Source organism: Mesoplodon densirostris, chromosome 1, assembly GCF_025265405.1.
Source record: "Mesoplodon densirostris isolate mMesDen1 chromosome 1, mMesDen1 primary haplotype, whole genome shotgun sequence".
NCBI classification, from domain to species: Eukaryota; Metazoa; Chordata; class Mammalia; order Artiodactyla; family Ziphiidae; genus Mesoplodon; species Mesoplodon densirostris.
Genome location: NC_082661.1, coordinates 47915395 through 48192672, shown reverse-complemented (window position 1 = coordinate 48192672; position 277278 = coordinate 47915395). Strand labels below are relative to the sequence as shown.

General features: G+C 38.9%; 6 protein-coding genes and 1 non-coding gene across 10 annotated transcripts; 2 read left to right on the top strand and 5 right to left on the bottom strand.

The window, feature by feature from the left end:
* Positions 1–61132: 61132 nt before the first annotated feature.
* On the bottom strand, positions 61133–62162 carry FAM220A (family with sequence similarity 220 member A). Its single transcript, XM_060096035.1, is given in 4 exon segments — positions 61133–61225; positions 61227–61330; positions 61333–61581; positions 61988–62162. Coding segments are annotated over 4 exon segments (621 nt in total).
* A 2569-nt stretch (positions 62163–64731) lies between these two features.
* PARG (poly(ADP-ribose) glycohydrolase) lies at positions 64732–179009 on the bottom strand. Of its 3 annotated transcripts, none has more exons than XM_060103111.1 (18): positions 178517–179009; positions 172259–172325; positions 170672–171652; positions 169591–169774; positions 164310–164432; positions 164093–164176; positions 158972–159046; positions 130171–130263; positions 124188–124345; positions 116933–117012; positions 112577–112637; positions 106053–106128; positions 100365–100512; positions 90111–90189; positions 88336–88444; positions 81240–81345; positions 70597–70725; positions 64732–69899 (listed from the first exon to the last, which is right to left on the bottom strand). In XM_060103111.1, exons 1-18 carry the CDS (start codon positions 178734–178736, stop codon positions 69745–69747), a joined length of 2928 nt encoding a protein of 975 aa, XP_059959094.1. In that variant the 5' UTR covers positions 178737–179009; the 3' UTR covers positions 64732–69744. The 3 variants fall into 3 exon arrangements, with proteins under 3 accessions (XP_059959094.1, XP_059959103.1, XP_059959112.1); XM_060103120.1 differs by having other exon boundaries at positions 178797–179009; XM_060103129.1 differs by having other exon boundaries at positions 178946–178990.
* A 64-nt stretch (positions 179010–179073) lies between these two features.
* Positions 179074–202935, top strand: LOC132493039 (mitochondrial import inner membrane translocase subunit Tim23). The gene is made up of 7 exons (XM_060103096.1): positions 179074–179314; positions 181891–181949; positions 189134–189227; positions 189446–189530; positions 192044–192102; positions 193888–193998; positions 202404–202935. Exons 1-7 carry the CDS (start codon positions 179209–179211, stop codon positions 202517–202519), a joined length of 630 nt encoding a protein of 209 aa, XP_059959079.1. The 5' UTR covers positions 179074–179208; the 3' UTR covers positions 202520–202935.
* Positions 191325–191528, top strand: LOC132501618 (small nucleolar RNA SNORA74). Its single transcript, XR_009534271.1, has one exon. It is a non-coding gene; the product is annotated as a small nucleolar RNA SNORA74 (small nucleolar RNA).
* A 798-nt stretch (positions 202936–203733) lies between the features above and the next one.
* Positions 203734–227041, bottom strand: NCOA4 (nuclear receptor coactivator 4). 2 transcript variants are annotated; one of them, XM_060103076.1, is made up of 10 exons: positions 227023–227041; positions 212570–212724; positions 210739–210879; positions 210462–210550; positions 209821–209929; positions 209171–209260; positions 208301–208447; positions 206202–207215; positions 205660–205800; positions 203734–205309 (listed from the first exon to the last, which is right to left on the bottom strand). In XM_060103076.1, the coding sequence occupies exons 2-10, from the start codon at positions 212708–212710 to the stop codon at positions 205304–205306; spliced, it is 1878 nt and encodes a 625-aa protein (XP_059959059.1). In that variant the 5' UTR covers positions 212711–212724; positions 227023–227041; the 3' UTR covers positions 203734–205303. The 2 variants fall into 2 exon arrangements, with proteins under 2 accessions (XP_059959059.1, XP_059959067.1); XM_060103084.1 differs by having other exon boundaries at positions 208301–208444.
* A 1990-nt stretch (positions 227042–229031) lies between these two features.
* On the bottom strand, positions 229032–240630 carry MSMB (microseminoprotein beta). The gene is given in 6 exon segments (XM_060096023.1): positions 229032–229440; positions 233776–233857; positions 233860–233880; positions 234947–235043; positions 235166–235216; positions 240556–240630. Coding segments are annotated over 6 exon segments (462 nt in total). The 3' UTR covers positions 229032–229304.
* A 25869-nt stretch (positions 240631–266499) lies between these two features.
* On the bottom strand, positions 266500–271871 carry LOC132503599 (germ cell-less protein-like 1). The gene is made up of 2 exons (XM_060120220.1): positions 271030–271871; positions 266500–267435 (listed from the first exon to the last, which is right to left on the bottom strand). Exons 1-2 carry the CDS (start codon positions 271869–271871, stop codon positions 266688–266690), a joined length of 1590 nt encoding a protein of 529 aa, XP_059976203.1. The 3' UTR covers positions 266500–266687.
* Positions 271872–277278: the final 5407 nt, after the last annotated feature.

Here is a 277278-nt window from a genome sequence, read left to right as displayed (position 1 = left end):
GCAAGCCAAGGAGAGAGGCCTCAGAAAAAACCAACCCTGATGACACCTTGATCTTAGACTTCTGGCCTCCAGAACTGTGAGAAAATTAATTTCTGTTGTTTAAGCCCCCTTGTCTGTGGTACTTTGCTACGGTGGCCTTAAAAATGAATACAGAAATGAAAAATGCTCTTGTTGGAGGCTCCATTCCTTAATTTGAGAACCACTCAGGACTCCAGGGTTTTCCCTCAATTCCAGCTTCTCCTGGGTCAAGGCTCCTTCTATCCCCAGGTGGGGTAGGGATGGCCCCATTCTACCCTCTCATACAGCTCCTCCTTAAAGTCTGCTTACAGTTGACAAGTACATTTCTTTTCCTCTTTCCTCTCCCATCTCATTATATTATTATTTTGAAGAGAGATACCGAAAGGACAGATCATCACTCAGAGGCAAATACTGTTAGCTTTGGGGTAGATTTCATCTTCACTTTTAAAAATACATCTTTTACAAACACAGTTGAGATAATATGTTATTTACTTAACAGGACAACTTAAGCATTTCCCATGTTTTAAAATATTTATAAACCTGGTTTTAATGACTGCAAGTATATAATGATATATTTTCTTGGGTGTTTCCTCTAGCACGATTTTTTTTCCAACACAAGCCATTCTCTGTCTGTGGCCTCTGACCAGACTTCACACTGCTCGCTTTTTTCCTACCATGATTATTGCTCCCACCACAGTGCCAGGTTATGTGCTAAGCACTTAACAGGTGTCATCCCATATATTATTTATTTATTTATTTATTTATTTTATTTATTTATTTTTGGCTGCGTTGGGTCTTTGTTGCTGCGCACGGGCTTTCTCTAGTGGCGAGCGGGGGCTACTCTTCGTTGTGGTTCATGGGCTTCTCATTGCAGTGGCTTCTCGTTGCAGAGCACGGGCTCTAGGCGCGCAGGCTTCAGTAGTTGTGGCACATGGGCTCGGTAGCTGTGGCTCACGGGCTTAGTTGCTCCGCGGCATGTAGGATCTTCCTGGACCAGGGCTCAAACCCATGTCCCCTGCATTGGCAGGTGGATTCTTAACCACTGTGCCACCAGGGAAGCCCCATCCCTTATATTCTTTACAACAACTGAGAGATGAGGAAACTGCCAGTTGCAGAGGTCACTTATAGATGTAGATGGAGGCAGAGTAACACTCTGTGTATCAATAAAGAAATATCAGCATAGAACTCTGAGGCTTCCAGCTCCAGTCCCAACACTCATTCAGTGCAACTAAAAGCTGAACACTGATTGAGGTGCTGATATTTGCACAGGGTCACAGAACACAGCCAGATGAAGAAGTCTTGTTACCCAAAAACTGGGTTTGCCTCTTGGTGGGTGTGGAGCCAAAAGACACAGCCAAGCCAAAGAGCAGGGGAAGGAAGGATTTTATTACTTGTAATGAGTAAGGAGAACACCAGGGATATTTGCCAAAGCTATGTCTCCCAGAACAGCAAAATTGGGGAAGATTTAAGCTAGGGGGGCATACATATTCATGAAGGGGATTGAGCAGAGGAGAATTCAGCATAGAATTGAGGCAAAGTTTAACAGAGTCTGGGCTCTGATTGATTGACATCACGAGGGTCAGCAAAAGTCAGCATCATCATTCCTTAGGGTCTAGTTATTCTGCTGGTTGAGTGCTTGAGGGGGTTTGGATCCTTGGATCCTGCACAATAGCTCAAGGATGTGCTTCAGGCTAATCTTTACCTTTGAAACAGAACTGGGAGCCTTTACAACTGATTTATTGTCTCCAATATGGTTAAGTTATTTCCCTGGTCTGGTAATAGCTGCTTATTCTTACATTCTTTGTTCTTTTAAAATCATTAAATACCGAGGCCTATTCTTTTGTAAGGGCAAGCTTGTGGCCAGGCTTAGATCACAAAATGGCTTGGGCCTAAAACAGCTACTCTTATGTCAAGAAAGCCGTGCCTGGTTCTCTTCCTCCAGGGACCTCCCTACCCTATCCGGCTACAGCCTGGCCTCCTGTCTCTTCACCCTGGCTCTTTCCATGCCCCAGGCTGCCCTCTCACATGCTTCATACCCTCTCCTAGAGAGGGCACAACCCAGGAGGCCCCAGCTCCCAAGGACTTCTCCAGACAAGCCTCTACCCCAGGGAAGTTCAACTTGCCACCTTCTCCAAACTCTCTCCTTTTGGCACTTGGTGGGTGGTGAACTATAGATGAAAGCTTCATTAATTCAGGTTCCAATAGCTCAGAATCAGTGTAGGATCATTCATTCTCAAGATACATTCATATTAACCTTAATAATCTATGTACATGGGTTTTTTTGTACATCGTTGTTTTGTAGCAAACGTATTAAAATCAGTGACATGGAAAAGGAACACTTTATTTATTTATTTATTTATTTATTTTTCCTTTTTTTTTTTTTCTTTTCTTTTTTTTTTTTGCGGTATGCGGGCCTCTCACTGTTGTGGCCTCTCCCGTTGCGGAGCACAGGCTCCGGACGCGCAGGCCCAGCGGCCACGGCTCACGGGCCCAGCCGCTTCGTGGCATGTGGGATCCTCCCAGACCGGGGCACGAACCCGTATCCCCTGCATCGGCAGGCGAACTCCCAAACCACTGCGCCACCAGGGAGGCCCAGGAACACTTTAAATTAAACTTATTTTGAGATAATTCTATATTCATTTGCAGTTGTAAGAAATAACACAGAGAGATACTGTGTACTCCACCCAGTTTCCCCCAGTGGTAACATCTTGCAAACCAATATTGTAACCAGGGTATCGACATCTTCTATCAATACAGCCAATATATAGATCATTTCTATCACCAGGAGAAGCCCTTATGTTACCCTTTTACAGCCACATTTGGTGTTGTCACTTTTATTTTTTTGAAATTTTAGTCTTTCTGATAGGTTTCTAGTGATTTCTCATTATGGTTTTATTTTGCATTTCTCTGACAGCTAATGAACATCTATCTTTTCATGTGCTTGTTTACCATCTGTGTATCTTCTTCAGTGAAATGTTCATGTCTTAAAGCCCCTTTCTAATTGGATTGCTTTTTTTTTTAACTGTTGAGTTTTGAGAGTCCTTTATATATTCTAGATACTAGTCCTTCAGCATATGTGGTATGCAAATATTTTCTCCCAGTCTGTAGTTTCTTTTCATCCTCAAAACAGGGTCTTATATTGAACTAAAGTTTTCAATTCTGATGAAGTCCAATTTATTAATTTTTCATTTTACGGCTTGTGCTTTGGTTTTCAGTCTAAGAACCTTTTGCCTAGCCCTAGATCCTGAAGATTTTCTCCTCTATATTTTTTTCAGAGTTTTTGGGTTTTACATTTAAGCCCATTATCCATTTTGAGTTAATTTTTGTTTAAGGGATGAAACTTAGGTTGAGCTTCATTTTTTTTTTTTTTTTTTTTGCCTACAGATGCCCAATTGCTCCTGCACTATTTGTTGAAAAGGCTATCCTCCCTCTATTGAATTGATTCTATAACTTTGTCCAAACTCAATCAGGCATGTTTGTGTGGCTCTATCCCTGGGCTGTGCTTTATTGAGGTATAATTCCCATACCATACAACTCACCCATTTAAAATGTACCATTCAATGGTTTTTAGTAAATTCCCAGAGTTGTGCAAACCATCACCACAATCAATTTTAGAACATTTCATCACCCCCAAAAGAAACCAAAAGGGGAACTTTTACCACCTTAAGAAAAACAAGTGGTTCCAAGACGTATGGCTTTTTAAAAATTGTCTCTGGGTTCCCTAAAGTGGATAGCAGGCCTCCTCTGATAAGCCGGCGATGTGTCAGTAGTCTGATCACAGGCCTGGAGGGGTCAGCTCCACCAGAAGCACTTCGACAAGCTCCCCAAGTCACAGCTGCCTCCCACAGACCTTACTTGCTCCCAGCATTGGGACTTGGCTGCCAACTTCCAGAGGACAGGCCAGAGTTTTCATCCTGGGAAGATGGACCCGCTGCTGCCAAGCCTCTGCATTACCACCAGTTCTCCTCCAGCTGGCTCTTTACACTCCGACCCAGGCCAGGTGGAGCGGGCACAAAGACTGGGGTGATTTGGGCTTTTGTTTGGAGCAGCTGGATGCAGATGCAAGTTCAGTCCCCAAACCCAGGCAGCCTCCTCCCAGCAGCATCGGAAGGCTCCCTCCTCCCAGAGCAAGCCCCTGGGAGATCACAGCCTGGTTATTGGAAGGATGGAAACATCCGTTCCAGGCATTGCTGTCCCTCCAGGCTCTGACACCTGCTGCTGTGCCTGGCTCAGGCACACCTGTCTGGTCACCTCACAGGCAGCATCTGCACCTCAGGTCCCTCTGTCCCAGCCCTCTGGGTCTGATGAGCTTCTGCTCCTCAGGGTCCTTTTCGGCAAGGTCCTGCGACAGTCCCCTCCTGGGCGGAGGGGTCCAGAGGGCGTGGGGAGCCTGTGCCGACAGCTGGGCTCCCAGCCCACCCACTCACCATCACCACCGCACCTGCTATACTGGGTGTAGACTCCGCCTGCTAGGCTTCTGGCGGGCAAACCACTGTCTTTCCGGATGACCTCAGGGACGCCGCTTGCGTGCTGGCCTTCGGTGCGCCAGCCGATATCAGTCGGTGGCAGCGGGAGCTTGGGGAGTCCCTCGTGGGATGGGGTGGGGAGGTAAGAGGGCCTTTGGGCTGGGGCCTTGAACCATGAGTAACAGTTTTACACACCGTGGACTTCGTGAGCAAGAAGCAGCAGCACGAGAGAAAGCGCCTGGGCGGCGATCTTGCCTGGCCGTTTAAGGGATGCAGGGTCGCTTTCTGGAGCGCGGGTTCTGGAGAAGGTAGAGAAGGGAGGGGAGGCTGCAAAGGCAGGTTGGGGCCAGACATCCTTCCCCACGCGTGTGGAGGGACGCGATCCCAGAACACAGCTGCACGAGAACCCAGCAGCGGGGACCTGGGCCAGAGCCCCGCACAACCGCTGGGGCGCTGCGTGGGGCCGGCCTCGGGCTCCCCCTGGCGGTGACGCCCCGCGGTGCGCCTCATGGGGGACCCAACGTCTGGGCTAAAAAAGACCCTTTCCGCATTTCCGTGTCCGCCTCTCCCCCCTCCTCACTCCGCCCCCACCAAGCGCGCCGGGCCGAGAACTCCCGTCTGAGGAAGCTCTGAGCCCGGGCACAGCCTTGCTGCAGACGCTCGGCTAAGCAGCCTCACGTCTCTCCCGCCAGAGCCGGCCCCCGCGCCACACTTGTTCTGAACTGTAGGACGCCGAGCTCTTTGGAGGTGGGGGCAGGAAGGCGCCAATCCTTTGCTGAAATGGGCGCCTGGGGGGCGGGCGTGCGCCCACTCCTAATGAAATTCATCAAGGAGTATCCCGGGAAATCCAGTCCAGGCCCCTGATGTGGGGAAACAAGGCCAGCGCCGAGGGAAAGCCGCGACTCTCTCAAGAGGGGCCACAGTTTCCTGTAAAATGGAGACAGGCAGCTTGAAATCCCACACACCAGGTGAGCACTTGCGTATGCGGGTCCCTCCCAGGCAGAGAAAAAAAGCAGCCTGACCATCAAGCTCGCCCTCTTGGGGACTCAGGTGGAGGACGGATGTATCAGGGAGGGCTTCCTGGACAAGAAGGAAAGAATGTTGGAGTGAAGGGGAGTGTTGTGGGCAAAGGCTTGGAGGGCGAGTAAGAGTCGGGCAGGTCTGGGGAGATGGTGGGGGGTTGGTGCTCCGCGGTGGGGCATCTAGTGCTCCAGAGCAGGAGTCAGAAGGGAGACCTCAGACGGGCCCGAGAGAACAGCCTCTAAGGTTCTAGCTGATATTTGAGTCCTCATAGCTCTGTGGAGCCTCTTCAGGGTTCAAGTAGGGGACGTGGTCAGATTTTTTCTAGAAAAAAATCGTTCTGGAAGGTGGTGGAGGACTGGTAGGAAACAAGGCAGAGGCGAGAAGAAAGCCCCACAATCAAGGAGAGAACCGGTGAGGCCTCTGTGAACTGCGGTTGTACCAGTGGGGCCTCGGGAAGAGCAACCCGTGGCAGAGTATTATGGGAGTGGGATCAGCTGGGCTGCGGGCAGTGGATAGTGATGGAGGAAGAGTCAGGTGTGCATCCCAGGCCCCTGGCGGTGTCCCCAAGTCCCCTCATGCCTCTCTGAGAGGCATGTTAGAGACGGTTACCACCTCGTAGGAAGGCATGAGAGACGGTTACCACCTCTTAGGAAGCCCCGCCTCATTCCCCCCTGGGCCATAATATTCTTTGAGGCCAAGAGAACTGTGTTTTCTCATTACCCTTGGAGAACTACTATGAGCTCAGTGTGGGGAGAGACCCAAGCAGTCCCTGCCTTCATGGTGGTTTCAGAATGTATAGGTCACTCTCAGCAGGTTCATAGAGCCCTCAGCCCTGAATATGCAGAGAAGGCAAAACAGAGAAACCAAAAGAATAAAACAGAAAGAAATAACACTGAAGTGGTTAACAAATTAGAAGGCAGGCACTCTTAACTTAGTTGCTTTTTAGAGTCAAGATTTTTTTTTAATTGCAATGTCAATAAATACTCATTATAGAAAAGCTTGAAAGCACCAAAAATTATAAGAGGAAGAATATTCATATCCTTTCACTCAAACTTAACCACTTAGTTGAGTTTATCATTTAGAGTTTTCCTTTCTTTCTTCCTTATATAGTTTTCAAACTTCTAACACAGTTGTGGGTAGATTGTCTTCACAACTTGCAGAGTGTCTTCTCACTTAAGAATATCTCTAAGGGATCTTTGTTTTGTTGCTTCCTTTATCCCCACCTACAGATTTCTTAAAGCTTTTAAATGGTATCATCTCATTCTATGTAGGATCTGAATATTAAAATGTTCTCACTTTCTTAAACCTCTAGTAACCAACAGGAATTGTGCTATTGAACACACAGAAGAAACTCTCCTTATACAATGCAAAAATGATTAGAAAAAAAGAATGATGACAATTTGGCCATGACAACATCACCCAAGTTCTGCTTCCAGATGTCAGATAGACACTGATCTACTCCATGCAATTGATCTGAATGAATCTTCAATGTACATTATGATCAACTAATTGTTTCCATTGCTACCTTGCCATTTAATCTTGTTTTTAGCTGAAAATTCATCTTCAAAAGGACACATTATTTGCTATTCATAAGCTGCTTATAATAGCAAAAGGAGATACAGCTCTCTTAGCTAATTTCTGGGTGAAATCCTTAACTAAGGGATTCTTCCCCAATGCTGAAGTATTTAGGCTTCTTGGAAAGAAAAAAAGCAAAAAGAAACAATGTGCTCCTAAAGAACTTAGGTTTAGAGTGTGTGTGTGTGTGTGTGTGTGTGTGTGTGGTGTTTTCCTAATGTGGATCATAAATGGTTATCTGTTTTCTTTATTTGGACCTCAGGTATACAGAACTGGATTAATCACAATTCTTGGTTCATAACAGTCTCATTTTGGCAAACTCTTTGTTTGGATATTTAATTTAGTTATTTTTATTTTACTTTTTGGCCATACCACACGTCATGCAGGATCTTAGTTCCCCAACCAGGGATTGAACCTGTGCCCCCGGTAGTGGAAGCACAGAGTCTTAACCACTGGACCACAACAGAAGTCCCAATTTAGTTATTTTTAACATTGTGAAAAGCAAACTAAAAGCTAAGACCTTGACAAAAACTTATTTCTAACCATATAGTCTCTGCCTCCTTCACCCTCTCTCCCTGTTTCTGTAACTCCCAAAATTATTATGCTCAACCATGTTTCATTATTCCCTTATTTTTCTTTTTATAGTTTTTTCCTGCATTTATATGTAATCCTTGTATTTTTATTTTTTATTTTTATTTTTGAAGGGTATTTTAGTTTTATGAAAAGCCTATCATGCAGAATGGACCTTTTGGGACTTATTTTTTCACTTAGTCTCATCCACAACGTTATATATCTTTGTGGTTTATTCTGTTGTATATAACACTTCGTTGTTTTGCTTTTCAAAAATCTGTTCCCATTGACGAGTTAAAAAAAAACCAAAAAGAATATCTCTAAGGCATTTCCCATTATATAACAAACTTTCCCAGGTCACCTTAAATATCGCAGGGTTGAACAGGTCACCCCAATCCTGGCCTGCCAGGTTCAGCTTAATCCCTGACCCCTAAACTCCAGTAAATCTACAAATTATGAATGCAGTGCCACTTGGTTTACTTGTGTTTTGCATTATAACAGAAGTTAAGAAACCTGGCTTCCAAATGCTCATTAATTCTTGGTTTTTTCCTGGAAAAGATCTGGGCAACTCTAAGCACAGTGACTTAGAAACTACAGCAGTTTAAATAACTTCCAGTGGAAGCAAGGATGAAGTATGGGCTGAGGTTAGTTAATAAGATCGGGATAGTGTCCTGTATTATATGAAGTGTGTGGTTTAGAGATGGTGACCCTAGGGAATAATCAGTGCCATTCTAGGTTGTGTTCACATTGATCTCATAAGGAAGAACTGAGCTATTGAGACATGGTTGGATAGAGACATTGTCTCATTATTTAAACTCCACCAAAAAGAAGAGTTTGCAGCATACTCTCAGTGGTTGACCCAGGAAAGGGAAGGAGGTATTTGTCATTATTCACACTGTGAATCACAGCTAGAAAGAGGGGCTCTGCTGACCTTTAAGGAAACCTTAGGAACAGGCCTTATGTTTTGAGCTCAGAGACCCAGGAGCACAAGTGTTCAACATCTTCCAGGAATTGGGCTCCATCATTGCCTGGTCCTTGCTCTTCAGGGTGGGGTCTACAAACCTATTGGCATCACCTGGGAGCTTATTGGCATCACCTGGGAGCTTATTAGTAGCCCCTACCCAGATCTACTGAATCAGAATCTGTATTTAAAGAATCCCCAGGTGATATGCACATTCAATTTGAGAAACACTGCTCTCTGTAACATCTAGAATCCTACAGCTTTTTTCCTTCAGAAAAATTAGACCCTGGGTAAGGCTGTCAATAAAAAGGATGTTTAAAGGGGGACCAACTTTGTGGCTTAACTTTTTTTTTTTTAATTGAAGTATGGTTGATATACAGTGTTGTGCTAGTTTTGGGTGTACAGCAAAGTGATTGAGTTATATGTACATATACATATATCTTTTTTTTCAAATTATTTTCCCTTATAGATTATTACAAAGTGTTGAGTATACTTCCCTGTGCTATACAGGAGGTCCTTGTTGGTTATCTATTTTATATAGAGTAGTGTGTATCTGTTAATCCCAAACTCCTAATTTATCCCTCCCCGCCCCCTTCCCCCATTCTCCTTTGGTAACCATAAGTGTGTTTTCTATGTGGGTCTATTTCTGTTTTGTCTGTAAGTTCATTTGTATATATTTTTTTAGATTCCACATATAAGCGATGTCATATGATATTTGTCTTTCCCTGTCTAGCTTACTTCACTTAGTATGATAATCTCTAGGTCCATCCATGTTGCTGCAGATGGCATTATTTCATTCATATATATGATGGACTATTGGATAAAGAGGTATTCTTTATACATTCATCTGTTGATGGACATTTAGGTTGCTTCCATGTCTTGGCTATTGTAAATAGTGCTGCCGTGAACGTTGGGGTGCAAGTATCTTTTCGAATTATGGTTTTCTCTGGGTATATACCCAGGAGTGGGATTGCAGGATCATAGGGTTGCTCTATTTTTAGTTTTTTAAGGGACCTCCGCTGTCCTCCATAGTGGCTGCACCAATTTAATTCCCACCAACAGTGTAGGAGGGTTCCTTTTTCTATACACCCTCTCCAGCATTTATTAGTTGTAGACTTTTTTATGATGACCTTTCAGACCGGTGTGAGGTGATACCTCATTGTGATTTTAATTTGTATTTCTCTAATAATTTGTGATGTGGAGCATCTTTTCATGTGCATTTTGGCCACCTGTATGTCTTCTTTGGAGAAATGTCTATTTAGATGTTCTGTCCATTTTTTGATTGGGTTTTTTTTTTTTGATATTGAGCTGTAAGAGCTGTTTGTGTATTTTGGAGATTAATCCCTTGTCGGTCTCATCATTCACAAATATTTTCTCCCATTCTGTAGGTAGTCTTTTTCCATTTTGTTTATGGTTTCCTTTGCTGTGCAAAAGCTTTTAAGTTTAATTAGGTCTCATTTATTTTTGTTTTTATTTCCATTACTCTAGGAGACAGATCCAAAAAGATATTGCTGTGATTTATGTCAGAGTATTCTGCCTATGTTTTCCTCTAGAAGTTTTATAGTATTTGGTCTTACATTTAGGTCTTTAATCCATTTTGGGTATATTTTTTTGTATGGTGTTAGAGAATGTTCTAATTTCATTCTTTTACGTGTAGCTGTCCCGTTTTCCCAGCACCACTTATTGAAGACACTGTCTTTTCTCCACTGTATATTCTTGCCTCCTTTGTCACAGATTAATTGACCATAGGTGCGTGGGTTTATTTCTGGGCTTTCTATCCTGTTCCATTGATCTATATGTCTGTTTTTGTGCCAGTACCAGGGTGTTTTTATGACTGTAGTTGTTTGTAGTGTAGTCTGAAGTCAGGGAGCCTGATTCCTCCAGCTCCGTTTCTCTTAAGATTGCTTTGGCTATTCGGGGTCTTTTGTGTTTCCATATAAATTATAATATTTTGTGTTCTAGTTCTGTGAAAAATGCCATTGATAATTTGATAGGGATTGCATTGAGTCTGTGGATTGCCTTGGCTAGTATAGTCATTTGGACAAAATTAATTCTTCTAATCCAAGAACATGGTGTATCTTTCCATCTGTGTCATTTTTTATTTTTTTCATCAGTGTCTCATAGTTTTCAGAGTACAGGTCTTTTGTCTCCTTATGTAGGTTTATTCTTAGGTATTTTATTCTTTTTGAAGCGAAGGTAAGTGGGATTGTTTCCTTAATTTCTCTTTCTGATCTTTTGTTGTTAATGTATAGAAATGCAACAGATTTCTGTGTATTAATTTTGTATCCTGTACCTTTACTGAATTCATTGATGAGGCCTAGTAGTTTTCTGGTAGCATCTTTAGGATTTTCTGTGTATTTTCTGTAGTATCATGTCATCTGCAAACAGTGACAGTTTTACTTCTTCTTTTCCAATTTGGATTCCTCTTGTTTCTTTTTCTTCTCTGATTGGTATGGCTAGAACTTCCAAAACTATGTTGAATAAAAGTGGCGAGAGTGGACATCCTTGTCTTGTTCCTGATCTTAGAGGAGATGCTTTCAGCTTTTCACAGTTGAGAATGATGTTAGCTGTGGGTTTGTCGTATGTGGCCTTTATTATGTTGAGGTATGTTCCCTCTGTGCTGACTTTCTGGAGAGTTTTTGTCATAAATGGATGTTGGATTTTTCAAAAGCTTTTTCTGCATCCATTGAGATGAGCATATGGTTTTTATTCTTCTATTTGTTAATGTGGTGTATCACACTGATTGATTGGTGGATATTGAAAAATCCTTGTATGCCTGGGATAAATCCCACTTGATCATGGTGTATGATCCTTCTAATGTATTGTTGGATTCGGTTTGCTAGTATTTTGTTGAAGATTTTTGCATCTATGTTTATCAGTGATATTGGCCTGTAATTTTCCTTTTCTGTGGTACCTTTGTCTGGTTTTTGTATGAGGGTGATGGTGGCATCATAGAGTGAGTTTGGAAGTATTCCTTCCTCTGCAATTTTTTGGAATAGTTTCAGAAGGATAGGTGTTGACTCTTCTCTAAACATTTGATAGAATTTGCCTGTGAAGGCATCTGGTCCTGGACTTTTGTTTGTTGGGAGTTTTTTAATGACAGATTCCATTTCAGTACCTGTAATTGATCAGTTCATATTTATTTCTTCCTAGTTCAGTTTTGGGAGGTTGTACCTTTCTAAGAATTTGTCCATTTTATTGGCATATAGTTGGTTGTAGTAGTCTCTTATGGTCCTTTCTATTTCTGTGGTGTCCATTGTAACTTCTTTTTCATCGCTAATTTTATTGATTTGGGCTTTTTTTAAAAATTAAAAGCTGTACGCGGGCTTTCTCTAGTTGCGGCAAGCGGGAGCTACTCTTCATCGCGGTGGCTTCTCTTGTTGTGGAGCATGGGTTCTAGGCACATGGGCTTCAGTAGTTGGGGCTTTGGGCTCTAGAGCGCAGTCTCAGTAGTTGTGGCACATGGGCTTAGTTGCTCTGCGGCATGTGGGATCTTCCCGGACCAAGGATCGAACCTGTGTCCCCTGCACTGGCAGGTAGATTCTTATCCACTGCACCACCAGGGAAGTCCTCCCTTTCTTTTTCTTGATGAGTATGCCTAAAGGTTTATCAGTTTTTCTTATCTTTTCAAAGTACCAACTTTTAGTTTAATTGATCTTTTCTATTGTTTTCTTAGTCTTTATTTCTATTCTGATCTTTTTCATTTCTTTCTACTAACTTTGCGTTTTATTCGTTCTTTAGTTGCTTTTGGTGTAAGGTTAGGTTGTTTATATGAGATTTTTCTTGTTTCTTGAGGTAAGCTTGTATCGCTGTCAACTTCCCTCTTAGAGCTGCCTTTGCCATGTCCCATAGGTTTTGGATCATCATGTTTTCATTTTCATTTGTCTCTAGGTATATTTTTAAATTTCCTCTTTTATTTCTTCAGTGATCCATTGGTTGTTTAGTAGCATATTGTTTAGTCTCCATTTGTTTGTGATTTTTGCAGTTTTTTTCTTGTGGTTGATTTCTGATCTCATAGGATTGTGGTTGGAAAGGATGCTTGATATGATTTCAGTTTTCTTAAATTTACTGAAGCTTGCTTTGTGGCCCTGCATCATGTGAACTATCCTGGAAAATGTTCCATGTGCACTTGAAAAGAAAGTGTATATGCTGCTCTTAGATGGAATGCTCTGTAAATATCAATGAAGTCCATCTGGTCTGGTGTGTCTTTTAAGACCTGTGTTTCCTTGTAGATTTTCCATCTGCTTGATCTGTCCATTGATGTAACTGGGGTGTTAAAGTCCTCCACTATTTTGTGTTACTGTCAATTTCTCCTTTTATGGCTGTTAACATTTGCCTTATATATTGACGTGCTTCTGTGTTGGGTGCATATATATTTACAATTATTATGTCTTCTTCTTGGATTGATCCCTTGATAGTTATGTAGTGTCCGTCTTTGTCTTTTGTAATAGTCTTTGTTTAAAGTCTATTTTGTCTGATATGAGTATTGCTACTCCAGCTTTCTTTTGATTTCCATTTGCATGGAGTACCTTTTTCCATCCCCTCACTTTCAGTCTGTGTATGTCTCTTGTAGACAGAATATATACGGGTCTGTTTTTGTATCCATTTAGCCCATCTGTGTCTTTTGGTTGGAGCATTTAGTGCGTTTACATTTAAGATAATTATAGATATGTATGCCATTTGGTTGATTGTTTTGGTTTTTTTTTTTTTGTAGGTCTTTTTTCTTTCCTCTTTTGTTCTCTTGTGATTTGATGACTATCTTTAGTGTTGTGCTTGGATTCCTTTTTCTTTTTTGTGTGTATATCTATTGTAGATTTTTGGCTTGTGGTTACCCTGAGGTTTTGATATAGCAGTCTATATGTAAACATAATTGTTTTAACTTGCTGATCTCCTAATTTCAAATGCATTTTAAGTATCGTGCATTTGTACTTGCTTCCTTTCACAATTACTGGTTTTGATATCATATTTATGTGTGGATGTGATTTCCTACCTTTACTGTATGTTTACCTTTACCAGTGAGCTTTCCCATTTCGTAATTTTCTTGTTTCTAGTTGTGGCCTTTTCTATTCTGCCTAGAGAAGTTCCTTTACCATTTGTTGTAAAGCTGGTATGGTGGTGCTGAATTCTTTTACCTTTTTCTTGCCTGTAAAACTTTTGATTTCTCTGTCAAATTTGAACAAGAGCCTTGCTGGATAGAGGATTCTTGGTTGTAGGTTTTTCCCTCATCACTTTAAATATATCATGCCACTCCCTTCTGGCCTACAGAGTTTCTGCTAGAAAAATCAGCTGATAGCCTTATAGGGATTCCCTTGTATGTTATTTGTTGCTTTTCCCTTGTTGCTTTTAATATTTTCTCTTTATTTTTAATTTTGTCAACTTGATTACTATGTGTCTTGGTGTGTTCCTCCTTAGGTTAATCCTGTATGGGACTCTCTGCACTTTCCAGACTTGGGTGACTGTTTCCTTTCCCAGGTTAGGGAAGTTTTCAGCTATTATCTCTTAAACTATTTTCTCAGGCCCTCTCTCTCTCTTTTCCTTCTGGGACCCCTATAATGTGGATGTCATTTGTGATTGATGTTGTCCCAGAAGTCTCTTAAAATATTCTCATTTCTTTTCTTTTTTTTTCTTTTTTTTTTAAAGAAGATGTTGGGGGTAGGGGGTTATTAATTAATTAATTAATTTTGCTGTGTTGGGTCTTCGTTTCTGTGTGAGGGCTTTCTCTAGTTGTGGCAAGCGGGGGCCACTCTTCATCGCGGTGTGCAGGCCTTTCACTATTGCGGCCTCTCTCGTTGTGGAGCACAGACTCCAGTTGCGCAGGCTCAGTAGTTGTGGCTCACGGGCCTAGTTGCTCCACGACATGTGGGATCTTCCCAGACCAGGGCTCAAACCCGTGTGCCCTGCATTAGCAGGCAGATTCTCAACCACTGCACCACCAGGGAAGCCCCCTCATTTCTTTTCATTCTTTTTTCTTTATTCTGTTCCTTGGCGGTGATTTCTACCACTCTGTCTTCCAGCTCACTTACTTGTTCTTCTGCCTTATTTATTCTGCTATTGATTCCTTCTAGTGTATTCTTCATTTCACTTACTATATTCTTTAACTCTGGCTGTTCTTTATATTTTCTAACTATTTGTTGAAAACTTCTTGTAACTTCTCACTCTTTGCATCCATTCTTTTCCTGAGTTCTTGGATCATCTACGATCATTGCTCTGAACTCTTTCTCAGGTAGATTTGTCTATCTCCACTTTACCTAGTTATTCTAGTGGGGTTTTATCTTGTTTCTTTGTCTGGAACATATTCCTCTGCCATCTCATCTTGTCTAAATTTCTGTTTGTATTTTTTTTTTTTTTAAGATTTTTTGTTGCTTTTGTTGTGGACCATTTTTAAAGTCTTTACTGAATTGTTATAGTATTACTTCTGTTTTATGGGGGTTTTTTGGCTGTGAAGCATGTGAGATCTTAGCTCCCCAACCATGGATGGAACCTGCACCCCCTGCATTAGAAGGTGAAGTCTTAACAACTGGGCTGCCAGGGAAGTCCCACTGTTTGTATTTTTATGTATGCAGTAGGTTAGTTATGTTTCTCGACTTTGGAGAAGTGGCCTTCTGTAGGGGATTTCCTCTGTGTCCCAGCAGTACACTCCCCTCTCATCACACAAGGGCAAATGACCAGCTGATCCCAGGGGAATGTCTGACTTGTGTTTGCATATTCAGGTCCGCAGGCTGCAGGATTGTAGTTTTCTTGCTTCTGTTGTCTGCCCCCTGGTGGGTGAGCCTGGTCTAGAGGCTCGTGCAGCCTTCCTGGTAGGAGGACCCAGTGCCTGCCCACTGTTGGTTTTAGCTGGGTCTTGGCCATCTGGTGGGGCAGGGCTGTGTCAACTGCTGTGTCTAGAGGTTCCTGTGGGCTCAGGAAGTCCTTAGGCAGCCTGTCTGCTGGTGGGTGGGGCTGTGTTCCTGCCCTGTTGATTGTTTGGTCCCAGCACTGGAGCCGCAGGCTGTTGGGTGGGGCCAGGTCTTGGTGCCAAAATGTCGGCCTCTAGGAGAGCTCACACTGATGAATACTCCCTGATACCTCTGCCACCAGGTCCTTGTCCCCAGAGTGAGTCACAGCAGCCCCTCGCCTCCCACAGAGACCCTCCAAGACCAGCAGGTAGGTCTCGCCCAGGCTCCCACGAAGTCACTGCTCTTTCCCTGGGTCCCAGTGCACATGAGACCTCACGTTCACCCTCCAAGAGTGGAGTCTCTGCCTTCCCCAGTTCTGTGGAGTGCCTGCAATCAAGCCCTGCTGGCTTTCAAAGCCAAACGGTCTGGGGGCTCCTCCTGACAATGCTAGACCCTCAGGCTGTGGAGCCTGACATGGGGCTCAGAACTCTGACTCCTGTGGGAGAACTTCTGCGATATTATTATTTTCCTGTTTGTGGGTCACCTACTGGGGGCTTATGGGATTTGATTATATCGTGAGCACACACCTCCTATCATCTCATTATGGGATCTTCTTTATGTATTTGGATGTAGACTTTCTTTTTTTTGTTAGACTCCAGTCTTTTTTATCAATTGTTGTTCAGCAGTTAGTTGTAATTTTGGTGTGCTCATGAGAGGAGGTGAGCTCAGGGTCATTCTACTCCACCATCTTGTTCAGAAAGCTGTGGCTTAACTTTTGATTATTAAATAGATTAAATAAAAACATGACTGTATGTTCAAGAATTGCAATCTCTGGGAATGTCTTTCTTTTTCGTCTTTCCAAGAGGCAATTATTTTTCTCCCAAGTGCTGCTGGGGAGTGTTCTCTACAGTGACTTTTCTGGGATTCCACAGAAATATAAAATGTGAGGGCTTTGCCTGAGTGTGATTCATAGGCAAGCCATGTCTCCTTAGGAAGATTTGAATCATGTTTTCAATATACATTTTTAAAAACTTTTATTATTGTTAAGCATTTACGGCTGGCTCTGTTTCTTCTCGTCAGCTTCTCATCCTTTCAAGGTGATATCATGTACTAGACCCCAATTCAGAGAGAGGGGCCAGGCTGCAGTTGGAGGTGGACAGTCCCCCTGTTGAGGGCACGGCTGAAGAAACAAATCTCTGGAGAGGCTGAGGAACTGTGCTTTTAATTCCTTGGTAATTAAGGATATACTGCACTCATTACCTCCAAACTTCTGGAAGCCCTGTCCTTTACCACAGTGCCCTATTGCTTTATCATAGGAGAAAAGTTATGATAAAGGAGGTGACTGAGGACTTAAGTCTAAGCCCCAGAACTGTTGCTGAGTCAGCTTGGTTAAGTCACAATCTCTAGAATATAAACTGTGGGAAGAAACAACCCAATGTGAAGTGTTTCCTATGCCTAGGGAGTGGGATAAAGTTGTGCAGTGGTCTTACAAGATGCTATCTTTAGTCATTAAGATCCGGTCACTTCTGTAGTGAATGGGTAGTAGATGTATGATGGCTTTTGCTTTGATGAATTATGGTTTTCTTTGCTGTTTCTGAGAATGTTGTAGCTTAGCTGTGTCTGAACACGAACACCAATTTACAAGATACATGAGTCATCATGGAAGAGCCCCTTCCAGCATCCTTCTCCAAAGGGCCGGGCCAAGCCTGCAGCCAGACATTAGTCAGTGATTGTCAGAGACCCGCATACAAAATGTAAATGCCACCTGAATGTACTCTTGTTCTCTTTTTCCTGACGAGTAGATTCTCACGTCACTGAGACTCTACTGTGTGTCAGATAGTGTGCTAAGGACAGTGAACAGGACATGATCCCCTGCCCTCAAGAGGCTCACAGTCTGTACAGTGGAGACACATAAGCAAACAGGAAATTATGGCCCAGCGTGATAAGCCACGTCTGGTGGAAAGTGCCGGGCCCAGGGCCTGAGAAGAGAGAAGTTAATGCTGGAGTTAGAGCTGGCATAAGATGAGTCAAGAGGAAGAAGAACAACGGAAATCTACAGTAAATAGTGAGGCACCTGTATCCTAAAGAAGAAAAATTAGCTCACAGAGGTCAAAAGGCGCCCCAGAGTCCCCTGTACACCAGAAGTGTTTTGCAGGGGGCTGGCCCTTACTATCAGGTTCAGGAGCAAGGGCTTCCAGATGCAAGAGAGGAGCTAGTGCGAGTCCGGGTTTCTGCTCCTAGCTTGGATGCTCTCTGCCTATTTTCTCAGACTCAGTTTCCCTATCTGAAAATAGGTTTAGAACAGATGATCTCTGCAAGCTTTCTTCTGGGTGGGACATCCTATGTCTGCTTAATATTTGAAAGTAGTACAAAACTGCATCACCTCAAATGTTCACTGCAGGTTATCTCCCGGTATATGTTGTTGTATCACTTTATGATATAATTTAGTTTTGCTTGTGTACCCATTGTAAACAGCAGAGTACGAAGGGGGTGGATGTAAAAAAAAAAAAAGGGCAAGCCAGAGAGAAAAACAAAAAAGAGAATGGATTGGGAGTGTGTGACTTGGGGTGGAAAATGACACCTCTTTTAACTCTTAACTACTATTCATGCCAAGGCAACCCAATACTGTCCTGGGATGGGCTGGATGAGGGCCACTCATCCTTCACAAATTTTATACTTCTTCCATCATCCTCAGTGTACAACATCTAAAACAAGGATGTGCATTAGTTAACTGGAATCTGATGAGGATGAACTCCAAGTCCCACTTCCACTGGATCTGAGCCACACTCACTAAGCAATGACACAAGACATGAAGCTTGTGGAGTGAGAATCGAGTGCATAAACAAGGCACTGGAATCTTGAAGGATCTCAGTGAAAGAAGCTGCCAGCCTCGTCACCTTAATAAAGCCAGCTAAACCAGGTGAGGGTGTGGGTGTGTGCATGTGTTTTTTCTCTAAGTATCTGTTTTGTTCCTTGAGTTAAAAAGCAACCAACAGCCTGTGTCTGTCTTAAAAATAAAGAGAACACCAACAATGAAAGACGTGCCAAAAAGAAAAAGAAGAGACAATAGCTTGAAAATCTATGATTGTGTAGATGCAGGAGCGGAAGCTGATGTCAGTGAGGGTGATGGGGAGGAATCCTCATTCAACAAATATTCAGAGTTTCACAGTTGGCTTTGCACTCACTGCTGGACACTCAGAGATGAAACAGTCAGTCACTGTCCTGCTAAAGCAGAAGGAGGAGACAGAGATAACACACAAGTAAGAACCAAACCCTGTGCTGCGAACGCTACATTCTTACCACTTGGAGTGTTGCCATGGACCAGCAGCAGCAGCAGCAGCATCTGAGTGTTTGTTAGAAATGCACAGTCCTTGGCTCCAGAATCAGTATCTACATTTTAATAGGAACGCAAAAGTTTTAGAAGCACTGCTCTATGTGGTGAGGGGCTGTGGGTAGCATGGGGTTAGGAGGAGAAGGACTGACTGGCTTAGAAGGTCAGGGAAGGCTTCCCAGAGGAAGTGACATTTGTGCCAGATCTTCAAAGATGAGTAGGAACTTACTGGTTTGAAAAGAGGGGGAAGGAAATTCCTAGTAGAGGAAGCGGTAGGATGAAAAAGTAGCTGACTGAGAGGGGAGGCTGAACTGGAAACATAGGCTGGAATCTGATTTCGACAGTAAGTATCTGCCATATTAAGGAACTTATATTTCTTTGTTTCCTAAGCATGGAAATCGAGGAAGGAGGGAGAATATTCTCCAGGCACCATGCTGATATTTAATCAGTGGCAGGGTGTTCAATGCACATTAGAGTTACTGATGACCTTGTTCACAGTGGAAATATGTTTTTGGGGATGACTAGTGATCTCCAGGTTTGCTCACCAAGGGTGGGAGTTTCCATGAATTTGAAAGGAAACAAAAGAAAATTTCAATCTAAGGGCACTTTTTTTTTTCTGAAAATTAATTTTTCTTAGAGGCAAAGTAGCAACTGTTTAATCTTTTAAACAACCTCATGAAAAGCCAAGGCAGATAGAGAATACCTGCCACACTTTAATTAAAACTCAGTTCTAACTCAGGATCAACGGTCTGGTGTTCTGATAACGACTGGTGATCAGTGTGCCAGACCAGCAGGATGTTGAATCGTTGCCCAGGATCCTGGATCTGGGTGTGATTACCATCGTCGTGCAGTCCTAGGCCTTCCTTTGTCTTCCAGCTGGCTGGATCCGTTCAGTGGTGAGCCAGAGAAACCCACAGGGCTTTTAAAAGTGGCAGAAAACATTTGTCCTACTCTACTATTATAATGACTATTGATTTCTTAAGTGGTCCTGTGTGTGTGAAATAAGACAGTGCATCAGATCTAGTATGGATAATTCAGGCACCTCTTACTTTTACAGATGAACTTGTCCTGGCACCTAAAGGTGCCTTATTGTATCAAAAGTCCTTGGGCCATTGGGACTATTAACTGGAGGGTAAAGTGTGTGAGAAGTAAAAAGCAGAGCATTAGCAGGGAGGAGAAAATCATGCTGCAGTGTGCAGAAATGGGGGAAAAAAAGTGGAGGCTTCTATACCAGCACCCACTAGGTGCTGGCACCATGATGAATGCTTTACAGCGCTCTCCTCTTATTCGTTCCATAGCCCTACAAGATAGCTGTCCTTGGCCCCAGTTTCAAAGGAGGAACCTGGGGCTCAGTGAAGGTGGTTGTTAGGATCCCACAGCCAGGATGCGCAGAGCTTGGATTCAAGTCTACATCAGACTTATTGTTGACCACAGTCCACTGCCCCCCACTTCCTGGAGTAGACTGCACTGTCACTCAGAAGTGTCTGATAGCCTGCAAGTTTGTCTAGCCTTTGGAAGATTGACCACAACAGCAGAAGACACAAAATCCACATAGATAAGAGATTATTGAACAGTGATTGTTAAATTATATAAAATTTATAAATTATATAAGCATATATAATAATGATTGTTTTCCTTTAAAAAAGCTTCACTGTACAAGAGCCTCAGCATAGTTTTCACACATCCAGTTTTTTTTTTGGCTGCATTGGGTCTTTGTTGCTGCATGTGGGCTTTTCTCTAGTTGTGGAGAGCAGGGGCTACTCTTCGTTGCGGTGCGCGGGCTTCTCATTGTGGTGGCTTGTCTTGTTGCAGACCACGGGATCTAGGCACACGGGCTTCTGTAGTTGTGGCATGTGAGCTCAGTAGTTGTGGCTCACGGGCTTTAGAGCGCAGGCTCAGTAGTTGTGGCACATGGGCTTAGTTGCTCCATGGCATGTAGGATCTTCCCAGACCAGGAATCGAACCCATGTCCCCCGCATAAGCAGGCAGATTCTTAACTACTGCGCCACCAGGGAAGTCCCCACATCCAGCTTTTAAATGCACGTAAGATGATCTGTTTAGATGTTTAGTTTGTAGTTTTTCCAGAACACAGTTTTCATGTCTCCATTTTACAGATGAATGAGCATTTCACATAAAGGCAAATCTATGGATCCATTTGGTTCCTTGAGACACTGGTAATAGTAGATCAATGAACATCTATCACTTATTTGTTAAAGATGCTGTGGATCTAAATCCTGGAAGAGAAACAATGAGGGACCCAGGTCCTGCTCTAAAGAGGTCTCTGTCCAGCAGGGAGATAAATCAAACAAGTGAAGAATTAAGTAAAAGAGAGGTTTTTTGGTTTGTTTAATGTTAGTGACAATAGGAAAAACTTAGAGAGATAAAGGTTTTACCAGCCTAAATAGTATTCAGATGATACTTACTATAAAGACTCAGAAAGGAGTTACGGGATAAGGTACAGAAAGGTTAGGCAAAGCTTTGCAAAGCCAAACTTGTCACTGAGTTTAAAAGGGAAATAAATGTTGAAATGAAAAAAGAGGTTGTATTTATTAAGCCCAAACAAAGGTATAGAGGGAGACGTATTTAGAGAAGAGTAAGTGGATTAATTTGAATTTGAAGAAACATTTGCAACAGGAGTACAGATTGTTAAATCAGAAGATGCAAGCCAGAGCCAAACTATGAAGAAAGCCTTGAAAGACCTATTCAGCAATTCTACTGTCTCGAAGTATGGCAGCCACCAAAGGTTTTTGTTTTTCCCCAAACCATCCCAGTTTACCCCTTAACCCATTCCTTAGTTTGTTTATCATCTTTAAGTGGGACATATTTGAGGGGGGGTTGTTTTCTCTCTTTTTTTTCTCTTTCCACATATCTAGAATATAATACCTTAAACTAAGGGGAGAAAAGGAAATATTATCAACAGTAACAATCTAAAGTTTGTTCTAAGACAAACTTTGTAGTAGCCTTACATGAATAGATTTTTGTTCTTGTTTATGAATTTTCAGAATTACATTGATCTTTTCCTTAGGTTACCAAGATGTCCCAAGCATTGCTTCTGTTTCACTTCGGATAACCTCTCTTTGCTTCCCTGTGTTGGATTTCTACGTTGCATCTGATGCTTCTGTCTGATTTTGTCACACAGAGTCTTTCATATGAATCAAGAAATGTAGAGTTGACAACTATAAACCACATATATTTTGGATGGAAAATAAAATTATCATGTAACTAATTTTAAATGAGTCTTTGAGGTTTGGGATAACTGTAGGATAACCTACAATTGCAGAATAACCTACAATTATCCCAAAGGTTTTTGATCTGCTTGAAACTCTTCCTTCGTTTTCAACAGTTGGTGCTGGAACAACTGGATATCAACATGCAAAAAAAGAATTTGGATTCCCTAACTCACTCCATATGCAAAAATTAACTCAAAATGAATCACAGACCTAAATGTAAGTGATATAACTATAAAACTCTTAGAACAAATCATAGGAGTAAATCTTTGTGATCTTGGGTTAAGCAGTTATTTCTTATGTGCAACATCAAAAGCACAAATGATATTGCACAGCAAAGGAAACCATAAACAAGACCAAAAGATAACCCTCAGAATGGGAGAAAATATTTGCAAATGAAGCAACTGACAAAGGATTAATCTCCAAAATTTACAAGCAGCTCATGCAGCTCAATATCAAAAAAACAAACAACCCAATCAAAAAATGGGCAGAAGACCTAAATAGACATTTCTTCAAAGAAGATATACAGATTGCCAACAAACACATGAAAGAATGCTCAACATCATTAATCATTAGAGAAATGCAAATCAAAACTACAATGAGATATCATCTCACACCAGTCAGAATGGCCACCATCAAAAAATCTACAAACAATAAATGCTGGACAGGGCGTGGAGAAAAGGGAAGCCTCTTGCACTGTTGGTGGGAATGTAAATTGATACAGCCACTATGGAGAACAGTATGGAGGTTCCTTTAAAAACTAAAAATAGAACTACCATACAACCCAGCAATCCCACTACTGGGAATATACCCTGAGAAAACCATAATTCAAAAAGTGTCATGTACCACAATGTTCATTGCAGCTCTATTTACAATAGCCAGGACATGGAAGCAACCTAAGTGTCCATCGACAGATGAATGGATAAAGAAGATGTGGCACATATATACAGTGGACTATTACTCAGCCATAAAAAGGAACAAAATTGAGTTATTTGTAGTGAGGTGGATGGACGTAGGGTCTGTCATACAGAGTGAAGTAAGTCAGAAAGAGAAAAACAAATACCGTATGCTAACACATACATATGGGATCTAAGAAGAAAATAAAAATTTTAAAAAAGATCATGAAGAACCTAGGGGTAAGACGGGAATAAAGATGCAGACCTACTAGAGAATGGACTTGAGGATATGGGGAGGGGGAAGGGTAAGCTGGGACAAAGTGAGAGAGTGGCATAGACATATATACACTACCAAACCTAAAATAGATAGCTAGTGGGAAGTAGCCACATAGCACAGGGAGATCAGCTAGGTGGTTTGTGACCACCTAGAGGGGTGGGATAAGGAGGGTGGGAGGGAGGGAGACGCAAGAGGGAAGAGATATGGGAACATATGTATATGTATAACTGATTCACTTTGTTACAAAGCAGAAACTAACACACTGTTGTAAAGCAATTATACTCCAATGAAGATGTTAAAAAAAAAAACCACAGGGGCTTCCCTGGTGGTGCAGTGGTTGAGAGTCCGCCTGCCGATGCAGGAGACACAGGTTCGTGCCCCAGTCTGGGAAGATCCCACATGCCGCGTAGTGGCTGGGCCCATGAGCCATGGCTACTGAGCCTGCGTGTTCGGAGCCTGTGCTCCGCGACGGGAGAGGCCACAACAGTGAGAGGCCTGCATACAGCAAAAAAAAAAAAAAAGAAAAAATCACAGTGATATACCACTTCACACACACTAGAATAGCTATTACAAAAAACAGTCAGCTTTTCACCATTGGTTATGATGTTAGCTGTGGGTTTGTCACATATGGCCTTTATTATGTTGAGGTATGTTCCCTGTATGCCCACTTTCTGGAGAGTTTTTGTCATAAATGGATGTTGAGTTTTATCAAAAGCTTTTTCTGCATGTATTGAGATGATTATATGGTTTTTATTCTCCAGTTTGTTAATGTGGTGTATCACACTGATTGATTTAAGGATATTGAAAAATCCTTGCATCCCTGGGATAAACCCCACTTGATCATGGTGTATGATTCTTTTAATGTATTTTTGGATTCAGTTTGCTAGTATTTTGTTGAAGATTTTTGCATCTATGTTTGTCAGTGATACTGGCCTGTAATTTTTTTGTGTGTGTGAGTGGTATCTTTGTCTGGTTTTGGTATCAGGGCGATGGTGACCTCATAGAATGAGCTTGGAAATGTTCCTTCCTCTGCAATTGTTTGGAATAGTTTCAGAAGGATAGGTATTGACTCTTCTCTAAATGTTGGATAGAATTTGCCTGTGAAGCCATCTGGTCCTGGACTTTTGTTTGTTGGGAGTTTTTTAATCACAAGTTCAATTTCAGTACTTGTAGTTGGTCTGTTCATATTTTCTATTTCTTCCTGGTTCAGTTTTGGGAGATTGTACCTTTCTAAGAATTTGTCCATTTCTTCTAGGTTTTCCATTTTATTGGCATAGAGTTGGTTGTAGTAGTCTCTTATGGTCCTTTCTATTTCTGTGGTGTCTGTTGTAACTTCTTTTTCGTCTCTAATTTTATTGATTTGGGCTCTGTCCCTTTTTTTTCCTTGATGAGTCTGCCTAGAGATTTATCAATTTCGTTTTTTTCAAAGAACCAGCTTTTAGTTTCATTGATGTTTTCTTAGTCTCTATTTCATTTATTTCTACTCAGATCTTTATGATTTCTTTCCTTCTACTAACTTCGGGTTTTATTTGTTTTTCTTTGTCTTTTTACTTTAGGGATATGGTTAGGTTGTTTATTTGAGATTTTTCTTCTTTCCTGAGGCAAGTTTGTATCACTATCAACTTCCCTCTTAGAACTGCCTTTGCCATGTCCCATAGGTTTTGGATCATTGTGTTTTCATTTTCATTTGTCTCTTGGTGTTTTTTGCTTTCCTCTTTGATTTCTTCAGTGATCCATTGGTTATTTAGTAGCATATTATTTAGCCTCCATGTGTTTGTTTTTTGCAGTTGTTTTCTTGTAGTTGATTTCTAATCTCATAGTATTGTGGTCAGAAAAGATGCTTGATATGATTTCAGTTTTCTTAAATTTACTGAGGCTTACTATGTGGCCCAGTATGTGATCTATCCTGGAGAATGTTCCATGCACACTTGAAAAGAATGTATATTCTGCTGCTTTCAGATGGAACGCTCTCTAAATATCAGTGAAGTCCATCTGGTCTAGTGTGTCATTTAAGGTCTGTGTTTCCTTATTGGTTTTCTGTCTGGATGATCTGTCCATTGATGTAAGTGGGGTGTTAAAGTCCCCCACTATTATTGTGTTACTTTCAATTTCTCCTTATGTTTGTTAACATGTGCCTTATATACTGACATGCTTCTATGTTGGGTTCATATATATTTACAGTGATCATATCTTCTTCTTGGATTGACCCCTTGATCATCATGTGTTGTCCTTCTTTGCCTCTTGTAACAGTCTTTGTTTTAAAGTCTATTTTGTCTGATATGTGTATTGCTACTCCAGCTTTCTTTTGATTTCCATTTGCATGGAGTACCTTTTTCCATCCCCACACTTTCAGTCTCTAGATCTGAAGTGGGTCTTTTGTAGACAATATACATATGTCTTGTTTTTGTATTGATTCAGCCAGTCTAGGTCTTTTGGATGAAGCATTTAATCCATTTATATTTAACAGTATGTGTGTTCTTATTGCCATTTTGTTAATTGTTTTGGATTTGTTTTTGAAAGTCTTTATTTTCCTTTCTTTTCTCTTTGTTCTTTTGTCTTCTGATTTTATGACTATCATTAATGTTGTATTTGGATTCCTTTTTCTTTTTTGTGTGTATATCTATTGCAGATTTTTGTTTGCAATTGCCATGAGGTTTGATATAGCAGACTATACATATACGTGATTGTTTTAAGTTGTTGATCTCTTAATTTCAAATGCATTTCAAATATCCTGAATTTGTACTCTCCTTCTCTCATGATTACTGGATTAGATATCATATATTACATCTAATTGGTTTTTTTTTGTTTTTGTGTTTTTTTTTTTTTTTTTTGCGGTACGCAGGCCTCTCACTGCCGTGGCCTCTCCCATTGCAGAGCACAGGCTCCGGATGCACAGGCTCAGCAGCCATGGCTCACGGGCCCAGCCACTCCGTGGCATGCAGGATCCTCCTGGACCGGGGCAAGAACCCGTGTCCCCTGCATTGGCAGGAGGACTCTCAACCACTGCGCCACCAGGGAAGCCCCGTCTAATTGTTTTGTGTATCCCTTAACTGCTTATTGTGGATATAGATGATTTTATTACTTTTATCTTTTGAGCTTCCTACTAGTTTCTGTGTGGACAAAAAGCATTTCCTCTAAGATCAGGAACAAGACAAGGATGTCCACTATCACCACTTTTATTCAATATAGTTTTGGAAGTCCTAGGCACAGCAATCAGAGAAGAAAAAAAAATAAAAGGAATCCAAATTGGAAAAGAAGTAAAACTGTCACTATTTGCAGAGTACATGATGCTATACGTAGAAGATCCTAAAGATGTTACCAGAACTTCTAGGTCTCATCAATGAATTCAGTAAAGATGCAGTATACAAAATTAATACACAGAAATCTGTTGCATTTCTATACATTAAAGATCTGAAAGAGAAATTAAGGGAATAATCCCATTTACCTTCACATCAAGAAGAATAAAATACCTAGGAATAAACCTACATAAGGAGGCAAAAGATCTGTACTTTGAAAACTATAAGACACTAATGAAAGAAATTGAAGACAACACAAACAGATGGAAAGATATACTGTGTTCGTGGACTGTTAGAATCAACAGTAGTCAATGTTAAAATGACTATTCTACTCAAGGCAATCTACAGATAAAATGTTACCCCTATCAAATTACCAATGGCATTTTTCACAGTACTAGAACAAAAAATCTTAAATTTGTATGGAAACACAAAAGACCCTGAGTAGCCAAAGCAATCTCGAGAAAGAAAAATAGAGCTGGAGGAATCAGGCTTCCTGACTTCAGACTGTACTACAAAGCTACACTCATCAAAGCAGTATGGTACTGGCATAAAAACAAATATAGATCAATGAACAGGATAGAAGTTCCAGAAATAATCCCACACACCTATGGTCAGTTAATTTACAACAAAGGTGACAAGAATACACAATGGAAAAAAGACATTCTCTTCAGTAACTGGCGCTGGGGAAACTGGGCAGCTACATGTAAAAAAATGAAGTTAGAACATTCTCTAACACCATATACAAAAATAAACTCAAAATGGATTAAAGACCTAAATGTAAAAACGGGTACTATAAAATTCCTAGAGGAAAACATAGGCAGAACACTCTTTGATACAGTTTGCAACAATACCTTTTTGGATTGGTCTCCTAGAGTAATGGAAATAAAAACAAAAGTAAACAAGAACCTAATTAAACTTAAAAGCTTTTTCACAGCAAAGGAAACCATAATCAAAACAAAAAAATAACGTACAGAATGGGAGAAAATATTTGCAAATGATATGACTGACAAAGGATTAATATCCAAACTCTACAAACAGCTCATACAGCTCAATATCAAAAAACAAACAACCCAATCAAAAAATGGGCAGAAGATCTAAATAGACATTTCTCCAAAGAAGACATACAGATGGCCAAAAGGCATATGAAAAGGTGCTCAACATCCCTTATTAGAGAAGTTCAAATCAAAACCACAATGAGGTATCGCCTCACACTGGTCAGCATCAACATCACTAAAAAGTCTACAAGTAACAAATGCTGAAGAAGGTGTGTAGAAAAAGGAACCCTTGTACACTGTTGGAGGGAATGTAAATTGGTGCAGCCACTATGGAGCAACAGTATGGAGGTTATTTTAAAAACTAAAAATAGAGTTACCATATGATCCAGTGATTTGCTCCTGAGCATATCCAGAGAAAACTAATTCAAAAAGATACATTCATCCCAATGTTCATTGCAAGCAACCTAAATGTCCATCAAAAAATGGATGGATAAAGAAGATGTGGTATATATACACAATGGAATATTACGCAGCCATAAAAAATAATGAAGTAATGCCATTTGCAGCAACATGAATGGACCTAGAGATTATCATACTGAGTGAAGTAAGCCAGACAGAGAAGGAAACATATCCATATGATATCACTTATGTGGAATCCAAAAAGTGGATTACACTTGTATCCAAAAGGTGGATACAAGTGAACTTATGTACAAAACAGAAATAGACCCACAGACATAGAATGCAAACTTATGGTTACCAAAGGGGAAAGGGTGGGATAAGGAGTTTGGGATCAACAATATACTGCTATATATAAAATAGATAACCAACAATGACCTACTGTTGCACAGGGAACTATACTTATTTTTTTGTAATAACCTATAAGGGAAAAGAATCTGAAAAAGAATAGATATGTATATATATGTATAACTGAATCACATTGCTGTATACCTGACACTAATACAACATTGTAAATCAACTATACTTCAATTAAAAAGAAAGTCAATAACAAGTGGTGAAGATATGGAGAAATTGAAATGCTCATACACTGCTGGTGGGATTTTGAAATGGTCAGCCACTTTGGAAAACAGTTTGGCATTTCCTCAAAATGTTAAACATAGAGTTGCCATACTACCCTGGAATTTCTTTCCTAGAAATATTCTCCAAGAGAAATAAAAATATATGTTTATACAAAGACTTGAAGGTGAGTATTCATTGCAGCATTATTTACAATAGCCAAAATAGTGGAAACAACCCAAGTGTCCACCAGCTGTTGAACAGATAAACAAAATATTGTATATCATTACAGTGGAATATTATTCAGCCACGAGAGGGAAATAAGTACTATGCATGCTATACCATGGATGAACCTCAAAAATATTATGCACAGTTAAGGAAGCCAGACACAAAGACCACATATTTGGCCAAGAAGTTCATTTGGGTTTTTCATAAGATCTTAGGGAAAAACCCAAATGAACTTTTTGGCCAACTCAGTATATGATTTCATTGGTATGAATTGTCCAGAGGAGTCACTGATCTAGAGACAGGGCACTGGAAGTGAGAGTTGAGTACATGGTCATGATGTTTCCTTTGGGGTGATGGAAATATTTAAAATTAAATTGTGGTGATGATTGCACACCTCTGTAAATATACTAAAAAATTATTGAAGTGTACACTTAAAACAGGTGAGTTTTACTGTATGTAAATTATATCTCAGGAAGCTGTTTTTTTAAAAATTGTCTTTCATTTCTCCTTTTCTCCCTTTTTCCTCCTTTCCTGCTTTCTTTTCTTCCCTTTCTTACTTTTTCTTTTCTCCTTACTCTTTCCCCAACTCTTAAACACAGGTGAGCATTTAAAACATTAATGTTCAGCAAGCATCCATGCTACTACTCCTCGGGTCATACATTGAATATTTCTAGCTGCTCAGAGGGCTCCCAACATACAAATGCCAGCTATCCTCACTTCTATGGGAGTCACTTTCTCACTTTTTAAAAAAATATTCTTAACACTGTGTGTTTATGACTCTATTTCTGGGTCTGTTCCAACCATGATGTTGAATGAAAGAAACCAGACACAAAAATATACATAATGTGTGAATAGTTGTATCTATACCTATCTATTTCAAAAACAAGCAAACATAACATTAAGTATTTAGGGATGCACACAGTGAAAGTGTCTTAGAGTTGATCATTCTAAGGCAATTTTACATGGTAACCAGTGGGCCTTTTCAATGTGTAAATTCAAGCCTTAATTTATCTCTGGAAAGTTGTCTTGGATTATACTTTTAAATATTTGTTCTGTTCCTTTGTTTTGTTTTTCTTCTTCAGGGATTCCTAGTATATGTATGTTGGCTCTTCTTTGCCTATCTCCTGTTTAAACCATTTTCTCTCTGTCCTTTTATAGTATTTTCTTAATCTCATTTAAATTTTTTCTTTGTTATTTTCCTGCTTTTCTTTGATCGTCCTTATAAAATTTCTATTTGATTTTATTCCCCTTTGGGCATTTTGAAATTTATTAGTCTTTATTTCTGATATGACTTTATATTTTGCTTCCTTTCCATTCTTCAATCAACTCATGTTTTATTTCTTATTCCTTTGCCCATTTCTTTTAAGTTTTGAATTTTTGATCCAAGGTGTTTTTCAAATCTTTATGCACTTGTTTTAGGCTAATACAAATTGGACTGTTGTGTTACAGTTTTCTTCTGTTTTATGGTTTTAGGGAGGTTTTCATCAGCTGAAATGTTTTGAGTCCTCTTTTCTGTTTTCTTCTCATTTTAGCTTTTTATAGATTAAAACTACATATGTATGCATTCCATGAACAATATTGGTACATTTGGTGAGTTACAAAATTCACACTTTAGGGCTTCCCTGGTGGCGCAGTTGTTGAGAGTCCGCCTGCCGATGCAGGGGACATGGGTTCATGCCCCGGTCTGGGAAGATCCCACATGCTGCAGAGCGGCTGGGCCTGTGAGCCATGGCCACTGAGCCTGCACGTCCAGAGCCTGTGCTCCGCAACGGGAGAGGCCACAACAGTGAGAGGCCCGTGTACTGCAAAAAAAAAAAAAAAAAAAAAATTCACACTTTAAGAATCCCCTTTCTCTCTTCTGGCAGTGTAGCTAAGTGCATTTTCCTTAATAGACGGCTTGGGGGAAGGATATACATGTGAGGGGGAATTTTATGCATCCTTTGACTTTTTGTCTTTTTTCTCTTCTAAGGTGCTATGTTTCCCTCTCTTGTATATATATATTTTCCTTTTACCATCCAGGCTTCAAAAGTGATTCCTCCTCTTTTTTTCTAGCATTTTTTTTGTGAGGATGTTCAAATATACAGAAAAGTTTAAGTAATTTTCCAGCCAACACACATATACTTATCACTTAGATTTTACAGCTAACATTTTACAGTTTTCACTTATCATATTGGTGAAACTATTCCTCTATCCATCCATTAATCCATTTTATATTTGATGCATTTCAAGGTAAACTGTCCACCTTACTGCATTTCCCCTTAAATGCTTTATCATGAATATCATTAAATAGAACACAATATTTTTTTTACAATTGCTAACATAAAATATACATACAAAGAAATGCACAAATATTTAGTACATATTTGCTAAGTTTTAATAATTGCATACATCTGTGTAACCCAAACTACTATCAAGATATAGAACACCACCAGCACCCTAGACAGTTTCCTTATTCCACTCCCCAGTAAATCCTCTACCCCATACTGACAGAGACAGCATCATTCTGATTTTTCCACCATGGATTAGTTTTGCTTATTCTAGAGTTTCATATTAATGAAACCATACAGTATGTATGTTTTTTGTGTAGGCTTATTTCACTCAGCATGTTTTTTTTGTTTTTTGTTTTTTGTTTTGCGGTACGCGGGCCTCTCACTGTTGTGGCCTCTCCCGTTGCGGAGCACAGGCTCCGGGCATGCAGGCTCCACGGCCATGGCTCACGGGCCCAGCCGCTCTGCGGTATGTGGGATCTTCCCAGACCAGGGCACAAACCCGTGTCCCCTGCATTGGCAGGTGGACTCCCAGCCACTGCGCCCCCAGGGAAGCCCCACTCAACATGCTTTTGAGATTCATCTGTTGCTGTTTTTGTTTTGTCAGTAATTCATTCCTTTTTATTTCTGAGTAGTAGTCTGTTGTGTGAATATAGCAAAGATTTCTTATTTATTCTCATGGCCTTTTGTATTGTTTCCAATTTGAGGCTATTAGGAAAAAGCTGCTATGAACATTCTTGTGCATGTATTTTTGCATGCATGTGTTCCATTTCTGTTAGGTAAAGTGAGGTATGGAATTGATGAGACATAGGGTATCGAGCTTTACAGGAAACTGGCTGACCTTTATCCAAAGTAGTTGTACAATTTTACACTCCTATCAAAAATGTTAAAGGATTCTATTGGTCTGCAACATTGCCAAGATTTACTTTTGTCATCTTTTTAATTTTAGCCATTTGTAAGTCTTCTTTTATGAAGTTCAAAACTTCTGCCCAATTTCCTTGAGTTATTTCTCTTTATCCTATTGAGTTGTAGGAATTCATATATTTTGGTACCATTCCTTTGTCAGATATAGGTTTGCAAACGTTTATTCCTAGTCTGTGGCTTACCTATTAAATTTATATATGTATCTTTGAAGAGCATAAACTTAACTGTGATAGTCTAATTAATCCATTTTATCTCTGATGCTTAATGTTTCCTTGACCTGCCTAGGAGATTTTTGCCTACATTCAAGTCATGAAGATATTCTAAGTTTTCCTTTAAAAGCTTTATGATTGTAACTTTTATGTTTAGATCTACAATCCATCTCAAGTTAAATTTTATGTATACTGGAGATAGGGGTTGATGTTCTTTCTTTTTTCTTTCCTATGGGCATCCAGTTATTCCAACAATATCTGTTGAAAACCTTTCCTTTCCCCATTGGATTTTTCAGGCAACTTTGTTGAAAATCAAATGACAATATAAGTTAGGGGTCTATTTCTGGCTCTCTATTCTGGTCCATTGATCTATTGCTTTATACTTATATACACTATATGTACTATATACTGTAGTATCAAACTGTCTTGATTTCTGTAATGTTCTAGTAACTCTTGAGATTGAGTAGTTAATTCCTTCAAGTGTATCTTTCTTCAACTTTACTTTGTATATTATAGGTTCTTTGCACCTCCACATACATTTTAGAATCAGCTGGTTAATTTCTGCAGTATGGCTGGTGGGATTTTCATTAGGATTTTGTTGAATCTATGAATCAATTTGAGGAAAATGGATATCAACAATACTGAACCCTCCAACCCATGAGCATGGTATATCTCTCATCTTATTTAGATCTCCTTTAGTTTCTCTCAGCAAGGATTTATGTGTTTTAGTGTACAGGTCTTTAGTTAATTTATTCCAAAGTAGTTTGTGTTTTTGTTGCTGTTGTTGTAAGTGCAGTTTTTAAAATTTCATTGCTAATTATTAGCTGCTGGTGCATAAAACACAATTGAGTTTTTAAAATATTAATCTTACATACTATGACTGAAAAATTCACTCATTAATTTTGTTAGTTTTTTCGTAGATTCCTTAGGATTTTCTTTGTAAATAATCATGCCATTTGAAAATGGAAACAGATTTACTTTTTCCTTTCTGATCTTTATATCTTTCATTTCATTTTCTTGCCTTATTAGAATGGCTAGGACTTCCAGTTCCAATAGAAGTAGTATGAGCGAACAACTTTGCCTTGTTTCTGATCTTAGGGGGAAATATTAAATATTTCATCATTAATATGATATTAGTTGTACATTATTTGGAGATGCCCTTGATCACTCTGAAGAAGTTTCCTGTATTCCTAGCTTGCTGAGAGTTTTTGTCATGGAAGGGTGTTGCTTCCCCCCACCCTAAAAAATAATCCTTCTCTCCTAGAAGCAATGCCTTTCAAAGCTGCCACTTGAGTCCCATAAACTTTAAAGTCCCTTCCTTTTGGTTATATTACTCTGATCTGAAAAAACTGTTTTTCAGAATTTTAAATTATTTAACAGCTTCACTGACATGTAATTCACATACCATGTAATTCACCCATTTAAATTGATCAATTCAGTGGTTATTAGTATATTCACAGACAAGTACAACCATTACCACAGACAATTTTAGAACACTTTCATCACCTTAAGAAGAAACATGATATCTTTTAGCTATCACACTTATCCCTACATTCCATGTCCCCAGCCCTAAGCAACAACTAATCTACTTTCTGTCTCCATAGATATCCCTATTCTGGACTTTCTCATGAATGAAACACAGTGTGGTCTTTTGTGACTTGCTTCTTTCTCTTAGCATAGTGTTTCCAAGGGTCATCTATACTGTAGCATATATCAGTACTCCATTCCTTTTAATGGCCACATAATATTTCATTGTATGAATATACCACATTTTGTTAATCCATTCATCCACTGATGGACATTGGGTTGTTTCTACCTTTTGACTATTGTGAATAATGCTGCTATAAACATTCATGTAGAAATTTCTGTGTGGACATGTATTTTTACTTCTCATGTTCTATTTCCTAGAGTGGAATCCTGGGTGATATGGTAATCTTCTGTTTAATTGTTTGAGGAAATACCAGACTGTTTTCCTAAGTGTTGGGCTACTTTTACACTCCCACTGGCAGTGTATCAGAGTTCCAATTTCTCCACAATCTCACCAACAATTATTATCTGACTTTTCAATTCTAGTCATCCTACTGGGCACAAAGTGGTATCTCATTGTGATTTGGATTTGCATTTTCTTTATGACTAATGATGTTGAGCATTGTTTCATGTGCTTGTTTGCCACTTGTGTCTCTTCTTTGGAGAAATGTCTATTCAGATCATTTGCCCATTTTAAAAACTGGATTGGGGGAGGATCTTCAAGATGGTGGAAGAATAAGACGTGGAGATCACCTTCCTCCCCACAAATACATCAGAAATATATATGCATGTGGAACAACTCCACAGAACACCTACTGAATGCTGGCAGAAGACCTCAGACCTCCCAAAAGGCAAGAAACTCCCCACATACCTGGGTAGGGCAAAAATACAAAAAACAGAGACAAAAGAATAGGCACAGGACCTGCACCAGTGGGAGGGAGCTGTGAAGGAGGAAAGGTTTCCACACACTGGGAAGCCCCTTCGCTGGCAGAGACTGCGGGAGGTGGAGGGGGGAAGCTTCGGAGCCATGGAGGAGAGTGCAGCAACGGGTGCGGATGGCAAAGTGGAGAGATTCCCGCACAGAGGATTGGTGCCGACCAGTGCTCACCAGCCCAAGAGGCTTGTCTGCTCACCCGCCGGGACGGGTGGGGGCTGGGAGCTGAGGCTCGGGCTTCAGTCGGATCCCAGGGAGAGGACTGGGGTTGGCTGTGTGAACAGAGCCTGAAGGAGGCTAGTGCGCCACAGCTAGCTGGGAGGGGGTCCAGGAAAAAGTCTGGACCTGCCTAAGAGGCAAGAGATTTTTTCTTGCCTCTTTGTTTCCTGGTGCCGAGGAGAGGGGATTCAGAGCGCCACTTAAAGGAGCTCCAGAAATGGGCGTGAGCCGCAGCTATCAGCGTGGACCCCAGAGACAGGCATGAGACGCTAAGACTGCTGCTGCCACCACCAAGAGGCCTGTGTGCAAGCACAGGTCACTCTCCACACCTCCCCTCTCAGGAGCCTGTGCAGCCCACCACTGCCACAGTCCCGTTATCCAGGGACAACTTCTCCGGGAGAACGCACAGCATGCCTCAGGCTGGAGCAACGTCACGCCGGCCTCTGCCGCTGCAGGCTCACCCCTCATCCGTACCCCTCCCTTCCCCTGGCCTGAGTGAGCCAGAGTACCCGAATCAGCTGCTCCTTTAATCCCATCCTGTGTGAGTGAAGAACAGACGCCCTCAGGCAACCTACATGCAGAGGTGGGTCCATATCCAAAGCTGAACCCTGGGAGCTGTGCGAACAAAGAAGAGAAAGGGAAGTTTCTCCCAGCAGCCTCAGGAGCAGCAGCTTAAATCTCCACAATCAACTTGATGTACCCTGCATATGTGGAATACCTGAATAGACAACGAATCATCCCAAATTGAGGAGGTGATCTTTGGGAGCAATGATATATATATATATTTTTCCCTTATTCTCTTTTTATGAGTGCGTATGTGTATGCTTCTGTGTGTGATTTTGTCCGTATAGCTTTGCTTTTACCACTTGTCCTAGGGTTCTGTCTGTCCTTTTTTTTATTACTTAAAAAATTGTTTTTTCTTAATAATTATTTTTTATTTTAATAACTTTATTTTATTTTATTTTATCTTATCTTCTTTCTTTCTTTCTTTTCTCCCTTTTATTCTGAGCCGTCTGGAGGACAGGCTCTTGGTGCTCCAGCCAGGTGTCAGGGCTCTGCCACTGAAGTGGGAGAACCAAGTTCAGGACACTGGTCCACAAGAGACCTCCCAGCTCCATGTAATATCAAATGGTGAAACTTTCCCAGAGATCTCCATCTCAACACTAAGACCCAGCTCCACTCAACAACCAGCAAGCTACAGTGCAGGACACCCTCTGCCAAAAAACTAGCAAGACAGGAACACAACCCCATCCATTAGCACAGAGGCTTCCTAAAACCATAATAAGGCCACAGACACCCCAAAGCAGACCACCAGATGTGGACCTGCCCACAAGAAAGACAAGATCCAGCCTCATCCACCAGAACACAGGCACAAGTCCCCTGCACCAGGAAGCCTACACAACCCACTGAACCAACCTTAGCCACTGGGGACAGACAACCAAAACAACAGAAACTATGAACCTGCAGCCTGCGAAAAGGAGGCCCCAAACACAGTAGTTAAGCAAAATGAGAAGACACAGAAACAGCAGATGAAGGAGCAAGGCAAAAACCCACCAGACCTAACAAATGAAGAGGAAACAGGCAGTCTACCTGAAAAAGAATTCAGAATAATGATGGTAAAGATGATCCAAAATCTTGGAAATAGAATGGAGAAAATACAAGAAACGTTTAACAAGGACCTCAAAGAACTGAAGAGCAAACAAACAATGATGAACAACCCAATAAATGAAATTAAAACTTCTCTAGAAGGAATCAATAGCAGAATAACTGAGGCAGAAGAACGGATAAGTGATCTGGAAGATAAAATAGTGGAAATAACTACTGCAGAGCAGAATAAAGTAAAAAGAATGAAAAGAATTGAGGACAGTCTCAGAGACCTCTGGGACAACATTAAACGCAGCAACATTCGAATTATAGGGGTCCCAGAAGAAGAAGAAAAAAAGGGACTGAGAAAATACTTGAAGAGATTACAGTTGAAAACTTCCTTAATATGGGAAAAGAAATAGTTAATCACGTCCAGGAAGCACAGAGAATCCCATACAGGATAAATCGAAGGAGAAACATGCCAACACACATATTAATCAAACTATCAAAAATTAAATACAAAGAACAAACATTAAAAGCAGCAAGGGAAAAACAACAACACACAAGGGAATCCCCATCAGGATAACAGCTGATCTCTCAGCAGAAACTCTACAAGCCAGAAGAGAGTGGCAGGACGTATTTAAAGTGATGAAGGAGAAAAACCTATAACCAAGATTACTCTACCCAGCAAAGATCTCATTCAGATTTGATTGAGAAATTAAAAGCTTTACAGATAATCAAAAGCTAAGAGAATTCAGCACCACCAAACCAGCTTTACAGGTGCTAAAGGAACTTCTCTAGGCAGGAAACACAAGAGAAGGAAAAGACCTACAATAATAAACCCAAAACAATTAACAAGATGGTAATAGGAACATACATATTGATAATTACCTTAAAAGTAAGTGGATTAAATGCTCCAACTAAAAGACACAGACTGGCTGAATGGATACAAAAACAAGACCTGTATATATGCTGTCTACAAGAGACCCACTTCAGACCTAGGGACACATACAGACTGAAAGTGAGGGGATGGAAAAAGATATTCCATGCAAATGGAAATCAAAAGAAAGCTGGAGTAGCAATTCTCATATCAGACAAAATAGACTTTAAAACAAAGACTATTACAAGAGACAAAGAAGGACACTACATAATGATCAAGGGATCAATCCAAGAAAAAGATATAACAATTGTAAATATTTATGCACCCAACATAGGAGCACCTCAATACATAAGGCAAATACTAACAGCCATAAAAGGGGAAATCGACAGTAACACAATCATAGTAGGGGACTTTAACACCCACTTTCACCAATGGACAGATCATCCAAAATGAAAATAAATAAGGAAACACAAGCTTTAAATGATACATTAAACAAGATGGACTTAATTGATATTTATAGGACATTCTGTCCAACAACAACAGAATATGCATTTTTCTCAAGTGCTCATGTGACATTCTCCAGGATCATATCTTGGGTCACAAATCAAGCCTTGGTAAATTAAGAGAATTGAAATTTTATCAAGTATCTTTTTCCAACCACTGTGCTATGAGACTAGATATCAATTACAGGGAAAAATCTGTAAGAAATACAAACACATGGAGGCTAAACAACACACTACTTAATAACCGAGAGATCACTGAAGAAATCAAAGAGGAAATCAAAGAATACGTAGAAACAAATGACAGTGAAAACACAACGACCCAAAACCTATGGGATGCAGCAAAAGCAGTTCTAAGAGGGAAGTTTACAGCTATACAAGCCTACCTTAAGAAACAAGAAATAAATAAAAAACCTGAACTTACACCTGAAGCAATTAGAGAAAGAAGAACAAAAACATCCCAAAGTTAGCAGAAGGAAAGAAATCATAAAAATCAGATCAGAAATAAATGAAAAAGAAATGAACCTATAGCAAAGATCAATAAAACTAAAAGCTGGTTCTTTGAGAAGATAAACAAAATTGATAAACCATTAGCCAGATTCATCAAAAAAAAAAAAAGGGAAAAGACTCAAATCAATAGAATTAGAAATGAAAAAGGAAAAGTAACAACTGACACTGCAGAAATACAAAAGATCATGAGAGATTATTACAAGCAACTCTATGCCAATAAAATGGACAACCTGGAAGAAATGGACAAATTCTTAGAAATGCACAACCTTCTGAGACTGAACCAGGAAGAAATAGAAAATATGAACAGACCAATCACAAGCACTGAAATTGAAACTGTGATTCAAAATCTTCCAACAAACAAAAGCCCAGGACCAGATGGCTTCACAGGCGAATTCTATCAAACGTTTAGAGAAGAGCTAACACCTATCCTTCTCAAACTCTTCCAGAATATAGCAGAGGGAGCAACACTCCCAAACTCATTCTGCGAGGCCACCATCACCTTGATACCAAAACCAGATAAAGATGCCACAAAGAAAGAAAACTACAGGCCAATATCACTGATGATCATAGATGCAAAAATCCTCAACAAAATACTAGCAAACAGAATCCAACATCACATTAAAAGGATCATACACCATGATCAAGTGGGGTTTATCCCTGGAATGCAAGGATTCTTCAATATACGCAAATCAATCAATGTGATACACCATATTAACAAATTGAAGGAGAAAAACCATTTGATCATCTCAATAGATGCAGAGAAAGTTTTCCACACGATTCAACACCCATTTATGATAAAAACCCTGCAGAAAGTAGGCATAGAGGGAACTTTCCTCAACATAATAAAGGCCATATATGACAAACCCACAGCCAACATCATCCTCAATAGTGAAAAAACTGAAAGCATTTCCACTAAGATCAGGAACAAGACAAGGTTGCCCACTCTCACCACTATTCAACATAGTTTTGGAAGTTTTAGCCAGAGCAATCAAAGAAGAAAAGGAAATAAAAGGAATCCAAATTGAAAAAGAAGAAGTAAAGCTATCACTGTTTGCAGATGACGTGATACTATACATAGAGAATCCTAAAGATGCTACCAGAAAACTCCTAGAGCTAATCAATGAATATGGTAAAATAGCTGTATAAAAAATTAATGCACGGAAATCTCTGGCATTCCTATACACTAATGATGAAAAATCTGAAAGTGAAATTAAGAAAACATTCCCATTTACCATTGTAACAAAAAATTAAAATATCTAGGAATAAACCTACCTAAGGAGACAAAAGACCTGTATGCAGAAAATTATAAGACACTGATGAAAGAAATTAAAGATGATGCAAATAGATGGAGCGATATACCATGTTCTTGGATTGGAAGAATCAACTTTGTGAAAATGACTCTACTACCCAAAGCAATCTACAGATTCAGTGCAATCCCTATCAAACTACCACTGGCATTTTTCACAGAACTAGAACAAAAAATTTCACAATTTGTATGGAAACAGGAAAGACCCTGAGTAGCCAAAGCAATCTTGAGAAAGAAAAACGGGGCTGGAGGAATCAGGCTCCCTGACTTCAGACTATACTACAAAGCTATAGTAATCAAGACAGTGTGGTACTGGCACAAAAACAGAAATATACATCAATGGAACAGGATAGAAAGCCCAGAGATAAACCCATGTACATATGGTTACCTTATCTTTGATAAAGGAGGCAAGAATATACAGTGGAGAAAAGACAGCCTCTTCAATAAGTGGTGCTGGGAAAACTGGACAGCTACATGTAAAGCAATGAAATTAGAACACTCTCTAACACCATACACAAAAATAAACTCAAAATGGATTAAACACCTAAATGTAAGGCCAGACACCACCAAACTCTTAGAGGAAAACATAGGCAGAACACTCTATGACATAAATCACAAGAAAATTGTTTTTGACCCACTTCCTAGAGAAATGGAAATAAAAACAAAAATAAACAAATGGGACCTAATGAAATTTCAAAGCTTTTGCACAGTAAAGGAAACCATAAAAAAGATGAAAAGACAACCCTCAGAATGGGAGAAAATATTTGCAAATGAAGCAACTGACAAAGGATTAATCTCCAAGACATACAAGCAACTCATGCAGTTCAATGTCAAAAAACCAAACAACCCAATCCAAAAATGGGCAGAAGACCTAAATAGACATTTCTCCAAAGAAGATATACAGATTGCCAACAAACACATGAAAGAAAGCTCAACATCATTAATCATTAGAGAAATGCAAATCAAAACTACAACGGGCTATCATCTCACACCAGTCAGAATGGCCATCATCAAAAAATCTACAAACAACAAATGCTGGACAGGGTGTGGAGAAAAGGGAACCTTCTTGCACTGTTGGTGGGAATGTAAATTGATACAGCCACTATGGAGAACAGTATGGAGGTTCCTTTAAAAACTAAAAATAGAACTACCATATGATCCAGCAATCCCACTACTGGGCATATACCCTGAGAAAACCATAATTCAAAAAGTGTCATGTACCACAATGTTCATTGCAGCTCTGTTTACAATAGCCAGGACATGGAAGCAACCTAAGTGTCCATCGACAGATGAATGGATAAAGAAGATGTGGCACATATATGCACTGGAATATTACTCAGCCATAAAATGGAACGAAACTGAGTTATTTCTAGTGAAGTGGATGGACCTAGAGACTGTCATACAGATTGAAGTAAATCAGAAAGAGAAAACCAAATACCGTATGCTAACACATATATATGGAATCTAAAAAAGAAGATCAGAAGGACCTAGGGGCAAGATGGTAATAAAGATGCAGATCTGAGACTTCCGGGGAAGATGGCGGAAGAGTAAAACGCGGAGATCACCTTCCTCCCCACAGATACACCAGAAATATAGCTACACGTGGAACAACTCCTACAGAACACCTACTGAACGCTGGCAGAAGACCTCAGACCTCCCAAAAGGCAAGAAACTCCCCACGTACCTGGGAAGGGCAAAGCAGCGAGATTCCCGCACAGAGGATCAGTGCCGAGTGGCATTCACCAGCCCGAGAGGTTTGTCTTCTCGCCTGCTGGGGCGGGCGGTGCTGGAAGCTGAGGCTCGGGCTTCGGTCAGAGCGCAGGGAGAGGACTGGGGCTGGCGGCGAGAACTCAGCCTGAAGGGGGCTAATGCACCACAGCTAGGCGGGAGGGAGTCCGGGAAAACTCTGGAGCTGCCGAAGAGGCAAGAGACTATTTCTTCCCTCTTGGTTTCCTGGTGCGCGAGGAGAGGGGATTAAGAGTGCTGCTTAAAGGAGCCCCACAGACGGACGCAAGCTGCGGCTGAAAGCACGGAGCCCAGAGACGGGCGTGGGACGCTAGGGCTGCTGTTGCCGCCGCCAAGAGGCCTGTGTGCGAGCGCAGGTCACTGTCCACGCCGCCCTTCCGGGAGCCTGTACAGCCCGTCACTGCCGGGGTCCCGGGATCCAGAGACGGCTTCCCTGGGAGAACACACGGCGCGCCTCAGGCTGGTGCAACGTCATGCCGGCCTCTGCCGCTGCAGGCTCGCCCCGCACTCCGTGCCCCTCTCTCCCCCCCAGCCTGAGTGAGCCAGAGTCCCCGAAGCAGCTACTCCTTTAACCCTGTCCTGTCTGAGCGAAGAACAGATGCCCTCCGGTGACCTACATGCAGAGGCAGGGCCAAATCCAAAGCTGAGACCCGGGAGCTGTGGGAACAAAGAAGAGAAAGGGAAATCTCTCCCAGCAGCCTCAGAAGCAGCGGACTAAAGCTCCACAATGAACTTGATGTACCCTGCATCTGTGGAATACATGAATAGACAACAAATCATCCCAAATTGAGGAGCCAGGAGTCAGTGCTGTGCCTCTGAGGTGGGAGAGCCAACTTCAGGACACTGGTCCACAAGAGACCTCCCAGCTCCACATAATATCAAACGGCGAAAATCTTCCAGAGATCTCCATCTCAACACCAGCACCCAGCTTCACTCAACGACCAGCAAGCTACAGTGCTGGACACCCTATGCCAAACAACTAGCAAGACAGGAACACAATGCCACCCATTAGCAGAGAGGCTGCCTAAAATCATAAAAAGTCCGTAGACACCCCAAAACACACCACCAGACGTGGACCTGCCCACCAGAAAGACAAGATCCAGCCTCATCCATCAGAACACAGGCACTAGTCCCCTCCACCAGGAAGCCTACACAACCCACTAAACCAACCTTAGCCACTAGGGACAGACACCAAAAACAATGGGAACTACGAACCTGCAGCCTGCAAAACGGAGACCCCAAACACAGTAACATAAGCAAAATGAGAAGACAGAAAAACACACAGCAGGAGAAGGAGCAAGATAAAAACCCACCAGACCTAACAAATGAAGAGGTAATAGGCAGTCTACCCGAAAAAGAATTCAGAATAATGATGGTAAAGACGATCCAAGATTCTATTTCCAAGATCCAAAATCTTGGAAATAGAATAGACAAAATGCAAGAAACAGTTAACAAGGACCTAGAAGAACTAAAGATGAATCAAGCATCGATTAAAAACACAATAAATGAAATGAAAAATACTCTAGATGGGATCAATAGCAGAATAACTGAGGCAGAAGAACGGATAAGTGAGGTGGAAGATAAAATAGTGGAAATAACTGCTGCAGAGCAAAATAAAGAAAAAAGAATGAAAAGAACAGAGGACAGTCTCAGAGACCTCTGGGACAACATTAAACGCACCAACATTCGAATTATAGGGGTTCCAGAAGAAGAAGAGAAAAAGAAAGGGACTGAGAAAATATTTGAAGAGATTATAGTTGAAAACTTCCCTAATATGGGAAAGGAAATAGTTAATCAAGTCCAGGAGGCACAGAGAGTCCCATACAGAATAAATCCAAGGAGAAATACGCCAAGACACATATTAATCAAACTGTCAAAAATTAAACACAAATCATATTAAAAGCAGCAAGGGAAAAACAACAAATAACACACAAGGGAATCCCCATCAGGATAACAGCTGATCTCTCAGCAGAAACTCTACAAGCCAGAAGGGAGTGGCAGGACATAATTAAAGTGATGAAGGAGAAAAACCAGCAACCAAGATTACTCTACCCAGCAAGGATCTCATTCAGATTGGATGGAGAAGTTAAAACGCTGAGAGACAAGCAAAAGCTGAGAGAGTTCAGCACCACCAAACCAGCTTTACGACAAATGCTAAAGGAACTTCTCTAGGCAAGAAACACAACAGAAGGAAAAGACCTACAATAACGAACCCAAAACAATTAAGAAAATGGGAATAGGAACATACATATCGATAATTACCTTAAATGTAAATGGACTAAATGCTCCCACCAAAAGACACAGATTGGCTGAATGGATACAAAAACAAGACCCATATATATGCTGTCTACAAGAGACCCACTTCAGACCTAGAGACACATACAGACTGAAAGTAAGGGGATGGAAAAAGATATTCCATGCAAATGGAAACCAAAAGAAAGCTGGAGTAGCAATTCTCATATCAGACAAAATAGACTTTAAAATAAAGACTACTAGAAGAGACAAAGAAGGACACTACATAATGATCAAGGGATCGATCCAAGAAGAAGATATAACAATTGTAAATATTTATGCACCCAACATAGGAGCACCTCAATACATAAGGCAAATACAGTCATAAAAGGAGAAATCGACAGTAGCACAATCATAGTAGGGGACTTTAACACCCCAGTTTCACCAATGGACAGATCATCCAAAATGAAAATCAATAAGGAAACACAAGCTTTAAATGATACATTAAACAAGATGGACTTAATTGATATTTATAGGACATTCCATCCAAAAACAAGAGAATACACATTTTTCTCAAGTGCTCATGGAACATTCTCCAGGATAGATCATATCTTGGGTCACAAATCAAGCCTTGGTAAATTTAAGAAAATTGAAATTTTTTCAAGTATCTTTTCTGACCACAGTGCTATAAGACTAGGTATCAATTACAGGAAAAGAGCTGTAAAAAATACAAACACATGGAGGCTAAACAATACACTACTTAATAACGAAGTGCTCACTGAAGAAATCAAAGAGGAAATTAAAAAATACCTAGAAACAAATGACAATGGAGACACGACGACCCAAAACCTATGGGATGCAGCAAAAGCAGTTCTAAGAGGGAAGTTTATAGCAATATAATCCTACCTTAAGAAACAGGAAACATCTTGAATAAACAACCTAACCTTGCACCTAAAGCAATTAGAGAAAGAAGAACAAAAACATCAGAAGGAAAGTTAGCAGAAGGAAAGAAATCATAAAAATGAGATCGGAAATAAATGAAAATGAAATGACGGAAACGATAGCAAAGATCAATAAAACTAAAAGCTGGTTCTTTGAGAAGATAAACAAAATTGATAAACCATTAGCCAGACTCATCAAGAAAAAAAGGGAGAAGACTCAAATCAATAGAATTAGAAATGAAAAAGGAAAAGTAACAACTGACACTGCAGAAATACAAAAGATCATGAGAGATTATTACAAGCAACTCTATGCCAATAAAATGGACAACCTGGAAGAAATGGACAAATTCTTAGAAATGCACAACCTGCCAAGACTGAATCAGGAAGAAATAGAAAATATGAATGGACCAATCACAAGCACTGAAATTGAAACTGTGATAAAAAATCTTCCAACAAACAAAAGCCCAGGACCAGATGGCTTCACAGGCGAATTCTATCAAGCATTTAGAGAAGAGCTAACACCTATCCTTCTCAAACTCTTCCAAAATATAGCAGAGGGAGGAACACTCCCAAACTCATTCTACGAGGCCACCATCACCTTGATACCAAAACCAGACAAGGATGTCAGAAAGAAAGAAAACTACAGGCCAATATCACTGATGAACATAGATGCAAAAATCCTCAACAAAATACTAGCAAACAGAATCCAACATCACATTAAAAGGATCATACACCATGATCAAGTGGGGTTTATTCCAGGAATGCAAGGATTCTTCAATATACGCAAATCAATCAACGTGATACACCATATTAACAAATTGAAGGAGAAAAACCATATGATCATCTCAATAGATGCAGAGAAAGCTTTCCACACGATTCAACACCCATTTATGATAAAAACCCTGCAGAAAGTAGGCATAGAGGGAACTTTCCTCAACATAATAAAGGCCATATATGACAAACCCACAGCCAGCATCGTCCTCAATGGTGAACAACTGAAAGCATTTCCACTAAGATCAGGAACAAGACAAGGTTGCCCACTCTCACCACTCTTATTCAACCTAGTTTTGGAAGTTTTAGCCACAGCAATCAGAGAAGAAAAGGAAATAAAAGGAATCCAAATTGGAAAAGAAGAAGTAAAGCTGTCACTGTTTGCAGGTGACATGATACTATACATAGAGAATCCTAAAGATGCTACCAGAAAACTAGTAGAGCTAATTAATGAATTTGGTAAAGTAACAGGATACAAAATTAATGCACAGAAATCTCTGGCATTCCTATATACTAATGATGAAAAATCTGAAAGTGAAATCAAGGAAACACTCCCATTTACCATTGCAACAAAAAGAATAAAATATCTAGGAATAAACCTACCTAAGGAGACAAAAGACCTGTATGCAGAAAATTATAAGACACTGATGAAAGAAATTAAAGATGATGCAAATAGATGGAGCGATATACCATGTTCTTGGATTGGAAGAATCAACTTTGTGAAAATGACTCTACTACCCAAAGCAATCTACAGATTCAGTGCAATCCCTATCAAACTACCACTGGCATTTTTCAGAGAACTAGAACAAAAAATTTCACAATTTGTATGGAAACACAAAAGACCCCGAATAGCCAAAGCAATCTTGAGAACGAAAAATGGAGCTGGAGGAATTAGGCTCCCTGACTTCAGACTATACTACAAAGCTACAGTAATCAAGACAGTGTGGTACTGGCACAAAAACAGAAAGATAGATCAATGGAACAGGATAGGAAGCCCAGAGATAAACCCACGCACATACGGTCACCTTATCTTTGATAAAGGAGGCAGGAATGTACAGTGGAGAAAGGACAGTCTCTTCAATAAGTGGTGCTGGGAAAACTGGACAGGGACATGTAAAAGTATGAGATTAGATCACTCCCTAACACCATACACAAAAATAAGCTCAAAATGGATTAAAGACCTAAATGTAAGGCCAGACACTATCAAACTCTTAGAGGAAAACATAGGCAGAACACTCTATGACATAAATCACAGCAAGATCCTTTTTGACCCACCTCCTAGAGAAATGGAAATAAAGACAAAAATAAACACATGGGATAATGAAACTTCAAAGCTTTTGCACAGCAAAGGAAACCATAAACAAGACCAAAAGACAACCCTCAGAATGGGAGAAAATATTTGCAAATGAAGCAACTGACAAAGGATTAATCTCCAAAGTTTATAAGCAGCTCATGCAGCTCAATAACAAAAAAACAAACAACCCAATTCAAAAATGGGCAGAAGGCCTAAATAGACATTTCTCCCAAGAAGATATACAGACTGCCAACAAACACATGAAAGGATGCTCAACATATTTACTCATTAGAGAAATGCAAATCAAAACTACAATGAGATATCATCTCACACCAGTCAGAATGGCCATCATCAAAAAATCTAGAAACAATAAATGCTGGAGAGTGTGTGGAGAAAAGGGAACACTCTTGCACTGCTGGTGGGAATGTGAATTGGTACAGCCACTATGGAGAACGGTATGGAGGTTCCTTAAAAAACTACAAATAGAACTACCATATGACCCAGCAATCCCACTACTGGGCATATACCCTGAGAAAACCATAATTCAAAAAGAGTCATGCACCAAAATGTTCATAGCAGCCCTATTTACTAGCCCAGAGATGGAAACAACCTAAGTGTCCATCATCGGATGAATGGATAAAGAAGATGTGGCACATATATACGATGGAATATTACTCAGCCATAAAAAGAAACGAAATTGAGCTATTTGTAATGAGGTGGAGGAACCTAGAGTCTGTCATACAGAGTGAAGTAAGTCAGAAAGAGAAAGACAAATACTGTATGCTGACACATATATATGGAATTTAAGAAAAAAAATGTCATGAAGAACATAGGGGTAAGACAGGAATAAAGATACAGATCTACTAGAGAATGGACTTGAGGATATGGGGTGGGGGAAGGGTAAGCTGTGACAAAGCGAAAGAGCGGCATAGACATATATACACCACCAAATGTAAGGTAGATAGCTAGTGGGATGCAGCCGCATAGCACAGGGAGATAAGCTTGGTGCTTTGTGACCGCCTGGAGGGGTGGGATAGGGAGGGCGGGAGGGAGATGCAAAAGGGAGGGGTTATGGGAACATATGTATATGTATAACTGATTAAATTTGTTAAACTAAAAAAAAAGATGCAGACCTACTAGAGAATGGAGTTCAAGATATGGGGTGGGTAAGCTGGGACAAAGTGAGAGAGTGGCATGGACATATATACACTACCAAAGATAAAATAGATAGCTAGTGGGAAGCAGCCGCATAGCACAGGGAGATCAGCTTGGTGCTTTGTGACCACCTAGAGGGGTGGGATAGGGAGGGTCGGAGGGAGGGAGATGCAAGAGGGAAGAGATATGGGGACATATGTGTAACTGATTCACTTTTGTTATAAAGCAGAAAGTAACACACCATTGTAAAGCAAGTATACTCTAATAAAGATGTTTAAAAGAAAAAAGAAAAAACTGGATTATTTAATAGTTATTTATGTATTCTAAATACAAATCCCTTGTTAGATATATGCAAAAATATTCTCCTGTTTTGTGGGTTGTCTTTTCACTCTCTTGTTTCTTTTGAAACACAAACTTTAAAAATTTTTATAGAGTCCAACTTCCCTGTTTTTTCTTTTACCATTTTTACTTTTATTGCCATAGCTAAGAATCTCTTACCAAGTCCAAGGTCATGAAGAATTTTTTAATTTTATTTTTTATTGTAGTAAATTATACATAACATAAAATTTTAACCATTTTAAGTGGACTTTTCAGTGGCATTATGTACATCCACATTGTTGTACAACCATCACCATTACCCATCTCCAGAACTTTTTCATCAAACCAGACAGAAACTGTGTCCCCATTAAACAGTAACTCCCTATACTCCACTCCCCCATCCCTGGTAAACACTGTTCTACTTTTTGTCTCTATGTATTTGACTGTTCTAGGTACCTCAGATAGGTAGAATTATACAATATGTGTCCTTTTTTATCTGGCTTATTTCACTTAGTATTATGTCTTCAAACCTTATCTATGTTGTAGCATATATTAGAATTTCCTTATTTCTTAAAGCTGAATAATATTCCAGTGTATGCATATCTCATTTTGTTGATCAGTTCATCTGTTGATAGATATTTGTGTTGTTTCTTCCTTTTGGCTATTTTGAATAATGCTGCTATGAACATTGTTGTACAAATATCTGTTTGAGTCCCAGGTTTCAAGTCTTTTGTATATATACCCAAAGTAGAATTGCTGGATCAAATGGTAAATCAATGTTTAATTTTTTGAGGAACTGCAAGGTCATCAGGATTTACATCTCCATTTTCTTCTTGGAGTTTTATAGTTTTTGCTCTTACATTTAGGTCTTCAGTCCATTTTCAGTTAACTTATATGTATACATGTTATGAGGTCAAGTTCTAATTTCATTCTTTTGCATGTGGCTATCCAGTTGTCTTATTACCATTTTTGAAAAGACTATTCTATCCCCACTGAATGGTGTTGGCAACCTTACAGAAAATCAGTTGACCACAGATGTATGAGTTTATTTCTAGACTCACAATCTGTTACATTGATCTATATATCTATCCTGGTACTAGTTTTGAAACTGGGAAATGTGAGTCCTTTTACTTTATTGTCTATTTTCAGGATTATTTTGGCTCTTCTGGTTCCTTTGCAATACCATGTGAATTTTAGCATCACCTTATCATTTGTATAAAGAAGTCAGCTGGAGTTCTCTTAGGGATTGCACTGAATCTGGAAATCAGTTTGGGGAATACTGCTATCTTAACAATATTGTCTTTTGATCCTTGAAAGTGGGAAGCTTTTCCATTTATTTAGATCTTCTTTAACTGCTTTCAACAATGCATTGTATTTTTCAGAGTATAAATTTTGCACTTCTTTTGTTAAATTTATTCCCAAGTACCTTATTCTTTTTGATGCTATTATAAAAGAAATTCCTTTCATCATTTCATTTTCAAATAGACCATTTCAAGTGTATAGAAATACAGTTAATTTTTGTACATGATCTTGTATCCTGCAACCTTGATGAACTCATTTCTTAGTTCTAAAAGTTGTCAGTGTGTTCCTTAGAATTTTCTGTTTACAGGATCATACCATCTGTGAATAGAAATACTTTCATTTCTTCCTTTCTAAACTAAATGTCTATTCCTTACTTTTCCTGTTTAATTGCCCAGGGTAGAACCTCGTGTACAATGTTGAATAGAAGTGGTGAAATCATAAATCCCTGTCTCCTTCTTGATCTTATGGGAAATGACACAGTCTTTCATCAAGTATGATGTTACCTGAGGGTTTTTTGTAGATGTTGAAGAAATTCCCTTGTATTTCTAGTTTGTTGAGTACTTTCAGTCATGAAAGGATGTCCAATTTTGTCAAATGCTTTTTCTACATCTATTGAGATTATAAGGTGATTTTTGTTTTTATTCCATTGACATGATGCATTACATTAATTGATTTTCAGATGTTAACCAAACCTTGCATTCCTGGGGTAAATCCCACTTTGTCAAGGTGTATAATTTATTTTTTACGTTTGCTGAATTTAGTTTGCTAGTGTGTTCTAGAGGATTTTGCTTCCATATTCATAAGAGATATTGGTGTGAAGTTTTCTTGTACCATCTTTGTCTACTCTTATTATTGGAATAATACTTGTTTCAGAAGGATTTGGGATGTTTTACTGCCTCTTCTGTGTTTGGAAGACTTTGTGAAGAATTGGTTGGTATTAATTCTTGGCATGTTTGGTAGAATTTAGCAGTGAAGCCATATCAGCCTAGGCTTATCTTTGTGGTTAGTTTTGAAAAATTATCTATTCAGTATTTCTACGTGCTATAGGTCTATTCAGATTGTCTATTTCTTCTTGAGTCAGTTTCAGTAACTTGGGTCTTCCTAAGAATTTGTCCATTTCACCTAAGTTAGTTAATTTGTTGGCAAATAATTGTTCATGGTATTCCTTTATAATTATTTTTACATCTGTAAGATTAGTACGAATGTCCCTCTTTCTATTCCAATTCTAGTAATTTGATTCTTCTCTTTTCTTCTTTGTCAAACTCCCTGAAGGTATATCAGTTATGTTGATCTTTTCAAAGAGCCAGATTTTTGTTTCATTAATTATCTATTGTTTTCTGTTTGCTGTTTCATTTTTTCCTGCTCTAATCTTTATTGTTTCCTTTCTTCTATTTGTAGGTTTAATTTGTTCTGCTTTTTTCCAGTGTCTTAGGGTGGAAGGTTAAGTTATTGATTTGAGATCTTTCATTTTCCTTAGTGTAGGCATTTACAGATACAAATTTTTCTCTAAGAACTGCTTTAGCTGCATCTCATAAGATTTGGTATATTGTGTCTTCATTTTTATTCATTGCAAAGTATTTTCTGATTTTCTGTTTGATTTCTTCTTTGACCCATTGGTTATTTAGGACCACTAATCATTAGAATATATATGTTAGAATATATATACATACACATACATATATATATTTCCATTCATATTTCTGTTCTTTGAATGATTACTCATGAAATTTTTAACATCCATTTTAAACATTTATATTTAACAATGACTTATACCTCCACTTGAAAAATACAAGAATGTGAAAACATTATTTCTGATCACTTGCCTCCAAAATTCCATGCTATTATTACCCATTATTTTACTTTAGTCCTTATTTTTAACTTCATGAATTAGGTATTAATGTTTTTCTTGTTTTTAAAATTATATTTACATATACATGACTTTTATTTCTTCATCACTCTTCCTAAAGTATATCCTTTTAGAGTTTGCTTTAGTAAAAGCTTGATATGGTAAACACTTAATTTTTGTTTTACCTAAAAATGTCTTTATTTTCATTCTTGAAATGTGGTCAAGTGGGTTAACAACTATTCTTTTAGCATGTAAAGATGTTATTTCATAAATTTTATTCACTAATGTATTATTTTTATTAATTTCCAATGAATAAAAGTCACACAATATACAAAAATTTATGATTATAGTAATATGATTATATTTGTTATAATAACATTCTTATTTCATTAATTTTTTTTAACAGAGTATCACTCTTTTCTATTTTCCTGCTTTTAAGATTTGCTTTTAGTCTCTGCTTTAGTTTTGCAGTTTCACTCTGATGTTTTTAGGAAAGTATTTCATTAGTCCTAGAAAATGATCTTCAAGTATTGTCTTTGCTCCACTGTCCCTATTCTTTTCTGGGACTCCGATCAGACCCATTTAAATCTGAGTCTATCCTCCACTTCTCTTAGTTTTATTTATTTATTTATTTATTTATTTATTTATTTATTTAACATCTTTATTGGAGTATAATTGCTTTACAATGGTGTGTTAGTTTCTGCTTTATAACAAAGTGAATCAGCTATACATATATCCCCACATCTCCTCCCTCTTGCCTCTCCCTCCCACCCTCCCTATCCCACCCCTCTAGGTGGTCACAAACCACCGAGCTGATCTCCCTGTGCTATGCGGCTGCTTCCCACTAGCTGTCTGTTTTACATTTGGTAGTATATATAAGTCCATGCCACTCTCTTTAGTTATTTTAAATTTAAACTTTTTCCATGTTAAAAAGAAAAATCTTTATTGTTTCCACCTTGTTCACAGCTTGGAAAAGTGTCTGGAGGAGTATATAAACAACTGCCCTTGGGATGGGAGCAGAAGTTCAGGTGGAGTCCCTGTTGCCAGGGGAATGTAAGAGTGCCCCTCAAGGGCCACTGAATTCAGGAGGCCTCTAGTCATGCTTGAGTGTGAGTCTTTCAAAGAGGTACTACCCGAGCCTGACCTGTAGAAGTTGGTCAGGTGGAAGCACATCTTCTTGATGCGTTTCACTTCCTGCCTTAGGAAGTGGTGCTTTCAGAAGTCACAGACATGAGGAGCTGTGCTGTCAGAGCCCAGAGGATCCAGATCTATTAGGGCCAGCTTCAGTTCTTCTCCTCTAAGGCATCCAAGGTGTAACCTGATTCATCTTGAGATGGCTTGTGTTTATCCTCAAAGAAGGCACCGTCACTAAACTAGTTTTGCAAGGAGGCATTTGGTGCCTTTGTGTTTCTTCTGCCTTGACAGCTTCCAGAAGTGGTACACACCCTTTAGAGGGCCACATTGTTGCAATTAAAACAGTAGCCCAGGGACTTCCCTTGTGGTGCAGTGGTTAAGAATCCGCCTGCCAATGCAGGGGACACAGGTTTGATCCCTGGTCCAGAAATATCCCACATGCTGCGGAGCAACTAAGCCCATGCGCCACAACTACTGAGCGTGCACTCCAGCGCCTGCATGCCACAACTACTGAGCCTGCGTGCCCTAGAGCCCATGCGCTGCAACTACTGAGCCCGCACGCCTAGAGCCTGTACTCTGCAACAAGAGAAGCCACTGCAATGAGAAGCCCATGTACTGCAGCGAAGAGTAGCCCCCACTCGCTGCAACTAGAGAAAGCCCATGCACAGCAATGAAGACCCAACATGGCATAAATAAGAAAGAGAGAAAGAAAGAAGGAAAGAAAGAAAGAGAAAGGAAGAAAGGAAGAGAAATGAAGAAAGGAAGGAAGAAAGAAGCCCAGAGAGAGTCAGGTGTTAGAGATTCACAAATGCAGCTTGGCCAGATAGTGGATACTGAGTGGCCTTGGCCTTATGTGAATAATTCTGAAGGATCTGGGAGCTCTTGTTGGAGACAAGGCACTGGCCACAAAATACAGTGTTAGCTGGTCTTGGAGGCATGAGACATGAGCTGGTTCAGAGGTACTTTGGAGGCTGAGGTTGGACAGAACATTGAAGTGTGGTCAGAGCCTAGAAGGAGAATAGTCCTGGGTTATCTTCCATCCAAATACTGTTGAATCAAAATACAGATCTGTGAAGGCGGTCAAATGAACCATCTCATTTAATTTTTATCCATTGACTTGCCTCTCTATATCTCACTTTGAATAACTGCCAGATATAGCTGCCAATCTCAAACCTTCTCTTCAACTGTGTCTAATCCGCCATTTAACCAATTTTATTTTCCATTTCTTTTGGTTTTAGTTGATTCTTCTTCTAATCTGCCTAGTCATTCCCCCTTCTATATTGGCCCAAAGTATAGTAATACAAGTTATAGTGCAATTTTTGGCACCCACCCTCAGGACAACCCTTTCTCTCCCCTTTGCTTACCATTTACTATTCCTAGATTTAGTTTTAATTCACTTGGGGGGAGGCTGAAGGGAGGGGGACTTTTCAAGAACAAAAAAATCCATAAAGATATGTTATATCTAGAGTATAGTTGGGTTTTTAAATTTTATTTTATTTATTTATTTTTGGCTGCATTGGGTCTTTGTTGCTGCACGCGGGCTTTCTCTAGTTGTGGCGAGCGGGGGCTATTCTTCATTGTGGTGCACGGGCTTCTCATTGCGGTGGCTTCCCTTGTTGCAAACACTGGCTCTAGGTGTGCAGGCTTCAGTAGTTGTGGCTTGCAGGCTCTGGAGCGCAGGCTTAGTAGTTGTGGCACACAGGCTTAGTTGCTCCGCGGCATGTGGGATCTTCCCGGACCAGGGATTGAACCCATGTCCCCTGCACTGGCAGGCGGATTCTTAACCACTGCGCCACCAGGGAAGCCCTGGGGTTTTTTTTTAAATCATTTACTCTACCTTACTGATAGAAGTAGAATTCTCTGGGCCCCTTCATATTCTCAAGGACTGATAAACTCTTAAAATTCCAGTATATGGAGCAAATATTTGTTGAATTTAGGCTATTTAATAAAAGGAAGGGGGAGTTGGTATGTTCATAGACACATGGAGGTACAGAGAATTACATTTCAATAGACTAGTGAAAAAGTCTCAAGACCTCCATCATCAACAAGAGGCCTGGAAATAGCAGATGTTCAACCCTAAACCTTGACACTAGGTACCTGAGTCCTATCAGTGGCACCCCATTGTTTTTAGACAGTGAAATCTTCAGTGCAGCTCAAAGCCATGCGAAGTCCGGCCCCACAATCAACTCATACTATTCTCTCTCTCTCTTTGCCTCCCCCCACCTCCCTCCCCCTCTTTTAAAAGAGTTTATTTTTTAGAGAAATTTTGTCTTTACAGAAAGTTCACAAGATAGTATGTGTAGTTCCTAAACACTCCCTCTTCCCCAGAGTTTCCCCTATTCTTAACTTCTTGTATTAGTGTGGTACATTTGTAACTGGTAAGTCAATATTGCTACTTATTATTATTTTTTAATTAATTAATTAATTTTTGACTGCATTGCGTCTTCATTGCTGCGCGCAGGCTTTCCCTAGTTGTGGCAAGAGGAGTCTACTCTTCGTTGTGGTGCGCAGGCTTCTCTTTGCAGTGGCTTCTCTTGTGGCAGAGCATGGGCTCTAGGCATGCGGGCTTCAGTAGTTGTGGCACTCGGGCTCAGTAGTTGTGGCTCGCAGGCTCTAGAGTGCAGGCTCAGTAGTTGTGGCACATGGGCTTAGTTGCTCTGCGGCATGTGGGATCTTCCCAGAGCAGGGCTCAAACCCATGTCCCCTGCATTGGCAGGAGTATTCTTAACCACTGCGCCACCAGGGAAGTCCCAGTATTGCTACTTATTATTAAAGTCCTTAGTTCACTTTGGTGTTCACTGCTTGTGTTGTACAGTTCTATGGGTTTTCACAAGTGCATAATGTCATGTATCTAACATTACATTATCATATAGTCTGATCACCCTAAAAATTCCATGCTCCAACTTTTCACTCCTTCCCCCATCTCTGTTCCCCACTCCAAACTCCTGGCAACCACTGCTCTTCTTACTATCTTTGTAGTTTTACCTTTTCCAGAAGTCATATAGTTAGAATCATACAATATGTAGCCTTTTCAGACTGGCTTCTTTCACTTAGCAATGTGAATTTGAGGTTCTCCCATGTCTTTTTGTGGTTTGATATTTCATTTGTTTTTATCACTGAATAATATTCCAATGTATGGATATTCCACAGTCTATTCACTGACCAGAGGAGCTCTTGATTGCTTCCAGTTTTGACAATCATAAATGAAGCCACTGTATATATTCATGTGCAGAATTTTCTGTGGACATAAGTTTTCATCTCACTTGGGTAAATATATAGGAATGTGATTGCTGGATCATATGATAAGACTAAGTTTACTTTTGTAAGAAACTACCAAACTGTCTTCCAAAGTGGCTGTACTATTTTCCATTTCTACTAGAAATGACTGAGAGTTCCTTTATTTCCATACCCTCGCCAGCATTTGATATTGTTAGTGCTGCAGATTTTAACCATTCTAATACATGTGTAGCAGTTCTCTTGTCTATTTTTTAATTGGATTGTTATTGTTCAGTTTTTAAGAGTACTTAATACATTTTGGAATGTACAAGTCTTTTATCAAGTGTGTGTTTCACAAACATTTTCTTCCAATCTGTAGCTTGCCTTTTCATTTCATTTATAGTGTCTTTTGCAGAGGAGGAGTTATTCGTTTTAACCTATTTTTTCTTTCATGGATGATGCTTTTGGTGTTGTATCTAAAAACTCATCACCAAGCCCAAGTCGCCTAGATTTTGGCTTGTGTTAGCCTCAAGAAATTTTAGAGTTTTGTGTTTTACATTTAGCCTATGACCTATTTTTAGTTAATTTTTGTGAAAGGTGTAAGGTCTGGATTAATTTTTTTGCATGTGGATGTCCAGTTTGAACATCTGTTGAAAAGGCTATCCTTTCTCCATTGAATGGCCTTTGCTCTTTTGCCAAAGATCAATTAGCTGTATTTATGTGGTTCTATCTCTGGGCTCTTTATTCTGTTCCATTGATCTGTTAGTCTATACTTTTGGCAATACCACACTGTCTTGATTACTGTACTTTATAGTAAGACTTGAAGTCAGGTAATGTAAGCCTGCTGGTGGTGCTTTTCTTGTTTTGTATTATGTTGGCCATTCTGGGTCTTTTGCCTTTCCATATAAACTTTAGAATCAGTTTGTCTATATCCAAAAATAACTTGCTGGGATTTTGACTGAGATTGCATTGAAATCTATGGATCAATGCATATTGTGCCATCCTGACAATATTCATGAACATGGATTATGTCTCCATTCATTTAGATCATCTTTGATTTGTTTAATCAGTTTTGTAGTTTTCCTCAGATCCTGTACATATTTTGTGACATACCTAATTATTTTATTTTTGGGGTATTAATGTAAATGTCATTATATTTTAAATTTCACATTCCAATTGTTTATTGCTGGTATATAGCAAAGGAATTGATTTTTTTAATTAATTTATTTTATTTTTGGCTGTGTTGGGTATTCGTTGCTGTACGCGGGCTTTCTCTAATTGCGGTGAGCAGGGGCTACTCTTTGTTGCAGTGCACGGGCTTCTCATTGCGGTGGCTTGTTGCAGAGCACGGGCTCTAGGCACGCGAGCTTCAGTAGTTGTGGCACACAGGCTCAGTAGTTGTGGCTCGCGGGCTCTAGAGTGCAGGCTCAGTAGTTGTGGCTTGTGGGCCCTAGAGTGCAGGCTCAGTAGTTGTGGTGCAAGGGCTTAGTTGCTCCATGGCATGTGGGATCTTTCCAGACCAGGGCTTGAACCCATGTCACCTGCACTGGCAGGCGGATTCTTAACCACTGCGCCACCAGGGAAGTCCCAAAGTAATTGATTTTTGTGTATTAACCTTGTATCCTGAAACCTTCATACAATGGCTTATTAGTTCAGGAGTTTTTTGTTCATCTTTGGGATTTTCTACAACAATAATCATGTAACTGGGAACAAAATCAGTTTTATTTCTTCCTTCCCAACCTACCTATATACCTTTTACTGTTATACTGCATTAGCTAGAACTTCCAGTATGATGTGGGATAGACGTAGTGAGAGATCCTTGCCTTGTTCCTGATCTTAGGAAGAAATCATCTAGTTTCTAAACATTGAGCACAGTGTTAACTGTAGACTTTTGTAGATTTTGTGTGTGTATGTCATGTTGAGGAAGTTCCCCTGTATTCTAGTTTGCTGAGTGTTTATCATGAATATGTCTTGGATTTTGTCAAATGCTTTTTCTGCATCTTTTGATATGATCATATGACTTCTTTAGTCTATGGCTATGATTACGTTAATTGAACCAGCCTTGCATACCTGGGATAAATCCCACTTGGTCATGGTGTATAATTTTTTTACTATATTGCTGAATTCTATTTGCTAACACTTCGTTAAGAATCTTTCTATCTCTAATCATGAGAGATATTGGTCTGCAGTTCTGTTTGTGTTTTTACTGTCTTTGGCTTTGGTATCAAGGTAATAAAACAAATTGGGACGTTTTCCCTCCTCTTCTATTTCAGGAAGAGTTTTTATAGACATGTTAATTCTTCTTTAAACAGCTGGTAGAATTCTCCAATGAAACCATGTAGGTGTGAAGATTGCTTTGTGAGAGTTACAAAATTACAAACTCAATTTCCATAATAGTTATATGGTTATTCAAATTATACATTTTATATTTGATGAGTTGTAGTAGTTTGTACTTTTTGAGGAATTGCTCCATATAATCAAAGTTGTCAGATATATGTGTAGAGTTGTTTGTGGTATTCCATTATTATATTTTTAATGTCTGCAGGGTCTATAGTAATATCCCTTATTTTATTTTTGATGTTAGTAACTTGTCTTCTCTATTTTTCCCTTTCAGTCTTGTGAGAGGTTTGTAAATTTGATTGAACATTTCAAAGCTTTTTGTTTCATTTGTGTTTCTCAATTAACTTTTTTCTATCCCATTCATTTCAGCTCTTTTATTTTTGCATTCTGCTTGAGTTTATTTTGCCTTTTTTCCCCTAGTTTCTTGAGGTAGTAGCCTTGATTGATTTGCGATCTTTCCTCTTTTTAATTGAAATATAGTTGGTTTCAGGTGTACAGCAGTGGTTCAGATATATATATATATATATTTCAGATTATTTTCCCTTATTGGTTATTACAAAATATTGAGTATATTTCCCTGTGCTATACAGTAGGTCCTTGTTGGTTTTCTGTTTTATATACAGTAGTGTGTATATATTTTCATTTTCATTCTGTTAAACATATATCTTAAAATTTTCCTTGAGACTTAACCCATGAATTATTTAGAAGTGTGTTGTTTAGTTTCTAAGTGTTTGGAAATTTTCCTTTTAGCTTTCTGTTATTGATTTCTAATTGATTCCATTGTGGCCAGAGGACACATTTTATATTATTTCAATTCTTTTCAATTTGTTGAGGTTTGTTTTATAGCTTAGGAATGGTCTATCTTGGCATATATTCCCCAGGTACTTGAAAAGATTGTGCATTCCGTCATTGTTGAGTGGAGTGTTCTTTAAGTGTTTAGATCATGTTGATTGATTGATGGGATGATGTTGAGTTCTATATCCTTGCCTTTTTTTTTTTTTTTTGGCCACACCACATGGCTTGTGGGATCTTGTCACCGACCAGGGATTGAACCCGTGGCCTCAGCAGTGAAAGTGCAGAGTCCTAACAATTGGACCACCAGGGAATTCCCTTTGCTGATTTTCTATCAAATTGTTCTATCAGTTGTTGAGAGAGGGATGTTGAAGTCATTAACTATAATTTTATATTTGTTTCATTTCTGTCAGTTTTTGCTTCACATATTTTGCATCCTTATTACTTTGTACATAAAAATTTAAGATTACTGTCTTCTTAGTGGATTGACCCTTTTATCACTATGAAACATCCCTCCCTATCCCTAAATTTCTTGCTCTAAAGTCTACATTATTTGATGCCAATATAACCACTCCTGCTTTTGATTAATGTTTCAAAGTATATCTTTTATTCCATCCTTTCACTTTCAACCTCCCTTTATCATTATATTTGAAGTGAGTTTCTTACAGGTAGCATATAGTTCATATAATTGGGTCATATTTTTAATGCACTGCCAATCTCTGTCTTTAATACTTATTGTCTTGTTATTTAATGTAATTATGATGCATGCATATTTAAGTCTGCCATTATTTTTTATTTTCTGGTTCTCTATGTTTAACATTTTTCTGTTTTCCTGCCAATCTGTGGGTTAATTGAACATTTTTTTAAAATTCCATTTTGATGTATCTATCGCATTTTTGAGTGTACCTCTTTCTATAGCTTTCAGAGTGGTTGCTCTAGGTATTACCTTATAAATACATAACTTGTCACTGTCTACTGGTGTCAATATTTTACCAGTTTGAGCAAAGTATAAAAAACTTACCTCTCTTTATGCCCTTGACCCTCCCATTTATAATTGTCTTATTTCCTCTATATACATTGAAAACCACAATAGACAGCTATAATTTTTGCTTCAACAAACGTAATTTAGAAAACTCAAGAAAAATACAGTGTACTGTATCCATATTTTTACTCTTTCTGTTCTTCCTGATGTTTCAAGATTCCTTCTTTTATCATTTCCTTTCTGTTTCAAGAACTTCCTTTAGTCATTCTTTTAGGGCAGGTATGCTGGAAACAAGTTCTCTTAGTTTTCCTTCATCTGAGAATGGCTTGATTTTCCCCCTTCAACCCTGAAGCATATTTTTACTAGATAAAGAATTCTGCGTTGGCAGTTCTTTTCTTTCAGAATATGAAAAGTGTTGTGCCATTTCCTTCTGGCCTTCATTGTTCCTGATCAGAAACCAATTGTAATTTTCTTTTACACACATAAAATGAGACATTTATTATGCCAAAGAATGGGCTTTATTTTTCATTTTCCCAAAACACTAAAATAGCACATGGCATAGTAATTTAGCACACAATATAAACTAATATATGCAGTCAAATAATTCTGAAATTGGTTAAGTCTTACTTTGGGACTGCTTAAAAACTTACACTCTTAAGTGCCTTTTATCAAAGTTATCAACACACAACAAAAGGAGTTAACCCAGAAAAAATCTAAGTGTAAGAGATACCTTGACTCCGATAAACTGGAAACCTTCTATAAGGGAAATACTTGATTGGCCTCTCTATAACTGAGCAACGACAGATAGCCTCAAGCTCATTTTTATTTCAAATAACACTGCTAGGGTTCTTAATTAGAGAAAGGTTTGTCTAAAGGTAAGGTTAACGTTGCAACTTTCACTGTAGGGCCTCCATTTATTGCATTTGAAGTGGAAGGAAAGGCATGTGAGAAGAGAAGTCAGACTTTGTTGACCAAAATTATTCTACAAAATGCAGAAATGGTAACAGCTTACCATCAACTCAGCCTGGCTCAGAGCAAGTACAGGGGGGTTGATTTTACAAATATCTACTTCCATTAGGTTGTCAGAGACAGTCTGGAGAGACAGTATCTGGGACCATAGCCCTTTAGAATGGGTGTTGAAGGCATATTAAAGGCTTCATGTTAAATCTTTAGGGCTTAATCTGATATTTATATAGGATATATCAATATTCTCCTTGAAATGGTTTCCCAATCCTGAATGTCTTTCAAGCACAATTTAAAAGTCAAAAATTTCCTTCCATATCAACCAGCTTTCCATGAATTTGAATTCCACTTACTTTAAGTCTATCTGGTCCTACAAACCAAAGCAGGAGCTTCATGGCTGCATGGTTTGCATCCAGACTTAATGCAAAAGAAATCATCTAGGACAACTTTTAAAATTAACCTATTTTTATTATTCTGCTTGTCCCTTAATTATGACATAACAGATTTGCAAATTCAAAAGCTTGTAGAGCCAGTAATGCCAGTGTTACCTGCAGATTTGAGGTACTTTTTTTCACATGAAAGCATTTTCTTGTATTCTAGTGTTTGCTCTGAAAACATGAGCTTTGAATGGCTAGGGAAAACACATTTTGTCTCGTCATTCAAGAATATTTGGGGATGTGCTGCAGCAGTGTAGACAGGATGGAATGCAGGCAAGACAGTTCCAATTCAGAGTCTAGCCTTTCCAGAAAAGCACTTGGTGGTTCATCCTCACAAATTCCCACTTCTGACCATTTCTGAGAGGATGGTAGTCCTGACTCCCCAGGCTCTCCTTTGTGGCTCTGTCCTCTGTGGCTCTCAGTGGCTGTGGGCCCTCCTCCCAGCCAGTGCCTCACCTGAGCTTCTCCAGTGCCACAGGACACCCCAGCAAAACACTCTTTTGCAGGAGCAAAGAACAGATCCAGTCTTCCTCTGAGCAGCTGCTGAAGCTGAATTTCTTCTTATTGATTCTTGCAAACATGGAAGTGCTTTGTTGCCATCGTGAAGCAAGAAGCTGACCTCACTCAGATCATTTTCATTTCCAATGTCAACTCCTCATTTTGTGAATTACCATTTACATCAACTGCAAGCTTATTCGTCCTGGAAGTTATATCTGATGGGCAAGGGCTCTCCTTCTGCGTTCTGTTAAGTCTATACAGTATTTTGTCTGAGTCATCACCTGCTCTCTTTTCTTCTGCGAGGCAGATGCTGAGAGTCCCTCATGCTAGGTGTTCTCTGATGCCCTGAGCCTAAGGACATGTCTGTCAGTCTGAGGAAGGCCTTCGATGGATCTCAGTATGAACCTGCATGTGGACTTTGAGCGTCACGGAAGCTGTGATGAAGCCATAGGGGAAGTTGATGCGCAACTACCAGGCCAGGTCTAAGACGAGCATTTGGGTCAGCCCCTTGCAGAAGACCCTGTAGGAGCCGGTGGCGGCTGAGTGCAAGAGCCAGACAGCCCCACAGAGCTGCCGCCATATAGACCCACCACCGTGATGTCTCCTGGCCTCTGCCCTGGCAGGTAAGATGTCATTTCTGACTGCTTTCAATAATTTTTCTTTTTTGGTTCCAGAAGTTTGACTATGATGTGCTTTTGGTGTGGATTTTTTTTAGTTTATCCTGTTTGGAGTTCATTCAGCTTTTTGAATCTATAGGTTTTTATGTCTTTTGATAAATTTGGGAAATTTTTTTAGAAACTATTTCTTTGAACACTTCTTCATCCCACACCATCTTTCTCCTCTCTTCTGGAATTCCAATGATATGAATGTTTTATCATATGTTATAGTCTCAGATTTTCCTGAGGCCCTATTTTTTATTATTTTTCAGTCTATTATTATCATTGTTCAAATTGGCTAATTTCTATGGTTCCATTTTCAAGTTCACTGATTCTTTCCTCTATCCTCTTTTTTTTTTTTTTTTTTTTTTTTTTTTTTGCGGTACACGGGCCTCTCACTTCTGTGGCCTCTCCCGTTGCGGAGCACAGGCTCCGGACGCGCAGGCCCAGCGGCCACGGCCCACGGGACCAGCTGCTCCGCAGCATGCGGGATCCTCCCAGACCGGGGCACGAACCCGCGTCCCCCGCTTCGGCAGGCTCTCAACCACTGAGCCACCAGGGAAGCCCCCTCTATCCTCTTTATTCTGTTGTTGAGCTCATTCTTGGAGGGTTTTTTTTTTTTTAATTTCAGTTATTGTGTTTTTAGTTTTAAAATTGGTTTTCTTATATATCCTACCTCTTTGTTGAGACCTTCTACTTCCTTGCTGAGACTTTTTCACTTATTTCAAGTGTTCATAATTGTTTGTTGAAGCATTTTTATGATGGCTGCTTTAAAATCCTCGTCAGGTAATTCTAACATTTGTGTCATCGCCATATTGCTGTTTGTTGGTTGCCTTTTGTCACTCAAGTTCAGATCTTCCTGGTTCTTGGTGTAAGTGATTCTTATTCAAAGTGATTTTTCATTGAACATTTTGGATATTATGAGACTCTGGATCTCATTAAGTCTTGTGTTTTATCAGGCCTCCTCTGATACCTGTTTTAGCTGGCCTCAGGTACTGCTCCAGCTGGGGAACAAGACACTGCCTCATTACAGCCAGATGGAGATGGATGTTCAGGTTCTCCTCTCTGCCTCAGTTGACACACACAGGGGAGGGCTCCTTATCACTGCTGGGTAGAAACTGGAGTTCAGGCTCCACTGTAGGCTATGCTGACATAATTCTGGCTAGGAAGGGGAACACCCTGATGCTCTTCATGTATTCTCCATTGACAATGCAGAATGGTAGATGGAAGTGCATGAATGGCCTCAGTTCTGCTAAGAAGTGGGAAAAAGTTCTGTCAGTTAGGCTTCCTCTGACACTTCCTAGTGGAAGGGGCAGGGCACCTAACAGGAAATGGGAGAGGAGCCATGTTAGCCCAGGTGGAGATAGAAGTCCAGTGTTCGCATGTGTTCTCCACTCACAGTGCATTGAGAGAGACCCCCTTTACCACCTGACCTACTGGAGCATTTTGTTATAACCTGGAAAGGGTGAAAGTCTAGGCTGTATACATTATCTTTGCTTGTAGGGTCTTAGTTTTGTTGTTGTTGTTGTTGTGTTTGGCTTGAATAGAGGGTTTATTACATAAAAGTTTCTGTCTTGTAGGCTGCCCCTTTCCTGGTCCATTGGCTAAAGAGAGTAGGCTTTTCTTGGGCCTTTCTTTATCTGCACTCAGAATTTCCAGGTGGCTGCCTTTTCCAGTAATCACTATAGGATATACGACCAATAACAAAATCCAGGAAACTTACCACTGTATTGTTCTTTGGTTCCCAGGATTCCCCTAGCCAGTCTGCCTTCTCTCTTCCCCCTTTCAGAATTTTATATTTGTTTTACATGTCATGTTCATGGTTTTTAGCTGTACTTAGCAGGAAGAATAGGGAAATGTTTGTGTACTCCATCTTTTGGAATAAGAAGTCCTTTCTCTTTTAGTGTGATGATATTGTGGCATAGTCTTTAAAGACATATATTATGTCTCGGGTGAACTTCAAAAAATTGGGGTGGGTAATAGGTAGGAATATGGAGCAAACGAGATTAGCTATGAATTGATAATTGTTGAAGATGGGTGATAGATAATACATATATGGAGGTTTATTACCCTACTTTTTTTTGTATATGTCTGAAATTCCCCTTAAAAAGAAAACCATTTCCTGACTACCCAGTCTAAGTCATGTTACAAGCTCTTGTCTGTGTTCTCCACTACAGTGTAAACTTGATAACAAGAACCCAGTCTATCTTGGTCACAATTACAGCTCCAAAGCTTAAAACTGACTGCTATATGGTTGGCATTCTAATTACCATGTTTCCTCAAATATAAGATTCCATAGATTATAAAATGCATTTATTTTATGTACCATTAAAAAATACTGCAAATTAAGATATACCACCAAGTTTTAGAAGTATTTGGATTTCAGATGCTACAATGTGAAAAAAATGTTTTAGAATTAATGAAATATGATATCTGTGGAATAAATGAATACTCTAAAATACTGCAAGATCAAGATTCTGATGACGATGCTTCATACATGTTCAAGAGCAGATCAGGGTATATTTTTGAGAGTATTATCAATTCTACAGTGAGTATATTTCTTCCCAAATACTGAAATTTTTTACGCCCAACTTTATAGGTTCTTGTTACAAATCTTAATAGAAAATGCAACACTCTGCCATGGTCTCCCATCTTTTCACCACCAAGAACCCTTTTATTATTTTATCCCCAAGGTTCCCATATTTTGAAATATTTTGATGCCAAGTAAAATTTATTTTTTCCTTGATATCAAGTAAAAGCTAATTTTCATTTTTCATCTATTAAATTTATAGTATTCAAACGGAGGCAATATAATTCCAGCTAAAATAAGTGTGACCTTCTACCTACCCTGTGTGGACTCACCATAGGGAAAAGTAACATTTCTATTAGGAAATCTACTTTTTAGTGTCCAGTGCCACTTTCTCAGAATCCAAGAACCAGAGATGGCAGGCACTTCAGATGATAGGAATCAAGATGGCAAGAAGCCACATGCCAGCTCCTATATTAAGCCAAGAAAGGGCATTTAGGTAGCCCATCTTAACGTTTTTAGTTAGGCCATTTGTTTATGCAACCCTCCAACAAAGAAAGTTGTGTAAGGGCATTAAACACTCTGGTGAACTGACATGGTCCAGGGGCCTATTGGAATTTCTAAATTGCTAGCATAAAAATTCGTTTTTCTAGGTTGAATTGCAACACAGTAGTGAAAAGAAAATGATATTTGTGGGGGTTTTTGTATCACCCTCTCTCTGTGCCTCAGTTTAGATCTGAGTGCAGAGGACAAGTCATTCATCTTTGCATCCCTGAGCAGACAGTTCAATGGTTGCCCAGAGAAGGCACTTGTAAGTGTCTGTGAATATGTGAATGAATGGAAGGACGGTGGTCCTCAGAACCTTCAAGACATCTTCTTATTTGAGCTCTCCTGAGGGAAGATGGAAACTAGGAAAAGGAAATGAACAGGAAACGTGACCTCAGGAACCTGGCAAGGAAGAAAAACTAATGCAGCCTGAATTCTCTTTACTTTTGGAAAGTTCCTTATGCCCGTGACCGTTTCTACATGCCTAACACCTAATGTGGAATAACAAATCTATATGCAAAAACTTTAATCAAATACCTAAGACACACAATACATTTTTAAAATGAGAGCATGTGGCTTCCCTGGTGGTTGCAGTGGTTGGGAAACCGCTTGCCAATGCAGGGGACACAGGTTCGAGCCCTGGTCCAGGAAGATCCCACATGCCACGGAGCAACTAGGCCTGTGCATCAAAACTACTGAGCCTGTGCTCTAGAGCCCACGAGCCACAACTACTGAGCCCGCATGCCACAACTACTGAAGCCCACGCACCTAGAACCTGTGCTCTGCAACAAGAGAAGCCACTGCAGTGAGAAGCCCGCACATTGCAACAAAGAGTAGCCCCTGCTCTCTGCAACTAGAGAAAGCCCGTCCGGAGCAATGAAGATCCAACGGAGTCAAAAATAAATAAATTAATTTTAAAATAAATAAAATGAGAGTATGTATATTAGGTGGTACCAAGGGGATCAAAATTTCTTTATTCTCTTCCTAGAAAAATCATGTAAACATTAGCACAGATCTCTCCTTATCCCCAGGTTCAAAATCATCATGACCTGTTAGCCCTACATTTAAAATAAACAGGAAAAATAAAACCAGTTATCAGATGAACAGTTTTGGTTGTCTTCTTTGGGAAACCTTCCACCCTAAAGGCTCAGTAGATCTGTGTGAATCTGGTGAGGAGGGACTAAGGGGACTCCAGTGGGCACAGAGAACAGCAGTGGGTCAGTGGATTCTGGCAGTTTGTTCTAATAAGTATCCCATTAGGACCCACTTCCAGCCCCCAAAGGACAGGATTAAATATTCGGAGCTCACGTTCCAGGAATGGCTGGTCTTTCCCTTCCCTCCAGAAAAAGGACTGGGGCAGGTCCACAGGGTTGAGAGGAGGAAGGACACACCTTCTTAACCTTTGTTTGTCTTTAAAGCAGACATCCTAGGATGCACTTCTTCCTTACATCAGAAAAAAGCCATGAATATGCAGCCACATGGATTGGAGAAGACAGAAGAAAACAGATGAGAATCTATGCAATTGCTTCTCTTCCTGTTGAAGTGTTAAAGAATATAACCCAGTGACTTCTTTGTTCCGTCATATTCTTGGAGTGGGGCAACTTAACGCTTGGTTTCCAAAGCAATATATTATTGGCTAAGTACCTGACATAGCAATCCTGGAGCTTGGTTAGAGCTTCTTTTCAATCTCGCTTTCAAATACCTATCTTCTTGCCTTTAGTGTCACTTCAACCAGGAAGAAAAGAGGTAAGTCTCTCAGAGACCATTTAATATACCCCACTGATAACTAGTTATTCATGATGATGAATAAGCTGTACTACGAACTTGGTAGAGAACAAGTGTCAGAACCTTTGCTCTGTCAGGTTACAAAGTAAGTCTCCTTTCATAATCAACTCCTGGAAGTTGAGATGGTATTCCCTAACGTCTGGGCATCTGTTAGCCCATGGGTAAAATGGGCTAAAATATATAAAGCAATGAGCACAATCCCTAATGTACAGTAGGTGCCCCATACATGTTTCTGTTCAACTAAAAGAGTTGGCATTTATTAAGGACCAACTAAGTGCCAGACCCTATGTTCGTTGCTTTATATACAGTATTTCTTGGTAGGTGCTAATAACCCATTTTCTAAATGAGTTAAGTAAGGCTCAGCAATTCAGTTTATCCAAAGAAGGTTAAAATGTTAGCTGGGGATACAGTTAGCATCTGAACCCAGCTGGTCTGATTTTAAATCTCACGCCCTTTCCATTAGTCCACATTGTTTCCTTAAACTGTTATTGTACATTTGAGTGAGCTAGATAGAAAGTGAAAAGCAAGTGAGTTATATTAAAAACCTAAGAATTCTAAACTGAAAATATCCTTTCATGCCTCAATAGATTAAAGAAGGGAAGGGTAAACAACATGTAATAAAAGAAACCCTAAATGAAAGAGAACAAAAAGGTGCTGTTAAATGTCTTAAAATAGATACAAATGTTAGTTCAATGTCTGACTTTGTCCCTCTTTTTACAGAGGGCCTTTAGGAACAAAGTAATCATGTTCTCTCCACCACCCTCCCCACCACAAAAAATGGACATTATTTCTCTCTATACATTCCACATGATTAAACCGTCCCAATTCAAGAATGTACTGGAAAAAGAAGTAGGCAGGTTTTTATTCCTGAAAACCCTCAATAGAAGAAAGGCAGTCAGGAAGATGGCCTGGTCACCAACCTGTTCAGTACTAAGAGCTGAGTTTTAGATTCTGTATTCTGTAATATTAGGCTGGGGGTCTTCTTACTCGGACTCAATGATTTCTCTACCACATGAACCTCCTAAACTGTTCATGCAACATTTTAAGAACTGTTTACTTAGTCTTGGGGCTAGATAAGAGGGAAAGAATACAGAGATAGATAAAAAGAAATGAAATATACCATGAATGCTTAACCAAAGCATGGAATGGGTTGGGAAGGAAAGAGAAGACTTTAGTACCAGTAGAAATAAAGCCAGACACCTTGGACTCAGAGATGATGAAAAATCTTTAAAAACTTCATCAGTGACAAGTGGCTGCCTTCAGGTGCCAAATTCCACTAACCTCTCAATCTCTATATAAACAAAAAGAGTTACAGATGCTGGCCAAGGCCCCATTTTTTCCCTGCCAATATTGATACGAGGTATGTGGACCATCTACTTAAAACTCCTTATTAATAGGATTTGACCACCAATAGCTTTCCCTGACAGTTGACTATAAACTAGAACTTCAACAGTATGGTTTAGAATTACTTTAGAAATATAAATAAGTGCTTCAGTGATTAAACTCTACTCTCAGTTAACACAGAATTGACATTGGCTTTAACTTCTGAGAGACATTTTTATGTTTGTTGCCCATTTTAAATGGACACAACTGTAAATAAAGGATTTTAAACAGAGCCCCTAATAAAGCCTAAACCTAATCATTTCCACAATTCGAGTTTTATTTAGATTTTATGTGCTTGCATGTAGACACACTTAAAGAACATATATTTATATATATATATGAAATATAGATGATATGGGAGTTTGACAAATCATTTGTTAATGAAAATTTATTAACTGTATAACCTTTGAGTACCAGAGAAACTTCACTATGTACAGATCACCATGAAGTTCCCAGTTTCTAAACTTTGGTTATATGAATATGCCTCAAGCACCAAGGAACAAACAATAATCCTAATTCAAAAATGAATGAAAGAAAGAAAAAAAAAACCCCAAGAAACAAAAGATCCTTCAAGTCTCTTGCATCTGTTTGTTTTTTAAACACCATTTGGGAAACTCTTTTATTCTACATTTCCTTCCATTTAGGTCAGTTTCCAAAAACAGTATCAATAAAAATTGTCAGGGAAAAAGGACAGACAAACCATTACAGATAAAGGTGATGTCACTAAATAACTTTCTGGAAATTATTCTGCCTTAAATACAAAACTTTTAACGTAGGGGATCTGCATTATGTAACATGTATGAAAAAAAAAACCCAACTCTTAATTTTCAAAAATCAAAAACTCCAGCAATGCAATCATAACAAGAGTAGGAGGTGAAAGGCTCACAGGGAGATCTTTAGCAGACCCAGTTAGTTAAACAGATTCTAGGATTTCACCTTCTTCCCTGGCATCTGCTAGCTGCAGAGGCAATTTGTATAATATACAGGCATCAAAAAAGAGACCTGACAGGCTGAGCACGAACTTTCATGAAATTTCACAAGAAATCTGATGGGCAAAAGAAAGAAAAATCAAAGAATGAAGACTGAAATAGAAAAAAATGGAAACAAAATATGTCTGAGTCTATGTTTGTGGAAGGGACTGCATCCTTGCCTACAAATGTGGATTATATACACATTTATATTAAGTCAGTTCATATGTTACACCTGACAATTCAGAAAGGCTGTTTCTCATGAGAGGTGGAAGGAGGTTCTATTCACTTGGATCCTCAGGCCCCAGTCCTTTGTCCTGGCTGGTTGGTGGTCTCCGCATAAGACTCAACAGCATGGTATATGAATGGATAAAGCTTGATGTCTGGTCCAGGGGTGGAACAGTTTCTACATTCTTCATTGTAATATCGTAGCAACAGCTTATATACTTCTCCTGAAGAGTAGAAAGCCAGACCAATTTGCACATTAAGGTATGCAGATGGATAAAACTACTACAGAACACTTCAGTTTTATCTTAATCTAAATAATATGTGCTCACATTTGGCTTTTGAAAATAGAGCACAAAGGCTTTATTTTAAAAAAAAAGCCTGGAAGGCTTTCCTGATATAAAGTTAAAAATTTTTAGAATACCTTAAAGAAACTACTTATTAGTTCATTACAGCAGGCTATACATGGTACATTATCCATGCATTGTTTTGGGAGTTCGTGGCAACTCTCATTTTACATTTAGCTCCCATGATAGCAAGGCCTTTCAAGTCCAGCTGAAACAGTAGATGGAGGATGCTGGTATGTCTGATAAACATGACTCAGAGTGAGGCCGCTTAGGTTTTAACTTACCCGCCAATACCTTCCCTCTTTCAGTTTTCTATACACACAAAAGTAAAAAATGGACACTAACTCCAACTTCTTGGCTTTAAATTAATAAGCTGACACACTCATTCAAGATTGAGGATGCAAGTTTGCCAGAAAAAGATTCTGCAAGTGTTGCCCCTCTAAGACCTTGTCCCCCCATCAAAGTCACACTTCCATTTTTTCTTATCCACTATGATCTATCCAGATTTAGCAAGTGCTCCTCCTGGATGGTGTACAATCCATCTAGATACCAAGTGTCAAGACTATCCCCTACTTACCAACAGTCAGTTTCCTTTCAGTAAGGAACGTGTGCATGCTGTAAATGTCTCTCATCAATTCTGAGTCCCCAAAGGTGAAATAAACCACATCTCGCTCAGCTGCAGCAGCTGCCAGTATCTGTATTAAGGCTGTAGCAAAGAGAAGAAACACAACTATATTATGACACTTCACATCAAGATACCTTCTGTTCTTTCAACCAGGTAAATTATAGCTGGTGTGTCATAGCTTTATCCTGGATTAAAGATTTATAAACCTAATATACACGTTATTAGCAATGGCAAATACAGGATGAATATAAATCATCTAGTTGTGTGACTTTCCAGACATGCTGCTGAGCATATCATCAAGCCACAGAATTCCCACGTAAGTAAGCACCTTTGTGGGAAAACAAAGGAAGGTGCATCTGAGGCAGCAGAGTTAAGGCACTGAAGTGTTTTTTTTTTTTTTTTTCACTTACACTAATCTGGAACTAAAATTTTTGTGTTTGCTTGCTTGATTTAGTTATTTTATCTTATACATAGTCATTGTTTTTTTTTCTGTCAAAGGAGTCTCTGTGATTTTCCGTGACCAATATACTTGGGAGGTTCTACTGTTCTCATTAACCCTACAGCAAGCAAGCATTCTCAAAAATGGGTTAGAGAAGACACCCTTATCCCTCCTGCACTCCCACCTCCACCCAATCACTACAGCATGGAGTGAATGTTACTGAAAACATTGGACAGTAACTCTGGTGTACTGGAAAAGGAAAATCATTGAGAACCACTGTCCCCACAAATCAGAGTTACAAATCACTCAGCCTGGAGTATATTTCCAAAAGTTAAATTCCTTTATAATCTTAATCTCAATAGACAAAATTTATTTTTTTATTATTTTTAAAATAAGTTTATTTATTCTATGTATTTTTGGCTACATTGGGTCTTCGTTGCTACACGTGGGCTTTTCTCTAGTTGCAGAGAGCGGGGGCTACTCTTTGTTGCTATGTGTAGGCTTCTCACTGTGGTGGCTTCTCTTGTTGCGGAGCACGGGCTCTAGGCACGTGGGCTCAGTAGTTGTGGTGCACGGGCTTAGTTGCTCCACGGCGTGTGGGATCTTCCTGGACCCAGGCTCCAACCCGTGTCCCCAGCATTGGCAGGCAGATTCTTAACCACTGCACCAGGGAAGCCCGACAAAATTTACTTTAAATAACAAAAATGAACAAAGGTACAATAAATGCCCTTCTGCTAGTAACATATCTTCCTTCATAAAAGGGGAGGTGGGAATCAAACTAAAACACTATGGAGGATAAATATAGTTTTGATTTTTTGAGAGCATGTTAATATTCTACATATTCAAAACAAAATTAAAACAATAAGAATGGGAATGGGGAGGAACCTATAACTGAAAGCAAACTAAAACAAATGAGCCTAATTTTATTTCAAAAGGATAGCACTACAGGGAAAGGAAAAAGGAAAGGATGAAAGTAAGAACTAATCCAAGTAACTTATGAACACAATATTTGACTAATATGCCTTCAGTCTTGGGCAAGGAGGAAAGAATTGCAAACAATCCCCGAACTCTTTTTACTAGATTTGCTTACCATAGTAGTACAGGTGAAGCAATTCTGAAACTATTTTAAAATATATTTCAGGATTGAACAAATGAGTTAATTTGTTGATGTTGCTGGGAGCTGTAGTTCTCAGTATGGAAGAGGGAATAAACAAACACAGAATGGGAGAAGACAAAAAAGAACTCTGTGGTGATTGACAGGTTGAAATGAAAGGCACTGGTATGTACTCATGACTTCTAAAATATGTACATTTGTGTGTGTGTGAGTGAGTGAGTGAGAGAGAGAGAGAGAGTGTGTATGTGCATTTCTTAGTTTTGTCTGCTGAAAGGGCCAAAAAGAAGACATCTTAGTAGCAATGAGCACATTTAGTGCCCAGATCTTGGTCTTTAATACCATTCCACCTAAACAGAGTTGTATTCCTCAGGGAATACCTGATTCCATGGTCAGGACAGGAAAGGTACAAGATTAACCCAGAATGTTTTATTATACCAGAAAGTGAAGAAGTGCTCAAAAACAGGAAAATCGATGGATGTTTGTCACAAGGATATAGGAGCCAGTTTGAAGGAGCTCCTACTAGCCAAATCTGGACAAGCTAAGCACCAAAATATTATGTACAGTAATAACTTACAAATCACTAAAAAATATAAATTCCTGAGTTCACAATGATAACATATAATAAACAGAGAGAAAGAAGGGCTTTTACTCACAGGAGAAAGCCAAAGACTAACTGGTTAAGTCGGGAGGGAGTGCTAGAACGAGATAATCCTCTTTTTGCAACCATCATGGTAAAGACTGGATCAGGCAAAGATCAATAAAGGATGCTAAACCTAAGGGAAATTCTGTCTCAAAGTGTCTTCCTACAGACTACTTAATTAACTACAAGAGAGGAAAAAAACTCTGCAACAGTGGAAAAATCAGATAACACCTTGACTGGGTGATCAAAATTAATATCACTAATGGGGTCAGATGACTACTAAGTGCCTCCAGACACTATCACCTACGTACTGCTCTGATCAAGAATGCATAATATAACCCTAATTATGAGGAAACAGCAGATAAACTCAAGGAATGTTGTATTCTTCAAACATGTCAATGTCATAAAAGAAAGACAAAGAAAGACTGTGGAAATACTCCAGATTCAAAAGGAGGCTCAAAGACATTAACTAAATGCAATACCTGACCCTGGACCCTGTATTGGAGGGCAAAATGGCTACAGTGGGTTTGATTAGGGCACCTGATAAAATTGCAACACAGATGAGAAGATAAAAATATTATATCAATGTACATTTATGAATTTATAACTGTAATGTGTTTATATAAGAGAATAGGAAAAACACACAAGTATTTAGGAAAGGGGGTATAATGTATGTAACTTAAGCTCAAATTGTTCAGAAAAAAATTATATATAATACACAAGCATATATGTACATAAACATACACAGAGTTTAACTTTTTGTAACTTTTTGTAACTTTGAAATTATTTTCAAATAAAAAGTTTAAAAAATTATGTAGGAAGGAAAAATGTTTTTAAGATGAACTAGTAAATTTGATATAGCTGAGTATCCCCAAATCTGGGAAACAATCTAAGACATTAGAATACATATGAGATTCTAAAATACCAAAGTATTTCCTAATTTCCAAACTAATATTTATTGAGTGTCCCCAACATGTGAGGTACCATGACTAGGCCTCATTAATCTTGGAGTGTTGAAAGTAATTTTCTCAAAATAGAGATACGTTTTAATTAAAACCACTCAACCAACTTGTACATACATTAAAGCTTCAGTGCACTCAATTTTAAAAGGTTCCTAATTAACCTAAACTACATATAAAAAGGGAAACCAATGAATCGTCATCTTCTTCTACCAAGAGGTATCATTTTTTTTATCTTTTGGTTTGAATGAAATTTGGCTTTAAGTATTTCCTATTTAAGAGACAGAGAGGAGAGAGAGACCCAAAGAAAAGTCCTTTTAGTCCTACTTCCTCCTTACATACAGAAATATTAGATCACTGGTCATTTGCCATTTATAAAATAAAATATTAATAAAAACCTTTAAAATGTATCTCCCTATAGAGTTTAAGTTTTAAATGCTTCACAGGCCATTTTGTCCCTGTGGATAGGCTCCTGGAGCTAAGCTTGACAGATCTACCAAAAAAGAGGCTGGATCCTAATAAGAGAACCAGTTCACATTACATTCTTGATTTCACATCCATTTCTGTTTGGGTACACATGGTAACAAAAGCTGGGACTGGAGACTGAAGACCTGAGCTCAGGCCTTGCCCTTCTGCTAGCTATCTAAGCTCTATGACTTTGGCTAAGTCACTTAACTCTCCTGCCTGCATCTTCCCCATCTGTGCAATGAAGAAGTTTAATCAGATGATCCCTAAAGACTCTTTCAGAGTATAATTCCATAATCTGTTATAATTTTTCTCCTTGCATTGGATGTTAGACTATAAATACACAAAGGAAATTTTCAGAAATTTAAATTATCTTGACCTTAAATTCATCAGTAATCACTAACAAAAGATCATTTTAAACAGAACTGTCTTCAGACCTCACTACATCCCCAAGATCTTTGCAAATCTAGACAATTATGTCTCACAATTTAAGTGAACTCTCCTGTATCACAAGTTAGAGGAGAATAAATCACAAATCTAATAGGGTGTATGGACTGACTCCAAGTATGATATAAAACCATCAAATTCTAACTTCAAGCACAACTAGGTGCCAAAATAATCACTTAAATTAACCTTCAGGGAGCTTGGTTTTAATTTTCTTTTTGGCATCAATGTTAAGCTGTGAAAATTCTTCAAATAAATATGAATAATGTCAAAAAACAATTCACAGTGTCCTCATGAGTAGAACCATGGATACTTTATACCACAGGTATGGTCTGAGGCCATTAGCATGTAACATTAGTAACAACTGCTAACACTGAGCTCTATATTGTAGCATGCTGAACGTTCTAGCAGCTTTTTTTAAAGGACAAACTAAAGATTCACAAGGATTAACTCAATCCTTACAAAAACTGAATAAATGTTAGTATTATTTCCATTTTGAAAATCAGGAAATAAAGGCACCAAAAGATTAATTAACCTGTCTAAGTTCACAGATCCAGAAAGCGGTGGAGCTGAAATTTTTATTTGTCAAATAGAAATTCATTAAGCTTATTTTATCTGCAAGTCACTTTTAGGTAGTGAAGGCAGGGAATGGGGATAGAAAAGAAAATGCACAGGACTGCATCAAGATAGCTTCAAATTATGGTAAACTAGCAATGGCATAATCTTTCACAAGTCAGATAACACAGTATGGAGAGGTACAAAAAATAAACACTGAGGATGTGCAATGAGAAACTGACAAAAACACAATAAAAAGAACTTTAGAGCACCACTTGATTCCTTCGGAAAGCAGGCAGACAAAACTAGAAAAATATAGGGTCTGATCTAATAGGTATAGAATCTAACAAAGTATAAATTCTATACCCTTCAGAGACATCTTTTCAAATGCCAACATAATATATACAACAATTATGTTAGGCCACAAGTAAAAGCTCAAAAAACTCTTAAAAAGTAGAGATAATTTTATCTATACTCTTTGATTACAATGCAGTAAAATTAGAAATAAGAGATGAAACAAACATAATTTGCTTTAAAAACCATTTAGAAATGGTTTCAAGTTATCTCCTAAAAATCTCATGGGTGCCTGGTGGTATACTTAGGGGGCAGGAGCCCACTCAACAGTCTCTACTGAGATGGGATAAATAATGCTGCAAAAAAACAAAAAAAGCAAAAAACAGTGCTTCTACTCTAACAATGAGAAAAGGCCAAGTAATCTACAGAATCATAACTTTTCCTGAGTCTACCAGAGAGCTGAGTTTTCAGGGCAACCAAAGTACAACAAGCTCTACTAAGAAGAGACAAAACACATGAACTATTATCTTGAAAGAACACAGGAGAAAGAGGTAGCTACCATAGAAATGGGTGAGAATAAAATTTTGAAAGCCAGGTGTGAACTGGAGGTGGGGTAGTGTCACTTTGGAATAGCCCCAGAAAGGAGAATTCACATTCACTCAAAAGCTCTTTTCCATGGGCCTCCAGAGGGTCCTCAGAAAGATGAGGGGCCAGGCAGGAGGACAGAGCCCCTTTGGTTCCACAAGCCTGCAGGAGGTAACTGGCTGCTGCTGGAGGACAGGCATCAAGCCCCTCTTCCCTATGTCCCTTCTTTCCTACCCTCTGGCTCATAGGGCCATTGGCTGCCTGGGGCAGAAAGCTGTTAATCGATGTCTGTTGAATGAATGAATATATGAAAAATATTCTCTTACTAGTTGTTAGCATAACGTACAATGAAAGCCGTTCAAAATTAAATTGTTACAAATTGAAAAACTCATGCACAGTTAGGCAACAAGCATGTTAAAAATATTTAGCCTTATTTCTAATCAAAGAAATGTAAGTTTAAGGGTTTATTATATGCCCATGTTCTCCCTCCATGAAGTTTTTTGTTTGCTTGTTTTAACTGTCCTTCCTCCCTTCTTTCTCATAGGGTAGGGGTAGCATCTGATGGTTCAGATGAGTCTTCCTGAAACATTACTAAGACCTAGGGACAGATAAAGATGGCCAGTTCAGAGAAGTTAATATTGGCCCTGTCTTTCTCTGCTCTCAAAGGGTTTTTATTTACCAACTTTATTTAATCTGTCAATACTTTGAACTGGACCATAGCTTCTGATTCTTCTCTGTGCACCCACTCTGCCTCCCTAATGCTGGTTCATCAGTGAACATCTCTTTCTTAATGCTCTCTTCTCTTGGAAATTAATCTAAGATTTAAATGCTCCCTTGCTCATGTCTGCTATGTGGCTAATAAGAAAGTGGGCTTATAGAAGAGCGGTTTATACAGTTCCGATGGCTGACTTTTTCTTTTTATACAATCGGAATATAATTGACATATAGCATTATATTCATTTCAGGTATACAACATAATGATTAGATATTTGTATGTATATATTGCAAAATGATCACCACAATAAATCTAGTTAACATCCACCACCACACATAGCTACATATTTTTTTGTGATGAGAACTTGCAAGATTTACTCTTTTAGCAACTTTCAAATATACAATACAGTATTATTAACTATAATCACCATGCTGTACATTACATCCCCACGATTTATTCATTTTATAACTGGAAGTCTGTACCTTTTGACCTCTTTCACACATTTTGTGCACTCTCCATCCTATACCTCTGGCAACCACTGATCTGTTCTGTGTATCTATGAGCTTTTTTTTTTTTTAAGGTTCCACATATAAGTGAGATCATATGGTATCTATCTCACTTAGCATCATTCTTTCAAGGTCATCCATGTTGTTGAGAACATTTTTAATAAGATTTTTAAAAATTACAAAAACAGTAACAGATTTGATGCAATCTCTATCAAAATATCAATGGCATTTTTCACAGAAATAAAATAATTCTAAAATTTGTATGGAAACACAAAAGACCCTGAATAGCCAAAGCAATTTTTGACAAAGAATAACAAAGCTGGACAAATCACACTCCCTGATTTCAAACTCTACTACAAAGCTACAGTAGTCAATACAGTATGGTACTGGAACAAAAACACACAGATCAATGGAACTGAATAGAGAGCCCAGAAATGAACCCATATTTATATGGGCAATTAATCTATAACAAAGGAGGCAAGAATACACAATGGGGAAAAGACAACCTCTTCAATAAAAGATGTTGGGAAAACTGGACAGCTACATGCAAAAGAATTAAACTGGACCACTTTCACATACCATATACAAAAATAAATTCAAAATTGATTAAAAGTAACACCTAAAACCACGAAACTTCTAGAAGAAAACATAGGCAGTATGCTCTTTGACATAAGTCTTAGCAATATTTTTTGGATATGTCTCCTGAGACAATGAAAACAGAAGCAAAAATCAACAAATGGAACTACAGTAAACAAAAAAGCTTTTGCACAGTGAAGGAAACCAACAAAACAAAAAGGGCCACCTACTGAATGGGACAAGATATTTGCAAATGATATATCCAAAAAGGGGTTAATATCCAAAATATACAAAGAACTCATATATCTCAACGCCAAAAAAACAAACAACCAGATTAAAAACTGGCCAGAGGACCTAGATAGACATTTTTCCAAAGAAGACATACAGATGGCCAAGAGGCACATGAAAATATGCTCAACATCACTAATCATCAGGGAAATGCAAGTCAAAACCACAATGAAATTACACCTCACACCTTTCAGAATGGCTATTATCAAAAGACAACAAATAAGTGTGTTGGTGAGGATGTGGAGAAAAGGGAACCCTTGTGTACTGCTGATGAGAATATATATTGATGCAATATGTATGGAATATAGTATGAAGGTTCCTCAAAAAGTTAAAACTAGAACTACCATACAATCCAGCAATTCCACTTCTGGGTATTTATCTGAAGAAAATGAAAACACTAATTAGGAAAGATATATGTACCCCTAATGTTCATTGCAGCATTATTTACAATAGCAAGATATGGAAGCAATCTGAGTGCCCATCAATAGATAAGTGGATAAAGATGTGGTGTATATATACAACGAAATACTACTTGGCCATAAAAAAGAATGAAATCTTGTCATCTGCAACAACATGGATGGACCTAAATGGTATTATGCTAAGTGGAATAGAAAGACAAATACTGTATGATTTCACTTATGGGTGCAATCTAAAAACAAATCAAAATAAATGAAAAAACATAACCAAACAGAAACAGAGTAATAGATACAGAGAACAAACAGGTGGCTGCCAGAAGGGAGGGGGTAGGGAGGAGGAGAGAAATAGGTGAAGGGGAAGAGGTATAAACTTCCAGTTGCAAAATAAATGAGTCATGGGTATGAAATGTACAGTGTAGGGAATACAGTCAGTAATTACATAAGATCTTTGCATGGTGACAGAAGACAACTAGACTTATCATGGAGATCATTTTGAAATATACAGAAATATAGAATCACTATGTTGTATACCAGGAGCTAACGTAGTGTAAGTAGGTCAATTATACTTCAAAAACAAATAAGCCAACAAACTCATAGGAAAATATGATCAGGTTTCTGGCTATCAGAGGCAGGAGGTTGGGGGAAAGGGAATTAGATGAAGGTAGTCAAAAGGTACAAACCTCCAGTTATAAGATAAGTAAGTACTAGGAATGTAATGTACAACATGATAAAGATAATTAACACTGCTGTACATTATAAATGAAAGTTGCTAAGGGAGTAAAGCCTGAGAATTCTCATCACAAGGAAAACAGTTTTTTTCTACTTTAATGTTGTATCTATATGAGATGATAGATGTTCACTAAACCTACTTGATATTCATTTCATGATGTATGTAAGTCAAATCATTATGTTGTACACCTTAAAATTATATAGTTCTGTATGTCAATTATATTTCAGTAAAGCTGGAAAAAACCAACAAAACAATATATGCTCACAACAGAAAAATAATCTCGATAATTGAGAAAATTACGCAATGAGAATCTTGTGTATACTATACTACCCTTAATGGTCACCAGAGCAAGCAAAGCCGCAGTCTGAGAGAAAGGCTTTTATGCCATGAAGAAAAGAAACAAAATGAACACATTTATAAAGCTTCCCAAATTGTCCATCACAAATGACCAAGGCTTATGGTAGACCTGGTTTCTGGATTGATATGAATCTACTCATTTATTTTACTTAAGAGAAAAACAGAAAAAAAGTGTCTGTCATAAGATCAATAAGCCCAGAGTGAAAAACAGGTTTCCTCAAACAAATTCAGGATGATAAAGAATTTCATAAAATAAAACCCAGAAATTCCTTCTTCTATAGACCTTCAAAACACCAAAACTGACAACATGTGGTTTTTGTTTTTGAATATGAAGAAAATATGGGTGAAAGCCTTTAGAATAAAGGAATAGAGAAGATTTTTCTAAGCATGCCACAAAAATGTAAACACATAAAACATAACTCCATGTGACAACAACTCAACAGGCTGAAATACATAAACCCTATGAGTATCCTTTGTAATAAAATTATAATAGCACCTTCCTGGGTTCTGTGAGTCATTCTAATGAATTATCAAACCTTAGAGGGGTTGGTTGTGGAAAACTCCCAAGACTGGTAGCCAGCTGATAAGAGGTGCAGGTGGACGGGGGGACACCCCCTCCCCAGACTTGCGGCTAGAGTCCGCAGTAGGGGCAGCCTTGTGGAGGATGGGTGTCCTTAACCTGAGGGTCTGTACTAACTCCAGGGAGTTAGTGTCAAGACTGTACTGTAGCACACCCAGCTCATGTCACCAGCTGGGTTGACAAAGAATAGTAACCATGCTAAGTAATAATATAATAATATTCTCTATAACTGACACTCCTGAGAGGAAAGCAAACGTCATAATACGGTAAACGACCAATAGCTTTGTTGATAGGTGTGTGATTTTTCTACTATAAACAATAAAGGGCAGGAAATGTTTATCCTTCTTGAGTACCCAAATGCCTCCTTATCTGTGCCATTCATGCAGCTCTCCCAAGCTATAGTCCCCCACACTGTGTACCTCTATTAAAGCACTCATTACTATGTGCTGCATTTGTCTATGCCTCTCTCCCATATGCTAGACTGTGAATTCCAAAGCAGGGACTACATCTCATTCACCTTTGTATTCTCAGAGCCTACCACAGTGCCTAGACAGTGGCAGATGTGCCGTAAGTTTGGTGAATGAACGAGTCAGTCATCAAATAGCTCTGTCCATAAAAAATCACTTCTGTAAAGGAACGTGCTTGAATGGGTGCTTTGGCTTGAAACTTCATAGTAATTTTGGCCTCTTCCCTCTCTTTATTCAACTAAATACTGTGTCTTATAGATCAGAGAGATAAGTGACCTCTGCAGGTAAATAGCAAATAAAAATACGGATTCCTTCATATACAATAAGAAAAAAAAGGATGGTGTCAAATATTCTTTTTCTCTTCTTTTAGATCTTTGTGGTTTGTGGTTAGAAATCCAGTTTGAAGGACTAACTTCTCCTTAGTCAAAATACTATTATCCTTCTTATAACAACTGATTCACTCACCTTTTAATCTAGCATCGCCCCCAAAGGCACCACAGCCCCAGTTTCCTGTAGCCACTGCAGAAAGATTCTCTGAAGAAACTCCAGGACGAAGAAATCCACAGTAAGCCTGCAGGATGAAAGAAATATCAAAGCACGTGAATGACTAGACACTAACAGTATTTCTGACTGATGTACTAGGATCAGTATCCATTATCAAGCTTATGTTATCTCTCTCTCCTCTTTTTTTCCTAGGGGCCAAAGTACAGGGGAAAAAGAGAAAATCCTGGAATTACACAAGGAGAGGGTAAGAAATGATCAGTTCTATTATTTATTTGCTTTGATGCTGGGCAAATCAAAGCCCTTAAACCATTACAGGTCTCAGTTTCTTTTTCCAATTCAAACAAATATAAAGGAAAATATCAGAGATATTTTAAGAACTAATGGAATCCCAATCACAAACCACAGGGGACTAAAGGATAGAAAGGCATTTAAGACACTGTTTTATTTGAAAACTTTTGATTACGATTTTTTTCAGTAAGGTAAAGAGTTACTATTATGCTTCCTCACGACTCTCTCTCTGAATTATTGGGACTTAGATTAATAACCGTGATTAGCTTTTAAATGTGCTTCCTGCCACTGAAATGCTTAAACAACTATATATAAAATGAGCAAGTAACTATATATAAAAAGGATTCCTATACCTGGTTACAAGATAACCTTTAATATCCCTTCCAGCTCCAAGATTCTCTAGTTTCACAGCTCTGTTTTAAGCTAGAATATTTTAAAATTTGCCAGTAACCTGAGAAAAGTACAATATATCCTGAGGTTGCTGTCTGTTTTAATTAAATGAACAGCTCATTTTGTATATGAGAAAACTGCAGTTTAAGGTCCCAGAGTTTCTGATTTCTATTTCTTTGCTGTCAGACAAGTTGGTCTTTCTGCCTCCAAAGGGTTCTTAGTTTTCTGAAACTATCAGACTATATTAAGAGGTTTAAAATAATAGCAAAGCAAATCTCCCCTGGGCTTTCTCAAGTACCAAAGCCTAAAATACAGCTTATTTATAGTAGTAAATAAAATAGAAAGAATGACGTGTGACAAATGTTCCCAGAGAAAAACCAAGGATAAAGAAAGATGCTTCTATGAAACCCACACATAGAAATACTGTAAATTGCTCTCTGAAGTTGCTACAAGGGTATAAAAATGTATTTTATACCTGTCTGGGTGGATTAACAAGGCTATTCCTTCCACCCCCTCCTAGGCTGTAAATCCTGACAGATATTAATTATAAGTTGGTACCAGACCATTACTCAACACTGTGGTACAGAGCTTACACTAGAACTCACAAATTACCTGTATAATCAGATGCATGGAGCATCTGAAAATCAGGTCAAAACTATCAAAGAGCTCAATTTTTTTGAGTAGGTTCTTGAAACATACAGTCTCTGCCTTTATGCCAACAAGGGGGTGAACAGACTTTCTGTCAGAATAGACATAACTTTGCCACTTGCTTTCCTGTCAAATTCTCCAAATATGCCTAGAAGAAGAGGAAGATTTCTTAGCCTCCTAGTGTGTGTCGCCTCTGTTTTATACCATCAGAATGGTTTTAGTTTCTTTCACACTGCTATCTCTACATATCTGGGCTAACTTTTCTTTAATGAGCAAAAATAGCTTAGTAAGACTAAGGCCTAACAACAGAGAATTTGAAATATTTAGATTATTTAGAAGTAAAATCTAACCAATTTTACTTTAAAAAAATCTATCTTGAAAAATGACCATAACAAAAAAACACCTATAAAACTGAAATTAACCTGCATTTGGTGTTCTGATTAAGTAAAATAAAATGAAACTTTAAAAATGTAATCAGATAGAAATTAAATGATATAAAATACTAACATAGTAATTAGGTATAAAGATAACTGTGATGATTAAATACAAAATTCTTTTTTATTGAAGTATAATTGATTTACAATATTATATTAGTTTCAGGTGTACAGAGTGATTCAGTATTTTTACAGAATATACTCAATTAAAAGTTATTACAAGATAATGGCTGTAACTCCCTGTGCTATACAATATATCCTTGATGCTTATCTATTTTATACATAGTAGTTTGTATCTCTTAATCCCATACCCCTAATATGCCCCTCCCCGCCTTCCCTCTCCCCTTTGGTAACCACTAGTTTGTTTTCTATATCTGTGAGACTGTTTCTGTTTTGCATATACATTCATTTGTATTATTTTTTAGATTCCACATGTAAGTGATATATAGTATTTGTCTTTCTCTGTCTAACTTATTTCACCAAGCATAATATTCTCTAGGTCCATCCACTTTGCTATAAAAGGCAGAATTTCATTCTTTTTTATGGCTGAGAAATATTTCATTGTATACATTATCCATTTGTCTATTGATGGGCAGGGCCCTTGGGTTGCTTCCATATCTTGGCTACTGTTACAAAATTCTTTTATTCTGTTTGAACCAACCATTTCTCTATGATGGCCTAGTGGGGTGGGATGGGGCGGCGGAGGGAGGGAGGACATTATATAATGTAAATACATTATACTGTTTGTTAAATTAATAATTTAACAATTTTTGTCCTAAAGAGTTGTTCATGACTTCCCTGGTGGTATGGTGGTTAAGAATCTGCCTGCCAATGCAGGGGACACGGGTTCGAGCCCTGGTCTGGGAAGATCCCACATGCCGCGGAGCAACTAAGCCTGTGCACAACAACTACTGAGCCTGTGCTCTAGAATCCGCGAGCTACAACTACTGAGACACGTGCCGAAACAACTGAAGCCCGCGTGCCTAGAGCCCATGCTCCACAACAAGAGAAGCCACCACATTGAGAAGCCCACGCCCTGCAACGAAGAGTAGCCCCTGCTCTCTGCAACTACAGAAAGCCTGCGTGCAGCAACAAAGACCCAACGCAGCCAAAAATAAAATAAATTAATTAAAAAAAAGAGTTGTTTATATGAAATCAATCTACCGTACTCGTCTAACTTAAACTAATACATAGTTGGTATTGATAATGATTTTCTGATGTTTTAGAACACTGTGATTTCTTAAAAACAAACATAACATAAAAAGTTCCTTAAGAATCTTTTGGAAGAGAATAAAATAATATTAATTAAGACTCTTAAAATTATACTTAGATTCAGTAAGAGTAATTTTATAAATTTCTTCTTTTGTAAATTTCTTTTATTTGATTAAATAACAACTGTCCAAAGATGTTTACTACATTATACATAATAGAGAAAAACTTGGGACCACCTATTAATTCAAAAACAGTAGCTAAGTCCTAGTATATCAATCCAACCAATTTTGTGGCCATTACACATATTATTATGGGGATTTCCCTGTCAGTCCAATGGTTAAGACTCTGTGCTTCCCCTGCAAGGGGCACTGGTTCAATCCCTGGTCAGGGAACTAAGATCCCTCATGCCATGTGGTGCAGCCAAAAATAGAGATATAGACAGATAGATAAAAAAAAGATCAAATTTATTTAAAAAAACATCATGAAGATCATTAGAAAGTATGAAAAATACAATTTATGGATAGATAAATACAATATTATAGGTAACTTTTGCACACATTTATAGGAAAATTAGTATTCATGTGGAAAGACCTACAAAAATGAAAACAATTATTTGAAAGGTAAAATTATAGATGATTTTTTATCTTTAAAATAACTGTAACATTAGTAAATTGATTTTGCCTTTTTAAGATGCAATATAGGGACCTCCCTGGTGGCACAGTGGTTAAGAATCCGCCTGCTAATTCAGGGGGACATGGGTTCGAACCCTGGTCCAGGAAGACCCCACATGCCGCAGAGCAACTAAGCCCATGCACCACAACTACTGAGCCTGTGCTCTAGAGCCCACGAGCCACAACTACTGAAGCCCGTGCACTGCAACAAAGAGTAGCCCCTGCTCGCCGCAACTACAGAAAAGCCCACGCGCAGCAACAAAGACCCAACGCAGCCAAAGATAAATTTAAAAAAATAAGTATAAATAAATAAAAGCTTTTTAAAAAGATGCAATATAAAATGAAAACACCATGTAGACCTTAGATTTCTCATATGTGAAATCAAAGATTAGATTAGGTTTCTCTATGGTTATCCTGATTCTATACATTGAGAAACTTAAGGGAAAGCTCATGAAAAATGATACATTTTGAACTAATATTCCTGAAAGGTAACACAGACTTCAAGAAAAGATTATAAATGATCAAATGTTGAGTTTCCTAGAAATATCAGCAGCAAGTATTGATCAGTTGTGTTAATCAAGCTTTGATTTAATAACAATCCCCTTCCAAATTTGGTGATAACAACAAAAAAAATCTGACTTGAATGAAATAAAACTTCTATTGCCAGGTTATTTAAAGACTCAGTCTTTTTCTATAAAGTATGTCTCATAAGGACTCTATATTGTACAAATAAATGTTTTTCAGTGTTGGTAATACTTACAACTAACTTAACCTATTCACATATACCAAGGCTTCACATCTTTAAAATTTCTGGTGTCTTTGAGGAGGGGAAACTGAAGGTTAGTGCTATCCAAGTAAACGTAGAGAGTATCAGTTAGCCATGGGCAATTTAAAAAGAGAAGATTTACTTATGTCCAGTGTTATCTTTTAAAAAGATCATATTTATAGATAATTTCTAAAAGTGAATGATCTAGCTCCTCCAGGAAAGTATTTGTGGGAATATAAATGTTATCATGAAAAAAAAGGGAACCTTTAAGACTTCCCTAGTGGCGCAGTGGTTAAGAATCTGCCTGCCAATGCAGGCGACACGCTTTCGAGCCCTGGTCCAGGAAGATCCCACATGCTGCAGAGCAACTAAGCTCGTGCGCCACAACTACTGAGCCTGCGCTCTAGAGCCTGCAAGCCACAACTACTGAGCCCACGTGCCGCAACTTCTGAAGCCCATGCACCTAGAGCCCATGCTCTACAACAAGAGAAGCCACTGCAATGAGAAGCCCACGCGCCGCAACGAAGAGTAGCCCCTGCTTGCTGCAACTAGAGACAGCCCGCGTGCAGCAACAAAGACCCAACGCAGCCAAAAATAAATAAATAAATATATTTTTTTAAATGTTAAAAAAAGGGAGCCTTTAAATGTGTGTTAATGTATGATAATGGTTAAATACATTTACTTTTCATATGCTTCTCTCCAAACTTTTCATGTATTTCTCTGCCATAACAAAATACCATGGACTGAGTGACTTAAATAATAGACATTAATTTTCTCACAGTTTTGGAGACTAGAAGTTCAAGATCAAGGTGTCAGCATGTTTGATTTCATTTGAGACCTTTCTCCTTGGCTTGCAGATGGTCACCTTCATGCTGTGCCCTCACATGATCTTTATTCTGTGGGCATGCACCCCTGATTTTTTTTTGTATGCCCTAATCTCCTCTTCTTATTCGGATACTAGTTAGATTGGATTAGGGCGCTCCCTGGCATCATTTTAACTTAATCACATCTCTATACATTCTGAACTACTCGGGTAAGAGCTTCAACATATGAATTGTGGGCAGGCGGGGGGGGACCCATACCTACTGCTTATATAAATGTCTTCTAGTATCAATGATCATGTGACAAATTCACATACACATCTGATGAAAAGCTAAATGTAAATCTTCTTATTCTACTTGATATGCTTGCTATGTGATGAAAACATCATGTGCTTGGAGACAACTGCTTTAAGTCAACAGTTTAGAACAGTGAAAGCAAGCTCACAATTAAAAGGTACCCAATATAATAAAAGATATTCCTCAGTAATATCAGGTAAAAGAGAAATTATATCTGTTGATATATCAAAGAACAGTCTTTTTGGATAGCTTTTATGAGGAATTACTTAAAAGAAAATTGGAATATGTGTGTAAGTTGAACTTTGGAAAATAGCGCATTTACTCTTCAAACTTTTATGAGATTCCTTTGAGAACTTCAAACATTAAAATAACTTAATGAATTATATATTAAAAAAACATGTTTAACAGTAAATTAGATTCTTGAATACATTAGAATATGATAATAAATGTAATTATATTTGAAATATCCACTAAGTTTTAAGTGTACTAAAGTCTTTCTGGATTATTTGGTTATTTTACTAACAATCTGAGAGGCAAGGCGGTTGAGCTGGGATAAGCAGAGCACCACAGAGAGGCCATTCCTGTGGTAAGACCCGGGGAAAAGATGTGAACATGATATACTGAACGCCACACATGCCAATCCAAGGGCAGTCCCAGTCCACCTGCAATGGTACACCTAGTCTGCTGTCATTCCCAGAAGTCTGTGTAGGGATTGGCACATGGGTAGTCATGCAAAACCACAACCTCATTATCTTAATAATGAATTTCATGACCAAATCCTACTCATGGAAGTTAAAACAATGGTTTTCAGAACTGGGTCAGTCTTCTTGGCTGTGAGAGTAATTTGAGGAACTAAAGACATCAACTGTTTTGGTAAGGCCCTATCTATCTAGAGAATAGACTTAGAACACTATTGTATGACAGTTTATTTACTATGGTTAACAGTAGTAAAAATTTAAACTAACAATAGGTCTGGCTCATTTTTCTATTTCTGTAACACAATGAAAAAAAAAAAGAAAATGACTATAGGAGACAAAACTAAGTAGCACAGAAAACCACAGATTCCATCATAAATATGTCAAATTACCAAATAAATAAATAATTTACATGTCAGTCTTACCTATACTAGAACAATAGTGACTTGACTTTCATGTTTTATCTGTTTTAATCCTGATAAGCACAACTTGTAGCGAAAAATGTCATTGGGCAGGTCCGATAAAAACTTTCAGGGTTCATTCATTTCTATATGGTTTTACAATGATAATGTTCCAAAGCAACTAAATGTACTTGATGAGATAAATGCATGTGTGGGGCTTAATATCAAGCAACAGTCTATCTGGCATCAGTAATCAAACAATTACGAAATGGAAAGTACATCCTGTACAAGCTGACAGACCCATTAAATCAGGAGAACTGTGGGCAGACGTACTGACACTGCAAGAATTACCAGAAAGCATTAATTTCAGCATTAATAAAATGGCAGTAAATAGATGACAGCTGCTAGATGAACTAAGAAATAAGGTTACTGGCCTTGTTAAGCTCGCGCCTGATTTTCTCAGGCACAAACTGGTCGAGGTAGCGTCTGAAGTGAAGGGCATCAATGGCGACGATTTCAGTGCCGCGCCGCTGCCAGTCGTCCCTGGGGCAGGACAGATGGAGGAAAATGAGGAATGAGAAAGGTACTCACAAAATAAAACCCTCACAAGGGTCAGGTTTCTGAGACTTTGGCAGGGTTAATACATTACAAACAAACCAGTGGGTATATATCTCAGCAAATCAGGAGGGTAGAAAAACACCATTTTATTTTTAAATTCCAAGGGATACATATTGTGGACTGCCAGGCATTAAACAGTAAAATGAAAAAACAGTATGTATTATATACAGACACATCATTAACAATGAATCTTCGAGGTTAAAAGATTTCGGGGGCGGGCTTCCCTGGTGGCGCAGTGGTTGAGAGTCCGCCTGCCGATGCAGGGGACACGGGTTTGTGCCCCGGTCCGGGAAGACCCCACATGCCGTGGAGCGGCTGGGCCCGTAAGCCATGGCCGCTGAGCCTGTGCGTCCGGAGCCTGTGCTCCGCAACAGGAGAGGCCACAACAGTGAGAAGCCCATGTACCGCAAAAAAAAAAAAAAAAAAAAAAAAAAAAAAAAGATTTCGGGGGGCAAACGAAAGGAATTTAGTTCTTTGTTTTCCTCCAATACTAAAGACATGGCCTTTGTATCTCAACAAGAGCTCATTCCTCCTTTGTTCTGAAAGAACCACTCTAAGTCACTGAGTTTGTAACATAACCATTTATTGTCCAAAAACGAATCCCAAGAAGTCAAGTTCTGTAAAAAATGTGTAACAATTCAGTACAAAATTCTACCTACTGTGCTCAGTTGCTGACTGGGCAAAACTATTTTTAAAAAGGCAAAGAAATCAAAGCAGACGATAACAATTTGCCCAAGGAGACAGGAAAAACTGGCTGAGATGGTGATTCTGGAAATGTGAAATTCCAAATATTTCATCTCTTTACAAACATGCATATACTGATATGGCAGTCAACTTTTCACACTGAAGAATACCCACAGAAACCTTCATGTTAGTCTGTAAATAATTATCAGGAATTAAACATTCACACAGATAATTGTTGCAACCACATATTTTAACCAAAACAAAGGGAAAGAGACTAGGGACTGGACTTGAGATATTACAAAGATAAGGTTGTATGGCTACATGGGCAATAGCTGATTCTTTCTGCCACAATGGTTCTTTTGCATTGAAACACACATACATAGGCCACACACATTTTCTGTAAAAATTTACCTCTGGTAAACCAACTTAGTGGGAAAGCAAAAATGTCAAAGTGTAAAAATATATTTCAATAAACTAGGAGACTGCAGCAGCAAAATTCAACATAGGTTCTGCTATCAACTGTTTGTGGCATCAGGCAAATTGTCCCAGCATAGGTTTCCCCCACTTAACCTAATCTCAGAGAAAAGGTAAGGATAACTAAATAAGCTGTTTAAAGGCTTTAAGCTCTAATTAGTTCGACCTTGGAAGTTAATCTCCACTGGCTGCTTACAATTAGCAGCTGAGCTGTGCCTTTCTTCTTGGTTTAGACATTTGGCTTTTCTCTGTTTTTCCCTTTGGTATATGGAGATGGTGATATTGTTTTAACTACTAATGAAACTGTGCTATTGAATTTAAGAAGAAAATTATATTTCTGAAATAAGAATAGATGGGAGACAGACTGTATCAGGGTCAAACCCACATTCCTTAGCTTTTGGTCACGAGATGCTAACGTCAGAAATGAACTCACCTTTCACTCCTGTCTTCATGGCTCCGGGCCCAACGGTATGTTTCCGCATAGCCTGTGTATTCACTGTACTGTTCAGTACCTGAAACAAATAATTATTTTTCAGAAAAAGTTTTTTTTCTTTTTGAATTTTATTTTATTTTTTTTATACAGCAGGTTCTTATTAGTTATCTGTTTTATACATCTTAGTGTATGTATGTCAATCCCAATCTCCCAATTCATCCCACCACCAATGCCCCCAGAAAAAAATTTCTTAAGAACTGCACCTTCTAAACAGTCTCTGTTAAGAAACAAACAAATAAAAAACCCCGCTGGTCTTAATGACTTGTTATTACTTCCCATAAAGAAAAAAACGATGCCTTCAAATGCCACCACAATTATCATACAGTGAATCAATGTCCCAATCAACAAAGAAAACAAAATGTCTGTCACACTCATTTTTTTCTTTTATAAGGAGTACATAAAGATTGTGTTTTATAAAAGTCCACTGTCGGGCTTCCCTGGTGGCACAGTGGTTGAGAGTCCGCCTGCCAATGCAGGGGACACGGGATTGTGCCCCTGTCCGGGAAGATCCCACATGCCGCGGAGCGGCTGGGCCCGTGAGCCATGGCTGCTGAGCCTGCGCGTCCGGAGCCTGTGCTCCACAACGGGAGAGGCCACAACAGTGAGAGGCCCGCATACGGCAAAAAAAAAAAAAAAAAAAAAAGTCCACTGTCTTCAATGTCAGTGATCAGATGGTTTTTTATTTGTGTTGTTGAAAAAATAAATTTTACATAAAAACGTTCTCTAAGAAAACTGTCAATAAAATTAAATTTAGGATTTGCCTATCAACAGGCAAGGTACCTCAAAGGAGTTTGTAAAACTAGGATATTATGCCTGAGAAGACAGGGAGGGAAAAAAGCATAATTAACATTCATCTGATGAGAAGATGTACCAAGCTTGGCATATAACATAGATTTCTAATTCACTGGACATGAACATATCAAAAGGGATGGTGTCAAAAGTGTTCTATTTAACTAAGTAGATAAGCTCATTCCAACTCCTAGGGTCAACTCAATAATTACTTGACCTGATAAGAATCAACAAAACAGTAAAATTAAAAGCTGAAAACTTGAGCAAGATTATACTTTTCACATATTAAAAAATAAAATAGAAACAAGACAACATTGAGAACTAAGATTAATAATATTTTTAGTACAGTTGACTCTCAAACAAATGGGTTTGAACTGCACGGTTTCCCTTACACTGTAGATTTTTTTCAATAGTAAATACTACAGTACTAGACAATCTGCAGTTGGTTGAATCCACAGAGGTGGTCCCCACAGATGAAGGAAATATATATTCATTCAAAGGGCTGACTGAAGTTATATACACATATAATTATATGCGAATTTTACGGTACTACTTTTCTCTTCAAAAGATACACTTCACTGGGATTCCTACCAAAATGAATAAACTGAATCTAGTTATGAAAAAACACTGGGCAAACCCCCCAAAAGAGATATTCTACCAAGTAACTGGCTTCAATGTTTTAAAAATATCAAGGTGAACAAACACAAGGTTGAGAAACTGTCCCAGTTTAAAGGATACATGACAAGTCTATTCAAGGTCTGATCCTGGATTAGACTGTAGACTGGGTGGGGGAAAAGATATAATTAGGATAATTGATAGAATATTGACTAGGGATTAGCTAATAGTATTTTATCAATGTTAAATTTCCTAATTTTGATTAACTATGCTGTGCTAATGTAAGAGAATGTCCTAGTTCTTAGGAAATATACAATAAAATATTTGGGGTAAAAGGGCAGAATGTCTCCAATATACTCCTAGTTCAGGAAAAGAAAATAGAGAAAGAATGATATAGCAGATGGGGCAGAAATGTAAACTGGTGAATCTGGGTGAAAATTATATGGAAATTCCTTATATTATTCTTGCAACTTTTCTGTAGATCTGAAAATTTTCATACATATACAAATATAAACATAGATATACAATATAAGTAAATATTAAATAAAGCTATGAAAAATACTATTCTATTTTTATAAATGATTAAAATATTCCATAATAAAAACTTAAAAGATTTAATCTCAATACTAGAGTTTCTAGTCTATTACTGAGCACACTGTTTCTTAAAAATAATTTTTCAAAATTTTAAATAATTTACAGTTTAATTACTATAAATTCACCTAGTATTTTGGGTAAGATAGTCTGCTACAAATCAAGAAAATAACTACAAAATTAATGTTGTTTCTGTCAGGCTTCCTTGACACTGTAAGTAGAGTTGGTTGTTCCTTCTTTGTGCTCTGCAGTACTCTGCATACAGCATCAACAGAGCAATTAACATATTAAATTGCAATCTGCAAATCAATTATATTTCTACACAGTATCAACGAGCAGTCAAAAACTGAAATTTTAAAACTACATTTACAATAACAAAAAATATGAAATACTTAGAGGTAAGTCTGAGAAAATGTAAAAGAAGTATACAATAAAAAGTATGTAATATGACTGGCAGAAATTAAATAAGACCTAAATAAACATAAAGATACCTCATTCATGTGTCAAAGACTAAATATTGTTAAGAAGTCAAGTTTTCCCATGGCCAATAGGCACACGAAAAGATGCTCAACATTGCTAATTATAAGAGAAATGCAAATCAAAACTACAATGAGGTACCACCTCACAATGGTCAGAATGGCCATCATTAAAACATCTACAAATAACAAATTCTGGAGAGGGTGTGGAAAAAAGGGAATCCTCTAACACTGTTGGTGGGAATGTAAACTGGTGCAGCCACTATGGAGAACAGTATGGAAGTTCCTCAAAAAAATAAAAATAGAGTTGCCATATGATCTAGCAATCCCACTCCTGGGCATATACCCAGACAAAACTATAATTCAAAACGATGTATGCACCCCTATGTTCATAGCAGCACTATTTACAATAGCCAAGACATGGAAACAACCAAAATGTCCATTGACAAATGAATGGATAAAGAAGATGTGGTATGTATATATAGTCCATTTATATATAATGGACTATTACTCAGCCATCAAAAAGAATGATATAATGCCATTTGCAGCAACATGGATGGACCTAGAGATTATCATACTAAGTGAAGTAAGTCAGAGAAAGACAAATACTGTATGATATCACATATATGTGGAATCTAAAATATGACACAAATGAACATTATCTACAAAACAGAAACAGACTCTATGGAGAACAGACTGTAGTTGTCAAGGGTAAGGGAGGGTAGGAGAGGGAAGGAATGGGAGTTTGGGATTAGCAGAGGCAAACTATTATATGTAGGATGGATAAACAACAAGGTCCTATTGTATAGCACAGGGAATTATATTCAATATTCTCTGACAAACCATAATGGAAAAGAATATGAAAATATGTGTGTGTGTGTATAACTGAGTCACTTTGCTGTACAGAAGAAATTAATACAACATTGTAAATCAACTATACTTCAATATAATTGTTTAAAAAAGTCATCTTCCCAAATTGATCTATAGATTCAAAACAATCTTAATTAAAATTCAGCAAGCCTTTTTGTAGATATTGACAAACTTATTCTAAAATTCAACAAACAACTCTGAAGAAGAACAAAGTTAGAGGACTCACTCTGCCTGATTTCAAGAATTATTATAAAGCTACAGTAATCAAACCAGAAAGAACCAAAAAAACCAAAACCCAAATTAATAAATTGGACTTCAAAATTAGAAACTTCTGTTTTTCAGAAGTCATTGTTAAGATAATGAAAAGACATACTTCATATGTCTGATAAAAGACTTACATAAAATATATAAAGCACTTCCAAACTCAAGAATAAAAAAACAAACAACCCAATTAAAACATAGGCAAAAAGATGGCTTCATGAGCATAGCCATATGTCAAAACTTACCTAATTGCACACTTTCAATATATAAGGTTTGTTGTATGTCAATTATACCTCAATAATCTGATTCCTTCACTAGACTGACAGCTTCTCAAGGGCAGGGATTATATATTATTAACATGTGTGCCTACATTAGCATCTTGTAATGCAAAAATATAGAAGCAGTTGAGTAAGTACTTGCTGCATAAACATAATTAAGGACCGAAACAGGAAGAACACTGAGGTTAAAATAATGAGAAATACTTAATACAGAAATACTTAATCTGGACTAAGTATTATATAATTGACATATTAAAAAATTCATTTACAAAGACAGTGTGGCATGGCAAAAAGAGCACCACACTGAGATTAAGAGTCACGAGGAACCCAAAGTGAATCCTTAAGTAACCAAATCTCATTGGACTTCATCTCAACGTCTAAAAATTAGGCTTGTCAATAATTCTTATATTGTTTACCTCATAGAATAGCTTGGAAAACCAAATAAGACGAGTTTAAAATCCTTCAATACCATACACAGGTTGGTATTGGTGTCATCAGACTTAACTTTGTAAGGGAGTAGAGAAACCAAAGATATATGACTCTATTTATGTGGGGTTTAAAAGACATGTGGTCTACTGGCCTGACTGGGAATAAAGACAGCCGGGAATAATCCTGTTCTTTTGCTTTTTGCCTTGCAGTGAACAAGCCTCATTTTCCCTGTTTATTATTATTATTAATAATAATAACAATAATAACGCCTACTCTGATCCCTTAATTATGAAAATAAACACCTCTTCTGTCTTTTGAAAAGTGGTTGAAAGATATAAAATATCAATGATCAACTTCTATTTCAAATTAGGATGTTTTTTGTCTTCTTTCCTAACAGAAACAAGGTTAGGTTTATTTCCTTCAGGTTTGGGAAATCAAAAATGCACATACAGATGCTTTTGCTCTAAAATTAAATCCTGAGTTTTCTAAGTAAACATCTTTCAAAATTATGTTGTTCTGAAAAACAAATGCCCTTAGCTTGCTTTAAATTTAAATTTACTGATAAACTTTTCTGAAAATGCAAAGGTGAACAGTGATAACAGCAAAGAAGAGACAGAAGACAATGACCGTTTTGATAGCTCTCTCTAGGGATATAGCCTTAAGACTTCATACTCAAAGACAAGCCTTCACCTAAGTTAAAAACTTTTAAGGAACCCATTTAAATCTTTTCAAGAGCTCATTACAACCTTATGAGTTCTTAGGCTTTATAGTAGTAAGAAAAATTCTTATTTTCTTTTACTAGTAATGCAAGTTTATGATGAACACAGCAAAAAATATTTGGAGATTAAAGAAATTCTACTTACTAATGGGTTATGCCCTTAGAAAGAAGATTTATACAAAAACCATCTACCCCACTTTTATTAGTATCATTAAAACAGTGGTGATTATGCAGCAGAAAAAAACACTCTGGCCTTTCATTCCCATGATTAATAAAAATTAAGAAAAGCCAAACTCCAACTTTATTTGGATCTTTCCCAATGAGCTGGTGTCAGTTAGTAAGCACTGGGCTGTTTCTGTAGTGATGGGCACCTCTAGTGTTGTTAACTCTATGAAAAATACCAGTACTATAAGCAATGGTGTCTGCTTTTGTCTTTTCTATCAGTTCTGCTGACACTCACAAAAGATTTAAGGACCTGTGGTGTTGGGGAAGATTTGATTCACTAGAGGGCAGGTTTTATATTAAATGTGTCAACATTCTGCTCAGTAAGTTTCATGTCTAGGCATCTGCTTTATGTTCTCACCACACAGAAACAACAAAATAATCTCCCAGCACCACAATAACACCTTTTAGTATTGAAGCTTTTACTGGACGTTGTGAAGGAACACGAGAGAGGGGAAAAAGGGGGAAGATTGGAGCTTTAATTCTTTTCCTCAATCTATACTTACTGAAAGGTTTTAACTCATGACTGCTCCAGGGAGGATCACAGCAAGTAGAGGGATAACACTGTTTGGATAAAAGTATTTGCCTGTTTGCATGACCTGTTTCATATTCATTTAAAAGTCTGATACCAACCAGATGCCCCACAATGATGATAAATTTAATTTATTTCCAATTTCTCAAACTCTTCTACAGATTCAGGCAGCACAGCCACAGCCATTAGCTCACTGAGCCTGGGTGAATCATTGAAGGAATGGAATTGATCAGGCAGATAGACTGCAGTGCATAGTTAAGAGTCTCCTAAGAAGGGAGATGGCAGAAATCCAACATCAAATAGATGATGAAATGGCCATTTCCATTAAGGAAACATCACATCACAGATATTAATTAGGAGGCACTATAATAGAGTTAAGTGGATATGGGGAAAAATGCTGAGTTAAAAGTCACCCCGGGTGTCCTTAGCCTGAGGTAATTACAGGTGTGAAGGTGAGTCATGGATCTGCAATTTTCCATCTATTTTACAATGGCTGCAGGTAAGTTAGAGACCAGATATAACTCCAGAGTGATGATGCTTTTTTAGATTGGGGACAAACTATGCTTAAAAAAGAAAAAAAGTCTAATGTTTTCCTTTTACTAGTCCCAAGGAAATTACATTCTTTATTTACAGAAACATTAATGGGAGATGACAAGGGACTACTTCCCTAGTACAACAGAAGTGAAGCAAATGAAACAAGTTAGCTTTGAGTTAAAATGCCCTGCATTCTACCAACTTTTTTATTTCAAGAATGTAAATTCATCCTAAAAAATTGATGGGATATTTTGTTCTCAGTCTTCTTCAAATCTAGCTTAACTGCTAAAAATTAAAACTCTTTTAAAGTATTATTTGATACACCCAAATGCTGGAGACGGTCACATTCCAGAACTTCAGTGTTCTCTAAAACAGTCTGAGATCAATATTCAAAGTATTCATTTGCCCAACAATGGATTTATGACAGTTTAATTTTTTTGTTCTGTAATTCCTTATACTCTTTTCTCCCCTAACAACTTCTAACTACACCCTTCTTATCTGCATACATAATAAACAACAAATGCAGATAGACAACCAATATGTGAGTTGAGACAATGCTGAGAATAAAAGGGTTTTATCTTTCTATTTCAGTACAGTTTGGATCACAACCTCAGAATTCTGGATGAAATACTTCAGGTTATTAACTTCAAAGAGCTGCAGTTCTATCAAAGAAGAAATTCCTTTGCTGAAGTTCTAAACTTCCTACATAAACTCAAACAACAATTTTTATTTTTTGCCTTATCTCACCAAAACAGCAGAATCAAAAGGATATTATAAGAAATAATATAGGATTATCTAAAAGATGTGGAATAACTCCTTGAAAGCCCTTTTATCCACAAGCACTTATAAAAGATACGGACACATCAACAAAAACAATGGAGTAAAAATCTCAGAGCACTCTTTCCTCCATAAAAATAATGAGAACACTGGCAAAACTTGTAAGAATCATCTTTTTCTGAACTGTGGGAATTAACCAAAGGCTTGCAGCAGTCTGAGGAGTGTTTATTAAAGAAAAATTGGCTAAATATTGGTAAACACAGTGAATTGTATAGTGTTTTAACTTGCCCTGTTCCTATTCCACTTTCCCAAGCTCCGTCGTAGCCTTAGAAACCAACAGCCTGTAATCAAAACAGCCTGGTTGCCACCAGAGGGGGCAGAGAAGGGTTGAAGCTCCTTCAAAGCCCCATTCTCAGAGAACTGTAATCATCTGACCTGTCTGGTAGTTAGTTCCCTGGAAGACCTCACTCACAAGGCTGTCTTTATTTGACCAGACTTGGACTTTGTCCAGGGTGAAAAGCCTAATTCCCAGGGGTGTTTGTTGAAAACAATTATAGTCAATTGTTTAACAGTGTAGCTGCCTGAGGCATTAGATTACAGTTGGGGTAAATAGGCTAACCAAAAAGCTTCAGAGGAAAAGCTAAGGAATGAGAAGTACTTACGGGACTTTGAAAAGTTCTAAGTATCCTTGGGAATCTAGACATCTACACACATGCCCATAGCTGTACACAGGCTCAAGAAAGACCTGAGAAGGTCCTAACCTCTCCCCTCACTCTGATCTTGAGGCTCTGTGTAAGCAGGAAGGAAGTGTCAACTGCCTGGTGGAGTGTTGAAGGTAAGCCCCAACATATAGTCAGAGCCCTTTGGCAAAGACTGACTTACTGACTCTAGGCATTTAAGAAAATCTCTGTCCAATCATTAGGTAACTACTAATCTAACCAAACAGAGACTTTAGTGGCTACACATGAAAAAGAATACAGTCTTCACAGAACTAGATTAGGAAAGTCACTAAACAAACAGCAACAAAAACATACTCTGGGAAAAGGAGAAAATCTGATTTCAAGAGTTGCCCCATTTAAAATGTCCAGTTTTCAACAAAAAAATTGAGACATGCAAAGAAACGAGAAAGTAGGGTCCATACTCAGGGAAAAAAAGTATTCATTAGTAACTGACCCACCCTGAGGAACCCAGATGTTGGACTTACTAAACAGAAACTTTAAGTCAGCTGTTTTACATCCATTAAAAAAAAATTAAAGCAAATTATATCTAAAGAACTAAATGAAAATATGAGAATAATGCCTCACAAATAGAGAATCTCAATAGAGATAAAAATTATTTTTAAAAAGAATCAAATAGAAATTCTATAGTTGAAAAGCATAATAACTGGAATAAAAATTTCACTGAGGGGATTAAAAAGCAGATTAGAGCAGACAGAAGAATCAGTGAACCTAACGATAGGTCAGTGGAAATTATCCAGTCTGAGAAACAAAAAGAATGAAGAAAAATGAACAGAGCTTCAGAGACCAATGGACATCACCAAATGTACCAACACATGCATAACAGGAGTCTCAGAAGGAGAGAAGAGAAAGGGACAGAAAGAATACTTGAAGAAATAATGGCCAAAAATTTACCAAATGTATCTAAACATTCAAGACATTCAATGAACCCAAACAGGATAAAGTTAAAGAGATCCACACCTATACACATCATAAACAGTTGAAAGACAAAGAGGGAATCCTGAAAGCAAAACATAAGGGACAAAATTTAGATGTTCTCCTGAAGGTTGCCTACAAATGTATCTGAGATGTGTGGTCTCAGAGTCTTAATTCTGTCATGTACCTCTTTGGACATAAATTAGTTGAGTTATACATTTGATAAAACTAACAGAGGATGGTTTTCATCCCACTGTAATCTTTGAAAATAACAATCAACCAAATTCTCCTACACTTAGCCTGTTAGTCTCCTATACTAATCTCAAAGTGGCAACAGATTCAAAGGGGAAATAAGAAATCCTCCTTTGCAGAAAGAAAAAAACATCAGCAATTGATGGTTGATTATGGCTTTTATATGGGAATGTTTTGTTTTGTTTTGTTTTGTTGGGTATGTTCTTTTAGGTACCTGAATAAAAGGCTTAACTTCGCTACAGTGGCTGATTAAGAGTTTCTTAAGAGTTATGAGTTAATCATCAATTTTTTGGGGGTAGCTTATACACAAGAAAATACTGTGACATAGTGATATTGCAATCTAAAGAAACTTAAGGGAAAATAAATGTAAATCTTGATTAATAGGCCTAAAGTATAAATCTGACTATGTTTCCTTCTCTCCTCATACCATAATAACTTAAATCAAAGAGAGGCACTAAGATAATCACACTTTTTCTCTTAGGATTAGAAATTAGGGCCTCCCTGGTGGCGCAGTGGTTAGGAGTCCGCCTGCCGATGCAGGGGATACGGGTTCGTGCCCCGGTCTGGGAGGATCCCATATGCCGCGGAGCGGCTGGGCCCGTGAGCCATGGCCGCTGGGCCTGCGCATCCGGAGCCTGTGCTCCGCAGTGGGAGAGGCCACAACAGTGAGAGGCCCACATACCGCAAAAAAGAAAAAAAAAAAAAAAAAAAAAAGATATTAGAATAAACATAAGGCTACTGATTTATTTCCCTTCTATAAAGCTGTTTTACTGACTCTCTCCAAACACTGTAACTGTTTTTTATACTTACACAGTGTGTTCATGCTGAAGTACAACAAATCACTTTGGAAATATAATGGAAGAATAATAATAGGAAACATGCTCAAAGACATATCACTATCTTCTTTTTAAGGACACCATATCATAAAATTTCAAACTGGAGAGTAGTTTAATCATTTTTTACCCTTGTTCCTCAGATAAAGATACCAAGAAAGAAAAAGTGGGGATAAAATGTCTTACTCAAGATTATGAAAATGAAACTGTAACAATTTAATAAGAACAAGTATAAATTAATGAATTAAAACATTGGGACTAATGCCCACGGTAGAGAAAAGCTACTATCTGAGTGGCCTCTCGTCTTCATGATAGATGATCACAGATGGGGAACACTACCCCATTGTTCAGACTTCTCAACTAACCTGTGATGATAAGACATTCATTGTGATCCAGCACCTCAGTGAAGAGCCGTGAAACAATCAACTCAGGGTTGATTAAAAAGCGGATTTCTTCTTGTACAAGTCCTGCACTGGTTACACCACCTCCAACAAAACGGTTTGCAAAATCCACCTATTTGGGAAAATGTGGCATGTTAAATGACAATTTAAAATACCTACATATATAATAAAGTATACTCCCTCTAAGCTCTGATCTTCCTTTCCTTTCCCACATAAATCAATCCCCAAATTAGTAATCTTCCCAGGGAGAACAGATTGTGGTTGACTGCACCCTTTCCACCTCACTGCAGTTAACATCTCTGAATATTTCTTTGGATTCCAAAATGTTAGAAGGAACATGGAAAATAGAGCTTTTAGGCAAAAGCCTCAATGTAATTATATGGACTCTTGTTTATAAACCTTACCTGTGCTCCAAGGGCCACAAATCAAGGGAGGTTTTTATCTGGAAAGGTTTCAAGATCACTTCTCCACCACTCTCTACTCCATTTCCATTTATGTACTTCATATGACTTTAATATAATTATACAGGCATACCTCATTTTATTGCACTTTGCTTTACTGCACTTCACAGATATTGCATTTTTTACAAATTGAATGTTAATGGCAACCCTGCATCTAGCAAGGCTATTGGTGCCATTTTTCCAATACCATTTTCTCACTTTGTGTCTCTGTGTCATATTTTGGTAATTCTTGCAATATTTCAAACCCTCGACCAGCAAAAAAAATTACAACCTGAAGGCTCAGATGATGGTTGGCATTTTTTAGCAATAAAGTACTTTTTAATTAAGGCATGACATTTTCTTAGACATAATGCTATTTGACACTTAAAAGACTGCAGTATAGTATAAACATAACTTTTATATGCACTGGGAAACCAAAAAAATTCATGTGACTTGCTTTTTTGCAATGGTCTGGAAACAAACGCATGGTATCTCCAAACTATATAGCCTGTACCTTTCTTATATAATATAGAAATCAAACACTTGTCCTTAAAGGTTTGAAAAGTTTAGGATTTAACCTTTTTGGTAACTTTTTTCTTTTGTGAAAGAATAAAGGGATGAAAATTTCTTCCTTCTAAATTCAACTGCAAACCCCAAACTGCAAAAACATTACAAACTTTAAAAAAAAAAATACACCTAAGGGGAAGAAAAATGAAGACAAAAAAATCTAGTTTAACAACATTCAATAAATTAATATTTCCAATTTAGTTTAAAACTATATGTAAGTTTTCTATGGAGTACTATGATGGTGGCATCCCCAAGCTCCTATTGATAAAGGTGAGTTACACAATCCTCAAGAGAAAGCAAACTCAACTTGCCAGAATTATTTGTTTGTCTTAAACTTACTATGCACTCCAATGTGTCCAACAGTATTCTAGGCTCTATGGAGCAATATGTAAGAAATAGTTTCTGACTTTGTCTTAGATTTTTCTATTTGGGGAGTTAGATTACACACATACACACAACTTGTGTACACATGCAGTCATACACAACCCCCTCCCGCCCCCTGCCAGAATTTAGTAAGTAACGTAAGAGAGGCTTCTATACTATTTAGGAAAAACACAATCCTGTGTCTCTTCTTTACTCTCACACTACTACCACACTCTCGACACTTCTGACACCAGATGTGTGGATTTTCCACACATCAAGCAATTCTGCACTACCAGCTAGGTGTCCTACAATCCAGTTCAGTTCTGACACTGTCTACCTGGAGTTAGTGAAAAATCCCACAGGCTAAGAATTCAGTCCTACAAGACTGCCCCAGTTCAGATGACAATCTCAAGTCCCAGGTTGTCACCTGTACTTCTAGTTGACCAGCTATAAATTGGGGTTCCCATGACCCCACCCAGGGCTTGATGATTTGCTAGACCAGCTCAAAGAATTCAGGGTAACACTTACTTACATTTACTGATTTATTAAAAAGGATGTAAGAAAGGATACAGATGAACAGCCAGATGTAGAGACACACAGGGCAAGGTATGTGGGAAGGGGCACAGAGCTTCCACGCCCTTTCCAAACAAGTCATCTCCCAGCACCTCCGCATGTTCACCAACCCCAAAGCTCTCCAAATCCTGTACTTCTGAAATTTTTATGGAAGCTTCATCACATTCTCATGACCGATCATTAACTGAGTCTCCAGTCCCTCCCCCCTTTCCCAGAGGATGGGAGGTGGGGCAGAAAGTTCCAAACTTCTAATCATGGCTTAGTCTTTCTGGTGACCATCCCCATCCTGAAGCTACCCAGGAGCCCACCAAGAGCTGCATCATTAGAACAAAAGACATGCCTATCACTCAGGAAATTCCAAGGGGTTTAGGAGCTCTGAGTCAGGAATTGGGGTCAAAGACCAAATATTAGAACAAAAGATGCTCCTAGTGCTCTTACCACTCAGGAGATTACAAGGGTTTTAGGAGCTCTGTGCCAAGAACAGGTTGTAGAGACTAATATATATATTTCCTATTATTTCACATATACTTTCAGACTATTGTCAAGTATGAGATTTCGTAAAACTTGTTTGTGATCTCTAAAGCAATTATAAGAAATGGTAATGTGAAGCCTGTTTTACAAAAGAGTAAAACAAGAATATGAATCTTTTGACACGTAAAAATATTATATGTGAAAAGAGAGAAATTAATAGAAGATAAAGTAGTCTTCTTTCACTACAGAAGAACTTAGAAAATACTGAAAAATATGACTGGACAAGTTCTTGAAATGAGTTACCAAAGTGAATCATTTGGGTTTATATTCTGGCATAATAAATCAACACTAAAACTTTAGCTTATAAAGAAAAATAATTTTGGTTAAACTAGTCCACTGATTAGAAATAGTTACCTACTACATATGAAGTCTTTATACATTGGGTGATTTATAGCTTAAATTGTTCAATTAAACAAGTATTGATGAAATATTATGCTGTGAACCATGGAATACAAAGATGAATAAGATGTGGTTCCTGGTTTCATAGCATTTACAGTCTAGATGGGAGTGAGGCACATAAGTAGAATGATAAGATGATTATTAAAGAACCTATTAGGGTGTATTTGATGCTTTTCAAATAATACAATTAACTAAAATTGGCACATGGGGAGGATACGGGAGCATTACAAAAGGATGTGGCATTCAACTGAGATTTTGCTGACAATCAGGCTAAGGGAATAGCTGCAAAAGGACACAGGAAAAACCAATGTAAAGAGCTGTATGAGGAGAGTGGTAAGCAGATTCCTCATGCCTGTCTGCAGTGTACAGTATGTGGAGAGTTAAAGTTGGTAATGAGCTGGTCTGGGGTCCAAGAAATTTTTACTTAATTCTGAGGATTCTGGGAAAGATTCTATGAAGAAAAGGAACAAATGTATCTGTGTTTTAGGAAGATAATTCAGACTAAAGTTTAAAGAATGAACTGGAAAAGTAAAAGCAGAAAGGCTGGCTAGGTAAATACTGAATAGTTTAGACAAGCACTACTAGGGCCTCAAATAAGTCAGTGGGGAAAGAAGTGAGACTCAGCAAGGAAATAAAATGGGCAGCTCTTGAAAACTGAGAGACTGGCTAAGTATCATGGTATTCGGAATACAAATGAGAAACAAAGAAGGCCTGAGATCAGCTAAACTTAATTGTTACTGGAACAAGATACATAACTAAATTTAAAAGATAAGCTCTATCCAATCTATGTACTACTTGGAAATGATAAATGAAATACATTCAATGTGCATGCTACTGTTCATTCTTTGAATAAAAGGCCAACATTTATTACTTAAGAGGTATGCACAGAAACAAATACACTAACTCAATATGCCTCTGAAAGCAGGGGTCTTTTAGAAAATCAGTTTCTAGTACTTAAAAAAGTTCTTAATAAAAGGCTCTCTATTGCAGGTAAGAAACCTGTTCCAGTACATGAAAACAAGCATATGAGTGCTTCCTTATTTTTAGCCATTTTCTAACTCACTTTACTTTAAAGCTACTTGTTCAGCTTACTCAGTTCTGAATTTAACTTGATGAAAAGAGAGAAATGATAACACTCCTTAGAGAGGTTTTGTTGTTGTTGCCACTCAGCATAATGTAATTTATATGCTACACAAGGAGATTTGGAGCACTGCAATACAATATTCCCCATCTCCTGGGGATACCTGGCATGGGTAGGGAGAAAAATAAACAGAAGCCTTTATGGTATTCTTTTAATCTACTGAGGTTTCACATTTCATCTATAATATATTCCAGGGAAGTGGGGAGAATCTCAACCTTGAATGTTGTTGAATAACTCCTTGCTGAATTGTACTGTAATGAAAGGTCAGCATTCCTGTGGTGCTAACCACCAGTAGCTCTGTTTATTTCATGTGTATTAAGCTTCCCTCAGTTAATCCAAGATGTTAATGTAGGAAACAACCTTGTCAAGATGGAAATGTGGGGGAAAAAGTGATAGTCATTCGAAACAAATTTTAGCCTTATTTCAAAATTATTGTTTTAAATAGAAGAAAAAGGACTTATTAAATATAAATATTAAAAAATTTAAGTACAGGACAAATATTAATTCAGTTATCCTAATTATTTTTGTCTATAATTTTAATCACTGGGAGGTGATTTAAAACAAAACATGGTTTGCCTCTTTGAAAATTTTAAATACAAATATGTCTAAATAAAAGGCCATTCTAAAACAAATGTAGGCACTTAAAGCATACGTATATAATAACTAGCCAAATGCAAATCAGTCTAGTCATTTTATAATAAAAATTGTTATTCACACAAATAGTCCATTATCAGGCAACTGCTTTATTTAACTTCTGACCCTATATAAGCATTTAGTAATGATCTAAGAAAAAAATCAGCTAGTCTCAGTATAAACAAGATGGTGTACAAGCTTCTTTCAAAGAAAATTAGGATTACAATGCTCTTCTAAATAGGAACACAAAACACTAACATTTCGTCTCTGATTAGTGATTTTTTTTAAAAAGATCACTATAAAGCAAAAGGAAAGCACATGTTCAGGTTAGGTGTTACAACAAGTTAAAGCTAGATACAGTGTTTTATTTGTTAACTCCTTTTTCCAAAATATTTTTTTTTACATAATGGCAGGAACACAGATTAATAACAAAGATTGACAGATGGACAAAATTACTTGCTCTAAAACAGGGAAGAGTTGGCAAGTATATTTGGCTCATGTGCCTAAAACTATTACACATGGGAGAGAGGACTTTCTTATCAATCCGTTTTAGATGTCTGCCTCCTAGACCTAAACAAAGTTGGTGACAGAAAAATATCTCAAGCTGGTCATTTTTTAGGGCAGAGCAAGAGCCTTTAAAGAAAGAGAACAAAACTGCCTGGTGACAGCTTGTCAAGACCATACCCTGGGAACTTCCCCCACTGTCAATCTACAAGCTATATCTGAACCATGAGGCCTGATGTTGTCCAGATCTTGGATTTTCTGTCAAAGGCTTTTTAAAGAGGCACACGTAAGAAACAGAGAACGTACATCGGCAGATAAAAGTATTACCAAACCTGTCAAGGTGATCTGTTTGGTGTTTTTTCCATTCTGCTATTACGCTTCATTGCATTAAATCAGCTTAGAAGATAAATAAACAGCTTTTCATATTTCCTTTGCTGTCGGAAGCTTGACAACAGACAGTCGTCCCTTCCCCCCATGCCCTCACTGCTGTAATTCTCCTACCTGTAGCATGCCTTGACCATTTCCTTCTATGGTACCTTCGTAAGTGACATGCAATCGAGTCAGGAGTTTTTCACATCTACGATTTAAAAAGATATTTCCTTATTTATTTTTTTAATGGTAAGTATTTCACTACAGAAAAGTCTGAAAATACAGATTAAGTATAAAAGAAAAATTGACACTATTCCAAATCTCAAAAGTCAGAAACAGATGCTTATTTACTCAACATTCTTGGGATAGTCTCCCCCAATTTTTCTTATTCAAATATAAAAATACACATATTTAAATTAAAATGGGATAACATACTGTTTTAAAAATTGTTTTGCCCCTACAAAATATCAGTTTCTCCTCTTTTTTAAAACATATTTTATACAATTTTTAAAGGTTACTTTCCATTTACAGTTATTATAAAATACGGGCTACACTCCCCATGTTGTACAATACATCCTTGAGCCTATATAACACCCAACAGTGTGTATCTCCCACTGCTCCACACCCACCACCACCGGTAACCACTCGTTTGTTCCCTGTATCTGTGAGTATCCTTCTTGTTATACCCAGTAGTTTGTTGTACTTTTTAGATTCCACATGTAAGTGATATCATAGTCTTTCTCTGACTTCTTTCACTTAGCATAATGCCCTCCCAGTCCATCCATGTTGATGTAAATGGCAAAATTTTGTTCTTTTTTTTTTTTTTTTTTTTTTTTTGCTGTACGCGGGCCTCTCACTGCTGTGGCCTCTCCCGTTGCGGAGCACAGGCTCCGGACACACAGGCCCCGCGGCCATGGCTCGCGGGCCCAGCCGCTCCGCGGCACGTGGGATCCTCCGGGATCGGGGCACGAACCCGCGTCCCCTGCATCGGCAGGCGGACTCCCAACCACTGCGCCACCAGGGAGGCCCATTTTGTTCTTTTTTATGGCCGAGTAGTATTCCACTGTACATATATACCACATCTTCTTTATCCATTCATCTGTTGATGGACACTTAGGTTGCTTCCATATCTTGGCAACTATAAATAATGCTGCTAAGAACATTGGGGTGCATGTATCTTTTCTAATTATTTTTCAGATATATGCCCAGGAGTGGAATTACTGGGTCATATGGTAGTTCTATTTTCAGTTTTTTGAGAAACTCCATATTGTTTTCCATAGTGGCTGCACCAGTTTAAGTTTCTCCTCTTTAAAAGTTGAAAAACTTCTCAAAATATTTTAAAAAAATTAAGATCTATGAAATTTTATTATTATGCTAGAGTTGGCAACCTAAGGAAAAATATAGAAAAATTTTACAAAAAAGTATATATGATTCTCAGAGGGGCTCTATTTTCACTAGTTTGGAAACCGTATATGTGTGTGGGGTGTCTTGATGAAAATACATGCTACAGAAATCCTGATCTATGTATTTTTATATTAATAAAATTGATAGGTAAGTCTAGTACCTGTAAGTCACAATTATTTTCTTTCCTTTTCATAAACCATGGTCACTGAGGTGTTTATGGAGTTCAGATAAACTACCCCCAAATTTGGCATCTTGGCATAGTGAATATTTTAAGCTGAAGAAGTTTGAGAAAATGGCAGAAGCAGAAAGGTCACTCTGACCTCCTCTCCCTCTCCCCCTTCTTACCTGAAACAAGCCATAAAACCCTCACATGAGGGACCCTACCTATACCTGGAGGAAAGAATTATTATCTCTGAAGACAAAAAGATGCCAAGAAGAATTCCAACAACCAGAACTTGCTGTTTCCCCCAGTTTACTTCAATCACCTCATACTCTTTTACATATCACATTCCTCCATGACTGTCTATTCTTCATCAAACCTAGCATAAAAGTACATAGATCTGTTTCTTTGGGTCTTCATTTCCTCATAAAGGCTCCTTATCATGCAAAACTTATATAAAATAAATTTGTATGCTTTTCTCCTGTTAATCTTTCTCAGTTTAATTTTCATACCCAGCCAGAGACCCTAAGAGGATTGAGGAAAAACTTTTTCCTGCCCTAGCGTTTACCTGCTTAAATCATATTAAAAAAACAATTCCTGGGCGTGGACGACGACGGCGGCGCTGGGGCCGCGGCGCGGTCTCGAGGGGGCAGTCCCCGAGGGGATGGCTTTGCCCCGTCTGCGCTGGGCACCCGAGAGCATTGGGATGCTGTCTATAAGAGAGAGCTGCAAACTTTCCAAGAATATGGAGATACAGGAGAAATCTGGTTTGGAGAAGAGAGTATGACTCGACTAATAAGGTGGATGCAGAAACACAAGATTCCATTGGATGCTTCAGTGCTTGATATTGGAACTGGAAATGGTGTTTTCCTGGTTGAACTTGTTGGTACTATTAGTATTCATGTGTTAGAACCAAATTTAAAAATGAAATTAAGAAAAAAATCTTGCAATTGAGGATACTAGCTATCTAAATCCAAAGCAGTAAAGCAGTCGTACCACTTACCTTGAGAAGTCACATGGTACAAAAGGGAGGCTGCATGGGCTATGAGAAAGCACTAAATGAGAAGCCAGGGGACCTGAGTCCTAGTCTTGGCCCTTCTTGCTATTGTCTCAACCTTGAACAAGCCACTTTTTTTTACGGACTTCAGTTCTTTCCTAAAGATTTTGACTAGGTGATTTCTGTTGGTTTCTTCTAGCTCAAAACTCTGGAAATCTGTATGTATAAAAGGAAGATGATTTTTTTTTTTACATTTCCAGTAGGACATATATCCCTTTTCTTAGGTGAGCATATGGTTTTTGAAGAGTGTTTTGCATATGGTTTGAAAAGAGCATTTTGTCCATGGAACTGAGTTTTGGTACAGGCTAAACCATCACTGTTAATGCCTGTAGTGTATCATTGCTCTGCCGACTGCTGTGGAGGAGGTGTAAGACTTAGGCTTCATCCTAGATGGTTTTACTGTTTCAGTTTGTAAGGTTATATACCTAACAGTGAAACTTGCTAAGTGACTACCACCTGTCAAGCCTTGTGGTAGGCACTGGCAGTATGAAAATTTAGACCTTGTGCTTGAGTTGTTCACAGTACAATAGAGGATAGACTGACATAGACATAAATAGCTAATGCTGTAGCTTGGTGTATGCAATAATAGATATACTGAGTATAGGAAAGGGAGTGATTTGGGGAAGAGGGGTAAGAAGGGTCTTAGAGGAGCTAATATCCAAGTTGGGTGGAAATTGTGTTGAGTGTGGGTAGAGTGTAAAGAGGGAGAGAATTTCAAGAAGTGGAAACATTATCTAAAGTCATGAAGGTTCTGGCCCTATAAATAATTTGGTAAATTAGAATATAAAGTGCATGTGTGAGATAGACAGAGATGAGGTTTAGATTAAAGGTAGGAGCCATATCATATGCCATGCCTAAGAGCTTAGATTTTACTCTAAGTCTATGGGGAGCCATTAAAATGTTTGAAGCAGTGAAATGTGATTAGAAAAAATTGTAATAAATTTTTTTGAAACGAGGTGCAGCATAAGTACATTAAAGTGTGCAAACCAAAAAAAAAATTCCTTTTTATTAATAGCAGTTGATGATGACATTTTTCCTTAGATTTTTTTCTCCTGATTACTTACTGAATAAAAATAAATAAATTATAATAAATGTAACAGATAGTAAACCCCTAACTTATACAGAGTGGCATGAATTTTTGGAGGGAGGGGAATTATATATTTTTTAAAACAATTATATTAAAAAAAATTTAGCTGGGAAGCACTATTTATTTATTGGGATTTGCTTTTATCCTGGTATCAATGAGTCCAAATACATTTCTGGTAAAGCTCCAGTCCAACAGACTGACCTTACTCAGAAGGTAAAATAATTCAGTACAGATTCTGTTCTAAAAGCTTCATTTGTATTAATTTATTTAATCTTCACAACATCCCTATTACTATCTCCTTTTACAGATGGGAAAATAAAGCACAAAAAGCATTTAAGTAACCTGTCCAAGACTAGTAAATGAAGCAACAAAGATTTGAACCCAGAAAGCCTAAGGTAATGGCTTAAGCTCCTGACCAGTAAGCTATGCTTTTAGAAAAATTACTTTCTAAATCTCTTGGAGAAAGTTAGTACCATAAGTTTGATTTTTTTAACTTCCCTTTTTTGCAGAATCCTACTTCCTAGCTATTTTATTCCAAGGGAGACTACCTGTGAGGATACTATTGAAAAGATAAAGAAGCATGATCCAGAAGTCTCATCTGCTGTCAACTATTCTCTGTGACTGTAGTTGTCGCCTTATAGTACACTTCTCAAAATTATGAAATTGCTAGAAACAATTTTTTTAAAATAAGCATCCTCCAACTTCCTAATAGGTTTCCCCTTCTGGCCCCAGCAAATTCTTCATACCACTACCCCAGGAATCAAAGACAGATTATTCTGGTTCTCTGTGATTAACTAAGCCTGGCTAAGGTATTTATTGATAGTCACAGGGTTAACTATAATGCCAGAATCTTGAAACTCAGAAAAGCCTCTAACTTCCTGGCATCCATTTAGTCCCTTACTCTTGGGAATACCAACAATCCTCATCTCTTCTTCATCCTCTCTCTTTAAATGAACACATATTTCTGGTTCTGTGGAATCTGGGAGATGGACTTTAATTGCATTCTGCAACTCACTTAAGAAGCAGCTAAAACAAAAAAGAGATCAATGAAATAAAAAAAAAAGTATGAAAAATTTCAAGTTAAATTCTGCCTATCTAGGTTAAGGGGAATATCTTGATCTTATTTAAAGAGCAAAATTATCTTACTGACACAGCAGCCTCACCAATCTCTGCATTTTGACCTATCCCTTCTCTCCCAGATGGTGTACAAATACGTGTCCTTTCACATTAGTGCCAAATGAATGCCAGATGCAGAGTAGAGATCCTGAGCTGAATTGAAAACAATCCCTCTGAATTATCTATAAAATCTACACAAAAGCAACATGAACAAAAACATCTGTGTTCCTATTAGAGACTAATAGAAGAGCTAAGAAAAGCAGCCTTCTGTACTCTAGTCTGGGCAGATAACATAGCAGATTGTTACTTTAGTTCTAGGCACCATATTTTAAGAGGGACCAATGGCCTAGGGTACACCAACAGCAGAGTTAAAGGGTTTACAATCCATATTATATGTGAAACAGAAGAAATGAGTAGTTTAGTATGGACCTGTGTGTATACTGTTAGAGGTGGGGGTGGATCAAGAAAGCATTAAAATACATGAAGGAGGGTCAAATGTTAAAAAAAATTAGTTTTATTTATTGTAGTTCCAGAAGGAAGAACGAGGAATGGGATTTGGCGGGGTGAGGAGATTTTTGGAAGACAGACTTTTTTTAGTAAATGAAAGTATTAGACAATAACACAAGCAGCCAACAGTGGGATAGACTGTGGCCAAACAGTGAATTTCCCATCACCAGGGCTGCCTAGTCTCCATCTGTTATAGGTATTACAGAGCTGATTACTTTTAGTAGGCAGTTGGACCAGATGACTTCCTGGGGTCCCTTTAATTTCTAATATGCCATGATTCTGAAATGCTGTACATGTTTCTCTTCCTTTCTGACTCAATTTTGTTCTTGTTTTTGTCTTTCTCTTGGTTGCTTAACCTTTTATCCACTTCCCTCTGCTAATAATCATCTCAGCCATGGAGTCAGCCTCTTAAAGTAAGTTTGTTTTTCTTTCACCTCACAAATAAACATCTTTGATGGATGAAAACACAGGAAAGCCATCTAAGCATAGTGCTTTCTCAAGTTAATTCCTTTAAGAGTGAGTCCCTTTCATCACTAATTCTAAACAAAACAATTACAAACTATGATAAAAATTATTAGAAAGTGAAAATGAAGAGGCACTGATTAACATGAATGCACATCCAAAATATGCATTTAGCATGTTTAATCATGTCCTCACATGCACTGAAAAAGTAGATACATTCTTCTCTAAGTGCTTTGGGGATTTGTTCCAGGTTAGAAAATGTGTTGACTATTTCAAGGCACTAAATGAACTTACATATCTGAATAAACTCAGATTGCTTATTATTCTCCTCAGTATTTGCAGGTAAATAAGAAAAAACCCTAGTAAATTAGCAACTTTCACAAAATTGCCAATAGTACATGTTGACAGCCAAACTTCAAAACTCTTGTCACTCAGACAAATACTAAGTAATTACGATTTACATTTTAGTTTAGTTAAAAAGAAACTTCCTAATCTTGTCCTCCAGAAAGCAAAGCAATAAAATACAAACATTAACCATAAAACCAAGGGTAAGGAGGAACATTAAATATTGGTGTTTAATGTTAGTGTCTTCACACAGAAAATTCCTAAATTCTTAATAGGACTTTGTTTCAGAAGACAAAACTAAGGCAAAAGAGTAGAAGTGAAAGGGTTGCAGACTGATTCAAAAGGCATGACCTTTTTAACAATGAGAGCTATCAATTGATCATTTTAAGAAACTCCCTGGTACTAGGGCAATTAGGAGGCTGGGAAACCATCTTTTCAGGGGCTGTAAAATACAATCATCTCATGGTAAAAGAGTCCTTCTAATTCTAAGATTCCAGGATTATTTACATTATTATTACCTTTCCCACTCTGGAAAATCTTCAAGACTCTGCCTTGTAAATGTCACCAACCCAGTAGGTTCTACAAAAGCAATAAAAGAGAAACACACCCAAAATAAGTATTGAGTTTGAAAAGATTATATATATTCAGTAAAAGAATAGGTCTAACACTGGCTGTAAAGCTAATCAGGGAAAACCAAGCTTGGTGCTGGAATACAACAGAAGATTGATTTAAAATAATATTATCCTTACAATAGGAATTATTTCTACAAAATAGTAAATAAGCCCTCCCTAAGACACAAAACTATACAGAAAACAGCACGACAGTAGGATGTGCATGCTGGTACTTTTGGGTTAAGTTTTCCAAACTGAATATACTTTTAAAAAATCCTTGGGGGAAAAAAAGATGCATAATGGATATAGTTTATACAACAAAGACAAACTAAATTTTAATTTGTAAATTCCTCAACAAAAAAGCCTTAACCCTACACCTAAAGACTGGTAAATGTATACACATTTATGTGTTTTATAATAAAATAATATGTCTAAGATTAAAAAAGAAAATTGTTGGCATGTCTTTTGAGGTTGACATAGCTAAACCCAGGGCTTAGACGATATGCAGGTGCTCTATTTAAAGGCACCTTTGCCAGAAGGAGGAATTACTGTATTCTAAGAGGTTAGAGAAGAATGATGACATAGTTTTCAAGGAGCAATAGATACGAGAGGATCAAAATGCAGTAAATTTTAGAGGATAAGATCCTTTTTTGTTAGAATTACTTTCTTTTTTTTTAAATAGTGGCAAAAGCAAAAAATAAATCATCTGGCCAAGTTTGTTTGATTCAAATCAAAGAACAAACTAAAAAGGCCAGGCCATTTCTGTTTTCTTCTGTTTTTAAAAAAAAATGTTCTTAAGCAGAGAGAGCTATGTCAGGAACTATTAGTGATAATGGTGGTAGAGTCCCAGTGAAAGCTTGGCAATCATTTCATTCCTTCGCATGATTCCACATTTCTCTGCTCTCAGTCACAAGCAGCAACAATCCAAAAATCATATGGAGTAGTTACAGTAGAAAACAGAATTTTGTTAACATGAGTTACAAAATATTCTTTAGATGTCTAACTTTCTTTAAGACAAATGGATAGCATAGTTAAAATTCACAAGTCAAATAATTCAAACACTAGAGAAGCAATTCTATTAATAGGAAACTAATGTCTGTGTCATCATTCAATAATTTAGCAGAAAAGTAAGAACATTAAATGTCTCTCATATATACTAGGAGAGACCAAGAGAAATTAAAAAATGAAAATTTCTGGCAAAGCAAGAGAAAAGGAAGAAGAACATGGCTCTTTAGATATAATTAATAACAAAAAAACCCCCTTGAGAACATGCCTACTAACTTTCTTCCATAAAAAGGCACCTTTCACACCAGAATAGGTTATTTTGGTTAATCAAATATTTCCTTTAATAAAATCACAATATATACTGCATATGAGTCATCACTTTTTTTAAAGAACACCCAAATATTTTTTTAATCTTTTATTTATTTTTAATTTTTTCACCACACTGTACAGCATGTGGGATCTTAGTTCCCCGACTAGGGATTGAACCCACACCCCCTGCATTGGAAGTGCAGAGTCTTAACCACTGGACCGCCAGGGAAGTCCCAAGCCATCACTTTTTAAATATTCCATTTATAAGATAGTTTTATCTAAAATTATATTGAAAATAATTCAGAAAGTTCTTTAAAATCTTTCAGTCTCAAGAGCCTCACTACAAATATAATATACTGACATCCTTGAAAAGGTGGTCCTGATGAAATTATATTTTATCAGTTCTAAAAAGCATATTTTTCACGTATTAAGTTTCTGAAACTAGGACATATCTCACATAGTCAAAGGTATCTAGCCATTGCTATTGGTCTGCATTAAAGCTGAATTTTTCCAGAGAAGATGTGCATCTGATTCTACCATCATCTGGGGCCACCACCAACCTAAAATCAGTCTGAATTAAATCTTCCATTGTAGGCTTCTGTGGATCACACTGGTAATATGACTTCAGACCTCAGACTTGCGGCTTGTGGTTCAAATTCTCAGGGACGATTTTGTGGGCGCCCTCTCTACCTAGGTTGACACTTGCAGTTTCTTTGTTGTCCCCTTTCTGCATGGCCAAGTTAATTTCTCACTTACTCTTAGACTAAAGGTACAGACTTCTAGTATACCAGCTTTGTAAGAGATATCTCCTACAACTCCCCATCCTGAGTGTTTTTTCCTTTGTAGTGGTACCTAACATAATGAAACTTCTTACCATATATCATGTCCTAGAGTTGATGAAATATGGTACTTTAAATAGGTTTCTATAGTTTCTATTCAGTAGACTCTAGAACTTTCTATAGAAAGTAACTATTAAATTGCAAACCTCTTTTATTCTATTTAGTATTTCCTCCTTAAGCCTGTAGCTTTACATCCTAAAAACCTATAGCATGTCTTACTATATTTCTACAAAGAACCAAATTACCATGTACAGTGAAAAAGTCAGAAAATAAAATGTCTAATTACAATTTATTTGTTCAGCCTAATTCCCAATACTTATGATGATTTAGGGACTTCCCTGGTGGTCCAGTGGTTAAGACTACATGCTCCCAATGCAGGGGCCCAGTGTTCGATGCTGGTCAGGGAACTAGATCCCGCATGCTGCAACTAAAGATCCTGCATGCCACAACTAAAGATCCCGCATGCCACAACTAAAGATCCCGCATGCCACAACCAAAGATCCTGCATGCCATAACCAAAGATCCCACGTGCTGCAACTAAAGACCCAGAGCAGCCAAATAAACAAATAAATATTTTTAAAAAAATATGTATGATGATTTATAAATTTCTAGTTAAAAAAACAAAATTTTAGCTTTTTCTCTCAAAGTGTTTAAAATCCTAAAATTTGGAAAGGCAAGCTGGTTTTTAGAGCAGACATGCAGGATTTGACTTAACGGACACAAAAGTAAACCCTGAATTACTTAGAAACAGTAATGGAACTCATTCTATTTAGATTTAGAATAGCAAAAAATATACTCATCTTTCTAACAAATTAGTACAAATTCTAATTAGATTTCATGTCTCATAAGCCCCAGTGAGCCTTCACTTTCCTTACTATTTCATTCAGTACAGAGCACAAAACAAAAAATGATAAGCTAAGAAATAACTCCCTGCATGCTGCAACAAAGATCCACATGCCACAACTACGACCCGACGCAGCCAAATAAACAAAAACAAACAAAAAACAAAACAGGAAAAAAAAGAAATAGCCCTCTATCAAAAGAAGCCTATGAATTTTCCCCTTAAATTATCAAAATCCTGATCATTGATTTCTTTCCCCCAAATTTGAACAATGTCCAATAGCAATACATTCAAAAGGAAAAGAATGCCAAGTACACTAGGATGTGAGATTACTTACTAAGGGAAGGATATGAGAAAAATGACCTTAAAATAATTCAGTGATGTATTTTAAGACAAACCCACAACTTGGACAACCAGAACTGAAAAGAACTCATTTCACTTGACCTGTTCTACTTAGCAAAAGCAAACTTTTGAGATGTCTGGTTTCCTTTATAATTGATTTGCAGGAAAGGCTACTCATGATAATAGCTTACATTTATTAAGCATGTAACTTCTGATTTAATAGTTACAACTACCCTATGAGGTAAGTTATCATTATTCTTTTATTTTACAGATGAAGAAACTGAGGCTTAGAGATGTTAAGAAACTTGTCTGTGGGTCTGTGATCACCCAGCTCCTAGGATAAGGGTGGCGACACCCATCTATTATTAGCTGGTCACTACGAGCATTGGCTAGACATTTACCACTACTGCCTCAGGTGCTATGATTAGCCTCTGGGAAAAGAAGATGGCTGAGGTACAACAGAGGAAGAAAGACATGTAAACTCTAAGTACAAATACTGTTTTATAAGAATTCTACAAAGGGCATAAAGGAGGCACAAAAGAGAGGGGTGAGTAGGAAGGCAATGAATTGGTTAACCTCTGCAAATAAACTAATTGTAATAGTCAATGTTTCTTTAAATAAAGAATACCTAAAATGTATCTCCTAGTCAATATACTTTCTTTTGAAAGTATTAATTTACTATTTTTATTCATGAACATCCATCAGCGTATGTAACGCTAGTCTAATTGCAGAGTATATAAAAGCCACACACATTCATAGCACACATTTACGTATACACACAACAAATGCATAAAATCTAGATATTGAATTATTATTGTTTTAATGTGGCTTGGGCAGGAAAGTGTACTTTAAACACAAAATGTTTTTGACCTGTCTGAACTGTCCCTCTCAGTGACAAAAATTACAGTAAGAATGAAAGGAATGTACTTTTCTCTGTGACTCTTCTAAAGTAGCAGAAGAGTGTTTTAAGTTTCTCTGGTTTCCTTGATGAACGTCCTTCAAACAACCTGAAAAAGATCGAAAATAAAAGAGGGTAAGGATGATTCTAAATGACTTAATGATTCACAGAAAACTAAATCTATACTGCTACCAAGTAATAAAAGAAGTAATTCTTCCAGAAGGCAATTCTGTAATGACAGAAAACTGGGAAACTGTTTGGATTCAAACAGCATCTGGAGAGGACTGAGACCAACTAGAACCAGGCTTCTTCAAAGTTGTTCATGTCAGATGGCACTCTCTAATAACCACGTTCCTCCAGTCTATCTTTCTGTGGGGCACCATCTGGTCCCCCAAAGTCAATTAGGCCAGTGAGTTAATGCTTGATCATGGCAAATACTATATATAATTCATAATATTACCAGGTAGTTAAATGATTGAACGAAAATGGTATCTGAAAAAAAATCCACATGACTGTTTGGGAGTGGGGTGCGGCTAGGACAACAACAAGCAGGTATGACAAGATACTGGCGGACTGACCAATCCTTGGTGATTAAACACATATACCCTTCGTAAGGTAACCAAAACAATGCCTACCCTATGTCATCCAGTTTCCAGCAACCTGGACTTGCACTACTTAATTTAGTTTTCTTTGAAATGACATGGCATTGTTATTGGTAACACATAATGCAATTTACCCTGAGGAAAGGAAGGCAAGGCTTTGAAAGCATATGACCTGAGTAAGTAGTTCACCAAAAGATTTCTAACACAAAAGCATGCTTTCAGGCACAAGAACTAGCTTTACAAAAGCATTTAAAAATTGCAAAGAAATTCTGTGGCTATAAACAATGAAGTATTAGTCATCTGCTTCTAGTCATATATTCTTGCTCTAAAACCAGAAACCCTTCAAGTAAAAGTCCACTTTAATAAGTGCTGAAATGGGTAAAAATTTTCATGATTAGAAAATCAAGCTTATGCAACTGTGCAGAGAGGGAAAAGTTAATTCTATGAGAAAATCCTATTGAGCAAATGAAATGAATTAGGAAAAGGGAAGGAAATGTAGATTTCAAATGATCCTGTTTCCAATGATCTGAAATTCTTTATTCAGGGTCAATTTCTGAGAAAACAATTTACATGAATACTTATTTCCTGAAAAGAATGCTAATTGTCAGAAAGCATTTTAACGAAATCTGAAATCTAATTAATGTTTAAAAGTAGTCTGAGTGCCTATGTGAAAATTTTTTCTCATCTAAAAAACTGTATTTTCTAAAATGTTTATAACAAATACTCCTAAAATCCAGCTGCCTGATGAAAGAAAGAATCTTTGAGAACACAGGTTTCAGTTCGGTTTCTTCTGCAAAATGTCAGCCAGAATAGAGCTTGTTTAAATCAAAATGACCATCAAAATGAAGAAGCCACTTGGCAGTTTAATTAAACATCCTGTATCAAATAAATATGATTTACCGAATGAATACCTTGGGATCCATTGCAAAATCCCTTTCTAGGTTTACTACTTAGTAGAGGGAATCAGGATAAATACAAAGGCAGCTATCACCTTTTTTTAGAGATGAACTGATGTACTTACTATACAACTCAATTAAGGGGAAAAAGTTCCTCTTCCGTAGAACTGTTGCATAATGAGTGAAAATGGCTATTGCCCTTAAGAAATAATTCCCCCAAACGTAAAAAGCATCCCTAGCTTCAGCATGTGATCATTTATTTATAAAATCACACAAAAGTTAACATATTTAATAACCATGATGGCAAATTATTAACCTTAGGAGACTCCTGGGACTACATATTTATTACCTTAGCAATATGGACCTTCCTGGAAAGATTATATGTCTGTTATTATCACTCACTACAAATGAGCACTACTGTTTATTTTACAGGTCCAAATCTTATAGGTACAAATCAAGCAGAATCTCAATGCATTCTCTTTCTTCATTGCTCCAAGTCTAATTTCAAATCACTATGCAACCAAATATGCTTTCCATCTTCCTGATGGAGAGTGTGTGTGGGGTGGCGTCTGGGACACAACAGGGAGGTAGAAAATAAGGCAAGATGAAGCAGGTTTAAAACCTTTGCATCAATTCTCAGATTTCGCTTTGTAAAATTTTAAAGTACCATGAATAGCCACCTAAATAAAATGAGTTATTCTGGTATGGAAGCAAGTGAAAATAACATAAAAACACAGGCAATCTGCATGAGAGAAAGCCACAAGAGTGATGTACTATCTGAAGGACAGCGTTTGGGGTGGCAGCAGGGGAAGGGGTGGTGGTGGTGGGGAGATAGACAAAGGGACTGAGGACAGAGCCCAAGAAAGGAAGAGACAGAAAGATGGGGCTGGAAAGACAGAGAGAAGAGAAAGAGAAGACAGAAGGAGGGTATGAGAGACAGAAACTCACAGAGAAAGACACTCAGAGAGACGAACAAAAAAAGACAGAGACTCAGAGAGAATGAGACCTTCTCATAATAATCAAGCACCATCCAATTTTTTTTTTAACCCCTCAACACCATTTTTTGTTGTTGTTGTTAATTTAGATTTTCAAGTCCTGGGTATTTTTTTTTTTTGGCCGTGCTGCACGGCATGTGGGATCTGTTTCAAGACCATGGATCGAACCTGCACCCCCTGCAGTAGAAGCATGGAGTCTTAACCACTGGACCGCCAGGGAAGTCCCTGGATCCCTGGGTATGTATATTTGAAGGCATATTTTGAGTCAGCAGGCGTGCATGTAAACATGCACATAAACTAGGCCATAATAACCCCTCCACATGTAGGGAAGACATTTTAGCATTTAACCGAATGATAATTACAGATTATTAAAGAAAATAAACAGAAAAAGCCAGTTGGGCAACCTCACTCTTGTTCTAAACAAAACTTTTATTTTCAAGGGAATAAGTCAATCAAGGGTCAGCTACTTATTAACTGGTGTTTTTCTTTCCATACATATAAAGAGAAACATAGTTTAATAAAATCTTTCCCTGAATGGAATATTGATAACATTACCAGAATTGGATTCTAGACACACACATACTCCCATGTGAGTTCAAGTTAAGGATTAATCCTATTAGTATACAGTAAATCAAACCTAAAGCACTATAACCTCCACTTTAAAGTGGAAGCAAATGATAATCCGGAACCCAGCCAGAAAGTCATTCTTGGCTTTTCTGTGAAGCACTGTGCCATATGGCCCTGACAGCATTTTCAATCCATGGAAGAGACAGATGTAAAAGCCTCCTGGGCTGACCACTGCTGCAACCCACAATTAATCTCTGACTATCAGTTTCTAAGCAATCTCAGAAGCATCGATGCTAATCACATTGGAAGCCTTTATAAGAATGTTTAGGCCCAGAAAGGCAAGCAGGGGAAAAGGTCAGGGGTATTTAACATAACTAAGCAGGGCTGGAAGAACACAACGATAAATAAAAAAGGGAAGACTTATTCAATTTATTGACGTCAGCTTGCCACCACAAACTCTTACCATTTTTCTTATTCAATCAACTGGCTAGCCTTTTGAGACTAAATACACTCACACACACACACACAACTCCTAACTGGCAGAAACTATAATCATAAACAGCAATTATGCAAAAGAAAACATGACAACAACAAAATGCTCCATAATCTGCTTACCAAATGGCTCATCAAATTAGGTAGTTGATCTTTCATAAACCACACGAAAAAGGGGAACTATTGGTTGTTTTTCATTTCTGGAGTACACATAGAGCATTTTGCTCTTGAGAGGAAGTGAGACATAACGAAACAGCAATGAGTTTGAACAGAAGACAGTGTTCAAGTCCCACTTCTGCTACAGGTCATTTACTCTCACTGAACCTATTAGTATAGAAGCCTCCCAACTAGAAACTTCCAGAGATAGAATCAAAGTGAGCTGCCAATAGACAGCATCAATGATCGCGAATAGTTGCGGTTGTTGGCTGTTTTCGGCTTATGAAAACACATTCATCTCACTGAGAGACAAGTGCAGACATCCTGACTGCTGAGGATTCCCTAAAACAATTGTGGAAACTACCACAGGTTTCACCTGCCTTAATTAATTTTCAGTGTTCTGGTGACCAAAAGAACATCCATCAGCCAGGAAAACAAGAGCATGCCTGGTTTCAAATCTTCAACAGACCTACCTACTTAAACTCTTATTTGGTAAAAATGCTACCGGGATATTGCAAGCTTAAATCCCTCATGGTCATTCTGGACTGGAAATAATTCTTACAGATCAAGGATTATTTCTAGGGATAATTCTAATTTCTGACTACCTATGATGTAAAAAACTATTAATCTGATTCATTCAAAAAGAGGCTATAGGGCTTCCCTGGTGGCGCAGGGGTTAAGAATCCTCCTGCCAACGCAGCAGACACGGGTTTGAACCCTGGTCCAGGAAGATCCCACATGCCGCGGAGCGACTAAGCCCGTGTGCTACAACTACTGAGCCTGCGCTCTAGAGCCCGTGAGCCACAACTACTGAAGCCCATGCTCTGCAACAAGAGAAGCTACCGCAATGAGAAGCCTGCTCACCGCAACGAAGAGTAGCCCCCGCTCGCTCCAACCAGAGAAAAGCCCGCGCACAGCAACGAAGACCCAACACAGCCAAAAATAGATAAATAAACAAAATTATTTATTTATTTATTTATTTTAAAAAGAGTCCACTGATATGATGCACCGAAAAGGACACAACATCAGTTCTCTGCTATTTCTGTCAAAAATTCAGTGACCTCCATTTGTGAAAAAAATGTCAGTCAAAACCAGACTGAAGAACATACTACAAAATAACTGACGAGTAGTCTTCAAAAGTGTCAAAGTCATGAAAGAAAAGGTAGAACGAAATAAAAGGGTAGAGGAGACTTAGAAAACTACCGTAGTCCCTCCTTACCTGTAGGAAATCCAAGACTCCCCGGTGGCTGCCTAAAACCTCGGACAATATGGAACCCTATGTATACTATGTTTTCCCCTATAGATATATACCTAATGATAAAGTTTAATTTATAAATTAGGCACAGTAAGACATTAACAACAATAACTAATAATAAAGTAGAACAATTATACTAATATACTGTAATAAAAGTTATGTGAATGTGGTCTCTAGCTTTCAAAATATCCTATTGTACATATTTAATGCCTTTTCCATCTTAACTAAGCACTTATCACACATATTGGCCATAACTTGTGCAGTTTGAGGTGTAACAGCAAAACTACCATTAATTTATTTTCCTTCTTCTTAATTCCATGGACAGAAGCACTTTACAGCTTTTCTTTGTCATATCCCAACTGCCATCATCACTACTCCTCTGCTTGGGGTCCATTATTAAGTAAAATAAGGGTTACTTGAACACAAGCACTGTGATGCCTCAATAGCTGATCTGATAACCAAGACAGGCTACTAAGTGACTAACAGGTGGGATACGCTGGACAAACGGATGACTCATGTCCTGGATGGGAAGGAGTGGGACAGTACAAGATTCCATCATGCTACTCAGAATGGTGTGCAATTTAAAACTTACAAATTGTTTGGAATTCTCCATTTAATATTTTCAGACTGTGGTTGACTGTAGGTAACTGAAACCATGGAAAGCGAGCCACAGATAAGAGGGGACTACTGTAGGGACTTCCCTGGTGGTGTAGTGGATAAGACTCCACGCTCCCAGTGCAGTGGGCCCAGGTTCAATCCCTGGTCAGGGAACTAGATCCCACATGCATGCCGCAACTAAGAGTATGCATGCCACAACCAAGGAGCCCACATGCCACAACTAAGGAGACCATGTGCTGCAACTAAGGAGCCCGCCTGTTGCAACTAACACCCCACACAACCAAATAAATAAATAAATATAAAAATTTTTTAAAATAAATTAAATAAATGGTCTTTAAAAAAAAAAGAGGGGACTACTGTAAACACAGTGTGGGATACTGGGAGGATTCTGGATCAGAAAAATACAGTACAAAAACTCTTGGAATTCAAATAACGTCTGTAGTTCAGTTAACAGTATTATACCAATGTTGATTTCCTGGTTTTGATAACTTTACTATGGTTACAAAGTATGGTTACATAGTAATATTAACATAAGGGGAAGTTAGGAGAGTTGTATTCAAGAACTCTCAGTACTATTTCTGCAACTTTTTTACACATCTAAAATTCATTAGAAATGAAGTTTTTAACGAGACAACATTAAAAAGGTAAACTAAAATAAGTGGCATTACCATACCAATCAACTTTGAACACAAAAACAGAATGGCAATCAGAACTTTGTCAACTTTGAGCAAAGTCATGTGACTTTGCTCCATCACTACATCTCCTTCTCTGTACCCTGTCCACACTGCCCCACCCCTCAGAGGCAGGAGATGGGGATTAGAGGAAGGTAATGGAGGAGGACATTACACACAGTCTACTGGGAAAGAGGAGCATATACTGGAACAATTTTCTGAAGGCCCGCTCCTGACATTAGAGGAAAAACCCCTCACATTTTACTCACAGATCCCATAAAGATAATTCTCAGGTGAAAAACAGAGATGGTGGGGTGGAGGGTGGGGTTGGAAGGAGGGAAAAAACAATATTCATTTGCCAAGAAGATTTTACAATGTTTTTGTTTGTGTAAATAATGGAGAAAGTAATAATGTGGGAAAATAGCTAGAATCTAAAACTTTATCAACCTTCACAATACGTTACTTTAATCAAATAATTTAAACATTATTTTGTCTTTTAAAAAATATTAGATTAATAAATTAATCATGTCTATAAAAAGTCAAAGTCAACTTTCACTTTTGCTTTTTGTCTTAAGAACTGTATTTTCAAGTCTCATAAGACAGTCAGTCTCATGACTAAACTCACTCTTCACAGAAAGGAGTACTCGTACTCCAGCTTTAAAATTATTTCAGCATACAAAGAATATAATGTACAACAAATGTTCTGTGACTAAATAATCACACCGAACAGGCATAAGGAATTCAGGGCACTTAGAGGAGGAGGACAACCTGACAGGGTGGAAAGAACATGTGCCTTGGAGTAAGACAGACCTGAGACTAAACATTAGCTCTGTGACTTACTGGCTCCTGGACCCAAAGCAAGTTTTGTTAACCATGAACTTTAATTATCTTGCCTGCAAAACAGCAAAAATGTCACTTAACTCACTGTATTGTAAAGATTAAATTAGATAATTGCACATAAAATGTTTGGCAAATCACTCAATGCCAACCTTCTCCATTTTAATGTTAAAAAGGTGTTCGCTGAAAACATACCGATTGAAGTTAATATCTGGATAACTAGAATACTCCGATTTCATCTTAGCATTGCGCCGTGGAAACGTGCAGAAGAAAGCATTAGCTAAAAGACTAGCAATCTGTTCCTGTGACATTGTGATGGAATGATTCATCTTCTGTTTCAGGAGCGGTATTGGCTGATAGAGGAAACACAAATACAGACAAGAAGAGCAATAATTAGTTTAGCAATTTCAAAAGCAGAGGCACCAAATTGCATTTGCTAAATTAAGGTAGGAATAATTTCAGGCCACTCTTGAATCCTTAAATCAGCAATAGTGTTGAAGTCAAGAGCAGTTCATCAAGGATGATTGGGAAAATGTACTTGTTTGACAAAGTGCAGATTTCTAATCAATAATAATGATAGTGAGAGAACACAAAACATTACTGGTATTAGTGAAAAACGAGATTCCTTTAGCAAGTAAGAAATAAAAACACATTACACATGTAATGAAAAATTAAAACAAAGGATGGAACAGAAAAATGTAATGTTGAGTTTAGCTACTACTGCATATGCTAAATTTTGTTCTCACTTATATTAAAGATTATTGGACAGAGCAATTTTTCTATTTCAGTCCTAAAGAAAATGATCTAAGGAAAATAATTCAATAAATAAGTCTTTTCCTTCTAATTTTGAATCACACTTCTCATTGACAATTTATAAGACCCAAATCTAATTTTATTAAAGCAATTAATGGAACATGTGTACACAGACTTATTTATGTATAACGGGTAAGAATACAGGCATTTCCTACATAATCATTTCAAGTCAAGGAAGATGCAGGACGTTTCTCCCTCAAGTTTTGTACGTCTGAAATGTCTTCAAGATATACCAAACCCAAACTGACTAACCTTTTATTTTTAGTATATTCCACAGGACCTGAGTATTGTGTTCAGTGAGTTTTATTCTATTTTAAATGTTTAAACTGTATGTTTTTAAAGACATGCTGGGAAAGCCAAAGACCAACTGCCAATTTACATCAGTTGTTAAATTTCAAAATGCTCCAACATAAAATTTAGAGACGCTTTTCCTATTCCCTTTAATAAGACCCACAACTAAGAATCCTGGATATCTACTTTAATTCAAAACAGTCTGCATAGAGAACTGTCCTGATCATATCTCAGGAATCAACACTCAAAACGAAACTGAGGAAAGGCAGGCAAGACAAATCAACTATAACAATTAGCTTTTCTCTAAGTAACAGAAAACATACATCATTGCTAGAATAAGAGTTTGCTAGAAAAAGAAAATGCTAAACTTACAGTTCAACTATTTGCCTTGGGAAAATACAAAAGTAAACAAACAGGAAGTAGCAAGAATTTATTTTCATTAGGGTATCCAAAATTCTCTCCTTTTAGGCCTTAGCAAACACCAGTTCTAAGAAAGAAGCAATAGAGAGCTCATATTGATCCTCATTTTCCTTCCTATACATTTACAGCCCAGCCATGAGTTTAGAAAAGGTGACAAAGTATCAATGGCTTAAAGCACACTGTTCCTTGGTTTTAGTAAGAAATGAGTTTTTAACTACCATTTACCAGGTTATCCACAAAAATGATTTTAGGCTTAATGGACTTTAAACACAAACATTTCTTGTTTCCCAAATAACTAAATAAGTATAATTTAAAATATAATAAGTTATTTTTTCTCCTGGTGAGGAGAAATGCCTGAAAGTTAATACTTGGGGAAAACTAGAGGATGTAAATCTTATCATCGAGTACTCAGACAATAAGACAATGGTTAATATGAATGAAGACCTCTCATCAGAAAGAGAAATTAAGGAAACAATCCCATTCACCCTTGCAACAAAAAGAATAAAATACCTAGGAATAAATCCACCTAAGGAGGTAAAAGACCTGTACTCAGAAAACTATAAGACACTGATGAAAGAAATCAAAGATGACACAAACAGATGGAGAGATATACTGTGTTCTTAGATTGGAAGAATCAGTGTTGTGAAAATGACCATACCGAAAGCAATCTACAGATTCAATGCAATCCCTATCAAATTACCAATGGCAATTTTTACAGAATTTGAACAAAAAAATCTTAAAATTTGTATGGAGACACAAAAGACCCCTAATAGCCAAAGCAATCTTGAGGAAAAAATATGGAGCTGGAGGAATCAGACTCCCTGACTTCAGACTACACTACAAAGCTACAGTAATCAAGACAATATGGTACTGGCACAAAAACAGAAATATAGATCAATGGAACAGGATAGAAAGCCCAGAGGTAAACCCACGCACCTATGGTCAACTAATCTATGACAAAGGAGGCAAGGATATACAATGGAGAAAAGAGGGTCTCTTCAATAAGTGGTGCTAGGAAAACTGGACAGCTACATGTAAAAGAATGAAATTAGAACACTCCCTAACACCATACACAAAAATAAACTCAAAATGGATCCGAGACCTAAATGTAAGACCGGACACTATAAAACTCTTAGAGGAAAACATTGGAAGAACACTCTTTGACATAAATCACAGCAAGATCTTTTTTGATCCACCTCCTAGAGTAATGGAAATAAAAAAAAAAACAAAAAAAACAAATGGGACCTAATGAAACTTCACAGCTTTTGCACAGTAAAGGAAACCATAAACAAGATGAAAAGACAACACTCAGAATGGGAGAAAATATTTGCAAACAAATCAACGGACAAAGGATTATTCTCCAAAATATATAAACAGCTCATGCGGCTCAATATTAAAGAAACAAACAGCCCAATCCCAATCCAAAAATGGGTAGAAGACCTAAATAGACATTTCTCCAAAGAAGACATACAGATGGCCAAGAAGCACATGAAAACCTGCTCAACATCACTAATTATTCGAGAAGTGCAAATCCAAACTACAAGGAGGTATCACCTCACACCAGTCAGAATGGGCATCTTCAGAAAATCTAAAAACGACAAATGCTGGAGAGGGTGTGGAGAAAAGGGAACCCTCTTGTGCTGTTGGTGAGAATGTAAACTGATACAGCCACTATGGAGAACAATATGGAGGTTCCTTAAAAAACCAAAAATAGAATTACCATATGGCCCAGCAATCCCACTACTGGGCATATACCCTGAGAAAACCATAATTCAAAAAGACACATGCACCCCAATGTTCATTGCAGCACTATTTACAATAGTCAGGTCATGGAAGCAACCTAAATGCCCGTTGACAGACGAATGGATAAGATGTGGTAAATATATACAGTGGAATATTAGCCATAAAAAGGAACGAAATTGGGTCATCTGTGGAGATGTGGATGGACCTAGAGACTGTCATACAGAGTGAAGTAAGTCAGAAAGAGGAAAACAAACATCATATATTGATGCGTATATGTGGAATCTAGCAAAATGGCACAGATGAACCAGTTTGCAAGGCAGAAATAGAGACACAGATGTAGCAAACAAACGTAGGGACACCTGGGGGGAAAGGAGTGGGAGGGTGGGATCAATTGGGAGATTGGGGTTGACATATATACACTAATATGTATAAAATAGATAACTAATAAGGACCTGCTGTATAAAAAATTAATTAATTTTAAAAAGCATGAATGAAGATCTTTCAAAAAGTTCATGTCCAAAATTTGTTTCCTTTAATTTTTTTTTTTTTTTTTTTTTGCAGTACACGGGCCTCTCACTGTTGTGGCGTCTCCCGTTGCGGAGTACAGGCTCCGGACGCGCAGGCTCAGCGGCCATGGCTCACGGGCCTAGCCGCTCCGCGGCATGTGGGATCTTCCAGGACCGGGGCACGAACCCGTGTCCCCTGCATCGGCAGATGGACTCTCAACCACTGTGCCACCAGGGAAGCCCCCTTTAATTTAATTTTTATAAATCTAAAATTTACCTTTTAGATTTGGCCTAGAGAACATTAATATGATAAATCATTAAATAATAACATATGCAATTTAACTTGCCAAAGATATATTTCGATAACAAATTGAAATGTTAACTTTCACAGCAGAGTTTTACCTTTTGGTCGAGGGCAGAGGACAAAATTAAAATGTTCTCCCATTAGTACACTAATGGGAGGACAAAGTTGTTTTAAGCCAGGAAAAAGAGATGGGTGCCGTGAATCTGATTTTGGTTCCACCCACTGACTTGTTATAGATTACAAACTTGGGTGCTTTTGAATACACATCTCATTAAGTACAATAGGGAAACCTTCTCTCTAAAGCATGAAGGGAAGAGAAGAGGAGAAAGTGATTCCTATCTAAAGGCTATATTCGGTTAATTATGAACTACAGTGAATTAAAAAAGCATTTAATTAAGCACTATGTTAGACCTGGGGACACAAAGATGATCCCCCTTCAGGGAGAATATAATCTAGGGGAGGAGATATATAAAAACATAAATTACAAAATAATGTGCTACTAAGTATGATTCGAGTGCTACAGGAGTGATAAACTTTGGCTGGGAGAGGTAGGAAAGGCTTCACAAGGGGCAGAACCTAAGAGGTAGTGAGAAATTTTACTACATAAGGAAAAAAGCAAGGAGAAAAAGAGAAAAGAATGAACATGAAACATAAGCAAGCAAATAACTTCCAAAATAAACAAGAAGTTGAGTTTTAAAACATTTTCTCTGCCCAGTAGAAAAACTTATTTCAGACACAATGAATTAATGAGGTGAAATTACAGTTACCTAAAATTGGAAATATCACAGTATAATGCTAACAAATATGGCACACGGAAAAACATTAGTTCTCAACATTTGGACTCAGGCATCCAGACACGGCTTTTGGTTGCTCCAATGACCATGCTTGTGTTTTTTGTGCTGTTCCAATGATAGACTGTAGTGTGTGGGACCATCCTACACATTCAGAAATTGCTCTGCCCCAAATGTCCCTAGGGCCCCTGGGGATCAACAGTGTTAGGAGAAACTTGGCTAGCATCCATGCAGCCAGGGCGCTGGCCCTAGAAATAAATGACAGAGGCGAATTCAAGCTACTGTTGTGAGAAACACAGGAAAAAAATTATGAAGAACAAACCAACAACCTCTTATAATTACATCTACAAATTCTTTGATACTCTCCCCCCTTGAGAGGCAGTCTAATTAGCCTCTCCTTGAGTATGAGCTAGATTTATTGACTAAATTCTAATGCAGAGAAAGAATAGTGAAAGCGATAGTGTGTGCCTTCAGAAACGAGGTCAAAAAGGCACTGGCCTCTTCCTGTCTCTCTCCTTTGGGTGGTTTTTTCTGGGGAAGTTAGCAACCATGTCACGAGGATACCCAATCAGCCTACAGAGAGCCCCACAGCAAGGAACTGAGGCATTCTGCCAGCAGCCATGTGAGTGAGCCAACTGAGAAGTGGCTCCTCCAGCTTCAGTCAAACCTTCAGATGACTGCAGCCCTGGCCAACACCCTGACTGCAACCACAAGAGAGATCCCGAGCCAGAACCAGTCAGCTAAGCGGCTCCCAAATTCCTAACAGAAACTGAGATAATAAATGTTTCCTGTTTTAAACCACTAAATTTTGAGGTAGTTTGTTATGTAGCAATAAATAATACACTCCCACACAAAACAAAATAATACCAGATTCTTTCTTTTATTTTTAAAAGTTAAGAATGTATCATGAACTCATTTGTTATACAATACACTACTTTGGGGGAGAGGGGAGGAAGGAGTAGGTATTAAGCCATTTTGAAGATAAAATGTTCTAAATCCATTAGTATGCTTTGAAATAATAACTATCCTTTTTTGAAAGTCAGAGATTGTTTTAAAAAAAGAGAAAAAGAAGTATGAGTAAGCAAACATCAACACTGTAAACTGAAGCTCAGAAATTGAATGCTGCATTTTTAATGTCCACTCGCAGTGTTCTCTGTAGCCTCTAACCTTTTCCTTAGTATAGCAAAATCATCATACTCTGGCAAAAACTGTTTCCCATCTCTCTGTTTGACCTTGACAATTAAGAGTTTAAACGAAATTCAACTGTGAGTCTCAAGAAAGTTACTGAGGAAGAAGTTATTTCCACCAACCTGGGTGCAAATATTTGGCAGACAGAGTGCAATTTTCACCATATCAGGCAAAATGGACTGATATAAGTGTTGAGCTTCTGCTTCTTCTAGTACCTGAAAACCAATAAAATGTTATCAGTGAATAATAACCAATGAACAAATATTTGTTATTAAATTACATATCTGCTTTATATAGGATCCCATAAGAAGGCGTATTATCAGCATCATTGAACACATGCACAAGTACAACAGGTGAAGTAAGGAACTTACAAATTCATTTCCAAATGTATGTAATTCATCTAAATGCCCTCTGAAAATGAATCGAGTATCCCAAATATGAAATATCTATCATATCACATTCACAACTAAATAAATGCTTGCATACGAAAAACAGTACCTTCTGACCTCGGTTACACCAACTAAAAACTATTAAACCACCAAGAACCCTCTCAGAAGCCCTCAAGCTTTTACAGTCGGTAATTTAAAGAAATCACCATAAAAGCCACCCTAATCATTTCAGAGCATATTATATGTGTCAAATCCAACCTATTGGGTAGTAAACAATGAAGTTCCAGGTGACTTACAATTTCCTTTTCTAGGCACCTTTAGGAAGTTAAAACCACGATTCCCATATCATAATTTGAAGTACAAGAAAGACGACATTCATGGCCTATTTCTGTCTTTTGTAATTTCCCATCTCTTCAATGCTTTAGAAATTACTTTAGGCCATTTAATCCAATTTCTCTCTAAACATCAAAGTATTTCTTTTAAAATACTGAAAATGAAAACACTCTTAATCTAGAGATTCTATATATACAGTCAGGATTAAAGTAAATCATGTATCTATCTGAAATCACATCTGAACTAGATAGATGAGGTCTCAGTTATAATCCAGTCTGATTCTGTCATTATTAAAGAGAAAAGAAAACTGAAGCCAAGGAGGTTACCTGATTATCCTAGACTGGAAATGTCAATTAGCAACTAAATCAGAACTAGAACCCAAGTATTCTGGCCTATACTCCACAGCTCTCCCCACTTCTCTATGTGACCAATGTTTGGGATCGATGAGGATACACTCTTTACAAATATCTATAGATTCCCTTTGCTATCAGGAGCTAAGCTGAAATAAAGGAATATTCATTTGTCTATCTACAGCTGGACACAGAATGTGTATAAATAGAAAAAGTAGCAAGATAATTTACATTCACTCTGGTTTTACAAGAAAGTTCTAACACTAAGAATTTTCTTTATACCAAAGCTCTAAAATCCAAACCTATGCCCACCTCCCTCTTTAAATTAGGAAAATGGGAAAATTGATATTCAGAATGAACAGAAAGATATTTGCAATTCAGAGAGTGTGGGATCCAATTAATCACAGGTATATAAAAAACAAGCAAGTGAAGAACACAAGACAATTATTAATTCTGGGGAAAACAAAAAGTTGTACAAGAGTAGAAAAGGAATCAGATCTCAGATATGAACAGTGTTTTTACCATCCTACTAAAAAACCAGAATACTGATCTAATTGAAATGAATATAATATCTATAGTGGAAACGTGGGGAAACATAAATAAGGCTGCTAGTGGTGACAGGGTTAAGTAAACAATAGCTAAATCCTAATCTTCTATAATGGGAAGTTAACACACTAAATAAATAAATAAATAAAGGCTAAAAGGTTCAAAGCCTCTTCATTATGAGCCTCTTTAATGCTAATAAAAAGAAAAAGTAAATTAAAAAAAATCATACACAGAAGGCATTCTGCTATTTTAGAATTTTATTGTATATATTAAAGATACTTGCTTTCCTGTGCCTGAAAATGCATAAAACATATTAATGTATTTATTTAAGATATTCAAATTCTTCTTATTCATAATTTATCTTTTTGTTTTTTAAAACATTTTATTTTGAAATAATTACAGATTCACAGAAAGCTGCAAAAACAATATATGGAGGTCTGGTTTACCCCTCACCAAGTTTCCCTTAAAGGTTACATTTCAGATTAACCATAACACAATATCAAAACCAGGAAATTAATATTGGTATAGTATGTGTGTATTGTTCTATGCTATTTTTATCACATACATTTGTGTAACCAAAATCAAGATGCAGAAGTGTCCCACTATAACAAAAGTCTCTTTTGTGCTACTAATTTATAGTCACACCCCCCTTCCAACCATCCCTAAGCCCTAGAAAGCACCAATCTGTTTTCCATCTCTGTAATTCTGTTGTTACACAAATGGAATCATATGGTATGTGTCCGTTTAAGATAGACTTTTTTTTCACCCAGTGTAACATCTTTGACATCTATTCAAGTTCATGCATGTATCGACAGTTAATTCCTACTGCTGAGTAGTATTCCATAGTATGAATATACCACAGTTTGTTTAACCATTTACCTACTGAGGGGCATTTTGGTTGTTTCAAGTTTTTGGCTATTACAAACAAAGCTGCCTTTTACTTTCAACCTGCCTATACTGTTATGCCTGAAATAATTTCTTGCAAGCAGCATATAATGTGTCAGGGTTTTTTAATCTACTCTGTAAATCGCTGTCTTTTAATTGGTGAACTTTGACATTTACATTTAATCATTGATAAGTTAGAACATATTCATTTTTAATTTTCTCTTTCTTTTACCTGTTTTCTTTTCCTTCATTCCTATGGGTTACTTGAACATATTTTAGAATTCCATTTTTATTTATCTAAAGTATATTTGAACACCTCTCTTGGAACAGATTTTTTTTAAATTGGCTGCTCTAGGCATTCGTTATATATAACTTATCACTGTTTCCTGGTGTCAACATTTCACATGTTGCAGTAAAGTATAGAAACTTTACCTTTAAGGCTCTTTACCCACCCCCATTATAATTTTAATATTTCTCCACATACATTGAGAACCACATTTGATAGTGTTATAATGTTTGACAATAGTGAAACAGAAAATGTCAAACACTATTTAGAATACTCAAGAAAAGTCTACTATATTTTTACTCTTTCTACTGTTCTTTCTTCTCTCCTGGTGTTCCAAGATTCCATTTTATCATTTCCTTTCTGTTTCAAGAAATTCCTTTAGACATTCTTTTAGGATAGGTCTATTAATGACAAATTCTCTTCCTTTCCTTCATCTGAGAATGTCACCGTTTCTCCTACAGTCCTGAAGGATATTTTCAATGGATATACACTTCTCTGTTGACAGTTCTTTTCTCTTACTCCTTCAAAAATATTTATGTCACTTCTTTCTGGCTTCCATATTTTCTGATGAGAAATCCAACAACATTCAAACTGTTTCTCCCCTATAGGCAATGTGTTATTTCTTTCTGGATGCTTTCAAAATTTTTTTCTTTGCCTTTAGTTTGAGGAAGTTTGACTATGATATGTCTTGGTATGGATTTCTTTGGGTTTATCCTGTAAGAGATTTGCTCAGCTTCTTGATGTCTTCTGTCAAATTTGGGAAATTTTCAGCTATTATTTCTAGTTTTCAGCTGCTATTTTTTGTTGTTGAGTATTTTTTCATCCCTGCCCCTTTTCTCCTCTCCCTCCAGTACTAAAAAGGCATGACTGTTAAATATTTTTAATAGTTCCGTAGGTCCCTACACTTTTATAAATTTTAATGTTTCTTGGATGTAATGTTTGCTTGTTTGACCAATACAACCAGTATAGGAAATTTAGGAATTTAATTCAGATTTTCAAGCCAATATAAACCCTAGAATTATATATACTAGACCATTATGCTATTATTATTTTCTACATTATAAGAAAATCTGAAAGGAAATATATAGTCACTTTTAGACCAAAATTATTAAACCATTCTAACTTTTCTGAGTCACCTCAGAAAACAATGACATAAAAGTCCATTTTCTTTCTGTTGTTCAGACTAATTCCTTTGTTCTTTTTCAAGTTCTCCAATTCTTTCTTCTGTCACCCCCACTCCCCATTGAGCCCATGCATTGCATTAAAAAAAAATCAGGTATTGTATTTTTCATTTCTAAAATTTCCATTTGGTTCTTCTTTATAGCTTCTATTTCTTTGCTGGGACTGTCTATTTTTCATTTGTTTCAAGGAGCTGTAATTGCTTACTGAAGCCTTTTTATGACGGCTGCTTTAAAGCCCTTGTTAGATAATTCTAACATCTGTGTTATCTCAGGGTTGGTATCTATTGATTGTCTTCACATTTCAGTTGAGATTTTCCTGGTTCTTTGTGGAGCGATTTTTTATTGAAACCTGGATTTTATGTTATGAGACTTTGGATCTTATTTAAATCTTGTTTTAGCAGGTCTTCTGTGACACAGGAAGGGAGAGCCGCCTCATTACTACCAGTCAGGAGTGAAAATTCTACTGTCCTTGGTGACTCCCAGGGCAGGGAGGGGGAAAGGCATCTTGATACCTTTGGGTTGGGGGGCGGAGGGGCGGGTGCAGAGGATGAAAGTTCAGGCTCCCCACCAGGCCTCCGCTGATACCACCCAGGTGCCATATTTTTCCAACAGCCCCACAGACCCTAGCTGGTCAGTCTTTTCTCCACCTTTCAGAGTCTTCTTATTCTTTTATAGTGTCCTGGGTTTTCAGCTGTATTTAGTAGGAGGGATAAGGAGAAGTGTCTATCCAAACATTTTTAACCTAAAGACATTTAACCTTAAGTGTCTAAATAGGCTGACAGCTTCTTCTCCTTTGGGTACCTGTCCTTGTCTTTTAAAATTGACATACGAGTAGCTGCTGCCATGCTCTGCTGACCGTCACAAGCTTTAAAATATCACTTATTTATCTGATGAAGCATTATTGCACTGGACTTCTGTCAACGCTTCAGACCTATGTCTAATGTAGCTTTGAAAACACTAAAGAGAAGATATAAAATATCATTTGAGAACATAACCAACCCAACTACCATTTGAGATGGAATGCATAATTTAAAAAACTAGTATAATCTTATGCCCTCTCATATATTATTAGCATCTTTAAGCAAATCTTACCTTTTACAAATTATTTACTATTTATTAATCTGCACAATTTATTAATCTATACAATGCAAACCAAGGCATTAGTATTAAAAAGTTTTAAAAATGTAAATCATTGCTTAACTTCAAGGGAAGAAGAGCCTTAAATAATAAATATTTATTTATAATATATCATATATTATTTATAACGATGATGATGATTATAAGGAAATTAAGCATTTACATGATGATTAAATTCTCCCTGCCCTCTATTGGAGGGTCTGCATAATTATATATGGCAAGTGTTTGTGTGTGTGTGCATGTGTGTACAAACCATCCTTTTATTCTCATCCCAAAAGTTGATTATGTACATGTTTCACTCAGAACTGATACAAAGGTTTTCCAAATTATAATGCTATTTTACCCATTTCCTCTCTTTAGACTATAGAGTTGTTCATCCATTCAACTAACCAGTAAATTTAAGTATCTATTATATGCCAGACACTGTGCCAGGACTGACGACAGAACTGTAAACAATAACAGACATGATCACTGACCTCATGAATCTCAAAGCAGAAAGTCCTATCTATGCTCTTTCTGTGATCCCCTCAATATATCAGCCTTCACCTTAAAGGATAGTAATTATTGCAATTTCATCACAGTGGTCATGGAGAAGCTATCTTTCTTCCTTAGCAGATGGAAGCATTAACAAACTACTAAAATAGAGCAACTTAATTTGTCAAATGTCAAAACATGATGAATGATTTAAATATCTAGAAGTGTACATATAGAAAAGAGATTTTTACTTATTTCTTCTTTCTTACAGTACTTAATCAACTAAAACTAAATCTGTGAACTGTGCTCTAATACTAAAGGCATATTCATGCATGACTAAGTACAATGCCTGGCACACAGACAGTACTAAATAAATAATACTACTGAACTTTGAATGGGGAAGTGAAATCTGTAGCCGGTAAAATCAGAAAACTAATGATATTTTAATAAAGGAGAAAATTTCCATAGATCTACTTCTTCAAAGAATTCATAGGAAACAGCTTTTTAATCAGTCACAAATCAACGAATATAATAAACACTTCAAGTCACTCCATGTTATCTATTGATGTAAACCTAGGTAGATCCTAGTAAAAATTTTAAAAGTTACTAATACACTTCTTTAATAACAAATTTCAAAAAAGTTTATACAAAAGGTCTAGAACATTAAATTTTATGAAACAATTTTTTAATATAAAACATATATCATCCCCAAATCTAAACAGACAAGGTGAAAAACCTCATAGTCCTATGATCCTAAAGTTAATATAACCATTTAAGTGTTTGTTACACTTAGGCATTTGTTTTCCTTCTCACACAGAAAAAAATTACTTAAAATCGCGTTACTCTAACAATTCTGTATAATTTTTTCATTAGACAAAAGAATTTTCCACTTTGTTGTATAGTCTTCATAAACATCACTAGCAACAAAATGTTTTTTAAAAGTCATGTATTTTCACTGTAGCAAATTAACATAAACAAAAAGAAAATAATCACCACCCACAAACCCACTATCAATATATATACCGTTAACATTTTGGCATATATCCTTCCAGTCTGTATTTTGTTTTCATTTACATAGTGGACATTTTCCCATGTAAATAAATATAATCCTATATCACCATTTTCAATAGCTGAGTATTATTAACAATTTGGACACACCATACCTTATTTCCCTACCTAATTCTGTTATGATAGATTTACAGGTTGTTGCCAATTTTCCACTCTTAAAATTACCATTGCAATGAATATCCTTGTACATACATCTTTCTGCAACTATTTGAATATCTCTATAAGTGAAAGTGCTATATCAAAAAGCATAGGCTTTTTTTTTTAAGGTTTTTAATACATGCTGTCTAATCACCTTCCAGAAAGGTTCTATCAATTTATATTCTGGTGCTATATATGAAAGTACTCAACTCCATACCTTACTAATACTGTGAATTCTCATATTCTTGTTTTATACACAATTTGATAGACTAAATTGACACCACTATTATTTTATGTTTATTTAATTACTAATGACGTTGAACTTTTTATCCCCAGGTATACAAACTCCTCTGTGATGAGCCTTAACCCTTCTTTTCTATTAATTTTTAAGTAATACATGGATCCATTCTTGCCTTAAAAATGTCAAACCATTCAGATGAAGTCAAAGCTCTTCTTAACCACAAATCCCCAATTCCAAACTACTTCTCAGACAAACAGATGCTTGTCTCCTTCCCAAACTACTTCTAAGCATTTCTACAGATGTGCATACAGAAATTTAGCTTTCTGTTACATTAATTTTTAAACTAAATGGTATATTATATTTTTTTGCAACTTGTTTTTTGCCTTAAGAGAAAGCCTTAGAAGTCTTTCCACGTAAACAGAATGATAAATGCTATACAGTATTTTCCACAGTATGGATATACAATTTTAACCATTCCTTATTGATGGCAATTAACTTTCCCAGCATTATGAAAAATTTCAGAAATACAGCAAAGCTAAAATAACTATACACTGAACACCCATAAACTCAAAGTTTCTACAGTTAACATTTTACTCTATTTATTTTTGTCACATATCTATCCATCCATCAATCCATTTTTTTAATGCATTTTGAAGTAAGTTGGGGGCATCAGTACATTTCACCCTGACCACTTCAGCCTCCATATAAATATAATTTAACATTTGTTTACAGGTCTTTTCATTTTGAGGTAAAATTTACATTCAATGAAATGAACTAACCCTAAGTGTACCATTCAATGACATTTTACAAATGCATACACCTGCATAAGCTAAATCCCTATCAAGATACAGGATATTATTATACTATCACCCTAGAAGGTTCCCTCATGCCCCTTCCCAGGCAACTTTCCCACATCTGAGAGACTACCACTGTTCTAAATTTCCTTCTACCATAGATTAGTTTTGTCTCTTGTAAAACTTCATATAATGGAAACAGGTGACATGTATTGTATTGTGTAAGGCTTTTTTTTTTCCCCCTCAGCACTGTGCTTTTGAGATGCATCTATGTTGTGTGTATCAGTGATTTTGTTCCCTTCTATTATTTTATTCTATTGTATAATTATACCACAATTTGTTTATTCATTCTCTTGTTGACAGACAACTGCACTATTTCCAGGATTTGGCTATTATAAGTAAAGCTGCTATAAACATTCTTCTATAAACACAGGATTTTTTTGTGTACACATATATTAATTTCTCTTGGGTAGGTTTAGAAAGGAAATGAAATGCATAGGTCATAGAGCAGGTATATGTTTAGTTTTCTAAAGAACTGTGAGACCTTTTTCCAACGTGGTAGTACCATTTTACAAACCCAACAACAAAGTATGAGAGTTCCAGTTGCTCCACATCTCCAGCTACATCTATTCATTTTAGTTTTAGCCCTTCTAGTGCCTGTGCACTAATACCTCATTCTAGTTTTAACTGGCATTTCCCCAATGACCAATGACACTGAGCATTTTTTAATGTGCTAATTGGTCATTTGTATAACTTTCTTTGTGACCTGTCTTTTAAACTCTTTTGTTTAATTTTTTTTAACGGGGTGGTTTGTCTTCTTATTTTTAAATTGAGTTCTTTATATACTCTAAACATAAATCCTTTGTCAGATAAATATATATGCTTTGCAAATATTTTCTCCTTGTCTTTAGCTTGTCTATTCATTTTCTTAATGTCTTTTGATAAGTATTTATTAATTTTTTTCTTTTATGCTTAATGCTTTCTGTGTCCTAAGAAATCTTTGTCTATCCCTAAGTCACAAAGATGCTTTCTTCTAGAATCTTTATGGTTTTAGCTTTTGCATTTAGTTATTTTCTATGTATGCTGTATACAAAGAGTTGAAGTTCATTTTTTTTCCCCATAAAGAAACCCAGTTTTCCCAGCACCGTTTGTTGAAAGATGCTTCTTTCCCCCATCGATTGCTTTGGCAACTGTTGAAAATCAAATGATTGTATAAGTATGGGTCTATTTCTGGGTTTTATGGGTTTTCCAGTGATCAATTTGATTCTTATGCCAGGACCACACTATATTAGTTTCCTTGGGCTGCGGTAACTATCACAAACTGGGTGGCTTAGAAAAACAAAGATTCATTCTCTCACAATTCTGGAGGCTAGAATTCTGAAACCAAGGTGCTAACAGAGTCATGTTCCCTCTGAAGGCTCTCAGAAAGAATTCTTCCTTGCCTCTCCCAAGCTTCTGGTGCCTATGGGCAATCCTTGGAATTCCTTGGCTTTCAGAAGCTTTCAACAAATAGTGGCTACTATTATGGTGATGATGCATATTGTACCCTCTGCCTTGTTTAACCTTTTACTACAGTTAAACCACTAATTATGTGTCAAGACTAAGTTCACATCTCCTAGGGAAGCCTCCCTTGACTTTCCTAATTCCTTCTTCCTCATGTGACTCTATTTCACATGCACATACCTGTAGTACAGCACTTATAATGGTTTATTATAATTATTTATTTACATGTTCTTCTCCTCTCCTTCTCTAATCTGTGACACTGCAAAAGCAAGGACTGTATTTTATACATCTTGTATTCTAGTACCAAGCATAATATTTAGTACTCATTATTATTTGCTGAATAGAGTTGATGAAAATTTTAAAATTACATTTTATCCTGCAAGCATCCCTGCAAAACAGAAAGCAGAAGGACATCTGGAGAAACTGAAGCTCAAAGAAGGTAAAGCCAATTTCCCACATTCAAACTTAATGGCATACATCGGGACTAGATGCCAGGACTTTTCTTCCCAGGTTCACAAGGAAGGGTATTTTAGAGAATGGAGCACTTGGCCAAGAAACTGGAATGGAATAATAAGGATAATTTGAACTCTGTTTACCTTACAGAGTTAGGAACACTCAGCTATAACCGTGTTTTATGAATTCTAAAGCCCCATATATAAATGCAAAGTATTATTATCTACTGGGCCAGTAATTTATGACCTTTCTGGAGCCTCCTCTTTCTTTCAACACCCCCCATATCAATTAACTGCCAGTCCTACTGATTGACCCAGTAGGGCGTCACATATTCATTACCTCCTCTTAATCACTACTAAACTACCCTGACTCAGCCCCTCATCCAGTCTCACCAAGATTACTACAGTAATCTAACTGTTGCCCTGCCCACCTTCAGTTTTAGCCCAAGTACACCCTGAGTGTGTCCCTGTTCCACTTGAAAGCTTTCAATGGCTTTTCCTTGCCTTTTCAGTACAGCACAAATCCTTCAATTAATAACCAAGCTATCTGGCCCTAGATGCTTATCTAGTCTTATTTAATGCTCTCTCTGTCTCTCAAACTACCTTCTGTGCATTTTACATACTAGACATTTCAGCAATTTACTCTGCTCTAGCACGTATCTGTGCTTCCACAAAGACAATCTGTGCTACGCCCGGAATATCTTTCCTACTCTAAAACTTACCTAACCTTTTAATGTCTTAAACAATACACTGCTTCAAAGTCTATCCAAATGGGCTCACCAGCTAGAAGGTAACTCTTCCTTCCTCTTATAATTTTTTTTTTTTTTGCAGTATGCGGGCCTCTCACTGTTGTGGCCTCTCCTGTTGCAGAGCACAGGCCCCGGACGCGCAGGCTCAGCGGCCATGGCTCACGGGCCTAGCCACTCCGCGGTACGTGGGATCCTCCCGGACCGGGGCAGGAACCCGTGTCCCCTGCATCGGCAGGCGGACTCTCAACCACTGCGCCACCAGGGAAGCCCTCTTCCTCTTATAATTTAATTGTCTGTTTTTTCACAAGACATTTAAGACTTCCTGCTTTATGTTGTAGTTATTTATGGACATGCATTCTAGAGTTTACTAGAAGTTCCTTTCATACAAGATTGACATTGATTCACTATGCTAGAACATACTCATATGTAATGTTCTCAATAAAAATATTTGTTAAATTAACTGACACTTTCTACCACAGCTAGGTAATTTTACCAAGCTCTCCCTCTTCCTTCTCTCTACTGCCTATCAGAATCTCCCTGGACAGGTTTTTGATTTTTTTTTTTTAGTAAATTAAACTGTATATGAACTGAGTTTTCTATAATACACCTAAAAAAATTACTGGAACTACCTCCAGAGCTTCCCAAGTTCGAGAGACAGGTTCATATTACAAAGATTAAAAAGAAAGAACATAAGTCAGAATTATTAAGATCTTTCAGATCCACCTCTTCTTCAGACATGTTTTTAGACTACAAAAATTAAACATTAGAGGAAAAAAATAATTATAGCGCTAAGTTATGTAAGGATAAAAAAATCAACTGGAGAAGGTGAATGTTTCTAACATTTACTTGTGCACGATTCAGGCTGACACTTTGAAGAGAAGAATGTGACAGCTTACAAGAAAACAAACTCACTCATTCCCCTTAATTTCTGAAAGCTCATGCAAGTCTGACAAGCCAACCACAGGGTGATCTCTCATGTGTATCACCCATGACAATTATGGCTTTAATAAAAATGTTCTCCAAATTTTAATGAAGTCCAATTGATTTTCAGGAAATAGCCAGTCTAATATTTTCATATTTAAGAAGGCACATTTCACAAATTAGTGAGCTAATTTCTGGACTTAAATAAGACTTCCAAAAATTTTATATTACGGCAACAAAAGAGGTACAAAATGAATATGGTGGTGAGGGCAAGGTGATGTGCTGAGAAGCCACCTTGTCTCTCTATTGTCCCTTGGTTTGGTTTTCTCTTCAAACAGCTATTAAGAGCTTCCTAAGTAATTTTCAAAATGCTATGACTCAAACCTGAGAAGCACTGATAAAGATCACTACTCATTATAAGCATTTGAAATGATCTGTTTTAAGGATAATACAAAAGATCCTTTGAAGTATTTGCCCTGTAACTTACACTAGAAATAATCTGTATTTGTCATTAAATTAACAGTTGTTTAATACGGGATAAATCAGGTTTCTATACACTTGCTTTTTCTCCCCATCAATGGGTGCCAGCAGGAGTAAAAGAGTGCCAAGCATTAGAATCTCCTTTTATTCTTTTCTTCCCCCCCCACCCCAACCCCGGGGAATGAAGGATTTATTATTACTTGCAGCAAGTAAGGAGAACATCGGGATCTTTCCCAAAGCAGTGTCTCTAGAATCAAAGAGATTCTTAACCTCCAATCCCATAGCCAAACTCTTATTAGCCAGTAAAGGGAAGAGGAAGTAAGGATGAAGTGAGAAAGAGCCCTTCGGCAGGTCACCTCAACTCCACTTCCACTCTCCCAATCCTTGTTCGGTTTCTCAGGACAGAACTATGAACTAGTTTCTCACTTCAGGAAACAAGCCATTAGTGGCTTAAAATTCACAGACTTTTGTAGATGGGTGTGGAAATTTCACCATCATATACTCCAAAACCCAAAAAAGTGACAACTAATTTGGGAACACAATCACTTTAGGAAGAACACCATCATCCAGTTCTTGAAACAAAATACGCCTCTAATCAAAACCAGTCACACTATTTCCTATACAAATTTCATTAGATTAAACATGAAGAACAAAATTGTGTAGGTTTATGACACATGAAGGAAGCTCTTCTCTAAACAGTAATCATTATCTTTTTTCATGCTAATAATAAAATGCACAAATTATTTTTGCCTTAGAAGGATAAAACATAATAACACACCCTCATTATCCTCTGTCTCCTAGAAGAATTTACTTCTCAATACCGTTATGGTAAATGATTATTCTTTAGGGAATGATCTCAGACTAGCAGAAGATGCTCTGATAGGTCTTTCTCATCTCTCACTCCTATTACTGTATGACTACATGGCCATAACTATCAATCACTCTAGCAAACAGCACCAAACCACAATGCTATTACACACAAGCCAACAGATATTTTCAATACCATATAGTCACACTATTATCCATCTTTTATAGACAGGCAATCAAACTCAGCATGACAAGATTTCAGAGAAATAGTTAATGGTTAATGGAAGTTTTCTAGTCCTCGAAGCAAAATGGACTTAATTTGTCTAAGAAATAAAAGTGAACAATAACTTCATTCTTTTACTATAGTTAACAGTTTTAAATTTAATAAAAATATTTTTGAACTGTAAGAAATACTTTAAAATTACTTATTTTTACTTTTACCTAATTTTTAAGATAGTTCAATGACAGCTTCTCGCACTCACACCACTAGGAAAGTAATTTGCCATGCGAATCAAGTAATGTGCATACCTACATATTATAATGCTTAATTCTTAATTTAATTCTTAAATTATCCAGTATGAATAGTCAATATTATAGTCCAAACTTCACTCTTATTTTTTCCCTTTATTTATTTATTTTTTATTAGTTTCTGCTTTATAACAAAGTGAATCAGTCATACATATACATCTGTTCCCACATCCCTTCCCTCATGTATCTCCCTCCCTCCCACCCTCCCCATCCCACCCCTCCAGGCGGTCACAAAGCACAGAGCTGATCTCCCTGTGCTCTGCGGCTGCTTCCCACTATCTATCTACCTTACGTTTGGTAGTGTATGTATGTCCATGCCTCTCTTTCGCTTTGTCACAGCTTACCCTTCCCCCTCCCCATATCCTCAAGTCCATTCTCAAGTAGGTCTGTGTCTTTATTCCCGTTTTACCCCTAGGTTCTTCATGACATTTTTTAAAATTCCATATATATGCAAACTTCACTCTTATTAATAAGGCTGAAACAAACATATTTCCCAAAGGTTTGAGGGCACCCCCTGGTGGCAGACTTTTGGGAGGGGAAAAAAAACCCCACAAATACCATTACAATGAAAATATCTTTTAAAGAAATTGACCAAGTTCTACTTAGCAACTCAATTATTACAGGTAACATCCAATCTAGAAAAAATTCAAAATGTGATCAAAGAATGTTGGGAAATCTCTGAAGTTCCCTGTGAGGAGATCTGACCAGTAGCAGCTCCTAGGTAGCAGGACTAGCAAGTTGTCTGATGCAGAAGAAACCTTAGAGATGATCTCGTCCAGGGCAGAACAGAACTTTCTACACTGTCCAAGACGGTAGACACCTGCCACATGTGTTGACTGAGCATGTGAAATGTGGCCTGTGTGACTGAGCAACTGCATTTCAACTTTTATTTCATTTTAATTAATTTCCATGTAAATAGCCACATATCGCTATTGGCTTATTGTCTAGACAACACAAATCTAGTCCTACTCTTTACTCCACTCCAATGAAATAGAAATAGTCACCAGAGCAATCCAAGGAAGAGCCAAAGGTTCCCAGACACATGTACAGCTGAATGGTGCAAATACATATAATTAGACCTGCACCATTTTGTTTGGGGATTCTTAAATGCACCTAATTTTATTCCATTGCATTGGATTACTTTTTGGTAACTGCAATTCATTTGAAAATACAGATGAGTTTGAAAATGGTAAAATATCCCTTTTGAAATAATTTTTGGCTTTATAGCCTATAAAAACTGAAGACATGTGACGACTGGTACACCATTTAGCTACATCAAATAAAACGGATTACGAGCTCAGGTTCAATCTATCCTCTGGGGCATTCATTCTTTTCTCACATACAGAGAATAAAAAGGTAAAGGAGCCCCTGAACTGTGAATTAGCTAAGCTCAGGAATCCAAGAAAGAGAACAGCCCAATTGATCCAGCCTCTACTTTATACTTAACTCAAGTTAGGCATATTGTTAGTAGTATGTTGACATTCAGTTCAAGCATATATTGAGTGTCCACTTTGCCCAGGATGTCATATTGAGCACTGTGAGGAATAAACACAAAGGTAAACAACGCAAAACAAGGTCTCTGTCCTCCAGAAACTTACTACTTTTTAGGGTAAAAATGCCATATAAACAGACATAAGGGTTATGTGTACATGACTCATCTTTTCTACCAACTGCCAATCTCAAATGGTCAACTGTCACTTTACACAAATAATTCCTAAATCTTTCAGTAAGAGACTGTGGCTTAAGACCCACATTTCTGTGTGCTGATCTACTCTCCTTAAGTATACTGAAGTTAGTTCAAGAAATACTTACTGAGCACCAGCCATAAGCTAGAAAACACTAAGATGCCCTGGAGAGGTTCAGCCTCATGAAGGATGCAGACATTTTATAGAAAGATCATGCATTATGTGGCAAGTGCATGGAGGCAGGCACAGGTACTATTGTGAGCACAGAGTGGAGTCTTTAGTAGAGGCTGGGAGGACAGAAAAGAGTTCCCAGAGGAGATAAAGACTGAGCTAAGTCTGGAAGGATGGATTAAGAACAAGCCAACAGCATGCCAGAGAACCATAAGGAATTCAGTCATTAGAGTATCAGGTGTGGAGAAGCTCAGTATCAAGAAGTGATGCTGGAGAAATGGGTAGAGGCAAGGCCAGGGAATACCATAAACATCATCCAATAGAACTGAAAATAGATGAGGTGCCACATAGGGTTTGAAGATATATGCTTCAGATAGCTCACTGTGGGTGAGCAGCATGAAGGATGGATTTGAAGGGAGTGCCACTGAACATGGGGGTCAGCTGGATGACTGCTGCAATATACCATCTGAGTCATGATGACAGCATGGATTAGACAAGTATAACAGAAATAGAGGTGAGCCTCAAGAAGTGTTTAGGAAGTAAAATTATTATGTCTTAATATAAGAAGCTGACAGAGAGAAGGAGCTTAAGATAAAGATTTGAGTGTGCCCAACATTAAGTGGTATTTAAAGCTCCTGGCACTATGTTAAGTGCCAAGGAGTAACTAGATTTAAAAGGTAGACTACAGTTGACCCTTGAACAACACAGGAGTTAGAGGCACCGACCCTCCGCACAGCCGAAAACCTGCATATAATTTATACTTGGCCCTGTGTATCCACGGTTCCCCCATATCCATGGTTCTGGAATAGTACCTGTCCCTCAACTTTTTACCTTGCCTGAAGGAGTTTTTCCTCTTGGCAATTCTTCCTTCTCAAGTAGAACCTGTTAGAATGAAGAGGAGGAGCTGTTATTCTCCTCAGCCCCCACCGCTAATTCCTTCAGATTCAACGAACTGTGGATCGCCCAGCACTGTAGTACTTACTATTGAAAAAAACACACATATCAGTGGACCCATGCAGTTCAAACCCATGTTGTTCAAGGGTCAAATGTGCAGGTACCAGGCTGGGCAGGAAAAGATAGGAAGGCAGGAAAAAGCCAATAGATTACAACTGTTTTGCAAGGTGTGTTCCATGGGACATTAGCTATGAGGGGAATCATAAGCCATTACACAGAAGGGGGCTTTGTTTATAAATAAGTTTGGGGAAAATGTTTAGTTAACCAAAACTAAACAGATTTCTTCACTATAAGACTCCTCAGAACTATTCCCAGTAGGAGGACATAACGTGTAGCAAACTAACTTGACCATTCAACCCTTTATTTAAAAGTATTAGAACAACACAACCTGGAAAACAGTGGCCCAAAAGAAAAGGGATGGAAGCAGTAGCCTTAAAAATAGAAAGTGCTATAGGAATAAGTGAGTAGAAAACTAGGAGGCTATGGTAGGAAAGAAATGCAGAACTAATGATGTTAGAGAAGGAACTGGCCCAGGGCATAACCAGATCCAATTTGTGATCATAATACAGTAGAGAGTTTCACATACAGGTTTGAGTCAGACTAGTTCATAGGTCATCAACATGATTACCAACCGAACAAAGGCTGTTGGATGTTGGTAGGTAACCTCCCTAAGTCAGTGCTTTTAATGATGCCAGATCTAGGGCCATAGGCCACTAAAGCCACCTTTTTTAAAGAGGATTTTTCCCAGGCTCCTCTTCTTTCTACTTATAATTCAAATCTTTGACCTTTTCAGGCCTCCCTAGATTGAGTTAATTGGTTTCTAGGACCATTCTGTCCCTTAACTGAATCATTTCCAGCTGATCTAATGTCTGGGCAGTAGGTTTGACTGACTCAGTTCCTCTCTAGGTGCTAAATCAAAGGCTAGCTCTGATGGCATGCACCACAGGGCACAGATAAGAGGAGACCCACCTCAGCCCAGCTCTACAGGTATTCGCCTGGGTTTTCACAGATCTAGGTCATGGCCAAATGATTCAACAATGGACAGGAATCAGCAGTGGGGGCTGAGGAGAAAAACAACTCCTCCTCTTCATTCCAGCAAGTTCTACTTGAGAAGGAAAAACTGCCAATAGGAAAAGCTCCTTTAGCCAAGGTAAAAAGTTGAGGAACAGGCACTCTTCAAGGAGAGGTTTGAGAAAGATGGTACAGTAGAGCACTTCTCAAACTTTCACATCTATCAGAATTAGCTAGGGGATTGTTAAAGCAAAGATGGCTGGGCCTCACCCCCTGAGTTTCTAATTTGCAAGGTTCAGGGTAGGGCAGGAGAATTTATATTCCTAACAAGTTCCCAGGTGATACTGCTGGTTCAGGGACCAAACCTCGAAAACCACTGCAGAGGAGCAGGGTTTCCTGATCTAGGCACTACTGACCTTTTGGGTTGCATAATTCTTTGTTACCGGGAGTGTCATCCTGTTCACTGTAGGATGTTTAGTGGCATCCATGCCCTCTACCCACCAGAAGCCAGCAGCACCTCCCCCCAGCTGTGAGAATGAAAAATGTCTCCAGACCTTGCCAAAGGTCCCCTGGGAAGCAGAATAACTCACAGATGAGAACTACCACAACAGATTATAGTCGTTCAGAGCTAAGACTCTGGAGTGAGTGGCACCTGGGTTGAAATCCTGCCTTCATCACTTGAACAAATTACTTAAACTCTCTAAGCCTTGAATTTTTAGTTGTTCATTTGTAAAATACAGTGTCTATATAATGGGGTATTTGTGAGAATCAAATGAGATAAAATATTCTGCTTACACTGTACTTAGTACATAGGAAAGCTGTCAATAATAAGCACCACCACTGTCTCTACCACAGATAACCAAGTAGGATGTCTCATCAAACACTCAGGAGATTATCTACGAGGTGAACTTTGTAGAAGGGGTAAGTCCAGGAGGAGACAGGGTTAAGCCTGGAATGGATAAGGGTTTGCATGTGACGTGAAGATAAAATGGTCTGCAGCTTAAGCAGTCAGCTTAAGGAAAAAGGAAAGGGTTATAAAGGGAGCCAAAAGTCAACCATGGGGAAAGAGGCTATTTATATGGCTGCTCAACCCAGTGTACTGTGACAGTAAGTACTTTTAAATTCCACTCCCAATGGAAGAAGATGCTCTGGTTCTATAGATAGAATGTTTTGTCCCCCCAAAATTCGTACGCTGAAACCTATTCCTCCAATGTGGTAGTATTTGGAGGTGGGGCGGGGCCTTGGGGTGATTAGGTTATGAAGGTGAGGCCATCTTAAATGGGATTGAGTGCCCTTATAAAAGAGACCTCAGAGAGCTTTCTTGCTCCTTCTACCTTGTGAGGACCCAGCAAGAAGACAGCCATCTATGAATCAGGAAGCAGGTCCTCACCAGACACTGAATCTGCCAACACCTTGATCTTGAACTTGCCAGCATCCAGAAATGTGAGAAATAAATCAACCACCCAGTCTATTCTGTTAAAACAGCCTGAATGGATTAAGACACCTTGTTTATATCTGAGCTGGGCTTCCCAGGGCTAAGGCAGATTAGACCAATAGCATAGCTTGGGAGTGCATTTGAAAATATTCCATATTTCACTATGCTGGAAATGGTTCTTCTTGCAGAAAATGTTTTTGTAGTGCTTTTCATGTAATCCAAGAGCAACTGAGGCAACAAGGTACCATGCCACTCAGCTTCCTAAAAACTTCTTTAACACTGTAAAGAATAATTGCTCAGACAGCTTAGAATCTGACTGCCCTGTGCAGTTAATCATTACTTGTCATTACCATAGCAATAAATCATGGATAAGTATTTTTCACAGTTAGTACCAAAAGTAAAATGTGGAAAGAGCTATTGGCTCAGTCCTCTAAGATGCAGCCACCACGCGGCTACCATGGCACTAATGGTGTACCACTCCCCGCATCACGAGGACAATGGACCTATTCAATGGACCTATTTAGTCTTTACTACCGAGTTTACTGCACTGTTTATACAGGCTACACATGGCAACAGTATATAAATTTGAAAAACAGATTTATATTGTTTTTATTTCCTCTTACTATTTTTATCTTCAGGTAATATATACTACGAAAATCCTTCTAGTGTTAAATATGAGATCTTACATGTGGTTAAAAGTGTTACGAGGAGCTTCACCAAAAGGAATACAGAATTTATTTTTAATGACTAGGAGTATAAGATGAGTAAATAACCTGAGAAGTAATCTAACAGGAGTTATAAATCAAGGCATGGTGTCGAATTGCATTAAAAAAAAGAAAACAGCTCAGAGCTAGTTGATAGAGATATAAATCACAGGAGAGATTAGAACATGAAATTATTATCACCCCTCCAACAGAGTAGATTTCTAGATAATGAAATCAATGACACAGCAACATTTAAAAGTAATGGCTTCCATAGCTATTTGAACAGAGTAGGTAGGGTTGCAGTTACAGGACATTAATATACTAGATTAATTTCATTATTAGAATACAGGAGGAATTCTACTAAATAAATTTTCACTTTTGGATGTCTATAATTTCCATCCTCCTTGTCCTCCACACACATAAATACAACACAGTGTTTCACAAACACATAATAACAACTCTAATTTCATCAATGATCTAGTGCATAGAGGGCTCAACTAAAACTAATTATCCATTATACCTCAGCAAGTTTATAAAGCAAGGTGCCTAGTTCCAATTGGAGCAATTAATTCTATGAGAGGTGCACTATTTAAAATAAATCATGAATGAGACCCTCAACATATGCTCCAACCCAAAGGATACATTAACCAAACCAAGGAGGAAGTCCACATACTTCATACAAATCTAAAATTTAATATTTTGCTGACTCTGATTAGCTTTCTTTTGGCTCCTACAGTTCTCATGAATTAAATCAAGTCAAGATGTAAAAGTAATGCAGACCTTGTTGATTCTAGAGACTGTGAGTCACTAAGGGAAGAAATCCAAAAAGGTTAAATTTCCACTGAACTCCACATCAGAGGTTCAAAAGCTAGAGGAATAAAGGCATTAGCTGTAGTCCAGTGAAACATTCAAGGCTGCTTTCATTTGAATAGGAATTTATTACAGGCTCTTTATGACAAAAATAACAAGGATACTTTAAATCTTTTAAGTTTTGAAAAAAGGTCCAGAAATAGATTCGTTATGAAGAATTCCACTCGGAACTGGAAGCTAAGGAGTAATGTGTTTATATACATTCAGAAACTTACTTCTGCACTATTAAAAAAAAAAAGGCTATTGTGAAAGCCCACAATTTTTACTGGTTATTGGTTAATGACATTTGTTCTGATTTGAAACAGTGGTTAACAACATGTTGCCTTACCTCAACTTTTCCAAAATTAGTCTAAAAAACACTAATGTTCCATGAAACGTTTATAGAGATTGTGGTTGGGGGGGATGGGGGTAGGGGTGAGGGAATGGAGAGAGAAAAAAGAAAAAAATCCTCTAATATTTTTGTTCTAAAATTTTTTTCTTATATATATGTGTATATATATATTTTTTGGCTGCATTGGGTCTTCGTTGCTGTGCATGGGCCTTCTCTAGTTGCTGCAAACAGGGGCTACTCTTCGTTGTGGTGTGCGGGCTTCTTCTGTGGTGCGCAAGGACTTCAGTAGCTGTGGCACGTGGCTCAGTAGTTGTGGCTTGCCTGCTCTAAAGCACAGGCTCAGTAGTTGTGGCGCACGGGCTTAGTTGCTCCGTGGCATGTGGGATCTTCCTGGACCAGGGACTGAACCCGTGTCCCCTGCATTGGCAGGCGGATTCTTAACCACTGTGGTTAAGAGCACCTAGAGCCTGTACACCTAGAGCCCATGCTACGCAACAAGAGAAGCTACTGCAGTGAGAAGCCAGTGCACCGCAGCAAAGAGTAGCCCCCGCTCACCTCAACTAGAGAAAAGCCCAGATACAGCAACGAAAACCTACTGCAGCCAAAAATAAATTAAAAAAAATATTTTAACATACAAAAAAGTACTAAGTACATTCGATATAGTTATTATTAGATAAGCTGCCCATAATAGTATGGCACGCACCAGGAGGCCAGGAAGTCTGAAAGACACCACTTACGTATGAATGCACATATGATGCCCAAGTGATGCATAAACATACAACTATTGCGTTTTACGCTATTTAATGACAGGTGACTTACACTATGATTTCTGCCTAATAATTTCAATATATTATATTTAAACTTTTTATCCCATAATAAAGATATGAGTCAAAACAATTCCTTCTAGCCATTACTTTATATACACGAGATAACTTTCTTGGTAATCTATTTTAATACAAGCTTATACTTGTTTTCCCTGAGTTTCTACTGTTGTTCTGTCAATAATGATAATTTTTAAGGTTTCTCATGGTCACATGAGTTCAAAAATGTCATTTTAGTTAAACATGGCTATAACAGCACACGTCTCAATTTCTGGGACAAAGAATTCTGATAAACCTGTTTTTTAAAGGTAAAACTACACAAAAAGAACTCTGAAGGAAAAGATGACTTAGCATAATAGTTTGCTCCACTTAGTGCACATCCTTCAAAACTCAATACGACACCTATTTACCTTTTAAAATTAAGTACTACATAAGCAAGAATGCAAGTTCATTATGGATAGATTTACACATCCTCATTTACAGGAAAAGAGGCTTTACACAACCTTCCTCTGACAAGTCACAGGACACGAGCAGACAGGACAATACATACTCAATATTTTAATAACTACAGCAAAGGCAAAAGATGCACAATTACTGAGTTGCCATAAAGAATTTACTGTGTACGTATGACTTGAGGTATAAACTTCATGTAGTGGCTTCCAAAGAGGAATATATTTCTAGCCTAACCACAACAACAAAACCTTTGAACTTTAAAGTTTAAATTTTTCCATTTTTTTATTTTAAATGACCTCTCATTCCAGTATTCCTATCTCTCACTCTCCACTTTTAGCAGTCACAGATGTAAAAACAACAACAACAACAAAAAAACCTGATTTTGGTATTTATGGAAGCCTTTATGGATAAACTAACTAACATAAGTGAGGAAATAAGAGACCTATTCATTCCTATCTTTTCTATTCCAGATGTAAAACTAAACATGGAAAGGAAGATGAAACAGTCACCAAAAACCTTAGGTTTCTTTTCAACAACTATTCCATTTACTGAAAAGGTTCACTATACAAACCAATTTTAGAATTTAAAGTTCTGGCCTAATGAATAATTATAAGGCAAACATCCATTTTTTAACTAGCATCCAAGTCCAGAAATAGAAGCCAGAATCACAGAAACATAAGTAACCACTCTTAACTTACGCCATCCCTACACCCCTCTTCCATCACTATGGCCATAATGTGCTATGTAAATTTCACAAGTTAATTCACTGAGAATGAAAAGAAATAGTGCCACAGTTGTTCTAAGAGGGAAGTATTTAAAATATGTCTAAAATGTATTAATAGAGAAACTTTATTAATATATAGGACATTTTGTTAAACTTTCCTGTGAAAAATGTCAGCAATAAGTATATCGATTCAGTTAGAATACGAATTATAGAAGTGTTTGAATTTAATTTTGTGGAACACCACCCAGGAGGGCCATAAAACACAGATTATTTGTTCCTAGCACTTCCAACAGCTGGCAGGGAGGAAAACTAATATTAGCATTCAAGATGCAAAAAACACTAAATAACGGCCATTTCAACTCAGTAGCACCTAAATATTTAACTATGAATTACAAAATAACAGGTTGATTTCTGTGATCTTTGCTGGTCTCTGAAAATTTTTTTTAAAAAGCTTAGGCAGTACTCCTTGCTTTTATCCTAAATAAGGATGCTCAAAGGATTACCAGGATTCTGGGTCTCTTACTTCTTGCTCTAAATACTAGCATTTAGGTAATAACTGTAACATGGAACCACACTAAATGACTGTTGATATTAATACCTCCTGTTCTAAAGTAGTATGGGTTACAAAACCTATTACTCACAGAACCAGCCAAAGCAAGGTTTTAAGGAGATAAATGTTAACAGCCCCAAAATCAACTTAACTGTAAAATATTAAAATTGATATGATGTTAAATTTAAACTTCATTTTTTTCCTTAGCAAAACAAGTTACTCAGAGCTGGGTGTGACATTTAAGTAAAGAATTCCCAAACACTGTTAATAAGCAACATTTAAGAGCCCTTTTAAAGGAAGCATTCTTACTCTAAAATGTGGACACAGACAATGCAAAGCAAATAGAATTCATTTATAATTTAAAACCTAGCCAAACAACTGCTTCCCTTGCACTAAAGATCTCTTTTTACTCCTGCAATCCCACCACATATGTATCTAATACTTACTTCTCAATAACCCCTGTAATCCTGGGCAATGTTATCCCTGTGGGCTGTGCCATGGTAAAGTTCTATATTAATACCTTTGGAGATTTGAAGGACAGAAAAACACACAACTGTATTAAATATCCAAGGTCTACTGTTAAGTACATTGACAATGTACGAACAACAGACAGTCATAGGGAAGAACACCCTTAAATCTCTAGACGTGCTTTACACAGAGACTTCCTTAAATCTCTAACACTGGAATGGCTAAGCAAATGACATATCATTTGATGGAATATTATGCAACCATTAAGACTAAAAATGATAAAGCTATGTAACACAGCTTTATAATATATCATAAAATATTTTAAATATACTTTTATATCTAGATATAACTATAAAAAATAGAGAGACAAAAACTTGAAGAAAACAATAAGAAATGAATATTTGGTACAATTGTGAGGACTCTCCCAACCCTCCCGTATGTTTACAAAGTAAATAAAAATCAGAAGGTCAAAAATGCAATGACTCCCCTCTCTAGAGAACTGTAAAACTATCATCAGCACCTTGGTAATCACCTCATATTTATGATCTACACTAAACACACCAAAACTTGCTATATATTACTCTTACAGGAATGTTTCTGGGCAAGGTCACCAGATAAAAGGGAAACAAGGTCCTGTCTGAGTAGAGTGATTAAGAAGAGAGGAAAAAACGACCACTTTACCTCATAGCAAGGTGACAGGGGTATTTTAACCAATGGCATGTTTTACTGCCATCACAAGGTATCAAATGTACCTACCCAAATTAACAACTGTAACTAGTTTAAGGCATGAAAATTACAAAACTCAAATAGACCATCTATATACTATAACTTTAGTGACAAAGATTTTATCAGTTTGGTCAACTTTTCATTGCATCAAAAATTACATCTGTTTAAGAGTGAAAGACATCTAGATACAAAGATATTCTGACATAGCCATAAGGCTTCCATTATTTTATGCCTACCTTTAAACATCATATGGTTCAAAAGCTCAATAAGGTAACCCTGAAATTGACTGGTCCTGCCTCAAGATGCAGAATTAGTATGGATTCTATTAATATGATTATAAATATTACCCTTCACAGCTAACTTTTTTCAGAAATTAATAAGCTGACCCTAAAATTTACATGAAAGCACAAAAGATCCCAAACTGCCAAAACAAATTAGAAAAAGAACAAAGCTGGAGGACTCATACTTCTCAATTTAAAACTTACTACAAAGCTACAGTAGTCAAGATTGTGTGGAAGTGGCATAAAGACAGACATATAGAGTGGTGGAATAGAATTGAGAGGCCAGAAATAAACCCTCACATGTATGGTCAATTGGTTTTTGCAGGGTGCCAGGACAACTCAATAGGGATAGAAGTCTTTTCCACAAATGGTGCTGGGACAACCTGATATCCATCCATATAAAAAATAATGAAATCAGACCTCTATCTCACATCGTATGTGAAAATTAACACAAAATGGCTATTCACAAGCAAAAAAATAAAACTTGACCCCTAATTCACACCATATACAAAAATCAATTCAAAATAAGTCATGAACCTAAAAGTAAGAGCTAAAACCATAAAATTCTTAGAAGAAAACACAGGAGTAAATGTTTGCAACCCTGGATTAGCTTCTTAGATATGACACCAAAAATAGAAAAAATTAATTTAGACTTTATCAAAATTAAAAACTTTTGTGCTTCCCAAGACACCACCAGAGGTACAGAATGGACTTGAGGACATGGGGAGGGGGAAGGGTAAACTGGGACGAAGTGAGAGAGTGGCAATATATACTACTAAATGTAAAATAGCTAGTGGGAAGCAGCTGCACAGCACAGGGAGATCAGCTCAGTGCTTTGTGACCACCTAGAGCGGGGGGATAGGGAGGGTGGGAGGGAGGGAGATGCAAGAGGGAAGAGATATGGAAACATATGTATATGTATAACTGATTCATTTTGTTATAAAGCAGAAACTAACACACCATTGTAAAGCAATTTTACTCCAATAAAGATGTTAAAAAAATTTTTTTTAATTAAAAAAAAAAGCCATCTGACAGGCAAAGACTTTAAAGCCTGACAATATCAACCAAGCATTGGCCAGGGTGTGAAAAATAAAGTACAACTAACTATCTTGGAGAGTTCTTTGTCGATACCTGGGGAACCTCCAACATGCCTGCCCTACCCTGCAGCCTATCACAAGGGCACAAAGACAGCCATAGGCTGTGTCCATCACAGCACTGCTTGTGACAGCAAAACATTAGAAACTCCCCAACATCCAGCAGTACGGGCACAGGAAGGTAAGCTATTCATACAAGGAATCTAATCAGCATTAAAATGAGACAATTCTGTGTATATTCAGAATCGTTAGATCCCAATGACATACTGCTGAGTAAAAATAAAGCAAGTTACAGAATATTATGTACACTATGATACCATATTCCATCATTTGAAATGCAGAAAACACTGCTATCTCTTGTTAATGGATATGTAGTTAAAATGTAGGAAAAAAATAACTGCCAAATCAAATGCTACACTTAGGACAATGCTGCCTTCAATGAAGGAGAGAGGGGAAAGAACCTGCAGAGAAAAACAAAGGAGGTTTTAATTATATATAGTATTTTTCATTTAACTATTTGGTGGAAACATAATGTTTAAATGTATTAACTCTAAAGGTAAGTGATAAAAATGGCCAGGTGTCAGGCACTGATCTATGCTTTGCATACATCACATCATTTAACCCTCACTACAACTCTCTAAGGGAGATGTACTATGTACCCCCATTTCCCAATGGGGAAACTGATGCACTGAGAGGATGCCTCAGGTTACCCACCCAGGATCCAAACCCAGGCCATGTGGACCCCTATCTGTGCTCCTAACCACTCTAGAATCCTATCTCTGTGCAATGGACGTGGAGGCACATTGCAAATCTTCCTGATGTTTACATATGTTCAAACAATGTAATTACAGAAGAAGAGGGAGAAGTGCTACAAGAAAGAGATTTCCAAAGCCCCTGTGTGATGGTTCATTTTGTTTCAACCTGGCTGGGCCACAGTGGCCAGATATTTGATCAGACGTTATCCTGGATGTTTCTGTGAGGATGTTTTACATTTAAATCAATGGATGAGATTTACATTTAAATCAATGGACTCTTAGTAAGGCAGACTGCCCTCCATAAGGTGGATGGGCCTCATCCAATCAGTTGAAGGCCTGGATAGAATGAAAGGCTGACCTACCTCAGCAAGAGAGAATTCTGCCAGCAGGCTGCCTTTGGACATCATCTGCAACATCAGCTCATCCCTGGGTCTCCAGCCTGCCAGCCCATCCTGCAGATTTTAGACTTGCCAGCCCCCCATAATTGTGTGAACCAATTCCTCCTTAAAATCTTCATCTCTCTCTCCCCCACATATATATATAGATGATAGACAGATATAGATAGATAAATATCTCTCTCTCCCATTGGTGCTGTTTCCCTGACTAATTATTAGTCAGTCTCTAATTACAGAGAAAATGAGCAGCAAGTAGGAAGGGAGGGTGTGTGCAGAGGGACATCAGACTGTGATCGCAGGCAATAGTGGAAGGAACACTGATTGGGTTACACTGTCCTACCAGGGACAAACTATGTCACTTTGGCCAAGAAAGTTCATTTCTAAATCATAACTACTCATTTACGATAGGAATGATAATTATTGTCTTATTTATCTCACAGTTATTTATCTGAAAAAAAGACCAGAGAGGGAAAGGCCACAATTAAAAAAAACATAGGATATGTTTAAAGTTCAATAATTATTCTCTATCAGGTAAGTTAAAGTTGTGTAATATTGAAAATATTTCAATTCAAAATGTTTCCATTTCAAAAATTACTTTCAGTTTCTAGTATTAGTAAATGAAGCATATATAACATGGATAATTAAACTGTGGGCAGCAAAAGCCAATTATAAAAAAACTTTTAAACAGATTGTATATTAAAGTATTGTTCTTTGGGAAGGCTTACTTACCTAGCAAAAGTATACTGGCAGTTTCTTCTAAAACTAAAAATACATTTATCAAACAATTCAACAATCGCTCTCTTGGGGATTTATCCCAGTGAAATAAAAACTTATGTTTATGCAAACAACTGTATACGAAAGTTCACAGCAGCTTTAGTTCTAACAGCTAAAAACTAGAAACAACTCAAATGTCCTGAAATGCATTTACAGTGAAAGTATGATACATCAATCTCACAGAACACTACTCAGCAATAAAAAGGAACCAAAAGGCAATATGAAAAGGTTACAAACTATAACCTTTCTGAAGTAACAAAATTATGCACAGGGAGAACAGATTAGTGGTTGCCAGAAGTTAGGAAGGAGTTTGTGTGGCTATAATGGGCAGCACCAGTGAGCACTGTGGTGATGGAACAGTTCTGTATCTTGACTGTGGTGGTGGTTACATGAAGATACAGTTACATAACTACACACACAAATGAGTACAGGTATAACTGGTAAAATCTAAATAAGGTCTCGCGTCAGTTTTCTAGTTTTGATATTGTATTATACTTATTTAAGCAATCAACATTGGGGAAGATAGGATGAAGTGCGCATGGGACCTTCCCTGTACATTTCTTTACAATTTCTTGTGAATCTATCATTATATCAAAATAAAGTGTTTTTTTTTTTTTTTAAAAGGTATACTGCCAGTTTTTCAAAATGGATGATACCTATTCTTCTAACAGTACTATCAAAGTGGTATTCTTGGGCCTCCCTGGTGGCGCAGTGGTTAAGAGTCCGCCTGCCGATGCAGGGGATACGGGTTCGTGCCCCGGTCTGGGAGGATCCCATATGCCGCGGAGCGGCTGGGCCCGTGAGCCATGGCCGCTGGGCCTGCGCGTCCGGAGCCTGTGCTCCGCAACGGGAGAGGCCACAACAGTGAGAGGCCCGCATACCGCAAAAAAAAAGAAAAAAAAAAAAAAAAAAAAAAAAAAAAAAAAAGTGGTATTCTTACCCATTGCTGATAGCATACTAAACTGCTACAGTCCCCTGAGGAAAAATGATTTTACAGCATAAATCCAGGGCCATAAAAGTTTTGTGCCTTTTGACCTAGCCATCTAACTTCTGGGAATCACCTAAAGAAACAATATTAAATTTGGGAAAACATATACATGTATTTATTCACATACATATATAAAGATGTTACTACAGTGTAATTGAGAAGGGAGTAAAACTTATGCAACCTAAATGTCTGAGAATATGGGAATCATTAAATTCTCAAAATCTAGACATGAAATACTATGCAGCTATTTTATAATACTGAAAATGGTACAATAATACAACAGAAAATGCATATCATGAGAGACTAAAGCAAAATTCAAAATTAGCTGCATATAAAATAACAGGAAATATTTCTCACAAAAATAAAAGATGATAATGGTGTTAGTGTGACAGAATTATACATATTTTCTCAAACTTTTCCATTAGAGTTGTCATATTAGTTTCATAGTTTAAGAAATAAGCATACTTCTACCTTATCCCAGAAATCAACCAAAGCTGTAAAGTCCCATTTCTTAGAATATGCCACATTGTATTTCAGAATAGCATCCTATGGAAAAAGCATAAACAAAATGTCATGATATAGTAAAGTGAATTATCTATGAACAGCCTGTCTTCTTTATGAACTATTTCCAGTGTATTTCTTAATGTTGGGCAAGCTTCTCCTACCATTAGTTACTCCACGTCAGTAACTATGAACAAAAAGAGCGCATACTAATTTATCATTCACTTAAGAAAAATGAGATTAGAAAGCTCAAGTAACAGGGGGAAAAACATAAGTACTCTAAAACATGCTCTGTAAACAGAGGCGATATAATCCAACTGGACAAAAATTGGATCTTAGGGATAAAAAAAGTAAATATTGTAGTGACTTTGGTCTTCAACAGGGTCACACTACATGTATAGATACACTGCTCATCAGCATTAAGATTTCATTAGGAGAGTAAATTAGGAAAAAATATCTAAAAAGGCTCCCTGGGGAAGGGAGCAATAATGAAAAAAAGACTGAGAAACATTAGCTTAAAGCCTAAAATGGACTTTTTTCCTTTACTATTAGCTATTTTTATAAGCTACATAAATGGTTATCTTTCCCCATTAGTCCATGTGAAGTACGTATTTTGTAAAAAGTCAGACTAGTGCACCATCTACTGGTGTAATTTTCAACTGTCTGAACAGGCAGTACTTCCTGGTTACCAGAGTGGGGTAGGCATACAACAATCCATTAGTTATGCAAAAAGAACAATTATTTACAATTATATTTTATCTCATCCTTTAAAATTTCTATTTTTATTATCTTTTATAATATATATTAAATTACTAAAGTAATAAATACATAGAATTTATAAAGAACCATTTATGACTGTAATACACACCCCCAAATTTTTTTTACTGAAGGCATATTAAGTCTGAAAGACACTGTGTTAGATTATTACTATAAACCTTCCAAATTTCCTCAGAATTGATGAAGTTTTAAAAAATTAACACTCTGCCAAAGAGCTTCCTGAAAAAATACTTCATGCCACATAAATTATTACCAAGCAGCTAGGTTAAATAATGAGCCAACAAAATGTCTTGTATCTACTTGGAATAAGAAGATGCCCAAGTTCCGGGGCTTCCCTGGTAGCGCAGTGGTTGAGAATCCGCCCCCCAATGCAGGGGGCATGGGTTCAAGCCCTGGTCTGGGAAGATCCCACATGCCGCAGAGCAACTAAACCCATGCACCACAACTACTGAGCCTGTGCTCTAGAGCCTGCGAGCCACAACTACTGAGCCCACGTGCCACAAGTACTGAAGCCCGTGCACCTAGAGCCTGTGCTCTGCAATGAGAGAAGCCGCCGCAATGAGAAGCCCACACACCGCAAGAAAGAATAGCCCCCACTCGCCGCAACTAGAGAAAGCCCGCATGCAGCAACGAAGACCGAATGCAGCCAAAAATAAATAAAAAATAAAGAAATTTATTAAAAAAAATAGCAATGTCTATCAACGGGTGAATGGACAAACAATGCTTATACTGGAAAAAGCTACTGATACATTCAACAACACGGATGACTCTCAAAGATATTCACCTAAGTGTAAGAAGCCAGACACGCTAGCATACATAACACATCATTCCATTCATATAAAATGTAAACCGATCTATAGTTTAAAAAAAAAAGGAAAAAGAAGAAGCAGATCAATAGTTGCCTGGGGTCAATACAGAAAGAGGAAACTGACTGCAAATGAGTAAGAAGAATCTTTGCAGGGTGACAGGAATGTTCTGTATCTTTTCTGTAGTGGGGGCTTCAAGTGTATATGCAAATGTCAAACCTCATCAAATTACATTCTTTAAAAGGATGTACTTTCTTATATGCAAGTTATTCCTCAAAGTTGGTAAGGAAAAACATTCTAAATAGCATTTATGCGCTAATTCTTTAATGGAGTTGTGTAATTAGCATTAACTCCTAACTAATATTTACTTTTACTTCAGTCTTCAAGTCTCAGAAGTAGTCCACCATGAGATCTCCTATCACCAGAAAAGCTGGATGCTACTCTATACAGTATTCTTAGCTGAGTGACTTTTTTTCAGTTCATAATTCATAATAAGCACAATGAGTTAAAGCAGAAAGAAGTCCATTCTTTACAAAATACCAGACACATCATTCATAGAAATATTACAGTGTAGATCAATTTTTGAGGACACTGTTCCTTTTTTACATTTTTAACATCTCTAATCCCTCTTAATTCAACATCAAATGGCATAAACACAGCAAAAATATTATTATATTCAATAAGAAGGATTTAATGTTTCCCCCTCCCTCTCGTAGTGTTCTTTCAGCAAAGGAAACAATTACCATAAACAGAAGAAAATATCAGTGGATTACTGTTCTGTTGAATCTACCATAAAATAAACAAGAAAGGGAAATTCAGATTAAAGCAATTACCCCTTCCTAAGGTAATCATGGCACACTAAGGAATTGCTAACAGAGGCAAGCAGCAATGTAATTTAGAACACTATGATTATTCTGCATTTGTGTTTAAAGAAAAAATATGTAAATTCTTAAAGAATCCTGTTTGTAAGGCCATAAAGGCCCTAAGTCAGTGTTTTTCAAATGGAGTCTGGATAGTATTCTTGATTGGCCTGCTTGTGTTTGTGAGTATATAATTGTGGTTTTGGAATGAATACAAAGGCCAAAAAACAACACACTGTAGAAATGAAAGCTGGTACTTCAAATACATAAAAATGGTGGAGAGAGAGAGCGATCCTAAGATGCACTGCAGTATAGGAATGCCAAAGTCATAAAAACCTGGACCAAAGTGGTCACCATCATACTTATTCGCAAGCTGATGTTCTGCATACGGATCCCATCTTTGCCTCTACCAACATCCACCAACTGTTTGTGATTGGTTAAAAAAAAAAAAGTAGTAAATACAAAACAAAGAACGTTTTCTTTATACAGTATTTTTTTTAAGTTGCTCAGCATACTATTTTAAGGCTCAGATCAGTGTTTAAAAACCTGTGCAAAAAGGAAATGCTGATTACAAATTGTTTTGACTGTGATGATGAACACAACTCAAACCATGGGTCATAATGCTTAAAATGGAAAAACATTAAATTGATGTAGCTGGATACTATAAAGAGTTTATATTTAGCTTTACGTTTGTACATACGTAATTAAAATATTAACAATAAGTAAAGTCTGGCAGACCCTGAGAATTTCTCCCATTTAAAAGAAGTAATTACAAGACTGAGAAACACTGTCCCTAAGAAATAAAATTTTCAAAATATATTATGGTACAACTTATCACTGTTTTTCATGTTAAGGAAAAAAAAGAGCTAAGGGGAAAAAAAGGAGCTACAGGAAAGGTATAGAAAGTTTAAGAATAACTTGTAAGTATGTAACAGGGAAGAGCCAAATCTGACTACCTGTTGGATCCGTTTCTTTTATTTTAACCTTTGCTTTCCAGCTGCTTTTGTTCACTAAAAGGATACTGTCTATACGTAATGGCTGGCTCAGGGAACCGTGCCCCTCTGCCTGAATGTTAAACCAAAGTGCCTTTGTTCAGGAAAGCATCCTGACCCTGTCCACCTGTGAATGTCTGCAAGAAAGAAGAAATTAACACATCTCCTCCCCGAAGCTGGCCATTCCAGGGGATATCTGCAAAACTTATGGCCTTTTTACTTTACTTCCTCATCTCCTCCCCATCTCTGTTCTATAAAAGAAACTGACATCCAAACCCCGATAAGATGGTTTTTTTGGAGACATTAGTCTGCCATCTTCTTGGTCTGCCGGCTTTCCGAATAATTCCGAATAAAGTCATATTCCTTGCCTCATCACCTGTCTTCTGATTTATTTGCCTGTCATAAGGCGAGCAGAGTGAGCCTGGACTCGTTAACAATAAATAAATGGAAAAAAACAGTATTAAACCTGAGAAACTGTACACAACAAATTAAGTCTCTCAAAGAAAATGAAACCCATTTTCACAGAAGTATAAAAAAATCTGTTTATGGTTATAAAAACTTTAAAAGTTTATATAAGGCTATAGTGCCAAAAATAAACATATACTCTCACTCATATTTTAAATATTAGAAAAAACAATCTAATGGTTGTCCTTACAGTCTTTTTTTTTTTTTTTTTTTTTGGTGGTACGCGGGCCTCTCACTGTTGTGGCCTCTCCCGTTGCAGAGCACAGGCTCCGGACGCGCAGGCTCAGCGGTATGGCTCACTGGCCCAGCCGCTCCGCGGCATGTGGGATCTTCCTGGACCAGGGCACGAACCCGTGTCCCTTGCATCGGCAGGTGGACTCTCAACCACTGCGCCACCAGGGAAGCCCCGCCCTTACAGTCTTGAATGAAATATTTTTTAAATCAAAAATTGAATTATTGCCAAAATATAAGATTAATAAATTATGAAACTGCTAGAAGCTATATTAAGAGCAATAAAAAGTAGAATGCTTAATGTATACTTTAATCATTAGGAAACCCAGCTTCCCTTCGGGCAAACAATGCTGAAGTCATAATTCTTCCCTGATTTACTTTTTTTTTTTTTTTTTTTTTTTGCGGTACGTGGGCCTCTCCCTGCCGTGGCCTCTCCCGCTGCAGAGCACAGGCTCCGGACACACAGGCCCAGCGGCCATGGCTCACCGGCCCAGCCGCTCCACAGCACGTGGGATCCTCCCGGACCGGGGCACGAACCTGCGTCCCCTGCATCGGCAGGCGGACTCCCAACCACTGCGCCACCAGGGAAGCCCTCCCTGATTTACTTTTAAAGACATTTCAGAAGTATGATAATTCCGAAACAAAAAATAAAAGAGAAGCCAGGACCAAAGGAAACTGGATGGGGAATCAAGAAACAGAAGTCTTATTCCTGGTTCTCCAAATTATTCTTTGTGGCTCCAGGCAAGTCATTTACAACTCTCAATTCTTCTACTCATTTCCTAGTGATGGAGTGTAAACCAAGAATGTCTCTAAAGAGAGTTCCTCAGGAAGCAAGCACTTACCATATAAATAATGCTGTTACCTGAGTCTACTAAAGATCAAAAAATTTCTCTGAGGGAGGACACCAGGGCCCACCTCTAAGAACTACATGTAAGAGACAAGAATAGCAAAAGAACACACCTTCAGGTTTTGGGGTCGACTGAATTTGTTGAGAAGTGCAGTCTGAATGAGCTCCCACCGGCTCCCAGCTGTTCGCTCACCATTCTTTAAGGAAAAGAAAAACATGAGGAAACTATTCCAAGTTCTTTTACATGGTAGAATCAGAAGTCAAAGAGCAAGTATTAAAATACCTTTCAGAGACTAAAAGAACATCAGTTCTGTTCAGTTTTGTTCTTACCTCATCTTCCACCGGGTACAAGTTTTGTTCTGAACAAGGCATCTTAACATGCTTGTTGTCCCACAAATCTTTAAAATGTGTTGGGAAAGGTTTAGGAACTTCTCCTGCTCGCAGAAGATCTACCTGAAATACAAGAAAACTGTAAGTGCATAAAAACTAGGCATATCTCTTGTACAAAATAATCCAAAGAAAGCAGCCAAAGCAAATGTTATAAAATACAGACCAGCTCCTAGGCAAGAAATCTCATGTCTTTTTCAGTTGTTCCCACTCCTTACCTCCAGTTAATCAGTTTCCAAGTCACCATGTCCTGGGCATTCTATCTTCATCCCATCCAGCCCCCACCGCCACCCCCATCCTCAATATTCATTGCCTGAATTTCTGGTAACAGCTTTCTATCCCTCTCCCTAACTCCAACTACTCCCAGACACATTGATCCCCCATAAAACCCTTATCCCCACTTGGGAATAACAGTATGTTTCTAAAGTATCCCCAAGCTTCTAATCCTATAATGGCTCCCCTCTGCCTATACTTTGATTCTAAATGATTCCAGTTTTTAACATCCTCTCTTACTGCAAACACTATCTGGGTAAACATCTATTCTGACCTTCAAGACTCAGCTCAATCTTCATTTCCTCGAAGAAGTCTTTAAAAACTTTCTAATAGGCAGTAAGTGTATTCTCTCTTGTTTTATTAGATCATTATCATACTAGAGCACACTTTTTCCCTTCCCCCACTAGACTCTAAACTTCTTGAGAATAGTAATTATATTAACTTTGTATTTTGAATATTTACAACAGAGCCTGACATGTGTGTTTCTAATACGTATAAGTGTTTACATACATACAGTTGACCCTTGAACAACACGGGTTTGAACTGCATGGGTCCACTTATACAACGATCTTTTTCAATGAATACATACTACAGTACCACACAATCAGCAGTTGATTGAATCTGTGGTTGTGGAACCTCAGTAGAGGGCCAACTGTAAAGTTATACTTGGATTTTGGACTGCCCAGAGGGTCGGCATCCCTAACCCTCGAGTTGTTCAAGGGTCAACTGTATATGTAAATATACACATATATGTATATGTATGTATGTGTGTATATGTATGCATATATATATACACATGCTACTTATAATAAGCATTAAGTAAATGTTTGAGGAAAAAGATACAACAAAATAGCTTTACATTTTGCCTAATCTGGACATTTCATATAAATGGAATCATACAAAATGTGACCTTTTGTGCCGGGCCTCCCACTTAGCATAATGTTTTCAAGGTTCATCCATGCTATAGCATAAATCAGAATTTCACTGTAGATCATCAAATAATCACATAAATAAATATAAAATTTCAACTGTAAGATGGTATAAATGAGAGGTTCATAGTGTCATAAGAACCTTTCTAGATAATTTTAACTTATCTGGTAAGCTTAGGGACGGCTTCGAGGAAGTAGCAATTGAGCTCAACTCCAAAGGATAAAAAGAAGTAGGAAAAGGCGGAAGAAACAAGAAAAGGGAACAGACTTGAAAAGGGAAAGCTGCTGTCAAATAGGCAGCTTCATTAAAAGTCTGAAATCCAAGATAAATAAATTTATAGGCCATTTATATAGATAACCATTAAAACCATGAGTGTGTATAAGACTACCCCGAGAGAGAAGGAGAAGACGACCTATGAAAAAGCTTTGGGGAACTCCAACGACGTTTAAGGGCCACATATAGAAAAAAAGCTAAAAGGAACATAAGAAGTGGCTTAAGGAGGTAGGAAGAAAATCACGATTATACGGTGTCAAGGAATCCAAAGGATGAGAATATTCCAAGGAGGAAAGAATAAAGAATGGTCAAAAGTGGCTGAGTCATCAATCATGCCCAAAGTATTTTCACCTCCATATGAGGATCCCAAAAGTGATTCTGTAAAGATGTTCTATGTAATCTGAGGTGACAAAAACAGGTACCAGTAGAGGTTCACACATAGGGGAACATATATATAAGGATATGCTTTGGATGTCTGTCTGTCTAAATGTGTGTGTGCGTGTGTGTAGTGCATGCACCTACATGTGTTTGCCTTATGTGTGTACATGTTGGTGTGTGAATGTGTGTGTGCATGCGTGCGTTTACAGATAATCAAGCACTGACTATTATGTCCATGCAATTTCAGATTGCCTTACATTTCTAACGCTAAATATCAGCTTTACTTTATTACTTCAAATTCTGTAACTATTAATATCTGGCATCTTAGAAATGCAACTAAGGACTGTCTATTTAATAACTAACTATTAATTATACATATATCACATTACCATATTCAGAAAAAAGAATCTAGAAGAAAATACACCAAATTGTTAAACTCTGGGAATAGGACTGAGAGACACTTGGGTTTTCTGAGGTATACACTTTCACATAACAGTTGCTTTTTTTTTTTCCCATTGAGCCTATATTACTTGTGTAATAAAATAAAACTTTTATAAATTCATTGGATATCTAACAATAAATAAACAGTAGTTACAGAGATTAGGTAATGATGGTATAAGATGCTTCAGGTTTCCTTTGTGGGTAGTGGGAGAGAGGAAGCAGGAAAAGTCAAAATATCACTTAACTTCCCCCGATCAACCTTTTCTCCAAATCTTCACCATTAACATCTTGTCAGTCATCCAAGTCCTTTCTTAATTTTACACACATTATCAATGGCTCCTTTTCCCTTATCACCCATACTTAAGAATTCACCATGTCCTATCAATATTACCTCAAAACAATGCAACCGTTTATTCTTTTTTATTCCCACGGTTATTACCCCATCTCAGTTATTTCCAAGCTTTTAAAAATAGCAAAACTCTTTTTTTCCCTAAGAAATCTGATACAAAATCATTATATTTAAACATAAGCTATTTAAATAAATATAAATTTTACAGTAACTTTACATAGTCTAACATCAATAGCAATGAGGTTACTTTAAGGACTATAAAATCTGAAATCAGGAGTTAGGAGATGACAGCTAAAGCTTACATCAACCTACTATTTATATCTCTTATCCAGTATTAAGAAAATCCTATTCACACACCAAAATAGTTGCAAATGGTAACCTTTTTTAACTGATATTTTGATGCTTAAGGAAATTCTTCAAACAGCAGTGGCAAGAGAACCTTGATTCTATGATCTGCATAAAAATGAGTTCTCTTGGTAAAATCTGCTGGTTAAAATATGGTATTAAGCATTTTAAAATTTGAGTGCAGTTGTTAGTTCTTTTACTACAGGTTTTTCATAGCTAAAAATATAATTTAGAAAAGAAATGAGAGTCAATTTCAAAAGAACCCCTGAACCACTTCCATGCAGCACAATTTGATTAATTATTGTTTCTTTACTTTTCATCTCTTATCTGAGCTCTTATATTACCTTCCCCTGTTTCCAATGTATCTTCACTTCAGTTTTCCTTACCTATACCTGTCTGATCAATCTTGCTATATATACAGTACAACTATTGTCTACACAGGCATTTTAATGAGTTCCAATTCCTATAGACTCAAGTCCAGTTCCTGGCACCTGAAGCCCTCTACAATATGGACCCAATCCACTCTTCAAGTCTTCTCTTCCACCATTTCCCATCCAAATTCTCAGTTCTAGCAAATCAATTGTTTTTCATTTCTAAAACAAATAGTTTTTAACTACACAGCCTTTGCCTATACAGATTATGTATCTGTCTGGAATTCCCTTGCCTTACTAAATGAACTCCACCTCAGAAATTTCTGCTCATCTTTAGGAGCTCAGTCAAGCCCCACCACCCTGCTCAATGTTGCTGCTACCTATGTTAATAAATTCTATACTTCAAAATATTTAATCACATGTAGACTAAGTCGTACAAGAAAAGGGATTTTTTTAAAGTAGCCCCTGTGAAATCTAATACAGCATCTGACTAATAAAGGGATGAATATTTAATCCTCTATGGGGTATTTTTGTTTTTTGTTTTGGCCACGCCACACACCTTGTAGGATCTTAGTTCCCTGACCAGGGATCAAACCCAGGCCCACAGCGGTGAAAGCGCTGAGTCCTAACCATCCTAACCACTGGACCACCAGAGAATTCCCAAGAGATGAATATTTAAAACTATTCTATGAGTGGTAGAAATCTTCTAAAATTGGATTATGGTGATGGTTGCCTAAGTCAGTAAATTAACTAAATATGGGCTTCCCTGGTGGCACAGTGGTTAAGAATCCGCCTGCCAATGCAGAAGGGACAGGGGTTCGAGCCCTGGTCTGGGAAGATCCCACATGCCACGGAGCAACTAAACCCATGCACCAAAACTACTGAGCCTGAGCTCTAGAGCCCACGAGCCACAACTACTGAGCTCCTGTGCCACAACTACTAGAGCCTGCGCACCTAGAGCCCGTGCTCCGCAAGAAGAGAAGCCACCGCAATGAGAAGCCTGAGCACCACAACAAACAGTAGTTCCCACTCACTGCAACTAGAGAAAGCCCATGCGAAGCAACAAAGACCCAATGCAGCCAAAAATAAATAAATAAATAAAAATTTTAAATTAACTAAATATCACTGAATTGAGTACTTAAAATGGGTTAATTTTATATACCTCAATAAAGTTGTTGTTGTTGTTGTTTTAAAAAAAAAAGAACCCATGGACATTGTGAAAGAGGTTACCAGGGGTTAGTTAGGTATGGGAAGTTATTGTTTAGTAGGCAGAGTTTCTGTGTGGGAAGATGAAAAATTTCTGGAAATGAATAGCGGTAATGGTTGCACAACATTGTGAATGGACTGAATGCCAATGAAATGTACACTTAAAAATGGTTAAGATGGCATATGTATAACCACAATTTTTTAAAATAAGGTTTGTTTTAAAAATGTTGAGTTTGAGACACCTGTGGGACAGTGATGGAGATGTCTAGAAGAATCTAAAGCTCAGAAAAGAGGGTAAAACTGAAGGATGATTTGAGGATATTGAACCACATACAACTTTGAATTTTAGTACCTAACATGTAGCGGGTACTCAATAAATATTGTCAACTGAATTTTTTTTTAAATCTAATAAATTTTCTTAAAAATACAGAAAAATTCAACTTTTGCACCAGCTAACAATGATTCATCTTATGGATTTGTTAAGTACCATGTTAAGTAAGCTATCGTTATATTTCTCCATCCTGTAGATTTCTCAGTACTTTATATATGCAGAAAAGAGAAGCACTTTCTATGCTTTCGTCTGTTTTTCACATGTATAAGTATCAGAATAAATTAAGACTTAGCATCTTCTCTCTTTTAGGTAAGAGGTAACACCTACCCGAATAGTCACTGTGTGATTGGCAGATGGTCTCAACGGAGGCAGCCGAATCCCACACCTTGGCATTCTTCTCATCTCCTCAATAGGAGTTCCAAGCCATTTCTTATCTGGAGAAAGGTGAGGTGGAATGTATTTAGGGATCTTCCTTTCTGTTCTTTGATGTTTGATTTCACATGGTTCTTTTCTAAGATCAAAACAAATGTATTCAGTCACAAACTACTTACTGTTTAAATTTACTTAGATACACAAGTGAAAAAACTTACCCAGAATGTTACTGTTTAAAATGTGCCAAACTTGCTCTTTCTCCTTGGTATTTAGAAAAAAAACAAAACAAAACAACAAAAAAACCTTATAAGGTTTACAGTAAAACCCAAGAGCTTATTTTTAATAGTCTGTGGAAGGAATTTCCAAACACAGGTAAACCACCTTCTGAAAAAAGGGACCATGTAAAACTATGTACACTGCCAAATGAGTCATGATTCACAGTATCAGCTACTTCTCAGGACTCTAGACAGTAATTTTCAATGAAGTGAACTTACTATGGCACGCTTGCCATAAAGATCGCAAAAATTACGGAGTAGGCTTTAAGATATCATATGAGATGATTGCATAAATAAAATTTTTACATTTACATTTTTTTTGTAATCAGACCGGGATTTAAATCCCAGCTTTACTACCCACAAGTTACATAATTTCAGTGAATTCTCTAACCCAAATCTCAATTTTCTTATTTGTGAAGTGAGTACAATAACACCTGCCTGCCTGTTACAGCATTAGAGAAGGTGCATGTACAATGGCCTAAGAAAACAGCAGTTACTATCATATTTATGTTCTAGTAATTCCCATAAATCTCAGAAGGAAGTTCATGAAACTAAAGTCTGATTATTTACTTCTTGTTTTCTGTTTCTGGGATTTTTAGAATTTAACATTTTGAACCTAGGTTTAAATTTAGCATAAACAGTTAACAAGAAAGACAACTATTTCTTTGCTTCAGTGTAAACCATAACTTTGTTAAACCCCCCCCTTACAAAATTATAAAACATGTTACACTATTGAAGATACTCTTGATGGCAAAAATTACCTTTTGTCCTCTGCTTTCGGCATTCTCATGAAATGATCTGTGATTTTAGAATCCTTTTTCCCATGTTGCTTAGAATTTCTGCACTCTACATTCAGGCTAGAAGTACTTCCAGGTAGTTTGACATTTAAATCATTCATTCCAGCGCGACTCTCTCCTTCAAATTGGAAATGTAATCGAATCTCACCTCCCTTAGCAGAGGACCGTTTCCTCAATTCAGTGTCAGCTTCTCTTACTTGGAACCTTGAAGGTTTATTTGCTGTTTGGGCAGAACTATCTTCCTGTTCATCAAAACCTGGACTTGTCTCTTCATCTGCTTCTGAGTCCTGACAACTATTTTTGGAATTATCTACATCCATTGGTGACTCGGGTTCACTTTCTTTCTCAAATGCAGGAGAACTTCCTAGGCTACTTTCTTGTCTACTCAATTTGTTGGCATTTTTCAGTCCAGTACCAACATCCTCAGAGCCGATATCTGACAAGGGGCTCTCGGGCACCACGTCTGTCTCTTCCTGCTGACACCCTGCACAGTCTTCGGTGGGATGGCAAGCCTTGCTGCACTTCTGGTGGCTTCTGGCTTCTACACCCTGTTCATCTTCTGTTGTCTGTTTTGCATTCACAAGCTTTACAGTTGTCAAAAATTGTTGATTATCTCTACTGTCCTCACTATTTGTGTTGCTGTGATCATCATTTTGGGGTGACTGATCAATGTTAGCATTACTGAACTGCTCTGGTACCAGAGTTACTATTGCAGGTTCACTTTCCAAAAGCCGCTCTGAATGTTTCCCTTCCTTTTGCCACTTACAGATAGCTGCAGTTTGATGCTGGTTCAAATATTGTGTACTTTTTTCAACTGGTGATTTATCAAAACCTAGCTGAGAAACATTTTCTAATTTTTCCATGTTATGTTGATAAAAGTTATCTTTCTGTACAGAACTCATCATGGATTCTTCTCTTGTATTGTTGTTTTCTTTACTATGCAAACTACAAAAGAAGAGAAAGAATGATACAACAGAACTTATGATACAACAGCAAGAATTTATGATGCAAAAAAATCACTTACCTGAACACATTCCTACAATGTCACAGCATTAATTAAACTACTTGTGATTACCTGAGCATACAGCATGCTCTTTCATGGGTCCATGTCTTTGCACATATGCTTATAATGCCCTTTCCCCAGTTGTGTGCCTGGCAAACACCTGCCACAGTGCAGTGTTAAACTTCACTCACCTCCTGTGCAGTCTTTTCTGTAAAGGTAAAGCTGACTGTTTTATATGCTAACCACCACTGTACCTTCTTTAAACCTTTACTGTTGCATTGATCACACCATATAATCATCATGTGTTTTGGTGTCTGTCAGCATCACTACACTATACGTATCTCAAAGACAGAGACTATTCCTCTTTCATCTCTGTATCTCAAGTATATTGGACCAGCCCTGGCACATAAGAGACTCTAAAAAATTATTATTTATTAAATGAAATGTAGATAAAGAAAAATGGGAAAGCAAAAAGAAAACAGCATTAAGCACAATAAAACATCCATATATCATGTTATTCATTTCTCTATATAGGCATGGTTCTTTACCTTTCGGATTCAGCTGTCTTGAGTCCTTTCGTGTCCATCCAACTGGTAATAGTCTTCTGTTTGAAAACTGTAAAAAAAAAAAAAATTAATGTATGTGCATGCATACCTTCAAAGAGAAAATACCTATAGGAGCATCTATACATGTAAGGCATTATGACAGGTTCTGTGGTTTAAACAACGATTAATCACTCCTTCCCCACTCAGGCAATGGGAGATAATACATTTGGCATAGAAGAGAAAGTGACCAGACCCTAAAAGAATTGGTATGGCCTAATGGATGAGAGTATATGCTCTGAAATCAGATTACCTAGATCCAAATCCTGGCTCTCCTACTGGATTCCTGTATGATTTTGTGAAGAGCCATTTCTCTGTGTCTCTGATTCCTTATTAGTAAACATGCAAATTAATAGTATCTCTCCTGGGGTTATTGTGAGGTTTAAATTAAATAATAACCATTGCAAAGTGTTTAGGGCACTATCTGACACATATTCAGTAAATATTAGTTCTTAATTATCGTTAGTATCAAAAAAGATGCTGAGGGAGTTCCCTGGTGGTCTAGTGATTAGGATTTGGTATTTTCACTGCCATGGCCCAGGTTTAATCCCTGGTCGGGGAACTGAGACCCTGCAATCTGTGCGGCACGGCCAAAATAATAATGATAATAAATTTAAAAAATAAAATAAATTAAAAAGATCCTGATAAGAAATTAAGATATTTCTGAGGAAAAGACTACTTTAGGGAACTGAAGTAAATGGGATCATCTGATAAGTAGTGCTTGAATTGTGTCTTGAAGAATAAACATGTCATCACATAAAGGGAAAATCAGAAGCAACGGAACCAATGGCAGAAAAATATAAAGAAAGCAACAGAAAATATGGCTGAAAAGTCAGCTAGGACCATATCATAGAGATCCCTGAATAACCCACAAAGAGAGGTACAAAAAAGTGTCAAAAGTCACACTCAGAGTTATAATGCCAGAGTTCAAATCTCGGAGGCTCCAAGTCAGGCAGGATACATAGCCTGGAGGGCAGATGTGAAGGGGCAAGAAAGGAACAGCCTGTCAGTAGAAGCCAGTGAGGAAGGTATTGGTCTAGGTCAGTGGTTCCCAAACCATCTGAATCATCAGGAGGCTGACAACAAATGGATCCAAGGGCCACACCTAGACTTTCTGAATCAAAATCTATATGTGATGATGGAGGTATGAGGGAAGCTGGAATCTGTATTTTTTTTTCAAAAAATGATTTTGATGATCAGCAAGGTTGAAGAACTATTGGTCAAGATCTAAAAATAGCCCTTGTAAGGACAGAGAATAAAAAGTTGAGAAGTGAGAGTCATTACAGACTTCACAATGATAGGAGAAGTTAAAGGTGACACTAAGCTTTAATGCTTGAGACTTGAAAGATGATGACAACATTAAATAGAAATGTAGAATATAAAAGAACTGGATTTAGGGGAAAAATATGATTGGGTCAATACTGAACACACTAAATCTGAAATGCCAAAAAGATAACTAGACAGAAATGAACAGCAGACAGTAGCAAAAGTAGAATTGATGGTTCAGTAAGGGACATGTAACATAAATAAATTCAAGCCACAATTTATATAAACATTAGAAATTTAAGCATGCTTTCAAAATTTAATGTACTGCATATGGATTACATGTATATAACATTTTAATATAAGAAAATCTTGAACATTCTCAACTACTGTCTAAACTGCAATGTAAGAATCTAGGTACCTTAGGTCATAAACTCCTCTTATTTACCTATGTCCCCTCAAACACCATAACATGAGATGCCATCCCAAATATAAGAAAATCAACAATTTATTTACCACTGCATTTGAGTGCCATATAATTTATACTTTCCACAATATCTTTTATTAGCATTTTTAAAATCATTTCTGGGCTTCCCAGGTGGCGCAGTGGTTGAGAGTCCGCCTGCTGATGCAGGGGACACGGGTTCATGCCCCGGTCCGGGAAGATCCCACATGCTGCGGAGCAGCTGGGCCCGTGAGCCATGGCCGCTGAGCCTGCGCATCCGGAGCCTGTGCTCCGCAACGGGAGAGGCCACAACAGTGAGAGGCCCGCGTACCGCAAAAAAAAAAAAAAAAAAATCATTTCTTTCACAAAAAAATTATAAATACATTTGATATTTCTTGTTAAACACCACTACTTTCATGACTTTATTAAGTTACTACTTCTAGAGCAAATCAGGCTTCAGAGAAAAAATTAGATTCAGTCACAAGGGAGTAAGAGGATGATCCACTTGGTTCTGAGACTTTTTCTACAGTTCCATCTTCTCTATTTCATTTCCTTATATCAAACACAGCAAGTATAGAAAATCCTCAAAGTACAAATCAGCAATGAGCCAAAAAATTCATTTTGGGGGTCAGTGTAGAATTTAAAATACCTTTTTCCATAAATGTAAAGATTCAATGGTATGCAATGGCTAGGTTCCTATAACACACATGAAGCATGGCACTATGATGACAAGTCTACAGAACCTAAAGAGTGCATGCATCATTTCCTAAAAAATTAGGAAGAGTTGTTCCAGTGCAGTTGAAGGAGAGGTCTCCCTCCTGCAGCTCTGACGTGAGAATGTGTTCTCTCTCTAGTTTCAGGCTTCCTATCATAATTCCTGAAGCCTGAGAACAGGGTGAAGGAGGAGAAGCAAGAGGTGAGGAACTGACATTTCCTGCTATTAAAATGGTCTTCAGTCCTTCTGATGGCCCCAGAGAAAGGACAGCCTACTTCTCTTTCCAATACCACTACTTCTGTCTTCAAAAGGTTTCTTTCACAACACATCACAGGACCGTATCAGTTGTACCCCTCTTCGTCCTGAAGTAAGCATAAAATGATGTGTCCTGGGTTCTGGGGAATTTCTTTTAACTGGAAGTAATCACAGCAAACAAAAAGGGAGGCAATAGAAGGTGATGAAAAATCAATAGATACGAGATCTGGAGTCAAACAAAATCCTGGGCTGAGCTCTTCGCTCAGTCACTTACTAGCATGTATTTCCATTTCTTTAAGCCTTTATTTCTTCACCTGCAAAATGGGGTTAACAATACCTATTTCCAAGGCTTATGTGGATCAATGAGAGAAAATATTGTGCCAGTCTCACAAAGCAGAAACTCAACAAAGGTATTCTCTACCAACACTTCCACCCAATCTCATTTTTCACTGAGATCAGTAGTTCTCCAACTTTACTGTAACTGCACACCATTTACATAATCTCATAAGTAACCTCACTCAGTAACCAGCAAATTTCAATGAGCAAATCATTCAATTAGGTGCTAGAGATACCGGCAAAAGGCACAAAATGCAGTAAAATTCACCTGCATTTAAAGGAACACCCAGACCTTCACAAAAAGCCTCTTTCCACCAGCAGCAGCAAGATAAGGCATGGGAAGGAAGGGTGTGGTGAGACCTAAGAGCAATGGACAGTGGGAGAGTTTTGAGGTGAGGAAAGAGGTTCGAAGGTGCTTTTGACAGCACTGAGGCTGAAAGAATGATAAGGGGGATGGGGGACAAGGCAGCTCCAGTCTCCCACCCACCCACCACTGACCTACACTCGGATCATCCCTGGAGCGAGGAGAGAAACTCTCGGTAGTTATAACAGGGAGAAAAGGGGAGCTCCTACAGCAACACAAGTGGATAAACCATTCACCATCAGAGTGTGAATAGCATGCTGAGTTCTACCTATATGCAGATTTGCACATTTCAATCAGTATAAGAAATGTGCCCAGGAAGATAAATAACACAAAATTTAAAGATACTGAATATCCATTTCCCTATCTCACTTCTCCTACGATAACTATATATATACATTTTAAATACCAAGTTCCTAAAAGAATTCCAAAATCTCAAACAATAGATTTTGACACAAGTTTAGATTTTGAACATTTTGTTAATTGGTGTCCTGTGCCAGGTATACAGAAAACATTTACACACATGCACAAGTACAGCCCAAGTATTAATTCACTCCCTCTTCTGCAGAAAATTAGGAGATCCAATTAGTGAGGACTGACAGCACCCCCAACTCACTCCTTCTCCTTTACATGCAGATAAAGTTAATAGGACCACAAATTAGGCTGTCACAGAGTCAGATACAGTACTTGGAGGTCACCCTTAGTTCCTTTCCCCTCCACTCTCCTTCATCAAGTTCTCTGAAATCTACATCCTAAATCTTAAACCCATCCCTTCCTCCCCATTTCAAAATAGCACCAATATTAAAAGAACAGTTACATCACTCACTGGGCAACTGAACTTGTTTCCTGCAACTGGTCTCCTTGTCTACAGTCTTGACTTTCTCTAACTCAGCATTTCACAAACTACAAATGACCAACATTTTTTAATGAAATAATACAGACAACATGATAATGCAGCATACATTGTAAAGTATTATTTCATGAAACATTTGTTATAAATATGACCTATTTACCAGGAGAGAGAGAGAGAGAGATTGCTTACTTTGTGTACCAGATGAAATTTATACTGTGGGTTGCAGTCAGAAAGGTCCAAAGATCACTGCCTAAGCCATCTTTTCTAAAATATTAACCAAATGATATCGCTTTTCTTACAAGCTATTTAGTGGCTCCCCGTTAACCACAGATCAAGTCCAAACTCCTTGAAATGGCACTTGAGTTTGTCCATAAATAAGCTCTTGCTCCCCTTCCCAGCCTCAGCTGAGTCTTGTCATTCTGGCCTCCTGTCAAGCCACCTTTTGTACATGCTGCTCCCTCTGCCTATATAATTTTTTCTTTCCTTGGTTTATACAGCAAATCCTGCTCATCCTTCAATACTAAGTGCAGGTCTGCCCCTCATTGCCTCTAAGTCCTGAGAGAACTAAGTGTACACCATTCATCAGAGGACTTCCTAACCTGTGCCCATTCTCTTATACTGCTGACCAACACATCCTTTTTGAAATGCTCCCGTCCTTGCATGACACAACAAAGCAGGCTTTCCTCCTACTTCTCTGCCTGCTTCTCTTCAGTCTACTCTTACATGGTGGTGTCTGTCCTAGGTCGCCTTTATTTTCACTACATGCTTTATACTAATCTACTACCATCGTTATCAATTATGGTGTATGTGACAATAACTCCCAAACCTGTATTTCCAGCACAGATATATTTCTTATGCGGTACAAACCCACATAACCCATTCCCTCCTAAATCCATCCACTTTTCCCCTTTCCTACCTACTGCCTGCAACCAACTATTAACCATCATTATCTCCCATCTAGACTAACTCCTTAACTATCTTGGGCCTGCACTTCTGCTCCCTTTCAATCTATTCTTCATTTTCCACATACCAGCCACAAGGACCTTTAAAGTATATATTTTAAAATAAATATACATATATTTTAAAATATATATCCAATCAAGTCACTCCCCTACTGAAACCCTTTAATAGTTTCACATTGCCCTTAGAAATAAAGTTCAAAACCCTTAGCATTGCCCAGTATGATCTGATCTTTGCCTACCTCTCTGCAACCTCATCTCTCACTACGCTCCCCTGCTGACAATATGAATCAGCTGCACTGTGGAATCACTTCATTAACTTCTCTTCATCTAGCTAACTCATCACTCTTCAGTCCTCGGAATAAGGTTCTTATCTTCTGGCTGGGAGATTATCTTTGAGCCCACAAACTGAATTAGGTACAGCTGACTTCTACCATAACGCTCTGTTCCTTCATGAATTGGAACACCCATTACCCTTTATTATGTTAACTTCCCTAACTGTCTATCTATCCTGATAGATTTTAGGGTCTGAAGACAGAGACCAAGTTACTTTTGTTCAACACTGTACACCAGAAACAAGCATAATGCAAGCTAAGAATAATAGCTCTGTACCCAGGGACTTAGAATGTAAACTGAGATAAGCTGTGATTTTCCTTGCAGCTTTCTTTCCATCTAGAGGCTGAAGCGTCACATACACAATTAAACCTCCTTAACGACTAAGGCAATTTCTCAGTCAAACCCGAAGAAAGCAAACAAGTGGAGTATCCTACCACTTCCCTCCCTGTGAGTGACTACTCATCAGGGTTTCTCACACCACCAATCGCCACGGGAAAAATCCGGCCCCATTCTCCAACTAGTAGCCTTGGTGGCTCAGCAAGGGGACCTCAGAGTTCAGAGTGGTGCACACAAGACCAGAAAAGGGGGGGGGGGGGCGGTGCTGGAGTCCCTGGCTCCTCAGAGACCAAGAAAAGGTTTGGGCCGAGGCGAAGAACAAAGAGCTTTATTTCCCCCACGTACCAAGCGAGGTGGCGCTGCCTCTGTGCGGTCCCGCCCGCCCCGGGACGCAGCCTGACGAGGACGGCGGGACCCTGAACTGCACCGGAGCGTCCTTGGGATCGAGGACGCGCCTCTGCCTGCCGGGGAAGCTCCGGGCGTCCGAGGCGGCCGGCGGAGAAGTTGCAGCGGCGCCCCAGCGGGGTCGCTTGGTGCAGGGCTCACAGCCGGGGCCCGCACTCATGCTGGGACCCGCAGCACACAGTCCCCGGGCTAGCCCGGGCGGAGAGCCTCATTCACTAACCCTGGGAGGGACGGACTGCGCCTCCTTCTCGGCGCCTCCCGACACCATGCCCTCTCTGCCGCTGCCTGCTTCTGCAGCTGCTGCTCTGCCGGCCTCCCGAGCCAGACCCTATCCAGTCGCCTGCCTTCCCTCTTCCACAGGAACCCCACCTTCCTCAAGATGCGCCGCTTTGATTCTAGCTTCGTTCACTTTCCCACCACCGGAAAGCTGCCGTCAGGCGCTTCCGGCTTCCGGGTCGTACGCTGTCGCAAAGCGGAAGTGCGCGGTTCCGCGGGCGCCGGCGCCCGGAAGGTCAGTGTGTGAAGGAGGTGGTGGTTACGCGGGTCTCCCCACTATTCCAGAGGAGAAACGGCCGAGCACGCAATCTCGGCGTGAGACGGGGAGAAGCAGACGGGCAGTTTGCTGCGATACCATGGAGGGCGGCGGCGGAAGCGGCAACAAAACCACTGGGGGGTTGGCCGGCTTTTTCGGAGCCGGTGGAGCAGGCTACTCGCACGCGGATTTGGCCGGAGTCCCGCGTAAGTATTGGGCCTAGCTCACGAACATTTCTGACTGGTTCTTGCGGCCACGCTACACATGCGATGTGCCCTGTTCTCTCTTTTTTTTTTTTTTTTTTTGCTGGTGGTCACAAGCTTCAGTAGCAGTGGTGGGTTTAGTGTGTCTGAGCGGCCGCTCTTTCAGCACTGAACGAGCGTTTGGAGCCATGGATTCCGAGAAGCTCTCTGTGGTTGACCTGGACCCAGGAGATGTTGCATGTTTTCTTCCTTTTATATTCAAGCTTCGTGTCTTATCGTTCCTCCCACAAATTCCTTGTGTGTTGGGCTGTGTGCTTGGCCCTAAGTGCAGAAGAGTGCCCAGTTTTGCAAGTAAATGCATTCCACGTATCGAGCCCATACATAACTTTTTAGCACAAAGTCACATTTTAAACCACGAAGTAGCCGTCAAGGTAAAACACTCATTACTAATGCATACACGAGAGAAAGAAATACGTCTCGAGACAACTGGAGGAACTTGGAAGAGAACTTTTTATAGACATGAAGAAAGAAGCCGATAAGAATTTTAGGAAAGGAATTATTCAAGATCTAGGGTGCCGAAGCACGAATACCCTGCCTGTGCCCTCTCCTAAGTAGTGTGAATACGTATTCCAGATCTTTGGAACTTTCTAACTGTGATATTCAACTGGATGAACAGAACTTGGAGTTAAAGTTAGTGGGAAGTTGGTGAAGGATAAGCGCTTCATAAAACTGATTTCTCTTGAGAATCTTTGCACTATTTCTTTAGGTCTCTTATGCTCAAAAAGAAAAACGCCCTTTAAAGTTCCTAGTGTCACCTGCGTCAGAACTGCATCTAGGACTTCCCTGGTCGCGCAGCGGTTGAGAATCCGTCTGCCACAACTACTGAAGCCTGCGAGCCCGTGCTCCGCAACGAGAAGCCACCGCGATGAGAAGCCCGCACATCGCAACAAAGAGTAGCCCCCCTCTTCACAACTAGAGAAAGCCTGCGTGCAGCAACGAAGACCCAGTGCGGCCAAAAATAAATAATAGATAAATTTAGTTTAAAAAAAACTGAATCTAGAACATGGTTTGTATGTAATAAGTTATAGGATATGACTGTATGTAGTTTGTATATTAGTCTCAGGACCTTTGAGTTTTGGAGCACAAAGGGCACTGCCTTAATGTGAAGAAGCATTGTTACGTTAATTAAGACTTGAAGGTAAATTAAGAGATCAAGAGGTGAACACCATTCACCGAGTACTTGAGATGGACTTTTCTGGGTGTAGGACGACAGCAGTTAAATTTTAAAAGATGAGTGCTGTTTTCACGGAGCTTACATCCTGTTGAAGTGAGCCAAGTAACATAAGTAAAAAATATTTCAGTTAGCGATAAGTGTGTAAAGGCAATAGAAGGATCCTGAGATGGTGATAGGAGCCGAAGCCATTTGAGAATGGTCCAGGGAAAGCAACTCAGGGGTGTTGACCTTTGAGCTGTGACCTGAATACAGTACAAATGCCTGGGGGGAGGCAAGTGTTTGAGGATCAGCTGTTAGGCCATTGTATCTACAGAGCTATTGGTTTGGTGGGAGATAATGAGATTAGAAGGGCAAGGAATGGCTGCTAAGGTAGTGTTGCGTAAGCCTTTTGTAAGGAGTTTGGATTTGGTTACAGGTGTAAATGGAAGCCATTAAGGCTGATTTCCTTTTCTTTAAAAAAATCACTTTAATTGCCATTTAGAAAGTGAATTCGAGGGACTAGAGCAAGTAAGGAGTCCGGTTAGGTAGGAGATAGTTACTACAGTCTACGTGAGATTTAGTGGTTGGCCTAGGGTGGTAGCAATAAAGATGGTAAGTAACACAATTCAGGATAGATATTGGATATAGAACTAATAGGACATTGAATTGATGAAAAGATCAGAGTCCTGGGTAATGGATAGGTTTGTGAACAATCAGCTGAGATACAGAAGGATCCAAAGATAAAATTTAAAATGTGAGAAAGTTGATTTTCCCTGATAGATTTTTCTGTCTTCAAAGGTAGTAGAATTCCAGTCTGGCCCCATGAGAGTGCCCATTTCTTTTGCCCTGACCCCTTCCTTCTGGTGATGACCTAAGAATTCTCTACCCTGTAAATCAAATCTGTCAACAACTGTCAACACTAAGATCTGAAGGAATTGCCTTAGAATATTTATACACAACACATAACCCAAACGATGTTTTTCTCATAAAATTGATTGGTCTCTGGTCAATTTTATTTTGTAATCTGTATAGTTGTCAAGCATTTTTGTAGTAAAGTAGAAAGAAATAAGCATTATTATTGATCTGGGCTATGCTTCCTGCTACTTTGATTATTTGATCCACATCACTGCCAATATCTTGTAGATATGAGATCCTGAGACACCAGTGCAAGATTGAGGGCACCAGGAAGAGGCAACCTCTAAACTGCCAGACAGGAAGGATAAGGCTAAGAAAGCGGTAGAAAAATTCACATTCATTGAGCCTGTGCATCAAAATTGCAAAACACACAAAACAAGAGCAAAGTTAATGCTAAATGAAATAACTTTTAAAAATTTTATTGCAATATAATGCTTTGTTTTCTCTCTAGTAACTGGTATGAACCCTCTGTCTCCTTATTTAAATGTGGATCCACGGTATCTCGTGCAGGTAAGATTAAGACTAGTCCTTTTATTATTTTACTAATTTGGTCCTTTATCTTACCATTTAAAAAAATAACCCCAAGTACCTATGTTGACTTGATCTGTGATATGTGCATCTGGAGGCACCAAGTCTCTGGTCTTCATTCACCCTTTTTTCCCTCACAAACTCTGGGGGTTTGGCTTGCATCTCTTCCTGATACTAGTTTTTTTTTTTGCAATTTTTATTTTGTATTTATTTATTATTTATTTATGGCTGTGTTGCGTCTTCGTTTCTGTGCGAGGGCTTTCTCTAGTTGTGGCAAGCAGGGGCCACTCTTCATCCCGGTGCGCGGGCCTCTCACTATCGCGGCCTCTCTTGTTGTGGAGCACAGGCTCCAGACGCGCAGGCTCAGTAGTTGTGGCTCACGGGCCCAGTTGCTCCGCGCCATGTGGGATCTTCCCAGACCAGGGCTCGAACCTGTGTCCTCTGCGTTGGCAGGCAGATTCTCAACCACTGCGCCACCAGGGAAGCCCCCTGATACTAGTTGATTAAAGGATTTTGGGGTTTGGTTGTTTTTTTCCATTTTTTAAAGTTGTGATAAAATACACTAACAAAATATACTATCTCTAACTGTACAGTTCAGTGGTATTTAATGCATTCCTAATATTGTAGCATCACCACCTACCAGCTCCATGCTTTTCATCTTGTAAAACTGAAACTCTACACCCATTAAGCAATAACTCCTTTTTCCACCCTCCCCCCAGCTCCTGGCAACCCTTCTGCTTTCTGATTTTTGAATACTCTTAAGTACCTCAAATAACTGGAATCATACAGTATTTATTTTTCTGTGACTGGTTTGGTTCATTTAGCATAATGTCCTCAAGGCTCATCTGTATTGTAGTGTGTGTCAGAATCTCCTTCCTTTTTAAAGCTGGATAATATTCCATTTTGCTTATCTGTCCAATGGACACTTGGATTGCTTCCATGTTTTAGCTATCGTGAATAGTGGTGCTGTGAACTTTGGTGTATAAATATCTTCCAGACTCTCATTTCAATTCTTTTTTTTTTTATTATTTTTTATTTTTTTTTATTTTTTTTTTTTTTGCGGTATGCGGGCCTCTCACTGTTGTGGCCTCCCCCGTTGCGGAGCACAGGCTCCGGACGCGCAGGCTCCGGACGCGCAGGCTCAGCGGCCATGGCTCACGGGCCCAGCCGCTCCGCGGCATATGGGATCCTCCCAGACCGGGGCACGAACCCGTATCCCCTGCATCGGCAGGCGGACTCTCAACCACTTGCGCCACCAGGGAGGCCCGTCAATTCTTTTGATTATATATCCAAAAGTAGAATTGCTGGATCATATGGTAGTTGTATTTTTAATTTTTTGAGGAACTGCCATACTGTTTTCCACGGCAGCTGTACTATTTTACATTCCCACCAACGGTGCACAAGGGTTCCAGTTTCTTCACATTCTCACCAACACTTGTTGTTATCTGGGTTTTTTTGGTAATAGGTATTCTAATGAGTGTGAAGTGGCAACTCATTATAGTTTTGAGTCGTATTTCCCTAATGATTAGCCATGTTGAGCAACTTTTCATGTGCTTCTTGGCCGTTTGTGTATTTTCTTTGGAAAAATGTCTATTCCAGTCCTTTGTCCAGTTTTGAATCAGTTCATTTGGTTTTTTGTTGTTGAATTTTAGGAGTTCTCTATAGATTCTAATCATTAACCCCTTATCAGATACGTGATTTGCAATTATTTTCTCCCATTCTGTGGGTTGCCTTTTTACTCAGTTGATGTTGTCTTTTGGTGCACAAAGGTTTTAAATTTTCATGAAGGCCAGTATTTGTATTTTTTCTTTTGTTGCCTTTGCCTTTGGTGTCATATCCAAGAAATCATTGCCAAATCCATTGTCACAAAGCTTTTCCCCTGTGTTTTCTTCTAAGAGTTTTACAGTTTTACGTCTTACATTTAGGTCTTTGATCCATTTTGAGTTAATTTTTGTATATGGTGTTAGGTAAAGGTCCAACTTCACTCTTTTTCATGTGTGTATACAGTTTTCACAGTACTGTTTGCTGAAAAGACTGTCTTTTCCCCTTGGAGTGGTCTTGGCATTCTTGCCAGAAATCGTTTGACCATATGTACAGGGGTTTATTTCTGGGCTCTCTCTTCCATTTCATTGGTCTACATCATAGTACCACACTGTTTTGATTATTGTAGCTTTGGTAAGTTTTGAAATTCGCAAGTGTGAGTCCTCCAGAATTGTTCTTTTTCAAGATTGTTTTAGCTATTTGGGGTTTGTTGAAATTCCATATGAATTTTGAGATGGGTTCTTCTATTTCTGCAAAAATGTCAATTCCTATTTTGATAGGAATTGTATTGAATCTATAGATTGTTTTGGGTAATACTGACATCATAACAGTATTAAGTCTCTGATCCATGAATATGGGATATGTTTTCATTTCTTTATGTCTTTTTAAGTTACTTCCAGCAAGTTTTGTAGTTTTCTTGTACAAGACTTTTACCTCCTTGGTTAAATTAATTTCTAAGTATTTTATTCTTTTTGATTCTATTGTAAATAGAATCTTTTTGATTCTATTGTAAGTGGAATTGTTTTCATCATTTCCTTTTCAGATTGTTCATTGTTAGTTTGTAGACGTGCATCTGATTTTTTGCGTTGGCTTTGTATCCTGCTACTCTGCTGAATTCACTTATTAGTTGTAACAGGGTTTTTTTGGTGCAGTCTTTAGGATTTTCTACATATAAGATTATCTGTGAAAAAAGAAAATTTTATTTCTTTCTAGTTTGGATGCCTTTTATTTCTTCTTGCCTAATTGCTCCAACTAGAACGTCTAATACTGTGTTGAATAGAAGTGGCAAAAAAAACGGGCATCCTTTGCTTTGTTCCTGATCTTAGAGGAAAAGCTTTCAGTCTTTCATCTTTGGGTATGGTATTTGCTGTGGGTTTTTCATATATGGCTTTTATTATGTTGAGGTAGTTTCCTTCTGTTCCTAGTTTGTTGAGTGTTTTTATCAATGAAAGTATGTTGGATTTTGTCAAATACTATTTCTGCATCAATTGAGGTGATCATGTGGGTTTTTTTCCCTTCATTCTGTTAATATGATCTATTACATTGATAGTTTTCATTTGTTGGAACATCCTGCATCCCAGGAATAAATCCCACTTGGTCATGATGTATGACCCTTTTAATATGCTGTGGGATTTGGTTTCCTAGAATTTTGTTGAAGATTTTGCATCATTGATCATAAGGGGTATTGGTCTGTAGTTTTCTTGTAGTGTCTTTGTCTGGCTTTGGTATGATAATGCTGGCCTCATACAAAGAGTTATGAAGTGTTCCAAGTATTCCCTGCACTTCAGTTTTTTGGAAAAGTTTGAGAAGAATTGGTGTTAGTCCTTTTTTTTTTTTTTTTTTTTGGCCACGCTGCCACACAGCTTTTGGGATCTCAGTTCCCTGACTAGGGATTGAACTGGGCCACAGCAGTGAATGCCCAGAATCCTAAGCACTAGGCCACCAGGGAACCCCCAGATTGGTGTTAGTTTTTTTGTTTGTTTGTTTGTTTTTTTGGTGGTACGCGGGCCTCTCACTGTTGTGGCCTCTCCCATTGCGGAGCACAGGCTCCGGACGCGCAGGCTCAGCGGCCGTGGCTCACGAGCCCAGCTGCTCCGCGGCATGTGGGATCTTCCTGGACCGGGGCACGAACCCGTGACCCCTGCATCGGCAGGCGGACGCTCAACCACTGCGCCACCAGGGAAGCCCAGTGTTAGTTCTTTAAATGTTTGGTAAAATTTACCAGTGAAGCCATGAGATCCAGGGCTTTGGGGCTTTTTGGCTTTTTCTTTGTTGTGAGTTTTTTTATAAGTGATTCAGTCTCCTTACTAGTATGGGTCTCTTCTGATTTTCTTTCTTGATGAGTTTTGTTTCTAGGAATTTGTACATTTCATCAAGGGCATCCAGTTTGTTGGCATACAGTTGTTAATAACATTTTCTTATAATCCTTTTTAATTCTGTAGAATCAGTAGTGATGTCCTCACTTTCATTTCTGATTCTAGTAATTTATTTCATTTATCCCTGCTCTTATCTTTAATATGTCCTTCCTTCTGCTAGCTTTGGGTTTAGTTTCTTCTTTTTCTAGTTCCTTAAGTTGTAAAGTTAGATTTTTGATTTGAGATCTTTCTTATTTTTTAATGTTGGCATTTATAGCTATAAATGTCCCCCTTAGCACCACTGAGTTTCACAAGTTTTGGTATGTTGTGTTTCTTTTTTGCTCACCTCTTAAGTATTTTCTAATTTCCCTTGTGATTTCTTCCTTGATCCATGGATTGTTTAAAGAGGTGTTTTTTTTAATTTCCACAAATTTGTGAATTTTCCAGTTTTACTTCTGTTATTGATTTCTAACTCATCCCATTGTGGTTGGAAAAGGTGCTTCGTATTGTGTCTTTTAAAATCTATTGAGACTTAACTTGTGGCCTAACATATGGTCTATCCTAAAAAATGACTTATGTGCACTTGAGAAAAATGTGTACATTGTTGGGTAGAGTGTTTTGCATATGTCTGTTAGATCTAGTTGACTTAATGTGTTAACTCCTCTATTTCCTTATTTTCTGTCTGGTTATAACAGTTTCTATTCATTATTGAGAGTGGCATTTTGAAATCACCAACTGTTACTGTAGAACTTTCTATTCTTCCCTTTAATTCCATCACTTTTGCCTAATACATTTTGATGGTCTGTTACTAGGTAAGTAAATGTTTATAATTGTTATATTTTCTTGCTATGTTGATAATTTTATTGATATAATGTCCTTCTTTGTCTCTTGTAACCTTTTTTTGCTGTAAAGTCTATATTTTCTGATGTTAGTATAGCCACCCTGCTCTTTTTTGGTTATTATTTGTGTGGAATATCTTTTTCCGTACTTTCACTTTCAATCTTTGTGTCTTTGGCTGTAAAGTGAATCTGTTGTAGACAGCATATAAATGGATCATGTTTTTTAGTCCATTGTGCTAATCTCTGTCTTTTGGCCTAGAAAGTTGAATCCATTTATATTTAAAGTGTTTACTGATAAGGAGAGATTTCTGGCATTTTGCTCTTCATTTTCTATAAGCCTTTTAGCTTTTTTGTCCCTCCCTTCCTGCATTAATATCTTCGTTTGTGTTTATTTGATTTTTTGTAAGGAATTGTTTAAATTCCTTTCTCATAACCTTTTTTTTAAATGTATTCTTCAGCTGTTTTCTAAAGTTATAACACTAATTTGAATTTATACCAGTTTAACTTCAGTAACATACAAAAATGCTGCTCCTTTACCAGCTGTCCCTGCCCCTCTCAATTGCTGATGTCACAAAATTATATCTTTATACATCATGTGGTCAAAAACATCTAATAATTCTTCTAAATGCTTTAAACTTTCTGTAGAAAACAAAGGTGGAGTCAAAAGCATAAGTTACAGTAATACTTTTATAATTGTCCATGTATTTGCCTTTATTAATATCTTTATCCCTTCATAAGGCTTTGAGTTACTGTCTAGTGTCCTTTCATTTTACTTTGTAGGAGTCCCTTGATCATATATTGCAGGGCGGGTCTAGTGGTCATGAACACTCTCAGCTTTTGTTCATCTGGGAATTTCTTAATATCTCCTTCACTTTTGAAGGACAGTTTTGCTGAATATGGGGTTCTTGGTGGACGGTTTTTTCTTTTAGCACTTCAAATATGTCAGCGCACTGTCTAGTGGCCTCCAAAGTTTCTCTTGAGAAATCGGCTGTTAATCTTATTGAGGATCCTTGTATGTGATAAGTTGCTTCTCTCTTGCTGCTTTCAAGATTCTCTCTTTGTCTTTAGCTTTCGAAAGTTTGATTTTAACATGTCTCAGTACGGGTGTCTTTGAATGTATCTTACTTGGTGTTTATTGAGATTCTTGAATGTTCATATGCATCTCTTTCATCAAATTTGGCGAGTTTTCAGCCAATGTTTCTTCAAACATTCTCTTTCTCTCCTTCTATAACTCATGGTCTGTATGTTAGTCTGCTTTGTGGTATCCCACATAGCCCTTAGGCTCTGTTCACTTCTGTTCAATCATTTTTCCTCCTTTTCCTAAGACTCAATAATTTCTATTCTGTATTCAAGTTCGGTGAATACACCCAGAACTTGAAACACCCAGAATTTACAGATCTATGTATAATAAATATATTTAGACACTTAATTTTTCAGAGTTTGCTTATCATTGCCCAACAGACCATTTCTGTGTGATGAGAGTACGTGGGCTTGTTTATTGTACAGTTTTTGGTAAGAACGTGTGCACAAGCCAGAAATCAAAAATCAGTGCAGAGGTACAGTTTTCCTAATCAGGAATGCATTTACCAAAGGTCAGTATTTTGCCAAAGGGATGTTTACTTGTTAGTGTTTTTTGCTAAGTGTGTGTGCTATCCTTCAGGGGCTCATTTTAACCATTTTTGTATGGAAAGCTTGGCAAAAATGTATTTGTTCATCATAAAAAAGTGGGTTGTATTGTGAAATCAATCCTATTGTGCTCTTACAGTAGCACTTCTCAACCTAGGATTCTTGGCTGACCTTCAGGGGGTTCATACCAAATTTTGTGTATGCATTTACTAGAAGGTGGATCTAGTAAGCTTTCTAAGATTATCAAAGGAATATATGCCCTGCAAACAACTAGTTAAGAATTGTTAAGGAGGTGATTTTTGCCCTTGTGTAAGTGATCCAAACTGTTGTACTTTTATAGTTTCTGCTCATTTTTTATGATCATTGGTCTTACATATAGTAAAATGGTGCTGGATAAATAGTAGCTACAGAGTGAAAGTTATTTTCTCCTTCCAGACTGGTATTCTGTTATCTCTCATAGCTTTCAGTTTACCTTTCTCTAGAGATGGCCTTCCTAAACTTTCAAATTTATCATGAAGGCAAATTTCCTATAATCTATCAAACTTACATTAAGATGCAAAGTTCTGGGCAAGAATCTCTCCTAAGAACTAATGAGCATAACTATATATGTTGTATATTTCATTTCATTTTGATTTACATGTTCCTTTTGTTGCAGAAAGTTTTACTTTTGTTTGACTAAGTATAGTTGAGTTTTAGTTAATTTACGGATTTACATTCTGTGAAAAACTCCTTTGAAAAATTAAACACTTTGCAAGTACTATGTCTTAAGGGGAGCTCAACTTGGTTTTCATTGTTATCCCTGTAGGATACAGATGAGTTTATTTTACCAACTGGAGCTAATAAAACCCGGGGCAGATTTGAACTGGCCTTCTTTACCATTGGAGGATGTTGTATGACAGGTTGGTATTTATATATGTTTTTTTAAGTATCCTCAGTCCAAGTAGTCAGAGGTGCTTAAAAGCAAAGGCAATTAAAATATCACCTTCAGGGTTGTTTTTTTGAAAATCATTATTTACATTTTTCTTATTATTAAATAAAAATGAAAAAGAATCAGAAGTATAGTTGTTCTTTAATATATAGATGATTATTTGAATGAATTGTTATTATGATTTGCCAGGGGCTGCATTTGGGGCAATGAATGGTCTACGGCTAGGACTGAAGGAAACCCAGAACATGGCCTGGTCCAAACCAAGAAATGTACAGTAAGTCTCATGTAATGATGTAGTGATGTTTGAATATTAATCTCTACTTTGTTGGCTTGATGAGCACACCTTGAGATTACAGTTGTTTAGAGTATTGGTATACTTTTTGGTCAGTTTTTTTTTTTTCCGGTGTTTGTTTTGTTTTGTTTTTCCCTTATTCAAAATAAAAGGAATTTAGGAATTAAGTCCTGGGTCTGAGCTTTTAGATGGAGTGATTTTTGAGTCAGTGTCCCTCAGTCAGCTGGTGTTATCCTAACCTAACTTCTCAGCTACACCTGTTCCATTTTGCAGGCCTATATAACATGCTTTTCAAATTGTTGAATTACTAGTACATTATTTGGATTGTTCAGGGGTGTGCAAAACCATAGGACATCATAAGTGAAGAAATAAGCACATAAGAGTAATTGCTAACTCTGCCGACATTTGACTTGAGCTCTCATTGACTTCACTCTCCTTTTCTTAAGTGCAAAGGTGCAGAAAATTTAAATGAAATCCCTAGAACTTAGAGGTGGTTCCAAAAGGAGTAAGACAATGTTCTCTTAGGAAACTGAAGTTTGCAAAGAAGGGAAAGTGCAATTAAGGTCAGAAAGTATATATAACATGTATCTTCACCCTGCTTAAGGAATAAACATGGCCAGTTCCTGTTGCTGTTCCCTAAATAATATATTGTTTAGTTTTTCACGTTTTTATGCTTCATATGAGTGGAATCACCCAGTATGTGTTCTTCAGTGGCTCGTGGTTTTTATTTTAGGACCCTTTAAGCTCCATTTTCCTTCTATGTTTCTTAGCCAGCAGATGGCAGCAGTGTGTTAGAATCGGACCTTGGGAAACCTGAAGGCCTGTCAAGTTTTTCATATTTCTACTACTGTATGGATCACTGCCCTTGCTTTACAAGCTCAGATCCTTGAATATTTTTGTATTTATATTCTTAATATTTGTTCTTTACTCCAGTTTTTTTTTTACTTTTTGTATTATGGATAATTTTGAATCTATACAAAAGTAGACAAAGTACTACAGTGAACATCTATGAACTATAACCCAAGCTCAACAACCATCAACCAGCACCAGGACCAGTTATGTCCCACCTCCTTCTTCCCTTCCATATTATTTTGAAACAAATTCCCAGCATCATATTACTGAACACCAATTTGAAAGTGGAAGTTCTCTTAGAAAAGATAATCTTTGTTTCTTAAAACCATCATAGTTACTAATTTTGGGGGAGAGTCAAATTGGTTTGCATTTCTGAAGTCAGATTTTTTAAATCTCACTTACCATTTTTTAGTATAATAATTCTGATCTTTCAAATAGAGAGACAGCATTTTAAAAATGGAAAGGTAATTGGGTTTCAGGCCAGACAAATCTATGTAGTTTCAAAGCCCAGTTCCATTGCTTACTGTTTTGGGATCTTGGGTAAGTTTCCTTACTTTCTGCCTTTAATCTATTGAGAGAGGGTTAAAGTGGGAAGTAGGTAAGGCCCCAGTTAAGTGGACGTATGTTGCCCGATCACATTCCAAAGGACTTTGGCAATTTGCAGTGCCACCAGCAATACAGTAATGAAAATTAATAGTTTTAGATGCTTGTTATAAATGAAAAACAATTAAGTGCTAAACTTAATATATTAGTAAATATGTACCATAATTAGATTAATTAAATGTGTAACATATTTGTAATCATTACTAATTTTTTAAATCCTTTAAAAGTAACACAGATTTTTGTTATTACTGAGCATTAATTTAAATGAGTGCTTTAATTAAATGAGTTCTTTTTACTGTTTGTTGTTGTGATTCTATAATCTCCAGCAGTAGTCAGCTGTCAGGACAGAACCATTCCTGTGACAGTGTTACACTGCTGGGAGAGCAGTGTTCTGTCTTCTTCCTCCAGTTGCCTCCGTCACTGTTCTGGTGATGTCTGACACTGGATGAGGGCAGCGCTGTGCTTCCTTGAGAGTGTGCTAAGCATTCACTTTGGCTGCTTAGTTCTAGTCTGGGAGCAGACACAGAGTGCACTTTCTTCATGTATTCTAGTTGGATGACTTTTTCCTTTGAGTATTTGTCTTTAATTTTGCTTTATATTCCATGATATTCCACACTCTGATTCTACTTAACTTTCTAAATATGCATATTACCTCCCACACATAAGAAACTTAATTATAAGCTAGTTTGTCTGTTATGTCATTTTTTTTAACATAGATCAGTTTCTTGTAAACTTCTTTATAAAATACATTCCAGGATATCATTCAAACCTTTTATATATTTAATAGTTTTACACATTTAATAATTAGAATTTTCTTTACTTGTTGCCCAAAAATGTTGGAGTTTTTAATCTAATCTTCATTTATATTTATATAAAGTAAAAGCTATCCTAATTGAATTCTGAGGAGGTGTTAAGTTTTAAAATTAAGAAAACTTTGTGTATTGCGTTTATACATTTAAAATTGCTATTATTGTGGTTTTTCTAAATACTAAAGGAATACTGGTTCTAAATACAGATTCTATCTCTTTCTGCCCTGGTAGGATCTTGAATATGGTGACCAGGCAAGGGGCACTTTGGGCTAATACTCTAGGTTCTCTGGGTAAGTAGATATCTCACTTTTTAATAAATTATTATTACTGCAAAGAAAGAATGTACATGTATTATGAACAGTTTGATCAACTAAAATCCTGGTCCTGGGATGTTAAAAATTATGTTTAAATCCACTCTGGTGAGTAGTATAGATACTACTTAGGAGAAGACGATAAACTGTATAACAAAAGAATCCCAGCTGCTAATATCATTGTGAAATACGTTCATTTCTAAATGCTTTAAGCCCTGCATACTCTCCTGTCTCAGCAAGACACCAAATAAAATCATGTTTTAACTAAATGCAATTAAAATAATTTAGGTTCAAGGCAAATGGTTTTGTTTGTTAGGAGAGGTTCAAGTTCCTGTAGTAAGATATGATAGATTAATCCAGCCGTCCTGATGTTTTCCTAATAGACCATTCATCATTCTATTTACCTAATTAGATTTCCCAGACTTAATTGCCAGAATTGTAATAGGGCCTTTGTAGACATTGAAAACATTTGCAGTTCTAAGGAAGGGATAATGTAGTAGTACTTAGGACCAAATGCTTTCATACTGTAATGTTTATGAATGATTGACTCTTTTGATTACTCATGACTTATAATAAGCCTACTTATGGCACTTATGCCCTAATCCAAAGTTTACTTTATTTGAAAGTCTGAAAATCTTTTACTTGTGGCAGATTAAGTAAGAGAAAATGTAGGCATCTTGTTGAAAAAATAGGAAAAACCTCTGTGTAACAGAGTGAGATCCTAGCCTTGTCATGGGCTTTGGAAGCAGTACATTTTCACACTGTAATAGCAAATGGCTGCCTCCATATGCTGCCCATGACCCCAGTGCCCTTCCACCAAGTACAGTCACCCTCCTTTGTGCCTGTGTGCCCAGAGTAATCAGTCATGCTGGTCTCCCCAGGACTTTCTCAGTTGTAGCACTTCAAGTTCATGTTCCAGGAAACCCTCAATTCTGGGCAGACTGGGGTCGCCAGTCACCCTGTATGTTTCCCTTGTAATGTGACCAGTCACAATGTTCTGCTCAAGTTTAGTTTCAGTTAAATAAATTGAAACAGGAAGAAGAACCCTTATAGAAGAATAAAAACATCACAGCAGAGGAGTTGTAAGGCTGAGTTTGGTATAATTTTGAGGGGTCAAATGTGGCTATAATTTTGAGAAAGGGTAAGGAGAAGGGTTAATGCATTCATGGCTAATCAGTCTTTACAGGCATAAGAGAATGGTAGTTTGGGGGAGGATCTTGTTAAAACTAAATAGTGCTAGTCTTAGGGTTTTTACATGTGCAGGAACCAGATCTCACATTCCTGGAAGTCATATTTTTCTTAGAATAGAAATACATGTGTTTTGTTTTTGTTTCTAAACCCAAACTACAGCTGTTACTAATAAAATGGAAGTGAAAATTAAAGATATTCTTCCTGGGACTCCCCAGTAGTACTTTCCATAAATAGCTAATAAATTTCTTCTGAATCTCTCCAAACATTTTCTTGCATATCCAGAGTCATACACACATGTGCCTGCTTTACATATTAGTGAATAGAGCTCTTCCTGCGTTTTAAGTGAGTACATAGTATTCCATTATGTAGAAAGTCTCTTTCTGGATCAGTCCCCTCTTGAAGGTTATTTTATTTGTTGCTAGGCCTTTTTTGTTACAAACAGTGTTCCAGTGATCATTGTTTATATGTCTGTGAATACTTATAATGCCTGTAGAATACATTTATCTAAATATAATTGCCACACTGACTTTCAGTTTACTTTTTTATTACTGATCAGTTCCATTTCCCCTATAGCTTTGCTCTATAGTGCATTTGGTGTCATCATTGAAAAAACACGAGGTGCAGAAGATGACCTCAACACAGTAGCAGCTGGAACCATGACGGGCATGTTGTATAAATGTACAGGTAGGTACTATTAAATGGTGAAGCTGTCTCTTAATACAGTTGAAGTATGCTTTTTATCCATACTGTAGTTTAAAAGGAAACGTTATACTTTTTTTTTGTAGTATAATGTTCTCTGCCATCTCGTGGTTTGGGATTTTGGTTTTTATTTTTTGTAAAATACACATAACATAAAATTGACCATCCGAACCATTTAAGTGTACAGTTCAATAATGTTAAGTATGTTTACATTGTTGTGCAGCTAATCTCCAGAGCTTTTCTTCATCTTGCAAAACTGAAACCCTATACCCATTAAACAGCAACTCTGCATTTCCCCCTTCTACAGCCCCTGGCAACCACCATTCTACTTTCTATCTCTCTGAATTTGACTACTTTAGGTACCTCACGTAAGTGGAATCATGTAGTATTTTTCTTTTTGTGACTGGCTTTTTTCATTTAGCATAATGTCCTCAAGGTTTATCCATGTTGTAGCATGTGTTAGAATTTCCTTCCTTTTTAAGGCTGAATAATACCCCATTGTACGTATGTCCCACCCACGTTTTGTTTATTCATTCATCTGTCAATGGACACTTGTGTTTCTTCCACTTTGGCTACTGTGCATAATGCTGTTATGAACATGGGTGGACTAAATACCGTTCAGTTTTGGAAAAATAAAAAATCAAAACCCTGAGAGTTGAGTCAAAATTAACTGGATGAAGATCAAATATCAAATTCTCCTCTAAGATGGAAAAGAAATTAACATTCACTGAGTTACGATTACACTCTCAGCAATAATCAGTTAATATAACTTGTTTCATTTCAAACTTTGTGAAGTGATAATCATCACACCCCAACTTTATAGATGAGTACGGTATTAAGATGATCTTTCTTAAAAGATCATATAACTAGTGACAGCCCCAGATTTTTCTCACATTTCTGTTTTAAATTGCCTAAACTACATATGTTCTATACTCAAGCCTCTGAAAAGTACTTTTATTTGATTGCTTTATTATGCTTTTAGACACTTAACTGAGTAATTTCGTTTTTATGTAATTCCTCTATCACAAATATCAAGTAGTATTTTGGCCTCATTTTTACTGGAAAGAAATAAGAGAAGTCTCAACAGAATTGTAAAATCCAAAATTTCCTGATATAACTGAGAGTAAGAGGCTTTTTTAATTTTGAAAATGGATCACATTGGGAATTTTCTTCTTAAGAGCTCGCAATACTTTCTGCAACACATGCGTGTGCTTACACACATCAACAGAGCTGCCAGGTAGAATAAGACAGTAAATACCTTTTATGTCCATGAAAGTGTTACCTTGGCATAGAAGAACCTTGTTAAAAACCTAAAAATACTTCCACATTGAAAATCTTTGGGATCAGACAAAGGAATTGAAAACCCTAATTGGCACCACAAGGGTGGCACTCAGCCATCAAGAGTTTAGTTGGCCCAAACTATGCTTATTAAAAATCAAATTAAAATTTAAAAAACAGGAGATTTCACACGAAAGTCTGGAAATTTTAGCTTCTTTTGAACAAATGGAAGACACTAAGCTCACATTATGTGTGGTGGCAGATGGCTGGAGCTGAGGTTGAGGAGCAGCTACCCCAGTGGATGGCACTGAAGCTCCAGCTCAGTTCCCACCAATCCCAGTTTTCTTGCTCAGGGTAAGCCATTATGGCATTTCCTGTGTCAAGGGCAGCCCTGAGTATAAAAATGTACTGAATTACCATCTCATTTAAGACATATTACACGTATTTTAAAGATAAAAAGGGAAAGGCTGAATACTTGGTATTATCCAGAAAAGGAGAGCCTAGATTTCTGTGTCCAGAACTTCCTTGCGGGAGTAGCATTTATAACACCACCTGGGACACCTCCAACATCAATTATGGAAGAGTAGGCTCTTGGCTCAGAAGAGAAGGGGCAAAAAAGAATATTCATTAATTCTATGTCAGGTGACAAGTAGATTTCAGTTTCCACTGCAATTGGGGAACATAGAAGAGGTAAATAATCTGCTGACCCAGAATTCCAACATTGGTTCGTAGTTCCTGGCTGAACAATTAAGTCAGCGCATCAAAATTGCTCTAACAAAGGCAAATCAGTGTCTTATTGATTTCTGGTTTACACTCTACTTAAGACAGAGCACAGAATTATGAGTTTTGTGTGGCAGGAATATTTGTAAAACTTATAGATTCAAGGATTTGGAAAAGAGTTTAGGCACTCTTTAGTCTAGAATCAGCATAAACCATTGAGGAAAGAAGTTTACATTTAGAGAATGGTTAATTCCTGTTGACCTAAAATCTTTCCAATCCCCAGTTTACGCTTCTAAAATAGGGATTTTTTTTTTTTTTTTTAAGGAAGGAGTTTAGAATGAAAGCAATATGATTCAATTTAGGTATGGAAGCTACTTTTGTAGAAAGAAAAACCATGAGGGAAAATACATGAGAAGGTGGGTAGTTGTCAGACCAAAAAGAGGCTAAAGGAATAATTCTGATGGTGTGGCTTTACTTCAGATCTAATGCTTTATTTAATGAACTCTGTAAATATTTTTCAGAGGGTGTGAAATGTCATTATTAGGTTTCCTATACCATGTGAAAATCTAATGACCAGTATTTTACCAGAATGAGAACAGCTGTAGTTTTGCTATCATGCGTAAGTTGAGGAATGTTGAAGAGACCTGATCACTTATCTTCAGGAAACAAGGCCTCAGAAACCAAAAAATATGGGTGCCCCTTTCCCCCTCACAGAAAATTCCTTACCTGTTAATCCTGTGCCTCCCATGAGAAAGTCACCTTATAAAAGCAAGCTAAGTAAAAGTAAGAAGATAAACAAATACAGTTCTTCAAATTAAGCAATTATCAGGGTTATTGTTAAAAGGTACTACTTCTCAATGAATGCCAGGCCTTCAAAATTAAACTTCATATGCCACAAACAGCCTCTTGATGACTTCTTTATTTCTATTACTGGCATCAACATTCTTCCAAAGAGCTAACTGCCATAATGTATAAAACATTTCAACAAATCACTTAAACCAACAACCCGGTAAAAAGTGGAGTAAGGATATGACAAAGCCCTTCAGGAGGAAAGACAAACGACCACTAAACAGTTGAAGTTTGCTCACAAGCAATCAGGGAAAAGCAAAATAAAACATTAAGGTAATATTTTTCACAACCTGGCTTTTAAAAAGTGATGGTAGATGATGCTTATTGGCAAAGGTAAGCAAGTACTTTAAGAGCAATGTTGGCATTAGTTATTACTATTTTAAATATGTAGATCCTTTGCTCAAGTCATCTAATTTTCAGCAATTTATCCCACAGCACACAAAGGCATACATGCAAAACTGTATGTACCAAGGTGTTTTAAGACACCCTTCAAGGAAAAGGTGATATCTGACCAAAGATGGACAGATGAGGGACCATGAAGTGGATGTCTGGAGGGTGCAGTTTAGGTAACAGCAAGAACAAAGGCCCTGAAGTGGGAGTTAAAAGGCAATGGGAGGGCTTCCCTGGTGGCGCAGTGGTTGAGAGTCCGCCTGCCGATGCAGGGGACACAGGTTCGTGCCCCGGTCCGGGAAGATCCCACATGCCGTAGAGCGGCTGGGCCCGTGAGCCGTGGCCACTGAGCCTGCGTGTCCGGAGCCTGTGCTCCGCAACGGGAGAGGCCACAACAGCGAGAGGAAAGAAAGGCAACAGGAGAGTAATAGAATCTGGAGTGATAAAAAGTGGGAAGGGACCAAATCATATAGATGGTAGAACTTCATAGGCCAGTGTAAAGACTTGGCTTACCTGGACTTTAATTCTTACCATCTAAGTACTAGGGCATTTCCATTTACTTACAAGCCTTAAATTGTTTATTGTAACTTCCAGAGAGTTAAACTTTCACCCTTCTCCTGAGTACATAGTTTACACCAGGAGATGTTAAGTCAGGGTTTCCAAATCCTCTAAAACTTGCATAAGGTTCTCAGAGGGGTCTGGGACACTCCCTACCACCTGCAGAAAAACAGCCACTGAAAGACTAGTTCTAAAAGGACACTGTAACATGGGGGCTCAAAAATAGCTGGGATATTTTAGTGAGTTTGGTCCTGCATGGAAGCGCTGGCATTGCAAGGAAGGACTGGATGGGGCAGTGGTTCGGGAAGCCCAGGAAAGCCCAGAAGTGCAGTTCAAAGTCCCACCTACTGCTTCCACTCTGTTACAAAACCAAGAAAGAAAAAACAAGAAGCAGGAAGCAGGCCTAATCACCTTTGATTTCTGCCTTTCTTTCTCTGTCCCCTCATTCCATCAGTTATGAAGTTTACCACATCCATCACCTGAGAGCTGAGGCCCTTATCACAAGCCCTGAACTTCTCTAACAGTATTTCCGTTGACCATTTTGACATTAGACTTCTACCTCCAGTCTCTTACCTACTTACTATTTCTAGCTTAATCTTCCTCAAGGAAGGTTCTAATTCTAATACTCCCTACCCAGGAGCCTGTGATGATGACACACTTCCTTTCTAACTTCAAATTTCTCACCCTAGCCTTCCATGTTCTAATCTTAACCTATCTTCCCAGCCTTTTCTCCCACAGCTTTCTCATGCATGTCGTATGATCAAACAGATAAATTTGAAATCCAGTCCATCCTTAAGGCCCAGCTCAATTATTAGTACCCCTTTCAAGAAATTTCCCTGATAATCTCCTTTCTCTATGCTGGAGGCAATTTGGTATGCTGAAAAAAACAGTGGGCTTTGGAGTCAGACTGAGTTTGACTAGCACTGGATCCCTAAATAAATGTGTAAATAGGAGAATAACTTGTCTGAATTTGAGTTTCTTTGTCTATAAAACAAGGGTGACTATTCCCTTCAGAGAGTTGTAAATGAGATAACATATAAACCTTTCTGCCATAAGCATATTTTGTACAATTCTTACAAGACTTGACACAGTTTTCCTAGTAGGAAATCAATAGACAATATCTAGTATTGAAATACCAAGAAATAGCAAGATAAAGATGTTCTTTAGAAACATGCAGGTAAAAAGCAAAGAATTAAAGTAGTTGCTTTTGGGAACTGGGAATTAGGGTAAGAATGATGAGTACACCAGACTGTTGTGCATCACTAAAATCTTGTACTATCCTGACTTCTAAAATTATCTATATGGACTACTTTGATAATAAAAATTAAAATGAGCAAAGATGTATCAATGTAATAAAATTAAATTAGGCATTAGATTGGGAAGGGGAGGAGGGAATTGTTGTTTAATGGGCACAGAGTTTTGGTTTTGTAAGATGAAAAAAGTTCTCTGGAGATGGATGATGGTAGCCCAATGCCAGTGTACTTAATGCTACTGAGCTGTACACTTAATAATGGTAAATTTTGGGCTTCCCTGGTGGCGCAGTGGTTGAGAGTCCGCCTGCCGATGCAGGGGACTAGGGTTCGTGCCCCGATCCCGGAGGATCCCGCATGCCGCGGAGCGGCTGGGCCCGCGAGCCATGGCCGCGGAGCCTGTGTGTCCGGAGCCTATGTTCCGCAACGGGAGAGGCCACAGCAGTGAGAGGCCCGCGTACAGCAAAAAAAAAAAAAAAAAAAAAAGTAAAAAAAAAAATAATGGTAAATTTTATGTTATTTGTATTTTATCACAGTTTTAAAGAATAGTTTTAACAAAAAAATTTAAGTAGTACAAACATTTGTTGAATGGAATTTGTAGCCACCTCTGTATGTAAGGCTGTTCCTCTAAAGCAAGGGCCATAGCCTCCTGCTGGCCAGATACCTGTCTCTTCACTGAATGTATTTTACATGTTTAAATAGTTAACATTTTTAATGGTTATATAAGTACCTACATAGCCTTTGCACTCTCAAAGCCTAAAATATTTACTTTCTGGCCATTTCAAGAAAAATGTGCTGACCCTTGTGCTAAAATAGTTACCAGTTCAGTGTGTTAGCTCTGCCAGTGATCAGCTCTATACCCCATAAACCAGGCGTTTAAATATTCTGGGCCTCATTTTCCCACGTTTAGAAGAGGTGATATTTGCCCTTTCTGGAAGAGTTGTATAAGTATCCAAAAGATAGAAGATAAAACTGTGACACACAAGTCTCATGTTTGTTCTGCTTTATAGAGATTAACCATTGGCCTCATTTGGTTACTCTGTGTTCAAAGCAAGTTTATTTGCTAATCGACTTCCTGTGTTCAGTTGGGCAAAAGTTGTTTTATTACAGAAAGCCTAAAGCCAAGGCTGTCAAACTTTTAACAGATCAACCAGCTGGAAAACCCTGAAATTAATGGAAAGAATTAAAACTAAAACATGTAATGAAAGCCTACCCTTGAGTCAGGGTTACTGTGATTATTAGTAAATCAAGCACTTACGTATATTTGGTGTCTTACTAGAATCAACTTTTTTCTAGCCTTCAGAGAAGTAACATAATTGATTTGAACTTAGTTTGTTTCATTTTGGTCAGAAAGTAGGCGGCTTTCTAGGGGATAAATTTTTCTTGAGGGATACAGTGTGCCACTTATGTCCCCAGAATCTTAAATCCTTATAGTTCCCAATTTCATTATTACCCCTAGTACCTACATCCAGGGAGGCTTGCTATCTGATAGATGAGTAGTGTGAAGATCCTTCTAAAATGGCCAAGTAGAAACCATGTTCCTAGGACACTCAAAGCAAAAGGCTAACTGAAAGTAACAGTTTGCAGCCAATTCCAAACCAGTGGGCAGACTTCAGAGTCCTGTGGACTTGTAATCGGCCAAAGGTCCAGGGGAGTTAGTTTGAAGTTGAACGTATGGTCCCAGGAAATGGTGTCTGCGAAATTATTGTGCTTTCAATTACCTCCCCTATATCATTTTTCTAATTTTTCAACCACACTGAATACAGTTGCAAATTCAACTGTCATGCCTAGTCTGTGTGGCAAGATATAAAGAGATGATGTAGACTTCTAGGAGATATCTCCCATTTACTTTAATTTTTTTTTATGTTTCTGATCCTCCTTCCCACATATTTGACAGCTGTTTACAGATGATGCCTGCAGTTTCTGTTTGGGTCTGTTTAAGAGATAATTAGGGCACTTCATAGTTGAAGCTTAAGCAGGTCAGCTATCTTAAGTCTTCAGGCTAGAGAGCCTCCTAGAGGGAGTGGCCCTTTAATTTATCATCTGAAGCCATCTGGCAAGACATTCATTGCAGAAAGGGTTGGTCTGAAGCATTCTAACTCAGCAGTGTCATGAATTTCACGGAATTTACTGGCTCGTAGCTAAAGGGCCTATAATAAGGTATAACCACTGGACCTTTGCCTTCCTAACACGTGACTTGGGACAAATACTCCATAGGTACAATATAGGCTACGCCTGAAGTTTGTGATCCCTACTTATTTGATATTCTCTTACAGTTTCACTATTTCTTAAAAGCTTCTTTGGGTACCCCCATTCCTCTTATTAGACTTGGGGACTATTTTCAAGTAACTGACTGAAACATTTTTGTTTCTGCATTTCAAATGAAAATATCTATTCCTAATCTTTTTCCACATGAAAAATTGTTCTTTTGTTGTTAAGCAGAAACAGTTCAAAGTCTAATCCTTGAATGTTTTTCAACTAGTATGATGATAAGTGCCTCACTGCTCATTAGTTGAGATTTTCTGACACATCAAGGTAGGAATAGGCAACAGGGGAGTTGGTGCTTCATCAGCATCTAACTCAAAGCTTGATTATAGCCATCTTATCACTTCTGTCTTGAGTCTTCAAAGTTAATATTTAGAGGACCTGTGCAGAGTCCAAAGGCTGTTAACACTGTTTTCAAAGAGGGTGTCACTGTGTTTACATACAGCCTTACATCAGTTGACAGTGCCAGTTAAGTTCATTTATTTATTTGGTTGCGCCGGGTCTTCGTTGCAGCAGGCAGGCTCCTTAGTTACAGCCAGCGGGCTGCTCCTTAGTTATGGCTTACCGGCTTCTTAGTTGCAGTATGCATGTGGGATCTAGTTCCTTGACCAGGGATCGAACCTGGGCCCCCTGCATTGGGAGCTTGGAGTCTTAACCATTGTGCTACCAGGGAAGTCCCAAGTTCTAAATTATATCACTAGCAGGGAATTACTGATCTGGCTGCGACTTCAATGATAAGCATAAGATCTTGTCCAGAAGTGTTCTAGGATCAAGTCAGATTGAGAAAAGTTAAGAAATTATGCTGATCATCTTAGATACAAATTGTGAAATTAAAAGTGAAAAAAACATTGTGAATATGAAAGTATAGTTTATGTATTAAACAACTGATTTAGGGAATCTCTCTCTCCTGAACTTCAATCTTGGTTTCTTTTATTACTTTTACAGCTTATTCTCCTGTTTGGGATGGAATCTGCATAAACATGAATGGAGTGTCTCAGCTTTAGGAAACTCTTAGTTAACCCTGTGATGCTACAACAGTATGCAATACAAAGCTGTTATTTTCTTGTTTTTCCTCTGCAGGTGGTCTTCGAGGGGTGGCACGAGGCGGCCTGGCAGGACTAACTCTTACAAGCCTCTACGCACTATATAATAACTGGGAGCACATGAGAGGCTCCTTGCTCCAACAGTCTCTCTGAAGAGTACTAGCTGGTGAACGGAGGACACTTTAGTAGTCATCCAGATCAATTTATAAGTCAGTCTGGAGTCATTTACTCTTTTACCTGCAACTAGTTTGAAAAAGGAGATTCCAGTTTGCTGTGATGAAGATCATGGATGGTTGACCAGGACTGGCACTCCTTCCAGCCATTAATGAGTTGAAGCCAAAACCCTTTGGTGGCTGAGTAATGTGGCTCTCTTCTCCTTTAAAGAAGATCTTGCACCTGTTTTTTCTCCTACCCCCTGAACTGGAAAACCACTTACTCCCAGAATTCAGGTCATGCTTGTCAATGCTGTATCACCACATTTGTTCATTTAATAATCCAAGACTGTAATACTGCCCTGTATTCCCAATAAAGGGTAAAAACAGAACCAAAGTCATAACTCCAACATAAAACATAGTGGGTGTCTCCAAAGTTACTCTTGGCATTTGTTTCTGCCCTTCTAGGCTAAAACATGTTTTCATGTTTGTGTTGAAATGAAGGGCTACTGGCAGCATTAGCAACTAGGTTAAAATTTTTCTCCAATAGAGTTGACACTACACAACTTCAAGATATTTCAGATTAACCGTTATACCATTAGTGTACTGTGCTAGAACAATCTGCAACAATCGTGATTCTGTACGTGTTAACTCATCTTACTGGGGATAATTCGAAAAAGTGATGACGTAGACACAAGCTGTAAGTTTTTAGGAAGCCTTGGGAAAGCAAGCTAAAGAAAATAAGGACAAGTTATTTAATTTCTGAGTTTGTCTTCTCATCTTTGAAATGAAGTTAGACAAGATTGCACTGCACATTATACATATACATAATGAATACTAAACAACTGGTGGCTATTGTGATTGATTAGAGAAAGTAAAGGGCCTTTCTGAATGCATCTAGTTAGAAGGAATTTGGCAGAAAAGCACTGAACTTCAGCTGAAGTCCTCTAGTTTAAAAAAAAAAAAAGAAAAAGTTTAATATCTTACCTGCAACAGCAGATTAAAAATTAAAAGTAGATTATGAAGAGTGTATAAGACAAAATGGAAGTTAGTAATAACCTATTTGCTAATTCAAGAATCATAAAATACATTGATATTTAAGTGAATATAAAAACACTTTATGTTCAAGTGTTTCTCAACTGTATTCCTAACCAAAGGATATCGCATTCATATAATTTTATGACAAGGTGTTTTACAAATCACAGGACAACTATATGGCTGTTATGCTTTTAATGGAGGGAGGCACAAAATCCATCAATGCAGAAGAATGTTTTACACTCATTAGCACAGTGATTGTTAATTTAGGGATACACAATGTGTTAAACCTCAAAAACTACAAAATTTCCTGCAACCTAAGATAATGGAAAGGCTCCATAAGTTTTTACCCACCACCTTTAGTTTTAAAGTTCTAAATGGTATTGGGGAACTAAAAGATAATAGGCTCGTTTCAGCTGTGGGTCAAGAATTCTAATGAAGTTGTATGGCAATGACACTGGGAATGTGAAGTTTTCCCAAAAGGGCTTTCTAGATGACCACATCACAAACTTTAAAAGTATTTCCAATAACATAGGCAAGTTGAGTGGCTTAATAGTGTGAAAGCCTGGAAAGCAGCTAAGATGTCTCATCTTACAGAATTTTAAAACATGGTATAAATACCATTTCTCTCCTACAGAGAAACTTTTTAAAGCATGGACATAACTTTAGGGATGCTAAGGAAACATCAATACTTTTCATAAAGCTTCAATAAACACCCCAAGGCACAGTGTTCAGAACGGCCTATTCACTAAAATGTCACTGCATTATAAGCTGTAGGTATGCTATGCTTGCAGTGAGAGGACATTTAATTTATGCCTAGTTAAAAGCACCAGGTATCCAGTTCAGCTTCCATTTACACAGGATGCACCAGTAACATTTAGGATAGTGAATAGTTCAAGTACTACATTTCCAACATGTCTTGCCTTTTGCTTTTTGATTAGTCAGCAGTGGGGCTCTTCTGCCTGTAGTTCTTCAGAATATATTGAAAGAGGCTAGGATTACCCTGAATATAGTCTTCAAGCAATATGGAGCCCTTCTGAAAGAGCTGTCTAGATACTTCAATAATAACATTTAGAGAAGGGAATAAAGATAAAACTTGAAATAGTTGAGTTTGTTTCAAAAAAAAATAATGTAGAATCTGGCATGTAAGCTAAAATGTTTTGTAATTAATGTCAAAAATTGCTAAGATTGTTAATACATGTTTTGATAAGAAAAAACCATTATATTGGCAAGGTTAATTATTTGTGTGAAATAATACTGTACATTAATTAAACAGAAGAATTCACCGTTAATGGAAGAAAACCCACAAGAAGGGGAAGCATCCAAAGAAGGGCAATCAAAAGGTTAGGTAAGTTTACTAGTTTCAGAATACATCAACACACCGTGATTATAAAACTATTTCATTTTTAAAACTACAGTGCTTTAATGTACCTCTAATAACAACCCAAACTAAGGAGCCATGGAGGCTTATGAAAAAGACCTACCCACAACGATGCTGTGTTTCTAGTGTAGGGGTGAATTAATACTTCTGTAAGAAGGAACTGAATCACCTCAACATCAACAAACAGCCTTTTTCTTTTACACGGTAACTCATAATTTGATTTAATATTTCTCTTCACTAGTTCAAAATTAGGCAGAAAAGGAAGTACATCAGACCCAGAAACGCAATGATTTGGCAAGCCGCAGTTACTCAGCTCATGGATTTGTGCTAATCTGCAGAAAATTTGCTTGACTCTAGTACTCCATTCCTTCACATCTGTAAAGAAAAGCCCATAGATAAGAAGTCACTTCACTGCAGGATAAAAAGCAAGTTTCTTCCCACCCCGAAGCTCTCACTTCTCAATAAGCTACTACAATCCACACAGGCTCCAAAAATTCTCCCAACAGCTACATCATCTTGAAAGGTCACTTTCAAGTATGTCCTCGTTACTTCGTGGAGCAAGTTCAAGTGAAATACATGAAATTTTTGTGATCTTTTTCCCACTTCACCTAACATAGAAACCATTAATAGGAATACAGTTCAGTGAGCAAAGTATGAATTCATATATAAGGCAAAGTATCTTTGAGCAGCTAAAACTAATATTTGCACTAATGGCATGTACCCACCTGTAGAGGAGTTCGATACAACCATTTTTCTTTATCAACTTTAAGCTGCATACAGGCAAAGAGATCACAAACTGCTGGGAGACCGTAACGGTCTGGGGGAAAGCTGTGTTCCTCCTGTAGGGGCGAATTAAGTAATACTTCCTGCAAGAATACAAAAGGTGGATTGCTACATGACAACTGGGAGGCGTGAGACCAACAATTCATCTTCAAATAGTGTAGTGTCTATAAAGAATGATGTAAATGTTGGGCACTCTAATAATGAGCAAAGGGGACAACTATTTTCTCTACCCCTAATCTTTTCCATAAGTAGCAATAAAATAGGCCAGATGGGGATTTGGGGCCTAGAAAATGCACAGAAATTTCAGTCTGAATAATCATAAATCCTCCATTCTGTTGCTAACATGGCACCAAAATTAATACTTAAGCCATATTTAACAGTTAAGATATTTAAGGATCTGGCCCATTTGCAAGGTTTGGGATTAAGAAAGTAAAAATGTATTAAATATACTTCAAAAGGTGCTATTTTAATGTGTTGTGCTCACCTTGGCCTTTCGAAGTAGCCATTTGTCTTCTCCTGAGGATAACTGGCTAAGATTTCCTGTCTTCTTTCCTGGCAAGACCCAGTCAGCTGTGTTAAAGGGACACCAGGAAGTGGCCAAGTGGCTTGTAAGCTTTGGTATGCCAGCTCTGTCCTCTCTAAGAGGCACTTCCTTGGGACATTCTTCTTTGCATGAGGGGGTAATAAGCCACTCTGACAAGGGACTGTTCCTTATGACTTGGAAGGAATCAGCAATTCTAGAAGAAGCCATTGCCTTTGGTGACTTAGCTTGTTCTGTTGCCTCTCTTCTGGATGGACAGAGCCACATATTCAGGGAATCTTTATGTTTCTCAGGTTCAGGTTTTGGTTCCACAGGCATACCATTTTTATCCTTTCCTTCTTTCTTCAGAAGCCATTTACACAGAGCTTCCTTCTCACAATTTTCATCACACACACACTCTGCAAAGCTTGTACAGGGCTCATTGGCTTTGCAGACCTCCTCTACTTTATATGGGTCTTGATGATTCTGGACAAGCCAATCCTCAGTAATCACGCTGGGAGTGGACAAGGGTTTCTTGGCCTCCAAGTGGTCATTCAGGCACTTCAGATTGCCCAGGTTCTCAATCTCCACACCTTTGGGCTGGTTACCCTGACAATTGGTACAGGAATCAGGCTTGACAAGCCAATCATTCACACTATAGGTCTCCTGGAACACCTGGAACAAGAGCTTAAACTTCTCACTGGTTTCACAGCTGCCATTCCCAGGCTTCTCAAGCTTATGGGATTCCTGGGGAGTCACCAGCCAATCAGAAAGCTCCATCTCATCTTGATCAAGAAGCTCTAGATCTCCAACCTTTTCAATTTCAGTGGAGTAAGAACTGGTAGTAGAATGGCTGTTACACTTCTGGTAACTTGGTTTTTCAGAAACTTCTTGTTGCTGACTCTTGTGGAGCCAATTTTCCAAGCCCTTTAGGTTACCCCAGACTTTACTGAAGAAATTGCAGGCTCTGGCAGAAGTCTACATAAGAAGTACACAATATTAGTTTGCGAGAATATTATGACTGCTTTGGGATTCGATGATAAGACTTCTACTTGCATTTACTACACTGCCCAATGTTTCTAAATTTAAGTATATACATAGCCAAAAGGGATGGGATTTCTCTATTAAGATATTAAAATATATGGTTACATTAAAACAATTTTCTGCAGTTTTAAAATAAACAAGGGAAACTAGGAGGAAGCATTTGTAGCAGTTTATAGAAAAGAGACTAGTACTTCTATATGTGACTTTATGAATAAAGAAGACAAAAATGAGCCATGGATATGATGAGACAAGTCATCAAAGAAGGCTAATAAACATGAAAAATACTCAACCTCCTTAGTAATCTAAGAAACTGAAAACAAGTTTTTACTGTTACTTTGTGTCAAATTCAGAGAAATAAACTTGTAAATGACTACCACTATTAGAGAAGTTTCAGGGAAGCAGGTCTCTTCAATACTCTGCTGGTGGGAATATAAACTGGTATCAACTTCCTGCAAAGTCAAATTGGCAATCTGTAGCAAAAGTCTAAAATGGTCTGCAGAACTATAATCTAGGAATGCCATGTCTAAGAATTTATTCCTAAAGAACTAATCAAGAATGTACACAAATAATTAGCTCCTGGACATGCAGAGGAAATGTATTTATATTCAGAAAAACTGAAGTTTAGAGCCAATCAATGAAATATTATATACTGTGAAGGATTTTATGGAAGAAATTAAATGACAGGGAAATATATTCATGCTCTATTAGTAAAAAAAAAATCTGCTAGCCAAAACAAAAGTTACAGCATGATTTTTTTTTAAAGTATATGTATGGATAAACAAAAATGTTACAGTGGTTGTTTCTGCATGTGGGATTATGGGCTTGTATTTCTTTGCACAGTTTTTTCCTAAGCTTTTTATCTACAGTGCAGAGGTGTCACTATTGTAATAAAAAGTTATTAAAAGATATATGTTTCCCAGACTAGAACTAAAAACCAAACAAAGACATACACTATCAGTTAATAACTAGCCCCATCTATTACTTCATCTATCTCAGAAACAATAAAGGCAGCAACAAACCTGACTATTCTCCAAGGTCTGCTTTTGGGTGAGCCAGTCCTGCAGATTGGTACTGGGTATGTAAGGAGCCTGGCGACTGCTGGCAGGTTTGCTTCCAAGGAGCCATTCGCTGAGAGGGACAGCTGTGGTGCTGGATGCTGATTTCTGCTAATCACATAATACTTTGCTGCTTAACAAGGCAATGTCAAATGCAGTAGAAAGTTTGCCAGAAAAGCAGGAGACCCAAGTTCTCTAATTTTGGCTTGGTGCTGACCCTGCACAAGTCAAATGACTTCCCTAAGCCTCCATTTTCACAATTACAAAACAAGGAGTATAGCTGATCTCCAGGGTTCTTCTCAACTCAAAACTTCTAGGATCCTGGGCTTCCCTGGTGGCGCAGTGGTTGAGAGTCCGCCTGCCGATGCAGGGGACACGGGTTTGTGCCCCGGTCCGGGAAGATCCCACATGCCGCGGAGCGGCTGGGCCCGTGAGCCATGGCCGTTGAGCCTGCGCGTCCGGAGCCTGTGCTCCGCAGTGGGAGAGGCCACAACAGTGAGAGGCCCTAGGATCCTATATTCACATTGCCTTTAGAAGTAAATCACCTCTGTGGATGATAAAGAGAAGGATCCCTAAGAGAGAACCAACCCAATCAGAGCTAATGATAATTCCTATGAACTAACTGATAATTACTTTCTTACTCAACACCTCTAAAACCTCTAAATTTCTGACATTCAGTCTCAAGGGAAGCATTTAATTGCATAAACTAATTTATTACCACTGGTGCCTATTTACAAATAAATGGTAGCCAAAAAAAAAAGTGATATAATCAAAACCCAAAAGAAATATAAGCCAAGTAATAACTCAGTTACAGGAAACAAAATGACATTTTACCTGCTCTGGCAATGTGATATAGCCTCTTTTCTCCAGGAAGGGCCCAATATTTGATGAACTAGCATGAGCCATCAGGTGCTCAGGAATTTGCTATAAGATAAAAGCAAATTAATCATGTTTACTAATGTTATGCTTTCATACCAAAAAAGTGAAATTGTAATCCCTAAATTTCAAAAGTATTAAGCAAAGTGTTACATTTCACTAGAATAAATATTCTTTACACTAAATTCACTGACCTATGAAGTAGTTATAAAATCTGAGAGTTCCCTATCTATTGTACTACATAACTATCTTCATGTAAGAAACCTTCACCAGAATTGGTAGTATTACTACTTTTAACAAGACCCAAATGAGACCATATTTGACTCTATATTAAAGACCATTCAAGTCATAAATTTCATAAGAAAGAAGTCAAAGGTATTTAAAGAGATACAAGATGAATTCTAGAGATGATCAATGAGTCAATACCACATTCCAAGCACTACCAGCCTAATGCTCTATAAATTTAATCAGAAAATGAAATTTCTGAAGCTTATCAAATTCTCAAGAAAGCCACTATTCACAGTGAAAATGTGTTATTTTTAAGACCACCTGTGAGGCCACAGACCTGAGAAGCTCACTATGAACCTTCTGAGATGAACACTACTCACAATGGTTTTAAGAGACCCAAACGTGGTGATTGCCTGGCGCAGGGCAGTTATATCGGCTTCAAAGAGCAGAACAGTCGAATCTTCAGGTTTGAGGGTCAAACTGCCCAGTCTGGAGGAAAAAAAAAAAATACTGGCTATTTTAAAGAAACATCTATTTCAAATTCATCCAAAATAAAAACCAAATTGTGAGTTATTTTAAATGATTGTACTTTTCTAAGAAACTCAACCAAAGATAGATGACTTAACCATGTACCACCAAGTATGATATTAAATATATAAAGCAGGACGATCTTATCCAAGGAACAGAGACATCAAGTTAAATCCAAATCATGCAATGAGTTACAAAGTGACTCTTTTTTTTTTTTTTTTTTTTTCTTTTTGCGGTATGTGGGCCTCTCACTGTTGTGGCCTCTCCCGTTGCGGAGCACAGGCTCCGGATGCGCAGGCCCAGCGGCCATGGCTCACGGGCCCAGCCGCTCCGCGGCATATGGGATCCTCCCAGACCGGGGCACGAACCCGTATCCCCTGCATCGGCAGGCGGACTCTCAACCACTTGCGCCACCAGGGAGGCCCAAAGTGACTCTTTTTTAATACACCGAAGTCAAAGAGCCAAAGTCAAAACAAGCAAAAAGGGTCTTTACCTCTCCAGGCACACGGAGACTTGATTGGCTAGATCTTTGTTCTGGGTGCACTCCAGCTGATGAATAAGACAATTGAACTGACCCAGCAACTGTAAGAAAAATGAAACCATCTAGCCACAATGATACTAAAAGCACCAAGTGTATCCAAGTTAACAAATAGCAAATAGCACTTGAGATTAAATTTTTATCTGATCTGTATTAATGCTGCATTACAGGAAAAAGTCTCTGAAAACCAGAAACCATATTCAAACCAATCATGGCCTTGCAGTCATCTTACCCAGTAGAGCTGTTGGGCCTGCTGCTGTAGCGTCTCCTCTTTAAGCTGATAGATAAGATCTACCTGTTCATACAGCCACACCTCACGGCTTCGAAGGCATTCCAGGTGACGACTTATGCAGCTGTGAATCTGGGCTTTGACCTAGAAAACATATATATGTTAGCTTCACTAGTGCTATAAGCTCAAAGAATGGTGTTTCCCACAGAATGGTGAGGTCCCTAAACTTCTGGGGGTCACAAATCCTTTTGATTATCCAATGATTTACGGAGTGTCTCCCCAGAAAAATGCATATTCAAAATTTTGCCTATAATTTCAGCGTTGAGTCCTGAATCCCATCCATGGAACCACCAAAGCCCCATGGACCTAGTTTAAGAATCCCAGCCATAAATGCATATCTAAGCTCCAAAATCCTCCTTCAATACTCCTTCTTCTAAAAGGATCAGGTTTATTTTGGGTGTCCTAAAGGAGTCAAGAGAAAATACAAGGATATGTCATGCAATACTGATGCCCCTAAGTTTTCCACATAATTTGAAAACCTATAGTTTTACAAATTCATCAGTGGAAGAAGACAAGAATATTAACTTAATAACTAGCCCTTACCTCTTTTCTCACCCTACAAATGAGCAACACATTTACAGTAGGCCAATTTAGTAAAGAGATGTGTCACTACATGTCAACAGCCAGAAGACCATTAGGGTAGACAGTTTATGTAAAATTATAACCTAAATGTCTCTGGAAGCATAAAGAATGATTCAAAAGAGGGATAAGTATAAAAATTCTAAGGAAGAAAATCATAACAGCTATAAATTATCCAGGAGAATCCACATAAGAAACTATATATATATATTTTTTGCGGTACGCGGGCCTCTCACTGTTGCAGCCTCTCCCGTTGCGGAGCACAGGCTCCAGACACACAGACTCAGCGGCCATGGCTCACAGGCCTAGCCACTTCGTGGCATGTGGTATCTTCCCAGACCGGGGCACGAACCCATGTCCCCTGCATCGGCAGGTGGATTCTCAACCACTGCGCCACCAGGGAAGCCCCAAGAAACTATATTTTAAAACACCTTTTTCTGGATAGTAAAGTGGTATTTCAAAGTCATGTAACACTTGGTCTACCCACTCACCAGCAGAACACTACTAGGCCAACAGAAGGAACAGATTTCGTTCTGGCTAGCTCTAACAATTAAGTCATTTATAGAACCATGCCACCACCAAAACCATGCCAATACCAAATTAACAGATGGTAGGGGACATGCTGAAGTGCCATCCTTTATGCATTAAGAACACAACTGACCAGTTCAATAAGCTGAGCTCATTCACTTTGTTACTTTTTAGCGGATGGCAGTGCTTGGCACAGGGACCACACACAGAAGCAATCAAAAATGCACGCTGGGGCTTCCCTGATGGTGCAGTGGTTGAGGGTTTGCCTGCCGATGCAGGGGACACAGGTTGGTGCCCCAGTCCGGGAAGATCCCACATGCCGTGGGGCGGCTGGGCCCGTGAGCCATGGGCGCTGAGCCTGCGTGTCCGGAGCCTGTGTTCCACAACGGGAGAGGCCACAACAGTGAGAGGCCCGCGTACCGCAAAAAAAAAAAAAAAAAAAAAAAAAATGCACGCTGGACTGAATTCTCTAAGGTGGTGCAGGAGTTTCCAGACTCTTCTAACATCTGTTTTATTTTCCCTTTGGAATCAAAGGCACCAACATTTCAGGCAGACCATGCAAGGCATGGGGTAAAACTTTTGGGTTTGGAGAAGCCAATCCCTTCGCCATGCTCTAACCAGCCCTGTAATAAGAGTTCAGACAAGGGAAGAGAAAAGCACGTCACACCTCTCGCAAGTTATCTTTAATTTGCTGTTCAGCCCGGAGAACTCCACCAATAGCAAGCTCCAAGTCCCTCCGTGCATCACAACACCTCAAATGGGGTTCTTTATTACTGAAGCAGCCACTCTGGTCCTGTGAGGTACTCATTCTGCTCCCTGTTCCTTTAAAAGAAAAAAAAGAAGAAGAACAATCCAAATTGCACCGTAATTACGACCAAAAACCACGCTGCAATCATCCCCCAAATGATTATTCCAACCAGCTCCCAGTTACCAACTACTTAGATTACTTCTGACATAGGACTTGGTACATAGTATACCCTTAATAAATATTACCTCCTCTTCCCCACCCACCACTACTGTGCTCCTGCCCAAAAATCCTATGCATCTACTTTAGTTACACTTTACATGGGAACAGATATTTCTGAAAAAATACACTAAATTGCCTGAATTGGTAGGGCATATAGCCTCCACAGAGTTAAAAGAACACTAGATTGTTTCTATTTACATACCTGAAGTCATAGGGGGGGATGTGTTCTCGTTTTACAGATTTAGAGCTGAAGACTAAAAGGTCTAGAAGGACCCATAATTACTTTGGAAAGAAGCTGCAAACCAATAACCTAATACACAGAGTTTAGAACATTGTTTAGATCTGGCATTAACCTAAATTTATTGGGAGGATTAAATTTTTTATTCCCCCCCTTTTTTATTTAGAAAGAACTCAGGGATGCCTTCATAGCTAGGAAGCTCTCAGGAATGTAAATCTGACAAAATAATTTCATGGGATTCTGCTATAAGGGAGGTACTTAGAGAAACTGGTGTGGGAAACTACAGAGAGTTTTCTAATAAGCATAGGAGAAGAAACAGAAGTGGAAAAATACCACATAACCCAAGATATAATGATATGAGACTGGGACAGAAGACTGTCAGAAAAGCAATGAAGCAAAGCTTGACAAAAACTGCTGGAAGAACAGTCTGATGTCTATCCTGGATAGATGTAGAATCAGAGATGGTTTATAAATACTTACAAAAAGAAAGCAGTGATCACAGTAGCCCAGCATGGATTCACTAAGCCCTGTGACACCAAAATTATTTCCTTCTTGGGTAGTTTTACTAAACTGGCCAGTCAACGTAATCCTTTAGACACGATATATTTGGACAATAGTAAGTAAGACTTGTGACAAGGTTGTATACCATCTCTGTGGACAAAGTGAACATGGGCAAAACAGGCCAACTAAATTGAATCATAAAATTATTTTTTACAAAGTACTCAAAGGATAATGAATTGAAACCAGTCTGTTAAGTATTTAGAGGTATGCCCCTGTTTTCCCCAATTACTCAACTGTTTTCCCTAATTGCCTGGATGAAAACACAGAAGGCAGATATTAAAGTTGGAGATAACACGGGGCTGTTACAAAAACAGATTCCAAACAATCTCTACATAGCTGCTAAATCTTATAAAACAAAAATGTAGATTTTTTTTTTTACTTGAACGGGGGAGGGCAAAGTGGAAGAGAATAAATGTAAAAAAGGATGGAGATTTTTAATTGAAAGCAAGCTCTATATGAGTTAGCAGTGTGCTGGATCTCAGGGGAAAATTACTTACATGCTATCTGACTACATTTACCAAAAGTATAGCGTTTGCCACTAATCAGTTCCATGTTTATTAGACTGATTTTGAAACTTCTTTCTGACTAACAAACTTCAGAAAGAGGCGTTTAGAAAAAAAAAGAAAGGGGCCTCAAAACCATGAAAACTTTCTCCAGGAAGGGAAGCTGTTTAGTCTAGATAAGAGGAGTCTCTGGGAGGACAAGATCACTATTCTGGAATACTTGGAGGCCTGTCAAATAGAATTAGACCTGTTCAGAATGACCCAAAGGAGTAGAGGAGGACTAACAGGAGACATGAGGCAACATAGAAAAGAACCTCCTAACAGTCCTGAAGGAAACAACCTTCTCAGAGAAGCAAGCCAGCTTTTGGCTGAACAGCAGTCTACACAGTGCAAATGGCTGACTGCTCATCCGAGACACAGGGAACTCTGGCCTACACTGCATCTTTAGGCCGAGGTTTAGGGCCAGGTGGCTAGCTAGAAGCTGAAACGGGCGAACACTGTGATTCCCCACCCTCAGAAATAAGACAGCAGGAGGAAGAAGCCCAGTAGGCTTTCTTTTGACCATCTCAGCAGAAAATTCACATTCAGGAACTAGAGTTCCTGAAAGATTCAGGAAATTTTCTAACTTCCCCCTGCTATTTTGTTGCCACAGTGTTTCCCCATAATGATCTCTAAAATGGAAGGGCTTCATTAACTGGATTCGACAGGAATCCCCTTGGAGATTGTTTTCCAACCCTTGAAACACCAGCTGCACCTACTTTGCTACCTTCTTTCTCACACTGTAAGCTGCCCTGTTTTAAGCACACCATTAGTGTGCACTTAGTGCACACTGTAGGAAATTTGAACAATACCTGCATAACGAGTGAAATGCTGGCTCATATTCAGAGAGTGGAATGTCACCTCATTACCACAAGTTGCTTCACTTTTCACTTAAGTTACTTATATGCAAAGCATGTTTAGCTGTCTTTCAAATGTATTAACCAACTTTCACCTGTGCCATATTTCCCATTCTCAGGTCCTCACCATGTGTGTGCAATGCCACAATGCCTGGCACAGTGTAAAATTTAAACAATAACATTAAGTCAAAATGTTGCTTCACAATGTCAAAAACCCTAGAACTCTAGATCTCGTGGGAGACAAATTCAAATGCATACAGTGCTGACTTAGAGAAGTCTTCTCAAGTCCATCATAAATACTATACAACTGCCTAACAAGAATAGAATATGGCAAAAGTACACAAATTGGACTTTCCCCTTATCAGCTATGGATAGAAAATAGGATGAGATTTAAAAGTTACAAAATTGATTTCCCCCACATATTTATCCCTTGTTTTCAAATTAAAATGAGTGTTATCCTTCAAAACAGTAACCTTGTTAGAGTAGGGGTCTTTAAAGCCATTAAGAAAACCTGTTTCATTCCTTTACGGCCAGCCCCAGGGATGTCTGTCCCTTCGCTGCCCTTGGCTCTGACCCTCCTCCTCCCTGTGGAGCGGTCAAGGGGCAGTCAGCTTCCATAGCTTAAATCCCAAGAAAGAAGCTGTGCAAAGGTTTGCCTTCTTGTACTGCAGTGAGGAGAGAGCCCTCAGAGCTGAAATCAAGAACTCCACCACATGGGTGAATTCAAACCACAATAAGGTGAAGCCTGAGCTAGCTTTATGAAATGTCCCATCCAAAGAGACGTGTATGAGTTATCTAGCTCATATGGTCAATTTCAAAAATTCACCATTCCTTTCAGGTTGGAGAGCCAATGTAGCAAGCATGATGTTTAAGAGATTACTATGAGGCCTGACAAACCAGAATTCCAGCTCCATCTGCAACCTTCAGACCCATGAGCGAGTTAACTTCTCTGGACCTCTGTTTCCTCTAGAAAAATGTGGACGATGACAGTAGCTACGAAGTGCTGCAATGAAGTTAAAGTGAGACAGTACCTGCCTTTAGGCACTTAACCCAGGCCCTGCACACTGCACTTTTTAACGCTTTGGTTGTTTTTGGTTAGCTGAATTATGGGGACCTTAAGAATCTCCACCTATGGACTATATAGAAAGCAGCACTGAAGCTAGAAAAGGCTTTGAAGTGAGGAGGCCCTGACTTAGAATCATTTAGCCATTAATCAATGCTATGACCTTGGACCATCTGCCCTTTTTGAACCTAATGTCCTAATTAAATAAGTGAGGATAACAATACTTAACCTCATAGACTTAGGGGTGAGGATGTGGTACTTGTTTAATAAATATAGCTCCCCATATACTCTCTCACTATAAAACACAGCAAAAGGCAAGTTGTTTTTATGGCAAAAACTCAGCAGTCTAAACTCTCTAATATATACCAAGTGTACACACACTTTTGCCTGTTTTCTTACCTGTAAAAAGATTAGACCAAATCAGCTCTAATTCTAAAATTCAGAGCAATGAAAGACTACTAAAAATGTCTTTTTCTCTTCACCTTTATAATCCAAACTACTGCCCTACCACCTTCAACAGAGGATGGCCTTAAATGTGTATCTTTTTTTTTGAGACAAGTTAAAAGTTTAAGTGCTTTCTAAAACTTCCCTGCCTCTATGGTTCCTGTTCTAGGTTTTGGAGGAGGAGAGAGATCGAGGGGGAAACACACACATCCCTCAAACAAATGAATAAGGCTCCAGGAAAACCTGGAGCTTTCCTCAAAGAAGAGTTCCACAAACTATATATGCCATACTTGCACAATGCTTTGCACAAATCTAGTTATGAAATCCAAAGATCATGGAACCAGAATTGAGCAACCAAACCACAAATGAAGCTAAGTCCTTATAATATGGTTTAACCATAAAATTTCCAAAGAGCCATAACCCTCTTGTGACCGACACAAACCACAATTTAAAGTTGGAAAAACCTTAGCCATCTCTTTAGTAGACTACTCTCATCATAAAGATGAAGCCACAAAGCCCCAGAGAGTTTAAATGACCCATCCACAGCCATTACACGCAGATTTGGGTTTAGAACTAGGGTTCCTAGGGTCTAGTCCTGGATTCTCTCCTTCTGACCAGCTTGTTCTTCCTTTAGTGTATTATCACCCATAAATTCTTTTTATTTGCCAACACTAAAGATTAAAATTAACATTCCAATGGGTTACTAATGGAACATCTTCCATTAAGAATCTCAGTCCATTCTCATAGTCCTCAATAAATTACAACAATTTTTCAGAACCGTCTTCCTTAGATAATGCTAACAAAAATAAACAGCAAATCATGATAGACTCAGAACAATCAAAACACTTCCAAGATGAAGGACAGGAGCAAGAGCCCTGGGTTCTGATCTCGCATCTTATCACAACCATTCCGCATTCCATTCCTCTGTCTGAATGAAGGCTTATATCATTTCTAACTGCACCTTCCAGGTCTCACTGCTTGTCCCCCCTTCCCAAATGGCCCTCCTCTCCAAAAAAGGTGTCCACTTTTCACTTATTTTCCTAGCATCTAAATCACTGCGAAAAGACCAAGTCCTTAAAAACAGACCCATAAGATACTATGTTCTATGAATTACTAAATTCGAAACAGTAACTGCCCATTTGGTTATCTTTGATAAGACAATATATATCAGAACATCTGTACAAATTTTCAGGAAAAAAATTATAGTAATAGTCCGCATGCAATTTTACCTTGAGACATTTCTTAACATGTTCTTTCTTCTTACTGTCAGTTTTAAAAAACAAAAGTTTTTATATCACACAATTCATTAACTCAAAGGTTATCTATACGTATCTTATCCTAACCCTTTAATTCTTTAATAGTTTCTGAAATTCAAGATCTGATTCTTCGTAATTTTTTTAAAAACCATGTAAATAAAGGTTAATTCCTGAAGAAACAAACAAAATAAGGTAATAAATGCACGATAGCACATTTTAAGATCGTTTAACACTTCAGACCTTACTGCGTTCAGATCTACCTTTATACATGTAACTATGAGCAATCAATTCCAGCACTTCAACTTTCCGAAGCAGTAACTGAAAACTGACCATAATATTGGTCATTACCATCTAATGCCAAGTAAAGCGTTTCTAGTTCAAAAGCAACAGTGACTCATGCGACTTTCCAGGTTCCCCAACACTTTCTAGGAGCACAGTCGCCTTAAGAAGCCTGGGTCCCGTGCTCCCTGGAAGCCGCAGCCGCCCGTTCACGCTCCGCTTACGAGCGGGCACGAGCACCGTGCATGCGTACCCGTCCGAAGGGCCCGTTCCCAGCCGAAGGGCAGCCCACCCCGAGGGCTCCCGCTGCGGCCCTGCGCTGCCAGACGTACCTCCTTGCAGGCCAGGTCCCCGCCGTGCGAGCTGCCCGGCAAGCAGAACGCTGCTTTATCCGCGACCAGGGTGACAAAGGTTACCTGAACCCTCATGCCGCGCCCCGCCCGCCCGGCAGCGCCCCACGGGCGGGCGGGAGCGCGCACGTCGGCGCCGGGGTGGGGCCGGAGGCTTCGCCCACCCGGGCGGCTCGCGAGACCCTCCAGCTGCCAGAGGACCCTCCGCAGCCTCCCGCAAGGCTCCGGCGTGGCTCCAAGCAGCTTGGGCTCCCGGCTGGACGCCACCATCCCCGCCCGACCGCTCAAGGCGAAGCCAGCTCGCAGAGCCCCGAGGGACGCCAGGGGCTCCTCTCCAGCCTCTCCTCGGCCCACCTGCTCCAGCGATTAGCCTGTGTCCACCCCGATCCGCGCCCCAAATCGTCAAGACGTCTTTGATTTAAGGATTTTGCTGCTAATCACTACAAAGAAATAACAAACGTGGGTTAGTCAGAAGGCTTCCGGAGTTATTACTGGAATGTTCCTGGCCAGTAGCTCCTGACTCCCTCTGAGATTACCACTGTCAGCCTAACTGAGGTTCAAGCCCCGGCTTTTGTTTCAGGCTCTGGCATCTCACTTCTGTGACATACCTCTACCTATACCCCAGCGTCCCTCTGTCTCTCTCTCAAACACACTCCCACGCGGCCTCAATCCAGTGCTGCATTTAACACTCATGGATGCTTCTCATTCAACAAGCTGACTGAGCACCAACCAGATGCCAAGCTCTATTCTAGGTGCTGGGAATACAATAGTGAAATGAAAGCTCCACCAGGACAGACAATAATACAAAGTAGTTAAGAGGATGAACTCTGGAGCTAGACCGTTTCCATACAAAACCTGGCTCTGCCACTTAGATGCGGTGTAACCTTAGGCAAGTCACTTAACCAATCTGTGCCTCAGTTTCCCCATCTGTAAAATGAGGACAATAATAATGGGCCCAACTCAATGAGAATTATATGAATTAATATACAAAAAATGTTTAAGACAGTACCTGGCACATAGTAAGTACTTCCTGTCTGATGATTATCAGGCTCATGGTACTCTACTTTGATGCCCTTTTCTCCGAAAATAATCCTCAAAGTCTGCATATCCCATCAGGCCAGAGACAGAATTCTATACAGCCTTGTCATTCCCTTCAATTTTTTTAATGTAAAATACTTACTCTCATCTATGCATATGAAGCTATTTTCATAAACAGTAAGAGTAAAGCAAAACCACTTGACAAAAAGCAAAGGCCAGTGGACACTGAAGACTATCACCCTCAATTAAGCATCCCTCAGATTTCAGATGAATAGAGTTTATGGAAGTGCCTGCTTTATCTGTGTTGCACAGTTTCTGGGATCCCACTTCAGACATTCACTACCAAAAATAATGAGAGAACAACTTATCTCTGAATTCAAAATTTCTTCATTGGAGAACATATTTTGTGAAGATACAAAGAAGATACATACCTCTGAATGATGTAAGTTAAAATCTGATAGCCCTTTGTATTTATACTTTAAGTCAATGGCTAGAAGAAAGGAATTCTCAGTCTGTAAAAATATGACTAATGTCAAGAACTTTCACTTCTTTTATATGCCACTACAAAATAGTTACAATGTAAATAAATACAGTAGGAACTTTGTGGACCATCACCTACATAACCAGTGGTCTCTATGCCCTCTCTAAAGGATCCTGGCCAATGCCTCAGCACACTAAATGCTGCAGCTCTTCTTCACTTGAACTTACACAGTTACTGAGAGTCAGTGTTATTCTGTTTATGACAGCTTTAGTTGTTACTATAATGATGTGATTTACTAAAGAGTATATAAATATAAAAAGACCGGGGAGAGAAAAAATCATGAAAATCTACAAGAATTCTGCATTCAGACTTTGCAGGCACCTCTTTACTCCCTTACGCTTTGTTATTTGCCCTGGCATATTTATGAAATGTTTAAGTTCTAAAGGGGAAAAAGTCATAAGGCATTTTACCTCTCTTATGTTTCAAGATTTCTACGGTGTCTCACAACAAGAGAACCATCTATTTCCTGGTAGATTAGCAGGTCATCTCATCTAAAGAGAGCATAAACTATAACTCTCCAATGGTTCCCCCCTGCCTACAGGATAAAGTCCAAATTTCTTTAATAAATAAAGTTCTCTGTCTTCTGGCTTCAGCCTGACTCTCCTGCTGTCTCCCCAGAGCAGCGCCCACACCGTGATCTTCCAGACAGCAGTTCCATGCATAGACCAGGCTGGTTTGCCTTGTACAGCTTGGCTCTCCCAGCTCTCTCTGCCAGCAAAGCCAGTTCCTCCCCTTCTCCCCACCTGTCTGCTTTTCTGACTATGCTTAAGTCACCAACACTATTAAGCCTTTCCTGACCAAGCATCCCATTCCTCAATAGTTTTGACCTAGAGAGTTAACTGCTGCCTCCTCTGGGCTCACTGTAATCTGTATAAGTTTCCAGCATGACACCTGTAACACATGTTATCCTTACTGTTACATGCCTGCCTCCTTAGCCTGAGAGGTCCCCAAGAGAAGGGACCACATATTATTTGGCTTTGTACACCCTAGTGCTGAACAGACTGGCTGCTATCGGTATCATGGCATTACCAACCCCCCTTTACATTCTATGTGCTCTATTGAATTGACATAAAGAGAATGGTGTCCCTGGAGTTGTGCAGTGCTGTAGCCCTCAACTCAACAGAGGCTTAATACATGTTTGATAAATGGATGGATGAATAAATGATAAATGAATGCTCAATTTCAGACCAGCCACAATAACTATGGTAGAATTCTGCTTCAAACGTAAGTAATCAACTTGATGTCCCACTAAGGCCTGCATTAATTCAGGAGGGAAATGTTTCAGAAGTGGAAATGTTTCTACCATAACTATTACTTTTTGTTCTCTTTCGAACAAGACAAAACTAGCAAGGATATTGCTACAGAAACTATGATTCCAGGATAGGCACTGATAAAATGTGTCTTTCCTGATGCCAAGTCCATCAAAGCCCAGCTATATAGATTCACAAGCACCAGCTGATTTGTGAGTTAAAGGGGAAACATTAACTGTATTTACAGTCAACTCTGGATTTTTTTCTCTGATTTTGCAGTACCACAGAAATTCCAGCTGACATCACAGAAGTTTGGTAAGCTTTCAGAAGTAGGGCTGTGCCCTATCTTCAACTTGAAACTTCCCGCAATATAGCCAAGGTTAGGAAAACATGTTATTTATCCACCATCACAGTAATAATATCATTTTATCCCTGATTTTATATGGTAAACACCTTGCATTTTTCCCCACAGAAGTAAGCAAGTTATAAAATATTTTCCCTCCTCTAAAGCCTGGGGGACTAGAAAATATGCCAAAATAAAACTCAAAATATACCTGAGATCATGTTCTTATGAAATCTGTAATTGTCTAAGTATTAAAAGACCTAACTTCTTGTCTATGAGCAACTGACAAGCAAAAGCCTTTCAACCTATGTTGCCAGTTACTCACTCCTTCACTGAACCAAATTGTTACATTTGTAAAGGACTCAAGGCAATGCTAGATAAGAGGAATATTTAGCACCCAAACATACTCCTTGCCTCAAAAAGAACATCTTGATTCCACTGCATAATTGAGCCAAGCAAAGTCAGGGATGACGACTTGGAATAAGAATGGCTAAGTGAGTTAGAATGAGCATTCATGTCAGTAGTAAAAAAAAAAGCACCCTCAAGATAACTTTTTGTTCACTTGCCAGTGAATCTATTTAATTCAGAGTAAGGATGACTTGCTAGAATTTGAGGTATGGTCGGCTAGGTGGGAAGTTTACAAATTATGACTGTAATGTTATGATTTAACAAGCAAAGAAGACAAGCTGAGAAGGACTATATGGCAGCTCCTCTAACTGACAAGCATAGATAGAAACACTATTAAAACAATTCACCAGGGCTTCCCTGTTGGCGCAGTGGTTAAGAATCCGCCTGCCAATGCAGGGCACACGGGTTTGAGCCCTGGTCCGGGATGATCCCACATGCCACGGAGCAACTAAGCCCGTGCGCCACAACTTCTGAGCCTGCGCTCTAGAGCCCGTGAGCCACAACTACTGAAGCGCACGTGCCTAGAGCCCGTGCTCCGCAGCAAGAGAAGCCACCGCAATGAGAAGCCCTGGCTCGGCAACGAAGAGTAGCCCCCGCTCGCCGCAACTAGAGAACGCCCGCGCGCAGCAATGAAGACCCAACTCAGCCATAAATAAATAAATAAATAAATAAAATCTATTAAAAAAAAAAAAATTCACCAGAGCAAAAGTGGTCAACTTGGCCTCCTCCTTATCAGCCTAGGCCATCTGCATTGTTTACATCTTGTATGTCATAACAATGTATTTAGACATACCTATATTGGAAATAAAGCCAAAGTGAAAACCCGGAGCAAAATTTTAGGAGGGCCAAAAAGCAGCAGGAAGAATAATAAAACTGCCATGGAAATCTATAGTTCCTTCATGAAATGAACTTAATCCAGTATATACATACTGGTTGGTCCCTTATCATAATCACTTTAGACTTGCAACCTAACTAGTAAGTATACAGAGACACTGAATTCACTGATTTCAGTAACACTCATAAGGTGCTCTCTGACCCAGAAGCACATTCCACTGTGTATCCTGCATAGTGAACAGTCTTCATTCTCTGAGGCTGGAGCTGCTCCTCCAGCATGCCTCAGGGTCCTTGCATTTATCCTCCAGATATCGTGCCCACTCCTCTTCCTTAGTGTCATCTTCCTCACTACCCTATGTAAAATAAGTCTTCCTTCCACACACTCCCCCTTAATATATTTTATTTTTAAATTATCTCCATAGTATTTATCAGTATCTGACACGTAGAAACCATTTATTTTCTGATCCCACTTCAGAAAACACACTAGAAGATATACGTTCCACACAGGCAGGGACTTTGTCTTTTTGTTCACTGTTATACAGTAGATGTTCAATAAATATTCGCTGGAAGAAAGGATTCAGGGACTTCCCTGGTGGCGCAGTGGTTAAGAATCCGCCTGCCAATGCAGGGGACATGGGTTCAAGCCCTGGTCCGGGAAGATCCCACATGCCGCGGAGCAACTAAGCCCGTGCACCACAACTACTGAGCCTGTACTCTAGAGCCCGTGAGCCACAACTACTGAGCCCCCATGCCACAACAACTGAAGCCCACGCAACTAGAGCCTGTGCTCCACGACAAGAGAAGCCACCACAATGAGAAGCATGGGCACAGCAACAAAAGAGTAGCCCCAGCTCGCTGCAACTAGAGAAAGCCTACGTGAAGCAACAAAAGACCCAACGTAGCCAAAAATAAATAAATAAATTTATATAAAAAAAAAAAAAAGAGGGCCTCCCTGGTGGCGCAGTGGTTGAGAGTCCGCCTGCCGATGCAGGGGATACGGGTTCGTGCCCCGGTCTGGGAGGATCCCATATGCCGCGGAGCGGCTGGGCCCGTGAGCCATGGCCGCTGAGCCTGCGCGTCCGGAGCCTGTGCTCCGCAACGGGAGAGGCCACAACAGTGAGAGGCCCGCGTACGGCAAAAAAAAAAAAAAAAAAAGAATGGCTTCGGTTAAGTATTTAATATATCTATGTGCCAAGACTTTTATTTTTACACATTATCTCATTTAGTCCTCACGAAACTTTAAGGTACGTATGCACTATCAACACAATTTATTTATTTTAACATATTTATTGGAGTATAGTTGCTTTACAATGTTGTGTTAGTTTCTGCTGTATAACAAAGTGAATCAGCTATATGTATACATATATCCCCATATCCCCTCCCTCTTGCATCTCCCTCTCACCCTCCCTATCCCACCCCTCTAGGTGGTCACAAAGCACCGAGCTGATCTCCCTGTGCTATGCAGCTACTTCCCACTAGCTATCTATTTTTACATTTGGTAGTGTCTATATGTCAATGCTACTCTCTCACTTCGTCCCAGCTTACTCATCCCCCTCTCCATGTCCTTAAGTCCATACCCTACGTCTGCATCACTATTCCCGTCTTCTTGCCCCTAGGTTCATCAGAACTTTTTTTTTTTTTTAGATTCCATATATATGTGTTAGCATACTGTATTTGTTTTTCTCTTTCTGACTTACTTCACTCTGTATGACAGACTCTAGGTCCATCCAACTCACTACAAATAACTCTATATCATTTCTTTTCATGGCTGAGTAATATTCCATTGTATATATGTGCCACATCTTCTTTATCCATTCATCTGTCGATGGACACTTAGGTTGCTTCCATGTCCCGGCTATTGTAAACAGTGCTGCAATGAACACTGTGGTACATGTCTCTTTTTGAACTATGGTTTTCTCACGGTATATGTCAGTAGTGGGATTGCTGGGTCATATGGTAGTTCTATTTGTAGTTTTTTAAGGAACCTCCATACTGTTCTCCATAGTGGCTGTATCAATTTACATTCCCACCAATAGTGAAAGAGGGTTCCCTTTCCTCCACACCCTCTCCAGCATTTATTGTTTGTAGATTTCTTGATGATGGCCATTCTGACTGGTGGGAGGTAATACCTCATTGTGGTTTTGACTTGCATTTCTCTAATGATTAGTGATGTATCAACACAATTTTAAAAACAGAGAAACTAAGGCTTGACAAGGTTAGATATATTACCTACAGTCACAGGATTCCAAGTAAAAGAACCAAGATTTAATGCCAGATGAGTCTAAGGTCTCCAACCACACAATGTGTGTTGAAGGGATCATTTAGGTGTCAAGATTTTATTATCTCTTTTTATTCATTCAACAAATATTTATTGAGTGTCTAAGCTGACACATACTGTGATAGTCCCCAAGGACACAATGGTAAACTTGCCATCTAGAGGAAAATTTGTGCCATTGAGTCACCGAAAACTAAGAAAATAAGGAAACTTTGAAATAGACTGTGATTTAGAAGTCCATCAGCAGCAAACACTGCTCTGAATGCCTTCCAGTATGCCAACACTTACTCTAGGAGGGAAATGATCATAAAACACTAGCCAGGAAGCTAGTGGGGGAGGGATATGTATCAGAATCGCCTGTGCAGTTTTATGAAGCCCCTACACAGGCTCCAGAGATTCTGGCACAGCTGAACCAACTGAATCTTAATAAAATGTGGGTGGGGTGGGGAAACCTATGTAATTCTAAAATAAGATAGCTCCTCCCTCTTTGAGAATCACATCTTACTTTCCCTGCATAGCTCACCAGGCTTCTCCACTTTTGAAAGACCTCTTTGCCCAAAAGTAATAATTGTAGAAGTTTATTTAAACACAAAATACAGTTATCATAAAAAATTAGACCACTAGGTTTTCCCTGGGGACCCAAGGACAATAGAAAAGGAGGAAGGAATATTAAAATGTAAGAAATGTTACCGTGCTAGACTTTACATATACCATCTCACTTACTTAACAAATCTGCAAGCTAGCAAACCGTCAAAGAGCAAATCAAGTGACTTGCCTCAAAGGTACATGCACCACACCCCCCCACCTCCATTGCAGCATTTGGGTGTGTCTTCCTCAAAGGCTCTGAGGTTCTTTAAAGTTCAGAAATGTCACATTAGTACCCCTGTGCAGAAATGAGCCAGCTATGATTACCTGCCCCGTTCTCACCCAGGAAGTAACTCAATAGTCCCTACAGCCATATTTCCATATTACCAAGTAGGCGGTTCAAATAGTTATGCTATGGTGAACCTTACCCTGATTAGAAAACAACACAAAATGGTATGGTGAAAAAAGCTCTGCCTTTGGGGTCAAACAGACACTAGCACTCCGCCTTCTGCCATTCTTGATAGCATCACCCCTGTTACATCACGTGACACTTAAGACTATATGATCATTGTTGCTCCTGCCACAAGAATTTAGTTCCATGAAAATAAGGGCTGTGCCCATTTTCTTTCATCGCTATATCCTCAACATCCTGAACATATAGGCACTGAATTAAATAATTGTTGGTGGGATGAGTCAATGAACTAGCAAGCCTCGCTTTTCTCATCTGTAAAAAGGAGATAATGGAACTACCTCTCGGAACTGTTGGGAGAACTACAAGCACTTTACGGTAAGTGACGCTGTGTCGGCGGGTAGAGGGCCGGAAAAAACGTTATCTTCTTCGCGTTTCCACCCAACAGGCTAGGAATGTATATACTCTGGGCCCGTTCGGGAAAACAGGCCCCTCCTTGCTCCAAGTGACCTCGGCAACAGGGAGCAAAAACTTGGAGCTGTCACAGCCGGGGCCGGGGGGCGGGCGGGCAGACACCGTTGGTGGTCCCCAAGCCAGAGTGTCTAAGGACGAAGAAGGGAGAACAGGCCGGGCAGGGAGAAAGAGGTGGCCCTCAGGCCGAGAGTCTAGGGCCAGAGAGAGGAGGGCAGGCCCAGGCCGGCGGGTAGGCAGGAGGAGGCCGCCCTCGAGGAAAGCGGGTCGAGGGAGAGGCCGGCCTCGAAAGGCAGGCCCAGACAGGCCCGGTCCGGTCCGGTACGCGGCCATGGCGCCCCAGACCGACCCGCGGCTTTGAGAGAGGGAGAAGGCACGCCCGCCCCGCTGGCCCCGCCCCGGTCCTTACCACCTCCGAGTGCAGCTCCGGGCGTTCTGAGGAGACCTTCGCGTACAGAGGCACTGCCCGACACAAGCCAAGGGCCGAAAAGGCAGACTTCTCGCGAGAACACAACCTTCCTCCCACTCCTCTTACCATGTTTGACAGTCTCGCGAGATCTCAAGTCGAGTCGGCCGAAGGTCCTTGCCTACCCTCCAGAGGGCGAGAGCGCCGGCGCACAAGTTTACCTGGGACGCAGATCAGGGTCCTTTCGCTGTTTAGGAATAAATAAGGTTAAAGGAAAGAAACATTTGTCGAAGGCAAGCTCTGTAACGAGGACTATCCTAAGTGATTCTCTCACACCACATGTCCTCACAAGGCAGATATTATTTAGGCTTAACGTACAGATGCAAAAATAAAAGAACACACAAAGGACAAAGTATGATTCCATACATATGAGGTACCTACAACAGCCATATTTATAGAGACAGAAAATAGAATGGTGGTTGCCGCAGACTTGGGGAAGGGAAGTTATCGTTTAATGAGTACAGAGTTTCAGTTTGGGATGATGGGAAGTTCTGGATATGGGTGGTGGTGATGGTCGCACAGCAATGGGAGTATACTAAATGCCGCTCAATTGTTCAAAAATGGTTAAAATGATAAATTTTGTTATGTATATCTTGCCACAATTTTTTTTAATTCAGTAAATAAATAAATGTCAGAGCCCAGGTTCCAAATTACACCATCTGACTTCAAAGCATTTTCTTGTTTGCACCATATCACACACCACACAGTTTTCTGCCCTCCACATTCCACCACTCTGTACCTCCCCTCACATTTTGGCATTAATTATCCACACTGGAATTTTATTTAGTTGTTTGTTTATTACAAGATGTTAAAATAAGAATCTTTCTGTCTTAGTTCTGACAGAGGTCCCCAATACTAGCTGCTAACTGCTCCCCAGATTTCCCATCTAAGTAGGATTTGCAAAGGAAATGATTGTAATTGGGCTTTATGCATCTCATCCAAGAATAACAAGGGGCAGGGCTATCTCAGCAGACAGCAACAGGAAACGTAGGTTCAGATGCAGAAGCTAAAAGGGCTCTCATGGCCTATTAGGAGTGGAGCTGTGGAGAAAGAGGAGCTGTAGGGAATATCAGAAAGGCCCACAAAAGCCTCATGAGGAAGTAAATCATCTTAAACACTGCCACAGGCAGACGGAGCCAAGATGGCATCATACTGTCCCTCATTCCCTCTTCAATTCAGAGGCAGATTCTGGATTGAGACTTTTTTTGTAACTAAAAGTGACCAAGACACTTTTTTATTATCTTAGGGTGACCCAAATCTAGGACCTGTCTAGATTGCTCAACTAGTCCACATAGTATGTTTGCACAGGTGGGGTTAGGGGGCAGAGGGGAAATAAAGCTCTTTACTGATTGCCCATGGATTGTTCAACAGAAGGCTCTTTGCTTGTTTGTGATCTGTCACGTACACACACACCCAACTCTAAGCCCCAAGAAAGCAGGGACCTGATCTCTCTGGTTCACTACTGTATCCCCAGGCCCAGAGCACTGCCAGGCACTCAGTAAGGACCTGTTGACTGAACAAATGTTCTGTAACACAGAAACAGCAAGAGATGATCAGCATTGTCACCGTTTTAAGTCCCTAAGTTTTGAGTACTGATACTGTAGCCCTGCACCCAAGCCATTCCCCATCTACAAGGCAGGACTCCTGGCCTCTTAACACCCCACTGGGCTGCAAGTGGACTTAGAGGCACTTCTTCCAAGCTATCCTGCTCTAACCTGCTCTAACCTCAGGCAAACACAGATTTATATGAGGGACACAGCAGATACTCTCTGAAGAACAGGAAGGAAGGATAAACATGAAAAACTCAAAGAAAATAAAGGATCTGATTTCATCTTTAAGACACATTTATATTATGAATTTTTCAACAGATAGTGGGACACTGGGGCAGCAGAGCACAGATCTATCAGAAGCAAGAGAAGCAGCAGTGTTCCCCTGAGTAAGGGATGCACAATGATCTATGGGAGTGGAGGGAAAATAACTTTTATTCATATTTATTTTTGTCTCCTTTAAATGTTTACATGCTTTGTAATGTGTGTATTATCAATGCATACATAATTTATAAACGAGAAGTATACACATATTCAAGTGTTTGCTCAAAACATATTTGACTGATAGGTGGGGTTACACAATCACAGACTATTAGAGGCCATAGGAGAATGACGCCTGGCCTGGGAGAACCTGGGCGCCCCCAGCAGGCTGGGAGCTCTGGGCCCATGAGAAGCACATTATAACACCCATCCACTGACAGCACAAGTCTTTTCTGGGTCCTCCTGTTCCACCACTGCATAGGTGCAGGTCTCCTTGTTGAAGATTATCTGGCACTTGTTTGTGTCATAATCCACAGGTACAGCAGCACTGTCACTGAGGCAAGAACAAGGTCTGTTAGAAGGAATAGGATGTCCAGCCTCCCCAGGGCCAGCTTTGTGCTGGAAGCAGCCCGCACTCCAGGTGTCTGGGGTGCCCCTCACCTATTTAAGGTCACCTCTTGTCTGGGAACCCCAAAATGCCACCTTCAGGAATCTGCGCCCATATATATATAGGACCTAGACTATGAACACAGACCATCCCTGACTGTTGCTAAATTCCATCCCGCTCACACAGTACCACAGCAACTTCCAACAGGCCCAGAGGCAGGTCTGGACTCCTCTGAGGCCAGGCAGCTTGCTTCAGCCTGGCTCTTCTTGTCCTCCCTGCTCAAGAAGTAGCCAGCAGTACTGCTGCTTGAATGTGGGAAGGGAATGGTTTTCCCAAGCCTGGCATAGAGGCTTGTTAAGCCAGGAGCTGGCTCAGCCAACAGAAATGAGTCACTCCAGGCAGGGACCATGGAGCCCTGGGAAAAGCTGATGAAAACTGGAAACAATCTCCCCAGGGAAAATCCACCCACACATTCAAGGGTGCCAACAATTTTAGGGCTCATTGCCCTCTTGAAACCCAACTGTAAACCCCAGATTTAAATTGCCCATCCCCAAGGTGTACACAGAACAGCCATCCCCAGGGCCATTTGTGACAATGTTTCCTTCCACAAGGTGACCCTTGACTTATTTTAACAAAAGAGGACATTTCAATCCTCTTCCCAAAGGGTAATCTGGAAACCAAAGGGAAGACTGGAAGAAGCTTTGCCCAGGGCACCTGGGGTAGGTGGCCTGGGTAGTGGGGAGGCCAGAGCAGCCTGGGCCACCAACTTCAGCCTCAACTGCCACTAAGCAGCTTCAGATCTGGACAACGGCCCCTAGGGCAGGGGTCCCCGACGCCCGGGGCCAAGGACCAGTATTGGTCCGCGGCCTGTTAGGAACCGGGCCACACAGCAGGAGGTGAGCGGTGGGCAAGCGAGCGAAGCTTCATCTGCGGCTCCCCATTGCTTGCATTACCGCCTGAACCATCCCCCACCACCCCGTCCCCCACCATGGAAAAATTGTCTTCCACAAAACCGGTCCCTGGTGCTAAAAAGGTTGGGGACCACTGCCTTAGAGAGTGCAATGGGTTAAAAATTCTCCCAGAGAAAATTTAATCAAAACGTGTATTTTGCTATCACAAAAAAAAAGTTCAGGAGGGCTTCCTTGGTGGCGCGGTGGTCGAGAGTCCGCCTGCCGATGCAGGGGACACGGGTTCGTGCCCCGGTCCGGGAAGATCCCACATGCCGCGGAGCGGCTGGGCCCAGGAGGCCACAACAGTGAGAGGCCCGCGTACCGCAAAAAAAAAAAAAAAAAAAAAGTTCATGAGAGAAATTTCATAGGTGGCGAGATAATTATAGGGGAAAGGAGTTGGCGGCTCTGAGCAGGAGAGAAAATATGCCCCTTTCCTCCACGTGGAGCGCTGTGCTAAGTGGGATAGGCAACGTGGCAGGAAAGAGGGAAGGGGCTCTGTGGGCCCTGACTCGGAGTCAGTTACTGTCCCAGGCTTGAGGGACACATAACTGGCATAGAGAAGGCATTAAATCTGTTTTAAGTTAATGGATTTATATGCAGAATCTCATTTAACTAATTAATTTATTTTTTGGGCCTCACTCGTGGCTTGCGGGATCTTAGTTCCCCAACCAGAGATTGAACCCAGACACTCAGCAGCGAAAGCACCGAGTCCTAACCACTGGACTGCCAGGAGCCCCCTCATTTAATTCTCATCTCCACCTGATGATCCCTATTTTACAGTGATGAAACCGAGGCTCAGAGAGATTAAGAAACTTATACAGGGCACACAACTGGTATACAAAGGAATGGAGATTCAGACTCAGTTATTTTGGCTCCAGCATCGAGCCTCTTCCCACTTCACTGTTTTCCACACTAGGTCCACAGGACCCCTAGAAGAGGGTCATATTGACGTGGCTGTGATGATGCATCACTGAGTGGGGTGGGAGGGTGTCAAATTCAGTTGATAAGGGTGCTTTGGCCAATCTGGAGGTGCACTCTGATGTCAGAGAGGAAGAGCTCACTAGGCCTTAACCTTGCTGATACAATCGCACTCCAGAATCACATTGACACTCTGATACAAAGACAGTATCAAATTTCAGGAGCACAAAATCAAGGTTCAGTTGTAATACGCAGTGACCCAGCCAAGCCTATATCTGCAAACCTGCTTCGGGCAGCCAGACATGCAGTCTCTGGATCTGATATTCCTCTTGTTCCATTTAGCACTTGCATGGGGCACGCTCAACAAATGTATTCAGAACTTTCCAGATACTTAAACTTCAGTAGCATTCAGATGTTCTAAGTCAAGTGCTTGTTCTTCTACTTCCTGGTGGTATGGTAAGACTCTCTGAGGCACTTGTTAAAATTCAAATTGCATGGCCTCCTATAAATTCTGATTTGGTAGGTTTGGGGGTGGGCCCCAGGAATCTGTATTTCATCAAGCCTCTCAGAGGAGTCTGTGATCAGGCAAGTTTGGGAAACACTACTTTATGCCAATGCTTCTATCATCAAAGCCACTCCTGTTCTTGCAAAACACTATAGGGCCAAGGCTGATGTGAAGACATCAGATGGATGGGGGGGTGGGGGAGTGGAGGTGGAGTGGCTGATTTGGATGTAACTATGGAGGAAACAGGGCCATGCTGCAGATATTCTGTTTTATTGACCCAAGTACCAGAACTTTGGAGTCCGCAGTAACCCAGCAGAAAACATCTGCATGACCTTTGGGCTGACGTGAGTTAAACTTGAGCAGTGAAGCAACTTCGGGTTTAGAGTTTAGGTTCACTACAGATCATCCTTTACTCCCCACATCCATTCCCTATGCCTGTGTTCAGAGCCACTCCTGTTCCTGCAAATTGTCACGGGCCAAGCAAGACTGAATAGAAAACCAGCTCACTTCTAGAATAGCTTCAGACTACTGGGTACACTATCCTGTCTTCAGCAACCCATATGGATTTAGATATTTAATAATAAAGGTTATTTATCAAGATTCAAAAACAACTTAAAAGAAATAAGACTGAGGTAGAAGCAACACATTAACAGATGTATGGATAAACAAAATGCGAGATATATAATATATATAATTTAATATATTTAATATATTTTTTTTTACTTTTTAGGGCTGAATAATGTTCACTGTATATACAGTGAACATTATTCAGCCCTAAAAAGGAAGGAAATTCTAAGACATGCTACAACATGGGTGATTCTAGAGGATGTTACAGTGATATAAGCCAGTGTAGGGGTTCAAGACAAGCCTCCCCCAAATGTGCCACTTTTGCATGAGGATTATTCTGAGCTAAAGGCAATAGACACCTTGCAGGTTCAAGAGAAACTACTGCCCCACTAACTACCTAGGTAGTATTAAATTGAGGATTCTTCCCAGAGAAGAGTTATTACCAGAGATAAATTTTATTTAAGTGACCCCGTTTATATGTCACGGTAAACATCTAATTACCAAACATATACTCTTATTCTTATCATCTGTAAATGACTCTACTGTCCTTGGAAGCCCCAAGCCCCTATCCCATTCCTTAGCTCAGGATGGCACATATACCTCATTTTACCTGCCTTTAGGTTTCTCTCTCTAAACCTCTCATGTATGTGGGTTTCCCGTATATATGAAATTAAATTTGACTTTTTTCCTGTTAATCTGTCTCATGTCAATTGAATTCTTAACCAGAAGAACCTAGAATGGTGGAGGAAAGTTTTCTTCCTTCCCAATACCAGTCATAAAAGGACAAATACTGTACAATTCCACTTAGGGTTGTCGAATTCATAGAAACAGAGAGTAGATGGTGGTTGCCAGGAGCTGGGGGGAGGAGGAGATGGGGTGTTATTGTTTAATGGATAGGAGTTTCAGTTGGGAAGATGAAAAATTTCTGGAGATGGATGGTGGAGACGGTTGTACAAAATTGTGAATGTACTTAATGCCACTGAACATAACTTTTTAAATGGTTAGGGACTTCCCTGGTGGTCCAGTGGTTAAGACCCTGCACTCTCAATGCAGGGGGCACAGGTTCAATCCTTGATCAGGAAACTAAGATCCCACATGCCACACAGTGAAGCCAAAAAACCCAAACAAACAAACAAAAACCAAAAAAGTGGATAAAATTCTAAATTTTATGTTATGTATATTTTATCACAGTTTTAAAAAAAGGAAAAAAAAAAGAAAGGAAAAGAAATAGGACTGAAAACTAAACCCCCTTCGGGATATGATTTTGAAAGAGGGAGTAGCTGTTCCTCAGACAGCACAGCAGCTGCCTCCGCCTCTCAGCCCTGTTGGCTTGAGACTTACGTGTTGCAACAGTTAATTCCACCTCGGTCACAAGTACACTCCTCACAGTTCTCAGTGTTCCACTTTGAGTTCAGCGGGTGCATACTCCATCGAGATCCTTGCATTCTAAAATAATACATGTGGTATCATCAGCACGGTCCCAAAGTCATGCACCCAGAACAAGGCTTGTAGGACACTGGGGCCAGCCCATGCCCTCTGCACACCACCCAGAGAGGGAGAATCTCGGTGACTTTAAAGGCATATAAGAAATGTGCTCAGGTGTTCACTTGTGGCTAAATTCCAGTACTATCCAACTCATGCCACTGATCATGTTTTCTTACAGCAAGATTAAATCTATCCAGAGTTTGTTTCAGAACAGACATTTCAAGAAAATATAAGCCCCTCTCTCTTTAATCAGAGAGCTATTATGAGCCTAGGTGTACTTAGGGTGAATTTTTTTCTGGTATATTATGTCTGGATAAACGCCTCATTTCTCCTCTTCCCTTTGCTTTGCTTTTTCACCCCCAATGCACATGTGAAACATCTTGGGCATTAAAAAAAAAAATCTATGCCTGGGTCCCAACCCAGAACCATGAAATCAGAATCTCTGGACATGGGGTCCAGGCTGCCATATTTTTTAGAAAGCTCCCCCAACAGGTTCAAATGTTCAACCAAGAATGAGAACCCCTGCTCTAGATCCATGGTGGTCCATGTGTACTTGAGGGACGATCAACATCAGCACCACCTGAGGCCGTGAGACATGAAGACTTTCAGTCCACTCCATGCACACAGAATCAGAATCTGTACTTTAACAAGATTCCCAGAGGGTTTGCATGCACATTTAGAGTTTGAGAAGTACTAGAATAATCAATGACTCTTAACCCTAACTGCATGTAGGAGTCAATCAAGAAGCTTCTAAATGTATAGCTCCTATCCCAGTGATTCTGATTTACCTGGTCTTGAATGGAAACCATATGAGCATTAGTAAGCTTCAAAAGCTCTCCAGGCAATTCTCATATAGCTAAGATTGAGAACCACTATCCTGTTCAAATGGCAAGCTGAAGTCCCTCATTTTACTCCATTTATGTATCTGCCCTAACCTTCTATCTCATGTAGATTTAAGGGCATTCATGTGCCAACAGGTTATATCTACCAAGATGCAGTCAAATAACATTAAAAAGCCAGGACTTACTATTAGGTGTAGAGTTCTGATTAGATATGATATAGCACTGGGCATTGCATAAAGTCACGAAGGTGGCTAAAACCACGAGGCTACCCAGAAGAGCATTCTGTAATGTAAAGAAGGGTCAGGGAAGAAGAATGAATGAATTCAGTTGTAATCATTGACTGCGTATCCTGTATGGAGGTCCCTGCTAGGCTCTGACAAGTGGTTTGAAGGTAGAGCTTCTACCTTCAGATAATCTAGCAGAGGAACAAGATCTATACAAGTTACTAAAATAAACTGGGGGAAAAGCAAAATGTGAGTGAAAAGTCATAGAGCAATAAGGTTAGTGTTCTATTTTATTACAGAGGAGGTTCAGGAAACCCTTGTGGATAAGAGATTTTTAGCTATTTGCAGAGCCTGTATAATTTAAAGGACAGAAATGAGGGAGTGAGAAGAGTTTCAGGAAGATAATAAAACATTGACAAAGATACGAAGACAAAGAAAACGCAATTGGAGACTTGCTGGAGCTAACTGGGTTAGTTAGAGTTCTTAGACCACAAGGGAGAGAACTTCATTTTCCAGATGATAAAGGCATCGTTGATGGCTGATGAACATATCAGCTCCTCTATGCTGATACTGGATCTGTAAGACAAAGGAAAGTATCAAGCTGCTCTTGTCATCATTTTGAGATGAGCAAGCAAAACATAGAAACAAACTTTATGGTGGGGATTTCCAAGAACCTTTTAAAAAGGAAGATGTGGTGAGACAGTCTTTGGGACGGTGTGATAAGCGGGTCTCACCTGCTCATTTGCAGCTGTTTCCTTCAAATGGGATGCGGTGTTACAGCGCAGTGGTTGCCGGGCAGCTACCACCTGGCTTTGAATTCCAGCTCAGCCCACAACTAGCCATGTGAATATCTAACCATTCTAAGCCTCAGTTACCTGCTCTGTAAAGTGGAGATAAAAAGAGTCCTGTGGGAGATCTAGAGAGCGAACTAGCAGTTACCAATGGGGAGAGGGAATGGGAGAGGGGCAATACAGGGGTAGGGGAGTAAGAGGTACAAACTATTAGGTATAAAATAAGCTACAAGGTTATATTATACAACACGAGGAATATAGCCAATATTTTATAATAACTATAAATGGAGTATAACCTTTAAAATTGTGAACCACTATACTGTATACCTGTAACATATAATATTGTACAGCAACTATACTTTAATTTAAAAAGATAATCCTGTGGGGAGGATGGAGCGATGCATGTAATATGCATGATGAATGAGACATGTGCTACACACACTCTCCTAGACCCAGATTTTAACACCACCCCCCTGCAAAACACATACACAATTTTGTGGTGAGTAAAGCAAATAGCAGGATAAACTTTTGGGAGGAAGTCATGGAATTCGTAAAAATGTGTTCCAAGCAATGATTAATTAATGTGGCAATATGAAGACAATTTGGAAAATGGTTATAAAGAAAAGTAATATGATACTGTGATTTTAAAAAAATATTGAATCTAAAAAAAAATGTGGTGAGAGTACTTATTCTGTAAGATGTCTAAAATTAATTATGAGCTGATGCTACTTGAAGTAGTGTGTTACTGATATAAGAATAGAAAGACAAATAAAGGGAACAAAATAGAAAACCCAGAAAAAATATATTTATTTATAAATAAATATATATATATATAAATTTACTATAAAACAAACTTAGTCTTTGAAATCTGTAGAGAATGATTATTCAATAAATGGTATTAGAACAAGCGGTGAACTATTTGAGGAAGAAACGAAGTTAATTTTCTACTTTAGTTCCCACAATAAAATACATTCTAAAAGGATTCAAAGGTTACATTTTTACAATAAGATCATAAACTAATCACAGAAATATAGGCAAATATCTTATTCTAAGCATAAAAGGAAAAGAAAAGAGATAGATTTGAATATGTAAAAGTTGTAAATCATAAACAAAATTAAAAAGCAAATTTGGAGAACAACATCAATGTATGAAGAGTTTCTACATATCAACAGGAAAAAGAGAAGAATCTTTAGCTGAAAAATGATAAAACAGAATCATAATGGGATGGCAAGAATAATTATTTAAGTTCTAATACCCAAAGGGAAATAGAGGCATATATGGGAAGTAAAATGCACAAGAATGGGGACTTCCCTGGTGGCGCAGTGGTTAAGAATCCTTCTGCCAATGCAGGGGACAGGGGTTTGATCTCTGCTCCAGGAAGATCCCATATGCCGAGGAGCAACTAAGCCCATGTGCCACAACTACTGAGCCCACGTGCTGCAACTAATGAAGCCTGTGCACCTAGAGCCCGTGCTCCACAGCAAGAGAAGCCGCCGCAATGAGAAGCCGGCACACCAAAGAGTATACCGCAACAAAGAGTAGCCCCTGCTCACAACTAGAGAAAGCCCGAGTGCAGCAATGAAGACCCAACGCAGCCCAAAAAAATAAAATAAATTTAAAAAATTGGGCTTCCCTGGTGGCACAGTGGTTGAGAGTCCGCCTGCTATAGACTGAACGGGGCTTTATTTATTTATTTTAGACTTTTACACACACACACACACACACACACACACACACACACACATGCACAGTGGTAGAAAAAAAGAGAACATGGAGATAAGCAAAAGAAATTCTGTGAAAAAATCTTTTTTTTTTTTTTGGCCATGCCATGAGGCATGTGGGATATTAGTTCCCCCACCAGGGATCAAACCCGGACCCTTGGCAATGAGAGCGCAGAGTCCTAACCACTGGACCGCCAAGGAATTCCCTCTGTGAAGTTTTTAGAAAAAAATTCTGTGGTTGTCCTGTCCAAAGAGAGCTACTGTCAACATTTTAGAGGCTTTCCTTTAAGAGCTTTCTAGGTATATTTTCATTTAGGAAAGGAAAAATCATAAGCACTTTTTTCCACGATAGAACATTGTACATAATACTATACATAGGCTATAGAACGTTGTTATATAATCTGCTTTTCTCATTTAGCAATGCTATGACCATCTTTGCATATCAATAAATATAGGTCTGATCACTATTTTAATGTCTACATTTTATTTCATGGAACGGCTGGGCTCTCATTTACTTAATTAACCTCCTCTTGTTGAACACTCAGGTTGTTTCTGACTTTTTTAAAAATTAGGAACACCAAACTAGGAATTTTATCCTTTAGATAAAAATTTCCCCACATTTATGTTACTTTCCTTAGGACATGGTTATAAAGGTAGAAATTCTGGGTTGGAGGTATTATTATTTTATTATTTGCTAATCTGAAAGGTGGGAAATGTTACTTTGTTTTAATTTTCGCTGATAATCGGCAAGATTGGACATTTTTGGTATATTTATTTGCTGTATTTCTGCTTTTGTGGGTAGCCCATTCACTTGTAATTTTACCTATTTTTCTGTTTTGAGGGTATTTATATTTTTCTTCTGAATGAGTAAATAGGCTCTTAATATATTAAAGATATTAATCTTCAACTGTCACAAATGTTACAAATATTTTCCTCACTTTTTCATAGTCAGAACACTGCCTCTGGAGATTGAACTAAGGAATGAGACATTTTCCTCATTTCTAATTTTACCTTTAAAGTGATATTTTAACATATAGAGATTTTAAACTTTTACTTAGATCTATCAAGTATTTACTATACAGTTTCTGCTTTTATTTATGTATGATTAATAACTAGAAAGGTCATGAGGACTCTTTTGGGGGTGTACCACATTTGAGAACATTTTACTTTTAAATAGATAAAACCTGTATCTGATAAAAACATTATTTTAAAAAAAAACACTCTTTCACTTGTCTCCCAGTCGCTCAGTTCCTCTAGCTAGAACTCCTGGCTATTACTGATTTCTTAAATATCCATCTTCCTAGAGATGGTCTATACATACACGTGTGTGTGCACATGCATTTTGGAACACCATTCATAGCATATTGCACACACTGTCCTGCATTTTGCTTTTTCAAAAAGCAAAGTGCTCTATTCTTTTTAATACCTGCCTAATATCCTACAGTCTGGCTGTAGGATACCCAGTCTCCTATTGATGAGATGGCTATTTAAGTTGCTTCCAAGTTTTGCTTTTACTAACCATGCTGCTACAAATATGCCTCTGAGCCCCATTCCCATTAAAAACAAAAAACAAAAAAAAAACCCTTTTTTATCTTTAAATAATTTAAGACTCAGAAGAAGTTGCAAAAGTAGTACAGAGAGTTTCTGTGTATCATCAGGCAGCTTCTGCCAATGATAACATCTTAAATAACCATGGAACATTTTCAAACCCACAAGAAATTGACATTGGTACAATGTACAATACTAAAACTAAACTATAACTTTATTCTGATTTTATCAGCTTTTATATGCACTTTTTGGTGTGTCCAGTTCCCATTTAACATCATTCCACTTGGTTTTCTGGGCCTTTTCTACCCATGTTACTTTCGAAGCTGGGTGGGGTAAGTGGAGGCACCCTGACACACATGACGTCTCACACTGGCTTTGTCACTTGCCCAAAGTAACACTAGACGTTGCCTCACCTCTTCATAATTGACAATCTCCACTAGATGGCTTTTATAAAGGTCTTCAATACATTTTCTATTTATTTCTCTCTCTCTGTGTGTGTGTGTCTGGTATAGTAGGAAAAGTCAAGGATTCATACCACTTTAAAAATATTTTACAAATTTGATCCATTCCTTTCCCTGTAAAAGTGGAAATGATAAAATACAAACAAATATAACAGATTGGTCCAAGGGAAAAAAGATTTCAACTAGGCCAATGACTGCACAGCTGCCTGGGTGTGTGATCCTGGGCAACAAACTTGAAAGGAGTGGCACAAGCTTCATAGTGCTTGAACGTATCGCTTAGGGAAGCTTAGGATCATGGGCTCTGCAGGCAGACAGACCAGGCCTGTAATCCGGGTTCCAAAATGTTTACTATGTGATCTTGGGCAAGTTACTTTACCTCTCTGTGATTAACTCTTCATCGAAAATGGGGATTATAATAGCACCTACTCTGTCGAGTTGTTCTGAAAATTAAATGAGGTAAAAGTACTAAAAGTGGGGCTTCCCTGGTGGCGCAGTGGTTGAGAGTCCGCCTGCAGATGCAGGGGACACGGGTTCGTGCCCCGGTCCGGGAGGATCCCACATGCCGCAGAGCGGCTGAGCCCGTGAGCCATGGCCGCTGAGCCTGCACATCCGGAGCCTGTGCTCCACAATGGGAGAGGCCACAACAGTGAGAGGCCCGCGTACCGCAAAAAAAAAAAAAAAAAAAAAAAAAAAGTACTGAAAGTAAAGTCAGATCAGGTCACTCCTCCAGCAGCTTCTCATCCTGCTCAGAGTCCAGGCTGGAGTCCTTCAGGGCCTGTCAGCTCCTCCATGACCCTTGCCCCTCGCCCCTCTGGCCTTGTCTTCCCTACAGGCCACTCCCAGGCTCCATTCTGCTGGCCCCACCCTCCTTGCTAACCCCCAGATGCCTCCAGATCTTTGCCCAAATGTCACCTTCTTAGGAGGTCCTTCCCTGAGCGAATACAGACCATCTCACCCATAGGCCTGTCCTGACACTCCCCTCCTCCCCACCTTCCCTGCTTTATTTCTCTGCGAGGCACTGATCATTGCCCCACCTAAGACATAGTTACCTGTGTGTCATTGTCTGCCTCCCCCAGAGAGAATATCAGCTCCTTTACAGCTGACAATTTAACTCTTTTGTTCATGGCTTTATTCCCAACACTCAGAAAAGTGCCCGGCACAGAGTAGGGGCTCAACAATACATGTTGAGGGATTGAATAACAAAAAAGTGCTTTCACAATTCCTGACACCCAGCACATCCTCTATAAATGGAGCCACAGCTGTGCTGCTGCTGTTGTATAAACCGAGAACAGTGATAAACAGCCACCAGGCCTGCCATGAGATTTAAATTAAACCATGTATGTGGAAGGGGTTGTAGAAACCGTAAAGTGCTATGCAAATAGGGGGTGAGAGTTTTTATTACAAGGCTGTTTACTGATAAGCCTTTTACTCATTAGAGACTCTGTTCATTGTTTGGACTGATCCTTGGGTCTCAACAGAGCTCACAGCCTGTCAGAGAATAACCACATACAGATTAGTTTGTCCCCAACAGTGTGCAAAGCCTCTGCTCCATGTTCTGCCTGTCCACCTTGCCGTCATAAACACTTGGCGAAGGGCATGCCTGCTCTCCACCTTGCCCCAGGAATGTGTGTCAGCCTCTTTCTCCACCCAAGTCACTACTGGCCTCTGGGAGCATTTGCCATGCCATCCCAGGCTCCAACTATCCAGAGAGAAAATATTTTGTTACTCTCCTTTGAAATGGACCTTCAAGGCAAGGAGTGTTGTGCCAGCATATTTAATATTGCTGTAGTTAAAAAGGATAATGTGAAACACTGTCGGGGAAGCTGGCTTGCTTGGCAGACAGGTCTTTATGGGGAGTAATGTCCTGCTGGGGTTGCAGTGTTCTAGGCTGTGAAGCTCTGCAGAGAAAGTTGGGTCTCTGGACAAACCCATTGCATGTTCTGATCTGTGAACCCACATGCTTGTACCAAACTCCCAAGAAGCCCATATACGAATGCTGACCTAACAAGGTCCGTTTATCACACTGGGCAGCGCAAAAGGGAAAAGGAACTACACGTGTGGGGAGGCTGCCCTGTGGCAACACTCCAGTGGCCCAGTCAGATGGGTTCCCTGTGAGGTCTCTAAGTATCCCCACTCTGCAGATGAGGACAGAAGGCCCTCTCACTAAACGGGAGTACCTGGAATGGAACTCAGATCTGATGGCTCCCCACCTCACTCTCCTGTATCTCACTGCATCTGTTGGCCACAGTCTCTTCTTTTAGAAAATGCAGCCTGGGGAGCTGGTGAGTGCAGAATCAGAGCAAGGAGATTTAGTGTAGAGGCTAAGACAGAAGTAGGTTCTAATCCAAGTTCTGTCTCCAAAACATGGGGCAAATTTCTTAACATCTCTGATCCTTATTTTCCTCATTTATTAAGTAGGTATGATGATCTCCACCTCAAAGGATTGGCCTGAAAAAATAATGAGCAATGTGTCTGAAGTGTTCAACCCAGTGCCAGATAAAGGGTGATGTCATCTTTTTTGTTATGGAAGTATAGTTAATGTACAATATTATGTTAGTTTCAGGTGTACAACATAGTAATTCAACATTTAAATACATTACAAAACAATCACCACAATAAGTCTAGTAACCATCTGTCTCCATACAGTTATTACAGTTTTATTGACATATTCCTTATGTTGTATATTACATCCCTTTATTTATTTTATAACTGAAAGTTTGTACTTCTTAATCCCTTTCACCTGTTTCATCCAAGCTCCCACCTCCCTTCCCTCTGGTAACCACTGGTCTTTTCTCTGTATCTATGAGTCTGTTTTCTTTTTCTTTGTTCATTTGTTTTGCGTTTTTCATATGTTCCACATATAAGTGAAATAATATGGTATTGGTGTTTCCCTGACTTATTTCACTTAGCGTAATACCCTCTAGATCCATCCATGTTGTTGCAAATGGCAAGATTTCATTCTTTTTCATGGCTCAGTAATATTCCATCATATACCACATCTTTTTTATCCATTCATCTATCAATGGACACTTAGGTTGCTTCCATATCTTGGCTATTGTAAATAATGCAGCAATGAACAGAGAGGTGTATATATCTTTTTGAGTTAATGTTTTCATTTTCTTCAGGTAAATACTCAGAAGTGGAATTATGGGATTGTATGGTAGTTCTATTTTTAATTTTTGGGGGAACCTCCACACTCTTTTCCATAGTCACTGCACCAATTTACATTTCCATCAACAGTGCACAAGGGTTTCCTTTTCTCCACATCCTCATCGATGCTTCTTATATGTTGCCTTTATGATGATAGCCATTCCGACAGGTGTAAGGTGATTTCTCATTGTGGTTTTGATTTGCATTTCCCTGATGATTAGTTGAGCCTCTTTTCGTGTGGCTGTTGGCATCTGTATGTCTTCTTTGGAAGCTTTTGCACGGCGAAGGAAACCATCAACAAAACAAAAAGGCAACCTACTGAATGGGAGAAGATAGTTGCAAACAATACATCCTATAATGGTTAATGTCCAAAATATATAAAGATCTTAAGCCACTCAATTACAAAAAAACAAACAATCTGATTTAAAAATGGGCAGAGGATCTGAGTAGACATTTTTCCAAAGAAGACATACAAGTGGCCAACAGACACATGTCATAATTTTTAATAATGGCTGGTGCCACCAAGCAACAGCAGCTTGCTGCATCCTTCTCCCCCGGGAATCTGGTGGCCAACGCCTTCTTTACTCTGGGAAGCGTCAGTGATGCCCCTCCCAGTTCTCTCTCTGTAATGTCCCATATGCCTTAAGCTGGGGATGGTTCCACGAGCCACAAGCATGAAGCCACACTTTACTGGGAACTCACCCATCCCATCATGTGGTCTGTAGCTGGTGATTCTGGAGAAGAGAAGAGATGGAAGCAGCTACCTTCTATAGGTGGGTGATCTCTGTACACATAGGCTTTTACTTGCTAATTTCCTCTCAGAGGTAGCCTCAACTTCACATTTTATGAGATACCTCATTATAGTGAAATCTCATTATATGTGCTGGGTAAACACCTTTTCTGTGAGGTAAAAACCTTACTTCCCTATAGTTTGGTTCTTTTCTGTAACTTCACAGATGGGCCTTTGAGAAAAGGTGGGTAAAGTATTGGCACATGCAAGAGTTTTGATGTATTTGTTTGATAAATATTGGCTGAGTGCCTGTTTAATGTCTTCTGACTGTACAGCAAACATTTTAAGTCTCAATCCAGGATTATCTTATTTTCAGAGATACAGGTTTCCTTAACTTAACCCAGGGGGATTCATGTTTGCCAAACTGATAAATGGCTGGGGACTTCCCTGATGGCTCAGTAGTTAGGAATCAGCCTGCCAATGCAGGGGACACAGGTTTGAGCCCTGGTCCGGGAAGATCCCACGTGCCACGGAGCAACTGAGCCCGTGCGCCACAACTGCTGAGACTGTGCTCTAGAGCCCGCGAGCCACAGCTACTGAAACCCATGTGCCTAGAGCCCGTGCTCTGCAACAAGAGAAGCCACTGCAACGAGAAGCCCGCACACTGCAACAAAGAGTAGCCCCCGCTTGCCACAACGAAAGCCCGCGTGCAGCAACAAAGACCCAACACAGCCAAAAATAAATAAATAAGAAATTGATAGATGGCTGGCCTTTTAAATAAATTAACATAGATTCCTGCCTGGAATGGGAGAGAGATGTTGCAAAAAGAAAAAAAAAAGCAACCATTGCTGGCTCTTTATGGGTATCCCAGTCGATTTTACAAGTGAGCCTTTAAAATGTTTCATTGTAACAAACTGCATTATATATGTTAAACAGAAACTGTTGTAATGAGCAGAACTAGAGGGACCCTCTAAGGATTGTGTGCTTTGACTTTATGGACAAGGACTGAGACTGGGGGAGTCCAGTGACTAGCTAGTGAATTGCAGAGCTCAATGTCAGAGGGAGACGGCTAGAGTCTCAGGCAGCAGAGCAAAGGACAGATGAAGAATGAAAGTGGGTCACCTCAGGTCTATCTGAAGCATAGAAATAATAGGACCAGCGTGCTTATCTCCCAGGGTGATCGTGAAGACTGAGGGAATTGACAGATGGCAAGGAACAAATATAAAACACCCTACAAACTAGGCTTTTCTTGCTATAATCATAGCAAAGAATGTTCAGGACTTCCTGATGGACAACTATTGGTCTAATTTTTAATCTCTTGGGATGAGCCATCTTTGAAGTGGGAAATATTGCTTTGCCAGCAGAAGCTCAGTCCTGCTGACATTTGATTGAGCAGGTGGTAATGGGAGAGAATATGCCATCCTCTATCACCACCTAAAACCTGATAGGCTGTTTTAAGATGGCCTTGGGAAACCAGGCTTTGAAATAGAGTCTCCATAATAGACATTGTTCCTGTAGATAATTTCTCATGGAGCCTATACAGACAGAGAAGAATGATCAAGGCACATTTCCCGCTCAGTCTCAGCCACATTCTTGTGTCTTCTAAGTTGCTTTTTCTGGGAATTTGGGCTACTGTGGTAAGAGGTGTGACCTCATCTGACTGCAGCTTGCGATACAAAGGAGGGTGGACTCCAATGAGATGTCAGCCAGAGTGAGGTCCTCAGCACCCCACCTTCCACTGCGCCCACCCTGGCCCCACCTGGGGATCAGCCTTACAAGGCCCAAGCCCCAGATCTGCCCCACAGGCTGCTCAGCGTCCACAGAATCATACAGCCCTCCGTTGAGGCTGCTGCAGGGTGGGCTGCCCAGGATCAGGGTGGTCCCCACTCACCAGTCTTCAAGGTGATTACTTGTCTCCCATCTGTCACCCCTCCAGTCCTTCTCCAGAGCCTTTCCAAATTGTTTGCACTTCTCTTAAACCTCCCACCCACCTGTGCCTCCTTCACACCCAGAAGATAATCTCACTTCTTATCTCACAGGTAACAGAGGTGAGAGCTGCTGCACCCACCCCTACACATTGACCTGCACCTTCTCCTATTCCTTCTCCTTTCCTTCCAGGTCCCTTTTCTGTACCACACTTGCCATCTATATTCCACCCCCCAACAGACACACGCCTTCCCAGGGACTTCCTTCAGCCTCCCTGGTGACAGGCAGGCTTGAAGGGGCAGATGGAAATGTATCCAGCATGCGAGAATTGCCGAGTGCCCAGCCAGGGAAAGCGTGATCCTCACCAAAGAGCCATCCTCCCCTGAAGGCCCACCCAGCCTCCTGTCAGTTTTTCACTGTAGAGTCTGATACCCCACGGCAGGACCAGTTTCTGCATTAGCCAGGATACTGTCAGAAGTGTTAGAAAAATGAACTCAAGTGAATGTAGGCAATGTTTTGGGTTCATGCGTTCAGTCCAGAGCTGAACTAGTTTCTGGATTTAGGGGCTCAGACTATGTCAGACCTTGTGATAGAGTTTTTACTCTCCAGAAACCAGAAAGATGGAGGCCAGTGATAGTCCATGTATTAATTTATGCCAAAGTAATATTTCCATTTATTTCAATACAATAAGATGAATTCACTGCCGTATGCCAAAAGATGCAGCACAGGGTCTTTTACAATATCAGAGATGCTGTAGGGTGAACCCCTAACACTGGGCAAGGGTGGCAGTGGGACAGAGATTCTGTAGTTCCAAGGAAAACTTACAGTGACACTGGGAAGCCACAAGTAGAACAGCAAGAATGTCACAGGTGTGGGTTTCCTGAGCCATCCTGGTTCACTGTAAATGCCATCAGCCACATCTACCCTAGGTAAGTGTTGAAAGAATGTGCTCGAAGCTGACAAGCCAGGGCACCAGGAAAATTGCTGGTGAATAATTTTTTTTTTCTGTAAGGCAATTGGAATGCTTACCTAGAAGAGTGTGAAAACAACAGAAAGAAATGAAACACTGAAATAGAGCTAAAGCAAACATGTCTGGGATTAACCACTGAGAACCTGAGAAGAAAAACCAGGTTTTGTTCCAGAGAAAGGGGAGACCCAGGCATCCTCAAGGAGGCTCAGAAGTCTCATTTGTCAAGTGGATTAAAGGCTACTTGGTCAATGATCATGTGTTTACAGCTTAGAATGACTGTGCGAAGAACCCAGGAACCACTGCCTCCCTGACCTTGATGGGGGCTGTGCAAAGACTGCACCCTTTGTCAAGCTGATGCTTGCCTTCTTTTGAAGATAAGACGATGACAATAAGACTCTGTGGACAGATAGTCTGTTTCATATTTCAGGATGGTAAGCAAAACGTTGAGCAACCAGCATGACTAACCACTGACCCACCAGTACAGTTGCCAGCAATGTGTCTGGGGGACCCTGCTCTGCCAGGTGTTACCTCTTCTATTTCTGTGTCTGGTGAGGTGTAGAGGGGTCAGCATGGTGAGTGGAGGCACTCAGGGGTCTCAGGGCAGTGGCCACTGATCCGCCAGGACACCTGAACTGATGCCCACCAGCATTGCCAGCCCCGAGGCTCTCTCATCATAGAGCACCTGCAAAGTAAATGTGGCCCCCAGAATCAGAGAAGAAAGTCAGCCAGCAACACTCCCAGTCTCACTATGAGCAGAGTCTTCCAGAACCACCTGAGGATTGAGGGCTAAGAGGCAGGAGCAGGGCAGTAGCCAACACATCAGGCCTCTTATAACTGCTTACATGCATTCCCTCATTGAGTTTTCACTGCAACACTACAAAACAGGCACTCTCACTCCCATTTTACTAGTGGCACAATTGAGGTTTAGAGGGATGGAGAAATCTATCTGGGTTTTTCAGGTGGTGAGAGGAGGCTGGATTTGTACCCAGGCCTGCTGACTCAAAACCTGTGCTCCTTTTTTTAAAAATTATTTTTTAAACCATTTTTTAAAATTGAAATATAATTTACAATGTTGTGTTAGTTTCAGGTGTACAGCAAAGTGATTCTGAAAAAGAATCTGATTTCTTGTTCAGATTCTTTTCCATTATACGTTATTATAAGATGTTGAGTATAGTTCCACGTGCCATGCAGTAGGTCCTTGTTGTTTACCTACTTTATACATAGTAGTGTGTGTATGTTAGTCCCAAACTCCCAATTTATCCCTCTCCCCTTTCCCCTTTGGTAACCATAAGTTTGTTTTCTATGTCTGTGAGTCTATTTCTGTCTTGTAAATAAGTTCATTTGCATCATTTGTTTTTAGATTCCACATATAACTGTCCTCCTTTTATGGACAGATGTTATATCCCTCACACACCTGCCTGAAGGGCCTGCAGCAGCTGGATTCAAGCAAAAAGAACTAAGCACCATTGAACCAGAGCACCAGGATGGCAGCTGCCACCTGGATGGGGTTTTCGGGCCAGGGGTGTCCATTGCTCTCCTCCTTTCCCTTCCTCCTCTCTTGACGATGAGTTTGAGCCTCCTGTGACCTTTGGCATCAGGAAATTCCAATAGATGCTAACCAGCCTAACAATTTAGGCCAGGGTTAACAACCCACATGTTTTTGTTTTTATTTTTCAAACCACCCTTCTTTATAGGCATTCACTAGGAAAATAAGTGTCTCTCAGACATGGTTAACTAACATTTGCCACGGAGGCAAAGGAGTAAAGGAGCGTACAGCTAATTCAGTATGTGACTTTGGGCAAACTGATCACCCTCCCCAGGTCTGGGATTCCTCTTTGGCAACTGAGGGAGAGCCCTCTCTAGGAGCGGCAAGCTCAAATGCTTCAGGGGCAAATCAAGCAATGTATCCAAGTGAAGTGGGTGTGGTGTTTAGATATTAAACACAAGGTAAGAAGAGCCTTCACTGTGAGTAACTTTACCTTCTCTGTTTCTCATGAAATGTGTTATCACTTCCAGTCTGTTTTGCTTTATCTCAGTTCTGACAGAGACATATGTATAACAAGTAAGAGGGAACTGGGCAAGTGTGATGATAAGTGACTGCTGACACCCAGTCCAGTTTGGGGAGACAATAGGGATGGTGGGCTTCGTACTGGCCCAGGGAGTGTTAGTAACCCATGTCCAAAGGGCCAGCAGAACTACACACTAGCTAACTGTTTTAAAACCTCCGTTATACCAGACAAGTAGGAAATCCAGGTTTTATGTGAAGTCTCCCGATTGTTAAATAATGGCCAAGATGCAGTTGTTTTAAAATACCATCCAGGCTAAATAAAATGTCGGTGGGTTAAATCCCACTTAGGAGGTTTCGAGTTTGTGACCTCACTCCTAGATAATATCTAAGGGTCTGTCTGCCTGGATTCTTTAGAAAGTAGAGAAAAAACGTTCATGTTAACATTTTGCTGGGAATACAATTCTAGGGAACCAAGAATGAGGGGAAATTAAAGTGAGGCAGGGAAGGAGGGAGTGAGGTAATAAGCTGGCCACAGCTTTGCCACAATGAAGCTGATTTCTCTGTCTTGTGGGACATCTTCAGAATCTGTATGGGGAATTCCCTGGCAATCCAGTGGTTAGGACTCTGTGCTGTCATGGCTGAGGGCCTGGGTTCAATCTCTGGTTGGGGAACTAAGATCCCACAAGCCGCATGGTGCAGCCAAAAAAATAAAATTAAAAAAATAAAGAAAAAAAAGAATCTGTATGAAAGTCTTTTGCCTTGGAAGTTTTGAGTAGAGGAGGCATGGAAGAGGGTGAGCAACATATCTGCTGGTTTCCTCCCATTTCCTCGCTCACTGGTCAAAGTCCACACATATTGGAGTTAATTCTAGATTTAACTTATGGCTGCAACAACCATCTGCCCAGCAGCCACTGGGGAGGCCAGAGCCTCTGTGGGTAAACTCTTGCACCAATGGATTCTCACAGAAGTTAGGCTCCTACCCTCCCACAGAGATTGGGAGATGGAGACCCCATTCTTCTTGATGATTACATTTCAAAGGGATAGCTCCCAGGTCCTTGAGAAATAAATTCCTGGGTTACAGAAGATGCATCTCAGTGAGACAGAGAAAGGATTCACAATTTACTTTAGTTTTCTAAAGTAAATGCTCTAAGAAAAGGCAGGTCAGGAGCCTGTTATCAGGTAGTGCCTGGAACAAACAGTAAATTCTTTTGGCAGCATTGAGCTTTGTCAGGGAGGAACTTAAGGGGGCCAGGGTCACCATTCCAGGCATGCAGACTTATCAGAAACTATGCTAGTGTTTGTTCAAGTGTCTTGGTGTGGGACTGGACAAAATTGTTTGTGCTGAGAGTCTCAAGTTCTCATAGGTCACGACTGGAGGCTAGTCAAGAAGAGGGCTCAGAGGTAGCTGACTAAAGTTTGGTCAGGAAGTCTGTCATGATAAAGCCACAGTAATCAAGACAGTGTGGTAGTAGCATAAGGAGAGACATATAGATCAACGAAATCGAATTGAGAGTTCAGAAATAACCCCTACATATGTGGTCAATTGATTTTGACATCTAGCAAATGTTGACTAAGCTCTGATCGCAAACCAAGCATGGCACTACTTCCTGGGATTATTGAGATACTTAATATATGGCCTCTCTTGGGTAACTCCGTTTTGTGAAGAGTAGATTTTTTTGTTAAGGGATATAACAGAAATATAAGGAAAGTACCAAGCAGCTATCAATCTACTTTCAGTTTTCCCACTTATAAAATGAGGAGTTTGGACAAAATCATTGTTCTAAAACTTTAAAGTGCATAAGAATCACTTAAGGAATCTCTAAAAATACATATTCCTAGGACCCAACCCTGGAGAGTCTAATCTCATAGGTCTGGGGTCCAGGAATCTGCATTTTTAGCTAGACACCTCACTTGATTCTGATGCAGGAGGCCCAAGGAGCACATGTCAGAAATATTGGCCTGAAATATCTTTGATTTCTGATATTTTCTGATACTACTATTATTTGTAAATGACACCACAGGCAATAACCATACAACCTTAAAAGTGCATACATTTACCCTTTGGATATATTGTCAGAAGTATGTCCAAAATATAAGAACTAAAGTAGTAATTGTAGCACTGTTTCTATTAGAAAGAGAGAGAAACTAAATACTCACATATAGAGAACTAGTTAAATAATCTTTCATAATCGTTACAAAAGACTACTACACAGTTGTTTTAAAAAATGAGGTAGTTATTTATCACTGATATAAAAAGAACTCCAAGTATACTTTTAAGAGTGAAAAGCAAGATGCAAAACACTGTGTGTGGCAAATTATAGCCATAACTATATCCATCCTTCTGCAAAGTAATCTTGTCTCCACACCATCAAGAGTAAAGTCTTTTCCCCCCTCCCCCTGAATTTGGGCTGGTTAAGCAACTTGCTTAGTCAGTGGAATATGACCGCTGGAACAGTCTTGGACTTCCAAGGCTGGGTCATAAGAAACTGGGCAGCTTCTGCCTTAGTCTGTTAAAATGTTCACTCTTGAGATGCTCTTTCTCGGAACCCACTAGCCATCCCATGAGAAGCCCAAGCCTCATGAAGAGATCATATGCCAACATTCCCTTCTGTCAACTTAGTTGAGTTCCCAGGGGACTGAGTCTGTATGTCCAGCCCAGATCATCTGGGCTGACCTCCACTGCTATCTGATTGTAGCTGCATGAATGACCACCCCCTCAAGAGGGAACCCCTCAGCTGAGCTCAGTTAACCCACAGAATTGGGAGCGATAATAACATTGTCATTTTAAGCCACTAACTTTTGGAGTAGTTTGTTACACAGCAACAGATAACTGTAACACTGTGTATAATTCGATCCTATTTGCATACTTTTAAAAGATAAGGATTTAATGTGCTAATATACACATAAGAACATTTCTGGGAGTATCTCCAAGACAACCCCCCACCCCCACAGTGTCCCGTTTCAGGAAGTGGGGCCACTCAGTTGTGTAGGCCAAAGTACTTCAGCCCATTCTAGCCTCCTTTTGTTCTTTACCTTCCACATCCAATTCACAGGTAATCTCTGCTCACTCTATTTTCAGAATGTATCGCAAATCCAACCTCTTCTCAAAGCCTAAGCCAAGGCCCCATAATCTTTGACCTGAGCTATGGTAATAGCCTCAAAACTGACCTCTGTGCTTCCACTCTCATCGTTAGCTGATTATTGTGCACATAGCACCAGAATGGACATTTAAGACATATATGATCAGTCAGTCACTTCTTTGATCCAGCCCTCCAATGGCTCTCCAATACACGCAGAGTGGTGTCCAAAGTACTTATCTTGTTCTGTTTGAGCTGGCCCTCAGCTTGCTCTCCAGTCTCAGCTCCTACCACTTGTCCCCCTGATTACTCTGATCTGGCCACTTTGGCCTTCTTGCTATTCCTCAAACCAAGAAACCCCTCACATCTGAATTTTGTACTTGTGCTCTCCCTTTCTAGAATGATCTTCCCCCAGGTACTCTTAGGTTCATTCCTTCACTGCAGGTCATAGCTCAGAATAATCCTCTACTCTCGACACTCTCTTTTCTTCCATGCTGCTTTTTATTCATGGCATTTACCACTACCTGATACTCTTTTATGTATTAGCTTGTTTATCACCTCCCTTGTCCACAAAAGTGCAAGCACCATGAGGCAGAGACTTGACATATCTTGCTCACCAGTGTTTCCCAGCACCCAGAACAGTGCTCAGCACATTGTAGGTGTCCCACAAGTTTTTTTTTTTTTTTCTGGTACGCGGGCCTCTCACTATTGTGGCCTCTTCCGCTGCGGAGCACAGGCTCTGGACGCGCAGGCTCAGCGGCCATGGCTCACGGGCCCAGCCGCTCTGCGGCATGTAGGATCCTCCCAGACCGGGGCACGAACCTGTGTCCCCTGCAGCAGCAGGCGGACTCTCAACCACTGCGCCACCAGGGAAGCCCTCAACAAGTATTTTTAAATGGATGAATATCAACAGCTGTTACTTTTGGGGTGAAGCATTGGAACAGTGAGGGATGGAGCTTTACTTTTCATTTTATACTTTCTGTACCATCTGAATTTTTCTAATCTCATGCATATATTACTTCTTAAAACTTTTATCATCTTTCTAAAAAATAAATTATTTTATTTATTTTTGGCTGCGTTGGGTCTTTGTTGCTGCATGTGGGCTTTCTCTAGTTGTGGTGAGCGGGGTCTACACCTCGTTGCGGTGCGGTGAGTGGGCTTCTTATTGCTGTAGCTTCTCTTGTTGTGGAGAGCTGGCTCTAGGCTTGCAGGCTTCAGAAGTTGTGGCACGCAGGCTCAGTAGTTGTGGCGCATGGGCTTAGTTGCTCCCCGGCATATGGGATCTTCCTGGATCAGGGCTCAAACCCGTGTCCCCTGCATTGGCAGGCGGATTCTTAACCACTGCACCACCAGGGAAGCCCTCCCTCCCACATTACTTTTAAAAAACAACAGTATGGGTTATTGGGAAGTGGGATTTGGGATTAAATTATTTTCTTTGCATATTTTAATACTTTTAAGAATGTCAGTACACAGTATTTCAAAAAATGAGGTAGAGGGCCTGCAATTTAAATGCCATCTTCCCTCTTTCCAACAAAGTTCCTATAAGCAGAACTTTTTGGAGAAGAATACTAGAGCCTAGATAAGTGTTAGGGGTCCTAGATGTGGGAATGGAATAATAGTGTTGAGGTATAATTAAAGCTCCCTGCTGTCTTTTGCCTTTGAGATGGCCCAAAGCATTTTAATTTGTATTAAGACTCATTGTAAACTCCTGTAGAAGGAAAAAACACAGGGTCAGCTGTTTGCAAATAGTGGGAAATGATAGTGAGGGCAGGGATTATACTATTGGAAAACAGAAGGGACTAATTTTAGACAGGTATTATAGACTGAACGTTTGTGCCACCCTCCCCAACATTGAAGCCCTGTCCCCCAGTGTGATCCTCTCTTAAGGATGTGTCTGGCAGTTTCCACCAAATACAAGCCTTTGTATGTCAACAGCTGGGAAACTTTTAATACCAAATGCCTTTAACAAGAATATAAAAGCAAATGGACACACATAAAATCAAGGATGTGCATCTTTGTTTAAGCAAGAGTACTCAAGGAGATCCAGGGGGAGGTTCGCAAGTCTTAAGCAACATAAGGAAGAATTTTGAGTGTAGAAAGGGAACTTGGGAGAGAATTTCAAGCTTGTGAAGCAATTGGCTAACTTAAATAGCAACGACAGTTAAATATATACTGTGTTTTATGGTTTCCTTTTTATTGCCTTTTTGTTTGAGTTCTGTAGTCCAATTATACTTATTCTGCAGATGGGCTGTTGAGTGACCTTTAAAGGTGCCTAGCCAATTAGGGACTCAAATCCAGTTCTAAATTTTTCCAAAATTAGATCTCCTCAAATCCCATCCTGCCTCTCATCTGATATATTCAAGCGCATGGAGATCCCTTTCCCTCATGCTGTTTGTTTATTTTTAACATTAAACCTTTATTTTTCTTATTATTTTCTTTTTATTGAAGTATAATTGATTTACAATATTATATTAGTTTCAGGTGTACAAGCATATGATTCAGTACTTTTACAGATTATACACCATTAAAAGTTATTACAAGGTAATGGTTACAATATATCATTGTTGTTTATGTATCTTATACATAGTAGTTTGTATCTCTTAATCCCATACCCCTAATTTGTCCCTCCCCCCTTCCCTCTCCCCTTTGGTAACCACTAGTTTGTCTTCTACATCTGTGAGTTTGTTTCTGTTTGCATATACATTTATTTGTATTATTTTTGAGATTCCACCTATAAATGATATCATAAACTATTTGACTTATTTCGCTAAGCACAGAATTCTCTAGGTCCATCCATATTGCTGCAAAAGGCAGAATTTCATTCTTTTTATGGCTGAGTAATATTCCATTGTGTGTGTGTGTATATATATATATATATATATATATATATATATATATATATATATACCACATCTTTATCCATTCATCTGTTGAAGGGCATGTAAGTTGCTTCTGTATCTTGACTATTGTAAATAGTGCTGCTATGAACACTGGGGTGCATGCATTTTTTCAAATTAGTGTTTTCGTTTTTTTCAGATATATTTCTAGGAGTGGAATTGTGGGATATATGATAATTTTATTTTTAGTTTTTTAAGGAACCTCCATACTGTTTTCCACCGTGGCTGCCCCAATCTACATTTCCACCAACAATGTAGGAGGGTTCCCTTTTCTCCACATCCTGGCCAACATTTGTTATTTGTACACTTTTTATTTATTTATTTATTTATTTATTTATTTATGGCTGTATTGGATCTTCGTTTCTGTGCGAGGGCTCTCTCTGGTTGCAGCAAGCGGAGGCCACTCTTCATCGCGGTGTGCGGGCCTCTCACTGTCGTGCGCTCTCCTGTTGTGGAGCACAGGCTCCAGACGCACAGGCTCAGTAGTTGTGGCTCACGGGCTTAGTTGCTCCGCGGCATGTGGGATCTTCCCAGACCAAGGCTCGAACCCGCGTCCCCTGCATTGGCAGGCAGACTCTCAACCACTGCGCCACCAGGGAAGCCCTGTACACTTTTTGATAATGGCCATTCTGACAGGTGTGAGGTGATAGATCATTGTGGTTTTGATTCCCTCATACTGTTTAAAGTGATGCCTCAGATCTCACCATACAGAAATGAAGATGTCACAGTCACTAGAATCACTAGAATTAAGCCAACACTCCTGAGGTTTGGGATGGACACTGAGAAACTATCCATAAAATTCTGGCATTAGTGCAAATGGTATTAGATTTATTATGTATTTATAAACGTATTTATTGTACAATAAACATACCTAGGTTGAGATGAAGCTTGAGGACATGGCCTCCTTTTCTCTCCAGTTAACCTCACACTGTTTGATCAGCACACACGCCACCTTCCATGCTGCTTAGTAAGGTTCTTCTCTTTCCCTTTGGGCCCAGGCGCTCTGTTCTACAAGCCCAAACTCACATCCCATCACAGGATCTAATCCCTTACTGCTTTTCCCAGTCATCTTTGTTTGCCTTTGTGTCCCTTTCCACCTGCTACACTACCAGAAAAGAAAAATAAAAAGTAAATAAAGATATTTCTTTATCTGGTTTGCTCTGAGGTCAAAAGGAGGAGAGACTAAGGTAGATAAATAATGATAATATTTAAGGTAGATAAACATGAAGTCTTGATTATGTCTCCCAAATCAACTGTACAATGATGGGCTGGGTATTGACAAACATTAGTCAATGAGGCTTGCCCCTTCTTCCCTCCCTACTCTACTTTCTGGTATCCCTGGGCTGAGAGTGGGATGCTTTCTGCGGTAATTCAAAAATAAGTGACTCAACATTCAACTTTTAATTTCAAAATAGACTTTCATAGCCCATGGCAGAGACAACAGCTTTAGGAGAAAAAGGCTTTGTGGGCATCAACAAATTTAATTCTTAGCCTGAACACTAGGCACAGAAAATACCTAACAGCCACCCAGACTAGATGAAGATCCCATAGGCCTGGGGAAAAGAGAGAGTTCGAGAGGGGAGCAATAGAGTGAGTCATGGATCCCTGATATGAATATATAGATGTGGCTAGATATGGGTCCTTTTTTAAAAATTAATTTATTTAATTAATTTATTTTTGGCTTCACTGGGTCTTGGTTGCTGCACCAGGCTTTCTCTAGTTGCAGCGAGCGGGGCTACTCTTCATTGCAGTGCACAGGCTTCTCACTGCAGTGGTTTCTCTTGTGGAGCATGGGCTCTAGGCACGTGGGCTTCAGTAGTTGTGGTGTGTGGGCTCAGTAGTCGTGGCTCGTGGGCTCAGTAGTTGTGGTTCACGGGCTCTAGAGCACAGGTTCAGTAGTTGTGGTGCACGGGCTTAGTTGCTCCGTGGCATGTGGGATCTTCCCGGACCAGGACTCGAACCCATATCCCCTGCACTGGCAGGCGGATTCTTAACCACTGCTCCACCAGGGAAGCCCTAGATATGGGTCCTTGAATGGGACTTCTGTGTCATACTCATTACTCCACCTATGGTGGGCAGCAGAGGAAAGGGCATAGGCAGCAGAGGCCCCAGATAAGTGGGAGGGTCCTGGAGTGGGAAAGGAGAGCTGTGCTCACTTCTCATGGGGCCCAGGGAGAACCAGCGAGGTCTTGAAACATCCCCACAGTGTGGCACTTGGTGACAGCAGTGGGGTGCAGCACAAGCTGCTCTGTCTCCTGGGCTCCTGGAGTGGTGAGGCCGCATATTTAAAAGTGTCCCGTACCCTATGAGAGGCCATTGGGCCTGCAAGAGCCCTGCATTGAGGACAAGCAGAACTCTTGAGTGTGTAGAGGGATACTTTTGGCAACATTTCCAGATGGGTTTTCGTGCTCTGTAAGTCCTGTTGCCTGGAGGCCTCCCACCCATTGAGTCAGGGAAGAGGCGGGTGCCAACTTGAACAGAGGGGTCATTGTTCTGCTTTGGCCCTCAACACTGGCTTCTGTTTCGAGTTCCTACCAAGACAATTATCCTGAAGACCAGGCCTGGTTCAGAAAGAAATTCAAAGATCCTTAAGATTAAAATAGGATATGTCTAGGTTTATGTCTGTTGTCCCACATAATTAAGAAGGCTCCCTTTTGGCCTTTCTGGAGTGGAAAGGAAATGGAAATGTTGTAAATTTGTATTATGCTGGTGGCTGCACGACTCCACACATTTGTCAAAACTCATCCAATTAGACATTTAAAATAGGTAAATTTTTATTGTAAATTTTACCTCACAACTGATTTTTAAAAACGACACAGGATGCTGAAACCAGTGAATGGAAGTGTAATGAAAGACAGAATATTATACCATCTCAAAATTGCTTATTAATTACAAAAGGGAAAAACAGTAATTTTCAATGCAGACTAAGTGATACCGCTCTAACCAAGTAACCAAAGTTAATTGCCAATGATGGGGTAAAAATGAGCTTCCTGCTACCATGCCCTAGGACATTTTGGAGTTCCTGCCAAAATGCATAACATAAGCTAATCACAAGGAAACATCAGACAAATGTATTCTACAAAATAACTGGCTCATAATCTTCAAAAATACCAAGGCCATGAAAAAATGAAGAAAGGGTGAGAAGCTGTTTCAGATTAAAGGCAACTAAAGAAATATGGCAACAAAATGCAATCTTTGATCCTGGACTTGAATCTGGAATACTGGGACAATTGCTAAATTTCAAATATGGACTGTGGATTAGGTAACATTATTTTGTCAATGTTAAGTTTCCTGATTTTGATAAATGTACTGAGGTTATATTTAATAAAAAGGTCCTTGTTCTCAGAAAATTCACATAATTGTTCATGGATAAAGGGGCATGATATGCAAATTACTCTCAGATTACTAAAAAAAAGTGTGTGTGTGTGTGTGTGTGTGTGTGTGTGTAGAAAGAGACAGAGACAGAGAGGAGAAATGATGACACAAAGGGGATGAAATATTAATAGCTGGGGTGAATCTGAGTGAAGGGTTATCATAACTTTTTTGAGCTATTCTATAACTTTTCTGTAAATGTGAAACTATGTCAAAATAAAAAGTTTTAAAAAGTGTCTTCTTAATGGTCAATAAGCACTTGAAAAGATGCTCAACATCATTTTCATTAGGGAAATCAAAGTCTCTGAGATACCATTTCACACCCACTAAGACAGCAATAATCAAAAAGACAGATAATAGTAAGTATTACCAAAGATGAGGATGTTTAGGTTTTTCCTTAAAAATCCAAACATGGAGTTATCATTTAACCTAGCAATTCCACTCCTAGGTACATGTCCAAGAGAATTAAAAACAGGTATCAAATACATACTTGTACCTGAATGTTTATAGCAGCATTACTCACAATAGCCAAAAGGTGGAAACAGCCCATATGTCCATGAATGGATAAACAAAATGTGGTATATCCATACAATGAAATATAAATAAAAAGCATTAAGTGTTGATACACGTTAAACATGGATGAACTATGAAAACATTATGCTAAGTGAAAAAAGCCAGTCCAAAAGACCACATATTTTGAAACTTATTACAAAGCTAAGGTAATCAAGACAGTGTGCTATTGGCATAAGGACTGTTATATAAATCAATGGAAAAGAATTGAGAATCCAGAAATGGACTCTTGGATTTATCGTCAATTGATTTTCCACAAGGGTGCCAAGAAAATTCAATAGGGAAATAATAGTCTTTTCAATAAGTAATATTGGGACAACTGGATAGTCATATGCAAAGGAAAGAAATAAAAACCTACATCACACCATACACAAAAATTAACCCAAAATGGATCACAAGTCTAAATGTAAGAAGTAAAACTATAAAACTCTTGGAAGAAACCATAGGAGTAAATTTCTATGGCCTTGGTTTTGGCAAAGCCTCTTAGATATGACACTGAGAGCATAAGAGGCAAAAGAAAAAATAGCCAAATTGGACTTCATCAAAATTAAAAATTTGGGGGGCTTCCCTGGTGGCGCAGTGGTTGAGAGTCCGCCTGCTGATGCAGGGGACACGGGTTCGTGCCCCGGTCCAGGAGGATCCCACATGCCGTGGAGTGGCTAGGCCCGTGAGCCATGGCCGCTGAGCCTGCGCGTCTGGAGCCTGTGCTCCGCAACGGGAGAGGCCACAACAGTGACAGGCCCCTGTACTGCAAAAATAAAAAAATAAAAATAAAAATTTTGTGTTTCAAATGATACCATCACGAAAGTGAAAAGACAGCCCATGGTGGGACTTCCCTGGCGGTCCAGTGGTAAAGACTCTGTGTGGGACCGATCCCTGGTTGGGGAACTAAGATCCCACATGCTGCAGTGCATGGCCAAAAAAAAAAAAAAAAAAAAAAGCCTGTAGAATAGGAGGAAATATTTGCGAATTATCTATATGTTAAGGGACTTGTATCCAGGATACATGAAGAACTCCAACAACTGAGCAGTAAAAATTCAAATTAACAATTAAAAATGAGCAAATAACTTAAACCAACATTTCAAAGAAGACATGCTACTGGCCAATAAGCACATGAAAATACGCTCAACATCAACAGTCAATAGTCAACATCAAATGCAAATCAAAACCACAATGAGATACTAGGATGGCTAAATCAAAAAGATAGACAACAACACGTGTTGATAAGAATGTGGAAAAACTGGAACCCTCATACATTGCTAGTTTGAAAGTAAAATGGTGTAGCTGCTTTGGAAAATAGTTTAGCATTTCCTCAAATGCTAAATATAGAATTGTTATATGACTCAGCAATTCCACTCCTAGGTACATACCCAAAAGAATTGAAAATAGGTACTCAGACAAATACTTCTACACAAATGTTCACAGCAGCATTATTCTCAAGAGTCAAAAAGCAGAAACAACTCCAATGTCCATCAACTGTTGAATGGAAAAGAAGATGTGGCATATACATTCAATAAAATATAATCAGGCAATAAAAAGGAATGGATTACTGATCCATGTAATGAGGCTGAACCTTCAAAACATGCTCACTGAAAGAAGCCAGTCACAAAAGACCATATATTATATGATTCCATTTATATAAAATATCTAAAATAAGCAAAATTATAGAGACAGAAAATAGGTTAGTGGTTGCTAGGGGGTGGGAGAATGGAGGAGAGAGGAACGATAACCAAGGGGTATGGGGTTCGTCTTTGAGGGTTCTAAAATTCTAAATATTTCTGAAACTGATTGTGGTGATAGTTGGACGACACTGAATATACTAAAAACCAGTGAACTGTACAGTTTAAAATGGTGAATTTTGTGGTATTTGAATTATATCTCAATAAAGTTTTTATTAAGAATTAATTCTACCAAGGACTAAAAAGACAACTTGAATAAATGGAAAGGCATGTTCTGTTCTTGTATAGGAACATTCAAAATCATGAAGATGTCAATTCTTCCTAAGTTGGTCTATAACTCTATTTTTAAAATATCTTCAGGATATTTTTGGTACTAAATGATTCTAATGTTCATTTGGGAAAAGAAACAAGCAACAGTAGCTCAAATAATTCTGAAAAAAGAACAAGAAGGGACTTACAGAGGTAAAGAGTATAATAAAATAATCAGATATTTGGGCAAGCAAAGTTGAAACATTGTATACTGAGTTGGGAATCAGCCTTGCTGCAGTGCTGGCCAAGTAGGCTTGTGCCAGCTTTTGGGTCCCTAGGTGTTTGAGTCACTCAAGGGTAATTTTTTATGTTGAACCATATGAAATACTTGTCTTTGACCTACAAAAATATCAGTTTCAACTTAATATGGTTTAACTTAGTATTTGGAATGAAAAAATGAGGGAAAAATCACAGCAGGGAATCTGAGTCAAAGTCTTTTGCCAGTGGCCAAAAACAAGGAAACCAAGTATCACACCAGGATTAAGGGCCTTAAAACTGGTCCCCAACTCAGAGATACAACTCATGATTGGTAGCTGATGCAATTGAACTGGAGCAGGCCAGGCATGAAGTGAGCAAAGTCCCAAGGAACAGCTACAGATTCTTAAAAGAGATATGTTTTCCCTTCTGGATTTCTAAAATTTTTAAATAACAAAAATTTTTAAAGTTTTTAATTAAAATGTATAAAATAAATTTCTCATGTGGAACTTTACATGGCAGATACTAATTGATGTAATGTATAACAATTTTGCAGCACAGATAGAAGTGAATCTTGCATAACACCTTCAATTATTACAGGGGAAAGAATATGGGTTTTGTTTTTAGGAAGACCTGGGTTTAAATCCCAACTCTATTCACTATTTAGGGGATCCAGAGAAATTGTTTAATCTCTCAGAAAATAGAGATGATAAAATCTTCATCACAAGTTTGTTGTGAAGAAACATTAGATAAAATACAAAACTAACAGTATCTGGCATATAAGAGAGGCTGTTTCCTTTTCTCATGTCAGCATACCCTCTTCACTTTTTTTCCCCTGATACATCAGACTCCTGCTGCAAAAAGGATTTCACTCTCAAGGTGTAACATTTAGCAAGGAGACTGTTTACAAAGGTGCATGTGGGTTACAGGAGGTGATGTTCCCAGAGACTGCCAGTAACAGGGCAGCTTTCTCACCCCTAGGCTTGAGTAAGGGGTGGGAACTGTTACCAAAATCTGGGGAGAGCTGTATCCATGAGAGGGCTCCCAACAGAAGGCTTTTCTTTCTTTTTATTTATTTATTTATTTATTTATTTTATTTACTTTTGGCTGCGTTGGGTCTTCGTTGCTGCATGCGGGTTGTGGCGAGGGGGGGGCCACACTGTCCCCCACTTCGTTGCAGTGCATGGGCTTCTCATCATGGTGGCTTCTCTTGTTGCGGAGCACAGGCTCTAGGCACATGGGCTCAGTAGTTGTGACTTGCAGGCTCTAGAGCGCAGGCTCAGTAGTTGTGGCACATGGTCTTAGTTGCTCTGTGGCATGTGGGATCTTCCCAGACCAGGGCTCGAACCCATCCCTTGCATTCGCAGGCGGATTCCTAACCACTGCACCACCAGGGAAGCCCCCAGAAGCCTTTTCAAAAGAAACAGAACTATGGCAGGGAAGGAGCCACAGTCATAAGTTTAAGTCTTTGGTCCATTTTGAGTTTGTTTGTTTTTTTTCTTGGCCACATCATGCAGAATCCTGATTCCCTGACCAGGGATCAAACCCACGCCCTGGGCAGTGGAAGCATGGAGTCTTAACCACTGGACTGCTAGGGAAGTCCCTTGAGTTATTTTTTGTATATGGTGTAAAGTAAGGGTTCAACTTCATTCTTTTGCATGTATTCAGTTTTCCTAATACCAAATGGCAGTTTTCCCAATACCAAAAGACTGTTCGTTCCTCATTGAATGGTTTTGACACCCTTGTTAAAAATCAGTTGACCATATATGTGAGGGTTTATTTCTGGGCTCTCTATTCTATTCTGTTGGTCTATACCTCTGTCCTTATGCCAATACCATGCTATTCTGATTACTGTAGCTTTCTACTAAGTTTTGAAATCAACAGGTATGAGTCCTCTAACTTTGTTCTTCTTTTTCAAGATTGTTTTGCCTTTGTGGTGTCCCTTGAGATTCCATATAAATCTTAGGATGGGTTTTTCTATTTCTACAAAAAAAGTCATTGCAATTTTGATAGGGATTGCTTTGAGTCTGTAGATTGCTTTGGGTAGTATTGTTATCTTAGCAATATTAAGTCTTCCGATCCATGTACATAGAATACATTTCCATTTACCTATGTCTTCCATAATTTCTTTCAACAATTTTGTGTAGTTTTTAGTGTACAAGTCTTTTGTAGTTTTTTCATGTACAAGACTTTAATGAAATTTATTTTGAAGTATTTTATTCTACTTCACATTATTGTAAATTGCATTGTTTTCTTTCTTTTAAAAAAAAAATTTATTTATTTATTTATTTTTGGCTGTGTTGGGTCTTCGTTGCTGTGCATGGGCTTTCTCTAGTTGCAGTGAGCAGGGGCTACTCTTTGGTGCAGTGTGTGGGCTTCTCATTGTTGTGGCTTCTTTTGTTGAGGAGTATGGGCTCTAGGTGCACAGGCTTCAGTAGTTGTGGCACGTGGGCTCAGTAGTTGTGGCTTGCGGGCTCTAGAGCTCAGGCTCAGTAGTTGTGGCACATAGGCTTAGTTGCTCTGCAGCATGTGGGATCTTCCCGGGGCTTGAACCTGTGTCCCCTGCATTGGCAGGTGGATTCTTAACCACTGAACCACCAGGGAAGCCCCTGCATTGTTTTCTTAATTCCTTTCGTATTGCTCATTGTTAGCATATAGAAATGCAACTGACTTATGATGTGTGTTCATTTTCTATCCTGCCACTTTGCTAAATTTGCTTAATAACTGTAACAGTTATTCTGTACAATTCTTAGGGTTTTCTACTTTAGAGAAGGAAAAAGTTTTTCCTCAACCCTCTTGGGTTTCAATTAAACTAACAAAAACAGATTAACAGGAGAAAAGCATATATAAATTCATTTAGTATAAGTTTTATGTGATACAGGAGATTTTATAAGGAAATAAATACCCAGTTAGACTTGAGTATATTTATACTAGGTTTAATCAAGAGTGGACAGTCATGGAGGAAAAGGATAGTTTAAGGCATATGAGGTAATTGTAGTAAACTGGAGGAAACTTAGCAAGGCCTCTTTGTTAGGATTCTTCCTGGCATCCTTTGGTCTTCAGAGATTAAGATACTCTTTTCTCCAGGTATAGGAAGGGCAAATTTGAGAGTTTTATGATCTGTTTCAGGGGAGAAGGGCAAGGGGGTAAAGGTCTGAGTGACCTTGCTTCTGCTGTTTTCTCAAAATCCTTCAGCTTCCATATGCCACAGTGCCATATTTTGGGGTAGTGTATCCAGAACCCCATCACTATATATAAGGTCATGTCATCTGCAGAGATAGTTTTACGTCTTCCTTTCCATTTTGGATGCCTTTTATTTCTTTTTATTGCCTAATTACTCTGTCTAGAACTTCTATTATTATGGTGAACAGAAGTGGCAAGAGTGGATATGCTTGTCTTGTTCCTGATCTTGGGGGAAAGCTTTCAGTGTTTCATCATTGAGTATGTTTTTAGCTGTGAGTTTTTCATGCATGACCTTTATTATGTTAAGGACACACATTCTTCTTGAGTGTTTTCTATGTGCCAAGCATTTCTAAGTGCTCTGCATGTATTATCTCATTAATTGTACATAACCCTGTGAAATAGGGGTTATTGTCCTTTTTTCAGATGAGAAAACTGAGGCACAAAAAATTTGTTCTCTCCATAAGTGAAGTTTTTGCATGTAGTTTTTATTCTTACACAAAGCATGTTGTATTTTTATTAAAATAGTGAGTTATTAGGATATATTAAGCATTAATTCTAAAACAAATTTTGTAGCATCACGAATCACACTATATTGTGAATTTAGATCACACAATCATTTATTAGGTGGTGGTTTACTGCAGTCCAGTGCTAAGCTCATGATTACTCTGTACTCTGAGTACTTAGTACACAATTGTGCACTGTTGTGGTTCTTAAATACTCATTGCTTTATCAGTATTTATTAATTGTCTAATATATGCAAAAATGATAATTTTTTCCAGATAGAACAGTATTATCACTTTGCAACATAAAATAGTTCAGTTAAATTGTCTAAGAATTCACCATTGCTTAGTTGTTAAGAACCAGCACCCTGGAGCCAGATGGTCTGGATTCAAGTACTGGCTCTATTATTTGTGAGCTGTGTGACCTTGAGCAAGTTATTTACCCTCCCTGTGCCTCAGTTTCTTTACCTTAAAATGAGGAGTAATGCAGACAAACCTAAATTTTGTACAATGGGGACATTCTACAAAATGACTGGCCAGTACTTTCCAAAAGTATCAAGGTCATGAAAGGAAAATTTAAAAAATAACAAGACTAAGGAACCATCCCAGATTAAAGGAGACTAAAGAGACACAACAACCGAATGCAATGTGAGCTGTTAGGTGGGATGCTGGGGCAGGAAAAGGCATTAGAGGGACAAATAATAGTTGGCTATATGAATATACCAGCTCTCTCCTTCCCCCCAGAGAGAGAGAATTCTGAGGAGTGTGTTTTGCGGTGCCTTCCAAAGACTCCCTACGGGAGAAGGCTCCAGTCACTCACTGTGATAGCTTGATTCTTAATACGTCCTTTATTGGCTGCTGCCTTCCATTCTCTGTTTCCTCACTCCCTGCCCAGTGTTCACTCTACCTCCCCAATAAACTACCTGCTCTAAAGTCCTTGTTGCAAGGTCAGCTCCTAAGGGAATTGAAACTAGGACATTTCATTCCACTGATATAAAGCACAAAAATAGCTAGAATTAATCTATGCTATTAGAAGTCTGGGTAGAGCTGGATGGGGACAGAAGTGGGGCTCCTGGGGTGTTTGTAATATTCTGTTTCTTGATCTAAGTACTGGTTATATGACTTTGTTCCATTTGTGAAAATTAGCTGAACTGTATAGCTACAATAGGTGCTCTTTTCTGTAGGTATATTATAATCCCCCCCCCAAAACAATAATAATTCTGTTAGTTTTGGCAGAGTGTTTTTGGTTTTTGTTTTTTTTTTTCAGTGAAGGAATGGTAAAAATTCTTACTCATTGGCTTGGCAATGAACACAGGGATAATACATTTATATTAGCTAAAACAACAAATCATTTTTATAATTATTTTTCTGGTTCACATATGGTCAGTAAATGAGAAGAAGCAAAGGCCAAAGAGATGAGAACTTGGGCCCGGATGGCAAAGGAGAAGACAAGAAAAAGAAGATAAAGATGGCATAGTATTCACAGATCAGGAAAGAGATAAAAGGAAGCAAGAGACAACAATAAAAGATAGAAACACAGATGTTTTTATCTCCATAGGGTCAGAATAGGTTATAAAGCTTCCTCTCCGGGAAGACAAATATCATGTGATGTCAATTAAATGCGGAATATAAAATCAAAGACAAAACCAAGCAAGCAAACAACACTCCTCCTCAAAATGAGCTCAGACATACAGAGAACAGATTGGTGGTTGCCACAGGCGGAGGGTGGGGGGTGTGAGAAATGGGTGAAGGAGGTCAAAAGGTACAGACTTCCAGTTATAAAATAAATAAGTCATGGGGATGTAATTTACAGCATGGTGACTATAATTAATAATACTTATTTTATATTTGAAGGTTGCCAAGAGAGTAATCTTAAAAGTTCTCATCACAAGGAAAAAAATCTGTAACTATGTGTAGTGATGGATGTTAAGTTGACCTGCTGTGGTGATCCATTTTGCAATATACACGAATATCAAATCATTATGTTGTACACCTGAAACTAATATAATGTGATATGTCGATTATGCCTCAAACAATTTTTTTATTTTATTTTTAATTTTTTTTCCATGAAAAAAAATTTAATGATTAAAAACATATATAGATTGGAAGAATATTCGACTAGGAGGAGGAATCATAAAGAGCAGTTGAAAAAATTAAAGGACAGTTTTAAACACACCAACTGAAACAGCATTTATAATTGGCCAAATTATTCCTTTAGCATTCTTTTAGCCAAATAAAAATAAAACTTACAGATGGATAATTGAGGTTCACTAACATTAGGTAGGATCAAAGTTCAAGCTAAAAATTAACTCTATATTTGGTTGCAGAGAAATGTGAAATTTACCTATGGCAATTTTCTACTGATGCCAAATTAAAAAGCATGAGTCGACATCTTTATAACAAACGGTTTGACAGATATTTTCTTGGCTTTAAAATGTTTTTTGATATATGCATAGAAATGTAATGAGGATAAGAATAGTCTTCTGTATTATCTGAACAGTTCATAAGGCCTTTGTCACTGTTAGTCACCTTAGATGTGAATATCTGCAGGGCCATTAAATTAAAGCTGGTCAAAAAAGTTTACAAAGTGCTACTGTTTCCAACGGATGAGATCCTCAGTTTTCTGGATTTTCTGGATGATGATTATTTTCAGTTCTTTTTTCTGGCGATATATACAGGAAGTTACAGCAGATATATAAAGGGAAGATCAGAAGCCTGCTGTCCAAGTTCATCACTACTTGTTCCTGGTCCTTTTCAAGTATAAGTATTTGATAGCCAGTTGTTCTACTACATATTAGTTTTCCACTACTATCAAAAGAAGCCAAACATAATCTAAATGCTATGCTCCTTCGAGGTTGTAAACTGACAGTTCCACTACATGGCTGATTCAATGTATTGCGTTTGAAAATGATGTATCGATTGGTGTAAGTTACAAGCAGGTCAAAGCCGAAGTTAAAACCTGTCCACCGCCAGCAGTATTCACCATCTTTGGCAAGCTTTCTACCACACCTCATGCTATTTCCCTCTAGCTCTTCTTTATTGATTTCTTGAGGCCCCACCTCACTGTCTTGTTCTGCCCGGAGCACAGCAAACCACTGCTGTTTATACACAGAACATAGCCATTCTGAAGGTACTAGAGAATCTTGTTCGATAATTCTCGCGGAGGCCAAATCACTGATAATATACTGTAACCTTAAATGTCTGAATACTGACACAGATGGTTTTCCTTGCTCAGTTTCAAGGAAGGTCATACCTTCATAATCTTTTCTCCTCTTAGAAAACCAGACATCTGTTTCAGTCAAAAGCTGGTTTAAAGATCCATTCCAGGAAGGCACAAGTTGAAGGAACATCCACTTTTTTTTTCTTGGTATAAAGCCCTTTACACTTTCTTCTTTCTCCCTGAACCAGCACAAATAAAATAACGTGTACTGCTCAGAGAGGTGGTTTGATCATTTTGATCACTCCATTTCTAAAAGACAGTATTTCATATGAATTTTAACAAAAGGATATATCTACAAAACATGTTACTTCACTACCTCTACTTTTAACATACTTTGTGCACTTCTAAACATCTAGAAAGACTAGATGTTTCAAATAAGGACTTAAGTTTGTCCACTATATACACAGTAGTGTTGAATAAACTGCACACATGTAACAATGGTTAGATCTGAAAGTGTCTTCTACATAGGAACATTCTAATCTAGAACACTTCGTTTCTCCCAGTACCTCCTTTCTGCCATCCATCCAACATTGGGCAAGTACAGGCACAGGTGTCACTTAGATGTGATTTACAATTTCACTTCCAAAGGCCCTTTTCAGAAGACGGCATTTCAATGAATTTTAACACAAAGTGTACAAAATGTGTTAGTTTACTAACTCTACTTTTGTCATACATTGCATCCTCTTTAATATCTAGAGACTAGATATTATAAAATTGGGACCCATTGGTCCAGTATATACAAAATATATACAGTAAAGTTAAACAAAATGCATGTAACGTATAGAGCAATGGATAAGTTGAAATGTTCTAGTACCTGCTAGCAAAACATCTTTTGCAATCTTTCCCTCCCACCTCCCTAAACCCAATGAACAAGCACAGAGTATACTGTTCAGAGAGGAGGTTTAACAATTCCATTTCCAAAGACAGTATTTCCCATCAGTTTTTAAAAGCTATTTACAAGAAGCATTTATTCTACTAAAACTACTTTTAAATACATCGAGCACTTCTAAACATCTAGAAAGAATAGATATTTCATATAAGAGCTTACTTGTCCACTATGTACACAGCACTGTTAAATAAAATTGCACACATGTAACAATGGTTATAATCTGAGGTATCTTCTTCTAAATATGACCATTTTGGCCTGAACCATTTCCTCCCTCACTTCCTTCTCTCCACCGCCAATCCAGTGGACAAGTACATGCATGTGTAATGCTTAGAGGTGGTTGAACAAATTCATATCCAAAAGTCATTTACAGGAGACAAGCATTCCTATGAATTTCAATAAAGTATACAAAATGTGCTAATTTTACTACTTTGTCATACACTGGCAACCTAGACTAGATGTTGCAAAACTAGGACTCAATTTGTCCATTATATACACTACATACACAGCAAAACAAAATGAACATACAAAAAATGGTTTTGTCTGAAAATGTCCAGGTATGAACACACTAGCATATTACCTTTTGCAATTCTTTCCCTCCCTCCTCCAAACCACTGAACAAGTATAAACAATAGTATACTGCTCAGAGAGGTGGTTTAACATTTAACATTCCCAAAGACTACTTCCTGTGAATTTTAGCAAAAAGATATTTACAAAGTGATATTTTACTACCTCTACATTTAACATACGTTGGGCACTTCTAAACATCTAGATGGACTAGATGTTTCAAATAAGGACTTAATTTGTCCACTATATACAGAGCAGTACTGAATGAACTGCACACATGTTACAGTTACAATCTGAGAGTGTCTTCAAAATACCAGCATTCTAGCCATTCTAAGACCAACCCCCTTCTCTCTCTCCCCCCTCCACCAACCCAGAGGGCTATCATGCTCAAATTTTCAGAAGACAATCTTTCCTAGAAATTTTAACAAAAAATGTACAAAATGTATTATTTACTAACTCTATTTTTGTCATACACTGGCAACCTCTTTAACATCTAGAAAGACTAGGTGTTGTAAATTAGGACTCATTTGTCCATTATATACACTATATACACAGCAAAGTGAAACAAAATGCAGGAACATAAAAAAGACAATGGTTAATCTTGCCTCACTATAAACACACTGGCACAGAGCTCTTTGCACTTCCTTCTCCTCCCCCCGACCTTGAACCAGTGCACAAACAAACACAGTGCATACTGCGTACTGTTCAAAAAGGTGGTTTGGCCACCCCTGCCCCCCCAAAACAACATTTCATACGAATTTTAACAAAAAGATATTTACAAAATGTCTTTTTACTACCTCTACTTTGAACATGTATCAGGCACTTTAGAACATCTAGAAAGACTAGATATTTCAAAAAAGTACTTATTGTCAACTACATATACAGTAGTAAGGAGTAAAATGCACACACAAAACAATGATTCTAATATGCAAATGTCTTCTAACTGTGACCAGTCTGGCACAGAACCTTTTCTTCCTCCTCAGCGTCTTGCATTCCATGTCCTCTAACCCACTGAACAAACGTGGACCTCTGTGGCTCCTGATGTCCTCCTCTAGAGGTGGTCAAACAACTCCATTTCGAAAAGTCATTTCCAGAAGACATTTCTTTTTTTTTTTTTTTTTGCCGTACGCGGGCCTCTCACTGTTGTGGCCTCTCCCGTTGCGGAGCACAGGCTCCGGATGCGCAGGCTCAGCGGCCATGGCTCACGGGCCCAGCCGCTCCGAGGCATATGGGATCCTCCCAGACCGGGGCACGAACCCGTATCCCCTGCGTCGGCAGGCGGACTCTCAACCACTGCGCCACCAGGGAGGCCCTAGAAGACATTTCTTTTCTACGGTTTTTTTTAAAGAAACAAATGGGCATTTACAAGACATGTGACTTAAACTCTATCATACGTCGGCAACCTCTTCACATCTAGGCCTATATGTAGCAAAAAGTTTTCTTTCGAAAGGTTGGGGGGAAAGTTGAGAGCAGCTTTTTCATATTATATACACAGGCCTTCTATAAACGGCCAGTAAATCTTCCCAAAGGGTGGCTGGCACTTCCTATTGGCCGCATGTGGTATGTTATTCTACCATTTCTATCTTCCGACATCGAGGTCTGGTAGAACGACGACCAACCGCCCGATGACCCGCGAACGTTCCAACCGTCGTCGACCAGGGCTCCGCTCACCTTCCGGGCCCGTTAAGACCTTTGTCATTCGTTGTCCGGACGAGGTGAGGTCTCGTCCAACTGGGGCAGAGAGGTCACCTCAGGTCCCGGATCCGCGCGGGCTCCAAGGCCTAAGGGTGGCTGAGCTGGCGTCCCCGTAGACGCCCCTTCCCGGGCCCTCGAGGCTCTAACGGCCCTCCGCGGCTTTCCACTGGCCGCCATTCTTCTCGCCCTGCCACGCCCGATGCCCAAAGGCGCCACGTCCTCGGTGGCCTGCCGGGGGCTTCGCCTAACCCCTGCAGCGTGGGGTCAAGAGACCCGGCGGTGGGCGGGATCTGGGCTCCGAGGGGCCGCTGCCATTAGGTCGCGGAGGTGGGGGTGGAGGAGCAGTTCGTTGCTGCTTCCAGGCTCGGGCCCTGTCAGTTGGCGGCTGCGGCGAGGGCTCTGGGGCTCGGCAAGACGCAGCCTGAGCCTGTCCCGGGGGCCCCCCAGTTCACCTGCCGACTAGAGGCCGGAGGGTCTGGAGGGCCCCGGGCTAGAAGGCCGCGATCCGCTTCTTACCGCGCTCTCTGCCGGAACTGACTTGGCAGTTCTCTTTGCTGGCTAGAGAAGAGAGGTACCGGGGAACATCCACTTTTTAAGGGCTGTGTATACATCCATCTCCACTTGCATCACAAATAAGTTAGAGGAACCAATGAGTTGTTTCATGACATTTATACTGAGTTCTTTAAGAAGTTCAACATCCTGGTGAGTCACCAGATTGTTTAGAAGCCATTCAAGGCAATTTTTCTTTACAGAATCCAGTCCATAAGTCCCTGCTGATGTGTAATAGCCACATACGGTTTTCACATTAACTGTTTCCTTCATTGTCTCACCACACTGCTGTATTAAACCATCCAACTGCAGCATACAAGCTGCTGCCAAAATGGCAATAACTCGACTGGACTTTATTAAGACATCATCTTGATACAATGACCCAAATGCCACCTGCAGTGCTTCTATATCAATACTCTGGTCTGGAATCTCCAGTTCAATAATATTCATGGTGGACTCCTTCCATGAACCACTGAACATACTAGAAAAGTAGCCAGATTGACATAAATATATTTTGTGTAAGTTCCACTCCTCTCCTAGAGCACAAATCTTAATGTCACTGTTTTCACCATTTAAAAATAATGTTTGATAAACATATTTGGATGTACTCTTCAACTTTTTCCTTTGAGGGGTGTTTAAGAGTCGCTGCTGCTCGTCCCCTCCCTCCTCATCCTCGTCTGTCTCGGAATCGGGGTGACAGTAGCAGAAGGCCCCGCTGCTTCGCTTGCGCTTACAGCTGCCCAGACAGTAACAGAAGCCGTGGGCGGCCACGTCGCCCCCACTCTCCGGCCTCCGGGCCGAGCCCCCAGCCCCAGAACCCGGATCCTGCTGGGCTCGGGCTCGCCCCGGGTGGCTCAGCACTCGGCTGCTCAGAGAGCCCATGGGTCACGGCTCGCAGAGACTTCAGGGAGCGCACCTCAGGGAGCCCAACAAAAACGGCCTCCCGCCATGGCCCGCGCCTCTACGTAGCCCGTGTGCCTACACCGCTACCTTCTCACGAGCAACCGCGACCGTTCCGTTGGACGCTACCTCCTCCATCCTCCGTCACGCCCTCCGCGTCTCGCCGCGCAGCGCGCGCGGACCTCAGGACCTTGCCCCCTGACTTTAGCAATCACAATTTTTTTAAAAGACTCCTTTCCAAAGCTTAGAAGCACAGACATTCATAAAATGACCTCTATTTCTTACATTCAACAAAGAAAAATCCCTAAACTCTTTTCTTACATTCAGTAAAGAAAAATTTCATTGAAGAAAACTGCAGAGTCAGTCCCAGTTACAAAGGAAGTTCATCTCTTTTCGAAGCATCACGTTACCATCCTGTGGCCTTTTGCCAGAGGACTCAAGATTTATAGCCAAGGCAGAAAGGATATTTCCCACTGGCACCTGCCTGGTGGTTTAAGTGTTAAACCTAAGCCTCAGAGGAGAAAGTCCCCATTCTTGTTGCAGATTCTAATGAGAGACAAGGAGGGAGATATCTGAACCCGCTCTGTGAATTTTATTTTAGGTTGGACTGAGCAACAATATGCATATCAAAAAACAAGCAGATTGGCCTTCCCTGGTGGTGCAGTGGTTAAGAATCTGGCTGCCAATGCAGGGGACACGGGTTCGATCCCTGGCCCAGGAATATCCCACAAGTTGCGGAGCAACTAAGCCCGTGCGCCACAACTACTGAGCCTGTGCTCTAGAGCCCATGAGCCGCAACTACTGAGCCCATGTGCCACAACTACTGAAGCCCATTTGCCTACAGCCCGTGCTCTGCAACAAGAGAAGCCACGACAACGAGAAGCCCGCGCACCGCAACGAAGAGTAGCACCCCCCCACACAACTAGAGAAAGCCCGTGCACAGCAACAAAGACCCAATAGAGCCAAAAATAAACACAAATAAATTTATTAAAAAACAAAAAACCAAGCAGATTATCATGAGATTTCGAATTATTTGTCAGCTACTCCTTTAAGGTCCTCCCTACAGATATTAACCCTCCTTTTGTTTTTAAACAGGAGATTCCAGGTTGACATATATTTAAGTTAAATTGAACTCTTTAGTGCACTGACGCTAAAACATTATTGCAATACATTGTAAAAACAAGTTCAAATGTCATAGCATGTACATGAGTGCACACACACACACAAACCTACTTTGAGCCTGTGTCTGATATTTTCTACTCTCCTAAGTAAAGAACAAAACTTCTGCTGAGATTTTTTAAAAAGTGTAATTTAGGGATTTAAGATTATGCAATAAAAACAGTCTGAAAGTTACTCCCCTCCATGCTGTATCCTTATAAATGATACAACAGATAAAAGAAATAAATCGTTGACTTCATGTCTGGGCTTGAAGTCATGAAGGGGGATTGCTTGAGCGTACAGAAACAAACAATGTGGCCCCCCAAAGAAAGAAATTGATATGAAACCACGGGAGAAGCCAAGCCCCCAGGTAACCTAAGTTTACATCCACATAGGAATTCTGCTGAATCCTGAATCAGGTGGGAGAATTCTAAACCAGAAAATTAGTGTACAGTCAAGAAGTGCTAGTGTCCGAGGAATGCCACTGCCATGGAAGATAGATAAAAAACTATCTAAAAACTAGCAAATGGAAGATCTTATACATGGTCAATAGATCAATTAAAACAAATTCATTTAGTATCTTCAGCAACATAAAGCAAAATAAAACCAAAGAATTATGAAAAAGAACCAATTAGAAATCTTGAAAATTAAAGCCCAAATTGTTGAAAAGAAAAACCTCAAAAGATAGTCTGAGTAACAGAACAGACGCACTGTGTGAATTAGCAAGCTGGGGATTAAGTTTACGGGGTTTTACAGAATAGAACAAAGAAAGAAGATGAGAAAGTTTAGAGACATAAAGAATGGATAAGGACATTCTACCTTTCATTTAGGAATTCCAGAGGGAGAATATAGAGAGAAAGGAGGAGGTAGTATTTAATCAATGGCTAAGCATTCCCCAGAAGTGAAGAAAGCTAAGAAATTTCAGAACATCAAAATAAAGGAAAAAATGCTATAAGTTACCATAGCAGAAAGAGAGTTTAACTTTAAAGAAATAAGGATCATATTTTTGTTGTAAATTTCATTAGCAACACACCAAGAAGACAATGAGATGATATCTTCAATGAGCTGTTGGAAAATAACTGTCATTTTAGAATCCTACACTCAGCTACAGTATCACTTTAAAGCACAGGCGAAAGGAAGGCATATTTTAAGTATTCAGCATTTAAGAACCAACAGATTCTCACTGAAAGAACTACTTAAGATGTACTCCTACATACAAAAAAGGCTGAAGGAATACAGAGGAAAAAGCAGTATGAAAAAAAAGTAATCTTAGCCAAGTAATCTTACACAATTCAGTCAATCCTATAGTTTAAGACTAAATTAGTAGTAATTGCCAAGCATGTTTAAAACAATTTAGAATTAGAATTCTGGATGATGTGAACAGGGGAGTTGGGGAGAAGGGAAACAGCAGAAGGAAGTGAAAATATCTTGTCTTGTTTAGGAAGAGTATATACATACTGATTACCTTTAGATTTTGTTAGGCAAGTATAACTTTATGTGTGGGTATAAAAAATTAAGAGTAACCATTAGAAAAAAAGCAATGGGATGTATAAATTTCACACCAACAGAGGAAAAGAAATGGAACAAAGAAAATTCAATCAACCCAACAGAAATCAGGAATGGGGAGAAAAAAGAAACAAAGAGACCACAGGAAATAGAAAACACAAAGTAAGGTAATACGGTTAAATCCAAACAAATGATTGCCTATAATAGGAAAAAAGATTTAAGTGAATAAAAAATGGGAGATTCATGTGAAAACATCATTCGAGGAAAATTAAAATTGCCAATAAGCTTAAGAAAAGATGTTCAATCACACCAGTTAACAAGGAAATACAAATATATGGCATTGAGATGCCATCTTTACTGACCAGATTGGCAAATACTTTTAATTTTGGTAATAGCACGTGTTAGTTAGGAAGTGGGGCAAGCAGTTACCCTCATAGCCCACCATTGGGAGTGTATATTGGCACAATCTGGAGAACAATTTATCATCTCTATTAAAACATTTGCATACAGGTGCAAGGAAGTTAGTCAAGGATATTCTAGCAGCATGGCTTATAACAATGAGATATTGGAAAGAACCTAAATGTTTCCCATAATTGGGAGAACAACTAAATAAGCCATAGCATGTTCATACTGCAGAATACTTTGCAGTCATTAAAAAGAATAATTTAGATTTATTTGTGATAATATGGACAGGCATATTGTGAATATTTAAAAATACACAGAATGAAGGTACAGAATTAGTTTATACATGTAAAACCACATAAATAAATACTGTGTGTGTAGATAGATAGACAGACACATGTACAAAAACACCTAGAAAAAGCTATGAAGGCTTAAACATCAGACTCAGAGTTAAGATCGCCTCTGAGTGGATGAGATGAGATGAAGAGTGGAGTGAGTGGTGTGTGTTGGCTTGTGGGAAGAGTTTGGGGTGGGGTAGATGCAAGGGCTTTAGTCTTCTTTGTAAAGTCTGATTTTACTTTCAAAGAAATATTTGTGTATTATTTGTTGAATGAGTTTGCTTACAGTTTTTTTGCCCCCTCTGGATGTGCCTGCCTTTGCACAAATGGCAGATTTGCTAACCTAGGCTATCTAGGCATTCAGGGAACAGGCTGAGTAGGCAACAAGTGGTTTACCAACCCTTGCACAACAGGATTTATGACCTCTCTTCTCCCTCCCTTCTACCCCACAGTACCCCCCAGATGCTGGAATCTTAAGGAAGGAAACGGGGCTGCCATATCCAGCTGTGGACTAAGGATGGTAGCACCCACTCTTGAATAAGCAGGTTACCAGCACCCCGCTAAGTGAAGCTGTGTGTTTGTGTGTGTGTGTGTGTGTGTGTGCGCGCACATGTATGCTGGGAAGTCATCTTTTATGTAAGTACGCTGGAAAAATTATACTTCACGTAAGGTTTCAGGGACACAATGAACCGTACAGCTTCTAAACTATTAAAGCTTTTTTGTGACCTCCCTTGAGCTATCCACTTTCTGAGCTCTAATGTGTAACATCAAGAAAAGGAGGTGGGCTTCCTTGGTGGCGCAGTGGTTGAGAGTCCGCCTGCCGATACAGGTGACGCGGGTTCGTGCCACGGTCCGGGAAGATCCCACATGCCACGGAGCAGCTGGGCCCGTGAGCCACGGCCGCTGAGCCTGCGCGTCCGGAGCCTGTGCTCCGCAACGGGAGAGGCCCCAACAGTGAGAGGCCCGCGTACCGCAAAAAAAAAAAAAAAAAAAAAAAAAAAAAAAGGAGGAACCTTCTCTTTGGCAATAAGAAGTTGGAAACACAGCCAGAACAGCTCTTTACGTCAGTGATTAGTCTCAGGCTTATGCATTTTGCTATTTTAAACTTCTCCCTTATTTCAAACCAACTGCTTATGAATCTTTCCATTTGGCAACCTGGAAATATTTAATTAGAGTTCTTCTATAATGATGTTGTTGTAGAAGTAAAATACTTAGGACAACATCAAAAACAATTCTTTCTGGTTCTCCAAATTCCACACTGCAAAGTCCAGTGTGTTTCCTCTCTTCCTCTCTGACCCCCACGGCCCTCAGAACTTTCTCTATACTCTGAAACCCCAGTAGTAAGTTATAATCTGCAGGATCCATTTGGATTTACAATATTGAATTCCTATAGTATTGCCAATTGTACTGTACCACTGGTTCCTTCTATCTTTCTGTTTCTTTCTCTCCTTTGAAGTTCCTAATGCAGTGGTTGATTGGTTACTTGATTGATTAGAATCTGGAAGTAGCTGGTGTATAATCATCATTAATGCTTGGTTCCCTGAGCTAGCGTTGGCTAGGTGCCTGGGACAATGTCTGGGCAGACCCCTCATCTTCTCCCCTGTGGTCCATTAGCCCAGGATGTTGCAAGGAAATTGTGGGGAGTCCTGCTGAGTCTGAGCCTCCCTAAAGCCAACAGTCCAAGAGAGGGCTACTTCAGTTTCTAAGCCTAAGCACTTTTCTTCCATTACCACCCAAGGAGTTTGGCCCCAATACACCCCGCTCCCACCAAGGATCCAGCTCATAATTTGTGGGGCCCAGTTCCCTGCCTCCATGTGGGCCTCCAGAAGCAAGTCCTGGCCTCTCTCCACTATGACAGCTCTTTCTTAGTCATTTTCCATATGACACAGAGACACACTGGCTGTCAAGGTTGGCATCATGGAGCTGCACTGCTCACCAGGAGACACTTAGTCTGGCTCTTTATCCCAACATACTTTAATTTCAGG

Coding starts and splice junctions, on each gene's coding strand:
- PARG (XM_060103111.1), bottom strand. CDS start 178,736: ATGAGTGCGGGCCCCGGCTGTGAGCCCTGCACCAAGCGACCCCGCTGG. Junction 159,047..164,092: donor GTCGACCCCAAAACCTGAAG/GTGTGTTCTTTT, acceptor CTTTTTCCATAG/GATGCTATTCTGAAATACAA. Junction 81,346..88,335: donor TCAGGCGCGAGCTTAACAAG/GCCAGTAACCTT, acceptor TTCATCCTGCAG/GCTTACTGTGGATTTCTTCG.
- LOC132493039 (XM_060103096.1), top strand. CDS start 179,209: ATGGAGGGCGGCGGCGGAAGCGGCAACAAAACCACTGGGGGGTTGGCC. Junction 181,950..189,133: donor ATCCACGGTATCTCGTGCAG/GTAAGATTAAGA, acceptor TTATCCCTGTAG/GATACAGATGAGTTTATTTT. Junction 189,228..189,445: donor TGGAGGATGTTGTATGACAG/GTTGGTATTTAT, acceptor ATGATTTGCCAG/GGGCTGCATTTGGGGCAATG.
- NCOA4 (XM_060103076.1), bottom strand. CDS start 212,710: ATGAGTACCTCACAGGACCAGAGTGGCTGCTTCAGTAATAAAGAACCC. Junction 209,261..209,820: donor TTGGGTCTCTTAAAACCATT/GTGAGTAGTGTT, acceptor TTTATCTTATAG/CAAATTCCTGAGCACCTGAT. Junction 207,216..208,300: donor AGACCTTGGAGAATAGTCAG/GTTTGTTGCTGC, acceptor CTTCTTATGTAG/ACTTCTGCCAGAGCCTGCAA.
- LOC132503599 (XM_060120220.1), bottom strand. CDS start 271,871: ATGGGCTCTCTGAGCAGCCGAGTGCTGAGCCACCCGGGGCGAGCCCGA. Junction 267,436..271,029: donor GTATACACAGCCCTTAAAAA/GTGGATGTTCCC, acceptor CTTTATACCAAG/AAAAAAAAAGTGGATGTTCC.